At 46.0% G+C, this 276,746-nt stretch overlaps 1 protein-coding gene across 4 annotated transcripts; it reads right to left on the minus strand.

Moving 5' to 3' along the window:
* Positions 1–79,808: 79,808 nt before the first annotated feature.
* On the minus strand, positions 79,809–242,350 carry WTIP (WT1 interacting protein). 4 transcript variants are annotated; one of them, XM_029608373.1, is made up of 8 exons: positions 240,644–242,345; positions 184,318–184,419; positions 137,226–137,293; positions 114,404–114,466; positions 108,393–108,523; positions 104,492–104,543; positions 92,328–92,396; positions 79,809–83,673 (listed from the first exon to the last, which is right to left on the minus strand). In XM_029608373.1, exons 1-8 carry the CDS (start codon positions 241,998–242,000, stop codon positions 83,521–83,523), a joined length of 1,995 nt encoding a protein of 664 aa, XP_029464233.1. In that variant the 5' UTR covers positions 242,001–242,345; the 3' UTR covers positions 79,809–83,520. The 4 variants fall into 4 exon arrangements, with proteins under 4 accessions (XP_029464233.1, XP_029464234.1, XP_029464236.1 ...); XM_029608374.1 differs by lacking the exon at positions 184,318–184,419 and having other exon boundaries at positions 240,644–242,346; XM_029608376.1 differs by lacking the exons at positions 184,318–184,419; positions 240,644–242,345 and adding an exon at positions 145,737–146,258.
* Between the last annotated feature and the right edge of the window lie 34,396 nt (positions 242,351–276,746).

Raw genomic sequence — 276,746 nt, forward strand, 5'->3', positions numbered from 1 at the left:
GAATAAAAAAGAACTTTCTCCGATTAGTTTTAAATATGCCCCATGCTAACTTCATGGAGTGCCCCCTAGTCATTCTACTATCCGAAAGTGTAAATAACCGATTCACATCTACCCGTTCTAGACCTCTCATGATTTTAAACACCTCTATCATATCCCCCCTCAGTCGTCTCTTCTCCAAGCTGAAAAGTCCTAACCTCTTTAGTCTTTCCTCATAGGGGAGCTGTTCCATTCCCCTTATCATTTTGGTAGCCCTTCTCTGTACCTTCTCCATCGCAATTATATCTTTTTTGAGATGCGGCGACCAGAATTGTACACAGTATTCAAGGTGTGGTCTCACCATGGAGCGATACAGAGGCATTATGACATTTTCCGTTTTATTCACCATTCCCTTTTTAATAATTCCCAACATTGGGGTAGATTTTCAAATAGCGCGCATAGGCGTACTTTTGTTGGCGCTCCAGGCGCCAACAAAAGTACGCTGGATTTTAGTAGATACGCGCGGAGCCGCGCGTATCTGCTAAAAACCTGGATCGGCGCGCGCAAGGCTATCGATTTTGTATAGCCGGCGCGCGCCGAGCCGCGCAGCCTACCCCCATTCCCTCCGAGGCCGCTCCGAAATCGGAGCGGCCTCGGAGGGAACTTTCCTTTGCCCTCTCCTCACCTTCCCCTACCTAACCCACCCGCCCGGCCCTGTCTAAACCCCCCCCTTACCTTTGTTGGGGGATTTACGCCTCCCGGAGGGAGACGTAAATCCCCGCGCGCCAGCGGGCCGCTAGCGCGCCGGGACGCGATCTGGGGGTGGGTCCGGAGGGCGCGGCCACGCCCCCGGCCCGCCCCGGGCTGTAGCCACGCCCCCGGACCCGCCCCCGGAATGCTCCCGACACGCCCCGAAAACGCTGCGCGGTTCCGGCCCGCCCCCGACACGCCCCCGACACGCCCCCCTCCGAAAACCCCGGGACTTACGCGAGTCCCGGGGCTCTGCGCGCGCCGGTAGGCCTATGTAAAATAGGCTCACCGGCGCGCAGGGCCCTGCTCGCCTAAATCCGCCCGGTTTTGGGCGGATTTAGGCGCGCAGGGCTCTTAAAATCCGCCCCATTCTGTTTGCTTTTTTGACTGCCGCAGCACACTGTAACGACGATTTCAATGTGTTATCCACTATGACACCTAGATCTCTTTCTTGGGTTGTAGCACCTAATATGGAATCCAATATTGTGTATACTCTAAATATAACCCTTTAAAATACCCTTAAGTGAATTTCTTAATATCTTGAAACAACCTACGGGTCCCCACCATCAGCAGGCAGCATGGGCTGATGAACAGAGGCCAGCTGGAGCTTCACCAATACCAGCCCTCGTTCCCCGCGGGTTGAGCCTTTGGGTGCCAGGGCTGGCTGGACATAGGTGGGCCTCTGTATGTCATCGATGAGGAGATGGTGATCAGCCCAGAGACAGCAAAAGGGAAATAGTACAGACTTATACTAGACGAGGTAGTGTCCTGGAGACTCGGGCACCAAAGGAACGTAGGCAGACAGGGGGCGCTCAAGCAAGAGCAGGCCAAAGCCTGAATAGTCCAGGAAGTAGGCTGAAGAGGCGTCAAAGAACAAGCTTGAGTCAGGGCTGGTGGCAATCTGGAAACAGTGGCAAGCAAGGCTGAGGTCTGAACTCGGAGGTGGTCAAGCATAGTCCAACGATGCTGATGTCTGGGTCTGGAGAAAGGCAACGATGTAGTCAAGCAATGCAGAGGTCCGGGCTTGGAGAGAGTCTACGGCGTGGTCAGGCGAAGCAAGTCCGTGTAGGCAATCCAAGGAAAGGTGAAGAGCAGGGACGTAGAAGTAAGGAGTCAGGAACAGCGAGGAACAGGAACATGGAAGTGAAACAAATCTCTCAGGAGGCAACGAGTACTCGACCAGCGAGGAGACCTGTTGCAAAGGCAAAGCTAGGGAGCAGAGCCTGGGCTTAGGTACCGGTACTCCGCTGATGTCATCATCTGGGGCTGCGGGCCCTACTTAAGCATTGGTGATGCGCGTGTGCGCGCCTAGGGAGGGGAGCAGTGCCAAGTAGCAGCATCTCTCTTCAGGCCATGCGGAGAGACCCAAAGTGAAGCAATGGAAGTAGTGGCTGGACCAGGAATGCCAGGTACTGTAGCTGAGCCGGAGGCACCAGGGGAGACCCGAGGATGGAGCTGATGGCCTACTGCCGCCAGAGACGAGGAACCAGGAGCTGGAGTTACTGCGGAGAGGTGAGAGGACCGTGCCGTGGGTCTGCCACGGACGGCACACGTAACAGTACCCCCCCTTTACACCCTCCCCTTGGAGGGCGGGGTTTACCTGGATGGGCACGATGAAAGTGCAGGAGTAGGATTTTGTCCAGGATATTTCGAGCTGGTTTCCACGAGTTTTCTTTGGGACCGTAACCCTCCCAGGAAAGGAGGTATTCCCACTGGTGGCCCCTACGGCAGACTTCAAGGACTTCATGTATTTTGTAGTTCATATCAGTCTCAGCCACTAATGGAGGTGGTTCAGGAGCCTTTTGGGAAGGCCAGGACAAGACCACTGGTTTTAGAAGAGATAAATGAAACGTATTGTGTATTCCCAGCATAGGTGGCAGCCGAAGCTGATATGTAACTGGTCCAATGTGTCGGGTGACCGAAAAAGGTCCAATGTACCTTGGAGCAAACTTTTGCGAAGGTATCTTGAGTCGGATATACCGAGTGCTCAACCAGAATTTCTGGCCAAGAAGGAATTCAGGGGCTGAGCATTGGTGACGGTCAGCAGATCTCTTGGCCCAGGAAATGGCTTGACATAAGCAAAGGTTCATCTGTTCCCATAAAGACTTGAGGGCATCAGCTGTAGCCTGCGCAGCAGGGGAAGGTAATGATAATGGTATGGGCAATAGTGGTCGTGGTTGCTTCCTATAGACGATGGAAAACGGTGACGTGCCTGTAGCAGTGGCGATATGGGAGTTGTGAGAAAACTCCGCCCAAAGAAGGAGTTCGGACCAATTTTCTTGGCGGTCGTTTATGTAGGTGCGGAGAAAAGCCTTTAAGGAGCGGTTCATATGCTCAGCTTGTCCATTGGCTTGAGGGTGGTAAGCAGTTGTTAGACTGATGTTAATGCCGAATTTTCGGCAAAGGACGCGCCAATATCTAGCAACAAATTGTGGACCCCTGTCAGAGATAATGTCCTTGGGTAGGCCATGTAATCTGAAGATGTGATGGAAGAATAGGCGCGCCAACTCAGGAGCAGATGGTAGGCCTGGTAGAGAGACGAAATGGACCATTTTTGAAAATCGATCTATGGTTACCCATATAATGGTATGGCTCTTAGATGGAGGCAAGTCCATGATGAAATCCGTAGACAGGTGGGTCCACGGTTCCTCGGGAGCTGGAAGTGGCTGAAGCAAACCCCAGGGTCGACTGACCGGGGGTTTCTGTTGCGCACAAATGTTACAGGGTTCGACGTACACTTTCACGTAGAGACCATAGTGGGCCACCAGAAGAACCACTGGAACAGAACCAAGGTTCGTGCTCACCTTGGGTGACCGGCAAACTTTGAGTCATGTGCCCACTGGAGGACTCTTTCTCGGAGTCATCGGGGCACAACAGTCATCCCAGTAGGGACTGGGTTAGTAGCGGACAAGCTGGATCTATTATATGTAGATAAAGGTGAACCGGTAGATATAGTATACTTGGATTTTCAGAAGGCGTTTGACAAAGTTCCTCATGAGAGGCTTCTAGGAAAAGTAAAAAGTCATGGGATAGGTGGCGATGTCCTTTCGTGGATTGCAAACTGGCTAAAAGACAGGAAACAGAGAGTAGGATTAAATGGGCAATTTTCTCAGTGGAAGGGAGTGGACAGTGGAGTGCCTCAGGGATCTGTATTGGGACCCTTACTGTTCAATATATTTATAAATGATCTGGAAAGAAATACGACGAGTGAGATAATCAAATTTGCAGATGACACAAAATTGTTCAGAGTAGTTAAATCACAAGCAGATTGTGATAAATTGCAGGAAGACCTTGTGAGACTGGAAAATTGGGCATCCAAATGGCAGATGAAATTTAATGTCGATAAGTGCAAGGTGATGCATATAGGGAAAAATAACCCATGCTATAATTACACGATGTTGGGTTCCATATTAGGTGCTACAACCCAAGAAAGAGATCTAGGTGTCATAGTGGATAACACATTGAAATCGTCAGTTCAGTGTGCTGCGGCAGTCAAAAAAGCAAACAGAATGTTGGGAATTATTAGAAAAGGAATGATGAATAAAACGGAAAATGTCATAATGCCTCTGTATCGCTCCATGGTGAGACCGCACCTTGAATACTGTGTACAATTCTGGTCGCCGCATCTCAAAAAAGATATAATTGCGATGGAGAAGGTACAGAGAAGGGCTACCAAAATGATAAGGGGAATGGAACAACTCCCCTATGAGGAAAGACTAAAGAGGTTAGGACTTTTCAGCTTGGAGAAGAGACGACTGAGGGGGGATATGATAGAGGTGTTTAAAATCATGAGAGGTCTAGAACGGGTAGATGTGAATCGGTTATTTACTCTTTCGGATAGTAGAAAGACTAGGGGACACTCCATGAAGTTAGCATGGGGCACATTTAAAACTAATCGGAGAAAGTTCTTTTTTACTCAACGCACAATTAAACTCTGGAATTTGTTGCCAGAGAATGTGGTTCGTGCAGTTAGTATAGCTGTGTTTAAAAAAGGATTGGATAAGTTCTTGGAGGAGAAGTCCATTACCTGCTATTAAGTTCACTTAGAGAATAGCCACTGCCATTAGCAATGGTTACATGGAATAGACATAGTTTTTGGGTACTTGCCAGGTTCTTATGGCCTGGATTGGCCACTGTTGGAAACAGGATGCTGGGCTTGATGGACCCTTGGTCTGACCCAGTATGGCATTTTCTTATGTTCTTATGTTCTTCCAGAGTATCCTCAGGCTCGAAAGAGCATGATAGAGCATCTGCCCGGAGGTCAGATGTTCAAAGTTAAGCCTGGAAAAGAATAATGCCCATATGGCTTGATGGACGTTGAGACGTTGGGCATGGCTCAAATGTTCCAGGTTCCTGTGATCAGTGAATACTATGAATTTGTATTGCGCGCCCTCTAGCCATGGGCGCCATTCTTCAAGGACCAGTTTGATGGCAAGTAACTTGCGATCTCCGATACTATAATTTTGTTCCCCGGATGAGAACTTGTGAGAGTAGAATGAACATGGAACTATGGATCCAGAAGCGGTGCATTGGCTCAGGACCACCCCAGCTCTAATCGCAGAGGCATCCACCTCTACCTGAAAGGGGCGGTTCGGGTCAGAGTGATGAAGACAAGACCCAGTCTGGAAAGCTTCTTTAAGGCGGTGGAAGGCTGTGATGGCTTCCGGTGTCCAATTTCGAGTGTCTTGGCCCTTGCGAGTCAATGCAGTCAGAGGGGCAGCCAAAGTTGAATAGTGTGGAATAAAATGGTGATAGTAATTTGAGACTCTAAGAACCGCTGGAGAGCCTTAAGACCCATGGGCTGCGACCAGTCTCTGATTCCTTTCAACTTGACAGGGTCCATAGGGAATCCTCGTTGGGAAATAATATACCCGAGGAAAGGCAGACTGGATTTCTCGAATAAACACTTATCCAAATTTGCAAACAAGTGATTTTCATGAAGGCATTGGAGGAAGGTAGGGACATCAGTGTGGTGTGTGGCCAGATCTTTAGAAAAGACAAGGATGTCATCCAGGTACACCTCAACCTTGGTATATAGCAAATCTCTGAAAATTTTGTTCATCATTCGTTGGAAAACTGTGGACGCATTACAAAGACTGAAGGGCATCACCAGGTGGTGTTAAAAGCTGTCTTCCAAATATCGTCAGGACAGATTCGTACCAAGTTGTATGTCCCGCGTAAGTCCAACTTGGTGAATATGGATGCTCCATGCAGGCGATCGAATAGTTCCGAGATCAGTGGCAGAGGGTACTTGTCTTTACGGGTAATTAGCAATTTAGCTAGTCACAGTCCACAGCATATTTCCTTGCCCACTAACCCGCACCTAAAATGGTCAGTCTTTGATACTGTATTATCTATGGAAATCGCAAGTGTATTAAAAAAGATGAACCCCGCTTCCCATCCGACTGACCCCGTAAAAACTCTTCAATCTGTTCCTGATATTATATCAAGTTCTTTAGCTGATATTATCAACTCTTCACTGAATGAAGGAAAATTCCCAGATTTATTAAAATGTGCTGTGGTCAAACCAATTTTAAAGAACTCACAGTTAGAAACAGGCAATCTATCCAATTTTCGACCCATTTCCACTCTTCCTCTTTTATCAAAATTAATTGAAAAAGTGGTCAATCAACAATTGATGTACTATCTGGAATGTAACCACCTTCTCTACCCTTCCCAATTCGTTTTTCGTAAATTTTTTAATACTGAAACATTACTGGCCTCACTCTCTGATATTTTACAAAGAGGCTTAGATAATGGAAAATCGTATTTTTTGATCTTATTAGATATCTCTTCAGCCTTCTATACTATCCAATCACAAGATCATGATAAATAGATTAGAAGAAATAGGTATAGCTGATATTTCGCTGTCATGGTTCATATCCTACTTTTCCAATAGAGTTTTTAAAGCTAGATTAGGTTCCGCTGAATCTGATTTAATTCAGCTTAGTTCTGGAGTGCCCAAGGCTCGTCTCTATCCCCTACCCTTTTCAACATTTACATGGCACCTCTCTGTAAATTTCTGTCAGGGTTAGGACTTGTACATTTTATATACGCTGATGACGTACAAATTTTACTTCCCATAGAAGGCTCCTATGACTCCACACTAAAACCCTGGACATATACGTCAATTCTATCCAGCAATTACTTAATCAGATGTTTTTTATCATTAAATCACTCAAAAACAGAAATTCTACTGATCTGCAATAAACTAAATGAAACCAAACCAAAGCTTTACATATTCCCCAAACCATTACTTATGAAGTAAGAGACTTAGGCATCATTTTAGATAGTGAATTTAATTTTAAGACGTCTATAAGTAATATGGTAAAGGAATGATTTTACAAATTACAAATTTTAAAAAAGTTAAAACCACTATTACACACTAATGATTTTAGAACCGTTCTTCAGGCTCTTTTATTTTCTAAACTCAATTACTGTAACGCCCTGTTATTGGGCCTTCCTGCGTCTACGATCCGCCCTTTACAACTCTTGCAAAATGCTGCAGCTCGGCTTTTAACAGGAAGTAAAAAAATATGATCACATCACCCCAATTCTGAAAGAACTCTACTGGCTCCCTATTTATTACAGAACACAGTTTAAATGTTTAACTCTAATCCATAAATCATTATACGGTGAAAAAATTGAATGGCTGAATGCAGCTTTATATATTCATACCCCTCAATGAGACCTCCGATCCTCCGGCAAAGCATTACTATCCATTCAATCTCCGAAATTGGCACATCTAAACACTGTCCGTGACAGAGCCCTCGTTCCCCACGGGTTGAGCCTTTGGGTGCTGGGGCCGGCTGGACTTAGGTGGGCCTCTGTATGTCGTAGATGAGGAGATGGTGATCAGCCCAGAGACAGCAGAAGGAAAATGGTACAGTCTTACACTGGATGAGGTAGTGTCCTGGAGACTCAGGCAGACAGGGGGTACTCGAGCAAGAGCAGGCCGAAACCTGAATACACCAAATCCAGGAAGTAGGCTGAAGAGGTGTCAAAGAACAGACTTGAGTCAGGGCTGGCGGCAATCTGGAAGCAGTGGCAAACAAAGCTGAGGTCTGAACACAGAGGTGGTCAAGCGTAGTCAAACGATGCTGAGGTCTGGGTCTGGAGAAAGGCAACAACCTAGTCAAGCAATGCAGAGGTCTGGGTCTGGAGAGAGGCAACAGCATAGTCAGGCAATGCAGAGGTCTGGGTCTGGAGAGGCAACAGCGTAGTCAGGCAATGCAGAGATCCGAGTTTGGAGAGAGTCAACGGTGTGGTCAGGCGAAGCAAATCAAAGTCTGTGTAGGCAATCCGAGGAAAGGTGAAGAGCAGGGACTTAGAAGCAAGGAGTCAGGAACCAAGAACAGCGAGGAACAGGAACACGGGAGTGAGACAAATCTCTCAGGAGGCAACGAGTACTCAACCAGCGAGGAGACCTGTTGCAAAAGCAAAGCTAGGGAGCAGAGCCTGGGCTTAAGTACCAGAGCTCCGCTGATGTCATCATCCGTGGCTGCGGCTCTGTTCCTGCCGCGGGCCCCACTTAAGCATTGGTGATACGCGCGCGCCTAGGGGTACATTTTAAGAAACAGCGCGCGCGTACTTTTGTTTGCACACCAGGCGCGAACAAAAATACACTGGATTTTATAAGATACGTGTGTAGCCACACGTATCTTATAAAATCCGGGGTCGGTGCGCGCAACGGGGTGCACATTTGTGCAACTTGCGCATGCCGAGCCCTGCGCGCGCTGCCTGTTCCCTCCGAGGCCGCTCCAAAATCGGAGCGGCCTCGGAGGGAACTTTCCTTCCGCCTCCACCCACCTTCCCCTCCCTTCCCCTATCTAAATCCCCCCCCCACCTCTGTCGCAGAAGTTACGCCTGCTCGAAGCAGGCGTAACTTTGCGTGTGCCAGGCCGGCTGGTCTGGAGGCCGCGGCCACGCCCCCGGAACACCCCTGGGCCGAAACCATGCCTGCGGCACCGCTCCCGGATGACGCACCGACCACGTCATGCCCCCGACATGCCCCCCGATGACACGCCATCCGCATCACGCCTCCCGACACGCCCACCCCAAGAAAGCCCCAGGACTTGCGTGCATCCCGGGGCTTTGCACGCCGGAAGCCTATGCAATATAGGCTCGGCGCGCACAGGAGGGTTTTAAAAGGGTTACGCGCGTACCTTATGCGCGTAACCCTTTTAAAATCCGGCCCCTAGGGATGGGTGCAGCGCCAAGTAGCAGCGTCTCTCCGCTGGCCACGCGGAGAGACCCGATGTGAAGCAATGGAAGTGGTGGCTGGACCAGGAGCGCCAGGTACTGTAGCTGAGCCGGAGGCACCAGGGGAGGCCTGAGGACGGAGCTGGCAGCCTACCGCCACCAGAGACGAGGAACCAAGAGCTGGAGTTACTGTGGAGAGGTGAGAGGGCCGTGCCGCAGGTTTGCCACGGACGGCACGTGTAACAGATGGAAAGGCCATTGATGGTTAAATGTGAAGGCAGGCAGCATGCAGATTGAGGAATTGTGGACAAATGTCGGATTTCTGTTTTTGGTGTATTAAGTTTAAGACAATTATGAGATAACCATGTGTTGATAGTGGTGTTATAGAGACTTACAGTAGATAGAGTGTTAGACCAGGAGGAACTATATGAAACGAAGAATTAGATATCATCTGCATTAATTTTGAATTGTATACTGAGATCGGGAAGCAGGTGGCAGGGAGATAGTAAGTAGATAGTGAATAAAATAGCAGAAAGAGAAGAACCTTGAGAAATTCCAGAAGGAAGGGTATACCAGTCAGAAGAGTAAGAACCTATGTTGATTCGCTGTGGACGGTTGAGTAGGTAAGATTTTAATCATTTAAGTACGGTGTCTGACAGTCCAATGGATTGCAACCCAGAAAGGAGGACTTGATGATCCAGAGTATCAAAAGCAACAGAAATGTCTAGTAATATCAAAATATAATCAATATTTGAGTCAAATCCATGGAATAGGGTATCGAAGGAGAATAGTAATAGAGTTTTTGTGCTATGACCCCTTCGAAATCCATGTTGGTTTGAGTGGAGGATTGCATTATCTAATAGGAAGTCAGTGAGTTGATGTAAAACCACAGATTTAATTATGTTAGCTATTGAGTTTAGAGAAGCAATAGGATGAAGATTATTGAGGTCAAGAGAATCTAGTGAAATGCTATCAAAATGAAGCATAGCATACAATGGACAATATAGACAATGGGCTCCTCTAGTCTGGCCATTTTCTTATTGCTTATTGCAATATTGGAGATGCTGCTACCCCCTTTTTCTCCACCATTGAGGACCCTCTGTACTTGTCCCCTCTCGCTGGAATTCTATTACCTGTTTTTCTCACTACTTCCATCATGGAATCACAGTTTGCTTTTTTTGCATTGGTTTCTTCTCACTTCAACAATTATCTCTGTGAAAATGTGTTCCTTTTAGGGGCTTTACAGTGTTTTGTTATTTTCCAAAATTAAGAAAGAATAAAAAAAAAAAGGGAAAAAGAGGCAACTAACTAATTAAGGAAATTGAAGACATGGATGAAAGTTAGAGTAATGCAAAGAGATACAAATTCAACAAGGGAATGCCGTTTATTAAAAAAAAAAACACAGATTTTTTTTTTTGTAATCATTTTCCTTTCCACAGGCAACGCCACAAAGAATTGCACTGAAAGAAAATGGCAATACTGGGACTTTGCAGAGCATCAAGGGGGGGATACCTGAAAATACAAGGAGAGCCGCGTTCACCCACGCCAAGCTGTGTCACACCGACTGTAAAGTGAGACCTGCAGAGCAGTGTGAGGGAAGGAAAGCAGCGGGCCCCACTGAGAAAGAGCTTCTGATTCCTGTGGGGAGGCGCTTGCACCTGCAATAATAACCCAGATGCCGCTGAGCAGCCACATATAGTCAAATCAGCCCTGAAATTGAGAGAACCTGACTTTATAAAGCCATCTACATGACAAGCACGCCAAAGCTTTACAAGACAGGCAACAAGAATGACTAAAGGCAAGCAGGGCCTCCTACGTTGCAGAAAGTATTATTTTTCAACACTCATTAATCCTCATTTCCTGGTTTCTTTTCATATTTTCCTGCTAATCTTTCGATCTGTTTTCTGCACATTCTTTCCCCCCCAGGAACTCAGAATTTCTTTCTTGGAGAGGAGCGAGGGGCCTGGAGCTAACCAGCTCTCTTCCCCCACCACTTAGCCCAGGGCTGGCTCTACCGCAAATGGCACCCTGGGCAAACATTATTGATAGCTGTCGCCACTCCTCCGCCCCCCCCCCCCCCCCAGCTTATCCCCATCTAAAACACGTGCTTTGTAGTGTATACTAGTGGCAAACAGAATGAATCCACTGCAGCCCTGGCACGGCTTTTGTAATTGCATTTGTTGCTGAGCTTTTCATGTTCATCAGAAAGATTTTTGGCAGGCATTGGGATTAAAAGATGCACCTTCTTATCAAAGTCAGTTAAAAAAAAAAACCAAAACATGCGTGCTGGCAGGAACACGTCAATGACACACACGCACACAAAACGGGGATGAAAAAGAACATAACTTGGGCCTGATCGCATGACGCACTGAACTGCACCTTTCCCCCTCGCCCCACTTGCACTATAGACTACATTTATCGTGGATGCGCATTTGAACGCGCACAGGCTGCAGGACGTTAGCTGGTTACAGGCTGCAGTTCTAAAGACTGAAGCCCCATCTCTAGCTCCCCTCCCTACTCTCCTTCTCACAGGCATGGGGCAGGTCAAAAGTGAAAAGAGCTTCTATAACCGGGCAGCCCGGATTCCCGTCGGCTCCTATCTGCTGCCACCCCAGCCTCGCTGGGATTCCCACTTACACAGAAGGAAAACACGACACACAATTTGGATGCAAAGGGCTGCAGCCGTATATTAGAATCCCTAACATGGAAGTCTAATTAAGCACTGATTCCATTCAATAATGTTTACAAAATTTCGGCCTGGCAGGTGCCGATACTCTGATCTCTGCCCAAGCGGAACCTCAGAGTCTCGCACCCAGCGAGCCCCTGGAACAGGCATCGTGACCACCAAGAACCGGATGGGATCATGGCTTGGACAGCCACAAATCAAGCCTTGCCGAAGCCCATCCACCGGAGGGGATCCCAGCCCGGCTGCCACAAGTCAAGCCTTGCCGAAGCCCCTCCCCACGTAGCAGCCCTCGATCTGTTGAGGCCCCGAGCGCGGGCCCGACATTGATTGTCCATGGCAAATGGGTGAGGGCCACTAGGCCTCGCACATAAATATCAGCACCTCCCAGCTTCCTTCTAATGCATCTGCATTTACAAAGGCTCTCCTGGACTCGGTTGCCACCACCACAGGGGCTCAGCACGCGAGAACGTGGAAACACCTTCCCGCCCGCACGTGTCAAGCACCCCCCAAACAACGGCTGTGGCCACTGCATTTGGGTGGAAAAGCCTCTGCATAGCTTGCAGGAACAGATAGTTTCCCAAGTTCGACAAGTGTACCCCGCCCGGGGCATATAGTTCTGTGCAGTGTCCATCCACCCATTCATGTGGCAAATGAGAACCACCCTGGAGTTGAATGGCTTTGGTTACTTGGCACATTATCTACCCCACCACCCGGTGCACATCAAGCTATGTCGGGGTATGATCTCAGATCAGCACATTTTTGCGGATGGCTAAAGTCCTTCCTGATTGTGTTCATCAGAGCAATACCGACGACTTTGCCTAAGTCTTTGCCACCAAGGTGAATGATGATTAGGTCAGGCGGTGCTGTGTTCACTCTTCTTGACTGCAACAAGGGCCACAGCTGATGCCTCCTTGACCCAGCCAATTGATTGTCCAACCTTTCCACAAGAGCCCAAGGTCATGACCAGAGTTCCCTTCGATGGCCCTTTTCCGTGCATGCGTGATGAATGAGTGGCTGACGATCTGCGCAGAGCGACACCAGATGACAGCTGCAACTGCAATAGAAAACTAGGTCATGGCGCATGCCGGGTGTGAGTGCAGGGGAACCATTTTCGTGCCTAACATATGACGCGTAGGCTCCCGACCTCCAGTGACAAAACCGTGGAATCACTGCCTGTGGGATCCTGGCGGTGGCAGCACTGGAAGCGGCTCCGATGTGGAATGAGTGAGTGCCACAACATTCGCTCTGGAGCCTTGCCTCTGCTAGGGCTTTCTTGAACACTGCTGAAAACTGATAGCAAGTTAAAGGGGATTTATCGCAGTGTAGCAAAAATAAACCGTTCATCTCTAACCGCTGTCAGTGTGATGACTTAGCCGTGGGTGCTCTGGTCAGTCTTAGACCAGTTAAGGTGCCGCCTGAGACACTGACATCCTCCCCTAGTAAGCCTTGAAGCTGTGATGCCTTATGCGAAGGCACTGTAAACTCGCTGATGCACAAGGCACCAAAGAATGCCAACGCAAAAGCAACCCAGAAAACTGCAGTTTCGAACTCATCGATAGCTACCGCGGGCAGGACATGCCACAGTTGTAACAGATCGTGGACTAGTGGTCTCCGAGTGTTGTGCCGAAGCAGAACTCTCTGGCCCAGCTGAGCATCACTTTTTTCACTGAGAAATGGTGCTCAGCATGACCCGTTTCAAGCATTGAGAAAACTGCTACGGCCACTAGGTGTGAATAAAACATGTTCCTGAAGAGTCCGTAGCGCTTGGCATGAACTATGTATCTAATCAAGTGGTCCACTAGAGCGTGGTGGCCAGACCAGCGGTTTGCAATGAGAAACGTCTTCACTTTGCTGTAGTTGTAGATGTATGAGTTCCATGTAGATGGGGCAAGTGATCTTCGCAGCAACTTGCGTGCTGTCCAGTTCTGAAGGACCAAAGCTGTTCCGAGACATCTCTGCTGTCCGGTTCGGTTTGCGGCACAGCTTCCTGAACAGGGACTACTTGCAACGAGAAAGAGAGAGAGTCAGCTATCTCATTGCACATTCCAGGAACATGCTTCACTCGAGCAACAATGTTCGCGCACAGGCAGCATAAGATGAATTCCCTCAGCAGCTCTGCCACCAGGAGGCCCTTAGAGGTCTGATTGTTAATTGATTGAACTACTGCCGCATTGTCACACCATAGCACCACCCATTGGCAGCTGAGAGCGCAGCCCCAGATATGCACAGCGACAACGATGGGAAAGAGCTCAAGAAATATGATATTCTTGGTTAGGCCGCGAGCAGTCCAGCTGTCCAGCCAGCGTGCTGCACACTAATCACCCCTAAAACAGACACCCAAACCAATGCTTCCTGATGCATCAGAGTATAACTGAAGGTCTTTGCTGCTGACCAGGCTGGGGAGCCAGTCTGAGACACCATTGAAGTCCCTGAGAAACTTGGACCAAAGATTCAGGCCCTCCTTGTTGGGCCTTCTTACCCGCATGTGATAGTGGCCATGAACCAAATCAAATGACACAGGAATATCCTTCTCATGGGAATAACCTACACGGTGAAGGTGAGGTTGCCTATGAGAGACCTCATGTATCTCAGTGTGACTTTCCTGCTGCACAAGGTGGCACCCATCAGCTCTGACAGTTTCATTACTTTGTCATGGCTTAATGCATTCCAGCAAACCCGTTTTTCCTATGAATAGGAAATTGTCCAAATAGTGAACTAGTGATGCTAGCCCGTAAGCCTCCTCAGTTGCCCAATGAAGGAAGGTACTGAAGGTCTCGAAATAAGCGCACAAGACTGAGCATCCCATTGGCATCACTTGTCATAGTAAAAGCCACCCTCAAATTGGAAGCTGATTGAAAGCTGAATGAAAGCTGTGGCTCGCTATGAAAGAGCCACAAACTGACTTTAGCATCGACAGCCCAGGTAGACATTTTTGTGAGCCACAGGCCAATGTCCTGTCTTCCCCATGACTTTGCGGATCTGCTAGCCATTCTCTCACGGAAGGCCTCTTCGTAGTTGAGCCATGAGAAACCACTGTATTCTTTGTATGCACCCAGGATAATGTCTAAGTAAGAGAGCAAGGACTGCATCGCAGCAAGCTCAGAATGCACCACAACTGAAGTCAAACGCGAAAAAGCACACACTCAATTTATGATCTCTCCTTGCATGGGCTTGGCTGTTTCCAGCTCCTTTCTCCTCTCCTGCTTGGTCTGGCCCCGCCTCCTATGTCCTTCCATCAAGCGGAACAAATCAGAGTAGAGCTTGTGTCTGATATGACACCTTGAGGGGCCTAGGCACCAGTTCCCACAGTCCGTGCTCTGATTCCAACAGCTCGCGGGGATGGACGGCGTCCTCCTTCTCCTGCCCATGAGCCACCAAGGGAGGAAGAGGAGAATGAGCTGGAAAAGCTGCTAAGTGAGGAAGAGGAAGATGACGACTGCCTGTGCCTCGGCCACTTGTGCCTTTCTCTACCTGTGTGCTCCTTTAGGGGAACTTCTATGCTATGCTCATCCGGCTTACCCTTCTCCTTGTCTGACTGCTTCAGCTGAATGCATGGACAACAAGAGTTGTCTTTGTTTGCATTTCATCTCCCTTTCTCTGAGGGCCATCCAGAGGCGCTGGTGGCCGCTTGTCATGACCGTGGCTACCTCTATATTGCTTGGGGCAGAGACTGCGCCCTCCATATTCCTGACCCCATTTGGGATATGGTGATGGATCCCGGTGTGGGTATGGTAGTGATTGAAAAGCAAGGCCAACTGTCCCACCTGGGCCGTGGGCCGATCTCGTAAGGCCTGTATCCCCAGTAATGCATGGCGCCAGCTGGATCCCCATTGCGGTGACAGTCGTAGGAAGGCCAGAGGTACAGCGGGTGCCAAGGGTCGGGCTGATGTGGAAATGCTCGGACGGTGAGCGGGAAGCAGGCCAAGATGGGGACCTGTACTGCATCTCACTTGGGCTGCGTGAGTTCTGGGCACTGGGCTCGCAGGGAGACGCTGAGGCTTGTTCTGCCCGGCCCGCCAGACTCTGCACAGCTGTATCAGGTAGAGCATTTATAAGGATAGGTGGGATGACTTGCGTCTGGCTGACTGCCTGATCCTTGATTTCCTCAGGGACGGGCTGCGTTGCACAAATGCCACTGTTGCTACCATCTGATGCTTTTCCTCCATGATCCCCATTTTTGCCAAATTATGCTTTCTCTTCGGGGTCTTTTGGGCCCTTGCCCCACGCTTTGTGGTTCCTTTGTTGGAAATATTTGCTTCTCGAGGTGACCCAGGTGCCCTACCTCCTCCTTGCAGGCTTCTAGCTCCCCTGCGGTCAGAAACGCCATGGGCGGGAGGACAACGAGGTTGGGACCGGAGAGTTCCAGACCAGTAGGTGCCTCAGGGACTGGGGTACCTAAAACCCCTATAGGGCACTATCCTGGGGCCTGACAAGCTACAGCCAAGGAGTCGGACCTCAGGGACAACGGTACAAACATTGGCAGCATCTCCTAACGATAACGCAAGCAAGACGTGTATCAGCCAAAACACTAACAAATAAAAGTGGGATTTTTATATTATATATATTTTTTTTGGAGTGAAAGGTAAAATGGTGGGCAGCTCTAAATTTAGAGCATAGTGGCAGCACAGCTCCAGGACCCGACACCAAATTCCCCATGAAAAGGTGCAGCAGCCCAGACTTCCTTAGCAAGGAAGTTATTAAATATCAAGAGCTCCTGCTGCAATAACTTCTTTTTTTTTTTTAAATATATAGAAGAGAGGGACTCACCAGGGCCACGGAGACAGAAAGAAATGGCTACACTCAGGAGCCAAAGAGGGAAGAGGCTGGACCAAGGGGAGCCGGAGGGATTTAAATTGCTCACCGGCCGCCTCCCTCCGACGTTAGCGATGGGTGCTCCCCCCCCCCCCCCGGCCAATTAAGCGCCCTGCATCGGGGTGTGCCTTGTTGAAGTCACCGCTCCCGAGACCGGATCAATCAGGGGTGTTATGCGTGCCGTCCATGGCAGACCCACAGCATGGTCCCCTCACCTTTCTACAGTGATTCCAGCCCCTGGTTCCTCCTTGCTGGCAGCAGTGGGCCGTCAGATCCGTCCTCGGGCCTTCCCTGGGTGCCTCCGGCCCTGCTGCAGTCCCCAGCATTTCCGGTCTAGCCACCACGTCCATTACTTCTCGTCGGGCCTCTCCGCGTGGTCCACAGAGAGACACTGCTACTCGGCATCGCGTCCCTCCCTAGGCATGCGCATGCATCACTGATGTTTAAGTATGACCGCGGCAGGAACCTAGCCACGGCCCCGGATGATGACGTCAACTGAGCTATAGCATTTAAGCGCAGGCTCTGCTCCCTAGCGTTGCCTTTGCAACAGGTCTCCTCACTGGTCGAGTACTCGTTGTCTCTTAGAGATTCGTCTCACTCCTGCGTTCCTGTTCCTCATTTGTTCCTGGTTCCTGTCTCCTTGTTCCTGTCCTGCTTCTTACCTCGGATTGCCTACACGGACTTTGACTTTGCTTCGCTTGACCACGTGATTGATTCTCTCCAAGCCCAGACCTCTGCTTCATCCGAAGCAAGAAACCTGTGAGGGAGTCAGTTGGACCATTAGATGACCGAGGGGTTAAAGGGGCTCTTAGGGAAGATAAGGCCATTGCAGAAAGACTAAATGAATTCTTTGCTTCCGTGTTTACTAATGAGGATGTTGGGGAGATACCAGTTCCGGAGATGGTTTTCAGGGGTGATGAGTCAGACGAACTGAACGAAATCACTGTGAACCTGAAAGATGTAGTAGGCCAGATTGACAAACTAAAGAGTAGCAAATCACCTAGACCGGATGGTATGCTTCCTAGGATACTGAAGGAACTCAAAAATGAAATTTCTGATCTATTAGTTAAAATTTGTAACCTATCATTAAAATCATCCATTGTACCTGAAGACTGGAGGGTGGCCAATAAACTCCAATATTTAAAAAAGGCTCCAGGGGCGATCCAGGACTCTATAGACCAGTGAGCCTGACTTCAGTGCCGGGAAAAATAGTGGAAACTATTCTCAAGATCAAATTCGTAGAGCATATAGAAAGACATGGTTTAATGGAACACAGTCAACATGGATTACCCAAAGGAAGTCTTGCGTAACAAATCTGCTTCATTTTTTTGAAGGGGTTAATAAACATGTGGATAAAGGTGAACCGGTAGATGTAGTGTATTTGGATTTTCAGAAGGCATTTGACAAAGTCCCTCATGAGAGGCTTCTAAGAAAACTAAAAAGTCATGGGATGGGAGGCGATGTCCTTTTGTGGATTACAAACTGGTTAAAAGGAAACAGAGTAGGATTAAATGTTCAATTTTCTCATTGGAAAAGTGTAAACAGTGGAGTGCCTCAGGGATCTGTTCTTGGACCAGTGCTTTTCAATATATTTATAAATGACCTGGAAAGGAATATGACGAGTGATGTTATCAAATTTGCTGATGATACAAAATTATTCAGAGTAGTTAAATGACAAGCGGATTGTGATACATTACAGGAGGACCTTGCAAGACTGGAAGATTGGGCATCCAAATGGCAGATGAAATTTAATATGGACAAGTGCAAGGTGTTGCATATAGGGAAAAATAACCCTTGCTGTAGTTACATGATGTTAGGTTCCATATTAGGAGCTACCACCCAGGAAAAAGATCTAGGCATCATAGTGGATAATACTTTAAAATCGTCGGCCCAGTGTGCTGCAGCAGTCAAAAAAGCAAACAGAATGTTAGAAATTATTAGGAAGGGAATGGTTAATAAAACAGAAAATGTCATAATACCTCTATATTGCTCTATGGTGAGACTGCACCTTGAATACTGTGTACAATTCTGGTCGCCGCATCTCAAAAAAGATATAGTTGCGATGGAGAACTTACAGAGAAGAGCAACCAAAATGATAAAGGGGATGGAACAGCTCCCCTATGAGGAAAGACTGAAGAGGTTAGGGCTGTTCAGCTTGGAGAAGTGAAGGCTGAGAGGGGATATGATAGAGGTCTTTAAGATCATGAGAGGTCTCGAACGAGTAGATGGTTTTTTTACACTTTCGAATAATAGAAGGACTAGGGGGCATTCCATGAAGTTAGCAAGTAGCACATTTAAGACTAATCGGAGAAAATTCTTTTTCATTCAATGCATAATTAAGCTCTGGAATTTGTTGCCAGAGGATGTGATTAATGCAGTTAGTGTAGCTGGGTTCAAAAAAGGTTTGGATAAGTTCTTGGAGGAGAAGTCCATTAACGGCTATTAATCAAGTTTGCGTAGGGAATAGCCACTGCTATTAATTGGATCAGTAGCATGGGATCTTCTTAGTGTTTGTGTAATTGCCAGGTTCTTGTGGCCTGGTTTGGCTTTTGTTGGAAACAGGATGCTGGGCATGATGGACCCTTGGTCTGACCCAGCATGGCAATTTCTTATGTTCTTATGTCTGACTACACTATTGCCTATCTCCAGACCCAGACCTCTGCTTTGCCCGACTATGCTATTGCTTATCTCCAGACCCAGACCTCCGCTTCGCCTGACTACGCATTGCCTGTCTTCAGACCCAGACTCCTGATTTGTTTGACTACACTTGACTTTCTCCATGATCAGACCACAGCCTCACTTGCCACTGCCTCTGGATTGCCGCCAGCCCTGACTCAAGTCCGTTTCACGATGCCTGTTCAGCTTACTTCCTGGACAGTCTGTTCAGGCTTCGGCCTGCTCTTGCTTGGACGCCCCCCACCTGCCTTCATCCTTTTGGCGCCCGTGTCTCCCAGGACACTACCTTGTCCAGTGTAAGACTGTACCATCTCTCACCTGCTGTCTCTGGGCTGAACCTGATCTCTACATAGACTACATACAGAGGCCCACCTAAGTCCAGCCGGCCCCGGCACCCAAAGGCTCAACCTGCGGGGAACCAGGGCTGGTATTAGTGAAGCTCCAGTTGGACTCTGTCCATCAGCCCACTCCACCTGCGATGGTGGGGACCCGTAGGTCTCCTACCTACAGGTCACGTCAACCCCACCTCGGCCCAAGGGTCCACCTCCAACACAACAAGGGGGAGCGCTGTCATCAATAGTGCCACCTTCTGCAGCACCCCATGGTACCGGAAACATGATGCCGGCGCCATTCTTGTCCGCATGCGGAGGGGAAGGGGGTCGGACTCCTCCTCTCCAACCGAGTGAAGGTACGCCACTGGCGCAGCGGGAGCGGCTGCCTGCACGGGTGCATCCAGCACCCTGTTATTTGCAGCGCACGCACATCTGTGCTGGGGGGCCGCCCATTTCTATGCTGCCTGTAGGTTGTGGGTCTGTCAGTGCATCCCAATATTTACTTACTTTGTTCTCCCCAAGTCATTAGTTTACTCAGTGCTCAACTTATGTCAAGCCTCATAGGTTATAACATGACCTCCTGCATACTTATATATCACTGTTCCTACATATTTACTTATGCTATTCAATTTTCCCCCCATTTTCCTTTTACCTCATCTTATTACTCAATCTGTAGCTCCAAACTATTGCAACTACTTGTTACGATTCTGCCCTCCCGGGCAGCTTCTCCACCCTTTTCCCCTGCCTTCTTCAGCAGCCTGGAGGCTGCCGATGTTTTTCAGCATGGCTGTGCCATGCCAAGACTGCACACGCGGCAGGAGCCGCGCCCGGATAGCCCCTCGCGGCACAGAGGCTGCCAACATCTTCTTGAGCGGCAGGAGCCGCGCTGCTATTTTTAATCTTGCGGCCCGGTGCCGCCGACGCTGTCGTCACGCGGCTGGAGCCGCGCTGTGTTACCCAGCGTGGCCTGGAGGCCGCTGGCATTTCCCTTTACGGCTGGCAGCCGCGCTACTACCTTCTATGCAGCAGGGAGCCACGTTGCAGCATTCTCATGTGGCCGGAGGCCACCAACTTACCTTTATTCCTTCATGGGGAGAAAGGCCCATCATCCCCGGGCTTGCTTGATGCCCGGGGTCGTCCTTCCTCCACTCTCAGCGGCCGGAGGCAGTCTGTGTCATCGGGGCCTGCCCTGAGGCCTTTCTCAGCTCCTGAAGTCTTCAGCTTGTAGTAGGGCCGCTGTCCAGGGTCCTGCACAGCTTCCTGCTTCCTTCTAGGGGTGAGGCCGCGTCTTCCTTCCCTTCTTAAAGGGACAGCGAGGGAGGAAGTCCACTTTTGACATCATCGTGGGAGTCTCCTCTTCTTCAGGATAAAAAGCATTCCTTCCTTGCCTTCGCAAGGAGCCAGTCCTCCTTAGGACTTCTCGTCATCTGCTTCTCAAGGCATTCTGTTATATGTAGGATCCTGTGTCTTCGTGATGTCCTCACGCTTCGTCTTCGTCATCTCAAGGTCTCCAGATTTCTCGTCTTGATGTCTTCTTTATCTGGTACTTCTTCGTCCTTGCAGCGCAAGTCTCCAAGAGGTTCCAGCTTCTTATTTTAACCTGCGTCGTAGAGGCATCCCCTCGAATCTTCAACTTGCCTGGTTCCTTGGAGTCTGCACCCTGCCTTCATTTCACGAATGAACTCTATTTATCCGTTCCGGCGTGGCCCTGCCTGGCCTTTATCAGCTGTGCAGGGTGCATTTGGAACAGGCTTTGTCGGAGTCTTCACTTCATCTCCTATCTTCTCTGTGTGGGGAGCCACCAGCGTGGTCCATGGCCTGTCTTCATTGGCTGAGTATATGGGCACGTGATGCGCATTACCGACTCAGCTCTGCCAATTTGTGTGGGGAATCACTAGCATGGTCCATGACCAGCCTACCCCGGCTGTGTAGGGTGCACTGCCTGCATGGTCCGAGACCAGTCCGGCTAGGTTGTGGAGGGCACGTGACGTCTGGTACCGACCAAGTCTTCTTCAAGCAACTCATGGCCTTCCAGAGTTTCTTCATATACGAGACTAGAGTTCCTTTTCACTCCACGTATCCAGATTGCATTCTTCATATGTTCAAGTCTTCGTCTTTGATGTCCTCATCCTCTGACCACTGTCCGCCCAGTCGCAGCTGCTGCTCCGTGCGGCAGGTCCGAAAGGGCTTAGAGTACTCGGAGGACCACTCATGAGAACAACATTGAATTGTTTGGGTCTCTTTCTGCTGTGTACAGGTGTGGCTGTGGTTGAGGTCGTCGCTCCCCATCTTCAGCCCATGCTGGGGCACCTCTCACCTGCCTTGGTGCTTGCTGGAGCTCCTCTGTGGCTGTATCGGGGCCCAGGGGTACACAAAAACATCAGAGATGGAACCGCTACCCGCGTTTCCATAACACTACTAAATAAATTAATACATAAAAAGATGCTGCTGTTACCTGGCCAAGGTATGTAGCGAGGTTTCCCTAACCTGGTGACCCCACAGCCAATTGGGTTTTTAGGATATCAGCAATGAATATGCATGAGAAAAATGTGCTTACATTGGAGACTCAGTACATGTAAATGTATCTCATGCATATTTTATGTGTCTCTGCTTTTAATTTAGCACCTAACAAAAGAGTTTTAGGTGATTTACATAATAAGAATTAGGAAAACAAAATTACAGTATCAGGAGCCAAATAAAATCAGAAAATTAAAAATGATACATCTCCATTATCTCATCAGAGAAACAAAAAAAATTCAATATACAGTAATAAAATAAATGAAAATCCCCACACATTCATTGAGGATAGCCTGACGGGATGTGGGGGTCAACACAGCAGGTGTGGGAAGCCCCTGCCCTTTAGCAAGGTAACACATGAGCTTGTACCAGCTGGTAAGCATTTTTAAGTCCAACGATGAACTCTGTGAAGAAGGTTTGACATTAACAATAAATACTCATTTTTAGTGAAAATGTGCAGGTGATAAATTGAAGCAACATTGGAGAGAATCGGGAATGGGTCCAGCGGGAGAGAAAACAGGAGGAACAGACAAATAGGTAACACATGCTGTTTATCTTCCTCTGGATTATCACATTGTTAGCTTACCATAAGTGAAACAGAAGAGCTCTGGACCCCAGCAGCCCCGGCTCTGTCTGAGTGGAACCAGTCACAGGAACCATGAAACTGTCTACTCGTGTTCTGTTGCATCAGAAGTTCAAGTGAGAAAGAGAACATCATTGTCATATTGTGGCTCATCTCTCCTTCTGCAGAAACAGCCAGCCCTGACCTAACATCTGTTGGTGACTGCAGCCTGGGCAGAGCTGTGCCAGCCGCCTCTGGGGGCAGATGTAATGAGGTGCGCCGATGTTGGCGCAGGTTTTCACTCTTGTTTTAGCATGGCTTTTATTGCGTTGGCCCCATGGTTTGCTGCAATATGGGCACCTGGAGGCAGTTGCAGTAATGTGCAGTGACGTTAGCAGTAGTGTTAATGTGCATATAGGGCCAGATTTTTAAACATACGCGCGGGACCTACATTTGTGTACATTACCCGGCGTGCACAAATGTACGCTTGATTTTATAACATGCGCGCGCATGTTATAAAATCCGGGGTCGGCGACACAAGGGGGTGCACACTAGTGCATCTTGCATGTGCCGAGTTCTAGGGAAGCCCCAATGGCTTTCCCCGTTCCCTCCGAGGCCACTCCGAAATCGGAGTGGCCTCAGAAGGAACTTTCCTTCGGCCCGCCCCCCAGCCCTACCTAAATCCCCCCCACCACCTTTATTTTGTAAGTTATGTCTGCCGGCTGCCGGCGCACGATCCCCTGACACAGCCGCTGTGCCGGAGGCCTCGGTCCCACCCCCGTCCCTGGACCGCCCCCTGACCAGCGCCCTGCCCACACCCCGCCCCTTTCACAAAGCCCCAGGACATACGCACGTCCCCAGGACTTTGCGCGCATCGCTGGGCCTATGCAAAATAGGCTCAGCACGCGTAGGAGTGGTTACGTGCGTAAATCCTAAGGATTTATGCGTGTAACCCTTTTAAAATCTGCCCCTAATTGCGTTGTTAGCATGCTTTACATTGATTACACATATTATCAGCACTTTTATCAGGTGCTGTTTAGCTATTTAGAGCATTAATGCAAAATCTAGGCAAAATAAGCAATGAGCTCCACAATTATGCAGTTCAAATATTTATTTATTTATTCATTCAAACATTTCTATTATGACAAATTTCCCGACTCCATTCTTGGCGGATTACAAATAAACATAATAAAATAGACATACAATATATTTAAAAAATAACAATAATGCAGGACAATAAAAAACCATTACCTATGGATGCATAGTAAAATAACAAGCAAATGTTAATGAAGATCAATTGCCGTGAGCAGGGCTGGATTTAAGATTTTGGGAGATTCTGGAGATCAGACAGTGGGGGAACTCTCTCCCCGCCCCCCCCCCCCCTTCCGCACCACGCCCCCTCTAGAGTCCCAGAGTGCCACAGCAGTGCCCTTTTGAAGTAGATGATGGCCTCCTTGGCACAGATGCACTCCTCTTTGGCCTTGCTAATTGATGCCTTCAAAATGTGGCACCTAGGCAACTGCCTATTTTACCAGTGCCTAAATCCAGACCTGGCTGTGAGAACTATACCTCTGGAAGTTGGAAGTTGTGTGCTAACATTAGCATTAACACCTTAACTTTAGTACAGGATATTCGCCTCCAAACTAATTGGCACGTCATTAATATGGGCTGTTAAGCCAAGATCCTTAATGCACATCAGCAGACTTTGTTACTCAGCCTCTCGGTATGTCAGTGGATGGAGCCCGCTTGGACCCTAGCTGAGCTGTATAACAGCGCAAGATTCACAAAGCAAGTTCCGTGCAAGATGGGCTCAGCTCTCTTGCCGGGATATCCAACGAAAGGGCAGAGCAGCGAAGTCTTCCATGCATACCTTGTCACAAAGAGGAAGCTGGGAAACCTCTTTCCCTCAACATGGAGCAAGAAGGGGGAAGTCCACACCAGGAATCCTGGGCACCTGAAATCAACGTCCCCAAATTATTAAAGAAAGACTGGTCAGAACCTAGCAATGCCCAGTAACGGTGAAAAGAAATCATATTTCGGTCTTTGTAAAGCAGAAAAATATTGTAGATTCTTCAGCCTGGTGTGGAAAGAAAGAAAAGGTTTGCTAGCAGGTGCTGGTAGTCTTTCATGCACTTGGCATTAGTAAACTACTGGCTTCAGGGAAGCTTGCAGAAGTGGCACTTCTAGCAAACAATCAGGGTTGGATCTAGAGGGAATCTTATGGTTAAGATCCCAATCGAATAGAGGCTGACAAGGCCGGAATTACGCAGTTAGAAATAGCTTACGTTCCTCGTTTATACCTATGCAATTAAATAATGCAGAAACTGCTTTCAGGCTGGACATGCGACGAGAAGGCTGTGCTGCAGGCACCTAGGCATAAAGTTGGTTACTGCTAAGGAGACCCTTAGGATTGCATAAGTTTCGCTGCACCTGCGATTAATGCATAGTAATAAGAAAAGTACTGCAATTCTGCTTTTTGTTAACCAATCCCTCACCTCACAGGTTAATTCTCAGTTCTTTGCCTTTCTTGTAAAAAGCAGAAGGTAAAAGATGTATCTGCCTAGCCAGGCATTGCTCTCTGGAGTTTTGATAGGAGCAGGCCTATGGGTACACATTCCTAAATAAAAGGGGAGTAGGTTTACCGCTATCTGACAGACTGTCCTGAGTTATTTTCTCAACAGTCGAAAGAAATCAGGGTTTTCTACACCTGGTGCTTCGAAACCTGGCCAGGAGCAGACTTTTAATATTTTTATCTCCCTCCTCTGTGTTTTTTTGTTTTTTTTTTTTGCAGTCTGTCCCTTTTATTGCTCTTTTTCATGTCTGACATCCTGTTAGCAGGAACGTTCTCATTATTCTCCCTTTTCCTTTTGGGTTTCTGGTATTGGCTTTGTATTTGCACCTCGCTAATTAAGCCTGTGACCCTTTTTCTGTGGATTTCCTCCGGTCTTTTCCTGGTACCTTTTCCCTTGGCTTTTTAGCAGGCCAATACAGTAAAAATCACTGGAGAGAGGGCGAGTGCCCGCTCTCCCGGCACACGCACAGGCCACTCTCCTGTGCGCAGGATTCAGAAAAAAATTATTCAAATTAGGGCCCGCGGTAAAAAGAGGCGCTAGGGACACTAGCGCGTCCCTAGCGCCTCCTTTTGGACCGGAGCGGTGGCTGTCAGCGGGTTTGACAGCCGACGCTCAATTTTGCTGGCGTCGGTTCTCAAACCCGCTGACAGCCACGGGTTTGGAAACCGGATACTGGCAAAATTGAGCGTCCGGTTTTCAACCTGCGAGCCGCTGGCCGATTTTAAATTTACATTTTTTTTTATTTTTGATTATTTTTAACTTTTGGGACCTCCTACTTAATATCACCATGATATTAAGTTGGAGGGTGCACAGAAAAGCAGTGACCCGGTGCTGAGAGAAATTAACGCCTACCCTGTTTCCCCAAAAATAAGACATCCCCCGAAAATAAGACCTAGTAGAGGTTTTGCGGAATTGCTAAATATAAGACCTCCCCCGAAAGTAAGACCTAGCAAAGTTTTTATTTGGGAGCATGCCCGTCGTACAGAACACCAGAGCATGCAGCTGTGATTTTTTTACCCTGCAGGATTCACAGTTAGTTGTCATCACAAACCAGCATAACCAGACAACTATTCAGAATATGATAAATGTTCATTTTTTTGTTCAACAATATATGTGAATTCTTCTTCATGGAAAAATAAGACATCCCCTGAAAATAAGGCCTAGTGCATCTTTGGTAGCAAAAATTAATATAAGACACTGTCTTATTTTCGGGGAAACACGGTACCTTTGGGTAGGCGCTAATTTCTGAAAGTAAAATGTGCGGCTTGGCTGCACATTTTACTTTCTGTATCGCGCGGGAATAACTAATAGGGCCATCAACGTGCATTTGCATGTTGCGGGCGCTATTAGTTTCGGGGGGGGGGGGGGGGGGGGGGGTTGGACGCGTGTTTTCGACGCGCTAATACCCCTTACTGAATAAGGGTTAAAGCTAGCGCGTCGAAAACGTGCGTCCAAACGCGGGTTAACAGTGCGCTCCACTGTTTCGACCTGTAGGTGAGTTCTTATTTTTTCTTTTGCTGTTTTCTCTCTCCTTTGGCTCCGCTTCCAGGCTCTCTCGCTAGGCAGTGGTGCTCAGGGGGAGGGGAGGGGAGTGGGGTGGGATGGGGTGGGGGAGGTTGTTTCTGTGGTCTACGTCAGCTGTTGGTCTGAAGTTGAGCTTTTTTTTTTTTTTGGAATACTGGGAGTATTCACAGTCGTATGAATACTTTAGGTGTGGTCAGTGGCCTCTGACCCTTTGAATTGGTTTTGTGCTGTTCTAACTGGTTTAGATAAGGTTCCTATGGATGTACAGGGTCCTGAAAAAGCACAAATCCTGGTTTTCTCCCGTGAGTAAGTCCGGGACTAGGCTCTTGATTCTATGGTCTTAGGGGAGACAGAATCCGTAAAGCTTCTTTTATATGTGATTTCAGGCAGAATTACATTTCTACCAGTTCTTGTTTCTGTGATGGTTTTCACTGCAGATTTTGTGTGTGCAGCAGTTTTTTTTTGTGTTCTATTGAGGTTCCAGGCCTAGCTCAGGTTGTATTATGCTATTGCCTTTGGGGAACTCTAGTGGTTGTGAAGAGTGAGTGATTTTCGTTTGCTTGTGACACGCTGAAGACACGCTTGAGTGGGTTAGATTTTGATTATGGGTTTGGAAAGTTCTAAAGAGGTCCTGGAGCCTCCCCCAAATACCCCTGGCCATTATATTTGGGAGCATTACTCTAAGGTGGATGCCAGATATCTTAAAAGATGGCATTTTTTGACCTGGGATATCCCTAAATTGCAATTTCCCTTAGAAGGGAGTTTTGATTATGGAACAATTGTTGAAACTGACTCTCCCCAGAGATGTGCACAAGTGCTTGTACCACCTTGCTGGGTGGCCAGAGCAGACCCCGTCCCAATCCACATTCCCCCACTGAGAAGGAAAAAAAAAGGATTTGTTTAAAGCTGCACTTGAAATTTTTCCCTTCCAAAACAGATTGGCCTAAAATTTCTCAATGTAAAATGGCCACTGTCAAAGAGTCACCTGAGTTTTTGAGCAGGCTGCTTGAGATGGCGGTTTGGAAAACCCAGAGAGTGAAAGAAATCAGGCAGCTCTCACTAATTTCTTTTATCAGGGGCTGCCGGTCAAGCTGCATGAGCATGTGGCCACCACTTGCGTAACGTGGGCGACGGAGACTACCTCTAAGGTTTGCGCTGTAGCACAAGCCTGCTGTGACCAGGTGTCTGCTTCTAAAGCTTCACAAGTGGCTCGTTTGCTTGCTCTTCAGCTTAGGCAGTTGAAAAATGCTGCTGGAGGTAAAAGCAGGACTTGGGAGAACAGACGGGTGGGATCTTCCTCTTCCCTTCCCCACCTTCCCTCTTATAATGCTACACGGGCTTGTCATAATTGATAATATAATGGGCCATTGGAAGCGGGAATGTCCCCTCCTTACTGGACTTGCCCCACGGCACACAACACCCCCCCCCCCATCTCACTCTCTTTCTGCCCCTCCTCATCCTTCCTCTGCTGCCCTTCCTCCCTTTGCTGTGCCTTTCTCTCCTGCTCACCCCATATCTACTAGATCTGACCTTTCAGTTTCCAGCTAGGATTTTTCAGAGACCACCAGGGTTCTGCCTTTACTTAAGACTTCTTCTTCCTTTTCTTCCCCTGAGCCTTTTGTTACCTTGACAGTCTCTAGAAATCCTGTAGAATGTTTAGTGGACACGAACGCCTCCCATTCCACTCTCCAGATGCAGTCTGCCCTCTCCCTTCCTTTCTGAGAGGGTACCTGTTGTGGGCGTGACTGATATTCAGCAGTGGTGCCTAGCTATACACCCAGTTCCTCTGTAGCTTGGACCCCTTGAAACTCCCCACTCTTTTCTTCTTTCCTCCTCTTCCTCCTTCAGTCTTCTGGGCCAGGATCTGCTTTGCAAGCTTGGCTCTACTATTTACTGTTCTCCTGATGGTGTTTTCTTACAGTTACCTGAAAAGCAGATGCTGGCAGTGCATGCCTGCTTGGATTCTCCCTATGGTATACCCCCTGCTCACCTTGTTCCTCTCTCTTGCCCTCCTGGATTAGACCTCTCAATTGTCCCCGAGTCCCTTTGTGCTAGGGACAATAATGATGTAGGTCATCTGGCTATTCGTGTTGACCCTTCCTGTCAGTTGCCCCACTGGCCTCAATTTCCCTTAAAGCCTGCTGCCATTGAGGGCATTCATCCTTTTATTCAAGATCTTCTGGCCCAGGGAGTCTTAGTGAAAATTCCACAAAGTACTCCTACCCTTTGCAATTCCCCCATCCTTCCTGTCCCTAAACCTGCCACTCGAGAAGGTCCCGTTCATTACCGCTTTGTGCAGGACTTACTGGACAATAATTCCATTCTGTTGCCTAGTGTTCCAGTGGTCCCTGATCCTTACACTCTCCTTTCTAAGATACCCTGAGTCTCTTGTCTTCTCTGTTGTAGACTTGTGTTCTGCCTTCTTTTCCATCTCTATAGCCCCGGAATCCCAATACCTCTTCTGTTTCACCTTTGAATGTCAGTGTTACACCTGGACACGCCTCCCACAAGGGTTCATCCACTCCCCCTCTATTTTTTCCCAAGCTCTACACTCTGTTCTCAACTCTTTCCATTTCCCTAAAAGTTCTACCCTGTTCCAATATGTTGATGACCTCCTTCTTTGCTCTGTTACCAAACCTCTGTTGAAGATACTCTGCACTTATTAATTCAGTTAGCTGAGGCTGGTCTCAAAGTTTCCAATGTCAAGAAGTACAGAGTCATGTGGTAATACAAAAGAGCTGTATGTGATGGGGACCAAGAGAGAGACCTTGGGCAATAGTTTCTTGCGATCTGAAGACAGTGAAACAATGTAGCAAGGTGATAACTAAAGTCAGAAGAATGCTGGGCTGCATAGAGAGAGGAATAACCAACAGGAAAAAGGAGGTGATAATGCCCTTGTGCAGGTCCTTGGTGAGGCCTCACCTGGAGTACTATGTTCAGTTCTGGAGACCGTATCTCAAAAAGCATAGAGACAGGACGGAGGCGATCCAGAGAAGAGCGACCCACATGGTATGGGGTCTGTATCAGAAGACTTATGAGGAAAGGCTGAAGGATCTGAATATGTACACCCTGGAAGAGAGAAGGTGTAGGGGCGATATGATACAGATCTTCAGAAACCTGAAAGGTTGTAATGATGCACAAACTTCAAACCTTTTCTGTTGGAAAGGAAACAGCAGAACTAGGAATCATGAAAAGAAACTCCCAGAGGAGATGACTCAGAACCAATGTCAGGAAATATTTCTTCATGGAGAGGATAGTGGATGCTTGAAATGCCCCTCTTTAGGAGGTAGTAAAGAAGAAGGAAACAGTCAATGAATTCAAAGGGGAATGGGATAAACACTGTGGATCCCTAAAGTCTAGAGGCCAGAAATGAAGAAGAGGGTGCATGGGGGTAACATACACGGAGCAGCAATTACAACCCTTAACAGAAGGCATGGGGATTACTACCCTCAATCAATAGCCTTGATGTTTTTGATGCAACTGCAATATCACTCCCAGCTTCAACAAGGGGGGGGGGGGGAGGGAATAAAAAGAGGAATTGGATACAGATGACAACCAACATGGGCCCTGACTTTTATGGTCTGGGGTACTGATACACAGACATAAGGGAAAAAGCACATGGTGGCTTCTACGGCCAAGACCTCAAGTCCCAAAGCAAAGAACATCAAACAGCATTGTCTGAATTATCAAGAAGGCTCCTCACCCACTAAAAAAGTTGCTAGCAGTAATTTGTTATGGGTTTGACAGTTGCTTGGTTTTGATTGTAAATATTACGTTATAATTTTTATGCTCAATAAGACCTGTCAACTTAATTGTTTAAGTCTTTTTCTTTCCTTTATCTTTTGGTCATCAATGTTACAACGTTATTGTTAAATTTTGAACTTATGTACTCTGTTCCAAGTTTCATAACCTTGTTCTATGTAATGCCTTTTGGCAATTTTCATGTTCTGTTTCAATGTAAACCGATGTGATCTTTATTTCATATAGGAACACCGGTATATAAAAATCTAAAAATAAATAAATAAATTACTACTCTTAACATAAGGGTTGGGAGTACTGCATGGAGTGGCAGTGCATGGTCACTACCATAAGAACCTTGCTAGGCAGACTGGATGGACCACCTGGTCCTTTTCTGCCATCATCATTGTTACTGTGTTAGTGTCCAAGTATTCTTGCAGCTGACCGTAGATTATTTTTTCAATGACCTTAGATAGAGGCAGAGAGATGGGATGATATTTTGATGGACAGAGAAATCAAAATTGGTCTTTTTCAGTAAAGGATGAACAGCAGCCACATTCAGCGTGAGGGGCAAAAAACCCTGGGAAATAGAAGCATTAACAATATCGTCAATAAAGAATCAACATCAGAGCGTAAGACTTTAATCAGGGTGGAAGATGCAGAAAATTCTTTCATTTGACCTATTATGGAGGCAACTTCAGAGCTTGAAGTAAGTGAGCATTCACGCCAGGAAGATGGGGCAGAATGTTGACCAGGCAAACTGATTGGTGCAAGCTGTGTAAAGGGTTCCACCACCTGAGTGGTTTTCTTAGCATAAGAGGTGAATTTCTCACACGATGCATGTGAGTGAACTAGAAAATTGCATGTTGGGAAAGTAAATAATGACTGGACCATTTTAAACAGCCTCTGTGATCCGGCAGAATACCATGTATGTTTTGCCTGATCATAGCATCCTTATAGGCTGCTAGTTTGTACTGACAGGAAGCAAGAATACTAGTGTTAGACTTATTTCTGCACCAATGACATTCGGCCGCTTGAAGTTCACGTTTTATAGTCCATACAGAGGAAGTGTACCAAGGGGCAGAGTTTTGCCAATGGAAAAGCAAAGATTTCCTAGGGCCAAGAGTGTTCAAGGCTGTGGGAAGAGACGTCTGCCTCCAAGCCTACTGGACAGGCTGCTGCTATAAGGAAGGCAGTGTTTTGGTTTCAGGAGGTGGCAGACTAGATAATTTGGTGACCTCAAAGTGAACATATCTGTAGATAAAGAAAGCAAAAAGAGTGAAGGACACAAGGAACAATGGGGTATGCTGCACTGGAATTCAGTGAATGCTTCCCTGGCAGTCCTGATTTCAGAGACTACAAAGAGGAACTGGAGAGGACCGACAAGTTCATTAAAGATATAATCAAGGATGAGAATTCCTTTCCTAATGCCAGAAAGAGAAGTGCTTGTGCGCTGTGCGTCACCTGTGCTGGTGAGGCAGGATTCATGACTCAGGTATGAAGAGTGATGTCTGTTCATTGGACAAGTTGTTATCTGTGTCCTTCTTCTCCACTGCCAACTCCTAACTCCGCACTTTCTACCATGCTGACCTATATGCCTGGAATAAGCTTCCTGAAGCCGGGACTGTCTTATATGTATCTGTACAGTGCTGTGTATGCAGGGCTGGATTTAAAATGTTGGCACCCATAGGCAGGAAGTGGGAAGGGAGGACAGAGTGCCACGGCTCTCCCCCAGCCCAATTGTTTGGAGACCTCAAAATCTGGCATGCTAGGCAGTTGCCTGAGTCTGGGCCTCTGCATATGCTTAGTAGCGCTTTAGAAATTATAAATAGTGGTGGTGGTGAGAAAGACAGAAAGTAGTTTGCTGTTTGGCAGACAATGGGTGGGAGGGGAGACAGAGCGGGGACTTCTTGGGGTGGGGAGACAGAAAGGGTGCATGGGTAGATAGAGAGGGGGGAGAAGCTGCTGAGCACTGTGGGCAGAGAGCAAATAAAAAGGAGGGGTTCAGGTGGGATCCTGGCACTGGGAAGAGGGTGGGGAGAAAGAGGATGTGGAGAGTGGGAGACTGGGATAGGCGACGTCAAATTTCAGTTTTTCCATGGGGATGCCGATTAGGCTTGGAGCCAGTTTTGCAAGCAGTAGGCGCTTGGGAGAAAGAGCAAAGCCTACAGTATGCTGCGAAGAAAGCTCCTCGTGATAGCAAAAGTGATCATGTGATTCTATGGATTTGGACATTTATTTTGTGAAAGACATGACTGAATAAGCAAATCACCCCCAAGTAAACCCACAGCTTGTCAGAATGAGTTGCACATTGTGTTTCCTTTGGACAGTGATCAACACTGATACAAAGAAGCAGGCAAAAGTCCAGTCTCCAAACCTCCGCCCTCCCACATCACCCCAAGACTACTGTATTTCCTTTTATAGCTGGTTTATTAAGCTAATTATCCCCAGTTCTTTCTTGTTAATTATTTTCCAATGACTTAGAAAGCCTGTAAAGAGTGTTTCTCTAGAGCCAATGCCAATGCTTAGGAAATGCCATTAGGAAATGGATAATTGGTCAAATTAACTGAAAGAGGAACGATGCTTCTTTGCAGCTTCTGTGAATTCTGGTCCTAATGAGGAGAAATGTAACAGTATTCTATAATTTTGGCCATTTAAAACTCAATCTCTACGTGTGTGTGTGTGTGTCTCTCTCTCTTTCTGTGTGCGCACACATTACCTCTGTGTGGCTGTGATGTGTCTGGGGGGTTGAGGGGTGATGGAGTCGGTCTTACTACACTCCGCTTGCTGCTAATCATCTTGATTTTCTCATTATCGCTTGTTACGGCAACAGCTCTGTTCTTTTGTTGGACTGTTGCCTAAAGCATTCGAGATACAGCTGGCATGTCTAGCACATGCTGCTTACTATGTCTACCTCTGAAGGATGAAAGATTGTAGTCCATGCATTGAAATTCTGGACCCTCGTGCCCGAGGCCTACACTAGGGATGTGAATCGTTTTTCAACGATTAAAATTATCGTCCGATAATGTTTATATCGTCTTAAATCGTTATAGAACACGATACAATAGAAATTCTAACGATTTATCGTTAAAAATCGTTAAATCGTGTTAGTGCGCACTAACTCGAGTTAGTGCGCACTAACGGGGAGTTAGTGCGCACTAACTCGATTTAGTGCGCACTAACTGAAAATGATACAAATAAACACTTTCCAGGTCACTGAAGGTCAGTTAGGAATGAATATGTGTTCCTATTGGCTGGCTGCCCTCTTATCTATTGATATTACCAAGGTTACCACTGAGGTGATGGTTGGGGGGATGGGAAATGGAACTGGAAACTAACGAACACCAACAGAAAATGAAACAAAGTGTTCACACTTCCCAGGTCAGTAAAGGTCACTTAGGAATGAATATGTATGTATGTATTCCTATTGGCTGGCTGTGCTCTTATCTATTGATGTTACCAATATGGTTGGGGGGATGTGAAATGGAAACAGTTGGAAGCTTGACAAAAAAAGTAATGTAATGATCAGCACTCACGTGACTAGAACTTGTTTGTTTATTATTTTTGTTAGCAGGCACTTGAAATGCTAGTGCATGTTGAATTTGCCAATCACTGTGCATTTTAGAAAGGTGGTCCTGGCTGGAACTGTACACAGTTCAAATATATGTAATTGATTGTTGGTAAGTGTATTTTTTAAGTAGCCACACTGGCACCAGTATGTTTACTTTTCCTCCTACTTAACTCACTAGCTCAGCTTTGTAAGAAGGGCTTCTCTGCTTGTGTGTTGTTTTTGTTTGGTGTGAGGAGAGCAGAAACATCAGATCTTTATTCAATCTACTACAATCTCTTACAGTGCCCTATCCCTATTAATACCAGGAGTGTTGTGATCTTCCTGCACACAGTGCCCTAACCCTGATACCAGTCTGAGACAGCTCCCTCCCTGCATTACTAGTGAGAGGCTGGCTTCACAGACAGGGGGGAGCTGCCTGACCCTCACTCCTGACTTCCCCCATGTCCCAGCTAGTGAATGGTGTGTGGGTGAGGGGGGGGGGGGAGGATGGTGAAGTCTGAGACAGCTCCCTCCCTGCATTACTAGTGAGAGGCTGGCTTCACAGACAGGGGGGAGCTGCCTGACCCTCACTCCTGACTTCCCCCATGTCCCAGCTAGTGAATGGTGTGTGGGTGAGGGGGGGGGGGGGAGGATGGTGAAGTCTGAGACAGCTCCCTCCCTGCATTACTAGTGAGAGGCTGGCTTCACAGACAGGGGGGAGCTGCCTGACCCTCACTCCTGACTTCCCCCATGTCCCAGCTAGTGAATGGTGTGTGGGTGAGGGGGGGGGGGGAGGATGGTGAAGTCTGAGACAGCTCCCTCCCTGCATTACTAGTGAGAGGCTGGCTTCACAGACAGGGGGGAGCTGCCTGTCCCTCACTCCTGACTTCCCCCATGTCCCAGCTAGTGAATGGTGTGTGGGTGAGGGGGGGGGGGGTGGATGGTGAAGTCTGAGACAGCTCCCTCCCTGCATTACTAGTGAGAGGCTGGCTTCACAGACAGGGGGGAGCTGCCTGACCCTCACTCCTGACTTCCCCCATGTCCCAGCTAGTGAATGGTGTGTGGGTGAGGGGGGGGGGAGGATGGTGAAGTCTGAGACAGCTCCCTCCCTGCATTACTAGTGAGAGGCTGGCTTCACAGACAGGGGGGAGCTGCCTGTCCCTCACTCCTGACTTCCCCCATGTCCCAGCTAGTGAATGGTGTGTGGGTGAGGGGGGGGGGTGGGTGGTGAAGTCTGAGACAGCTCCCTCCCTGCATTACTAGTGAGAGGCTGGCTTCACAGACAGGGGGGAGCTGCCTGACCCTCACTCCTGACTTCCCCCATGTCCCAGCTAGTGAATGGTGTGTGGGTAAGGGGGGGGGGGGGGAAGGATGGTGAAGTCTGAGACAGCTCCCTCCCTGCATTACTAGTGAGAGGCTGGCTTCACAGACAGGGGGGAGCTGCCTGACCCTCACTCCTCCGGGGTATTGTGATCTTCCTGCACACAGTGCCCTATCCCTGATACCAGGGGTGTTGTGATCTTCCTGCATGCAGTGCCCTATCCCTATTAATACCAGGAGTGTTGTGATCTTCCTGCATGCAGTGCCCTATCCCTGATATCGGGATGTGTGCAAGAAGATCACAACACCCCCGGTATCAGGAATAGGGCACTGTGTGCAGGAAGATCACAACACCCCCAGTATCAGGAATAGGGCACTGTGTGCAGGAAGATCACAACACCCCTGGTATTAGGGATAGGGCACTGTGTGCAGGAAGATCACAACACTCCTGGTATTAATAGGGATAGGGCACTGTGTGCAGGAAGATCACAATACCCCTGGTATCAGGGTTAGGGCACAAGTTCTAGTCACATTGACTGATCACATTACTTGTTTTGTCAAGCTACCAACTGTTTCCATTTCCCATCCCCCATATACTGTCAGTAGGAAACTTGGTAACATGAATAAATAAGAGGGCAGCCAATAGGAATACATATTCATTCCTAAACTGACCTTAACTGACCTGAAAAGTGTCAAATTGTATCATTTTCAGTTAGTGCGCACTAACTCGAGTTAGTGCGCACTAATCGGAAAAAACGATTTTTAACGATTTTTTAACTAAAAAATCGTGCCTAAGACGATTTTCTTGCCCTGCCACACGATTTCTATCGTTAAGACGATATGGAAAACGATTCACATCCCTAGCCTACACAGATATTACAGCTACAACTTGATATTCAGTTTTGGTTTGGACTAACAGGGGGGGGGGGAAAAAAAAAAACATTCCAAGCTGGAAGACGGCAGTTTTATCCTTAATGTAGGTCTTGCACGGGCAATTACCCCCAAGGGCAGAACGTGCGTGGAACTTGGCAGGAGACTCTAGTTTGGTGCTTCCTCTCTGTAGGCTGGCAGCGTTTGGGGTATCTTGGATGTGATATAGAGAAGGGGTTCTCAGCCAGGTGTACGTGTAACCCTAGGGGGTACTTGGAAGCCTGTCGGGGTTTCAGGGGTTACACGGCCCGGCTGCTGCACGAGAGAGGGGAGCCAGCCGCCTGGCACTGTGCATAAAAGGCCAACCTTGCTGCTCCCTTGTCAGCAGCATTCTGCACTCCTACATCGAATACACCATAAACTATTTTGGGCATATGTTTTTTTTTTATCTGAGAAGTAAGGTAAAGTGTCCATTTCTAATATTCATCCCCCTATCTCCCTAAAATGCGCAATGTAAAGTTGGACTGTCTGACGTTCCCTCCCCCCCGCTCGCTGTAGCTTCCTCCATTTCTTCCCTAATCTTCAGGCTGGTGCCAATATGTCAGGAAGAGACAATACAGCACAGAGAGAAATGGGCCCTCTAAGCTACCTCATCACCGTCGGATCAACGTCACTTCCTGCCAGGCTCTGTTTGAATTCAGTAGCGTCAGCATCTGCCACGCACTTGATATTTGGCAGTTAAATGCCAATGGAAAAACAGAACCAAATATCTCACTGATGTGTAAATATAGCATTTTTGTGAACTTTGATTTTTTTTTTCTGACCCTGGGTGGTACACATGACATCTCAAACTCTTGAAAGGGGTGCAATAGTCATGAAAGGTTGAGAGTCACTGATATAGATGAAGCAGAATCTTCTGCTGAAAGGCTGGGTGATCCCTTCTAAATCCTCTGAGGCAATGAAGAGTTAAACTTTAGAGGAGGCTTTCAAGCCAATAGGATGATAGAGATGCACTTACTCCAGTGTAAAGCCCTCTAGGCTTTTACCCTTTTGGTTCCTCCGACTTAATATCGCCACAATATTAAGGCAGAGGATGTACAGAAATGCAGAATTTTCTGTTTTTTCTGTTTATCTTTTTGGGCTGCTCAGAAATGAATGCCCGCTCTGGGCTGGAGTTAATTTCTGAGTGCTAAAATGTGCAGATTGGATGCACATTTTTTTTTCCATCCTGGGTATGTGATGAACACTATTAGTTTCCGGGGGGTTAGGACACGCATTTTGGATGCGCTGAACTCCTTATGGCATAAGGGTTTGTGGAAGCGCGTCCACCCGCGGGTTAAACAGTGCTCTCAGCCTGTCTGTATTTTAGTCCTGTCGATGTTGTGGCATCTCCTGATCGTGGAAGTGCTGATTGCTGCCATGTTCCATCACAGAGGTGCCTGCACATTCAGAGAAAAGGGATTTACATAGACACATATATATATATATATATATTTTTTTTTTAAATAAACCTCAATCTTCTATGCAATAAGTGTAAAAAAAAATGAAGCTTTGAAATAAATGCTTCCAATTTTCAGCAGAATACTAGAATGTGCACCCAGTGAAAGAACGATCCCGTGGCTTTCTTTCAGTACTGTGTACCAGTTACTCTGCCTGACTGCTAAATCCCTCAGTAAAAGATTGAGAGACATTACGGTTTTCATTGCCTGTCAATATTTCCTTTAGATTAAAAAGCCTACAACAGGATTGTAAGGTCCTGAGGGCGGGGATCGTTGACCTTCATTGTCTACAATGTGGCAGGAGTGTTCAGGATACTCCTGCCACATTATACAACGTAATAGTCAAACTGTTTTCTGATGGACGATCTATACCAGCAAACTTTTTGAAGTTGAGGGAAAAAAAAACAAAAACCATTCATGGAAGCAGCTTGCAGTCTTCCTTCACCTCCTCCTCCTCCCAATTTAAAAAAAAAATTTCTGGGCTGACAAATAGCTCCAGCATGCCAAGGAAAAGAAAAGAGCCTCATTAACCAGGGCAGAAAAACATATTATCAGTTGTACGGTGCTGGCAATGTCTGTTTGCAAGAGAATGTGGCGAGGGCAATTTTCTCTTCAGGATCTTTGGATGTTGCACTTGAGCTGCCGTAAACCAGAGCTCCTGTACAGCACTATGATAGCACACAGTCGGCTCCATTGCTTTTAGGATGCAAACCTCTTGCTTCTAAATAGGAAGTTGGTTCATCCTTAGGCCTGTATTTATCAAAATGCGATAAGTATCGCATGCGATAGCAAAAGGGGAATACCTATGCGAAGAGGTAAGTTAGCGCAAATTGCGATAATGTTTTCAGACTTTGCGATAAGTGCCATACCTGTTGTATTTCCTGGAGAGAGAGAGAGAGAATGCGAATGTCCTCTTCGTAGATAGGTATTTGTTTCCCTATGGGAGGCCCACCTAGTAACTCGAGGTGAGGTTTAGGTATTAGTCTAGGGGGTTAGAGGCCACTTTGACATTCAACGTGAGACGTACTAACAGAACAGTGATCTCTTGTGAAGATTTGATGACCTACGGAGAGAGGAAACACACTCCAAGATGATATTTGTGCAAGGTTCTATCAACCTAGCTTGATGGGCTCTCTACCTGGGTAACATCAAGCCAGGTTGAGAGAACATTGCACAAATCTCATCTTTGGGTGAGTTTCCTCACTCCGAAGGTCATCAAATCTTCACAAGAGAGCACTGTTCTGTTCGTACGTCTGACGTTGAATGTCAAAGTGGCTCCTAACCCCTTACACTAATACCTAAACCTCACCTCGCGTTACTAGGTGGCCCTCCCATAGGGACAGAAATACCTATCATGTGAGGGTATTATGGCTAGGTTCTCTCTCTCTCTCTCTCTCTTTCTCTTTCTCTTTCTCCAAACCTACCAAAACAGGCCTTTCAGGAGTCATCACAATAACACCTTGCCACCCCATATCACACAGCTTAACACTACTGAAAAAGGTGTAGTTAAAATCAGCATTAAGTCTGTGCAACAGCACTTTGCAGACTGGCAAACACAGCCCACTCCTCCTCGTTTTCAAATTTGCATCACACCATACGATATGGTGCTAACGCATGCAAAAACACCTTAGCAAATTTTGATAAATGACCCCCTAAATTTGTTGATTAGCTCTACAGCAGCACTGCAACACAGGGATCCCAAAAGTTGGCGCTGTTCAATGCGCTGGGGTGTATGCATACATGGAAGTAAAAATAACTTTGGAAACATTTGGCCTAACACTAGAATATTCTGTATTTGTTTGTTTGTTTGTTTCTCCAGATTCTGTTAAATCATTCTAAGGGCAGAAGGAACAATATTGGTTTTATGTTACCCTCTTTCAGTTGGGTAAACTGAGGTAGAGTGAGATAAAGAGATTTCCCAAATTATCAGATAAGGCATCTTGCTGACTGAGTTCAGTGGCCACTTGATCTCTCATCCTGCTCTCTGTTTTATGATAAACTCATTTGGCCTGCTAGTGAGTTTGAAAATCTGGTGCCTTTATCACCTAAGACGTACAGAATAATCTCTCAAAGAAGCTTGCTGCGTGAAAGTCTTAAGACTAAGCCAACAGGATGAAAGTAGAACGGGATTAGGTATATTTCTACAGTGAGCTCAGCCCATTAGTGCTCTTTCATCTTTCACGATATCAGTCCCTTATAACTAAAATAAAGGTCTGCTTATTCGGTTTTATAATTTTACAAATGTACTGGAGGGATCTGAAACCCATTGCCCGTTTAATGAGGAGGCAAGCCAGGATGGTATTAGCAGTGCAGGTAAGGGGAGGCCTTAAGACCTTTTTATTCTCTTTCATTGAAGACCTCAGCGTCATTGTGTCAAGCCACCATTGCACAGAGAAAAATTTACAAACTGCATTCAGTTAGACAGTGGAGCAGGTCTGAATCCTCTCCTCGCCTCCCTATGAATCTTCCCGATGTCCTAATCCAGCCCTGAGCAAGCTTCATGGTCATCACATAACGTAGTAACATAGCAGTGACGGCCGAAAAGTTCCATCCAGTCTGCCCAGAAAGCTTCTTAAGGTAGTAACTGCCACTCTGTGCCGGCCACTCCCATGTTTCTTGTAAGGGCAGTAACTGCCGCTCTGTGCAGTTAGCCCCAAGCCTTATGATAACCCATAAAAATTGCAGCTAGCAACATTTTTTTTAACTGGGTGATGAGCTTTCTTGAAAATTCGCAACGGATCAGGCAGAACATTTGCACCTCATTAAGGAGCAGAGGAACAGGAGGCTAGAAGGATTGAGAAAATAAGGAACAGTTGGTCATTGTACTTGAGATCTGATAATAGCAGCAAAACCAAAACGTGTTGGCATCCACTTCCTAGTTTTGGCTTATGGCCTGTTGTCTGACTACATGAGGAGAATGAGGTACTGGGGACAGTGACTACGAGGACAGTGCTTGTACGGAAGGATTGTATAGCCATGCCCTCCCTGCCTGACTGATGCTTGATATTGTATAATGTTAATGGTGGGTAACAGTGTAATGAACTTCCTCCAGTGGTGAGAGATACTGGCTACTGCTGATGAAATAAAATGGAGCGTCCACCTCTTGGTCATTAGGATGGTCTCTGATTGGTAGAGTTGCTGATGCCCGGGCAGAAGGCGGTTGGTTCAATGACGTGGCAATCGCCTCTGGCACCCAGGGCCAATGCATTTGTGTTGCCCTCCCCTGCACACACCCTTCCCACCACCACCACCACCCTCCTTGCAGAAATACTTAAGGTCACAGAAAGAGCAGACAATGTGTGTGACTGGTGGAAAAAATACAAAAAGCGGCCTCCAGGTGCCCCCTACAGCTCTGGTGCCCAGGGGCTTTCACCCTCACCTCCCCCCCCCCCCTTTTACTACACCACTGGGTTGGTTCTAACCTTAGCTGGGTCCTTTTTTTCCACCTTGGATTTGAATCCCTGGAACCTCGGGATGCTCTGTGCGTGGTAATAAATATGAATAAATCAAAGGTTAAATTTGCTTGCGAGTCGAGCACGATGAAGAGGAGGCGATATGTAATGAACCTCCCTCTAGAGGTGAAAGAAGCAACTTTAACTGAGGAGATTGGGAAAAAAAAAATCCCCAAGTATTTTACTGCTGCAGTAGGAAGAAATGAAACAGAAGCCAGTGGACTGTTTCCAGGGCCCGTAATCACAGGGCTCCAGAAGGAGCCTTGGTGCTGAGGACTGGGGCTGCAATGACTAGGCTACATGAGTTTGGAGAACGATACAAAACAGAGAGGCAAAAACTCCCCAGATAGTTGCCAATGAAGGCTCCTGATGCCAGATCCCAGTCGGTTTTGAGTGAGATGGAAGCCATAAGAGCAAAAGGAAACAGCCAGGCCCAAAATAAAAAAGAAAGATATTTTCATTATTCTTGAAAGGAAACATTATCCCTGAAATAAGAGCATGGAAATAAAAACACTAATAAAAACCCCACAATGGTATGTAATTAAATTGTACCGTACATGCAACACAACCAAATGGTATACCTAACCTCACATTCTTCATTTTCTTCTCTCTTCACCCCTTTATTTATTTATTTAGATTTATATTCTGCTTTTCATACTTTTTCCAGCGCTTCAAAGTGGATTACATTTATTTATTTATTTGAGTTTTATATATCCTCCTTTGGTATTGCCATCACAACGTTTTACAAGATTCAATCGGTATAGGATGTATTACATATGCGAAGCGTGGGTATAACGGTTTACAAGCTTTGTTTGTTATCGGACAGGTTACATACAACCGGTGTAGGGCAAGTTTACATATGAGAAGCAAGATTCATAGAGGTTTACAACATTCAATTGGTATAGATATATATATATATATATATCAAGACATGGTTATTCACTCAAGCTTACACATGATTCTAATCCTCTTCCCCAAAGCTTCCATTTGCCATTCCTTTCACTCTTAATCCTGCCTCTCACCCTTTCTTTTCATCTCCTTATAGCCCTAGAGGTTCACATAGGTGTCCACTTTCCCGTTATATCCTTGCCACCCACCCCAATGATACTTTCCTGTTTCACAAGTATCGCCTCCCCTAACATGTAACGTCTGTTACAGCTTCTCTCTCCCAACCTTTTACCCTTTCTCCTACCTTTCCCACTCCCTCAACCTTCCCCGTCTTACTAAGTTATTTCCACCAATGTTAATATTTAAGCTATTCTTAAGTAATATCCTAATTTGTTTTTCTATTAATTACACTTTGCTATGCATATCTAACTAAATTTACCCTTGTTTGCCTCCTCCACATTGAGTTGTTTTATAATAGTTTTACCATTATTAATTTGTTTGATGTATAATGCTTAGGCGTATAGTTAACCTTTACTACCTTGTTCTATGTATAACGCTTAGGCGTATGTTAATATGTTCTCTGTACACTGACATGATATCTTGATAAGCGGCGGTATATAAAAACCAATAAATAAATATAGGACAGGTTACATAAGTGGTGCATGTATCGTAACAGAGTCAATTGCATGTAAGGTTTGTTGATGGAATATGTACATTAGGAGGAGGCTATATTCAGGGGTATAGACATAGTTGGGTAACAGAGCGATATCTTGTTTGTGTTGCAGGTTGTTTATGTCAGGTGGTCTTGTTGTTGGTTATTTGAATGATGTGGGTTAAGAGGTCTGAGGTGATTTGGTTGTTATGTTTCTTGAGTGTCACTCAGGTACTGTAGGTATTTCCCTATCCCCAGAGGGCTTACAATCTAAGTTTGTACTTGAGGCAAAGGAGGGACAGTAGGACTCAAACCCTGGTCTCCTGGTTTGTAGCCCACTGCTCTAACCACTAGGCTACTCCTCCACTCTGCCCCTAAGGTGTTCCCCAACATGATAGCACTTGTGTTTAGTTTAGCCTAAGATGCTGCTTCCCAGGGCTGGTGGAAGACTTTTTGGGGCCATAGGCGAATCTTCGATCCTGCTCCCCCTTCCCCCTGCTTCCTATTGGTGGCAGCTCCAGCATCGCGCAGCCTCCTATCAGCTCTGGCATAACAACTTTCCGAGCCTTGTGCTAGCAGGAGTTTGCTGCCCCCCAACCTTTTGGCGTTCTAGACAGCTGACAGGTTTGGCTAATGGAAGCACTGGCCCTCCTGCTTCCCAAACCTGTCACTGATTAGCCCGTCAGTACCCAGAATATACTTTATTTCCAGCTTGCATAAGTATCTTTAGACTGAACTGTGTGTAAGCTCCTGGGAGCAAGAAGAAAACTGTGCAGAGCATCTTTCTTAGTCAAATTTTGAAAGACTTTTCCATACCTTTTGGCCACTCCTTGAATCGTCTCCGAATCTAACTTTTCCTGAACGCGACAGATCAATAGTGCCCCACCCGTGAGCTCCCCAGCAGGGTTGCAGAAACTCTAGGTTTGGCTATGCAGGACAAAGCTGCTTATGCTGCAGCGAAGTTTAACCACAAGCAATGTCTGCAGCTGAACTGGAATGGTCGACGCATGCCCCTTTTGACTATCAATGCAGAGAATTTTTTTCCCTCCGTAGCTGTGCCCGCAAAAGATTCCAGTTTTGAGAAGTCTTAGTCTAGCACCCAGCGGTGTATCCAGTGCTGGATAAGACTGTAACATGGTAAGCTTAGTAAATGATGGCAGAAAAAGACCAACTTGGCCCATTCGGTCAGCTCAGTTGCAATTTTTCCATTTAGGATACATGAATATATAAATTCCTCTACTCAGCCCCAACACTAGGACCCCCCACGCCTTTTACCAAAGCTTTCAATGTCTTTCCTAACCCTGCCCTCCCAATCAGTCCCAAGCAGGCCAGGAATATATTGAAGGGCTGGCATCTGCCACCTCCTCCGGTAGTCCATTTGAGGCCTTACCCTCTTCCTCTACGATTCTTACGTGTCTAATACCCCAGGTCCCCTTTCCCCAAAGGGCTTACAGTGTAAGTGCTAGTGCAGGGAGTTTAAGCAACTTACTCAGGGTTACTCAGTGAGTGAGGAAGACAGAAACTGGGCCATGCTTTGCAGGATCACATCCGCAGGCTATAATAACCAGTAATCCAACGCTGACAGCCTTAAGCGATGGGAAAACTGTGTGTTAGGGATGCTAGGAACATTTATTATTTTTTTAAGGGAATTTTGATAGTCATGATAAAAAAGAGAGTGATGTAGCTCGATAGAACAGCAAGACAGCAAACCGAGGCTAGAGATCTATATCACAAAACTCTAGCCCTATACTGGCGATTGTAGAACTAAGGTAGATTATTGTAAAACATAGTTTTGGTTTTTTTTAATGCTATAATATCTGCTCTAGCAGACCCAGGACCTTGACTCCTCCCAAATCTCCGTGCCAGAGGCGTCCCAAGGAACTTCTGCTGAAGTGCTCTGAGGAGGTTGATCGATCTTGCTCCAGATGCTGTTGCATCCGAACTTTTGGAAGCACAGAGAGTAGGGTCTCTTCTTCAGACACGACCCATTAAGACCTTATTTCCATCGTCCTTCCTGGATAATTTATGTTTCAGTCCAGTTAAAGGTGTCACAGCTTGCAAAGGATCAAGCTTTCTTCAGAACCAGTTTGGGTGCTAGAAACCTGCACTCTTGCTGTATAAGTGAATAAAAGAGAAGGACTTTTGAAACATCCCTCCCAAAAGCCTTTAATTATGACTAAAAAAAAGCTGCTTGTTTTAGGCCAGTGTTTCCCAACCTGCTCCTGAAGGCATCCAACCTATCCAGTTGGGTTTTCGGAATATCCGTAATTAATATGCATTGGAGACCCTGTGTATGCAAATCTCCTTCATGCATATTCATTGTGACAATCTTCAAAGCCCAACCCGGAGGTATGTGCCTTCAGGAGAGGGTTAGGAAACACAATCGGGCCGACCTTATGCAGGTATGTAATAGTATTCAGCGTGGGAAAAAGGCACGCCTAAACCTGCTCTAAAACACGCAGCTGGTTTAGCGCAAGTGCATGCAAATGAGGCAATTAATTATTCACGTGCTATGCAGGGAGCCGCACATCAGTTAGTGCGGGTTTTTAAATGTGGGTTTTTTAGCGCCTGGGTCAGGGCAGGAGTTAAGTTAAAGTACGCGTCTGGAGATCGATTTACTTTGGGGGTAATCGTGGATTACTTTCACTTTTTCCAGGTGTTTGGAACATTTTTGTGGGTCGGCTGTAGAAATCTCTGCTGCATTCCAGCGCCTGCCGGCATCCGCCAGTGTAGCTGCCATGCGGTCGGAGACGGAACATGCAAGGGGTTAGACATTACTCTATCCACCTTCAGTTCCCCTCCCGGACCACCAGCTGCTTCTCAGTTTTATAAAAAGGGAAGGCTTTTCCCCCCCGAGAATCACTCGCGGGTCACCATGGTAATGCGGGTTTCAGCGTGAGTTTCTGCGCAGTTTATTACATTGGCCCCAATAGGAGGTCCGTGTTTTCACCTGCCATCCAAATTCTGAATTTCTGGAGGTTTATTTATATTTCCATTCAAACAAGAGGCGATCTCAGCTTGCTCCAGTGACCCGTGAGGAAGTGGCAGGGTTGGGATATTTCTCCTCGCGTTTTCATGTTTAATGAGTCCCCTTTAATTTTGACTTTTGCAGCTGGCAGTGATGCACCTGCTAGCTGACTTTCACTTGCTTCAAGGTTTAATTTCCTTTTTTTTTTCGGTACGTAAGCTCCGTAGACTTTCTCAAACAGTATTTTATACTGTTGAGTTCTATCCTTCTTCTAGCACAGGAGCGCTTGAAACAATAAACACTGCCTGGGCACTGAAGGCGTCACAAATTCTCTGCAGGAAAATGATTCCTGACAGTTTTTTTCCCCCCAGAACAATAACTAATTGAGGAAAGTTGCCTCATGATGTCTGCAGTATCGGTGCTGCAGTTTACAATACCGTCTTTCTTTCTTGTCCATTCTCGCTCAGATCTCACGCTAACGGCGGCGTCTTATCTGGGAGGAGAAGAATAGCATCTTTTTTGCACCTCAGTTAAACAGTACTTTGCATAACAGTTTTAAAAGCCGCTGGGTTTATCAGGGATAAAATGTGCTTTGGTAGGAGGGACTCTGTCTTTAAATCACTTTTATCAGCACATACTTTTTTTTCTTTCCTTTGGCTAGGATTTGTTCTCACAGAACTGTGAGCTGGATTATTTGTGTTTAAACTTCCTGACTTGAATTCCACAAGAGTCATCTCTCCCAACAACTCTGACCTTTTAGTAAAAGGTCAAAATAATTGCAATTTCTTTCCAGCTTTCCCTTGCATGAGGAAATAAAACATTCCTCTGGTGTTGTGGTGTGTTTTCTTGACCTCGGATTTCTCTAGCTCCACAGCTTTTGATTGTGTCTTTCAAATCTCCCTCTGGCTTTCCAGCGAGGAGCTATTAGAAGGGGAAACGTCCAGCTATGGTGTGTAAGAAATGGAGCCCGATTATTCCATGGATGGCAGTAGGCCTTGCCTCTGAGGGAATCCTTTCTTTCAGAGATATAAACTTCTTGGAAAAATTCTACGGTCATCATAGGCCTTCTCAAATAATTCTGCCGGCATGTGGCTGGCAGACTTAACTGACTTACTCCAGCTAATGATGATATGAATTAGGTAGCTTGTTTGAGGAAGTGGAGTTAATGGCCTGTATGGTAACTCAGCATTGTCGTGCAGAAGGCCTAGCTTGATTCCCAGGCCTGACTTTCACTGACAAGGCCTGCTACAGGGTATGGGTGCTGCGGAGGAAGCATTCACAGCCTCTGAAGGGGTGAAGTAAGGAGGGAGAGAGCATCAGCCATTGCTCAACAGTGACACCTATTGGCTGGAACTAAGATGTATGCCTAGCAGGTTCTGAGAGAGCTGCAGTTGTGGCTTCTTACTTAAGGATTGTTAATGCAATGGCCGGGTTAGGGAAGCTTATAAGAATAGGGAAAACTCCCAGCAAAACTTGGTTGCAAAGAAAAGCTTATGGTACTCTAACCCCAATAGAGGCTGGTTCTGATTGAGCTGGAAGTCCAAAAAAGCAGGAGGAAGCTGGCGAACAAAAATTCAGTTACAAGATTTTAATAAAGCGGAATTATTACCTGATGTCCTGAAATCTTTTGCTCTGTACTTTCCTTCCGCTCACCCCCTTCAGAATTCATTTTGTTTTCCCGTGCTACTATTTTTCTGATGAGGACTGGAGCCATTTATGCGATTGTGGACCCCATGTGCACACAGAGAAAAAGCAAATTCTATTACAACCTTTTGACTCATGGGCATGCAGTTCCCCTAGTGTCCAGCCTCCTATGAAATGTTTGTATTGCTTTCCACTCCTTCCTGAGCGCTGTGTCCTCAGGATCCAGTCTCTGAACGTCTTCCTTCCCTCTGGGCTCCAATTAGCACCTAAAAATTAAAAGCTCTGGCATCAAAAGAGCCACACACAGGTTTACTATTTTCCTATGTGCAAGCCCGTGTGAGCTCAGACACCACTGATGATTCTCCACAATTATTTTCACTTAATTGGAATGAAAGAACCGCTCGCTAATCTGGCCTCCTCCTGCTCAGGAGCTCACCCCACAGGGTGCCTTTCTCAAAAAAAATCCCTCCGTAATAAGATTTATTATAACTTTTGCCGCTGCGGCACCATTCATGGCTCACACCTCCACACTACAAAGTGGCTAATTGCAGTGACTGCCACGCTGGAAGCAAATTATTGGCTTTATAAAATCCAGTTTGACAGGCTGTGATACAATAGCAGAGCTACTTTCCCAAATAACCCAAAGTTGTCATCCTCAGGGGGGGGGGGGGATTTTAGATGAAGAAGAATTTCCAGAAACAAAGCTGCGACTTAGCATCATGTGCCGAATACCAATGGTTTCTCTGAAGTGAAACAGGGCTGAGCTGCAGCAGGTCTCCGGCAGCTTGGAAGAGTTTAAGGGAAGAGCAGTGTATGAGCTGCTTATGGATTTATTTTCTTTTCATCTTGGGAAAAATATGCTCATCTATAAATACTCAAGCTGCTTACTTAGAAAAAAGGGGGAAGAAAGCCCCTCCTCCATCCTATTTATACTGCATTCATTTTTTTTTACAGTGCGTGAGACTAGGAGGTCTCACGCACTGTAAAAAAAGCGTATCCGCTTCTCAGTTCGAATGGAACTAGGAGCCCTGTGAAAGGGACACACACCCCAGCCGTGAGAAAATAACATTTCGGGCATCTTGTCACTAGGGTTTCTACTGAGCAATTCAAAGGCACATCCATTGGGTGCTCTGGAAAGACCTTTGGCCTGTATGGTACCAGGATGAAGGTCTGAGACTCCGACAGGAAAATGTGCTTCATCTGCTTCACTCAACAGGTTTTCTCTTGGTGGCCAGAAGAGGCTCCCCTCCTTTATCTGACCTTAAGGGATCCTTTCCTTTATCTGCAGTGATGTCATCCTTTATACGCTTCTCTTGACTTCAACAGTAATCTCATTTACATTTGCAGAGGGGGCTATGGGAATCCCATCCTTCATCTCGTTCTTTTGGTGGCGTTTGTTGTATGGGTCTAGCCATATTTAGAATGGGATGGCCGTTGCTGACTCAGAGAAAAGGTGGAAGGAAGGCTAAATGACTACCGGCATGGTTAAAAGGTGAAGCGAGAGAGGCTATAATATCTAAAAGAACATCTTTCAAGAAATGGAAAAGGGATCCGAATGAAGAAAACAGGAAACAGAAAACGCAAAGCATTGATAAGAAAGGCAAAGAGGGAATTTGGAAAGAAGCTTGCCATAGAAGCAAAAATTCATAATAAAAGACTTTTTAAGGTACATTTGAAGAAAATGCCTGCAAGGGAGTCAGTTAGACCATTAGATGATCAAGGGGTAAAAGGGTCACTTATGGATGACAAATCCATAGCTGGGAGGCTAAATGAATTCTTTACTTCAGTATTCACTGAGGAAGATGTAAGAGATATGCCCACGCCAGAAATAATGATAATGATGATTCAGCAGAACTGAAACAAATCTCAGTGAACTTGGAAGATGTACTAGGGCAATTTGACAAACTATTGGGACCATTTTCAATATATGTATAAATGATCTGGAAAGAAATACGACGAGTGAGGTAATCAAATTTGCAGATGATACAAAATTGTTCAGAGTAGTTAAATCACAAGCAGATTGTGATAAATTGCAGGAAGACCTTCTGAGACTGGAAAATTGGGCATCGAAATGGCAGATGAAATTTAATGTAGATAAGTGCAAGGTGATGCATATAGGGAAAAATAACCCATGCTATAGTTACACAATGTTAGGTTCCATATTAGGTGCTACCACCCAAGAAAGAGATCTAGGCGTCATAGTGGATAACACATTGAAATCGTCGGTTCAGTGTGCTGCGGCAGTCAAAAAAGCAAACAGAATGTTGGGAATTATTAGAAAGGGAATGGTGAGTAAAACGGAAAATGTAATAATGCCTCTGAATCGCTCCATGATGAGACCACACCTTTAATACTGTGTACAATTCTGGCCGCCGCATCTCAAAAAAGATATAGTTGCGATGGAGAAGGTACAGAGAAGGGCGTCCAAAATGATAAGGGGAATGGAACAGCTCCCCTAAGAGGAAAGACTAAAGAGGTTAGGACGTTTCAGCTTGGAGAAGAGACGGCTGAGGGGGATATGATAGAGGTATTTAAAATCATGAGAGGTCTAGAACGGGTAGATGTGAATTGGTTATTTACTCTTTCAGGTAATAGAAAGACTAGGGGGCACTCCATGAAGTTAACATGTGGCACATTTAAAACTAATTGGAGAAAGTTCTTTTTCACTCAGCGTACAATTAAACTCTGGAATTTGTTGCCAGAGGATGTGGTTAGTGCAATTAGTATAGCTGTGTTTAAAAAAGGATTGGATAAGTTCTTGGAAGAGAATTCCATTACCTGCTATTAACTTGACTAAGAAAATAGCCACTGCTATTAATAGAACAGTAACATGGAATAGACTTAGTTTTTGGGTACTTGCCAGGTTCTTATGGCCTGGATTGGCCACTGTTGGAGACAGGATGCTGGGCTTAATGGACCCTTGGTGTGACATGTTCTTATGTTCTTAAAAAGTAGTAAATCACCTGGACAGATGGTATACATCCCAGCGTGCTGAAAGAACTGAGAAATTAAACTGCAGCTTGTTATTGGAAATTTGTAAACTATCAGTAACATCATCTATGGTACCTGAAGACTGGAGGGTTGCCAATGTAATGCCAGTTTTTAAAAAGGGATCAAGGGGTATTCCAGGAAATTACAGACCAGTGAGTCTCACATCTGTGCCAAGCAAAATGGTAGAAACTATCATAAAGAATAAAATTGATGATGTTCTGGAGGTGGACCCTTGGGCCGAGGAGGAGTTGTTACCACCTGTAGGGAGGGCCCCCACAGGTTCCCTCTGTCGGCTGGCGAGGCCAGAGAATAGCAGTGACCCCTGCTGGGATTCACCACTACCATCCTGCGTTCCCCTCAGGTTGAGTCCTCAGGTACCTGGGCTGGCTGGACTTACATGGGGCCTCTGCAAGGATGGACGTCAGAGGGGATCCAGGCTAGAGGTCGTAGCAGGTGGCGTAGCTCGAAGTCAGTGACCAGGCAGAAGGTCATGGCAGGCAGCGTAGCTTGTAGTCAGTGTCCAGGCGAAAGGTCATGGCAGTTGGCGAGGCTCGTTTTCACTGTCCAGTCCAAAGTCAAAGCCAAGGTCAAACAGAAGAGGCGAGGAGGGTAGGAGCGAGGACGGAACTCAGGAGCCCACAGCAAACTCAGGAAGCAAGGAGACCTGTTTGCCAAGGCATCTGCTGGGAGCCGGATGCAACCCTTTATAAGGCTGGAGGAGGATGTCATCAAGGAGGGCTCCCAGCCGCTGCCAGGGTGTCCGGGCCTGCTGCCGCTGCTACAGGGCAGCAAGAGGTGAGAGAAGCCAGGTGCGGGGCTCCGCTGCTGGCAATCCTAACAACATAGATAAGCATAATTTAATGGGACAAAGTCAGTACGATTTAGCTAGGGGACGTCTTGTTCACAAATTTGCTACATTTTTTTGAGAGCATAAATAAAAATGTGCATAAAGGTGAGCCAGTTGATAAAGTGTATCTGGATTTCCAGAAAACATTCGACAAAGTCATGAGATAGTGGGCAGTGTCCTATTGTGGACTGCCAGCTGGTTAAAAGATAGAAAACAGAGAGTAGGGCTGAATGGTAAATTTTCCCATTGGAAAAAGTTGAATAGTAGAGTGCCCCAGGGATCTGTTCTGGGACCACTGCTTTTTAAAATATTTATAAATTACCCAGAAATGAGAACAACAAGTGAGGTGATCAAATTTGCAGATGACACAAAATTATTAAAAGTTGTTAAATCGCAAGAGGATTGTGAGAAATTGCAGAAGGGCATCACAAAACTGGGAGACTGGGCATGCAAATGGTAAATGAATTTAATGTGGGCAAGTACAAAGTGATGAACTTAGGGAAGAGTTACCCAGTTTTGCGATGTCCTCTTGCATTTTTCTCACAATGCTCTTGTGATTTAACAACTTTGAATAATTTTGGGTCTTCTTCATATTTGATCATCTCACTTTTAGTTCTCATTTCCATGTCATTCATAAATATATTAAAAAGCAGTGGTCCCAGATCAGATCCCTGAGGCCATTGGGAAAATTTACCATTTAGTCTTACTCTCTGTTTTCTATTTTTAACCAGTTGACAATCCACAATAGGACATTGCCACCCATCCCATGGCTTTCTAATTTCCTATGAAGTCTCTCATGAGGGACTTTGTCAAATGCTTTCTTGAAATCCAGATACATTATATCAACTGATTCACCTTTATCCACATGCTCAATTACGCCCTCAAAAAATGGAGCAAATTTGGGGAAATCCAAGATGGCAGTTGCTCTCCACATACCTCATTTTCTTCTGCTACTTTCATCTGAACTATGCCGCACAAAAGGGAAAGTGAGGCTTTTCCCTTCTGAATCCTCGCTCCCCGTAGATCAGTAGGCCATCACTGAATACGCTGTTTCTTCCCCAGTTTTGCGAGCTTTGAGCCCCAATGGTGAGACAGAGAGAGGAACCCTGTTCTCGCCTGGGGATGTCACTCTCAACCTACCAGATTCACACCCTCCACTGCCTGTGCCTGCCCAGAGAAGTGCCTACACAGCAGGGGTGCATGTTGATGACATCAACTTGGCTCCCTGCTCGAAGGGTGTCAGTGTTTCGACTGGATGGGGGCCGAGCTCACCTTCTCCCTACAGAGAAGGTCGGTGTCACCAGGATTGGTGTATCTTCCATAAAGGTTCCATCAACTTCAGACATGCTGGAGGTTGGAGCAGCCTTGGAAGGTGAGCGTTCTGCTCTGTGGGCTCCCCCATCGATTGTGAAGCTGGTTATCCTAGATTCTCTCTGGGACTTGATTGTGAATCTATCTAATTCTCTTAGTGCTCATTCCCTTTGGGTGGAGGATGTCTCTCAGAAGCTGGACAGGATTGATTATGACCACTAGAAAATATTGCAGGAACACTCAGAGACTTTATTATCCTTAGAGAAATATATTAAGAAGATTCAAGCTTTTAATACCACTCTAATTAATTAATTTATTTATTTATTTATTTATTTATTTAAACATTTTTATATACCGGCATTAGTTGTGGACATCATGCCGGTTTACATCAAAACTGGTAAAGTATGGAAGTTACATTTTAACAGGGAATTAGAAACTGGGAGGAGGGTAAATAATTAAATAGGATAGACGAGAAATAACAGTAACATTAATATTAACATGGTTCCTCGATGTGAACGAGGAGAGAGGATAACAACATATGGTTCCTCAGTGTGAGGAAGATGGAACAGACTCCTTTCTGGGAGAATGGAAAAATTGGAAAATCAGGCTAGGCATTTAAAATTGAGATTTTTAAATTCCCCTGTGGTTTTGGATGAAATTCCTCATCTAACAGTCAGACATTTCTTCCTTGACGTTCTTAAGATAACAGTGGAGAAAATTCCTCCTGCAGATAAAGTTTTGTTTCTTCCTTTTAAGCCCAGTCCTAACCTGGAACTTCATCTTCAAACTAATATTGATGTTCCTAATCTATCTTTATATTTGGAAAATTCTAATGTTGAAGTGACTGAAAGGTCAACATTGTTAGTTACATTCCTTCATGTGTAAGATGTTGCTTTTGTAATGAAGTCTTATTTCTTGAATTTAAATGTTTCGTTTTTGGGGGTCTTAGTTTGGATTTTTCCTGACCTAGCCAACATAACACAGAATCGACGCAAGGACTTCCTAGTATTGCGCTTGGAAGTCTTTGATCTTGGAGTTTAATTTCTTGTAAGATATCCCTCTAAATGTGTTGTTAAATTGGGGGTCAATACTTTTATTTTCTTTTGCTCCTGATCAGGTCAGGGAATTTTTGAGCACTAGAGTGGCAGGTCCTCCATCTAGAAACATAGAAACATAGAAATGATGGCAGAAGAAGACCAATAGGCCCATCCAGTCTGCCCAGAAAGCTTTCACACTTATATTCTCATACTTATCTATTACTCCGACCGCTGAGTTCAGGGCCCTTATTGGTAACTTTTTGATTCTAATTTCCTTCCACCCCTGCCATTGATGCAGAGAGCAGTGTTGGAGCTGCATCAAAGTGAAGTATAAGGCTTAATGTTTGAGGGTAGTAACCGTCGTATCGAGCAAGTTACCCTGATGTTTGTATACTCATACTGCTCAGATCAATGCCTTATTAGATGTCTGGATGTAAATCCTTTTTCTTCATTCCCCCCCTGCCGTTGAAGCAGTGAGCTGCACTGGATATGTTTTCCAAGTGAAGTAACAGGCTTAATTGGTTCGGGATAACAGGCTTAATTGCAACAAGCAAACTACTCCCACTCTTATTTGTTTACCCAGATTGAGCAATTCAGTCCTTGTTGGTTGTCGTCTGAGTGTAAATCCTCTTTTCTTCATTCTCCCCTGCCGTTGAAGCAGAGATCTACGCTGGATACGCATTGAAAATGAAGTATCAGGCTTAATTGGTTTGGGGTAGTAACCGCCGCAACAAGCAAGCTACCCCCATGCTTATTTGTTTACCCAGACTGAATGCAATTCCTCTTTTCCACATTTCCTCTTCCATTGAAGCATAGAGCAATGTTGGAGTCGCATTACCCGTGTGAACATTTATTGAATAAGGGTGTTAATCACCCGGTAGTAGCCGTCATTCCCGCAAGCCACCCCCATACCTCTTCTCTTAATTCCCATCCTCTAGGCTTTATGGATCCACAGTGTTTATCCCACACCCCTTTGAAATCCTTCACAGTTTTGGTCTTCACCACTTCCTCCAGAAGGGCGTTCCAGGCATCCACCACCCTCTCCATGAAGAAATCCTTCTTGACATTGGTTCTGAGTCTTCCTCCCTGGAGTTTTAAATCGTGACCCCTGGTTCTGCTGATTTTTTTCCAACGGAAAAGGTTTGTCGTTCACTTTGGATCATTAAAACCTTTCAAGTGTCTGAACGTCTGTATCATATCACCCCTGCTCCTCCTTTCCTCCAGAGTATACCTATTTAGATTCTTCAATCTCTCCTCATAAGTCATTCGATGAAGACCATCCACCTTTTTGGTCGCCCTTCTCTGGACCGCCTCCATCCTGTCTCTGTCCCTTTGAAGATACGGTCTCAGAACTGAGCACAGTACTCCAGGTGAGGCCTCACCAAGGACCTGTACAAGGGGATAATTACTTCCCTTTTTTTACTTGATATTCCTCTCTCTATGCAGCCCAGCATTCTTCTGGCTTTAGCTATCGCCTTGTCACACTGTTTCCCAAGTCATTTTAGGGTTTCTTTGTATAGATAATTGGGGTGATAGTTTCATGCTGCTTATTAGAATAATATTATTTTTCCTGTTTTTGCCTCTAAATCTGATTTCCCCCTTATTTTGTTGTGGATCATTTAGAGAGAGAGAGAAGCTTAGTTTATTTAGATTGTACATTTTTATGTATGTCTTACTTCTAAATGATTTAATGTCTTGCTCGATGTTACTGTGCAAAGGTTTTCTTTGTATAACTTTAAAATATCAATAAATAAATAGAAAAAATGTAGCAAATTTGCGAGGCAAGACGTCCCTTGGCTTAATCCATGTTGACTTTGTCCCATAAAACTATGCCTATATATATGTTCAGCAATTTTGTTCTTTATGATAGTTTCTACCATTTTGCCCGGCACAGACGTCAGACTCACTGGTCTGTAATTTCCTGGATCACCACTTGATCCCTTTTTAAAAATTGGTGTTATATTCACAACCCTCTAGTCTTCAGGACCATAGATGATGTTATAGATAGTTTACAAATTTCCAATAGCAGGCCTGCAAGTTCATTTCTCAGTTCTTTCAGCACTTTGGGATGTATACCATCTGGTCCAGGTGATTTGCTACTATTTAGTTTGTCAATTTGCCCTAGTATATCTTCCAGGTTCACTGAGATTTGTTTCAGTTCCTCTGAATCATCACCTATGAGAAGAACTGAAACAAATCTCAGTGAACCTAGAAGATGTACTAGGGCAAATTGACAAACTTTTGGTCTGACCCAATATGGCAAGTCTTATGTTCTTAGAGTTTTCTGTTTATGATCACATTCTCAGATTTTAGCATCTTCTGTTGACTCTGTGTACTCTTGGTCAAGTTATTTATCTCTTGTGCCTCAGCTTATTGTTAATTTTCCCTCTCTCTTTTGAAAACTTTTTTAGAACAGTATGGGCACCAGAAATGTTCTGTCTGCTCGTCCACTTCAGATATGATTATGCCTATATTCTGAAATATTAATTTGCAAAGAGACTTGTAATCCTGTGTATGTGATAGATACTACATGAACATAAATGTATCATTCCAACTAATTTTTTTTATTATCAGATTAGTAGTATAGTCTTGTTTTTCTCAGAACAGATTCCTGTGAAATAGAACAGGATGCTGATGTACCGGAAAGTGCCCAAACCTTGGCTGCCGTTAACTTGGAGCATTGTATCTTGAATCCAGTTTTGTAAATCTATTCCAACCTTCTTTAGCCTATTAGTGTCAAATTTGATGACCAAGCCCAAAAAGCTTCCCACATTTCTTTGTGAGCTTTCTTGGTTGCCCACAAAGGATTGACTTGTTGACAGGATTTCCCAGATTTCTCATCATGCATTGCATGTTTTTGCCCATTGTACAGTGCAAGCTTGCTGTATCTCTGTTTTGTCTTGTATTTGTACTCTTTTTAGTGGGTACAGTAGTCTGGCAGGTCTGTGGGTTTGCTTGCTGTAACTTGCAGGGCTTCCTATCCTATCGCATGATCCTACACTTGCTTGGGGGCAAATATGACTTTTCATTACTTCTCCCCTGAGTCTTTCCTATAAAACAGAATTCTGACATTTGGTCTTGTTTGTGTCACTTAGAAACAGAAAAATTGATGAATCAATAGGAGTGTGTAGTTTGTTTTTTAAAGACATTTCTTTACTTATTTTAACCATTTTATGATAAAAAATAAAGCAATAACAATATAACATTTTTGTATATGGGATACAGTTCCAACCCCCAGATCCCAGGCCTGACAAACCTCAAGGGCCCCCTATATCTTTTCATCAGTTTGGAAAAAATGAAGCCAATGTTTCAAAGTTAAAAAAAAATGTGCACATGCAGCCACATTGCAGATAAGCTGCTTTCCTTTTGGGCTCGTAGGTAAAACGACTGCCATCCAGTCTTCCATAGACGATGTCTGTGGATCTTTTCAGTGTGGTACTGTCCTTCTTCTTTGTGTTAAAGCCAGAATCACCGCCAGACCAGTACGAGAAGTACCCATGCCTTCAGCTTCTTCCAGACAGCCCAACAGAAGAGTTATCAGGAGTTGCTCTATTGTTAATCATATTAATGACAGAAGTGCGTGGCTTGAGAGTAGTGAAGCCCGCTTCCTATGCTTGAGAGAAGCTGTTTGTAGAGAAGGCGTGAGCAGGACTTCTATTTATTGTACTTCTATACTTGTCTTTTCTTACTGTGATTATTGTTTTTAGCTCTTTGAGCAGTCATATATATGGGTGACTGCTTCATAAATATGACTGATTGATAGCAGAGAATGGTAACAAATAATAATAAAAAAAAAAAGGTGGGAAAATGTAGGCACATAGCGTACACATACAATCCATTATTAGAAACTATTTCATTTGATCCAAAAGCGGTAAAAAAAAAAAAGCAGGAACCCCCCCCTGACCCCATCTCCTTCCCCCTGCCACCTGTAGGGTAAATCATCAAAGACAGGCTCTGTCTCACTGAGACACACCCCAGTTAGGTGGCTCTAGTTTGGGCTCAGGGGTTAGAGTTCTGAGCTTTTATACAGAATAGTCAAGTACATAGAGCTGCCTGCTTCTCATCCTCAGTGCCATCTCTCTGTTACCGAAACTGGCAACTCTAGGGCCAGGCCCGGAGCAACTGGGTGTGCAAACCATGCAATTGCACAGGGCGGCACACCCGATAGGATGGCAGCTGCGAAGGAAAGAGACCCAGGAAAAGGGATCAGCCAAAAAGGCCTATGTAGCCGCCGGTGGACCCCATCCCACTGGTCGCAGAAGAATATAGAGGCCCATGCAGTCACCGGAGGCAGCATCAGAAGAAAACAGGGAGTGCGTTCTGCGATTCTTCCTCTTGTACTGGCCGGCCCCATGGTACTCAATACTTGCGGTGCTACTATTTCCTGTATCGTCGTTTCGCGATGCACGAGATAAGCGTACAGGAAGTGCTAGCACTGCCAATGTTGAGTACCGCAGGCCGGCCTGCACACGTGGAGGAGCAGCAGGAAGAACACTTACAGCTCTGCGAGGCGATGAATCCTCCTCTCTTCCAAGGAATGAGGCATCGGGTGGCAGCAGCGGCAAGAAAGACCTGTGGACCCTGCCTGCATAGAGACTGTGTGTAATTGAAGCCTGACTGGTGGGGGGATGGGTATGTGTATGTGTGAGTGAATAGGAACCTGCCTGAGGGGGATGGAGGGATGTGTGTGTATGTAAATGAAAGCCTGCCTGGAATGGATGGGTGGGTGAGTAGGTTAGTTGGTTGGTTGTGAATGGGAGCCTGTCAGGGATGGGTGGGTGTGAATGGGAGTCTGCCTGGGGGGCACGGGTGTGTTTATGTGTGAATAGAAGCCTGCCTTTGGGGGGGGGGGAGGGGTGAAAATTTTTTTTAACCCCCACTAATCCATGATAAGCTCAAGGTGATTGAAAATCAAACATTTTACAGGTATGGGAAGCAAAGTATTTTTCTCTTCCTGTTTTAGCTATTAGGTGTTTGATGTGTCTGCTATTCTGAAATATTTTATTGCCGTTTGGAAATCTTTAAAACTTTTTATATGGGTTCTTAATTATTGGATGTTATTCTATTTGTAATCTTATTGGCAATATTCTTTTTATTTGTATGGCTTATTATGATTGATTTATATTTCTTGATTTTATTGTTTGATTTGAGAGGACTAGTGATGTTTCTGTTTTTCCATTGTTTTGTAATATACAGTCTAGCTTGTTGAGGTTTCCAGTTCAGTTTCTGTCTACACACTTCTATTTATATTTATGGTCTCGTTATTCTCTATTTGGTCAGGTTCTGTCTGTGTTCTGCATGTGTAAGCGAGGTGAGCTATTTTACTAATATGCATAGTTTCTATGTAGGAATTTAGAGCAGACTGGTTTGCTCTGCTTTCTTAATAGGAGGTGTTAGGGCCTGGTGTAATATTTGCCTTTTCATAGATAGGGTTGTTCCTGTTTGAGTGCTTGCAGTTAGTACTGTTTTGGTATGGGCTATTTTTGGCTGTCCAAGGGCCAAACCCACATCTATGACGCATTACAATAGACTTAGTACTATATGGGTTCCAAGTGTCTTTTTTTTTTTTTTGCAGGGTTTTCTGGTTGGCTCCCCAGCAGTGCATGCTTTTCTGTACAACAAACTGGTGCCGGCTACCGATCCCAGCTGGCATCAATTTTATGTATCGGTAGGTGGGGAAGGAGCACCTGGGGATCATTCCTTCACAATTTAGAAATTCTGGACCTGTGGATGGGGTAAAATGGGTTCGGAAGAATGTGTTAATTTTCATAGGTTTGATTGCCAGAGGGAGCAGGGCTTTTTTGGGCAGTGGAAGGGGGATTGGAATAGCTTGCAAGACTGACAGTTTCTATTAAGTGCTGAAATGACAGGAGTCGGATGCCACCTTTGTAGACTAAGCAGTTTATCAAAGCACAAGCTTACGCGGATAGTTCACTTCGTCAGATGCATTGTGTGTTGGTTATTGGGGAAAACAACAAAAGTTCTGATTAAAAAAAAAAAAAGAACAGGAATGGGGGAGGGCAGCTCGGCAATTTTTCGCACGGGGGCTGCAGAACCCTTGTGCTCACTTTCCTCCCTGCTTACAAACCTCCCCCAGTTTTTATGCTTTCACCTTGAATTGACCTCTGCTTGCCTCAATTTCTTTTGCTCTTTATCAAGGACTATCTGATTTTCCAGGAATCGGTGAGGCCCTGCTCATTGTAGCTGTTTTACTTCATTTTAGGAGTTTTTTGTTTGGGGTCCAATTGTATTTAATAGGGCAGGTTTGGTGATGTGCTTTTTGGAAGCTTTCTTATTTATATTCTTAGGTACAGACAGTATATGGCTGGCTGCTAGCTCTCTAATTGGCATAGTTCAGTTATGTTATTTTACATGTACAGTATACTCCCTCCTTATCACTCCCAAAGGATTGCCCAGGGTGCTTACAACAGACTTAAAATACAATTCATAAAATTCAATTCATACCCAATTTAGGTTCAATAACAATTAAACAGTATAAAATATAATAAAATGCAAAGTTTCTGCTCACTGATCATCTGCGTTCTGCTCATTTATCATGCTATGTCCACCAGGTTGTTTTGAAAGGAGGGTTGTTATAAATACCTGAACTGTCTTTTTGTTGTGCATTTTATCTTTTATATTGTAGGATTTGTTTTTAATTTAAGTGTTGATAGTTTTTAGGGTCCTTCTATTTTTATTGTGGATCTATATTTACTGTGCAAGTCATTTTCCAACGCATATGTCACTGTTTTGAGATTGTATAGTTATATGTTTTATCATAAAAACATCTTGAGCCAATTTTTTGGGAAACGTGGCATGGAAGTCATAACAAATAAATACAAAAATTGGAAGATTCATGCAGGCTTCCCGTCCTCCAAGCAAACTGAATTTGGCACAGTGAATCCACAATAAAAGCCATCAACATTTGGAATTTTTCACCGATTCTCACCTCCGTAAATTTTAGTCTGGATCTCCGGTGCCACATTTCATCCAAACCCATTCAGTACTTTCCAAGTTCTAACATGCAAAGAGATGGATGTTCCAACCATAAGCGCTCTTGCACTAGAGAAACGCACGTAATAAATAAATCAATCCTTCCCCTGATACTTTAATTAGTTAATTTTCCACTTGAGCTCGAGTGCATGACCAGAAAATCTCCTTTTCCTTTTGACCAGATCTTCTGCCAGGGATCGTCCATCATGTCATTTATTAGCTAAATACTTCTCTTAGATGCAGCTCCAGCACTGCTAACTACCGTACATTGATGGTGGGGGTGGTAGGGAAATAGATTGATGGCGGGGGGTAGTGGAAGGGAAATAGAACAAAAAAAGTCACTTACAAGGGACAAGAGTAACAGATAAGTATGGGGGAGAAAAAAAAAAAGTGAAAGCTTGCTGGGCAGACCGGATGGACCGTTTGGTCTTCTTCTGCCGTCATTTCTATGTTTCCTTTCCTGTGAAATGCTGCTCTTCCAGCTAATCCAAGATCCTTGGAAGAAATAAACTTGATGGTGTCAGGCCAGCAAGTGTTTAGCTTACAAAGGACACAACTGTGCATATGAAAGCATTTAGCACACATTGAAATGTATTCACCGCTTTCAGCTCCTGCTCCTTTTATGTAGGCCTAGTAGATATATGTAACTTTACTTCACAAATACTGCAGGTGTTCTGGGATCTGGAGAGATCGACTGTGTTTGGGATTTAATCACTCAGCCTGTTTTGTGATCACAGACTCACAGTAGCTGCCTCAGCACGCGATGGGTCCTCCTTGGCCCACACTGGAAAAAGCCAATCGCAGATGGCACTGTCAGAGTGCGGCCCTCCTTCTGCTGTAGGCACGTCTGCCTTTTCCCTCACCTAGACCTGAACTCAAATGTCTGGGGAAAGCTGCTTCTTTTCCCACCCCTCCAGGCCAGCGGTGGCATCCTAGGGTAAAAGCGTCCATGAACACAAGCCACAACCACATACATTCCTGAAATGTAGTGGCCTCTGGCACAAAAACAAAACAAAACCCTGATCTATTGGAATCCTTTATATGTGAGAAGGTAAGGAGCTGGTGTACAAATAAGATACGGTGGGACTGGCCCGGATAAACTTGTGATGTTTCCCTAATGCAGCCAGGCTATGTCAAAACACAGCCCACGGTCCCATGATACACAGCAAGGGTATGGACGCTCCCCAGTGAGCACATTAGAAAAGGGGGAAAGTGTTTAAAAAAATAGGTTTTCAACCATACTTTGATGGACATGTGATTGATTGTTTTCATCAAGGAAGGATATTATTACACCTTTGGCTGTGGGTTTTACCTTTCATATAATTGTGCATTTTTACCAAACATTCTAAAAAAAAAAATTTAAATCAAGGCCTGTGATTAAAGAATTTTGCCCTTGAGCTATGTGTCATTGCCTACAGATATAGGCAAGCGTCCCCTTGGGAGAATAGTCCGTACATTGCTTTTGTTTACGGTTTTACCCCCTGTACACTGTTGTTCCTGATCACAGACAGGGTGCGGGGGTCGCAGGGCGAATTAACTGCAGCGGGGCCCTGGCCCACCGAAATTATAGTAGGAATAGTAGGACTACCATGCTGGTGTGGGTCCCAGGTCAATCGCCCCTATTTGCCCCCCTCCTGCAGCAGCTGAAAGGTAGATCCGTGTGGCACGAGTTGGAAAATCCTGCACGGCTATTACACAGCACATTTGTATACATTTATATATTTGCATTTTACGTAGTGAAAAATAAAGTCGTTTTCTGACATTTCTTGCATGTTCAGCTAATTTGGTTCATTTTTTGGGAAAAGGGATCTTACTGATGGATGCTGGCAAGACAGGGACAGAGAATTAAGGGTAGGTTAGAGAATTTGGGGCAGGGGAGATCTCGTCGGAGGTTATAGAGAAAGGGATCTGAGGAAGAAGGGGCAGAGGGTGCATGGGGGATATAGGGCAGGAAGGATGGAGGAATCTGGGAAGAGGAATGAGGGGAGTGAAGAGGGAGAACAATTGGATTGAATGCAGGCTTGTTTGATTTATATTCTGCCTTTTGTGGTTGGTCAGCTGCTTCAAAGCTGATTACATTCAGGTCTTATAGGTACCTGAAAGAAGGGAACAGAGAGGGAGAAGCCACACCTAAACCCCTTTTCCTGCTACTGATCCATACACTCAGTCACGCTCTCTCCGATCCCCTCACTCGTTCTATCCCCACACCCCTCCACTCTCCTCAGATCCTCTGTCTCTCACTAGCAGCTGATTCCCTCACACCCTAAACCTTTGATTCCTTCAGTTTCTCCCTACCTCCTCCAATCCCTTCTCGCTATCTCTTCATGCCCGTCTGATCCCTTCGCTGGCATCACCTCCTCTGATGCCCTCACTAACTCGACACAGCTCCCCCCCTCATCTGCTCTCTCCTTGCCCCTTCCAATCCTCTCACAGTCACAGCACCCCCCGCCCCCACCTCTGATCCCACATCGTCCTCCTCTGCGGCCCAGGGGCAAGAAAGTCACGGTCTGAACCAGGCAGTGCCACGGGGGTGTCTCATACAGCTCCAGACACGATAGCAGCCCTGGCCCACAGCGACCGAGGAAGCGTCCCGAGCTGCTGTGGCCACCACGTCGTCCTGCCAGCAGGGGAACTGGGAAATTCTGCGGGAAGAGCTGGGTGGCGTGGTTCTTTACCCTGCCTGCAGCTTCACGGGGGACTGGGGAGGGCACCACTCCTAAACACAGGAGTATAATACACGCGGCCGACCACAGTACCACACAGAGATGCACCGCACTCCCTTTTTTTCTTCTGTTATTTCTGCCCCAGTGCTGCTGAAAAGCCTGAGGAATTTGGCGCTCCTTTGACTGCCTGTGGCACTCGGTTCGGCGCCACCACCAGCAAATATACCAGAGTTGCTAGCTGCTGCTGCTGCTGCTCCCGCTGGGAGAGGGAATGGAAAGAGAGCGCTCCCCGCCCACTCAGTCCGGCCTCTGTTAAAGCAGCGTTGACCGCGCTTTCTCGGATCTGCACTTCTATGTCCATTCTGGCTGCCGCTCTTCCCATTCCGCTCATCCCAGGAGCCGAAACATAAAAGGCTGTGATGGACTACAATATGTGCTCTGCAAGGACTCGTTTACACTGATTCTCTAAACCTGCCCCTCACATCCTGCAGAAAAAAAAAAAAAGCAATGGAATATTTTCAGAACATCTGCAGAGGGACAGCCGTGCGAGTCTGGTGCAGCAAAAGAGAGGAGTCAAATGCCACCTTAGAGCCCTAACTACAGTAATTTATTAAAGCCGAGGCCGCGTCCTCACATGCATCTGAGGCAATGGACTCTGTGAAAGCTCATGCTGTAATAAATGTCTATAATGTGTCACACGACTCATGACAAGTCAAGCCTTTTACGCTAGACAATAGTACATAGATCGGTCGTTCTCGCTCGCTTTGGCATGGTGGTAAAATCACAGTAAGTCAGCTTTTAGTTCAAACATTTTGGGAAAGTCAAACATGTCAGAAACCTGAGTACTTTTTCATATCTGGAAAATGTGTCCCCATAGCTTGACAAGTGGTTTTGAGCCAGCGACAGCTAAATGCAGTTAAAACTATTCACTTGCTTAAAAGTATCAGCATTAGCTAAATCCAGCAAAATATTAACCTGCCCGTTTCTTGGACACATTGCCTCCTGTTTTGATTTATTTATTTATTTAACAGTTTTATATACCGAATTTCTTGTAAGAGGATACAAATCAATTTGGTTTACATTGTAACAGAAACAGTGCCTCATAGAGTGCAATTACGTTGAACAAGGGCAAACAGAACTAGGATCATGAAACTGGTGAACAAGCCAAGGGTATAACTCAAAAACTATGTTACAAGGCTAGTAGGGTTGTGATTAGGTTTGAGACCGTGTTATTGGCAAAGGACTTTGGGATTAGTATTTGAACTGTACAAATAGTGATCATCTATATCGAGAGCAGGCAGGCAAGAGTCCATGGACTACTGGTGAGTGAACTGATTTGATTCAGCTGGCATCAAAAGGCCTGTTTGAACAGCCAGGTTTTGAGTCTTTTCTTAAATGTAACCGGGCAATGTTCACGTCAGAGGTCTGGCGGAAGCGAATTCCACTGTGTTGGTCCTGACGCTGAGAAGGCTCTCTTTCTTAACGAGGTTTTTAATGGGGGGACTTGGAGGGTGTCTTTATATGCTGCTCTTACCGGCCTGGATGGTAATCGCGGTCGGAGAGAGATCTTGAGTTCTAGCGGGGTGATGTTGTAGAGAGCTTTGTGGGTAATGGTGAGAGCTTTGTACAAGATTCTGAATTTGATAGGGAGCCAGTGTAGGTTCATCAGGATGGGAGTAATGTGGTCCCTTCTTTTGGTCCTGGTAAGAATTCTGGCTGCTGCATTTTGCAGCATCTGTAATGGTTTGATGGTATTGGCAGGTAGGCCAATCAAAAGAGAGTTACAGTAATCTAATTTTGAGAAGATGATTGCCTGGATCACTGTACAGAAGTCATGGAAGTGGAGGAGAGGTCTCAATCGTTTTAATACTTGAAGTTTGAAAAAGCAGTCCTTAGTTGTGTTGTTGATGAAACTTTTGAAGCTCAGTTGTTTATCCATGATGACTCCTAAGTTTTTGACTTGGGAGGAGAAGGTAGGAAGTGTTGAGGAGTGCGGGTTGGGCAGTGTGAGATTTCCATCGTGCGAGATGAGAAGGAGTTCCGTTTTGTTAGTGTTCAGGATCAAGTTGAGGCTGGAAAGAAGGCTAATTATGGATTTAAAGAAGAAGGAATCCCAGAAATCAAGGGTTTTGTTTAATGAATCAGTAATCGGTAGAAGGATTTGTACATCGTCTGCATATAGATAATAAGTTAGATTTAGTTTGGAGAAGAGTTGGCAGAGTGGGAGCAGGTAGATGTTGAAGAGGGTTGGGGATAAGGAGGAACCTTGTGGAACACCCAAAGTAGAGCAGACGGGGTGGGACTCTTTGTTGTTAATTTTGACCTTGTAAGTCCTGTTTTGAAGGAACGACCTGAACCAGCTAAGGGCGGTGCCTTTGATGCCAATGTCCGATAACCGATCTAAGAGAATGTCGTGGTTCACCGTGTCGAAAGCAGCAGAAAGGTCGAGGAGGATGAGAAGACATGGTTGTTTTTTGTCCAGACTCATGAGTATGTTGTCTGTTAGTGTGATTAAGAGGGATTCAGTGTTGCGGGATTTCCTGAATCCGAATTGATAAGGGGAGAGGATTTTGTTGTTGTTCAAGAATTCTGTGAGTTGCTGATTTACTATTTTTTCCAATATTTTGGCTAGGAACGGAAGGTTTGCAATAGGTCAGAAATTGGCTGGGTCGTCCGGTGATAGATTAGGCTTTTTCAACAACGGTTTTAGGATAGCAAGTTTAAGGGGGTCGGGGACATGGCCCTGTGATAAGGAGCAATTTATGATCTCTGCAATATGTTTGGAGACGGTACTAGGTATGGAGATGGGTAGATTGGAGGGGATCGTGTCCAACGGGTGAGATGCTGGTTTGAGCTTTTTGAGAATGATTTCTATCTCCAATGATGAAGTGGGCTCGAAGATTTCCAGATTTGTATACGGAAGTGCAGATGTAATAGTTGGGGGTGGAGGGAGAGTAAGATTGTTATTCAAGAGTGGAGCAATGAGGTTTGAGATTTTCTTTTTGAAGTATGTGGCTATTTCGGTTGCTTTGCTTGCAGCATGTTCATCCGGAACAGCTGCCGGTGATGGCTTGGTGAGCGAAGATACAAGCGAAATTAACGCTTTCGGGTCAAAGATGAAATGATGGATTTTTTGAGAATCCTGTATTGGTGCATCATTGATTTGTAAGCTGTCAGGTTGATTGAAGAAAGGTTTTTGCGCCAAAGGTGTTCTCTACTTCTGAGTTCTCTTTTGATGGTTTTTAGTTCAGGTGTGTACCAAGATTTTCTGTTGTCTATATTTGATTGTAAGATTTTAGTAGATAGTGGGCAGGTGATGTCTGCCACTTTTTTAGTGATTTTGGACCAGGAAGACGTGGCCGAGACTGCGTCTGTGAGATTGAGCTGTTCTAACTCGGAAGAAAGGTGATTGCTGAGGGTATCAGGGTTACATAACTTCCTGTATTGTATAGTGGTCTTTTGTGTCTGAGTGGGGGTCGTTTGAAGGTTTTTTAGAGTGGTGGTGATCAACTTGTGATCCGACCATGGTATTGGAGAACAGACTGTGGGCGAAGATGGGGAGAGGCTCTCGTTTATGAATATCAAATCCAAGGTATGTCCTGCTTTGTGAGTAGGTTCCTTGATAATTTGTTTGAAGCCCATGAACTTCAATGAATTGAGAAATGTTTCGCAGCTAGGTGAAAGAGGGGTAACATCGACATGGAGGTTAAAATCTCCCAAAAGGATGGCTGGTTTATCTGCGTTAACGTGTTTGGCTATGAGTTCGATTAAAGGTGAAGGGTCTGATTCCAGGTAACCTGGAGGGGCATAGGTGAGGGCAATTTGTAGGCTGATGGAATTGAAGATGGCAAGTTCTAAGGGGGGGGGGAGGAGTTTGCCCACTGAAGCGATAGTCTTAGTTTTTTATTTGCAGCAAGCAGCAGCCCTCCCCCTCTTTTCTTAGGTCTGGGGATAGAGAAGAAGTCGTAGGAGTTAAGCGGAAGTTGGTTGATTAGGGCTATATCTTCTGGTTTTAACCAGGTCTCTGCGATGGCATATAAGTTGGGTTGGGCCTCCAGGAGATAATCATGCAGGAGGTGAGTTTTTTTTTAGAGAGACTGCACATTTAAAAGCGTTAGGGAGAATAGAGTGAGAATAGTTTTGATCTTATTCCCGTGTCTTTTCTTTTCTGTCCTAATCTAGTTTATTGCAGGTAGGTTTATTTACCCAAAGTAGGTAGTTCAAGTGTTAGCAAGCTTGCAATTTAGACAGTAAAGACTGCAGTAGGAGGGCAGCTGTTAAGAAATGCGAAATCAGGGCCCATTCCTGGGCCTGCTTCTACCCTCCAGCTGGCTGGGGTAGGTGATACTACAAAGGCAGGGTTTTACCACCTCCTGTAGGTATAGGTGTGTGCGTGCCTCAGCCTTTGCTCAATGGCAACACCTAGAAGCCAAATTTAGAGCTCATAGTTTAGCTGAGTTTTAGAAGAAGCCACAGTTTGTGGCCCATGGGCTCAGGACTATGGCAAAGGGATGTAAAAATAAGGGGTGGGGGTGGCAACCTTGGTTAATTGCTAATGAAGGTTTATGCAAATTGTACATTTTTGCAAACTGGGAGTATACAAAACATGTGGAATGCTTGTAACGGGTACGGTCGTCATAAAAGGTAGAGAACCATTGCATTAAGGCATCGGATTCCTTCAAGCAAAATCTGCAGTCTAGCCATGGACAGTGCTGGCTTTTTTTTTTTTTTTTTTTACCTCCAGCAACGATGAAGCAATAAACGAAAGGCAAAGAACAACCGGTTTATTCATGAAGCACCACAACGTAGAGGATAACTACAAAACATCTTTATTAAGGGGTAAAAAAAAAAAAAGCTGATTATGGCATCTAGGGTTAAATGACACATCGGACTCTTAACATTAAATAACTTAAGACAACAGCAAGTAGCTTCTTCAGATAAATAAATCTACATTTCCCAGACTTTTTTTTGTTTCTTTGACAATCAAAGGAATCAACACACAGAAGCACAAACCCACCACACATTCTATGCACTAGGTAAGAGAAAACACAATTAGAGGCTGTACACAGATTTATATAAAAAATAGTTCGACTAATGCATATTTGCAAATGTAAACTAGTTACATGATATACAAACTGGGCAATTTTTTTTTTTTATAGATTTCCTACAACCTAAAATCAAAGTTGGTCCAAGTTCTTGGAAGAAAAAAACCTATATATTCTTTTAAAGAAAACGAAAATATTCCTGGAAGGAAAACTTAATTTAAGTCAAATTATATCCTATCGTTATGGCATTAATCACAAACTGAAAAAAATAAAAATAAAAGATCGTCCAACTCATTAAAAAAAGCAAAAAAATAAGCAGCTTTCTAGAGTTTCTTGGGGGGACTTTGGTAAACTCAACTACCCTGGGATGCTTCGTCTTCGGTTCCTCCTTCAATGCTTTCAAAATCACATAAAATAAAAAAAAAATACATCCTATAAATCTTTTCATAAGAGTAGCTTGGGGGTTTCTCTCTTTTTGCTTTGCGTGCTTTGGACTTTACTTTGGCGCTAAGTTTTTCATGCACGCATGAGGCCCTTGTGTGCTCTGTGCAGAGAAGCGTTGCAATGAGACTGTCATCACAGCATTCTCGGTAAAAAGGAATACTTGGTGCTGCACGGAAAGTGAAAGGAAGAAATCAATTTAAAAAAAAAAAGAAGCATAGGCTTAGATCAAGTGCCTGCTAATAAAACGTGTGCAGTAAAAAGAAATGCTGCCTTCACAGTGGACGGCTTGCCCTTGTCAGCTACTTATAATAGTCTGTTTAGATCTCATTGCTATCTTGTTTTCATCAGAAGTTTCTGGTCCCCAGCTAGTTGGGAAATGAAATACTTGCAGGATCGTACCTGGCTTCATCCTACGTTTTTGTTATTTTATACTCCCTTAAGTTTGCCATATTGAAAAGCACTCAGAATGCTTTGCAACAAGCACGAGAATGGCAGGACAGAGGCACCTGCTTCCTCTGATCTGCTGCAAGATGGCAGCCGCTTTAAAAGTGTGTAATCAACTCTTTCCACAGCACAGGAAGTTTAAATTCAACATCAGATATACTAAGATTTTTTTCAGTTGTCTGTCGGTCTCCCATAATTATTCAGCCTGCCTTGAACTCCACTTCCTAAAATGAAAAAAAAATCAATTTGGGGGGTCTTCGCCCTTTTATTGATGGAGCCTGCTCCTGCCTTTCTCCTGAAAGGCTGGTTTAGAGATTCCTGGCTCAACAAAGGGCTTTCGAGCTGGAAAACTACACTTTCCTAACGTCACCTTGATAGTACTTGATATAACCAAATAAAACAATTGATAGCAAAAAAAGGTAGACGTGAGTATTGTGTTCTACAGCATGATGTGTTTCTCAAGCCGTTCTTGGAGTCCCTTCAGCCAATCTAGTTTTCAGGATATCTGCAATCAATAATGCATATGAAATAGATTTGCATGCACTGCCTCCACACCATCCAAATCTCTCATTTGCACAGTTGTTGCAGAGATCCTGAAACCCAGATTGGCCTGGGGAGGGCGATACGCTAGGATCAGCTTGAGAAACACTCTTCAATCTACAGCCACTCTTTGTGTACATAATAACTAAGAGAGACTCACTCATGTAGGTAGAACTCAATCTTGTGTTTTAAATATTGTATACTCCTGTGTGGCCTTACCCTTCTTAAGTCAGATGGCACTGGGGCAGGGTTGATAACAGAAGTGTTTTAGAACAACTGGAAAGCAGTTTGCTGTAGCATTCATACTTTACAAGTACCAGCAGCCCCTCAAAATGTTATTTGAATTGATCATAGTTGTGAATGAAGGTGTATTTTTGGACGGGGGGGGGGTGTGAAGAGCCTGGTGGCATCTTATAGACTTGAGGGAGGTGCTTTTCAGGATCAGGAGCTTAGTGCTTAGAGCAGTGTGCTGCAAACCGAGAAAGCTAAGGTTCAAATGCCACGTCTCCCACTGGTGGTCCCTGAGGCAAGTCACTTTGCCCTCCCTTACCTCAGGTACAAACCTGGATGCAGATGTACTAACCTGCAAGTTATCAGGGATTTCACATTCGGTTTTTAAAGGGTACAATACAACAGTCCTGGCCTACGGGCAGACAGGATCAGGAAAAAAAACCCAAACTTACTCCATGGCAGGGGAAGAGCTCATTAACCTACAATCCAGTGGGAGCACTGCGAGGAGAGGATTACCTTGCTGATGGCTGAAGGTAATCAGTCAGTACTGCTAGGGGAAATTTTAGAACTTAAAAGTTTTGGGGAGAAGTAAACTATTGGGGTATATTCTTTAGTGTGTTTGTGTGTCTGTATTAAAAAGCTAGTCAGAAGGCAGGCATAAACCAGGAGTTCGTGTGCTTGTCTTTCACTCGCTCCTGTCCCTTTCCCACCTACCTTTGATGTATAGACAGGAGACACCTTCAATTAAAAAAAAAAATCAGTCTTTTAACTTTAATTCAGAAAATCCCCAATGATATAGGAAAGTGCAGAAGGGAGGTTCTGGAAGCCAAATTTAGGGTTTTAGGTAGAAAGCTGAAATCCAGAACCTCCAGGGTAGCATTCTCAGAAATGATCCCCGTTCCACCTGGAGGACCCCAGAAGCAGGCAGAGTTCCAAAGTCTCAATGCGTGGATGAGATGTTGGTGCAAGGAAGAGGGTTTTAGATTTTTTAGGAACTGGGTTTCATTTTAGGGAAAGGGGGCCTTTTCTGAAAGGATGGGCTCCACCTTAGAGTGGAATGAGACTTCTTGCACTAACATTTAAAAGCTACGATTTCTCCTTTTTAAAGTAGATGGCAGGGGAAAGTCAATAGTCACTCAGAAGCTTATGGTTCGGAATGATGGATCTTTGAAGGATACTAAGAACAGGGAAAATAGGGCATCCCAGAAGAGAGGTTGCAATAAATGCCAAAGGGGAGCAGGTGCCTTTAAGTAAAGTGCAGAAAGATTCCAAATTACCCCTGTCATCTGATGAGCAGGTTGTTAATATAAACAAGAAACATACTTTGAAATGTCTATATACAAATGCTAGAAGTCTAAAAAGATGGGAGCATTAGAGTGTATAGCACTGGATGAAGAGGTAGATATAATTGGCTTTTCAGAGATGTGGTGAAAGAAAGATAACCAATGGGACACTGTGATACCAGGGTACAAATTATATCGAAATGATAGGATGGATCAACTTGGTGGATGGGTGGCATTATATATAGAGAGAGCATTGAGTCAAACAGGATAAAAGTTCTGCAGGAAACAAAATGCAATGTTGAATCTTTATGAATAGAAATTCCAGGTGAAAAAGAGAATAAAATAGAAATGGGGGTGTATTACTGTCCACCTGACCAGAATGAAGCTATCAATCAGCAGCACAGTAATCATGGGTGATTTCAATTACCCCAGTATTGACTGGGTGACTGGGTGTCACATCAAGACATGATAGAGAGGTAAAGTTCCTAGATGAAATAAATGACTGCTTCATGGAGCAACTGCACAAGAACCAACAAGAGGGGAAACTATTTTAGACCTGGTCCTTAGTGATACACAGGATTTGGGGCAAGTGGTAACAGTGTTGGAGCCACTTAGTGATAGTGATCACATTATTATCAAATTTGACTTAAGTGGATTGAATGCAAAAAAGAAATCTACGACAGCATTTAACTTTCAAAAAGGTGATTATGATAAAATAAGAAACATGGTTAGGAAAAACCAGAAATCCAATTGCAAAGGTTAAGAATCTAGCTCAGGCATGGATGTTTAATACTATCTTGGAAGCCCAGAACAGATGTATCCTATGCCTTAGAAAAGGTGGAAACAAGGCTAAAATATTACCAGCATGGTTGAACGGTGAGGTGAGAGAGATTATAATATCTAAAAGAACATCTTTCAAGAAATGGAAAAGGGAACCGAAGGAAGAAAACAGGAAATAGCATAAGCACTGGCAAGTCGGATGCAAAGCATTGATAAGGAAGGCAAAGAGAATTTGAAAAGAAGCTTGCTATGGAAGCAAAAGCTCATAATAAAAACTTTCAGGTACAATCAATCAGTTGTTTTCTCTTTCAAAAAGTACAATGATTAGGGAATACACAATGAAGTTACTACTATTTAAAAATAAAAAGAGAAAATATATTTTTTTTACTCAATGCATAATTAAGCTCTGGAATTCATTGCCAGAGGATGTGGTGAAAGCTATTAGTATAGCTGCATTTAAAAAAGGTTTGAACAAATTCCTGGAGGAAAAGTCCATTAACAATTATTAAGGCAAAGTTGCAGAAATCCACTAATTATTCTTGGGATAAGCAGCTTGGAATCTATCTATCCCTTGGGATCCTGCCAGGTACTTGTGACCTGGCTTGGCTACTGTTGGAAACAGGATACTGGGCTTGATAGATTCTTGGTCTGGCTCAATATGGCAAGCCTTATGTTCTTATCAAGAGTTTAATCATCCCCTTGTAGGTTACTACCGGATAGTGAATACACTAATATATTTCAAGGATCCTAATCGTACGCATTCCTACTCCCTTAGCAACCTAAACTAGAATCAACAAAATTAATATGAAGGCAGCAGTCCAGCAGCAAGAGGGGGGGTGGGGGGCTTCCAGTCTTTTGCATTGAGTGTATGATTTTTAACCTGCCGGTGAGATATTGTATGTGTGCACCCAGTGCAAAGAGCTCCTGTCTCTCAAAGAACAAGTCTGATCTCTGGAGGCTAGAGGGGCAGACCTGGAGGAGCTGAGGCAGACAGAGGTATATAGATGAGATCTTCAGGGACATAGTAGCCAAGGCCCAACTCCAGTCTGGCAGCCCTGGTGCTGCCTTGGAGGAGGAAGGTCTCCTGGTCGAAGAGTATCAACCTGGTGGTGCAGGAAACGATCCTGTAGCAAGGACCTGCTCTTCAGGTGATGCACTGCCCTCTTGCACTGAGGTTGTGTCTCCCAGGGCTACTGCCCACGAGGGAAGGGTTAGGGTGGCCATCATAGTTGGTGATTTGATTATTAGGAATGTAGACAGATGAGTGGCTGGTGGGCATGAGGATCGCCTGGTAACATACCACTTTTGGTGCGAAGGTGGCAGGTTTCATGTCACCTAGCTAGAATTTTAGACAGTGCTGGGGAGGAGCCAGCTGTTGTGGTACATGTGGGCACCAACAACATGGGAAAATGTGGGGAGGTTCTGGAAGCCAAATTTAGGCTCTTAGGTAGCCTAATCCAGAACCTCCAGGGTAGCATTCTCTGAAATGCTCCCTGTTCCACAGAGGCAGGCAGAGCTCTGGAGTCTCAATGCGTGGATGAGATGATGGTGTAAGGAAGAGGGATTCAGTTTTGTAAGGAACTGGGAAACCTTTTGGGGTAAGGGTGAGTCTTTGCTGAAGGGATGGGCTCCACCTTAACCAGGGTGGAACCAGACTGCTGGCGCTAACCTTTAAAAGGAGATAGAGCAGCTTTTAAACTAAATCAAAAGGGGAAAGCAGACAATCGCTCGGCAGTTTATGGTTTGGACAGCGGTATCTTTGAAGGATACTAATGAAGCATTATAGTTAGGGTACCCCAACAGAGCGGTTCCAATAATAAGAAAAGTGGTCCATGTGCCTTTAATTAAAGACTCACCTGAGCTAAAAGATTCCAATTTATCCTTGTCAACTGAAAAGCAGAATGTAAATACAAACAAAAAACTCACTTTGAAATGTTTGTATGCTAATGCCAGAAGTCTAAAAAGTAAGATGGGAGAATTAGAATGTATAGCAGTGAATGATGACATAGACTTAAGTGGCATCTCAGAGACTTGATGGAAAGAGGATAACCAATGGGACAGTGCTATAACGGGGTACAAATTGTATTGCAATGACAGAGAGGAGCACCCGGGAGGAGGTGTGGCGCTTTATGTCCGGGATGGCATAGACTCCAACAGGATAAACATCCTGCATGAGACTAAATGCACAATCAAATCTTTATGGGTAGAAATCCCTTGTGTGCTGGGGAAGAATACAGCAATAGGAGTATACTACTACTGTCCATCTGGTCAAAATGATGAGACGGACAGTGAAATGCTAACAGAAAATAGGGAAGTTAACCAAATTAGTAGCGTAATAATGAGAGGTTTTAATTACCCCAATATTGACTGTGTAAGTGTAACATCAGGACATGCTAGAGAAATAAAGTTCCTGGATAGAATAAATGACAGTTTTATGGAGCAATTGATTCAGAAACAGACAAGAGAGGGAGCAATTTTAGATCTAATTCTCAGTGGAGTGCAGAATTTGGTGAGAGAGGTAACGGTGGTGGGACCGCTTTGCAATAGTGATCATAATATGATCAAATTTAAATTAAGGACTGGAAGAGGGACAATAAGTAAATCCACAGTTCTAGCACTAAACTTTCAAAAGGAAAACTGATAAAATGAGGAAAATAGTTAGAAAAAAAATGAAAGGTGCAGCTGCAAAGTTTAAGTGTTCAACAGACATGGACATTGTTTAAAAATACAATCTTAGACGCGCAGTCCAGATGTATTCCACGCATTAAGAAAGGTGGAAGGAAGGCAAAACAATTACCGGCATGGTTAAAAGGTGAGGTGAAAGAGGCTATTTTAGCCAAAAAAACAGCCTTCAAAAATTGGAAGAAGGATCCATCTGAAGAAAATAGGAAAAAGCATAAGCATTGTCAAGTTAAGTGTAAAAATTGATAAGACAGGCGAAGAGAGAATTTGAAATGAAGTTGACTGTAGAGGCAAAAACTCATAATAAAAACTTTTAAAAATATATCAGAAGCAAAAAAACCTGTGAGGGAGTCGGTTGGACCATTAGATGACCAAAGAGTTAAAGGGGCTCTTAGGGAAGATGAGGCCATTGCAGAAAGACTAAATGAATTCTTTGCTTCTGTGTTTACTAGTGAGGATGTTGGGGAGATACCAGTTCCGGAGATGGTTTTCAAGGGTGATAGTCTGATTAACAGAACCAAATCACTGTGAACCTGGAAGATATAGTAGGCCAGAATGACAAACTAAAAAGAGTAGCAAATCACCTGGACCAGATGGTATGCATCCTAGGGTTCTAAAGGAACTCAAAAATGAAATTTCTGATCTATTAGTTAAAATTTGTAACCTATCATTACAATCATCCATTGTACCTGAAGACTGGAGGGTGGCCAATGTAACCCCAATATTTAAAAAGGGCTGCAGGGATGAAATGGGAAACTACAGACCAGTGAACTTGACTTCAGTGATGGGAAAAATCATCTAAACTGTTGTAAAGAATAAAATCACAAAACATTTAGCTAGATACAGTTTAATGAGATACAACCACATGGATTTACCCAAGGGAAGTCTTGCCTCACAAATCTCCTACATTGTTTTTGTAGGGGTGAACAAACATGTGGACAGAGGTGAACCGATAGATGTGGTGTATTTGGATTTCAGAAGGCATTCGACAAAGTCCCTCATGAGAGGCTTCTAAGAAAACTACAGTCATGGGATAGGAGGCGAAATTCTTTTGTGGATTACAAACTGGTTAAAAGATAGGAAACAGAGAGTAGGATTAAATAGTCAATTTTCTCAGTGGAAAAGGGTAAACAGTGGAGTGCTTCAGGGATCTGTACTTGGACTGGTGCTTTTCAATATATTTATAAATGATCTGGAAAGGAATATGACAAGTGAGGTTATCAAATTTGCAGATGATACAAAATTAATCAGAGTAGTTAAATTACAAGCAGAATGTGAAAAATTGCAGGAGGACCTTGTGACTGGAAGATTGGGCATCCAAATGACAGATGAAATTTAGTGTGGACAAATGCAAGGTGTTGCATATAGGGAAAAATAACCCTTGCTGTAGTTACACGATGTTAGGTTCCATATTAGGAGCTACCACCCAGGAAAAAGATCTAGGCATTATAGTGGATAATACATTGAAATTGTCAGCTCAGTGTGCTGCAGCAGTTAAAAAAGAAACAGAATGTTAGGAATTATTAGGAAGGGAATGGTGAATAAAATGGAAAATATCATGCTTCTGAATCGCTCCATAATGCTTCTGAATCGCTGTACACCTTGAGTAAGAACATAAGAACATAAGAAAATGCCATACTGGGTCAGACCAAGGGTCCATCAAGCCCAGCATCCTGTTTCCAACAGTGGCCAATCCAGGCCATAAGAACCTGGCAAGTACCCAAAAACTAAGTCTATTCCATGTAACCATTGCTAATGGCAGTGGCTATTCTCTAAGTGAACTTAATAGCAGGTAATGGACTTCTCCTCCAAGAACTTATCCAATCCTTTTTTAAACACAGCTATACTAACTGCACGAACCACATTCTCTGGCAACAAATTCCAGAGTTTAATTGTGCGTTGAGTAAAAAGAACTTTCTCCGATTAGTTTTAAATGTGCCCCATGCTAACTTCATGGAGTGTCCCCTAGTCTTTCTACTATCCGAAAGAGTAAATAACCGATTCACATCTACCCGTTCTAGACCTCTCATGATTTTAAACACCTCTATCATATCCCCCCTCAGTCGTCTCTTCTCCAAGCTGAAAAGTCCTAACCTCTTTAGTCTTCCCTCATAGGGGAGTTGTTGCTTTTAAACTAGAACAAAGGGGAAAGCCGACAGTCGCTCAGCAGCGCATGGTTCGGAGAGATGTATCTTTAAAAGATACTAATGATGCATTAGAATTAGGGCATCCCGACAGTGAGGTTCCAATAATTAGAAAAGTAGTCCAAGTGCCTGTATCTAAAAACTCACCTGAGCTAAAAAATTCTAACTTATCCCTATCAATTAAAAAGCAGAATAAAAATACAAACAAAAAACAAACTTTGAAATGTTTGTATGCTAATGCCAGAAGTCTAAGAAGTAAGATGGGAGAATTAGAATGTATAGCAGTAAATGATGACATAGACTTAATTGGCATCTCAGAGACATGGTGGAAAGAGATAACCAATGGGACAGTGCTATACCGGGGTACAAATTATATCGCAATGACAGAGAGGAGCAGTCGGGAGGAGGTGTGGTGCTTTATGTCCGGGATGGCATAGAGTCCAACAGGATAAACATCCTGCATGAGACTAAATGCAAAATTGAATCTTTATGGGTAGAAATCCCTTGTGTATCAGGAAAGACTACAGTGATAGGGGTATACTACCGTCCACCTGGTCAAGATGGTGAGATGGACAGTGAAATGCTAAGAGAAATTAGGGAAGCTAACCAAATTGGTAGTGCAGTAATAATGGGAGACTTCAATTACCCCAATATAGACTGGGTAAATGTATCATCGGGTCACACTAGAGAGATAACGTTCCTGGATGGAATAAATGATAGCTTTATGGAGCAATTGGTTCAGGAACCGACGAGAGAGGGAGCAATTTTAGATCTAATTCTCAGTGGAGCACAGGACTTGGTGAGAGAGGTAACGGTGGTGGGGCCGCTTGGCAATAGTGATCATAATATGATCAAATTTGATTTAATGACTGGAAAAGGAACAGTGTGCAAATCCAAGGCTCTCGTGCTAAACTTTCAAAAGGGAAACTTTGATAAAATGAGAAAAATTGTTAGAAAAAAAACTGAAAGGAGCAGCTACAAAAGTAAAAAATGTCCAAGAGGCGTGGTCATTGTTAAAAAATACCATTCTAGAAGCACAGTCCAGATGTATTCCACACATTAAGAAAGGTGGAAAGAAGGCAAAACGATTACCGGCATGGTTAAAAGGGGAGGTGAAAGAAACTATTTTAGCCAAAAGATCTTCATTCAAAATTTGGAAGAAGGATCCAACAGAAGAAAATAGGATAAAGCATAAACATTGGCAAGTTAAATGTAAGACATTGATAAGACAGGCTAAGAGAGAATTTGAAAAGAAGTTGGCTGTAGAGGCAAAAACTCACAGTAAAAACTTTTTAAAATATATCCGAAGCAGAAAGCCTGTGAGGGAGTCAGTTGGACCGTTAGATGATCCAGGGGTTAAAGGGGCACTTAGAGAAGATAAGGCCATCGCTGAAAGATTAAATGATTTCTTTGCTTCGGTGTTTACTGAAGAGGATGTTGGGGAGGTACCCGTAATGGAGAAGGTTTTCATGGGTAATGATTCAGATGGACTGAATCAAATCACGGTGAACCTAGAAGATGTGGTAGGCCTGATTGACAAACTGAAGAGTAGTAAATCACCTGGACCGGATGGTATACACCCCAGAGTTCTGAAGGAACTAAAAAATGAAATTTCAGACCTATTAGTAAAAATTTGTAACTTATCATTAAAATCATCCATTGTACCTGAAGACTGGAGGATAGCAAATGTAACCCCAATATTTAAAAAGGGCTCCAGGGGCGATCCGGGAAACTACAGACCGGTTAGCCTGACTTCAGTGCCAGGAAAAATAGTGGAAAGTGTTCTAAACATCAAAATCACAGAACATATAGAAAGACATGGTTTAATGGAACAAAGTCAGCATGGCTTTACCCAGGGCAAGTCTTGCCTCACAAATCTGCTTCACTTTTTTGAAGGAGTTAATAAACATGTGGATAAAGGTGAACCGGTAGATATAGTATACTTGGATTTTCAGAAGGCGTTTGACAAAGTTCCTCATGAGAGGCTTCTAGGAAAAGTAAAAAGTCATGGGATAGGTGGCGATGTCCTTTCGTGGATTGCAAACTGGCTAAAAGACAGGAAACAGAGAGTAGGATTAAATGGGCAATTTTCTCAGTGGAAGGGAGTGGACAGTGGAGTGCCTCAGGGATCTGTATTGGGACCCTTACTGTTCAATATATTTATAAATGATCTGGAAAGAAATACGACGAGTGAGATAATCAAATTTGCAGATGACACAAAATTGTTCAGAGTAGTTAAATCACAAGCAGATTGTGATAAATTGCAGGAAGACCTTGTGAGACTGGAAAATTGGGCATCCAAATGGCAGATGAAATTTAATGTGGATAAGTGCAAGGTGATGCATATAGGGAAAAATAGCCCATGCTATAATTACATGATGTTGGGTTCCATATTAGGTGCTACAACCCAAGAAAGAGATCTAGGTGTCATAGTGGATAACACATTGAAATCGTCGGTTCAGTGTGCTGCGGCAGTCAAAAAAGCAAACAGAATGTTGGGAATTATTAGAAAAGGAATGATGAATAAAACGGAAAATGTCATAATGCCTCTGTATCGCTCCATGGTGAGACCGCACCTTGAATACTGTGTACAATTCTGGTCGCCGCATCTCAAAAAAGATATAATTGCGATGGAGAAGGTACAGAGAAGGGCTACCAAAATGATAAGGGGAACTGTGTACAGTTCTGGTCACGTCATCTCAAACAAGATATAGTTGCACTGGAGAAGATACAGAGAAGGGTGACCAAAATGATAAAGGGGATGGAACAGCTCCCCTTTGAGGAAAGGCTAAAGAGGCTAGGGCTGTTCAGTTTGGAGAAGAGACTGCTGAGGGGGGATACAATAGAGGTTTTTAAAATCATGAGAGGTCTTGAACAAGTAGATGTGAATTGGTTATTTACACTTTTGGATAATAGAATGACAAGGGGGCACTCCATGAAGTTAGCAAGTAGCACATTTAAGACTAATCTGAGAAAATTCTTTTTCATTCAATGCACAATTAAGCTCTGGAATTTGTTGCCAGAGGATGTGGTTCGTGCAGTTAGTGTAGCTGGGTTTAAAAAAGGTTTGGATAAGTTCTTGGAGGTGAAGTCCATTAACTGCTAATAATCAAATTGACTTAGGGAATGGCCTTTGCTATTACTGGCATCAGTAGCATGGGATCTTCTTAGTGTTTGGGTAATTGCCAAGAACTTGTAGCCTGGTTTGACCTCTGTTGGAAACAGGATGCTGGGCTTGATGGACCCTTGGTCTGACCTAGTATGGTAATTTCTTATGTTGTTAATCTGGTGTTTTAGGTAAGTCACTTGGCAAGCAGACTAAACAGAATCATTGTTATTGCTATTTACATTTTAGTCCCAAGGAGATAGTGGTGTTTACATGTGTTGAAAGCTCCTATTACGCAGAGATTATAGATAATAGGAATTGAAGTAATTCGGGGTGCTGCTCTGCTGATGGTCATCAGAATCCTCCAGGCATCCCCCTGATACAGGTGACGTACAAATGCCATTTGAACAGCTGAAGAGTGAACTCAGGGGAAGGGGGAGAGTTTTAAAACCAGTGGAAGTGTCCATAATTAAAGGAATTTTTTTAACTAGAAAAAAAAAGTGTTAGGACAAAAATAAGGTGACCTAGGTATAACCTCCCTCCCCCCCAACAGGCAGCCACAGATCTGGAAATGATATCGATATTTACAGCCCTAATATCCACACTTTAGGAGAGCCCACTGTTAGATATTACAAGAGAATTGATTTATGGGGCTGCATTACAGAGACAGATCCATAATTCTAGGATCCCTGGCAAGTGTTATGGACACAGAAAGAGATGCAATCTATGCTGAAATAATAGAAACACCCCAAATAACAAAGAGGAACAAAGTACGATGCCTCTAACTTCCTATATGGAAGATATATATTGCCCCAGAGTTCTGAGGTTATTGTAAAAGCTTAGGAAAAATAGGAAACTATGTACATCTAATACTTGTTACAGTATCAATATTCTGACTGTATAAACCACTCAATAGCCAAGTATCAAACCATGGTTGTCTTTCCAAATGAAGACAAGCATTGTAATTAATACAAAAGGTACTTTCAGAAAAGAACAAAATACATTTTAACAGGGAACTGAAAACCACCCTGCCTTTCCTTGCATAGGACAACACATCCAGCTCGCACCTGCACAGAATGAATTCCCGCCAGCAGCGTACGAACAGAATGATGCCTTGCTTAGCCAACAGAGCTGCCAAACAGGTCCAGAAGATGAACAAGCTACCAAGTGCTTGAACACCAGAGGATCCGTCCAACCTTAGGGCTAATGGTAAAGTTAAATATCTGCAATACAACAGCAGGGAGGAGGACTGTACTGGTGCTCCATCATCGTATACCTGTACCTGAAACATTCATATGCCAATTAAAAAAACCAAAAACACAGAGGTCGATATTCAAAGGAGATCAGCCCAGGTAACTCAAACATTACCCAGACAAGCCCTGAGGTTTTAAATTCCCACCCCTCCAGCCAGGTAAGGGGGGCATTCTGGGCAGGTCAAACGTATCCAGCTAACTTGGCCTCGGATATTCCGTTATCCAGGAAAGTTATCCGGATGACGTCGGTCGTGCCGAGAGGCAGTCCTGAAACTATCCGGATAGACTCGCCCGGATCGCTTTGGGTTTTGTCTGGGTCTATCCAGCGGCGTAGCAAGTTTATCCAAGAAGCTTATCCGGACAGCCTGTGGCTGAAAATGGACTTCCCTTTGCTTACCATTCCTCCAAAACCAGAACTTAAAACTGTTCCAGGTTGACAGCACCCCCAACTACCATCAAAGGAGCTGAACCAATGAAGCTATTTTGAAACCTGGGGGGGGGCCCGATCGCTGCTACTCCTGGGACCTGCCACTGCGGCAGACGCTGGATCGGACTGAAACCCGCGATGTTGCTCAGGACACAGGAAGGGTCTTTTTCAAAAGCTATTTCCGTGGATAAGAGGACGCTTTATCCATAGAAATTGCCTGCCTGATAGGCGGGTACACTTACACATGCGGTGCCAGCATGCACATAAGTTTGCCCACGTGGCCCAGGGGTGAGGATTGCATCCCTACTTTGGTATTTTTAAAGGCGTGCATGGAAATATTCCCCTAAACCCTGTGCACGCGTATTAGGTGTAAATGCATGCAGATGGTTTGGGCAGGATAATTTGCAAAGGGAAAATATCCATATACTTTCCCTTTGCAAATTAGTGGGAAACTTGCGCATACTTGATTCAAAATGTACGCAGGCTGTCACAAAATTACCCTCTATGTTCCTTTCAGCTTGGTGCTTATAAAATTTGCAAAAACAAAAAACGCAAGAGCAAGATCTTCCAATTAATCAGGGTAACCACAACTAAGTATCGTGGGTGGAATCCTGAGTAACTCTGTGGCAATGAAGGACAGATTCCATCAATGTGTGCCCTTAGGTGTGTGGGTGACCACCAACACCTTTCGCCCCTGCTACGGCACACCCTCACAGTGTGAACTGCCCAGGGCTCGGTAGTCTGTGGAAGCTGCTGGCCCCCATGTGGTTCAAACCAGGTAACGGCTGGAGTGCTATCTGGCAGGGAGAAAGGTGTCCGCAGTCATGCACGCACCCGACAGAGCACACCAATGCACACGTGTGAAGATTACAGGCCCAGTCACTCTTTTTTTTCTGACATGCTGGCCAGTGCCTGATCAGTGGGGTTTTCGTTGCACACCAGCCTTGCGTGCTTCCAAAAGATGACAACGTCCTTGTAACCCTGACAAGTCATGAGCTTCCTCTAGGTCTGCCGATACTCCCAACTCTCTGCCATACCCTCTGAGTAGTACTGAAAGGATGACGACATTAAAAAAAAGTTGCATGAATACATTACAACAGGGGTAAGCAACGCTGGTCCTCGAGTGCTGCAAAGCTGGCCTGGTTTACAGGATATCCACAAGGAACATGCATGAGACAGATCTGCAGGCAGTAGAGACAGTGCATATAGATGCATCTCATGCATTTAGAAAGGATATCTTGAAACCCCGACCGGGGTGCAGCACTCAAGGACTGGAGTCGCCTATCTCTGTATTAGAAGATTGTCACTAGCTTTCCATCCTAGTAAAGTTCTCTTTTGTACATGCGGTGTTACTCTGGCAAGTTAGGAAGCAGGAAACTGGATTAATGATGACGCTGGGCAAAAGCTCATTTGCATGCTTTCCACAAAAACCCAACATTACAATAACGGCTAACTGCTATCAATTCGTCTCTGCCTGAAGATTTCGCCAGAGACAATTGCAATTTAATTGCAATTCCAGCTTGTTAACAAAACCTGCACCCTTCTCCCCATGCCAGTTTTCCTGGGGAAGAAGGGTTTCCTTGATTGCAATTGAGAATGACAGAGATACAAAAGGTGAAGATAAACCCAAAGAATGCCCTGAGATTTCTGATCTCAAGACCACCCTCAATCAAGTAAACCTCACCTGCCTGGACATCCCCAGACAATGGGTGGACCTTTTCTCGTGACCCTACCACTGCAGCGAAATCATCTGGCTCTGCATTTTCTCTCTGGAAAGGTTTGCTTTCGACGCGACTGTGTACAGGCAGGCCAACGATGCCAGACTTCAGTCTCTCAGACACAATGATGAAAATGTTGCTCCTTGCAGGTAGACACTCAGTGGCACATTCATTTTTCCCTGTGCTCAAAGAAAATTGTCTATTTAAATGGCACGGATGCATTGATTTGATAGGCTCTCATCGCGATAGAAAAAAAAAAATAGAACTCAAATACAGCAGGTTATGAAAAGAATTTCCTTGTCGAGTCTCTCGCTCTCTTTTTTATTTTTTTTGCCAACAAGATCTTCCCAAGCCCCAGACACTTTGCTGACTTGTCCGGGCAGGTGGATCTCAGAGTTCCGTAATGTGCATGGGGTAGCTTGGAGGTGGATGGGATGGGACTTGCATGCTGAGGCGCCTAATGTGACAACCATGGCAGAGTAGGTGGTCTTCTAGAGGGTAACAGCGATGGCCTTCTTCGTCGTTGAGCTGAAGACCACAGTCCTAGCAGAAGAAACAGAAGACAAGGGGGAACGGTTGAGCTTGAACCAGAACTTAAGGTGGCTTAAATCTCTGAATATGGCACAGTTCTTTTTAAGCAAAAGTCAAGCGCATGCCAAGAACTAACAACTGGTGATGTGGTGGCGGGGTGGCTCTCAAATGTTATGGCTTTCTGGTAGACGTCCAACAGAAATCTGGAGACTGCCCTGGCCGTAAGCCACTAAAATAGGGTTTAGCTTCCCTCTCCCCACCCCCCACCAAGAGAAATGTGCTGTATCTTGATACAGAGGCCAATGATTGCAGCTGTGACCAAGTTCACAGCAGTTAGGGTGCAAAAAAATGCACAATCGTGTTTATCAGTGTGTTTCTCACGTGTACTTTTGATCCTAAGAACCTCGTTACAAAATGTATCCGTAATAGGTAATGAGCTGAAGAACTATGCAAAGCTGCTCGTTATCTAAGTCTGCAAATTTAAAGTAGGAGTGAGAAACAACTACAGTTTGAGGTGTAGTTCAGTTTCTTTTTTCAGTACAGTCAGCGATTTTAGCTAACGTTATTACAAGAAAATCAGCGCACAATCAATTTACCTATTATTCAAACGGCCTGCTCATGCCAGAGAACAGCCCATTGCCACTACCCCAGCCGTCAGTTAGTACATTGGCGCCCCTAGGATGAAATCTTATCTTCCTTTATATCTATTGAGTTTTACTTTGCCAAATGCAGATCTCGGAGGCAAGAGTTTCTGTTAGAGCTGCCAGCCCTGGGGGAATAATTTCTGTGCCAAGCAAATTCTTTATGCTATGTTTAATCATATCGAGTGTCAAAATAAGAGGGTGCCAGAGCAGCCTCATCTCTGAATTTACTGTTGTCATTTGTCTCCCAACAAGACTTCTGTAAGCCAAATAATTTGGGTTGTCCACTGTTAACCATTGTATCCTACATATACCCCCTCATATGCCCCCCCCAGTTCTTAACTCCCTGTTCAATATACCCCAAATACCCCCCCCCAGTCCTTAACTCCCTGTTCAGTTCTATGTAAACCGATATAACGTTTCGCCGAATACCGGTCTACAAAAGCGTTTAAATAAATAAATAACTCTGAAAAGATGGTTCACCAAGTAAGTGAAAATTAACTTGATCCACCGGTTCGGTGACAAAAGCAGAAAAAAAAAAAGGGGTGTCATAACCAGAGGCACGCAACACCGTCCCACTGGGTTTTTCAGAATATCAGAATAATGAATATGCACGAGATAGATCTGCATGCAATGCTCTCTCATGCATAGTCATTAGGGATATTGGTGGACTGGAGGTTGCCTAACCTGATAATAACGCACTTGCAAAACAAGATAAAGACTTCTGCTTGGAGTGTGAGGCTCCCCTGGATATAGAATCAGGAGTAAACCTCCTGTATTTCCCCTTTATAATTACAGGAGCAGTGCAAGCTAGAAGCTGGTGCTGTAACCACTCCACTATCAGAAAGCTTACCTACTCAGAGAGGAGTTTTGGTAAGGCCCTGAAAAGAGCCATCAGGCAGCATGGCCCCAGTAAAAAACCGAGTGACTGCAGAGAAGAACAACCTGTGAACACTTTCAACAGAGGTCTCAGCTCTGCGGAAACACCGTGCAGCAACATAAATAACTTCCGTATCCCACTGCACCCACCATTTCTGACATGCAGGACTGGAGCATGGGATCTGGCTCTGCAGTACATTATACAGGAGCAGGTGCCAGTGCCAGTGCCAGTGCAGGAAATCCTGTAGACTAAACTGCTGTGCACAAGAAAAAAAATCCACTGGCGTCAGGGAATCTTGACTCTTTGGTAAGGGGATGAGTTCAGCTGAAGCACGACTTCAGCTTTATTTATTTTTTTGGACTTCCGACCCACTTGGAACTGGCCCCTACAGGTTTATGGGGCCCTGAACTTTCATCTGCAAATACTCAGATGTCTTCCCCCAATTTTAACCCTCTCTCTCTGTGCACCAGCGGTCCTTGACCAGGGGGCCAGAGACCACAGCTTTGTCTGGCATCTGGCAGGCCTGCTGCACCCTCGAGATTCTTACCGACTATGCTGATAAGGTACAAAACAGCACCCTGAAGATGTTACATATTAGAACTAAAAGGCACTTCTAATTCAGGATCAAGCCTCTCTCATCAGTCTCATAATATTCTAATGAATCTTAACAGTTAATAGAACTTGCAAAACACTTCTTTCCCAGAAACTCTGGGCTTCTTTTGACTCCCATCATTCCTTTGCGCTGAAGGCAGTCAGTCACCTGTGAGGAATTCCCTCAGCTCTTTCCCAAACATGAAAAAAAAAATGCAATGCTCAGGCAAGACCAGCCCTGCACTCTATGTACCTTCAGAGCCTCAGAGATATTAGGGCAGTGATGACGGATTAGATAACAGGCACTTACAATGGGTGAAAATGGCAGATTTCACAGAGAACCAAGTCAGCCCTGAGCTAGGCATAATCTCGGCTCAGACCAGTTAATTATCGCTCAAGCACCATATTAAACTGCGGTCATACCAAGAGGTGGGCCACCCTGAGGCAACGTGCCAGTGGCTTGAAAGACTCCAGTTTCACACGGAGCCATGGGCTCTAGACCACAGGCCTTGCTTTTACCTTCAGTTGATGACTCTTCTAGGATGGCATCCCTTAAAGAGGACCAGGACTGCAGACCGGTATGTTTTTCTGCTACTGAACAGGACAACTGGATTCCACAGTCCTATCAGGCAGGGTTCGTGGACAACGTAAACTAAATGCATCATTTTTCCCCAAGAAATTCTCACTGGGCCCTTGCATGTTGGGTATCTGATTCTCAAACAGTGGAACTGGGATGCCCAGTTGACTGTTGGGGAGCAGGCAGGTATTCACATGGCCAGGGCAACAAATTCTGGAAGTGCAAACCCAAAACCTTTGCTTGCCCACGCAAGGACCGATTGTACTGAATGCTCATGGTCAGAGCTAGAATATCCATGATGTTTAACTTTGTTGGAGAGGGAGAGAGAGAGAGAGAGACACAGACAGACAGACACCTTCCACACCTACATACCAAAACTCCCTCATTCGACAGCATCTCCCGCAATTAGAAGTCACCTTCTTCTATCCAGCATGATGGGGGCGGGGCTTCCTTTCAATTCTTGTTCTACAAGCAGCCTAGCCTTATCGTCCATTTCCATTACAGATCCGTGCTGTCCGTGGGACGGGGAGCCTTTCCCCGGCATGGGACCTTCACGGGGGAGGACGCAGGCAGTGCGTTAGGGCAGGGCCCTGCCGTGGAAAGGGAGCCTCTTCCACCACCACCACCGCCGACTGTGTCTCTGCAACGTAGCTGTGCGAGTTCGCGCCCCTCTCCGGCACTCTGCTTCCTGAACCCGTCCGCCCCACAGAAGTCCAATTCAAACCCTCCAGCAAATCCCAGCCTCGACCTCGACAATCCAAGGCCACGGGGGGAGGAAAAAAAAAAAAGCTAAACGGCATCTCAAGAGTCCATTCCTTTTGGCTTTTCAAAGCTTCAAGCAAGAAAACAGAAACTTTGCCTGCGGAAAGCATTAGAGACTGCAAAATAAACGTCATGCGCACTGCTGAACAATCTTCCAGTTAACAACTCGGTTTCAGTTATCTATTGCAAGCACATTGTGCTGTTAAGTGGCATTATGTACCGTTTGAGAAGAAAGTAATTTAAAACCACTATTACAGAGAATACTATGAAAGCACTAGAATACATTGCTGCACATTGTTCATGACTGACTTTAGCTGTAGCCGACAAGAATCAGAGAGGAGCAGCAGCAAGAGACAGGAGCAGGGAAAGTGGAGAGAATCCCGAATGATTTATCATTTGTTTTCTAGCGAAAGCTTCAGAGCAGCAAGAAATACTGGGCTGCTGGGATGGATAGGGTATACGGCAGGGGTGGCCAGCTCTGGTCTTCAAGAGCCACACAACAGGTCCCGGTTTTCAGGACATCCATAATGAATATGCAGGAGATACGGCTGCACCCAACTGAAGGGATGTACATTTACCCAATCGCGTGCACATTCATTATGGATATCCTGAAAACCAAGACCCGTTGGTGGCTCTGGAGGAGCAGAGTTGGCCACCCCTGGTATCTGGTGTTGACCTAAGCAATGTATAAAGCTTGCTTATTTGTTGGAGGGAGGGCAAGAGAAGGGAAGATTATTTGTTGGGGAGATTTATATGAACGTCTGGGATTCTGAAAGGTCTGTGGGGATTGGAGGGATTGGTGAAGGTGACAGAAGCATTTTGAGCCTGACTTTCAAAAGCAGATTTTACAAAAAAGGAGGTGGTGTGGGAGTGGGACTTCAGCTGAATGTTCTGGTTGCGGTGGACAAGCAGGTCTGAAGTTATCCACATCAATTTTACTTGGATAACTTTAAACCTAACCAGGTATATTCACAGCGGGACTGGTTTGCCCCTGAATATCCCAGTCAAAGTTAGCAAAGTCAATTTTTAAACTAGTTGTGGGCTACAGTGGTCCGGATTTCCTCCATCCGCCAAGTTAAAAAAAAAAAAAAAAAAGTTGCGATGGTAGCCTAATCCCCCCTTCCCCTTCTTAAGAGCGCAGCAACCCTTCCAAACCTCCAGATGCCTCCCAGGGAATGCTCCCACTTCCTCCCGCAGGGCGAACTGCTAAACGTCGGCAGAGCCAACCGGGAGCGGATCTTCGACGGTCGTTTATTCCCCGCGCTCCGGCCGGGACTGAACGGGGATTGGTCGGCTGTGGGTGAAGCAGCCCAAGGTCCCGGACGGAGCGCGGGGAATAAACGAATGTCGACGAGCAGGTCCCTGTATCGGCACTTACAAATTCTCCCGGCAGGAGGAAGTAAGAGAGATTCCCCTCCTCCTGCTGGAGTACTGGGGAGATTCACCGGAGGGGGGGCAGAGTGGGAGTGTTTTGCCCCGATTTAAGGAGGGGAAGGATTGGGGGGGGGGGGGGCAGATCAGGCCGCTCCACAGAAACTTTTTTTCTTATTTTTAAAAACTTAAGCGGTGGAGGGGAGGGAGAATTGGACCACCATCGCAGCGACTTTTTTAAACTTGGGGAAGGGGAACAAGGGGGGAGGATCAAGGCCGCTACAGCCTACCACTTATTTTTCAAATATTCAGTAAGCTGGTGAGCGGCAAAGTTAATCAGGTAACTTTAGCAAAGTGTATTCAGAGGAAGATAAATTCAGCTGAATGTTCGGCTAAGGTTATCCAGGTAACCCTGCCCCTCGCCGGCCTACTGAATATGGACTTCTGAATGCAACCCGCCTTGTCCTACCAATGAAAAGGCGCATGCTAAATACATAAAAAGAAAACCCCAAATATGTAAATAGATATTTGGAGATGAAATGAGGATATGGCCAGGAGCCATATGGGAATGGGAATCAGAGGGATCGGCAACATGGAGGTTAAAGTCCTGAAGAATAAGGGAAGGGGAAAGACGAGTCAAAGGAGGAAAACCAGGAGTCGGGTGGGTGAGGACAGAGAAGGGAGACAAACAATAGCTAGCAGGAGGGATAGGAGTTGAGTAAGTGGATGGTGCGAGCCTCGAGAGGAGGAGGAAGGAGAGGGGGAGAACAGCAGCCTGACAACATCACTGCAGCCCACTGAGCAACGTGTGCGGGAGAAATGATCACCGGAAGCAGAGGAAAGCCAGGCTAAGTCAGATAGAGGGAATGAGGGATAAAGAGGTCATGAATGTAGGTAGGCAGGTATGAAATTAAGTGGGCACTCCGCAGACAGCGGGAGAAAGGGAGGAGGGTGTTAGAGAGGAGGTTGGGGATGGGTTGAGAGCTGTCTCGAAGGACCAGAATTGGAACGGATATCTCCAGCTGAGAGGAAGAGAAAAGATGCAGACAAGAAACTGGGATGAAGATGAGATACTCTCAGTAAGAGCGGTGATGACTGGATGAGAGAGAGAAAGCATTAGAGCCGTGGGCAAAGCAGAAGAAAGAATGGATGGGGAGCTGGAGAATAGAGAGAAGGGAGGCAGTGGAGAAGAAGACTGGGGAGGGTGAGGGGGAGGAAGCAGAGTGCAACCATAGGAAAGAAGCCAAGGAAAAAATGCTGCTGACCCGAGGCTGCCAGAATCACTAACATCCCATCTCACCTCATCAGAACTCGCCAGAACTACAAACCCAAACACTCCTCGTTGACCATGTAAGGACTTGGCAAGATCACGTTCTTGCAAAGCAAACAAAACCTTTTGTTGGATGTTTGAGGAGCTAACATTGGTAAAAACAGGGCGTTCTAGGAGCAGGACCGGTGCTAGTGCTTTTGCTGCCCTGTTCATACAATTACTGTGCCGTTCCCCTCCTCCTCCTTCTGTTTTTTTTTAAAACACAGAATTTTTGTTGTTTTTCCCAATTAACAAAACCCAGTCAGCCTCGCTCTGTCTCAAACACCACCAAAAAAAAAAAGCCTGTTCCCTCCAGAAATCGAAACTTTCAAAACTGACAACACCCCTTGAGCTAATCTTATCCCGTCACAGGAGCGATCCAAGATTCCCCCTTCTCTACCAAGTGGTATGTAAAGATGGTGCTGGGGGCCCTTTAACTGTACAGAAATCCATGCACTGCTGTGATGCCATGCGGAAAACCCTGTAAAGAAAACACACTTGGACCCCCCCCCCATAGGGTATTGGGCCTATTGTAACGGATGTAGGATGTGGCCCTCAGAAAGCCTTGGGTAAACTGAATGACAATGATATACAAACCTCTAATACCAAAACTGCACTAACTGCCAGTGCTCAAACAGTAACAACGCTAGCTATGATAAAGCAACACTGCAATTAGTGCACTAGCCACTAAATACACTAATATACCTCCTATTAAGAAAACAGAACAAAAGAGGCTGCTATAGCTCCTTATACAGGAGCTATATGCTAGCAGAATACATCACCTCGGTCACACCAAATACATAATCAAAAGACTATAAAGTATAAATAGAAATGTGTAGACAGAAAGCAAACTGGAAACTGCAACAAGCCAGACTCTGTATGTAATGCAGCGATGAAAAAACAGAAACATAAATCCTCAAATCATTTATCAAACAATAACATCAAGGAATATAAATCATATTAATAAAACCATACTAATAAAGAATATTTCCAATGAGCTGATGAACAGAATAATATCCAAGAGCTCATACAAAATTAAAACATTTTCCAAACAGCAATACAATATTTCAAAATGGCCGGCACATCAGACACCCAATAATTAGATGTAATAAGGATGGAAAAATCCCCAGCGCTCCATCCCTGAAAACTTTTTGATTCCAGGCAACCTGAGCTTGTCATGGACTAGTGGGGTAGCATGAACTCTCTTCACATAAACATATTATTTTATTATTTATTTAAAACTTTTATATGCCGAAGTTCGTTTGTACATCACATCGGTTTACATTTAACAGATAGCAAGGTTGACCAGGAAGAGATGAGAAGTAAAAGTTACATAAAATAATATAATCAGGTTGCATCCAACAATATAATGAGGAAAGAAAAGGAATTAGAGTTTAGAAAAGATAGGAGTTAAAGGGAGAAAAGAAAGGGAAAGGAACCTTTGCAGGCAGGCTCCCATTCACATACACCCACCACCCCCCCCCCAGGCAGGCTCCCATTCACAGCCCTTCACCCCCCCCCCCTCCAGGCAGGTTCCCATTCACAGCCCCTCCCCCCAGGCAGGCTCCCATTCACAGACCCCCCTCTAGGCAGGCTCCCATTCACAGCCCCTCACCCCCCCCTCCAGGCAGGCTCCCATTCACAGCCCCTCACCCCGTCCCCTCCAGGCAGGCTCCCATTCACAGCCCATCACCCCCCCCCCCCCCCCCTCCAGGCAGGTTCCCATTCACAGCCCCTCCTCCCAGGCAGGCTCCCATTCACACGACCCTGGTAGGCAGGCTCCTCATTGGGAGCAGAAGGGGAAAGCTTGTTCTTCTGTTCTTCCTCCTGAGCCTGCGCTATTCAAAACTCACGAGAATTGCACTCTCTCTATGCTGATTTTGTGCATTGTGAAATCAGCATAGAGCACGTGCTAGCTGCACATATTTTCAATATCGTGTGGTTTGCACAGCGGACAGGCAGGAAAAAGGACTCCCTCCCAGTGAGGTCCTCTTCTTTCTTCAGCTGTTAGTGGGATGGGGTTCACCAGTGGCCTCCTGGACTTTTCTTCTTTTTCCAGCTGCTGGTAGGAAGGGGGTCTCTCAGGCCTTTTTTCAGCTCCTGGTGGGCTGGGTCCACCAGTGATCTCCTGGGTTTCTCTTTTTTTTTTTTTGTGAGCCCTTCTGTCACCGCCCCCCGAGTGTTCACACCACAGGTTTCTATTCTGTTTGCTGCAACCACTTCTGTTCTAGTATTGCTAAAAGAAGCACGTGGTTCTCAAAATCCTACAAAACATCTACAGCTTTTCAGAAAAGCTCTTCAGGGTTCATAAAACCCAAACTTCTGCAGAGTTGCCTCATCATGACCCACAAATTCCAGATAGCACCTGCCACCACCCCTCTCTGTTCTCCTTTGCAATGCGTCTCCAACTAATCCTTCCTGGATCTCCCACAGTTTCAGCTCATGGTCTCTTTCCATCAATAATACGAGGCGCAGAGAAGACACAGTTATAGCAGATCGCTCCACCGGAAAGATGAAGAGAAAGTGGCCGCTCACCTCACAGTGATAACACTCCACATGGTAATCTTTGTCCATGGACACCACTCGAATGGTCTCTTCGGAGCCCTAAGGTAAAAAAAAATAAATAAAAAATACCCAGCGAGGAAAAACATGAAACTCCCATCAATACTCTGAATATTGAGACTGTCAGAGGCAACGTGTCAAGCAGAGGCATGGCTAAGGGGAGGGGGTCGGTCTGCCATGGGTCGCAACAGAGGGAGGGGTGCCATTGCCGCCGGCAGGAAGGTCGTGCAGCGGCACGGAACAGTGACGAGGCGGGGGAACCCCGCAAGCAGAAGCAAGGAGCTACAGTGGTAGAGGCCAGCAGTGCCGCCATTTCCTGGAGCCGGTGCAGTGGTAATCCAGGAGCCAGTGGCAGAAGAACAGGCCTAGCATTGCCACTGGCAGCCGAAGAAGGGGGAGACTGGCCCTGTGAGAGTAAGTGCCAGTTTATGAGGGGGTGTGCGTGTGTGTGGGTGTATGTGTGCCTGTGGGTGCATGTGTGTGAGATGGTGCCTGTGTGCGGGCCTAGGGGTGGGGATGAGAGAGAGGAAGCATGTGGTGAGTGGGGGTGAGATGAATCGTGTGTGTGTGTGTGTGTCTCTTTCACACACACAACACACAAGCTCCCTCTGTCTCTCACCAAACATGTATGTGTGGGAGACACAGGGAGCATATTTTGTTTGTGTCTGTGTGTGTGTGAACTCCTAGTTCACAACAATCTCAGGGTAACAGGTATAGAAAGTGGGGGATTTTTAAAATCCTTATTAGTTTTATTACTGGGTGTTATTTGATGTCTGCTGTTTTGAAATATTTTATCAAAGTTTAGGAAATTTTTACGTGAGTGTGTTAAATTTTAGACTTTTATCCAAGGCTGTGTTATGAACTTACGGAGAGACTAGTACTGCTTTTATTTTCATTATGTTTTATCAATGTTATTTTATACTTTTATTTCTATTCTTATTGTTATCTGTTTTCATATTTTCAGTTTAACTTACTTTTTATGGCATGTTTTATCCTAATGTTAGATTTTTTTTTTGTATATTGCATGAGTTTTATTATGAATTTTTGTATTATATTTATTTTTATATTTGTCAACTGGTATGATTGAGTACAGAATATCGGTATACAAAATATAAATACATAAATAAAATTTGTATAGGAACTTCTAATTATTGAATATTATTCCATCTAGCTGTTTTGAAAGGTATATTATTTAATATGCTTTTACTATTCTGATTGATTTATATTTCTTCATTGTATTGTTTTGAGGAATAGTGATTTTCTGCTTTTCTATTGTTGCACTGCATACAGAATCTGGCTTGTGGCTTCCAGTTCAGTTTTTGTCTGCATGTGTGCATGTGAGAGAGATACAAGAAGCGTGTGTGTGTATGTGTGTGTATGTGTGTTAGATTGTGAGGGAGACACGAGGAAGCGTACACGCTTCCTCTGACTCTCACCGAGCATGTATGTGTGTATGAGAGAGAAGAAACGTGTGTGTGCGCACATGTGTGAAACAACCTTAGGATGACAGATATGGAGAGCAGGAGATTTTTAAAATCCTTATCAGTTTTAATTATTGGGTGCTGTTCTGAAATATTTTATCAATGTTTAGGACATTTTTTAATTATATGTTGAGGGGGGGGGGGGGGGGGAAGAAGTATCCGCTCCAGGTGCCAAATACTCTAGGTACGCCTCTGGTGTCAAGTCTACGAGACACAAGTACACAAAAAATACATTGAACTTCTGTCTTTAGCTCTTCTCATGACGACATGACAGTGTTCTATTTGTGAAAGCATCAGTTCCCCGTGATTCTGAAGGTACAGAGGACAGAGCGTTAATTCTCTGTGTAAACAGGAGAACAAGGAGAGTTGAGTATTTATGACAAAGCTCCTGCTTATGTACTAAATGTCTTCACGGGCAAATTTAACTTCCAGCCAAGGCAGGGTATAAAGTTTCAACATGCACTATGCCTGGTCCAAGATAATGGGAACAGTCTGAACTTTTGACGCTGCCCTTTGACCTTTCTAATCTGATAGCGGCAATTTAATTCATGACATACCAGAACTTTAATTAGTAACTAATCCCCTAAGAGCATGGTAGAAAAAGAGAGAGAAAAAGTCAAGAGTAACGCGTGCAGGTGAGAGGACAAGACTCAAGTAACTTATGATCCAGGGGAGAGCATGGGATAAACTTGCTGCCTTTTTGTTTTTCATTTCTGCGTTCCAGCACGATAAAACAAATTTAGCACATGCTAAAACGTAGAAAAACACACAATTGTGGTTTTTTGGTGTTGTTTCAGGTGGGAAATGACCTAAAAAAACCCAAAACAAAAACATGGTGGTGATTTCCCCATCATTTCAAAATGGCAGACGCTGCCCCAAGAAAACCCTTCTTGGGAACTCAAAGGCGAATTTCCTGGAATCCTAGAGCCACTGTAGGATCATCCAAAGGCAGCAGAATGTATCCAAGCTCTGGGACAGATGTTACCAGCTGGCCTGCTGTGACATGCCACAGCCTTAAGTCTCTGTTCAAACTCACATATCAAGCACAACCTTGCTAGTCATTTACTAAAGGAATCTATCCATGCCCTTTGTGCCTGGTCTGGTGGCTTGCGCTCGGCCCCCAGCCTCTAATGGCCACCGCAGCAGCCGGACCTCTGCAGAGCCCGCATCACGAACCTTGGTTTAGAGTCAGGAGGTGGCGCTGCCATTTTGGCATGCACTGAGGGGGAGGGGGGGGGGAGGGTGCCACGCCTCCTCGTCTGTTTCACATTCTTTAGGGCACAATTTTCAGTAGCTCACCTAGATACAAAGTTCGCAGCTCGTTTAGTCACTGCAGACCTGGTAGATCATTTTCAAAGATAAAGGACCAATGGGGTTTTATTTTCTTTTGAAATTTCGCTTCTGTGGGCCCCTGGTGATAAAACTCTGCATGCAGGAAGAAAGGGTGTGGGAGGGAGCAGGTGCATAGATCTGAGAATTGGTTTTACTTCTCCGACCTCGACTCATCCCCTGGCCAGGTCCCCTTTTAGTGTGGCTAAGCGCAGGCATGCTTTCAACCCCGCGCAGAGGAAGGACATCTTCAAAGCCAGTTTACTGGGGTGAACGCCAACCTCTCTATGGGGAAGTTTTCAATGTCTACAACTTGGGAGGAAGTCCGTGGGTACTTTGTGCCAGTGGACTTGTAGCATGTAGCTCACAGTCTCAGGGATCAAAGCACCCATGGGCACTTGTACCTGCTTTAAAAAAAAAAAAAATCTTTCATGGAAAATGAGCAGAGAATTGAAAATGCCATCTCCGAGTGGTATTTTCTGCCTCCCCCCCCCCCGAAACTCAACACACTCCCAGAATCGCTGCCTCTATCCATCGTGGAATTTCAGCTGCATCGAGGAAGGGCCGCTCACCCCCTCCACCACCCCCTACGTAGGGAAGATATGCACACGGTTCACAGCGTGTGTACCTCCACCTGTGGGACGAAAAGGGTGCTGTCGGGGGCCAGGGCTGGGGGGTTAAGGCAAGGCCCGGGGAAGTACAAGCCGGGATTTCATTTCGTCCCTGCAAAGCACCTGTGGTAAATTCTCCCCCTCCCACCCCGAACCCGGCCTGCTGCAGGATTTTCAATGTGAAACCCTGCAGGGAGTTTTCCTTTGGAAAATCGAGTTGCAGACCGGCAGGTACAGAGTGCACACGGTCTCGTGAGCACCGCAGGAAGTTTGAAGCTTTGTCTCAGAGGGGCGGGTGCGTGCGCATAAAATCGGCATACACGTGCACAAATAGCCTCTGTGCGCAGTAAGCGAATTCTCAGACGAGAGGGAGTACACGTGTTCTGTCATGGTCACTGCCGTGCGGAAAGGCGCGCAGAGAGAAAGAGGGTGGGTTTTGGAAGTAAGCACACGCTTCACGGATTTTATAAACAGAGTCCGCACAGACCTCGAACATGGGCGCACGCTTTTACCCCCGCTAATCTGGCTGCAGATCTGAAATCAGACATCTCCTTTGTCGGCAGATTTTGGAGGGGGAGGGCGAAGCAAGAGGTGGAGGGTGCGGGTCCACTAGTGGGGATCTCGGGTGAACTGGTGCTTGCAGATACATGCACAAGTATTTTCCTAAACAAGATACACAGCCCATTTTCTAAAATCTCTGCCTCCGCGCAAAAAACGAGGGTTATTACAGGCACATGTTGCAGTTATTTTGCCATCCTCAGCACACTCGAAGCCATCGGCTTTACCCAAGTTATCACCTCCCCCACGCACAAAGCAGGGCACACCCTGGACCTCCTCTTTGTCAACTCCAGCATTAGCCTACCCTCTAAACCACACTGTACCCCTGTCCCATGGTCCGATCACGCTATTGTCAAATCCTCCATCTCTATAAAGATACCCAAACCATCCAAATCCCCCTCCACCACATCTTTTGCCTACAGAAAATCCTGCCCCAGTGGGGACCTCACTTTAGCCTTTGCCAGCTCTTCTCTGAAACTCAACTGCTCAACTCCAAACACAGCCCTAGACTCTTGGAGCCACATCACCTTAGATATTGCAAACAAACGGTGCCCTATCACCACACATAAAACTAAACTATCTGCAAAAAAACAAAACCCATGGTACTCCCCAGACCTCAAACTAATGAAACATGAGCTCAGGCAGAAAGAACGCACATGGCTTAAAGAACCATCCCCGCAAAAAGCATCCATATTCAAATCCTCACTACATCTCTACAGGCTAGCCACCCTTAAAGCCAAACGAGACTACTACGCCCTAAGAATCCACGATTACAAATATAACCCCAAAGCCCTCTTCACCTATGTTTCTTCCCTTACCAAACACACATCCCCCCCCCCAATTCCTGACAGCGAAGCCAGCAGCAAATGTGAAGAACTGGGACGCTACTTTCATGACAAAATCGCAACCATCCTTCTCCGATTTCCCTCTACTCCCTCCTCGCTCCCAGCTGCTACAGGCACTGACCCACCCTCGTCCTCCTTTAACAACCTTGAACTCGTCTCATCCACTGAAATCACATCTATCCTCAAAAAGATGAAACCTGCGTCTCATCCATCAGACACTATCCCCACCAAAGCCCTCCTCACCATACCTGACATCATTTCCAAACCCATTGCAGATGTTATCAATTGCTCCCTCTCTTCAGGCATTGTCCCTGACCCACTCAAGCATGCTGTGGTCAAACCACTGCTCAAAAAACCTGCACTTGACCCCAAGGACCCCGCCAACTTTCGCCCTATCTCCAATCTCCCTTTCATCTCAAAAATCATGGAGAAGGTCGTCAACTCACAACTTACAGAATTCCTTGAAACTCACAACCTTCTCCACCCCTCTCAATTTGGCTTCCGTAAACACCTCAACACTGAGACCCTCTTACTTTCCTTGACTGACTACTTACTCAGGGGAATGGATCAAGGTCACAGCTACCTTCTTGCTCTACTGGACATTTCAGCAGCTTTTGACACCATAAATCACACCCACCTCCTTGCCCGCCTAACCGACATTGGCCTTTCTGGCACAGCCCTTAAGTGGTTCTCATCCTACCTCGACAATAGGAAATTCCCCGTGAAAATAGGCAATGCTGAGTCCTCCCACTACGCCCTCGCCCAAGGAGTCCCCCAAGGCTCCTCCCTCTCTTCTACCCTCTTTAACATTTACCTCACCCCCTTGTGCAAACTCTTATCAGAACTTGGCCTCAAATTCTTTCTCTACGCTGATGATGTGCAAATCATCATACCCATTCAAGGCTCCCTATCTGACACCCTTGAATCCTGGGGAAACCATCTCGCTGCCATCAACTCCTTACTTACCAACCTCCACCTTGCTCTAAACACTGCCAAAACTGAACTCCTCCTCATATCCCATCACCCCCCTACTAATCCCGCACTCTCAATTGACTCTGCTATCAAGATTCCTCATGCACAGCCCTGCGCAAGAAACCTGGAGGTCCTAATCGACCAACAACTGAACTTCAAAAAACATATCAGTGCCAATACTCAAAGAGGGTTTCTTCAAACTTAAAGTCTTAAAAAACCTGAAACCTCTCCTACACGCTAGTGACTTCCGCACTGTCGTCCAGGCTACACTGGCATCCAAGATGGATTACTGTAACTCCCTCCTACTTGGCCTACCCTACTCCTCCTTAAAGCCCCTCCAAATGCTACAGAACACTGTAGCCAGAACCCTCTCCAACACTCACAAATACGACCATATTTCCCCTATACTGAAGGACCTACACTGGCTCCCTATTCCCTCCCGCATCCTCTTTAAATCCCTGACCATTATTCATAAAGCCTTATATTCCCATCACTCCAACTGGCTGGCAGATCCCCTCCAATTTGCCTGCTCGAATCGACCGAAAAGGACCACTAACAAAGGGTCCCTCCATGTGCCATCCCTAAAGAAAGCGCACCTCACAGCTACAAGGGATCGGGCGCTCTCCATTGCTGGACCTATGCACTGGAATTCACTCCCAACCCACCTCAGACTTATTTATTTATTTATTTATAAATTTTTATATACCGCCGCTCATCAAAGATATCACGTCGGTGTACAGTGAACAGGAACTTACGCCGGAGCGTTTTACATTTAACAGAGTTATATAAGCGTTATACAATTAAAAAAGGCAAGTATATAAATATTTGAACATAAAATAAGTAGAATCTTTTAAAAATAAAAAACAGAACTATCATTTAGTTGTAACTTAACTGAGCTGAATTAAAACAACACTATAGAGTAAAGAGGGTTCAAGGAGAATAGGTAAAAGCTAAGGGAGAGGGTTAGAGGGTGATAGAGTTCTAAATTAGAAGTGGTAAGAGGAGAGCGATTGTGCTAATCTTAGATTAGGAGCAATTATATGGTAGGATCATTAGAGTAGGAGCAGAAATAGGGGAAGTTAGAGATGGTATATAGACAGGGGGTGTCGGGTAGAAAGGCAGGGCAGGTAAAGGAGGGGAGGACATATTTATTTCAAGTATATGACTTGAACCTTGCATCACCAAATTCAGAGCCCAGCTCAAAACCTGGCTATTCAAACAAGCCTTTCCCCAACACCCTTGATGAATATTGAATTGTGATGGATCATGACCTGAATTTGACTATGACCTTGTTCTTATGACATTATAGTTCACTTGTTGTTTGTTCCTATGCTTCTCTGCTCTCCTTATGGTTTTTTGTACCCCTTACCCTTCCCCTGTTACTTGTAATTTCCGTTGCTTTTGTTCCATGTAAACCGAGGTGATGTTTCGACTAACATCGGTATAGAAGACTTTTAAATAAATAAATAAATAAATAAATAAATGTAAAGCATATGCACGCAATTTAAAATAAATGTATAAACTATGCGGATCCCTACATTAAAAAAAAAAAAAAAAAAAAGCACGCGCACACAATCATGCGTGTATACTTTCAGTTCAGAGTTAAAGTAGTATTTTATAAGCCGTGTGGCCTCTGTTGCACACTTTACAAAAGACAGGCATGACTTTAGGCACACCTACCTATCAGGCCGATACAGAAAAACACGCGGGAGAGCCGGCGAGCACCCGCTCTCCCGGCAGCGCACAGGCCACTCTCCTGGGCACTCGAATCAGGAGGGTGGCTTATGCAAATTAGGGCGCACAGTAAAGAGGCGCTAGGGACACTAGCGTGTCCCTAGTGCCTCCTTTTTGACAGCAGCGGCAGCTGTCAGTGGGTTTGACAACCGACGCTCAATTTTGCTGGCGTCTGTTCTCAAACCCGCTGACAGCCATGGGTTCGGAAAACGGACGCCGGCATAATTGAGCGTCCGTCTTCCGACCCGCGGGCCGATTTAAAATTTTTTTTTTTAAATTTTTTTTAATTTTTGGGGGCCTCCGACTTAATATCGCTATGATATTAAGTCAGAGGGTGTACAGAAAAGCAGGTTTTTCTGCTTTTCTGTACACTTCCCCGGCGCGGGCAGGCGTTAATTTTTGAAAGTAAAATGTGTGGCTTTCGCTGCACATTTTACTTTCTGGATCGCGAGTGAATAACTAATAGGGTCATTAACATGCATTTGCATGTTGCGGGCGCTATTAGTTTCGGGAGGGGGGGGGGGGGTTGGCCGCACTTGTTCGACGCGCTATTACCCCTTACTGAATAAGGGGTAAAGCTAGCGCATTGAAAACACGCGGCCAAACCTGGGCTAACAGTGCGCGCCACCGGAGCGCACTGTACTGTATCGGCCCGTATGGCGGGTATGTGCCGAGTTCTTCACGCTACTGCAGAGGACCCTCCCTGTGTCTCATACTCTTATTCCTGGTTTCTCGATTTCCTGCTAGGGTGTCAGGGCTGCTGTGTAGTAAAGAGAGGTGCTGCTGAACTTTGAGAGGTAGGCTTGGGGAAACGGGTACTATGGTGGATCGGCTGGGAACATTCCACTATTTTTAGGCTAGCACAAGCTACAAACACCTTGCCCTCATGCTGGCAATGCTTTATTCTCCTCTTTGGCTGCTGGGGGTCTAATCAAAGGACCCTGTACTGCATAAACAGCTCCCCGAGAAGGCACAACACCTGGTACAACTTCCGGTGTTAGGGAAGTAAATCTTTTGTAAGCCAAAGGTTTATTTTTCCCTCTAAATGGTATAAAGTACTATATTTTAATTTTGCCTGTCTGTAGACATACATTTCTACCTCATCTGCTTGGTCAGGCTGAACTACTTTTCTTTAATTGAATCCCTGGGTCTTCTGCCCTACTCCATTCTTCTACGTTTTTGCCTGAATAATTTTCTCTGTCCAGGTGACTTACAGCAGTTTCTCTAAGACACACGTGGCTTTCACCAACAACCGTGCCATGGCCTCTTTTGATCTGCAAACTGACCATCTGGCACAGCATGAACCTTGAACAGAACAAATTCAGCAAGCAACACCAGGGCTATTTCGCGAGTCAAAGAAATGTTTTTTGTTCCGAAAAATAGATGGGATCAACAGAGGTGTACCTAGAGTATTTGGCACCTGGGGTGAATACTTCTTTGGCCTCCCCCCCCCTCCAATATATAATTTTAACATTTCCTAAACATCGATAAAATATTTTAAACAGCAGACACATCAAACAACACCCAATCAATAAAACTAATAAGTATTTTAAAATCTCCCACTACTAATAAGGATTTTAAAATCTCCCACTACTGATAAGGATTTTAAAATCTCCCACTCTCCATATCTGTCATCCTAAGATTGTTGTAGACTGGGGGCACGCTCACACACACACACACACACAGACACACACACACACAGACACACACACACACAATATGCTCCTTCTTTTTCATACACATATACATGCTTAGTGAGAGAGAGGGAGCATGTCTGTGTGTGTGAGAGAGTCACTTCCTCTGTGTCTCTCTCACACGCCAACACACATGTAGAGAAAAACTGAATTGGAAGCCACAAGGCAGATTCTGTATGCAGTGCAACAATGGAAAAGCTGAAAATCACTATTCCTCAAAACAATACAATCAAGAAATATAAATTAATCAGAACAGTAAAGCCATACTAAAAAATATACATTTCAAAACAGCTGGTAAGAGACGGAGGGAACTTGAGTGTGTGTGTGTGTGTATGCGTGAGTGAAAGAGACAGACATATATGTTTCCTCCGTCTTTTTCTCACACAACACGCTTCTTCTGTATCTCTCACACGATTCCTGTCTCACCCATGCACACACCCACAGGCATCTTCTCATACACACCCCCTCACACACTGGCACTTTCTCTCACAGGGCCTGTATCTCCCTTCTTCGGCCATTGGCGGCACCACAGGGCCTCTGCTGCTGCCAGCTCCCGCCAGCTTCTGCAGCACCAGCAGCAATGCTGGGCCTCTTCTTTACCAGCATGCTGGCTCCAGGAAATACCAGTGGCACCGCTGGTCTCTGTCACTGCAGGTCCTTGCTTTTTCTAGGCAGGCTTTCCCCCGCAACGTCACTGTTCCGCCCTGCCAGCAGGACTTTCCTGCCGGCGGCAGTGGCACCCCTTCCTCTGTTGCCACCCGGGGCGGACCACCCCCCTCGCCCCCCCTTAGTACGCCTCTAGGGATCACTTTTCAAAAGGGTTTAGGCTCCTAAATTTGTCCTTTTGTAAATTTACTGAGTCCCTAAATTTAGGCTTCTAGTTTCACTAGGAAACTACATTTAGGGGCCTAAAAAGTAGGTGCTGGGCCAGTGGAAGCACTAAGGGGATTAGGTGGTCACCTAGTACTTCCACTATTCAGAGCAGGGCCAGTGGAAGCAACACTGTATCCTTGCTGGTGGCGAGACATGACGATTGGGCCTCTTTCTTCCTGCCCCGTGGCCGGACGTTGTGTTGCAAGGGGCCACGGGGGTGGAAAGAAGAAAGCCCAGTCACTGCGGCACTAAAGAGCAGAAAGGAATCGTCTCCGTGGGGCTGGAAGAAAGGTCTCCGGAGGTGGAGCAGTGTCGGGCTGAGCCCATGTAGCTGAAGAGAGGAACAGTGATGGCAAGACAGGAGCACTGAGCAGGAACAGTGTCAGCTGCCTGTGCGGCCCAAGAGAGGTGTGGAAGATGGATCCATGCGACAGTAAGAGAGGAGCAGCAGCAGTGTTAGCTGGGCCTGCGTGGCCACAAACAGGAGAGAGAGGAGGCATCTGGATCACAGGGTCTGCCCAAGTGTGTGTATGAGAGCATGAGTAAGCGTGTACGTATGTGAGAGGAGAAAGTTTGTCGTCGTCCCCACCTCCTTTTAATTCACGATAATCTCAGGGTTTCTAGAGATTCAAAGTTCCCAGGGATGGAAGTAAAGGATTATTAGTTTTAATTATTGGTTCTTTATTGTCTCTGCTGTTTTGAACTATTTTATTGGTATTTGGGGAATTTTTTAAAATTTGTATACGTTTGTAATTATTTGATGTTATTCTATTTGTTAGGCATTTTGAATTTTTTTTTTATTAGTATGGTTTTACTATTATGATTGTTTTATACTTGATTTTGTTTGTTTTATGAGGAATGGTGATGTTTCTGTTCTTCCACTGTTACACTGCATACACAGTCTAGCTTGTTGTGGTTTCCAGTTCAGATTTTGTCTGCACATTATAGTCAATTTATTCTGTATTTGGTGAGTGTCTTTCTGTGTTCTGCATATGTGACAGAGGTGAGATATTCTGCTAATGTTAGTTTGTGTAAGGATCTATAGCAGTCTGGCTTGTTCTGTTTTCCTTAAGAGGAGGTGTATTGGTGTTTTAGAGCCTGGTGTAATATTTGCCGTGTTGCCTTTTCATAGATAGGGTTGTTACTGTTTGAATGATTGCAGTTAGTGGCATTTTAATATTGAAGGTTTACTATATAGTAACTGTAATTCAGTTTGCTCATGGCTTTCTGAGGGCCAAGCCCATACACAACATGCGTTATAATAGACCTGATAGCAAATGGGTTTCCAAGTGTCTCTTTGCAGGGCACTGAAGAGCAGAAAGGGATTGTCTCTGCGGGGCTGGAAGAAAGGACTCCGGAGGTGGAGCTGTGTAAGTAAGTATAATATACATGTTGTGAATTATATTATTATATCAATGTCCTTTTTCTTGTAAAATCTTGTTATTAGAAGTGCATAATTTTTAATTGTGTATGGGAAGGTCAGGGGCGATGCAAGGCTGCAAGGTTTGCTGAGTGTCTAATACCCTTGCACCCGCCCTGAGTGGGTAGCTATTGGAGTGGAGTTAGAACAGAGAAACAAACTTAAGGGCTAAATTTAGGTCAGCTTTTTTTTTTTTTTTTTTTTTTTTAATATTGGCCTCAAATGAGTTTAAGAGTCTGCTGTTCATAGCTGCGGTTTTGAATTTAATCGGCACTTCCTGAAGACATATTGCCAAATCAGTTTTACATTTAATAAAGTCTAGATTCCAAGGCGGAAAAACAAAGGCTAGGCAGAGGAGATGCAAGCTTCTAGCTGTGTTTTGTGCTGAAGAATATCCAGGGGAGGGGGTTAATCATCTGGAACATTAGAAGAGGCTAATCCATGCCTTTGCTTTCCTGGATGTCATAGCATCAGGGCCATGGGTACATGGCATGTGTCTTGTGGCACAGAAGTAACACTGCCTAGTTTATAGAAGACATTTCCATAAGAACACAAAAACAGTTCTGACAGTCTATTTCGATTAACCAGGTCGTGCCGACAGAAAGCACTGATCCGTTTACCTGTGCGGGTAGTATAGGCTTGTTACACGAGGCACATTTAGGGGCAAAAACCCTGAAAGTAGAGACAAAGACAATGTTTCAACACTTACAAAAAATACTTTCTTTAAAAAAAAAAAAAAATGTAAAAAGAAAGAAAAGCCATACAAGTAGTAGGTGAAATCTTTATTTGATCCTGCTCCTTTGGGGTTCCAGCTCAGTTGATCGGGTTCTGTAAATCTTCGTTTGTAGCTCCCCAGGGATTTACTCCCCCCTCCATGTATTTTATCGCCTCCCAGGGGGGTGAGTGGTCGATTGCTTTCTTTCCAAAAGGAGCATTCAGGGCTCCTTTTGGAATCCCGCGATGCGGTGTTGCTATGGCACCAGGAGCATGGGCCTGCACACCCTCCAGCCAACATGGGGAGTGGGCATCCAACGCAGGGCAGACACTGACCCAGCAGGCTGGTGAAACCCTCCCCTCGCCAAGGACTGCAAGCACGAAAAATTTGCTTCAGCGGGGGGGGGGGGGGGAACGTACGGAAGTCTAGCGCAGGACATTTTGGGGGCTGTTCTCCAGGGGCCGCTCTAAGGACAGTTCACCTGCAGAAAACCATGCATGCTACCAGAAAAGCTTGATCTCCCCCTGGTCTGAGAGCTTGTGGCAACTTGCATGGCAAAGGACTGCCACTAAATCATCACGGTGGGCCATTTGATAACAGAAAGAAAAACACCTTTCCTTATTTGCTGGGCAGTTTTTGTAGCAGCGCTCTCCAGGGCGCAAGCTTGAAGCCAGGTGTCGATGCTGATCGTATATTAAAAATAAATTACAGTGCGCTGTTTAAGATGAGGATGATTTTTTTTTTTTCAAAGTATCAAACACTAGGCCAGATTATAAGTTTTGGGCACCGACAGTGCCAAAAAAGCCTGCATCTTGTCTTTTTTTTTTTTTTTTTGCCCATGGACTTTATCTCACTTGGCGGTGGCTGCCCAAAGTCAGATTCCTGCTTTTTGGAGGAAATCAGCTTTACCTTCTCGATTTGCTCCGAAAGAATCAGTATTTTATATGGGGGAAACTGACAACACAGCGAAAGGCTTCACGCACCAAAGTACGTGAAGATTTGGGGAGCCATTTCTCGTTGGGTGGGAGGCCCCTGCCCTGCCTGATATGGGGGGTGGGGCTTCACTTGTAGTTCCTTTGTAAGCACATTTGTCTGTCTTTAAATTAATTTTGGTTTCCTGGTTCGAGTATTGTACGCTGGCCGGATCTACTATCAGTTCTAATAAAATCTGAGTGGAAAAAAAAAAAAAAAAAGGTTAAAAAGAGGGCAATTTTGAAACAACCCACCTCCCCCACGCAGGCAGCCTCCAGGTCCACGGATAATTTGTGTCCCATGGGCCCCGGCAAAACAAAACGTTAAGCAGGGAAAATTCCCCGTGGAATCCTCCCTTTGGAAACTGCCGCATTTGTACGGGAAGGCCCGTACGAGCGCGGCGAGCTGAAAATGAAATTAGTGCGCGCGCTTTCCCTCCCCCCCCCCCTCTTTCCCAGCGGGCCAAAGTCCGTGCGCTGTAAAACCTGCGCGTGCACGCTCGCCCGCGTTATGGGGGAGCCGATAATCAACCCGCGTTTTTTGTTTTTTTTTAACGCCAAAACCCCACCCCCCCCCCCCACCCCAACATCAATTGAGCGCGACATCCCCGACCGCACTCCATATTTGGGAGCGTCACGAATCTGAGAGGAAATAAGAGTCTGACAGGACAAAGCGTTCCCGATGCCGCGCTCCTCGACCTCGCTCCCGATCTCTTTTTAAAATTACGAAGGTCATGCAGGCCTCTGGAATGGATTCTGTCTTCTTGCCTAAACATTTCTTTTCGGGCAACTTCAGGACGGGAAAAACTCTCCCCCCCCCACATACACTTTTAAATAGACAGCACTGGTTCAAGCAAAAATGTCACCAAAAATCGCTGTGGAAGTTTTCCCGTGTGCAAAATTTCCCAACAGCCCTCCTCCCAAACTTTTTATTCCCGCTTGCATGGGTTTTTGAAAATTGCTTTTCTTCCAGATGTTGCTAAGAAGTTAAATCCTTGAACAAGGCAAATGCAAGCGAGCACATCGACTCGCAGGCTCATACTTGAGCTATTCTTACCCAAATCTCATTTTGCACATTAAATTGTTTTGTTTTGGGTTTTTTTTGACCCAGCAGTTTTCTCCCTCTTCTTTTGAGCTTCCAAGCTCAATTGGAACTAGGGGCTAAGATCCTGGTGCCATGAGCTTTCATTTACAACTGCTTAGGGATATTTCCTGTATAGTACAACTCCCCCACCCACCCCTCCGAGCCACCAATGTACCTGCTCTGGTCATTGCAGTAACCCTTCCTAGACTAGTGGGAGAGCCTGCAACAGGGCTCCTTCAGGAACCATGCAAGCACAGGCTCTAAGAAGTGACCACAGGCTTCCCCCTTCCACAGCATCCCCAGTTCCGGCAGACCTAGGACGCGAGAGCACGAACCGGAGGACCTTTCTGCGTGGCAGTGCACAGCACTCACCACCTGACCTACTGGGCCGGCCAACACTGCGAATATTTGTGTTTGTTCAAAATGTCTGATCTGCTGTTAAAGAACCCCCCAAAGCATGTATCACCTCAATCCGTGCATGAAATATTTCCACAAATACTTGGCTTCATTTGAAAGGGACTAGAAGGTCAAGTTGACGCAGTCCTGTGAAGGAACACATTCTTCACTGCTCATGTAATTTTCCGCCCTGCACAGATTAAGCTATTTCATGCTAATAAAAGAACTTAATACCATGTTTCTGAGACACTTGAAAATTGCTAAACACTTTGTCCAAGTATGAAACACAAGATAGGGGATTAAGTTCTAAGTGTTCAGTGGGAAGGAATTAGAAAAAAAAAAAGGCAAATTAATCTGAAAATATTATACGGTCATAAACAAAGCTTCAAGGAGGGAATGGAAAGCAACTTGTCCAAGAGAAAGCAACACGCCTGTTGGACTAGGGCTCAAACGGTGCCAGTTTGGACTTGGAGGATGTTTCGTGGCTGCGTTCATTCCATGTTATTTGAAGCCTTTCACAGTAAAGGGGTCATGTTGGACCTCCCATTCGGAGCATCACGGATCACCTTATAGGCACTGGGGGATTAGCTGGATACCAATTAAAAGAAGGCGCTTGATTAACAGTTGCATGCCCATATTAACCACTGAGCACCATATACGGCCCCGAATCCCCAGTCTCTTAGCGAGTCCTCCATAGCAGCAGAAGATGCTTCAGTTCGGCTTTGTTAAATCACAACAGATACTTGCAATTCTAGTTTTGCAACAGAGAAAAACAAGAGCGCATGCACCATCATGTCCTATGCCTGGCCATCGAAAAGTATGGAGCGCCAACCTCTGCATGCCCTCAAGGCTTTAAAGGTTGACCCGATGGGACTTGCATCTAAGGACATGGTGTTCGCCAACCAAAGCCATCGGTCAACTCAGCCTCTATTTGGGTGGGGGTGACTGCAGAGGATGTGTTCACAGCCTTGGACCGGAGGGAGTCCCAGCCATTGCTCGACACCAGCACCAACTGACCAGGGTGTGCATGCATTACCAGGTTCTGGAGGGAGCGGTCTGTGGCTCTGTCCAAAAGGCTGACACTTCAGTGGTCAGAGGAGATAGAAGGGCTAGGGGGAAAGGAATGTTAAAACACGGGGGGTGGAGAACCCACGGTTGTTCCACAGGAAGGCTCCTGCCACCACAACCCTAGCAAGGGGGACACAGTTCAAACTCGACTGGTGGACGTCTTTAAGGAGCCGGAGGAATCTGCCAGGCCAAAAAAAAAATGAAGAAGCAACTAACCAAACCATACCAACCACCATCAGGGAGTGCATGAAAAACAGTGTCCCGGGTTCCTGCGCGCGCGGCCTTACGTGTGATAGTCCTTAACACAGTAGATATTGTTCTCCACGTCCACGGTGAAAGGCACGCCATCCAGACATTCATTGCACACCACGCAGCGGAAGCAGCCAGGATGGTAAGATTTTCCAAGGGCCTGTAAAATCTTGAAGAGAAAAAAAATCAATGGAAAATGTTATTGGGTAGTGTTTTGTGTTGGTTTGCATTCCACATGATATCACTTCACCCCTGAGGTTGATCGTGAAACTTGCTGCCAACTGCTGAGAAATGCTTTCATCCCCGATGGTTAGTGCTGCCTGGAGATGTGCCCTGCGCTTCTAAGACCAGCCAGCGATCACTTTCCCCACCACACAGGGTCTAGCTCCCACCATACAAAAAAAGGTTTTCCCGTTTACATTTTCTCTCTCGTTTCTCATGAAGGCACCTTTCCTCGGCAGAGAGCTGCTGCCTTTCCTTTAAACCATCCAGCTCACGGTTCTAATACAAGCAAAACGTCCCTTTTTTTTTTTTCCCCTCCCCAAAAACTTTTCAGCTCCCCCTCCACTAACATTCACAAACATCCGATTCCCCCCCCCCCCACTCCCATCAAAGGGGGGGGTCGGATATGCCACACGTCGGGAAGCAAAGCCCTCGCTTTACTGGGAACCGGGGCTGCCACCAGGGAAGTCCACGAATATCATCCTCGCAGCTCGTTCTAAGAGGGCCCAAGGTTGCCAACTGTCAGCTAATTGACCGACAGTCAGGGGAAAAAAACAAAACAGACTGCAAACCAACAAAAAGAGACCTGTCTGTAAGAAAAAAGTCACGGGCCACGGGGGTCAGGCTCCGAGAGGCTGCACTTTTAAATACCATACACCGTTTTCATGGGGCTACACCCAGAGAAAGCTGGACTCCAGCTCAGAGAAGAGCTGGTTTATTTTTGTCTATATGGGTGGTTAAATAAAAGGAAGAAATATAAAACATGGTGGAGGGATTTAAAAAAAAAAAAATCTTGTTTTGTTTCTGCGGGTCAAAGGGCCAAGACCTCTTCACAAATTGATTTAAAAAAAAAAAAATCATATACACGGAAAAGATGAAACCAGAGTAAGCCTTGGGCTCGGTAGAGTGGAGCAGACGTCTGGACGGGGCAGAGGGCACTCCAGGGCAGGAGGAGGAGGGGAGGGTGGAGGCCACGCTTCAGGGTGGCTTCTGGTTTTAAAATGAAAGCAGAATATTCTTAGGATGACCTCCCTGGTCACCTACGGGACGCTGCAGTCTCTGGCTACTGAGGAATAATTACTCTCTGCAGCTCACAGGGCAGGCGTAAGATATGAGGATCAAGGTCAGGGGGCGCACATGCGCTCAGCTCACTCTGATTTAAATATTCTTCATGCTGCAGTTATGAACCGTGGGGGCCAGAGGGGACGGCTGTTCATTTATAGTTACAAGGAAACAAGAGGGGACGGTACCTTTTAAACGGGCGCACGTTCGTCAGCCTGCACCCAGGGACGCGGCCATTTTGTAACATACACACACACACGTGCACACACACGCGCGCATGTTACAAAAGAGCCCGACCGCACGCACGAGTGTGTGCAATTTTAAGTGAATGCGCCCCTAAGCGCGTAAAATGCTGCTTCTACCACGAGGGGATTTTAAAACGCACGCGAGCTGACGCCATTCCCAGTTTTACCAGTTTGTTCCCAGTTCACCCAGGCAAGGGATAGGACTTCCAAACCCCTCAAGGTTTAACAGCCTCCCCTTCTCCCCTGTTAGCCCTGCCCCCTTTAAACCCTGCCCATCTGCCTATCTCGTCTCTTATTTTATTACTTACAAGTCCTCCGTAGCAAAAGAAAAGTTACGCGGCAGGGGACCCCAGCGCGCGCCTGGGCGCTCAGGTATTTAAGCGCAAATTTCAAGGTGAGGCCCGGGAACGCCCATCCCCCGCCCCTCTTTTTTTTTTTTTTTTTTTTTAACACAACCCTTCCTTGGTGCGCGTAGCGGGAGGCTTTTGAAATTCCACTAGGCGCGCGCTGTCCCGACACTCGCGCAGCTCCTGGTTTTGGCGCGCACCGGCCTTTTAAAATTCACCTTTAAGCATTTAATTGCAGGTGGTATTTCCCTAGAAATATTCCAGATTTACTACTGAGATTTAATCATCGTAAGGAAGCCCTGCTGAACAAAGTCACCGTAACCAGCTTTGCTTATGCATCAAATGCAAGGGCCCCTGCCCCCGGCTCACGTGGGAGGCCCCTGGGCAGCACCCATTGCTCCCAGGTTCTTCCCGCACTGGGCGGGGGTAGGGGGGTGGTCTTCCTGTTCAGAAAAAAAAAATCCTTGACTGCAGGAAACAAAAAATCATAGGCCCAGATTCATTGTTTTGCTATAAATTTCGCATGAACGGCACCCACGATAAAAAAAAAAAAAAAAAAAAGGCATTGTTAGGGTAATTTTTGAGTTAACCACAGCGCTTCACATAGGTATTTAACCACAATGTGTGTTAAACTTTGAGAGCAAGACAGAGATCGACTCCTTATAAGTCTCTCATATTAGTTACCTATTTATACCACTATATGAGGGTTTTGGTGGTGGTCTAGGGTTTGAGGGCTAGTTTTCCATGCACAGTCAGACGTATGAACAGCACAGTCCACCATCTGTGAAGACTGGATGAGATTTGGGGTGAGGAAAGGTAGACAAAGATGAGATTTGCACAATGTGCTCTCACCCTAGCTTGATGCCCTAACGTCCGCGCTAACGCCCTAATGCATTTTGACGAATGACCCCGATAGGTTGGTACATTAGGGGTTTAGTGCACGTGCAAGTACAGAAAAAAAAGAAAAAGTCAAGAACATCCATGAAAAAAATCCCTCACGGTCTCATCTTAGTGAACAGGAATTCTGCACGTCCCTGGCCTGGAGAACGCTCCCTGGGCACCTGCCCTGCAGCTCTCATCGATCCAACAGACAAAAGCAGGCGAGGGGGGCCCCCCCGGGCCCCGCCCCCCGACTGATGTGTTCCTTGGATAGCAACACTCGAGGCCTTCTGTTAGGTAGTTTCCCCCCCCCCTCCAAGGCCCCCCCCCAAAGCGCAATCTGCTTTCTTCGTATTTTAACTCCCCCTGTTCTTTAGAGACGTCTTCCTCGGATCCTCAGGGATCACTCTCGGACCCCACCAGCAAGACCTCCCTGGTCCTGAAAAGCATGGCCACTCCAAGCTTGGGCCCCCAGCCACCTTCCCAGTACAGGAGGCAGGACTGGCAGTCCTTTCCCCTTGGAGACACCACACGCTAGCTCCTCTCCCTTAACCCAAAAAACGCCCTCGGAGACGACCCTGAACCGCAAGAGCACAGGGGTTTTGTCAAATCCACAACACTTCCCACTGGGGAGTGTCAGGCCTCTCCTACCACTCCTATTCTACTCTCAGGTCTGTTGAGTCTGAGGCCTACAATTTTTGGACCCTCCCCTCCCTTACACCAAGACTTGCCCATGGGCGCATATCAGTGCTCTTTGGGGGCCTATGGTACTAAAACCGGGCTAATAAAATTTGCATTAAAAATTAGTGCAATAAATGGGTTTTCTGCCAATGTAGTAGCGACAAGCATGGCACATGAGCACAATGAGAGCTACATTATATACACAGCATTTACATTAGTACAAAGGCCCCTAATACATTAAATTCCCTTCCACCTAATTTCCCAAAAATTCACCCTCCATGACCAAAATTAAAGAACATCCTCACGCTAATCCTCCTCACACTCCTCTGGAAACCCCCCACCCCCAAATATTAATGCCATGTCAGCAGGAGAAGCCAATCTCACCTCCCACTGGCCCAGCATCCAGTCATTCCCTGGCCCTGCCTGCTGGGGGTCCTCGAACGTGAGGTTAGCAGTAGACGGGGGCCGTAGCATCGCTGCCAGCTTTAGTTCAGTTTTTCATTATATATATATATATATATATATATATATACACACACACACACACACACACACACACACACACTCTTGAGGTGATCTCAGTGTTTATTCTACTGTTGCGTTTATTGCAAGTCGCCTAGATGTTCTGTATGGTAGGCGTGTAATTAAAAGTGAATAAGACATGAAATCATGGGGAGGAGGCTAAATTGATTTGGCAGTTGGGTGGGTGGCGGCAGTATTTGCTTTCTACATGTTCTTGTGGGGATGGCCTAGAACAGGATCTCCCCGCAGCTGGCATGCTGGATTGGATGCCTGACAGATTACTAGCGGGCCCCTGACAGAAGCTAGATCGTCAGCATTAAAATGCGGCTGTAAAAGGAGTTTCTCCTCCGGGACCTTTGTATATAGCACACCCATGATTAGGGAGGTCGTTAGCAGGCTATGCAATTGTTTAGCATTTAACGAGCCAGCATATTAGCTAAACAGCGCATTTTCCCCCCTAAGTCAAGGGGCCGTGGTACATAGCGCGTTAACTAACATGCATGCTAGTGGGGTTAGCGCAGCAGTTGCTAGTTCCGTGGCGCGAGGAGACTGGCATCTGACAGACTGAAAAGTAATTGTAGGAAGCACTTTTTTTCACTCAGCGCACAATCAAGCTGTGGCATCTGTAGCCAGAGGACGTGGGGTACGCGGGGTTCAAATGAGGACTGGACAAGTTCCTGAAGTAAAAGTCCACACTTTACTAGCCAGACAGACTTGGGAGAGTCAACGCTTATCCCTGGGCGTGAGATACAACTGTTGGGGGGATCTGCCGGGCACTTGGGACCTGGATTGGCCACAGACAGGATGCTGGGCTGGATGGACCTTGCTCTGACCCAACGTGGCAATCGATCTCCATGGTTAAAAAAAAAATGCTTCTCTTTGCTGTCCAATTAATCTTTCCCTCACTGGCTGGGATTTCCTTTCCTGCCTTCCAAACTCTAATCTAAGGAAATCTTGATCGTTACTGTAATCTGAGCACTGGCGTTCCTCGCGTAAATGACTTACATATAATGCAACATTTAATGCAGTGACCCTTGACGGCGAATGCTGAAGTATTAACCTGTGGTACCAGCAATCCAGACAATGATTAGTGCTGCCCAGCATTGTGGGAACAGGGTCACAGATCCTATCTTAGACCAGATTTAATTATTGCCTATAAATCAGTCCATTTATAGTCACACGAGCTTCCCCCCTTCTAGCCTTCAGTGACTGGCGAGACTTGCAGCGCCTATAAATTGAAGTGCTGGAATTTGGCAGTCAGGCGCACGCCGTGTTAGCCCCGTTAGAAAGAACGCAGCATTTATCAGATTTAAAGCCCGAGCAGTAGCTCAGCAGAGATTAGTCACACCCTGGCTGGGTAAGTGATTAATTAAGTGAAGCCATAAGTGGTAGGCCGGGAATATTTTTCTGCTCCAAGTTCTGTATTTGGTGATGGAAGATCTCATATTTCACTGTACACATGACATTAAAACATGACAGGCTACAATTTTACAGAAGTCCCTTCGGAAATACAGACTCCAGCTTACCGTGATAAAGGATTTGTAAACCAGTTTTCCAAAATAAAGATTTTGGGGTTTTTTTTTTCCTCTTTCAAATGTTTTATTTGTCCCCCTCCCTCCCTCACAAATATTCACACCTTTCTGTTAAACAATTTGGATATGTTTTCTTATCCCTGCAGTTTCCCTCTTGCTTCTTTCAGATTTTAGCTCTTTCTCAGACTTAACCCCAATAACCTGGAGACTTTTCTCCCTATTTCCTATTCGGCTTCCAACGCGGCCCAGCAGCTGTGGTGCCGGTTCTCTGCCAGGGGGCCGCAGGAACCCGGAAAACATGGTGGTGCCATTGCACGATAATCCAGACCCCCCTCTCACCCATGGGGGTTATAGAACGCTGCCTCCCCAGCCTCAGAAGACCCAAGCCGGGAATGAAACTCGAGTCCACTGTTGCTCAGCCACCCGGCTGGACCCTCGCCCTCTCATAGCTGAGATTGCCTTCAAGTTTCGCACAGACAGCAATCACCGCTTCGTTGTCACATGCAAGTCAGAAAGCACATAGAGACTGGAAAACACTGCAAGAGGACTCAACTCTTACCATTTCCATGATCAGATGTCCACAGACGAAACACTTGTCTGCTGTTTGTTGGAAACCCGAATACTGTTCAGAAGGGTAGAAAAAAAAAAAAAGAGAAGTCAATAATGGATAAGTGTCATAGATGTTTTGCACTCCACCTCTTATGCCCTCCACTACCGAAACCACCCAGGCCTCCAGGAACTGAGGGCAGCGCACATTTAATACAGCGAGCAGGCCAATAATCAGTTTAGGACTGAAATAATGGAAGAGTGGAGCCTCAGGTCACATGAAAGACAGGATCAGTCTCAGAAGAACATTCTGGGCCCATCGTGAGGGTCAGAATACTGCAAGGGTGACCAAGCCCAGTCCTCAAGAGTCACAAACAGGCCTGGTTTTCAGGATATTATGAAATGAATTACATGAAATTGATTTGCATACAATGGAGGCAAGTGCAAGCAAATCCCTCTCATGCATATTTCACTGTGGATATCCTGAAAACCAGGCCCGTTTATGGCTCTCGAGAATCACAGGTGTCCACCCCTGAAATACTGGATTCTTTGACAGGCTGAACAGCTCAACACCTTGTGCATTTACGGAACAAGGAGCCATGGGGAAACGTAAGCTCCTGGCTGTTCTTGCCTTAATCGAGGACATAATTCCCACTGGTGCAGAGCACCAGTGCACAGTCACAAAGGGCTGCATGAGTTGGCTGCAGCCCTGCCACTGTGAAACGAGCTGGTGGTGGCAGCGCCCCCTATAGGGCAGGTTGAGAGGCCGTGCATCGAGGCCTTACCATGCTTATCATCGTCCTCAGCAGGATTTGTACAGCGCACACCAGATGTATGTAGCCTTCTACAGACACATATAATGGACAGTCTCTACTCGTTGGAGATTACAATCTAGTCAAGAAAAACTAATAAGAGACTGAGTTAAGACAGCAAGTACTGGGGTGAACTGCAGAAAAATATCAGCCCGCGTGATTTTTTTCAAAACCGGCCCATGGGTTATCTGACTCCCTTGTGCGTTTTCCCTGCGGCATGCGTTTCAACAGTTCCCGAAAGCACGCCGAACCGACATGTGACCTGGAGCCTGGCAGAATTTGAGCCATAAACTTCACATTTTTCCTAAATAACTAAGTAGTAGAACACACCCTAGACCAGGGGTGAGCAAACAGAGCTACCGGCCCTCTTCCATCTGCAATTGGTTGCCATCTGCCCCCCAAGTCTGCTTATATCTCTCTCTTATATCTTGGATTTCTGGTCTGGTATTAAAGTCTCTTGCCAACCAATCAGCTCTTGAAACAGTTGCCAAGTAATGTGATAACCACACAGCCAGCCAGTGTCAGACACGCACACGGTTTCTCAGACACAAATACCCATGCACACGCTTTCAGACATCCACTTTGTCAGTGTCTGACAGAGGGTGCGTGTGGGTGTCTCTCTGACACAAATACATCCAACACTCTCGCTCTCAGTGTATGGCTATGTCATTTTATTTTATTTAAAACTTGTATTCTGCTGCTTCCAAATTGCATAGTCGTCCAGTACAGCTTACATACATAACCACATAAAATATATTAAATCAAAACAAAAACAATAAATATAAACTAAAACATTCAGGGGTAGATTTTTAAAAAGTGCGCCTTCGCGTACTTTTGTTGGCGCACCAGGCGCAAACAAAAGTACGCTGGATTTTAGTAGATACGCACATATCTTATAAAATCCTGGATCGGCACGCGCAAGGCTGCCGATTTTGTGCAGCCGGCGTGCGCCGAGCCGCGCAGCCTGTCTCCGTTCCCTCCGAGGCCGCTCCGAAATCGGAGCGGCCTCGGAGGGAACTCCCTTTCGCCCTCCCCTCCCTTTCTCTACCTAACCCACCCCCCCGGCCCTATCTAAAACCCCCCCACCTTTATCCCTGGATTTACGCCTCCCGGAGGGAGACGTAAATCCACGCGCGCCAGCGGACTGCTGGTGCGCAGAGACGCGATCCGGGGGCAGTTCCGGAGGGCGCGGCCACGCCCCCGGCCCGCCCCGGCCCAAAACCACGCCCCCCGGGCCCGCCCCCGAAACGCCACGTCCCGCCCCAACACGCCCCCCTCGAAAAACTTCGGGACTTACGCGAGTCCCGGGGCTCTGCGCGCGCTGGCAGGCCTATGGAAAATAGGCACGCCGGCGCGCAAGGCCCTGCTCGCGTAAATCCGGGCGGATTTACGCGAGCAGGGCTCTTAAAATCCACCCCTCAGTGAAAAGACAATCATGATTATGAATATTCCACCATTTGTAGCTATTATCTGTAGGCCTCTCTGAACAAAGTCTTTAACTGTTTCCTGAATGCCTCACGCCGCAACTGCTCTGCGATGGCATTCCACAATACTGGCGCTGCCATAGAAAAAGCTCTGCCCTGGGTTTCCACAGGTCTATAAATCCTTTAACAGGGGTATCTGCAATAAATCTGTTCCGGCAGAGTGTAAAGTCCTTACAGGACCATACCAATTGCCAATCTAAATTTTAAGGAGCACGATTCCTCGGAGAAAAGCAGGTTGTGCACTAAATTCTACACTTTACTGGGAGCCAGCGAGGCTGCTGGAGAGAAGGCTTGTATGTTCGTATCGGCTTACCCCCCCCCCCCCAAAAAAACAGGCAGTTGCATTTTGCAGCAAGTGTCGAGAAAGCGTGTGTATGGGGGCCTTTCTGTGTCAGGGAGAAAGTCACTCCCCCACCCCCCCCCCAACACACACGTTCTGTCATTGTGCTGCTGCTCAGATGCTCACACAGCGAGTGCCACCGCTCCAGTGCTGCCACATCATTTTGTAAAACGTTTTTGCATGCTGCCAGCCCTTCCCCAGTCTGCAGCAGACCCTCTCCCTCCCCCCCCCCCCCCCCCCACTCCAGGAGACTCACTGGTTTCAACGCCAGCTGGACCCTCCCCAACACTGCACAGGCTCTTCCTCTTGGCTCACCCCCATCCCTTTTTGTGACTGTAGATTGCCTCCACTTCTCCATGCTCCCCCCCCCCCCACCAATCCAACACATTGCCATCGACTGAGTGCTACAGAGTCTGCTGCTTTTATGGTTCCTCAGGCTCTGCACTGTCTACCTACTCGAGGGGAGGGGAGGGAAGAGCAGATGCAATCCATGCTGTTCCTCCAGGACTTAAAAAGAAAAATGAAGCCCTGGCTGAGACTGGAGAGCGCCCACGGGACCCAAAGCAGCATAGCTCCAGATTCCTGCTTTCCCGCGTGGAGCCAGGGCTGGTGTAAAGGTATTAGGTACCATTGGTAAACCTTGCAACCTTGTACTCCCCAGCTCCTACTGCCCGCACACAATTATAAGTTATACATGTTGCGTCCAGGATCAGCTCTCAGAAAGCCTTGGGTAAACTGAATTACAGTTAAAAATATAGTAAATCTCCAATACCAAAACAGCAATAACAGCCGACATCCAAACAGTGACAACGCTACCTATGAAAATGCAATGCTAGAGATATTACACCAGGCCCTAAAACACCAATACATCTCCCATTTGGAAACCAGAACAAGCTAAGCTGCTACAGATTCCTTTACAGAAACTGCATGCTAGCAGAATACTTCACCTCTGTCACACATGCAGAACACAGACAGACACTCACCAGTGCCCAAGAGACGTGGCTGTGTGCAGGTTCTGAAAACGGATACTCAATACGAGCGTCCATTTTATCCAGAGGCTGCTAATTTACCACCAGAATGCACATGCTCTGGGGGAGGCATTAAAATTTGACGGGTTAAAAAAAGTGTACAGACCCACGGCGATAGCTAATAGACTCATCTACATGGCATTCACATGCGTTGAGTGCTATTAGCTATGACTGTTTGGGCACATGTTTTGGACGCACTGATCCCCTTATTGCATAGGGGGTTAGTCTAGCATGTCCAACTGCTCGTTGACCTTGGTGCTAGGCTGGGCGCACTTTATTGCAGCGGCCCCTGAGAGCGCACTGCAAGCAAAAAACTGTTACGGCTATGGCTGCTGTGCAACCGCCTCACCACCAGGGGTCCCTCTAGAGCTGGATCTCCTGACAGGCCCAGTCCATCTCCCTTCTCCTCTCTATGTTCTGGGCTGTCCCTTATAACCCTGCCTGACAGTTCCCTCAGTGCTTCGGCATCGAGCTCGCCTGGGCTCCCTGCTCGCTGTGCATTTGGTCCCTGGACCTTCCCTTGCCTTGCGCGGCCTTCGGGCCTTATTCCTTGCCTTGCGCGGCCTTCGGGCCTTATTCCTTGCCTTGCCTTGCGCGGCCTTCGGGCCTTATTCCTTGCCTTGTGTGGCCTACAGGCCTTCTGTGTGTGTGTGGCCTACGGGCCTTCTGACCTGCCTTGCCCTGCTTACGGTGTGTGGCCTACGGGCCTTCTGTGTGTGTGTGGCCTACGGGCCTTCTTTGCCTTGCCTTGCTTACTGTGTGTGGCCTACGGGCCTTCTGTGTGTGTGTGGCCTACGGGCCTTCTGACCTGCCTTGCCCTGACCCAGCCTGAACCCAGACACTGCTACTTGCCGCCTGCCCTGACCCAGCCTAGACCCAGACACTGCTACTTGCCGCCTGCCCTGACCCAGACTGAACCCAGACACTGCTACTTGCCGCCTGCCCTGACCCAGCCTGAACCCAGACACTGCTACTTGCTGCCTGCCCTGACCCAGCCTGGAACCAGACACTGTTTCTAGCTTCCTGTCTCTCTCCACCTGGAGCCACCCTGCTGGGTGGTGTTCACGACTCCTGACCGGAGCCCAAGCGTAACAGTATGCCGAAGCCACCAAATTTCCAGGGGAAGAGATAGGTCTGTGTGCTAAACCGGTGAGTCAACTTTTTCACTATTACAAGATGCCGCCTCCTTCAAAGTTTTATACCTGCAATTCCTGTCAGACCTTGAATTACCCAAGCTATCAGAACTGCCTAGCCTGTCAACTTGCTGGTCAGGAACACTGGACATGCAGTAACTGCAATAAGAGAAATGTCTCTGTCTACCAAGAGTGTTTAAACTGTTCTACTCCAAAGCCAGGATGGTGGAAATGTTCATGTATTCCCAGCCTATTACCACCAGGCAAACCGTGCCCCTGTTCAGCTACAGGACCAGCTGCTTCATTAGGGAGAACAGTCAGCTCTACTACCGTGCGTTCAGCTTCTGGCCCAGTTAACAACATTATTTCATGTAACAGTTTATGGATTAAGCATTCTAGCACTTCATCTCTGGACACTTTGGAAAAAACTTGCTCTGAAAATCTCAGAACTCACCGGGTTAAGAAGCCTTTGATAACTTCCACGCTAGAGCACCAGAAACAGAAGCAGAGGGAAGTAATTAACTCTAGCAGGGCTCTGCTTCCCACAGCTGCCAAGTGGACACTAACGAGCACCTTCCCTAGACGTCCTAGAACTGCCTGTGCCTTCTCTAAACTGTTCCTCCAGAAACAAAATCAGGAGCGACAGACTTTGGCTCGAGGTATCAAGCCCACGGCAGTACAATCTGTGTCTTCCATGCACACTACTTCTAACCTTGCTACTCTGCCATCTGAACCTGCTGCACAACCCCAAGAAGAGTCTGGGTCTGCTGTTTCGCCCCAAGAGGGGTCCGAGTCTCCTGCACTACCCCGAGAAGAGCCTGAGTCTGCTGAACCGGCCCTGCTGCCGCCCATGGAGGGGTGCGAACCGGCCCTGCTGCCGCCCCTGGAGGGGCTCGAACCGGTCCTACTGCCGCCCCTGGAGGGGCTCGAACCGGTCCTGCTGCCGCCCCTGGAGGGGTCCGAACCGGTCCTACTGACAGACTTTCTGACTCAACCATCTGAGCCTGCTGATCCGGTCCTGCTGCCGCCCCTGGAGGGGCTCAAACCGGTCCTGCTGCCGCCCCTGGAGGGGCTCGAACCGGTCATGCTGCCTCCCCTGGAGGGGTCCGAACCGGTCCTACTGACAGACTTTCTGACTCAGCCATCTGAGCCTGCTGAACCGGCCCTGCTGCCGTCCTCGGAGGGGTCCGAACTGGCCCTGCTGCCGTCCTCGGAGGGGTCCACACCGGTCCTGCTGACAGACTTTCTGACTCAGCCATCTGAGCCTGCTGATCCGGTCCTGCTGCCGCCCCTGGAGGGGCTCGAACCGGTCCTGCTGCCGCCCCTGGAGGGGTCCGAACCGGTCCTACTGACAGACTTTCTGACTCAGCCATCTGAGCCTGCTGAGCCGGTCCTGCTGCCATCCTCGGAGGGGTCCGAGCCGGTCCTGCTGCCGCCCCCGGAAGGGCTCGAGCCGGTCCTGCTGCCGTCCCTGGAGGGGTCCGAACCGGGCCTGCTGCCGTCCCCGGAGGGGTCCAAACCAGTCCTATTGACAGACTTCCTGACTCAGCCATCTGAGTCTGCTGAACCGGTCCTGCTGCCACCCCTGGAGGGGTCTATACCGGCCCTGCTGCCGCCCCGGAGGGGTCCGAACCGGGCCTGCCAACAGACTTTGTTACTCAACTATCTGAGCCTGCTGTACCGGTCCAGCTGCCGCCCCTGGAGGGGTCCATACCGGTCCAGCTGCCTCCCCGAGAGGGGTCCGTACCGGTCTTGCTGCTGCCCCCGGAGGGGTCCGTACCGGTCTTGCTGCTGCCCCCGGAGGGGTCCGAACCGGGCCTGCCAACTGACTTTGTTACTCAACTATCTGAGCCTGCTGTACCGGTCCAGCTGCCGCCCCTGGAGGGGTCCGTACCGGTCCAGCTGCCTTCCCGAGAGGAGTCCGTACCGGTCCTGCTGCTGCCCCTGGAGGGGTCCGTACCTGTCCTGCTGCTGCCCCCGGAGGGGTCCGAACCGGGCCTGCCAACTGACTTTGTTACTCAACTATCTGAGCCTGCTGTACTGGTCCAGCTGCCGCCCTTGGAGGGGTCTGTACCGGTCCTGATGCCGACCTTGGAAGGGTCCGGACCGGCCCTACTGTTGCCTCAAGACGGGTTACGGACTATTTCTCTGCCCCAGGTGGGGTTTGTGTTCCCCTTGTCACCCCAGGAGGGGTTATGGAAATCTGCACCGCCTCTGCTACCCCAGGAGGGGTCTAACCCTGCCGCCTTATCACCCCAGGTGGGGGTATGGACTGCCTTACTGCCTCGGGAAGGAGTTGAACCTGCCGCATCACCCCCGGAGTGGTCTCACGTTATTATTGATTACCTCCTGCACAGATGGGATCCAGGAGGAGGGGGAGGCCTTGAGGGGGGGGGGGTACTGTTACGGCTATGGCTGCTGTGCAACCGCCTCACCACCAGGGGTCCCGCTAGAGCTGGATCTCCTGACAGGCCCAGTCCATCTCCCTTCTCCTCTCTATGTTCTGGGCTGTCCCTTATAACCCTGCCTGACAGTTCCCTCAGTGCTTCGGCATCTAGCTCGCCTGGGCTCCCTGCTCTAGCCTTCCTTGCTTGCTGTGCATTTGGTCCCTGGACCTTCCCTTGCCTGGCCTTCGGGCCTTATTCCTTGCCTTGCCTTCGGGCTTTATTCCTTGCCTTGCCTTGCACGGCCTTCGGGCCTTATTCCTTGCCTTGCCTTGCACGGCCTTCGGGCCTTATTCCTTGCCTTGTGTGGCCTACGGGCCTTCTGACCTGCCTTGCCCTGCTTACGGTGTGTGGCCTACGGGCCTTCTGTGTGTGTGTGGCCTACGGGCCTTCTGACCTGCCTTGCCCTGCTTACAGTGTGTGGCCTATGGGCCTTCTGTGTGTGTGTGTGGCCTACGGGCCTTCTGACCTGCCTTGCCCTGCTTACGGTGTGTGGCCTACGGGCCTTGTGTGTGTGTGTGGCCTACGGGCCTTCTCTGCCTTGCCTTGCTTACGGTGTGTGGCCTACGGGCCTTCTGTGTGTGTGTGTGTGTGGCCTACGGGCTTTCTCTGCCTTGCCCTGCTTACGGTGTGTGGCCTACGGGCCTTCTGTGTGTGTGTGGCCTACGGGCCTTCTGACCTGCCTTGCCCTGCTTACGGTGTGTGGCCTACGGGCCTTCTGTGTGTGTGTGGCCTACGGGCCTTCTCTGCCTTGCCTTGCTTACTGTGTGTGGCCTACGGGCCTTCTGTGTGTGTGTGGCCTACGGGCCTTCTGACCTGCCTTGCCCTGACCCAGCCTGAACCCAGACACTGCTACTTGCCGCCTGCCCTGACCCAGCCTAGACCCAGACACTGCTACTTGCCGCCTGCCCTGACCCAGCCTGAACCCAGACACTGCTACTTGCCGCCTGCCCTGACCCAGCCTGGAACCAGACACTGTTTCTAGCTTCCTGTCTCTCTCCACCTGGAGCCACCCTGCTGGGTGGTGTTCACGACTCCTGACCGGAGCCCAAGCGTAACAAAAACTAGGAAGATGAGAACCTGGTGCTTTAATAGACATTCTGTAACCGAATACATCTGTTCTGAAGAGTACTTGGGTTGCTGCGTCCACCTCAATCGCATTAGCTAACTGCTGTATTTTGCATATAGTGCAGAACTGGATGGGTTTCCAGCACCACCTTTTTGTGTCCCTAGCTCCAAATGTTTGGATTATTCTTCCTTTGTTGTTTTTACGGACCAAGAGAGAATTCAGTACTTTTAGGGAGGGCCTCAAAACCTGGCTGTTTGCCAGCGATTCCCGTGTAAATGCCTAACTTAACTGAACTTAAATCATTCTGCTTATTCAGATTAGCTGTAATTTTTTTATTTTTTTTAGTATTTGTTGTTATTTTACAGTTCTATGTTACTTTTATTGCTTTATGGTTTGATTTTTGTTTTCATTTTATTGTATATTGTTTGGTTTTATTATATGGGATTTTGACTCCTTTTTCTTGTACATCACCTTGATTGTCTGTAAAGAAAGGTGATTCATCAAATCAAACTGAACCAAATTAAAAGGTGAGGCCTGCAGGTTTGAAGAATTACTACTTTATAAAAAGACTGTCCACTGCACTTTAACTATCAGAATTGACTCTGCCTGCTCCTAAGTGTGTACCTCTGTGCCCTGTGCCTGATCCACCACTGTCACGAATGTGAGTCTTGCACCTTGAGGGGGACATTAGCAAGCATGGACATCAAATTATTTAAAAGGCAAGGCCTGCTAAAGGGCTCTCCCCTTTGTGAGCCATGAATTGCTAGATGTCAGCAAGTTTCTGTAGGTATCTGTATTTTATTACTGGGCTGTTTATTTTGAGAGCAAGCATGGTGAATACATTTTTTTAAATAATATTCCTGTGATTAGTAGTCAAGGGAGGCATGGTGAGCTTTGTAATCGTGTATCATAAATCTCCGTCTCGTTACAGTTGGTTAGTTTATCCTGCTAGGATATCTATTAAGGAGACTGTTCAGTGTAAGCGAACAGTCAGCCAGGGAAAAGGAGGTAGAGATAAGATTTGTTGTTGCAGTTTGATTTCTCTCTTTTTATTCATTTCTGAGTCAGATATGCTGTTGGTATATAGTCCGTGTCCAACGGTTATACATTTGAAGGAATTTGCCATCAGGGGAAAAAAAGGGGCGGTATGTTAGTGAGTTTTAGGAAGGATACACAGGTTGTTGGACTGATTTTGTTCACAATGGTTCTTTTGATGCTGTTACAGGTTCAGTCATGGTCATTTTGCTTGATACACTTACTCTTGCCCAAAATGTCTCGTCACAATTAACAGTGTATTAGACACCATCACATCACCATCCCTTAAGTGCCAGGGGACTTTAGCTTACATGTTGATGTTACCTCTTCTATAGCTAAAAATTCTGTATTTTCAATAACGGTGTTTGGTTTAGTTCAGTTGGTGCAAAGTGCCATGTATCATTCTAGGCACACTGATATTTTAGCACCTGATTTTATTTCCCCCAATATTTATTTATTCATTCATTCGTCAAGTTTTATATACAGTGAGTCGGTTTCACCATAACGGTTTACAAGATTAAGGATTTCTTCTTCTCGTTGTCTGATCACCATTCACTAAAGTTTGCATTGGCTCAAAAAAATAACAGGTGATATGGACCTGGAAACTGAGCAGAGATGTATGAGGCCTACTGTAGATTTAAAAGCTTTCAGGGATCAGCAGGAGAAGGTTAAACTTCAAAGGTGTTTATGATGACGTGCCTCTGCAGAAACTTGTACATAAAAAAAAAAATTGCATACAAATTATGCCCCTTGATACATACAATGCAAATTTATTTGCATTGCAGAAAAATTTGCATAGGGCTGTAAAGAAGTGGTGCAAGACTAAGTCGGAGGTATTGAAGGATTCTAACATGCTAGTGCTTGCTTCGTACAGAAAAATCTATTCTTCTAAGATTAAGAATTCACTTAATGAACCCTTAGAGTTGTTTACTGTGATGAAAGCTCTATGAAAGGACTCAAAGAATTGTCATAAAAAAAATGTTCCCAGCAGTGGAGAACTTGCTAAACATTTTAAAGATTAAATTGGTAAACTGCAGACTTTGCTTCTTAATAAGCAAGTAAGCACTGGTATGAGGGAGGGTTTGACTAGTGACACCCCCTAATATGAGGTCAGCTTTTAAGATGACAAAAAAAAAAAAAAAAGGCTTTTCTGATGCACTGTCTAGAATTAAGATGCTGAACTATAGGTTGGACCTGGGTCCATTCTGGATAATAAAATAATTAATTGGACAGCTTCTTTTAGCAAAATCGCTTTGACTATTAATTCTTTACTGAATGAAGGTTTTATACCCGCTGCATCAAAGCAAGCTGTTCGACCTGAACAAAAATATTAATATGCCTATTGCTTGGTTATCTAATTACCACCAGAGTTTGAATTCGTTTTCACTGAGCAAGCTGTTAGAAAAACAGGTACTTATTCAATGAGAAGATCTCTTAGATAAGGGCCACTGGCTTTTGATAAAATCATGATACGGAAAACATTGCTGATATCGCTTCTTGATGCTCGTCGTAACCTGGGATTCTAGCAAACCTGCGATACTTGCACAGTTGGACATTTCATCAGCATTTGATAAGCTTCGCCAGCATCAACGTGTGACGAAATTACAGGCCAAAGGCATTTGAGGAGTGGTATTAAGACAGTTTAAATCTTTGTTTACAAGATAGGACTCAGCAAATATGTTTAGATGAGTCCAAGTCTCAATGGTCTCTGATATCTTAAAGTGTTCTGCAGCATTCGGCTCTACTTGCCACATTTTAAAAAAAATATTTATCAGCAACCTTTAGGGGTGTTGACATCCTTGGGGTTAATATACAGATTGTACAAAGAATAATGTGCAGTTTGGTGTCCTTGTTTCCTTGGGAGGCATCTGAGCATTGCTAATGCTAAATGTTAACGATTAGTTAGCTGATAAGGGTCTAATTCCAACCCATGCAAAAATAATAAAACTTTGGCAGAGGACTTGTCCTGAGGTTCAGTTATTACCCTCCGTTAGTTCCTCCCCATAATTTAGGGGCTATCATTGATTCTAACATTAAAAAATCCCGTTAAAACTTTATTTAAATGCTTTTAGATACCGATAACCGTTAACACATCGTATCGGTTTACATAGAACAGGGTGAGTAGATAGTACAGGAGAACATTTACATGGAACAAATGGTAACATAATAAAAATAAATTAAGATAAAAATATAACTAAATACATTATAAAATATGGCAGGAATGATATCAGAAATTTCACTTGAGGAAAGAATTTATAAGTAGGGAACTCAAATGAGGTTTAGGGTTAAAGGAGGAATAAAGCTTGGAGGGGGTGTATGAAGGCAGGGAGGTGAGGTATCATTAATGTGTAGATGGGAGGGTGGGGGAGAGAGAAGGATTATGTGAGGGGTGAGGAGCAACGAAGTTTATGGGATGAGGCATGAGATGGAAATGGGATATTAGGTGAAAGCCTGTTTGAAAAGCCAAGTTTTTAATTTTTTTTTTTTTTAATTTCTGTGTGCAAGGTTCCATGCATAGGTCAGGAGGCATTGAACTCCAGTTAGAGGGTCCTGCAGTGGTGCAAAGATGGCATTCTGTACGCTTCGATGGGTGCATCCATTAAAAAATTCTCTTTCACCAAAGGATTTTCAGGTGTTGGTCCAGGCACCGACAGGATTATTGGAATCCATTGAATTTAAGGCTGCCTACATGCTTGTCCTGAGTATTGCAGACGGTACAAAATGCAGCGGTGCGGAGAGTTCATGGTTTGCACAGGGATGAGGATGGGAAACTTTATATGAGAGATGTGTATTGGTGGCCCATTTTTCAGCAGTCACAACTTAAGGTTTATAAACCCTGCTGCTTAGAGCAGTTTTATCAAGACATTTATGGGCTCGCGGGGAAGACTTTCAAGGTGTGATCCTTCTCATCCTTAGGAATGGTGCCATCTGTTAGCGAGTCTAAACTGCAATCAAATAAGTCAAAGGCCTCCTCAGTGTGGGGTCTATCCGGTGGAATGAGCTACCCCTTGAACTGTGGAAGGAGAAAGGTTACACAAAATTTTCACAGGAAGATAAAAGCATCTCTACTTCTGCAGGCAGATTCCGATTTTATTGTAAAGTAGTTGATTCTGGTTCATAAAATGCATTATACAGTTTTTCTTGTTAGATTTTTATCGTATGCGGTTTATATATGCATTGTTTTATTAAATGACCCTTTGTTTTTGCCTGTTTTAATTATGTCTGCGTACTCCGTGGTGAACGATTTTGGAATTACGGAATCTAGGATTATTAAATAAATAAAAGACCCAGAGAGCCTAACATCAAGTACAATGTATTTTAGTGATCTACATCCACATTTGCAAAACAGAAGTGGAGGTGGAACTAATTAGAACCCAGGTTATGATTTCATTGCGAGGGAGGGGGAGGGAGAGGGTCTCTCCCACAGGCTGCCTCGCTATATATCTGAGCCAGCCACTGCCTAAACCGTTTCCTGGGGTCTTCACCTCCAGGGTATCTGGAAAAAAAGTTGAGTGAGGGAGGTCCTGGCAGAGCAGACGGCAGAAGCTTAACAATGGTGCGAGCCCGGATAGTTCTGCGGTCCTGTCGGGATGAATTTAACAGTCCCATCTGGCTGTCAGTTGATAAGGAAAGACAAGGGACATTTGGCCTGTTATTTATGAACAGCGAATGCTATTACCAAAGAGAACAATAGCTTGGTGCTCAGATTAAGGTTATTTATTGAAGACTGGCTCACCAGAAATTACAATTACAGTTGAATCTCACCGATACATAAGATATTTTGGGTCCTGCAGCTTTTCTGTTCCTTTCTACTTCCAGCTCCTTTGGATACTAGCCTCTGCTAGGCTATGAGCCTTCTCTCACCACAACCTGGGGCCCTCCCTCTCCCCAGATGTTTAGAACCTCTCCTTGCCTAGTCGGTGAGGGTCCTTGACTAGGAGTCACAGAATGCGATTCCCCATGGAACTCGGTGCGCGTGCACCTTAGTTCCAGGCAGGAGGATCACCACCGAGCAATGGCTCGTTCTCCCTCCACCTACATCCCTAGGGGCTGTGGACCCAGCATCCCCAGCTTTGGCCAGTCTTGAGGAGCAGAAATCAACCCACCCCCTTAAAGGCAGAAGGCGCCTACTCTGCTTAATGGGAAATCCAACCCTATATATGCCAGGGAACCTGAATCTCTAATGTGTAAAGCAGCATGAAGCAATGATACCGGTAATCAGAAAAAGCAAAGGACATAACTGAAAATGTCAATTGTATAATTCAAAAGGTACACAACTTTTTTCTGTTTCCAGATGTGTGTTCAGGGCTTCCCGATCCCGTCCCGGGGATCCCACAGCCAGTCAGGTTTTCAGGTCATGAGAAATTTTGCATCCACTGAAGAGCTAGCATATGCACATTTATCTCTTGCATATTCACTGTGGATATCCTAAAAACCTGACTAGCCGTGGGATCCCCGGGACAGGTTCGGAAAGCTCTGCCTCTGCTTTAGTTCCGCAGTTCACCACAGGGCTAATTCAAACATCTATAACAGAGGAAAATGGCGCCTGGAGGAGGAGGAGGAGACCTTGCTCTGACTGCTGCCTGGGCCGGGGACAAGATGAGAAGGAATGGCACCCCAAGATCTTCCCTCTCTGTCCTGCTCCTACACGCCTCGGCGGGTTGGAAAGCTGAAGGCATGTCCCCCTCTATAGAGCACAATGCCTGCTGTTATGTGTATGGGACCCTTGCTCTATGTCTCCCAGGTGCTCCCCCTCAAATAGCCCCGATAATATCCAAGTTCACCTGTGCTTCACAGACAATATCAATGCCCCCCCCCAACCAAATACTCCAACCCCCCCAGGGCAGCTAAAGCTGCGTAAATGCCAACAGCTCCCTTGCCTCTGCAGGTCCCAGGCTGCGTCATCTTTATGAAGTAGCCCCGCCCCCCCGGCCCTCAACAAGACATCAGCCCAATGGGCTCAGCAGAGTTTGCATACAAATTCTTTATAATTTAAAATCAAATTCAGGGCTCCCCCACCCATCCTTATTAGTAAATCAATTCATTTTGTTTCCATTTTGGATAAAATGAAATATATTGCGACTTTTCTTTCTACACAAGTCTCCAGACGTTGGTTTTGTCCTTTCGGTGGGGCAGATGTACTAACCTGCGAATGCACTCGTAGGAATGAGCCAGTGCCACACATTCTTCCTCATGACACCGGCCCATTGGAACATTACTCAAAGGCAAATCCTAAGGATCGCTTTGGGGGAAGGTCTGGGTGAAATTCCCATGCAAATGCCTGGCCAGTTTTCAAGGGAATAAATATTGGTTTTGACCGACGCCATACCTACAGTATTTGGCACCCGGGGTGGATACTTCCTTTGGTACCCTCCCCCATCCGCCCCACATGCATAGTTTTAAAATGTCCTAAACTGATAAAATATTTCAAAACAGCACCCAATAATTAAACCTAATAAGGATTTTAAAAATCTCTTGCTCTTCATGTCTGTCATCCTAAGACTGTTGTAGACTGGGGGCATGCATGCACACATGTGAGCAGAGAGAGAGAGCATGTGTGTCCCTCTCTCTCACACACACATGCTTCCTCTGTGGGTGTCCCTCTCTCTCACACACACATGCTTCCTCTGTCGGTGTCCCTCTCTCTCACACACATGCTTCCTCTGTGGGTGTCCCTCTCTCTCACACACACACACATGCTCCCTCTGTGGGTGTCCCTCTCTCTCACACATTCACACACACATGCTTCCTCTGTGGGTGTCCCTCTCTCTCACACACACATGCTTCCTCTGTGGGTATCCCTCTCTCTCACACACTCACACACACATGCTTTCTCTGTGGGTATCCCTCTCTCACACACACTCACACACACATGCTTTCTCTGTGGGTGTCCCTCTCTCTCACACACTCACACACACATGCTCCCTCTGTGGGTGTCCCTCTCTCACACACACATGCTCCCTCTGTGGGTGTCCCTCTCTCACACACACATGCTTCCTCTGTGGGTGTCCCTCTCTCACACACACATGCTTCCTCTGTGGGTGTCCCTCTCTCTCACACACATATGCTTACTCTGTGGGTGTCCCTCTCTCTCACACACATGCTTCCTCTGTGGGTGTCCCTCTCTCTCACACACACACACACACACACATGCTCCCTCTGTGGGTGTCCCTCTCTCTCACACACTCATGCTTACTCTGTGGGTGTCCCTCTCTCTCACACTCATGCTTCCTCTGTGGGTGTCCCTCTCTCTCACACACTCTCACACACATGCTTTCTCTGTGGGTGTCCCTCTCTCTCACACACTCACACACACATGCTTTCTCTGTGGGTGTCCCTCTCTCTCACACACTCACACACACATGCTTTCTCTGTGGGTGTCCCTCTCTCTCACACACTCACACACACATGCTTTCTCTGTGGGTGTCCCTCTCTCTCACACACTCACACACACACATGCTTTCTCTGTGGGTGTCCCTCTCTCTCACACACATGCTTCCTCTGTGGGTGTCCCTCTCTCTCACACACATGCTTCCTCTGTGGGTGTCCCTCTCTCACACACACATGCTTCCTCTGTGGGTGTCCCTCTCTCACACACACATGCTTCCTCTGTGGGATTCCCTCTCTCTCACACACTCACATGCTTCCTCACACACAGGCACCTACTCACAGACACCCCCTCATACACACACACAGGCACCCTCTTATAAACACCCAGAGGCACATACAAAGGCAACCACACTCTTATATACACTCACCCTCTCATCACACACAGGCACCCTCTCATACAGCCAAGTCTCTCGCTCTGACATTTTGGATTTCTTCTTTGGCCGCTGGCGGCACTGCAGGGCTTCTTCGTTTGCCACTGGCTCAGAGGAAAAGCTGGTGGCACCACTGCAGGACCTCACTTTTGCTGGCGAGGAATGGGAACCATGCCACTTTGCCGCAGGACCTTCCTCTATGCTGGCGGCAATGGTACCCCTCCCCTTGTCACCTGGAGCGGATCACCCTCCCCCCCATTAGTACACCACTGGTTTTGATTATTCCCATCTGAAGAATTTTCTTAAGGATGATAATGTTGTAAAATAAATTACTTTTTGGTTTGGTGATATTAGGTGTCAAGAGATGGAGTTCACTGGTAGCAGTGTTATGGTTTATTTGTTGGGATTTTCTTCTTCTTAACTTGTTCCCTTTTAGCAAATATGTGGACTTGACAGTTTTCTTCTTGAAATATGTTTCCTGTTTGTTGCTGAAGAATTGTACTGTGTTTCTTTTGGTTTACTTTTTATATTCATAGAGTTTTAAGAGATTTCTGCGTGGTGTACTTTATTGCTAAAAATCTTCACTTCTCCGAGGTGCAGGTTTTCACACAAAACTATGGTTTTGTACATCTTTGCGTGCAAAATTTAACTATGTGAACATAGGCAATTAATTACTTTGCATAATTATGAAGCACGTTACTTATTCTGCCTAGATTTTGTGATGCACACTGCAAAAGTTAAATGACGTTCAGAAAAATGCCAAATCGCCTGTGCAAAAATTTGCTAATGAAATTGTGTACATTAATTAGTGTTTTTTTCCTATGCTTTAAGCTTTGATCATCACCCAGCAGAGCCACCCGACACTACAGTCTGTTTTTAAAACCTGGCGTGACGCAAGTGCTTTTTATCGTCTCGCAAACCCTCGCCAACGTACCCAATACATGTGCTATGCAGACTGCCCAACCCAATTAAAAGAAAAAAATATATACATTTTTGGGGATGTGAAGGGATAATTACATCTATTACACACCTGGTTAAACAGATGCGCATGGTTGGCCTTATTTCCATGGACACGAACAGAGCCTTTGGAAAATAAAAGGTCCTGATGTTTGTAGGAGCCCAATTTGGGTAGCAATTTTGATCCTGGTTGCAGAGATCAGCCGGACGCCAACTCAGACCCTCAGCATTAAACTCATAGAAGATGAGATGTCTGACCAGAATGCAGAAACATGGTTTCGAGGGCTTTATATGTTTCCATGCACACTGTACAGTTTTATTCAACAATTTAAGCAGGCAGTAATCATCATTATCTGCATGTGTCCTGAATTACACACTAAATGATGTCTCCAATAAGTGAATTTCCCTTGAGGTTTACAGTAGAGGACCATACTCATCTCCTGCACTGTCCTAGGTTTATAATCTGTAAGTCCAGCATCTCGCAAGGTCTTTAAGGAAAAGATAACAAGCAAGGCATTTTGCCTAATTTCGCAGTACTGGCATGCTCTCGTTTTAATATGCCTGTCCAACTACTTGGGACCTCACTGTCAAAGACTGAATTTCCTGCCTGGTGTGCGCTGATGAATCTTGCTGATGTGGAATCCTGAACTGCCGCAAGCCCAGCTCTTTTGAATACATTTGTCTGAAAAAAAAAACCAGACCTTTAACTTGCACACGGTGCAGTGACTCAGTAGCCTCTGCAAAACTCTAGCTGGTTGCTTAAAACTTTTATCCAAACTATCACTCTTTCCTGTACAACAATGAAAAAACTATATTTGTATGTAATAAAGCAACACTGTCACATGGTGATGATATCCCACCATCAAACACCTTCCTTCTTGGGTGCTTTTGTTTTAATTGCTTTGCTATTGCCGCTGGAGCTCAGGCATAGCAGGGCACAGCCGCCGGCCAAATCCCAGTGGTCACACGCATAATCCACCCTGCGCCATCGTTGAAGGGGGAGATGTTCACTGGATGCGGTACCATGGAAGAGGAGCGAGCTAGCGAGCATGGACCATTGAGGCACGCCGCATCTGAAGGGGATCCCATCTCACTCTCTGTCTCTTCACAGGTTCTCGCAGTGCTCCCGAGCCCTCCTCGGCGACCAGGCCAAGCTCCTCCCCCTCGGTGACGCGACTGACATCACAGAAGCTCGCAGAGGTTAAAAGCGCGCCAAGGACCCGGGAGGCACCATGCCTACCTGCCTCCCGATCCACCTGAGGCTGTATTCGCTGGTTTTTTCCTCCCATTTCTCTCCCATCTCTCTGTCTCTCCACAGGTTCTTGCAGTGCTCCCAAGCCCTCCTCGGCGTCCAGGCCGTGCTTCTCCCCCTTGGTGACGCGACTGACATCACAGAAGCGCGCAGAGGTTAAAAGCGCGCCTAGGACCCGGGAGGCATCGCACACCGAAGGGGGCGCAACAAAGGGGCATGCCTCTTTGTACGCCCCTTCGTATAGCCCCTCGTACACCCCGAGAGAATACTAATGGACAAAGACCACCACTTACCTAGCAACAGGACCATGCCAATGACCATAAACTCGACATTCACTATCCAAGTATGCACAGGAAATGGTAAGTATGTAAACACAAGGAGAAAACAATTCAAAACCATCACAGTAAAAAAGAAAGTAGCGATCCGATTACAAATAACCTAATTCCAGTAAAACGTACCAACAGTATCAAACTAAACAGCCTACTAATGATCTCTTTCCTTCTAGTTAATGCACAATCAGTGACAAAAAAATTTCCCATCATCACTGACCTTGCTGTATGACAAAAAACCTAATTTTATAGCAATAACAGAATCATGGCTAAAAAAAAAAAAATAAATCAGATGTAGTCTTAAAGAATCGGCTACCAAACAAAAACTACGAGGTCTTCTCGATCCCTAGAATAAATAAAAGAGGGGGAGGATTAATATTAATTATTGAAAAAATATTTAAAACTAAACTACTCTCAATCACAATGCCAGCAAATCATGAAATTGCCTTTTTCGACACCAACTATTTTCAAATCTGCCTGGTCTACTGCCCACCCAGTCTCCTCGAACTAAACATCTCCCCACTAATAGATTTTTTTACAACTCATCTAAACCCATCTAAACCCACCGTAATATTAGGTGACTTTAATCTTCACATGGACGTTCACCCCCTATCAAATACCTGCCAAACACTAATTGACATAATGACTGCATTAGATTTCAAACTTATCACAGATAAACCAACACACAAAGCGGGGCCACTCATTAAATCTAACCTTCATTAACAGTAGCCTCCTAGAAAACATAAAAACCGAATACACACAAATCCCATGGTCAGACCACTTCCTCATTAACTCTCAGATCAAACACACAGGCCCAATGAAGAAACAAAACATGGAACCAGCTGAATTCACATACCGTCCCCCCACCCTTCAACACAGATATTCTAAAAGACAAATTACATGAAGAATTAACACACATCAATTACACAAATAGCCACAACACAACAACCAACTGGATAAACAGAACCACTACTTTAGCTAATGAATTAAACCCTCTAAAAATGGCCCGCATTAAAGAACCAAAACAGAATAATCCATGGTATAGCGAACAAGTCAAAGAAGTAAAACGGATCCTTAGAACGAAAGAAAAAGAATGGAAAAATAACAAAACAACTGAGAATTTAATAAAGTACAGGAAACAACTAGCCTATTACAAAAAAATCAATTTTAGACACCAAAAAGAAGTACTACAGCTCAAAATTAGAAAAATTTGCAAATAACGCTAGAACCCTATTTAGCATAGTAAAAAACCTAACCAGCGACAATACAAACAATCATCTAACCTTACAAGAGAACCGATACAATGATGTAGCTCAATTCTTTAAAGATAAAATTGAAAACCGAAGGAAAAAAGTCCCTAACACAACAAAACAAGAGATTAAGATGCTCACAAGGGATGTCAGCAACTGGTCAGAATTTGATGAGATATCACACATTGAAGACGAGAACATGATAAAAAAACTGAACCCTGCTCCCCACGTAATTGACACCATACCCATTACGGAATTTAAAAAACTAGCCAACACAGTAGCCCCTACATTAACTAAAATCATCAACCTCTCCCTAGATGAAGGATTAATGCTGGATACCTTGAAAGGAGCTTTAAATCAAACCAATCATTAAGAAAAAGAACCTTGACCCCCTAAATCCTAGCAACTATAGACCAGTCTCCAACTTACCCCTAATAGCCAAACTAATTGAAAAAAACAGTACAAAAACAACTGTCAAACCACCTTGAAAGTAACAACATTTTATATCCAGCACAACATGTATTCCGCAAACACTACAGTACAGAGACTTTACTATTAGCTCTATCAGATAATATCTTAAGAGGCTTCGATACAGGAACACATTACATTCTGGTTCTATTGGATCTCTCCGCAGCATTTGACACTGTAAATCACAAAATATTAATCAATAGACTAAAAGAAATAGGACTCAATAACAAAACAATAAACTGGTTTGAGTCATACTTAAACAATAGATGTTTCCAAGTACAAATCAAAAACACACTTTCAGAAAAAGTCAAACAGGAGTCCCACAGGGATCAGCCCTGTCCGCAACACTATTTAACATATACGTACTCCCAATATATCACCTACTCGCAGGACTTAGAATCATACATTACGTATACGCAGACGATATACAACTACTGTTACCCATCGTAAACACCACTGAAGAAACAATGAAACTAGCCAATATGTATCTTGAAATTATCAAACAGCTCCTAAACCAAATGGAACTGGTAATAAACATCGACAAAATTGAATTCTTACACCTAGAACGAAAAAACATATACCCTATACAACCTACAATCGCAATAAAAAATAATCAAGCCGTGGAGTTAGCAATAAAAGTATGGAATCTAGGGGTAATAATTGACCCTGAGCTAAACATGAAACACATCTCACAGAAATTAAAAGAAGGCTACGCCAAACTAATGACCCTGAGAAAACTGCTAACGCTAAACAATTTTCGCACAGTTCTACAAGCAATGATATTTGCAAGCACAGACTATTGTAACTCCCTGCTACTAGGGCTACCTCAAGCTACCATTAGACCACTCCAAATATTGCAAAATTCCGCTGCTAGAATCTTGACCAGCAAAAAGAAAAGTGACCACATCACAGGTACACTTGCTGAGCTACACTGGCTTCCAATCGAACAAAGAATACAATATAAGGCACTGTGCATGATTCATAAACTAATCCACGACGAAAAAGCCGACTGGCTTAACACAGCACTGCACGTACATGTTCCACACAGAAACCTGAGATCTGCTAATAAGGCGCTACTAACTGTCCCCTCTGTTAAAACAGCACGCCTCACTCAGGTAAGGGAGAGAGCACTGTCGCTGGCTGGACCTGTGCTATGGAACACCATGCCACTTGAAATAAGGCTGCAGAGAAATTTGAAAATATTCAAAACTAACCTGAAAACCTGGCTCTTTAAACAAGCTTTTTATAAAGACAAAGAGAAGGAGAAAAACAGTTGATAGATAAGGATGCACCAAGCAAGCAGTTGTTTTTTACCTACAAATGCATATTAATGTTAGATTTGAACCGCTTAACAGTTTTCTAACATATAGGCTTAACTTAAACACGCTGAGGTAGATCTTAAAAAAGTACGCGCGCGCGTACTTTTGTTCGCGTAACCGGCACAAACGAAAGTACACTGGATTTTATAAGATACGCGCGGTTTATAAAATCTGGGGTCAGCGCGCGCAAGGCTGCGCAAAATCGGCAGCCTGCGCACGCCGAGCCACGCAGTCGGCCTCGGAGGGAACTTTCCTTCCGCAACCCCCCACCTTCCCCTATCTAACCCACCCCCCAGCCCTATCTAAATCCCCCCCCACCTTTGTTGTGCAAGTTACGCCTGCTTGAGGCAGGCGTAACTTGCGCCCGCAGCCTCGGCATCCCCCGGCACAGGCCGCAGTGCCGGGGGACTCGGGACCGCCCTCCCGGCCCGCCCCTGAACTGTCGCCAAGCCCCCGGACCTGCCCCAGACCGCCCCCTGAACTGTCGCCACGCCCCCGGACCTGCCCCAGACCGCCCCGACCCCAGACACGCCCTCGGACACGCCTCCTCCTGCCCCTTTTACGAAGCCCCAGGACTTACACGCATCCCGGGGCTTTGTGCACGCCGGCAGCCTATGTAAAATAGGCACGCTGGCGTGCGAGTGCCCTGCGCATGTAAATCCGGCAGGATTTACGCGCGCAGGGCTTTTAAAATCTACCCCATAGTTTATTGTATTAAAATATGTTACCGTACGATGATGGCACATGTTTAATTTGTAATCTATACCACTTATAATTTTCTTTATTGTGCCTTTCCGTAAACCGTTGTGATGGTTATCTAACTTAACGACGGTATAGAAGAGTTTTTAAATAAAATAAATAAAGATAATCCTCTCCTCGCACCCGCCCCCCCCCCCCCCCAACTCTAATCTCAGAGGGCGGACACCATCCCCTGCCAGGGACTGCTTGGTGGAGGGGGACACTCTCCGCCATGCTCCAAGATCTCATCAGCATCAGAGGGGGAATCTCAACAGTCTTTTGACCCTAGGGCCCCAAGAAGGAGGCACCAATCCTTCCACTAAGGGTGCTGGCAGGAAAAAGATTTTTCGTTTTCAGACAAAAAAAAAAAAAAGAGAAAGAAAAAAAAAAGACTGAAGACTGGAAAGCTCACTTACTAGGAAGTCCTCCTCGCAGTACACTTTCCCATTCACATTGTAGAAGGCTTTACCACGCAGTCTTCTACCTGTTTAAAAAATAAATAAAATTATTTGAAAATGGTCACATTTCAGGGGGCTTTTTTTGTTTTGTTTTCTTGCATTAAATGATATTTATTGAAAGAGAAAATTACATGTACGGGAATTAGACCATCTCAAAGTAAACAAACATAACAGGAAGGCCACTTGGCTTTAAACACCCAAGTAAATCACATAAGCCAGTTTGACGCTCCGGAAATGGAAGAGAAAATGACCTCAGCAGTAATCCTACAGTCACAGCCTGATCTGGGAGGCTTTAAAACTGTTTTGTTTTTTTTGTAAAACTCGGGGCTCTTGAAGAAGGGCCCAAACTTGCTTTTCTCATGTAGCCTGTGGTAAACCTGTATTGGCCGGGTCAGGGCTGAGATGTCGGAAGAGATGCGACTCGAAAGCAACCCTGCCTTCCACCTCCCTGCCAGAAATTAAATCCGTACCTAGCAAGAGGCTGAGGGGGAGGCAAGGCAAAGCGAAGATTCCCTGGGTCTGTTTATTCATTCCTCCCCTCTCAAAACAAAACCCACATCTCAAAGGAACAAACCTGATTTGAGAAATGCTGAGCAGGAGGCGCTGATTCTCTCTCATTTCTCCTCTGAAACTCATCCTGGACCCTCCCACCAACCGGGCCTGTAAATGGCAGCAGGCAGGAGTCTAGCGTTGCCACCTAATCCAGTCTTGTTTTTTTTCTTTTTACTCCTGCCCTTTGCATGCAGGGATTTGTAGTTTTGATTTTCTTGGGCATTGGGATAATCCAAGTTACTTCCCAGCATGCAGTGGGACAAAGCCAGGACTGGATTACCCTATTTCTTATGAGACAGAACCAAGTGGCAACCCCACTGGAAACCTTGCCGTGGCTCTGGATCGAGCTGGTTTGCCTAATTCTAATTTTCCCAATTTAGCAAGAAACATTCCAGCTCAGGCCCAGTCCAGATGGGGAAACGAAGTTATTTCTTTGCAGATCTCTTTGTACAGCTGCAGCCCTGGACCTGTCTTGTTTCCTCATTCTGGGCGGCTCTACTACCGACCACAAAATCGTTCCCTCAAAGTTGGGAGATCCAGGGAGTGTTTCCAACACTGCAAATTAATTTGGCTTTTGGGATATCCCAAAAATAAATTTGGGAAATGAATCTGTATGCAATGGAGACAATTTATGGCCAACTGAAAACCGGCCTTGTGTGCAGCCCTCAGGGGCTGGTGTTTGAGGCCCTGCTATCAGAACAAGGCGATCTCTACTGAGAATATTCCTCCTCTATTTAATTTACATTCTGTGGGCCCTTCTCCCATTGTGTCTGTCTAGCAGCGCTTTGTATGCGTTCTGCATCTTTGTGAGTAAGGGGGCTACAACTGGTTCTTCGCCCTTTACAGTTCCTTCAACCACTGCATTTTGGATGCATGCTTTGTGCCTCTTTTGCCACCTGGTTAAATAAAAAGTCTGCACCTTTTATTATAACCTCATGTTCCGGTTCATCAGTGTCCTGCCTGGTACTGGTATCTTCCAGTCGGTGCATTGGGGGGGAGGGGGGGGGGGATTCCTGATGACGATCAGCACAGCAGCACTCTTAAGTCTGCAAAGACTCTCAAAACCTTTTCAGCGTAGGTAAAGGAGACCCTGATGATGCACAGACCACTTCAGGAATGAAAAGCCAGCAAGAAGCCTTAAGGCACCTGCCCTTTGCTTTTGTTTGCTTCAGAAAAAAACATGTTAGGAGCAGAGAGTGCAGCTTCGTGTCTTGACGGGAGCCATGACGAGGGCTGCAAACAAAAGGTGAGCTATCACCCTTGTGTTTAGCGGTTTCAAATGCTGAAATGGACAATTTTGAACTATAATGTGCAGCCTCTTTCCGCCTCCTCCCCCCCCTACTGCTTCTAGATGGACAGTGCTAATTACCTGCAGATTAAAAAAAAACAAAAAACCCAGAACCAGCAGGGTTCTACGTAACCAGCCGAGAATTTTGACTCTGATGAGCTGCCGCTTTGTCATTGCTGCCCCCCCTACCCCCCCAGGCCATCCTAACAGCCAAACATTTCCCTCGTTCACCGGGCGTGCTGTGCTCTGTCATAACGTGCCAGTTGGCTGACTGAGCAGGAACTGACGCAGAACACATGGATCACGCCACGAGTCTGAGGGTTCAGCGACTACACTGGCGATGAGAGATTCTTGGCACCGCCCCGACTTCCAGAAGACGTACTGTGGGAAAGATTTCTCTTCCGATAAACTGCAAGGGCAACAGCAGTCTTCATGAAGACAGTCTACCCCAGCGAGATATTAAACCGGAGAGGCAAAGCAAAGCTTTGGGGCAGACACCGAGGGTTTGTGCTCCAACCGTGGCCTTCTTTCCCCTCCTTCTGCCCACTCCGGCCCCAGAAGGTGTGGTCAGAGGCAGCCCCTTAACCTAATCCTCGCACCCGAGCCTGCCTGTAGAAAGGAAGCCAGCGACTCATCCCTGGGGTCTTTGTCTCATGCTCTTCCCGTGCAAGCAGTCACAGCAATAGCCTACCCAAGCCCAGATTTAGGCATAGGCATGGTTAGGCAACTGCCTCCTGGACCTTTTTTTTTTTTTTAAATAGGTGGCAGAGCATTGCCCATGCCTTCATCCGGGCTTGCCCCTTCTCTTCTCTAGGAGCACAGGCTCCAGAAGCAGCAGCAGCAACTCCAAAATAGAAAAAAAAAACAAAACAAAAAAAACTCAGCATGGGGCCTCCTGTGGCCCTGGCACGTTAAACAGGTCCTGGAGTGCCACACTCCCTCCTTCAGCACAGGCGTCCAGTTACCTTGGAAACCTGTGTGAGGGGTGGGGCACCGCAGGTCCTGTCAGCATGGAAGGCCCAGCAGTGAATATGAATATACAAGCCGTTAAGCCCGTTAAAACGGGCTACATTAACATTTTTTTTGGATCATTTCCTTCCCCCTCATTCTCCCTCCCACCTCCCCCACTCTCTCCCCTCTCCCCTCAGTCACTCCTCTCTCTCCCCCCTCCCTCCTCCCCTCAGTCACTCCCCCCTCCTCCCTCCCCTCAGTCACTCCCCCCTCCCCTCAGTCACTCCTCCCCCCCCTCCGTCCTCCCCTGAGTCACTCCTCCCTCCCTCCTCCTCAGTCACTCCTCCCTCCTTCCTCTCTCCCCCCTCCCTCCTCCTCCTCAGTCACTCCTCCCTCCCCCTCCCTCCTCCCCTGAGTCACTCCCCCCTCCCCCCTCCACTGAGTCACTCCCCCCTCCACTGAGTCACTCCTCTCTCCCCCCTCCCCTGAGTCACTCCTCTCTCCCCCCTCCCCTGAGTCACTCCTCCCTCCAGTCACTCCTCTCTCCCCCCTCCCCTCAGTCGATCTCCGGGGTGTTCCTTCCGTCCGTCTGTCCCTCCCTCGCATGCCGCCGCCGCTCCGGGTCTTCGGGCCGCCGCCGCCGCCCGCTCCGGGTCTTCGGGCCGGTGCCGCCGCCGCCGCTCTTCGGGCCGCCGCTCCGGGTCTTCGGGCCGCCGCTCCTGCTCTTCGGGCTGCTGCTCCTGCCGCTCCGGGTCTTCGGGCCGCCGTTGCCGCCGCTCCTACAGCGCCATTTTTATTTTTAAGAGGCACACTGTGACCGACGTGCTCGCATGCGCGGTAGAGCTGCTCTCTACTGCGCATTTGCGGCACGTCGGTCAACCTTCGTTTATTAGGTTGATATATATATATATATATATATATATATTTAGAATAGCTGCTCCTTGCAGCCCCACACTGCAACTTGGGGGTGAAAGACAAGATGGGGGAGGGGGGAAGATGGGGGGGGGGGTGATCATGGGTGGGGGAAATTTCCCCTCCCCAACTATTGCCTAGAGGCCGAGTCTGAACCTTATTGGATATGCTTTAAATTCCCTGGCTGGGAAAGCACATCAAAAACAGTGATGAGGAAGAGGAGCAGGAAGCTTAGTCACATATACCTTTGAGTTAGCCAAGTAGGCCACCCTGCATGCCAAGCCTGGGAGGAGGCCTCATCATGTGCGAGTCTGAGCACATAAGCCTGAAAGGGAAAGGGGCATCAAAAGCAGTCTTTAGGAGGCCCATTTTGTCCAGCAAGTGCCCCGAGTTAGCCGCTCAAAGACATGTGTAACCAGGCTTCCTGCTTCCCTGGAGGGCTAACCTGGCTCTTTCAACAGCTGACTGGCTCCAACATAATTCTGTGATTGAGAGGACAAGCACCGGGGAATCCATCAAAAATTAAAAGTTGGATGCCCTTAATTGAACACTTAAGGACTCACAAAATGTTTCTTGGCTGCAGAAATGAATAAGAGGTTAAAGACACCCAAAACTCCCAAAGCAACCAACCAGGAACTGAATAGTGAGTGACGCCCACCCTGACCAGCCCCCTGCGGGCACATCGCCTTCATTCACCGAGCAGCCTCAGCCTGCCTAACGTGGACTGAGTATAAAGGGCATGATGGATAATCCCCCTGCAATGCAGCCTGCTTCATAGCTGGCGCCCATCAGCTCAGCCCATGGGCCAGAGACCGGACTGAAATGCATTCCCTTAGGCGCATACGGTTAGGACGCGACTAACGCCGTGGCCCCTCCGGAGGACATTGTACTCATGTTTTTAAAGTGGCAAACACGTTGATTTTGATTCCTTCATTTAGTAGGTTTGAACCAAACAAGCATCTTGCTACGGTTTGGTGATGAACCGCTGCTGGTCCTGACCTTGAACAATGAGGTGATTTTTTTTTTTTTAATCGTGACCCCCCCCCCCCCCTTCTCTCTCCCGCCTCCTTCCCCCTGCAGAAATCTATACAGCTCTTTAATATTCTACAAAAGATCATCCTTGCTTTTAAAAGGTGTCATGATGACTGGGGCATGTTAGCATCTGACACTGGAAACTATTTCTTTAGCCTGACATTTCCTCCCCGTTTGGGGGAAATGCATTCAGACTTGGCGGCTTTAATAGGTTCTCACAGTAATTAAAATGCAAATTGAGTTTCATCAGTCAGGGGAATTAAAGATGATATACTACAATAACAGCCCGAGGCAAAGGCACGGAGGACTCTGGGTTCCTCCACCTCCCCCGATAATCTGATTGGAGCAGCGATGAAGATGCAGGGAGACCCAGTAAAGGAAAAAAAAAACAAAAAAAACAACGTTTTGCTAGTGCGAGCAAGCAAGCAAGCCGCTGATGGCTTGAACCGAAAAAAAAGACAAGATGTCAAAAGGATTGGAAGCAGGGCGGCCCACAGCCCCTCACACTTACACACCACGGCAAGCGTGAAGCCGACCTTGTGCTGCTAATATTTCACACACACGAGGAGCGCCTTGTGGCTGAGGAGGCTCCAGGCTCCCAGCAGTCATTTATCAAGGTGCATTAACTCTTGACAGGTTACATGACAGCACCAATATGGTATTTATTTGCTCCCCAATCCCAGACTAATGGATCTTAATCTTCCTATGCCAAGCTTGAAGCGTTAGCGGATACACGGCCAGGACATAAACAAGTATTAAGATTTTGCAGGTACACGTCAGGCACAGCAGTGAGACGGTTACCCTGGAAGATAGCGCGCGCGCGCTCTCTCAATGAATCTGTTTTTATTTTTATTTTTATTTATTTTGAAGTGGAATGGAAGCTCCATGGATTCCAACTCTGAAAAAAGGTGGAGCTGAGCCAAAGAAAAAAATAAAACTGCAGAGCAATTAAAACTAAATGCATACGTTTGAAGGGGAAAGAGTCATTTTTGCTGTAGGTGGAATGGCATGGGAGATCATGTATGCACAGACAGAGGAAATGAGTGTACAAGCAAATGTTTTTCATTTTCTGTTTGGGGAACACGGAAAAGAAGCGGCTTGTGGAAAGACTGTGGTAAGTTCAGAGGAAGCCAGAACCCAATGGGCTCAGGTCTTTACAGCATCAAACTACCTATCTGCACCCAGCACCTTAAAGTTCATACAAAACCCATCCCACTCAACACCCCATTTTTTTTCTTTTTGTTTGGAGGGGGCGGATTTATGGAGTGTGCCGCTCTGGGTGTCTGTTTAATTGGACTAAAGTTAATACAAATACATTTTTTTTAAGATAAAACTGAATGGCTTTTTAAAATCATGCCACCCAACTATGGCGGTATGGTAGATAGGGGTGAGCCTGAAACAAAAACAAGTGGAATTGTCCGTTTCTTTGTTTAATTTGGTTTAAAAAATATGGTGGCCTCCTCCCCTGACAAGCATCTTACCTCATCCAGGGGCCTAAGTTGCTCTGACCTCTTGCCTCTTACAGGTCTCAAAATGGTGCCTGCCAGTCCTGAAGCTGGCACCGTATTGCTGCACAGAGATAGGGTAGGCACAGACAGCCCTCAAGGCCAGCGGGATACCCAGCAGGGCAGGAGCGATTCCGAATTGCTCCTGCCCCTTAGACCCATTGATGGGGTTGGTAGAGGGTCCAGGATAATCTGAGGGCACTGTGGGGGAGCTCTGATGGTGGCAGCGGAAGAGGGCAAGCAGACAGGGCAGACCTGACATTGTGTCTTTGGGGTGAATTTTAAAAGCCCCTACACGTGCCAAAGCTGGGTGATGTGCGCAGAAGTCGGGCCGGCATACGCTGCACAGATTTTAAAAGGCACCTGTGTACACGCGTACCTCCTGGTATGCACAAATTTATTTTTTTTTTACGAAAAAGGGGTGGCAATGCTCTGGGCAAGGCATGGGCGTTCCTGGATTTATGAATGAAAGCAGCGCATAAATACTTATGTACACAAGTGTGTGAGCATGCCACACACTTCTGCTATAGATGGCGTGTAAGTTCTAAAAAAAAACGTAAAGAGGTGAGTGGGATTTTAAGGGTCGGAGCTAACAGGGTAAAAGAGAGGCTATTTAGCTAGGGGGGTTAGGAAGTCCTATCCCTTACCTAGGCAAATGGGGGAAACTGGCGCACGTCTACCAAAATCTCCCCCACTTCTGCGATAGAGGCAGCATTTGTGCGTCCATATAAAATTGTGTGCACATGTGCATGCGTACAGCCTATTTTATACCGTGCGTTATGTTATAACATATGGGAATAATGTATAGGAAGAACTAGGAAAAATAAAAGTGGACAAAGCCATGGGACCTGATGGGGACCATCCCTGGATACTGAGAGAGATGTACTGGCAGGTCCATTGAGTGACCTGTTCAACAGATCCCTAGAAACGGGAGTGGTGCCGAGTGATTGGAGAAGAGTGGTGGTGGTCCCGCTTCACAAGAGTGGGAGCAGAGAGGAGGCCGGAAACTTCAGGCCGGTTAGCCTCACCTCGGTGATGGGAAAGGTAATGGAGTCGCTGCTGAAAGAAAGAATGGTGAACAATCTACAGTCGGAAGAATTGCTGGACCAGAGGCAGCATGGATTCACCAGGAGAAGGTCCTGTCAGACAAATCTGATTGACTTTTTTGATTGGGTGACTGGGAATTAGATAGAGGAAGAGCGCTCGATGTCATCTACTTGGATTTCAGCAAAGCTTTTGATACGGTCCCGCACAGGTCTTTTTCTGCCGTCATCTCTATGTTTATATATAACAAGGCATTTGGTGCGAGCTGGCATACCCATGTACATGTGCACCTGCGTGCCGGTATCAAAGCTACCGTGCCTTTGGTTTGGTTTTTTTTTGGGGGGGGGGGGGGGTACTTTTTTCCTTTATTTTCCTTTATTTGAATTCATTTTAAATATTTGAAATTAAACAAATAAAATGGGAACTTTTTTTTTTTTTTTTTTTTTAAAGAAAACAAAATGAAAAAAATATTCAGAGCACACTCCTAATGTTAAATACTAAAAATGTTTAGATTTAAGAAAAAGTCCCCAGCTGGACAGAGGAGACAACACTCCCAAGGCTGTTACTACTTTAATAGCTGTCTGATGGGGAAACACTTTTTTTTATTTTTTTTGGGGGGGGGGGTCCCAAGCCCCTTTCTACCCCCCTCCCCTGCCGAACAGCGGCAGCGCCCTGGGCTTCGACCTTCCCGCCCGGCCATGCCACCATTTTGAACCACGTGACTGTACAAAGCCCTGTGTGACTCCAAGCAGCGATGGAGCCCAGAGCTGCGGGAGATGGCCGATGCCTCCCTGCTCTCCTCCTCCCACTGAACAGCGGCCGTCTGCCCGACCCGGCCCCCTCTCTCCCGCGGTATAACGGTGCAGACATAAGAGCAGTATCGCCTGCTGTACGAATGGTTTTACAGTCGATTTTCTAAACATGTGACAAGAGACACCCCTAAACCCCCAGCATAGCATGCTTAACCCAAAAACAATCTTTAAGGAAACACTTAATACAAAACTGCAGATTCCCATCTACACATCACGCATATCAAACTACAAAAGCTCTTATGGCGCGGTTGGCGGAGATGGAAGAAAGGAATTCTCCCCAGCGCCTTCTGATGTGGCACTGGATGAAAAAAAAGATTAGGAAGAGGGAGACCGGACGGAATATCTGCCCAAAAAAAAAAGGAAGATTTCTTACAGTAGGATCCTACATAATTTGGCTTTACAATTTAGTCACCGACTTTGCTGGGTCCAGACGTCAAACGTGTCAACTCCGGGGACCGAGCACAAACACAAAACAGCGTCCAGTGTGCCCTGAAAGCACAGCTTGCTGCTTGCACCAGAGGCAATGTGTACACAGGGCGCATTCCTCCTGCCTGAGGTCACCGGCAGTGTCCCATTCAGTTTGGGCCCTGCTGCAGGATTTGACAGTCTGCGCAGGAGGGGGGGAGGCTCCTTCCTCCTTTCAAAAGAATGTGGGGATTTTTATTTGAAATTTAAACTCCTGCATACAAAAGGTGGCATGGTATGCTTGAGGCCTAACCAAGGTGGAGTACAGGACGCGCATTGTTTTCCTCCCCTTCCTCCTCTTTCAAGAGCTGGCATTCATGAATGGCTTCCAAGCAAAGAGCCATTAGCTACATTCAAAGGACAGAGGGATGAGCCGCACAGCCGGGCCTTCTGCGAGGACTGCGAACAGGAAGTTTTAAGCTGCCCCTGGAACTAGGAAATGCAGCAAGCACCGAGGAGCGAGTGCAGCACTGGCCCTGAACTCTCTTTGCAAAAAAATACTATTCCTAAAAGAAACATTATCAGCAGTCAAATAACTAACTCTTCACTGATTTGGGAGATAAGCAGATAATCTGCAGAAATCTCTAGAAAGAAATATTTCCAGGTATTTGGAATGCAAGAATTTTAGTTTGAGGGGGGAGGGGGGCCTTCTACTCCTCTTTGGTTCCAGTTGAAGCTGAACCAGTCCTCTTCTGTCTGACGTCATTCACAGTTCGGGGGGGGGGGGGGAGGGGGCAGAGAGTTTCTCCCCGTTTTTTGTAAAAATGACAAACTGTAGGGGAGACCTTTTTATTGGCTTAACAATGCGCCCAGCTTTCGACAGCTATGCTCCCCTTTGGCAGGTCAGAGATCTACTTAGTCCAATTTGTTTCTTAACTATTTTTCCATATTTAAGTGGACTAACATGGCAACCACATTATTAAAAAGGTACAGAGAAAGGAGACCAAGATGATAAAGGGGATGGAACAGCTCCCCTATGAGGAAAGGCTAAAGAGGTTAGGACTCTTTGGCTTGGAGAAGAGGTGGCTGAGGGGAGATAGGACAGAGGTCTATAAAATAATGAGTGGAATGGAACAAGTAAATGTTAATCAGTTGTTTACTCTTTTGAAAAGTACAAAGACCAGGGGAGACACAAGGAAGTTACTGGGTAATATATTTAGCACCAAGCGAAAATATTTTTTTTACTCACATAATTACCGTATTTTTCGCTCCATAAGACGCACCTGACCATAAGACGCACTTAGGATTCAGAGGGGGAAAATTAAAAAAAAATAAATTGTGCTAAACCGGCTCTGTGTCTGGGCGTCTTATGGAGCAAATTAGGGGAGTGCATAGTTTTTTTTTTTCTCCCCATTTTGTTTTCGGGTCTGGGGAGGGCCATTTCGGTCCACTCCCCAGATCAGAAAATTTTTCTTTCTGTGGGAACCCCCAAAACCCCCCCCCCATCCCAACCCTTTAAATTAACAACCTCCACCCCCCTGACCCCCCCAAGACCTGCCGAATTAATTTCCTGCAACCCCCCACCCTCCTGACCCCCCCAAGACCTGCCGAATTAATTTCCTGCAACCCCCCACCCTCCTGACCCCCCCAAGACCTGCCAAACGTCCCTGGTGGTCCAGCGGGGGTCCAGGAGCGGTCCGGGAACGATCTCCTGGGCGTGAGCCGTCGGCTGCCAGTAAACAAAATGGCGCCGACGGCCCTATGCCCTCACTATGTCACTGAGACCGACCGCTGCTATTGGTCGGTCTCAGTGACATAGTAAGGGCATAGGGCCGTCGGCGCCATTTTGTTTACTGGCAGCCGACGGCCCTATGCCCTCACTATGTCACTGAGACCGACCAATAGCAGCGATCGGTCTCAGTGACATAGTGAGGGCATAGGGCCGTCGGCTGCCAGTAAACAAAATGGCGCCGACGGCCCTATGCCCTCACTATGTCACTGAGACCGACCAATAGCAGCGATCGGTCTCAGTGACATAGTGAGGGCATAGGGCCGTCGGCGCCATTTTGTTTACTGGCAGCCGACGGCCCACGCCCAGGAGATCATTCCCGGACCCCCGCTGGACCACCAGGGACGTTTGGCAGGTCTTGGGGGGGTCAGGAGGGTGGGGGGTTGCAGGAAATTAATTTGTCAGGTCTTTTGGGGGGGGGGGGGTTGTAGGAAATTAAGTCGGCAGGTCTTGGGGGAGTCGGGGGGGGGGGGTGTTTGTTAGATTTTTGTTTGGTTTTTTTTTTATATTCGCTCCATAAGACGCACATACATTTTCCCCCCACCTTTGGGGGAAAAAAAGTGCGTCTTATGGAGCGAAAAATACGGTAAGCTCTGGAATTTGTTGCCAGAGGATGTGGTGAAAGGTTTGGACAAGATCCTGGAGGAAAAGTCCATTAACCATTATTAAGGTGGAGCTGCAGAAATCCACTGCTTATTCTTGGGATAAGTAGCTTGGAATCTATCTACCCCTTGGGAGGCTGCCAGGCGCTTGTGACCTGGATTGGCCACTGTCGGAAATACTGGGCTTGATGGACCTTGGTCTGACCCAGTATGGACAAGCCTTATGTTCTGCCTCCCTCCCCCCCCCTTTTTTTTTTAAACTCGGCACAGCGACAGTCCACGAACCTCACACACAAGTATTGTTTTCAACCAGCCAGTAGATGTCGCTGCTGTGCAGAGGTTGAGGTTCCCTCTTTCCTTCCCAAGTGTGATGTTCCTAGACCAGACTACCTTCGCAACCAACCACCCAAGGTACACTGGGCCTCATAAGAACATTTTCAAAAAATATTTTAGATGACTTCATAGTAAAGATTTTCTTTTCTTTTTTTTTTTTTTTTTTACAAGGATCACCGTAGATCTTTCTATGCCCCAATAGACATTACTAAAATATTAAAACAATTTTGTGAAGTGTTAGTTTATTTTCTGTGGAAGAACAGAGTAATATTGACTCTCCAGCGTAATGCTGCTTTGACGACGACAGCCAGATTTTGGGATTGCAAGCAGTCACAATCCAAGGTGGCGTGTTTTTGAATCATAATCTTTGATACCAGGTACTAAGCTAAATAAAATTTAGCAAACTGTTTCACGTGCAAAAACGGGAAACAGTATATGTATTGCAAATAAGATGCACTATATCCTGTTTTAGTGTGCAAAGCCTAGGTTGTGTTTTTCAGCTGTGCAAATATTACAATGTACAAAATTTTACTTGCATGAACAGGGGCCGATGCAATAATCTTCGTGGAAAGCAGGCGCTGACTTTTCAGCGCCCTCTTTCTTAACGCATACATGGTGCCCACAAGGGGGGTGCCGTGTAATATGTAAATTAGGGGGTCAGGCTAGGAAGGAGGCACTAGGGCGCTTGCGCGAACTTAGCACCTCCTTCCTAATGTGACCAACCACGGCTGTCGGTTATGAAGACAGACGCCGGTAAACTCGGCCTCGGTTTTCATAACCTGCCTGTCTGCCAGTAATGAAAACAGAGGCCGAGTTTACCGGCGTCTGTCTTCATAACTCGGCAGTCTTCCGAGTTATTTTACTTTTTTTTTTTACTTTAAAAAAGAAATACAGAAAAGCAGTTTTTTCTGCTTTTCTGTACTTCTTTTTAATGCGCTCAGCTATTAAGCCTGCTCCAGGCAGGTGTTAATATCTGAGCGATAAATGCATCGGCTCACTATGGGGCCGATGCACAGTCTTGCATCGGCCCCATAGTGAGCTGATGCAAGGCTAAATCATGCAAAACAAATTATTAACTATTAGTACATAGGCAAAATTTCTGATATTTGTTTTGCAGCTCCAGTTTTACTAAAAGTTATTGATATTTTTTTTCCATCTGGCCTGGTTCCAATAAAGGATAGAAGGACTTTTAAGTTTGGCTCAATACTTAAGATACAAATGTGCAGTTTGCTTTTCAAAGTGACCAGCAAAGTAATCCCATTTCTAGATACCATAATATACAAAAATGAGGGATTACTTAACAGCACTATCTTCCAGAAAACAAAACAGATAGGAACACTCGCCTATCATTTACTAGTCACCATTCACAAAGGCTTTGTGATAACATCCCTGCAAGGCATGAATCACAGTGGATTTTAAACAGCAGGCCTCCTACATGGAGGAATGTTTTCTGCAGAGGGGGTATCCAATGAAAAACACAAAAAACTGTTAAGCAGGCTTACAAATGGGCATTACACACAAACAGGAAGCTTCTTTTGAAGCCTACTTTAAGGAATCTTTGGCTAAACAAATTTACGTGATGCCATATACTACCCGTTCAAAGCAAGTACATAATATTATCCTTGAACATCGCAGTATCTCGGCCGTACATGACGTTTTTAAAGAGAGACCGATTTTTGCTCAGGCAAGAGGTCACAGCTTGTGCGACTTATTAGTCACCACACTGCTGTCTGAGTTTCATCGTGAGGACTCACAGTGGGGTCAACGCCCTCGTGGCAAATGCGTAGGATGCAGGAATAATGCACACATTCAGGAATTTTGGTTATCTGTTTTTTGCCCAGACACACTTGAAGAGGTCATTTCACTTTGCAAGTAATTTGTGCCATCTTATATCCATGTAAAAAAAAAAATAAAAAATTGTGTTGGCCATACTAAATTAGCCATCCAAATAAGGATTATTCAACACAAGAACTGCCTTCGAACTGGGAAAACAGATGCTCCTATTGTGAAACACTGGTCAGAAAGCAATCAGCTAGAACTACAATGCTACATAATTCAGCCGGTGTCTGAAATGGGAAGGCAACAGTTCCTTGGTACTGTGGAGTAGGGAATAAAATTACATTTATAAATGGCAAACTGTATCCCCCAAGGGTTTAGAGACTGGGACTCTCTTGACTGAACATATGAGCAGGGTGAACAAATAAAAAAGTTACATTTGTTTTTGAGCTTCTGTTCTGAGATGCTGGGATGAGAGTATTCAGCATATAAATTAGCTCTTCCGCCTTCTTGCTGGTAAGCGCCATTATGGAGTTTGGAGTGAATTGTTACAGCATATAATTTCAGGCTGGTTTAAAGTTTTAATTTACTAGCTGCAGGGGGGGGGGGGGGGGGGGCTATATGATTTGGTAGGTTTTTAACTTTGATATGAACTAGAACGTCAGTATTTATGAGAATTTGTATCAGGAGATGGTTTTGTAAAACGTTTGTTTTTAAGAGGGCTTTTTACCTAAAATTTCATGAAGGAAATAAGGATGAAAGAACTTGGAGAACAGCAACGAAGGACTCAGTTGATACAGAAAAGGAAGTCTTGGGAGCACAAAAGTGTCATATATATATATATATATATATATATATATATATATATATATATATATATATATATATATATATATATATAACGCAGTCAGGGAGGATTAATACCTGTGAAACAAATCATACACAGCCTCCGAGGAAGCCGAAACGAGGACCTTGTGGGAACCTTAATGGTTCCAGTTTTAGTGATACATTGTTTTCCCGTTCCAAGGTTTACTGTAGAATCTGGGACTCTTACGTCTGGCAGACATTGGGTTTCATGGTTATTCAAATGGGACCTCTGAACCCGTGTGCCAGTGCACATTACTGCGAGCTGTCACTTCCGGGAGGAACCAAACCCTGTGGGAATATAGGTTTCAAAGTTAAGGTCTGTGGGAACAATTTTCATTTCAAAAGTTGCAAGGGCTCCGTCACCCTTTTGATTTACTTTTTTTTTTCTTTGATTTTTAACTCGATATCCATATGTTGTATGAAACACTGAATATAGCTTGAGTGGTTTTTTTTAAGGATACATATTGCATTGCGTTGATAGCACAAGTGTTTTTAAGGATATATTGCTTTGTGTTGATAGAATTATAAAGATGATTTTTGTAATTTAATTGAATGGGGTTCAACATCATATTTAACTAGATTGTATTTCATTTAGTTGCCCCTATCTACAGTACAGAAGAAAGTGCTGTAGCTCTGGAATTTGTTGCCAGAGGATGTGGTTAGTGCAGTTAGTATAGCTGTGTTTAAAAAAGGTCTGGATAAGTTCTTGGAGGAGAAGTCCATTAACTTCTTGTGACCTGGTTTGGCCTCTGTTGGAAACAGGATGTTGGGCTTGATGGACCCTTGGTCTGACCCAGTATGGCAATTTCTTATGTTCTTAATCAAGTTGACACTAGCATCAGTAGCATGGGTTCTACTTAGACTAGGGGGCACTCCATGAAGTTAGCATGTGGCACATTTAAAACTAATCGGAGAAAGTTCTTTTTCACTAAACGCACAATTAAACTCTGGAATTTGTTGCCAGGTGATGTGGTTAGTGCAGTGAGTGTAGCTGTGTTTAAAAAAAGATTGGATAAGTTCTTGGAGGAGAAGTCCATTACCTGCTATCAATTAAGTTGACTTAGAAAATAGCCACTGCTATTACTAGCATTAGTAGCATGGGATAGACTTAGTTTTTGGGTACTTGTAGCCTGGATTGGCCACTGTTGGAAACAGGATGCTGGGCTTGATGGCCCTTGGTCTGACCCAGAATAGCATGTTCTTATATAGATATATATACACCCACACATCATGTATGGGGTATATTTTGTTTTGTGCAAAACAGAGCATAGCAAAAATGTGCATGCTATTTTTTTTTACAGGGCTCATTTGTATGTTATCAAAAAGTCACACATAAATAATGCAAAATTTCATACTTTAGTATTTAAGCCTTCCTGAGCGGTATTTCTCATCCAAAACATGTAATCAAAGTAAACGCCCCACCCATCCCACCCCTGCTAAAACTCAATTTAATTAAACCGTGGCATTTTTTTTTTTTTTAATCAGGAAAAGGGTAATCAATAATCATGATTTTTTCCCCCCAGTCAAAAACAAGAGAGAAGAAATGAGCACGGGACTGGAGCTCCCCGCACTCCCTCTTCACTAATTTCTCCCAGTAACTATGGAATAGTGTCCATCACAAAATCATCCTCGGGGATTGCAAGAATACAAGAAATGCCTTATTGGGTCGGATCAAAGGTCCATCAAGCCCAACATCCTGTCTCCCACAGTGGCCAATCCTGGTCACAGGTACCCGACCTGACCCCAGAGAACAGATCCAATCCTTCTTCGTCATAACCAGGATAAGCAACGGCTTTCCCAGTTCTACCTGGCTAATAACAGTTTCTGGATTTTCCCTCCAGGATCTTGTCCAAACCCTTTCTGCACCCAACTATGCTAACTGCTTTCATCACATCCTCTGGCACCAGATTCCTCAGTTTAATTGTGCACAGAGTGAAAAAACACTTTTAAATGTGCTGTTTCCTTGTTCCACCCCGCTCAAGACTTTATAGACCTCTATCATATCCCCCCCTCAGCCGTCTCTTCTCCAGGCTGAACAGCCCTAACCTCTTTAGCCTTTCCTCAAAGGGAAGCCGCTCCAATCCCTTTATCATTTGTCTCCCCCTCCTCTGCAGCTTTCCTAGTTCCGGTATATCTTTTTTTTTTGAAATGGGGCGACCAGAAGCACACACAGTACTCAAAGGTGCGGCCTCATCACAGTTCAATACAGAGGCAATATGATAGTCTCCTCTGTTTTATTTCCCATTTCTTTCCTAATACCTAATATGCTATTGGTGGTTTTTTGATCACCACCACTGTACATTAAGCCGAGGATTTATCCACAATGACCCAAAATCTTTTTCTTGGGCAACAATGTCTAATATGGAACCCAGCTCCGTGTACCTATAGTTTGGATTATTCTACCTTATATGCATCACTTTGCATTTGTCCACATCAAATTTCATCTGCCATTTAGACATCCAATATCCCTTTCTTGCAGTTTTTCACAAATGGCTCGTGATCTAACAAATCTGGAATAATTTTGCATCATTTGCAAATCTTTTTCAGATTATTTATTAATGTATTAAAATACCACTTCTAGTAGAGATCTCTAGGGCACTCCTCTGTTCACCTCTTTCCAATGGGAAAGCTGACCATTCAGTCTTACTCTCTGTTTCCTATCGTTAGCCAGTTACCGTTTCACAATAGGACATTGCTCGCTCCTATTCCATGACTGGGGCCTTTTTTTTTTCTTTTTTTCAAAATAGACTTTATTCATATATCAGTGACAATTCTGCACTACGTATGGAGAAACAGAAGACCACCAAATACAAAGAGATGCAGAGACCAGGAAAATTGGACAGAAAGATTCAGAAGTAGTCCTAACTGCCATCAACCTAATTAAAAGGATCTTCACATGCACCTCAAAATGTTGCCTGCTTATGTTACACTGTATGCCAGGTCCCAGCACTCTAAAAATGGCACCGTCCTTCTAGAGCAGTGGTTCTCAACCTTTTTTCTGTTGGGACACACCTGACAGATGGTTCTCACATGCGTGACACACTGAACACATGACCATCATAGGGCTAAATGTAAAAGTACAGTTTGCATCCACGGGAACTCCCCTGACCCACAATTATGGATGTAAAGCAGAATTACGACATTCCCCGTACAACTCACCTTACAAAAAATATATTCTGGTTCTAGTGTCATCTCAGTAACAGCAACACAAACTCCTTCTACTTCCAGGCTCAATAGCCCTACTTATGAGAAGACAGCAGTTTATCACTAATGCATGTCCTCTTGAGAAAATACAACAAATAAGACTGATACAGTAAAATACCTCACCTCGGTCACATACACAGAACCGACCTAACATTCACCCAGGATCTGCAGTAATGCACAAACTAATCCGCACACAGTTACACTTGTATTATGGAATGCACTCAAACAATAACAACCCTACCTATGAAAAGGCAACACTACAAATATTAAATCAGGCCCTAAACATCAATACACCTCCTATTAGGAAAACAGAACTAGCCAAGCAAAAATAACTGTATAACTATACTAATAAGCAGAATAAATGTTTCACAACAATGATGAACAGAATAATATCCAACAATTAAAAACTCATAAAAATTATTTAAAATTATCCAAACACCAATAAAATATTTCAAAACAGCAGACACATCACATAATATTCAGTAATTAAAATGGCAGTCAATCAAGAAAAATAAATGTTAAAAGCCACCGTTACTAACCCCCTCCAGCATCTCTCCTACTCCGCTTCCATGCAGGCCAGTAGCACACACCAGAAGCAGTTGTGGCTGAAGCTCTGTACTCATGGTCCTCTTCCTTAGTGCCCACGACCAGTCTCTCTGTCTCTCTCTCTCACACGCACACACACACACACACACACACATTCCAGTTTCTGTCTCTCACACACCAATCATCTCCTGACCAGTCTTTCTCTTACACACACACACACCAGTCACCTTCCCGAACAGTCTCTCTCTCTCTCTCATGCACACACACACACAGGCTTTCCACTCCTATCTTACATATACAGGCTTCTTACTCCCATGCTGTGTCTCACACACACCCATGTTTCTCACTTCTATGCTAGCTCTCTCCACATGCACAGGCTTCTCATTCCCACAATCACTTTCTCTCACACACACACACACACACTCCATTCATCTCCCTTACCAGTCGCTTCCATTGTCTCTCCTATATACACACATCATCTCTCTGACCAGTTTCTCTCAATCACACACATGCTCTCTCTCACACACTTTACATAGATGATCTCAATCAAATGCTCTCACACACAGGTTCTCAATCACAGTTATACATGCACACTCTCAATCACACAGACAGGCTGGCTGGCAGGCTCTCTCTCATGTCCTGCCCCCCCCCCCTCTCCGAGCACAAATGGTAGCTGCAGCAGCTTCCTCCTCTACCCCTGCAGGCCAAGAAAGAAGAATCTCATCGGCCACAGGAGGCTAATTCTGCTCTCTCCTGTGCAGATTCCCCTGGCTGCTTCTGATTTTGCTTCGGGCTCACACTACTGCTTGGGCTGCCGCTGCCACTTTTTCATGCAGCATGGCTCTTTCTTCTTCCCGCGCACCCCACTGCACATTACTTCCTGTTCCGGGCCAGGGTGGGGGCAGATGCGGGAAGAAGAAAAGGCCCAGCCGCAGTTGCCAGCCTCCACTAACGCTGCTGCCGTTCCCATCCGGGCTTGAACGTGCTCGATAGCCCGGGCGGCAACGGCAGCAGTGGAAGATAGCCTGCCTCTCGCTCGGTGAAGGAAGAGGGGGGGGGGGGAGGGGAAGAGCAGCAGGAGACCGGTAGCACGCGACACCCCTGCCGCTGCTTGGCGACACACCGGTCGAGAAGCGCTGATCTAGAGGATGGCATCAAAGTGACATCACACTGGTGCCTCCCACTGGCATGGCCATGCATTTCTACAGCCACACATCAAAATGGCGCCGGCTGCCCCAAAGGAAGGCGCCGAAGCGATGCCACCCTCACATCACCGTCCAGGCAGATGGCGACTGGGGTCTTTCTGCATGGCCATGCACAGGGGGGGCTTGCCCCTGGGGCCAGCCTCAGCGCCAGCAAGTTTTAGCCCTGCAACATCACTTCTGCAAGGTCCTTTGGGAAAATTCTTCCCATTTACAGACTAACCAAGTGCAGAGTGCCAAAGACTTCTCCTGCCACCAGTAAAGCTGATGAGAGAATCTCTTCCCAAACACTAAAAGCTGGGGAAATGTTACTGGGTCATGTAGAATCTGTGGTGAATTTCAAGGCCATTCATGGAGGCTATTCATGCAGTTACAAAAAATAAAAATACATCCCTGTTTCATAAGTGGCAATTCTGCTCTCTGCCTATGAAACCCCTCCCCCCCAACCCTGGCAAAGCAGCAAGATGTTCATGGTAAAATCCTCGGTAGTGGAACGGGCAAAACGTGCCCGTGGTTTGCTTGTGTCAAACAATTCTCACAGCTTCACAGAAGTGCTAAACAGCCCTCGCGACTCAAACCGGTAGGGTTAGGACACAGGAAGGGAGTTGTGTGGGTTTGGCTGTTTGATGGTAAACTCGCTTCCACTGGCACGCTGGTACAATGAGGATATTGTTCCAGAATACTCTCCTTTTCTTTTCCGAAAAGGTATGTGAAGTTTCAGCCAACTCTCCCCAATGATTAGTTCAGCATGAATGTACTTAGCTCAGGACTCAGCTGGAGCCAACCCAAGTAGATGCAATCAATTCCCCCCCACCCCCCGAAGCTGCTTCCTGTCTTCATCCGATACCCAGCAGAAGCCCACCTGCTCTGCAGTATCTGTACCCAGTCAGTCCAGAGACCGACAGAGGAAACGCAAAGCTCCATGTCAGAAGGGTCCAGCTTCAGGCCATCCTGGTTTTGCCCCATGGCTTATAGTTCTCATTTCCCAAGGAAGACTACTTCTGCGTGCATGCCCTGGGGGAAAAAGCAGAACTGGTTTAGCCTGCCAAATTTGTACATGGAGTACAACAAGACTTCCCAAACCTGCCCTGGTGATTCCCCAGTCAGTCAGGTTTTCAGGATATTCAAAATGAATATGCATGAGATAGGTTTGCATACATATTCATCGTGGGGTAGGTTTTCCAAGCGGTAGGCATGCTGGGCCAGTTTTCAAAGGCCCGGTCACGCGTGCAAGTCCTGGGGCCTTGGGGAGGGGGTGGGGCAGGGCTAGAGGCCCCCGGCACAGCAGCCATTTGCCACTGTGCCAGGGGATCGTGTGGTGGCAGGGTACCCGCGCCTGCACAGAGGCAGGCGCAAAAAGGTAAAATAAAGATTTGGGGAGGGCGTAGGTTAGGGCTAGGGGGTTGGGAAATTCCCTCCCAGTCCGCTCCAAAATTGGAGCGGGCTGGGAGGGAACTGAGGAAGTCCGCAGGCGTCAGCACACCAGGATGCACGTGTGCGTCCCCTTGCGTGCGCCAACCCCCGATTTTATAACAAGCGTGCACCTGCATGTTATAAAATCGGGCATCCGTGTGTGTGCCAGGTAGCGGGTGCATCTCTGAAAAATCTACCCATGTGTACCCTAAAAACCTGATAGGCTAGGTGTGTCAAGGACTGGGTTAAGCGCCATTGCCCTAGAGCCAGAATTTTCAACCTGGTCCTTGAGTACCCCCTAGTCAATCAGGATTCCTGCTGGCCCGCAGCAGCAACCAGAGATAGAAAAATTCAGCAAGGGACCCCCTGCAGCTGCCACACTGACAGAGCCTCTGGGGCCCCGCCCTCTGCATGGGTTTCCACGGTCACAGGATGCCTGTGCAGGAGGGGCGGGGCACCAGAGGGCAGGTCAGCGTGTGACGGCTGCAGGAAGCCCCACACTAAACTTTCTGTCTCCGGCTGCTGCTCTGGGCCGGCGCTACTAGAGATGACAAAAAAGGATGCCGTGACTTGGAGGTGAGGGGAGACTCCCTGACAGGGAAGGATTTGAGTAGGAGAAGGAGGAGGAGAAACAGCCACACACACATTACCTATGGGCACACGCAAGTTAAATCCAACCCTAACGTGGATAAATAACTTTTGAATATTACCCTCCCAATGTCAATTATAGAGACCAGATGTGATTTGAGGCCTTTGGCCCTGCCCACGTCAAGAAGTGCTTCAGTGTAGATAACTAGAATGTAGGGCAATTGTGAATAGATAACGCTACATGAACGGGAGTTACAACATAACCTTTAAAGCCCACCAAACCTCTGTATTTCAGGGGCAGGGAAGTTGTGAGCAGGAGCTCTCTAAAGTTGGGTGGGTGCGTCCTGCATGGCCTAGCAGTGGGCAGCACTAGGTCCGCTGATCCCCCCCTCCAGAGCTGGCTGTGCTCGACGTCCTGCCTCAAGCGGATTGTCCGTTTCCTCTGTGCAAAGGTGGAAAGGTTCTACGCACGGCAGCTGCATACACCTAAGCTCTTACAAAACGAATTTGGCAGAGCTACAGCAAAAGTGGAAAAACAAACCAAGCGGAGGATGAGAGCGGTGCAGCCGATCACTGGTTTGGGTATATGCATCTTACGCAATTAAACTCACATCCTTTACTCCTCTAGGGATCTGGGCCAACGGAGGTGACATTTAAAGAGGTCTGAATTAACAAAAACTTCGTGTTAAGTCAGTCAGCCCTCGGGGTTTGCTTCAGCCTTAGATTAAAAAACAAACAAACCCAAAACTCTCTCAATCAGAGACCCAGATCTCCAACTCATGCTTTTATTACTTGAAGACGAACCGAGAAGTAAAGGTCAAAATGTGTTTTTGGGTCATACCTGCCTATTAGACTTAATTCCTGTGTCCAGTTTAAGGTAACATCTACAACTTGTTTGGGGGCATTTGTTTCTCTTTCCAAGTGGATCGATAATGGCAGCTGCATGACTTTGGGCAACAGACGTACAGTAATTCATTTTAAAGGACACAGAACAGTAAGCTATTATCATTTTGCACACTCACTGTCTTTGGGGTCCAGCCAAGGTGCTCTTTTTGGAGGGTCCACCCAGTGAAGGTTATGTAAAGGTCCCATTTTGGGACAAGGTTTGCGGCCCCACTTTTGTAGAACGGTTCGGCGCCTGATACTAGGCGACATTATCTGCCCTTGAGATAAAATGCTAAGAACTTGTTTTACTGCTATAGGCCAGAGTTTGCTTTCCTTTCAACTGTGCTATTGGCCTGGGAAGCCATGGGTTGATTAACAAAACTTTAGTGCTGCTAGTTTACTAAACCTAAGGGACGGATAGCTGGTGACTGAACAATATTTGTAATAATGGGAAGCTGTGCAACATTGATAGAGGGATTTTTGACAGGTGGGCTGGCAATTCTCAAAATGCAGCTGGTTTTGGCATCTGTTAAAGTACTATTACTTGGTGAGGTCTAGTGATTCTCACAGTGTGGGCATTTTTCAAAAGGTTTTATACGCATAAATGGGCTTTTGAAAATTGCTAAGATATATTCTACTTTTACGTGTGCAAATTCTTTTGAAAATTACCTCCTACGTGTGTGACTAATGACATCTACAGTTTTACATCTGGTATATAGTATGATTCTTATTGTTTGTAATACTGTTTTTAAATGTATCTACTATATTAGTATTTTTATAATTGTGTTGTAAGCTGTTTTGAACAGCTGTGCTGGGGAGGCGATAAAATATTTTAAATAAATTATAACATTTTTCATGCAGGAGGAGAGTTCTAATCACGAGTGGAAAATTCCTGGGCACCAAGATGCACAGGCAGCTAAAAATTTGGCATCTGGTAAAAAGAGAAGCTGCTGCTTCTAAGTTTAACAACCTCCCTTCTCCCCCATTAGCCAGGACCCTTAAAACCCCGCCGATCTATTCATCTTTATTTTATAACTTGCACATCATCCATCGCAGAAGTCAAGTTACGCAGCAGGGGACCCCCAGAGTGCGCCTGTGCGCGTATTTACGCACTGATTTCAAGGGGAAATACAGGACTGCCCAAGCCCCGGCCAGACCACACCCTGCCCTCCCCCCCCCTTTTTTTTTTTGGAAATTTTCATTTGTGCACGTAGCAGCAAGTAGCACGGACTCGGGCGGCTTTTAAAAACTCGCCCGGCCCGCACCGGTCCAACTTGTGCGCGTATCTCCCGGTTTTGGCGTGCGCTGGACTTTTAAAAATTCACCTTTAAGACAAGTGAAAAAAAAAAAGAGCAAAAATGAGAAAAAGATATAGTCTGAAAAACAGACAAAAACGAAACAATGAAGAAGGCGAAAAACAAATATCAACTAAAAATTCCCCAAGAAAAGGAGCATAAAAGAAATGAGAGAGAAAATTAAGCTTTTGTTCTGGTTCCTACAAGTTTTGGCCAGCAGGTAAGTTTTTCGGAGTATTTTTCCATCTGAAAGATAGATTTCCAGTACCGGCGGGCTCCTGTCCTTTTCTAGACCATGGAGAGTGAAGGCAGTTGGCCACTTGCATAAAAGAGATGAACGGTGCCATTTTAAATATATTTTGTTTTCTTTTGGATCCCAGAGTGCGTGCTTTCACTCCATCATCCTCCTCTGTGCTCCCAGGCCCCCATTTTTAATGCCAGCACAAATTTTTCTTAACAGAACAGTGGCATGTCTCTCCTTTATGTTCATGTCGGCTTATTGTAACTAACATTTGGGCGATCCACTTAGTGAGGTACTAGGGCAATTAAAACCATGCAACGTCCTTTTGATGCTGATAAAATACTGCGTGCACAGAACTTGGCAGAGTTTGGATTTTAATAATGAGCAATTCCATAGAGAAGTAAGGGAGCCTGTTTTCTAGAAAACGCATATCCAGAAGAAAAAAAAAATACCCGTCGGTATCTCCTTGGACTTCCTAACGTGCCCTGAAAACTTGACGTGGCCACACACACATACAGAAAATAAGTTAAAAAGTCAGAACCAACGACTGACCGACATATTCCAAGGTGTGATCTGCATCCTCCAGGAAGTCACCAGACCCCACTGCAACTATGGGGCTGACTCTACCATACTATGAACCATTGGGGGTTTTTTTTCCTGTTCTCCCTACCTCATTCCACCTTCACGGCAGCTCTTTTTTTTTTTTTTTTTTATTAGGCATATGTTGGAGCTCTGGGCTTGGCTGAAGAAATTCATCTTCCATATTAAGAATCCTAGGTACTAGGTGCTGAGACTGATGCTCCTGATGGGAGTCTGAATGCATGTATGTGTGGATGAGAATGGGAGTGTGGGTGAGAATGGGAGCTTGAATGTGTGCATGTGTGGGTGAGAATGGGAGCTTGAATGTAGGCATGTGTGGGTGAGAATGTTTTTTGCCGGTCCACATCTCTCAAGGAATTGCACGTGGCTTTATGAATGTCGACTTATCTGGCTCATTTGGAGTTTTAATTTTCAATATTTTTTTGATTACTGTAGAATTGGTTTTGTTTTGCTTGATTTCATTTATTTTGAATCTTAGATCTTTTGCTCTTAAAGACGTAACAGTTTGCCGCACACGTTTGGATGAGTTCTTCTATCGCAGTCTTTCCCCCATCATTATTTCTTGCATCGCTGCAGTTGTTTTTCCTCTGCTTTCTCATTGCTCTGTGCATGATACACAGTCAAAGGCGTGCAAACATCTTCAGAGTAGGTTTAAGCAAAACCTGGAAAAGTTCTGAAGATTACTCGCACTTCTCTGAAGAAACCCAAAGCGGATGCGAAAACATTTGCTTTGGACTTTTCAAATCTTGGAAGCAGATTTCACTGGATAACCCCCTTAGGATGCTTTCAAAATCTGGAGCAAAGTTTTTGAATCTGTGTCAGATTTTTTTTTAAATGTCTCAGGATTTTCCCCGACAGAGGTAAAAAAATAAAAAAAAATAAATCAGACGGACAATCAGGAAATTCCATGGAAGCTGAAATGTGCCAACATCTTCACCTTTCGATTATTTGCACACCTCTAGCTTCAGTATGGCCTTGAGCCAAATAAATCTCAAATATTGTCGCTTGCCTTTATTTCTCATTGGTTCCCCCTTCTCTCTTCTCCCTTCTGTATCACATCTCACAAGTCTCATGCCTTCTGCTAGTCAAAGTTTTCACACCTTCAGCACTTCCTCCTCAACTCTGCTTCTCCTTTACTCTCTTCCCCTTCCTATCCACCTCTCTTGCACTTCTGTCTTTGCTGTTCCCTTTTTCCCTCCTTCTGTTTGTAGCACTTTCATCTCTCTGCACCAGCGTCTTCCCCTCCCCACATCTAGGACCTCCCCCCTTCCTGATTTTTCTTCAGATCCATCTCACCCTCTCTCCACTCAACCCCCTGTCCTTCTACTCTCTCTCTCTGTCATGCCCCTCTCTCTCCCTTTACTCTGACAGACCTGGCACGGTCTCTAAACCAGGTGAGGCATGGGTTCTGGGCACACAGCTTAAGGGAATCCAGACTGGAGCGCCTGCCTCATGGGCGGGAGCAAGGAATAGATACAATGCTCCTGTTCCATCAGATCAGGTAGCAGTGCTTGATTAGAAGTTTATTCTGCTGTAACACAGGACTGCCTGATCTCCTCTCATTATTCAGCTTTGCTCTTGCTCTGTGTAATGGTTCACGAAACCGATCAATGTGAAAACTGCAGTAGGTGATGCTTGACAGGAGCCAGGTGCAAAGAAGTCCCAGTTTATCAGAGCTGGGAAATTCTTCTGCAGTGTTCACCCCTGGTCAAGGTGGTGGGGGTTAAGACCCCATAGAAAAGGAGCTTTTCACCTCCGGGAATGCAGCGTACACAAACAGAAGTCAGTACAGAAAGCAAGCCTCTTTCAACGAAAAGGAGGCTCTAGAACGAGGGGTTACGGGTGGTGGAAAACAAGAATTGTATCTGAGTGCAGTAAAGCATGGGATAAACACAGGGGATCTCTGAGGGAGCGATGGGAACTGTAAAGCTAAATTAAGTGGGTGGATGGGCAGACTGGATGGGCCGTACGGTCTCTCTCCCGTCCTGTTTCTATGGCTCCAGCAGTGGCGGAGCCACGGGTGGGCAGCTGCCCACCCAACTGGAACCGGAAGTGGAGCACCAGACCTGCAAGGTTGTTGCGGGATCCCATATCCGCGCGGCAAAGAGGAGGACCCAGGGCCGGCACGGCACACATGGGGAAGCGATCCTGTGGCTGTATGGCCCACCAATCTTCCTATTTGGGGGGGGGGGGAGCAGAATGTGTGCATGTGTGGGTTGTGAATGGGATCTTGAATGTGTGCATGTGTGGGTGAGAATGGGATCTTGAATATGTGTATGTGTGAGTAAGAATAGGAGCATCGGTTTGTGGGTGAGAATGGGAGTCTGGGTTTGAGTGTGTGGGTGAGAATGGGTGCCTGGATGTGCGTCTGTGTGTGCATAAGAATGTAAGCCTGGAGAGGGGTGAGAAAGTGAGAGCTTGTATACGTATCTGAAGAGAATGTGAGCTTGTGTGTGGGGGGAGAGCATATGAGAGTGACAGGCCGATACAAAAAGAGGCGCGGGAGAGCGCACAGGCCACTCTCCTGGACGTGCGATTCAGGAGGGTGGCCTATGCAAATTAGGTCCCGTGGTAAAAAAAGAGGCACTAGGGACACTAGTGCAACCCTAGCGCCTCTTTTTGGACAGGAGCGGCGGCTGTCAGCGGGTTTGACAGCCGACGCTCAATTTTGCTGGCATCAGTTCTCAAACCCGCTGATAGCCACGGGTTCGGAAACCGGATGTTGGCAAAATTGAGCGTCCAGTTTTCAACCTGCGAGCAGATTTTAAATTTTTTATTTTTTGACTATTTTTAACTTTTGGGACCTTCGACTTAATATCGCCTACCTTTGTGTAGGCGCTAATTTCTGAAAGTAAAATGTGCGGCTTGGCTGCACATTTTACTTTCTGTATCGTGCGGGAATGACTAATAGGGCCATCAACTCACATTTGCATGTTGCGGGCGCTATTAGTCTCAGGGGGTTGGACGCGCTATTACTCCTTACTGAATAAAGGGTAAAGCTAGCATGTCGAAAACACGCGTCCAGATGCCTGTGAGAGCTTGAGTGTGTGAGGGAGTCTGTGAGAGAAAGCATGTATGTGTGTGTGTGGAAGGGAAGAAGACAGTAGTAGAAGAAAGACACTGAAAAGGAATTAGGAAATGAGAGACAAGGGAAAAATAGGAAAAAGAGACCCGGACCAACTGATTAGAAAAATACAAAGATCAGACAACAAAGGTAAAAAAAATAATTATTTTGAGATGTTAGATATGCCATCTTTGGGAATGTGCATTTCTTATATTTTTGTATTTTGCTCTTTCTTCAGTATTCCACTGTTCAGAGACTTTAGTTTCTCAGGCTTTCTATTTTGGTTTTATCTGCACGTTTCTGTTTCTAATTTGTGGTCTCTTATTTCTATATTAGGTAAAGATTGGTCTCTGTTTAGCCTGTGTGTGTGACTGAAATGCAGTATTTCTGCTAGTGTGTAGTTTCTCTGTAGTAGTAGTAGTCCAGCTTGTTCTGTTATTCCCGTAGGTGATATATTAAAGTTCTAGGGCCTGGTGTAGTATTTGCATTGCTGTTTTTTCATAAGTTTGCTGTTATTTGAATCCTGAGAGTCAGTGCTGTGATTATATGGCAAGGTTCTAGATGCCTCTTTCTTTGCAAGAGTTTGTGTTACTTCACAAAATAGCAGTGGAGGGTTATTTTTTGCTGAGGTGACACCAGAATTTGAAATTTTTTTTTCATGCTAGTTGTAATGTGAATTGCCCTAGCTCTGCGATGCACCTGTTCTGATGATTAATTATATATTTTATTGTATTTATGAAGATTTCTGGTTTTCTGCAAAGATGGTTCATGAAAGAATACATTCATTTTTGTTTTATTACATGATTGGATCTGTTTTCTATACTTGTGCATTTATAACCTGCAATAAATATAAAATACATTCTGATTAATAAGGAATTTTTAATGCTGGTAAGTGCTTGAAATAATTGAGGTAAAATGTTTTAAAGTTTCACGCATGATGCATAATGGCTGTTGCAAATTACTTACAGGTCGATACAGTAAGGCCGCGGTAGAAACAGTGCGGCAGTGTCAGGCGCACCCTTCCTCCCCGCACGCACAGTCCTCTAGACCTAGCGCCTGATACTCTCTTCTAATCGCATGCAAATGCATGCCGAGGCTGTGAAGCGTTAGGGAAGGGTTATGCCCGCGCAACCCATTTTACTGTATAGGCGCTTAATACAGCGCCTATACAGTAACCTGGGTGCGCTGGTACCTGTCATTTCAAATGTCATTTCAAATGACATTTGAAATGACAGGCACCGGGAGGAGGGAGGCGGGAGGCGGCGAAGCGACTTACTTCCTGCCTTTGGTTTTTTTGCTTTGCCGCTGTGTCTCACCTCCTCCCGGAGCAGGGCACGAAAGCAGTCTTGCTCTGGGAGGAGGTGAGACACAGCGGCAAGCAAAAAAAAACCAAAGGAAAAAAAACAACTTTTCTGAGCCATCAGCAGCGGCGGCGGGATCGGGGGGGGGGGGGGGGGGGGGTACGTGTTCGATCGGGCGAATAGGCAGGTAGGCGACAGCGGCGGCGGCGCAGCAAAAAAACCCAAAGCGACAAAAGTAACTTACTTTTCCGCGGCAGCGGGGCAGGGGCAGCGTGTTCGATCTGAGCCATCAGTAGCTCCCCCGACGAAGATGGCCGCCTGCACGGGGGAAAGCGTGCAATTGGCCGCTGAAGACGTGACGTCACGACGTTTGGCGTCACGGGGTGTGACGTCACGTCCTCAGCGGCCAATTGCACGCTTTCCCCCGTGCAGGCGGCCATCTTTTTGTCTTCGTCGGGGGAGCTACTGATGGCTACTGATGGCTCAGAAAAGTTTTTTTTTTTCCCACCGACACAGCGGCAAGCAAAAAAAAAACCAAAGGAAAAAAAACAACTTTTCTGAGCCATCAGCAGCGGCGGCGGGATCCGGGGGGGGGGGGGGTACGTGTTCGATCGGGCGAATAGGCAGGTAGGCGACAGCAGCGGCGGCGCAGCAAAATAAACCAAAGCGACAAAAGTAACTTACTTTTCCGCGGCAGCGGGGCAGGGGCAGCGGGATCGGGGGGGGGGGGGGGCGGTAGGCGGTGTGTTCGATCTGAGCCATCAGTAGCTCCCCCGACGAAGATGGCCGCCTGCACGGGGGAAAGCGTGCAATTGGCCGCTGAAGACGTGACGTCACGACGTGTGACGTCACGTCCTCAGCGGCCAATTGCACGCTTTCCCCCGTGCAGGCGGCCATCTTTTTGTCTTCGTCGGGGGAGCTACTGATGGCTACTGATGGCTCAGAAAAGTTTTTTTTTCCCCCACCTACCCGATCGAACACGCCGCCTACCCCCCCCGATCCCGCTGCCGCTGCCCCGGAAAAGTAAGTTACTTTTGTCGCTTTGGGTTTTTTTGCTGCGCCGCCGCCCCTGTCGCCTACCTGCCTACTCGCCCGATCGAACACGTACCCCCCCCCCCCCGGATCCCGCCGCCGCTGCTGATGGCTCAGAAAAGTTTTTTTTTTCACCTACCCGCCCGCCCGATCGAACACGCCGCCGCTACTGATGGCTCACGCCGCCGCTGTCGCCTACCTGCCTACTCGCCCGATCGAACACGTTACAGTGCAGATAAGTGTGGGACTGGGGAGAGGTCCCCCAGAAAATTAAAGAACCCCCCCCAGTGTTTAAAAAATTATAACGGTTCTTAATAAAAGTAAAACCTCTCTTTTCCCGTTCCCTTTCCCGTGCGATTTTGGCACTACACTACACTAACACCTACTAGGGGGAGGCGGTAAACTAACACGTTAAGGCCGCGGCAAAACAGCAGGTTACTGAGGAGATAGTATCAGCGCCCGTTACAGTATCGGAGGGGAATAGCTAATTCCTTCATTATACAGCTTTTTCGTTCATTTACATGCTGGGTGCGGAAAGGGTTATGTGTCTATTTTAGGAAGCGCTAAGGACGTGTGAAACTGGAGACTGTATCGCTGGATGGCCTTACTCGTCTGTATTGTGCGCTCCCAGCACGTTACAGACGGGGAATCTTTAACTGAACGTTACTGTATCGACCTGTTAGAAAGTCATTCTAGGGTGCAGTATATAGCATTATTTATCAATAAGAAAACAACTAGTAGGTCTCAGACCTGCATGCCTACAGCCCACCCATGTTAGTTAACATTGTACCCACCCAAAAAATCAATTCTGGCTACGCCACTGGGCTCCAGGGAGCTGAAATCCAGAATTTCTTCCACACAGCTGCCAGGAGTGATCGTGTTTAGGACGAAGCGCCCTGTGAAAGCTACCAATTTTACTAAAACAGGAGAAACAAACAAACAGTCTCCTCCTCCTTGCTGCGAAAGGATAAACACAAAAACGATGTAATGGCACGTGTGAGTGACCGTGGAGAAAAGGGGACGTTAAAAGATCTCACCAAAGCAGACCACCGAAGCTAAAAGCGTGTACCTCGGCGAGGCAGTTAACTCAGGTTCGAGAAAATGCCAACAGCGGAAGCATAGTAGCCCCCTCCCAGCAAGACACAGAGAGTGAGCACAAATCAGTACCCGGGGAAGGAGCTGAAGTCAGAGACTTGCCGTCTCATGCGGTGCCAAGAGGAAAAAGAAAATGTTCTCTCTCTCCTGCAACGTCAGAACCAAAGCAGCTGATTTTTGCAGCTTCCCGCCTTCTTGCATGAGGAAATCATTTTTGAGAGGAAATTGTTTTCTGCAGAACGCCGCTTCTAGCTGCCTTCTAACCCCCCCATGACGGGCTCATGAGGGACGGGTTCCTGGGAGCACAGGTTTGGCAGGAGCTTAGAAGTACCAGCAGAGAGGGGACAGAGCAAGGCCCTGCTGCTGCTTGGTTGGTAACTGGGTGTGCCCCTCATGAGAACACATTACCCTTCGTTTAGAAAGTTTGCTGCATTGAAGGCGAATTTTAAAAGCCCTATGAGCGCCGAACCCGGGAGACAGAGACGCAGAAGTGGTGCCGGCACACACTGCACGGATTTTAAAAAGCACGCGTGTCTCCCAGTACGTGCAACCTCCCGGCACGTGCACATTTTTATTTTATTTTTTACAGAAAGGGAGTGGGGTGGGGCATGGGCGTTCCAGGAAATATGAATGAAACCAGTGCAGATTTCACGGGCACCAGCACGCGCTGGGGTCCCTATCTGCGTAACTTTACTTCTTCCATGGATGGCGTGTAACTAATAAAAACAAAGAAACAAAAGGCAAATTAGCGATATGAAGGGATGGGGCTAAAAAGGAGGCTTATCAACTAGGGGAGGTTAGGAAGTCCTATCCTTTAACTGGGCAAACTGGGAACAGACTGGGAAAACTGGTAATTGTGTCTGCTCATGCATGTAAACCAAAATCCACCCACTTACAAGGTAGAGGCGGCATTTTGTGCAACAAGCATGTGTTCATATAAAACTGCACACACACGCAGGAATGCTATGTGGCCGTGTCCTTTGGCACGGGCCGGCATACGTGCATACATGTGTGCCCGCGTGGCTTTTAAAAGTAACTGTCTTAGTTTTTAAGATGCTAAATTGTAATGGCCCATATTATTTAGGTGATCTGTCTTGTAAGGTATTGCACTCAGCTACCAAACCTCTGTTGGTAAGTTCCAGCAATCTGGCCCTGCCGTTTACTAAAGCCCTGAAACAGGCATTCCCCATTGCAGGACCAACTTTGTGGAATCTGTTGCCTGACATAAGACAGCTGTAAATATTTGTATACAATGTAGATAATGTTTCATTTCCTTCCCTCTCCTGCGTCCTGAATACCTTTGCCTTGTTCTACTCCCCCTCTCGTCCCACTGCCACCCTTGTTATTCTATAAGTTATTTGTAAAGCCTGTTGCTGAATCATTGCTGTTACAATGTAAACCGAACAATGAGCGGTATATAAAAACCACAAATAAATAAATAAAATACCTCTGAGAAATAGAGAACTGTAAAAAAAAAAAAAAATGTTTCAGGCGACAACTTAAGGTGCTTTAATTCCAGGAAGCATTTGGGTAATAACACACGAGGGCTGGGCTGTGGAAAGCAGATCAGGATAAGTGCTACCTTTTTTTTTTGGGCTGTTAGTTTTATTCGATGTTTTTATGTTATTTGTTATTTGTGATATGTATATCTTATTGTAATCTGCTTAGAAAGTTTTGTTCAATTTAAGTGGAATATGCACCTTTTTTTTAAATAAACAAATACTACCACTATTAGTCATGTATATAATATTACTTAATGTATGCGGCACTGTACAGTTGCCTATAAAACAGTCCCACCTATGTAGAGCTTTTAATGTGGTCAAGACAGAAACAAGACAAATGACAGTGTTTGGGGAGAAGCAGGGTTTAAGATTTAAAAGCCTCCAAGATGAGTTAATAGGTGGTGTTTGAGGATAGAGGCCACTTTAACTGGGTAAAGCTACAAGAAATCAGGCTGCGGTCTCACAATCTATATACTCGAAGCAGGAAGTAAAGTGGATGGGTGAGAGGCAGGGACGTGGTATTCTGCCTAGTCCAAACATAAGAACATGCCATACAGGGTCAGACCAAGGGTCCATCAAGCACAGCATCCTGTTTCCAACAGTGGCCAATCCAGGCCATAAGAACCTGGCAAGTACCCAAAAACTAAGTCTATTCCATGTTACCATTGCTAATGGCAGTGGCTATTCTCTAAATGAACTTAATAGCAGATAATGGACTTCTCCTCCAAGAACTTATCCAATCCTTTTTTAAACACAGCTATACTAACTGCACTGACCACATCCTCTGGCAACAAATTCCAGAGTTTAATTGTGCGTTGAGTAAAAAAGAACTTTCTCTGATTAGTTTTAAATGTGCCCCATGCTAACTTCATGGAGTGCCCCTAGTCTTTCTATTATCTGAAAGAGTAAGTAACTGATTCACATCTACCCGTTCTAAACCTCTCATGATTTTAAACATCTCTATCATATCTCCCCCTCAGTCGTCTCTTCTCCAAGCTGAAAAGTCCTAACCTCTTTAGTCTTTCCTCATAGGGGAGCTGTTCCATTCCCCTTATCATTTTGGTCACCCTTCTCTGTACCTTCTCCATTGCAATTATATCTTTTTTGAGATGCGGCGACCAGAATTGTACACAGTATTCAAGGTGCGGTCTCACCATGGAGCGATACAGAGGCATTATGACATTTTCCGTTTTATTCACCGTTCCCTTCCTAATAATTCCCAACATTCTGTTTGCTTTTTTGACTGCCACAGCACACTGAACCGATGATTTCAATGTGTTATCCACTATGATGCTTAGATCTCTTTCTTGGGTTGTAGCACCTAATATGGAACCCAACATTGTGTAATTATAGCATGGGTTATTTTTCCCTATATGCATCACCTTGCACTTATCCACATTAAATTTCATCTTCCATTTTGATGCCCAATTTTCCAGTCTCAGAAGGTCTTCCTGCAATTTATCACAATCTGCTTTTGATTTAAATACTCTGAACAATTTTGTATCATCTGTAAATTTGATTACCTCACTCATCATATTCCTTTCCAGATCATTTATAAATATATTGAAAAGTAAGGGTCCCAACACAGATCCCTGAGGCACTCCACTGCCCACCCCCTCCACTGAGAAAATTGTCCATTTAATCCTACTCTCTGTTTCCTGTCTTTTAGCCAGTTTGTAATCCACGAAAGGACATTGCCACCTATACCATGTAGCTTTCATTCCAAGCCAATATTTTAGAAGGACACTAATTCACATAAGGTTTCTACTGATGCACAATTATCAAACCTTTTCCACTGGAAAGAAATCAGAATTAGGGGTCACAAAATGAAACTCCAGGGAGGACGACTCGGAACCAACACCAGGAAATATTTCTTCACGGAGAGTGTGATGGATGTCTGGAATACCCTTCCGGAGGAGGTGGTGAAGACTAAAACTGTGAAGGATTTCAAAGGGGCATGGGATGAGCACCTTGTATCTCTAAAGGTTAGAGGATGGGAATGAAGAAAAGAGTGCATGGGGTAACTTGCTCATGCAGCGGGTACTAGCCTTAACCAATAAGCCTTCATACTGTTAATACAACACCATCAGTGCTCTCTGCTTCAGTGGTGAGGAATGGAATTCAGAAAGCAACGAGGGCCCCAATTTTTATGGTCTGGGGAAACAAATAAGCATGGGCATAACTTGCTCTTAACCAATAAGCCTGATTCTTTTTTTGATGCAACCAACATTTGCTCTCTGCTTCAAGGGTTAACAGGGAATTGGATTCCTACAGTAACCAATGAGGGCCCTGACTGACAGTTTGGGAAACTGTGTATGTGACCTGTATGGCGCGGCAGATACTACCATAAGCTTGCTGGGCAAACTGGATGGACCCTTTGGTCCTTTTCTGCTGTCATTTCTAGGTTTCTACACGACACAAACAACTTTAGACCAAACAGACACAAAATATTGTTCTTGCATTTACAATGTTTAAGAACCCAAAGCAATCGCAGGGGCCGAAGCAATAAAATGCACCCAGGCTAGTGCGCAGGTTAATAAGCGGGTGGACATGTGTTCCTAACCCCTGTGCAATGAGGGGATCAGCACATCCAAAACGCATGTGCAAACAAAGGTGGAGCTAATAGGATGAGGATGCCATGAGGATGAGGCTATTACCCCACGACGCAAAGGCGCACTTTTTAACCCGTCAAATTTTACGCCTGACCTGGAGCAGGGGTAAAGTCTTGCCACACGTCAAGGGGTCTACTTAAAAACAAACAAACAAAAAAAAAATACTCCTTTTCTGTGGTTCCTCGTACCTACGATCGTTGCAATACAAGTAGGAACCACAGAAAGCAACATCCTGGGGGAAAAAAAAGCTTGAGAAAAAAATATTTTCTGGGTGCACAACATACACGCTCCACGTATATTGTGCCATCCGTTTTGGTAACCTGCACCTAGCCACGTCTCCTGGGTGCCCGATGCCAAGGATGTACTAGGGCCGCACAATTTATCTCTAGTGCGTCCGTTTTAGCACAGCAGTTCATTTACATCTTGTATCGGATGCCCAGGAGAGGTGGATGTGCGTGTGTTAAAAATGGGCATCCAGTTTGGACGCATGTTTTTTTATGGACGCTTTATTGCATCGGCCCGTCAAGTAGTAAGGTGAGCTTGTCTGGAACCGGCATAGTGTGTTAGATCTCAGTTTTATGCACCCTTAGGAGAAAATACCTCAAAGTCAAGCAAGTTTTAGGCCGGGCTACAAAGCTTTGAGAAATGCCAAATTTGAATTGCCACCTTAGATTTAAAACATCAAAGCTATAATATTTTTTTCAAAACCATTCAGGCAACAGAACACACAAAAAACATCCAATCAACGACCACGTTTTTCTTTCTGGATTCTGTTTCCCTCTTAAGGCAAAGTAAGCATTTGATGTTTCGGTAAGGCTCCTCTTACCTAGTCTCTCCTGCCACATGGATCTAACAGAATGAGCGCGCCATCCTGCACCTCCCGAGCGACGCTGGCACCGCCATGCCCACAGCATCCAATCAAGTCACGTTATGAAGACAACTTAAAAGCAGATGAGGAACCTTAGGGAGGAAGCCGTCAAAGAGAACTCCTGTCTGTTGAAGGACACCCATATTTGCTTTTCCAAGGGACTGAACACATTAACAATTTCCTACTGAAGAATCTGAAGCTATCAAGCACAGGATGGAACTCGAAGGATGCTCGTTTGTTTTTAGTACATTTTATGAAAATGCGCTTGCATTTCCAGTCTATCTGTATGTCCATCTGTGACGCTCCACGACCCGAGTGGGGGGACTAGTGGCACAGGCACAGAACGGGGAAAACCCAACGGATGAGGGAGCGCCAGCCGGCGGAACCCTTCCCACCAGGCTGCAGCCTGAGCCCTCTCCCCTCTGCCGCTGATCGGGATGCCAGGAGCAGGAAGGTAGCCGTTCATTGGACTGCGATCGCCTCCTAGGGAACGTTGAGCTGTGCAGCAGTACAAGGTGCCCAATGAACCCTTGATGTACTGCTGCTCTCCTACCCCCTCTGCCTGCTTGATCGGCATGGGAAGGTGGGGGGAGAGGGGGGAGGAGGAGGAGTGCAGAGGGGATGGAGAACCAAGGCAAAAAGTAAAAAAAAAAAAAGGATTCGGGAATTGCGTGGCTACGGCAGGCACCCCCTCTCTTCCTCTGGCACCCATAAAACATGACAACAAATTGGCCCAAACACACAGTATACGCCAGAAACCTTAAGTACAAGTACAAAATATCAAAAATGGTTTGCTGGTAACTCTTTATATCAATACAATTGGCCACACCAATATTAAGTAAATGTAATACATTTTGTAGTTTTGTAGGACCAATACGCAAAGAGTCTGTATGTCAATCAGGCCCACCATGGAATGGTCACATTACTTTATTTTATATTTAAACTATTTTTAGACTTTTGTATATTATGTCTTAAAATGTTCCATACTGCCACAGGAGACTCAGTGCAAAACAGACTAATAACCCATTTTGGTCAAATAATCCAGACGTCAAAAACAACCCTAATAAAATATCCATTCAAAAGAACACAGTCACAGTACTTAACTCAAGGTAAGATCCCGAGGCGATCGAGTTTCGAACCAACGGTTCTGCTTCAGGGGAAACACCAAATGTACGTCTTCTTCAAAGAAATCATCACATCTTGCAGAAACAATCTTCTCTTACCGTCATAGACGGTGGCTGTGGCTGTTTAAGTCCTTCCTCAGCGGTCTGCTTTCATTTCATTTCAGACGTACATTTGGTGTTTCCCCTGAAGCAGAACCTCAGTGGCCCCCTTTTAGTGATGGCTGCCTATATTATGCACAATCTAGTGGGTAAACAGAACAAACCAGACTGCTACAAATCTCTACAGAGAAACTACACGCTAGCCAAAATACTGTATCACTGTCACACATGCACAACACAGACAGACCCTTACCTAAGACTACAAATTAGAAACAAACATGCAGACAAAACTGAAAAGGAAAGCCTGAGAAACCAGGCTCTATGAACAATGGAATATTGAAGAAACAGCAAAATGCAAATATATAAGAAATGCATTCCCAAAGATGGCATATTCCAATTGCTGAAAGGCAAAATAATTTATTTTTACCTTTGTTGTCTGATCTTATCTTTCTAATCAGTTGGTCCCCGTCTCTTTCTAATTCCTTTTTCAAAGTCTCTTATTGTTTCTTCTCTCTCCTCTAGTCTTCTTTCTTTCCTCCTTCATGCACACACAGATTATCTCTCACACGTATACACACACTCTCTCAAATTCTACTTCCATGCACATATGTACCCATTCACACCAACACTCCCCCCTTCCCTCCACCAGGCAGGCTCCCATTCACACCAACACTCCCCCCCTCCCCTCCACCAGGCAGGCTCCCATTCACACCAACACTCCACCAGGCAGGCTCCCATTCACACCCACACTCCCCCCCTCCCCTCCACCAGGCAGGCTCCCATTCACACCCACACTCCCCCCTCCCCTCCACCAGGCAGGCTCCCATTCACACCAACACTCCCCCCCCCCTCCCCTCCACCAGGCAGGCTCCCATTCACACCAACACTCCCCCCCCCCCCCCCTCCACCAGGCAGGCTCCCATTCACACCAACACTCCCCCCCTCCCCCCTCCACCAGGCAGGCTCCCATTCACACCAACACTCCCTCACCCCCCCCCCCTCCACCAGGCAGGCTCCCATTCACACCAACACTCCCTCACCCCCCCCCTCCACCAGGCAGGCTCCCATTCACACCCACACTCCCCCTCCTCCCCTCCACCAGGCAGGCTCCTATTCACACCAACATTCCCCCCCCCTCCACCAGACAGGCTCCCATTCACACCAACAATCCCTCACCCCCCCCCCACCCACCAGACAGGTTCCCATTCACACCAACACTCCCTCACCCCCCCCCCTCCACCAGGCAGTCTCCCATTCACACCAACATTCCCTCACCCCCCCCCCCTCAACCAGGCAGGCTCCCATTCACACCAACACTCCCTCCCCCCCCCTCCACCAGGCAGGCTCCCATTCACACCAACACTCCCTCACCCCCCCCCTCCACCAGGCAAGCTCCCATTCACACCCACACTCCCCCTCCTCCCCTCCACCAGGCAGGCTCCCATTCACACCAACATTCCCCCCCCTCCACCAGACAGGCTCCCATTCACACCAACATTCCCCCCCCCTCCACCAGACAGGCTCCCATTCACACCAACACTCCCTCACCCCCCCCCCCCCACACCAGACAGGCTCCCATTCACACCAACATTCCCTCACCCCCCCCCCCTCAACCAGGCAGGCTCCCATTCACACCAACACTCCCTCACCCCCCCTCCACCAGGCAGGCTCCCATTCACACCAACACTCCCTCACCCCCCTCCACCAGGCAGGCACCCATTCACACCTATACTCCCTCCCCCCCCCCTCTCCACCAGGCAGGCACCCATTCACACCAACACTCCCTCCCCCCCACCACGCAGGCTCCCATTCACACCAACACTCCCTCCCCCCCCCCCCCCCCACCAGGCAGGCTCCCATTCACACCAACACTCCCTCACCCCCCCCCTCCACCAGGCAGGCTCCCATTCACACCAACACTCCCTCACCCCCCCCCTCCACCAGGCAGGCTCCCATTCACACCAACACTCCCTCACCCCCCCCCCTCCACCAGGCAGGCTCCCATTCACACCCACACTCCCTCACCCCCCCCTCCACCAGACAGGCTCCCATTCACACCCACACTCCCCCCCTCCCCTCCACCAGGCAGGCTCCCATTCACACCAACATTCCCCCCCTCCCCCCTCCACCAGGCAGGCTCCCATTCACACCCACACTCCCTCACCCCCCCTCCCTCCACCAGGCAGGCTCCCATTCACACCCACACTCCCTCACCCCCTCCCTCCACCAGGCAGGCTCCCATTCACACCCACACTCCCTCACCCCCCCCCCCTCCACCAGGCAGGCTCCCATTCACACCAACACTCCCTCACCCCCCTCCCTCCACCAGGCAGGCTCCCATTCACACCAACACTCCCTCCCCCCCCCCAACCAGGCAGGCTCCCAGTCACACCAACACTCCCTCCCCCCCCCCCCCAACCAGGCAGGCTCCCATTCACACCAACACTCCCTCCCCCCCCCAACCAGGCAGGCTCCCAAGCACACCAACACTCCCTCCCCCCCCCCCCCCCCACCAAGCAGGCTCCCATTACACCAACACTCCCTCCCCACCCCCCCTCCACCAGGCAGGCTCCCATTCACTCGCAAACAAAACCCAGGCAGTCTCCCCATCGGGAGTGGAAGGGGAGAGCCCATTCTGTGGCTGCTGCTGCTCCTCCTCCTCTTGTGCCAACCTGTGCAGTATTCAAAACTCTTGTGGCTAGTATTTCCTCTATGCTGATCTCGTGCATCGCAAGATCAGCATAGAGCACATGATAACCACAAGTGTTTTGAATTCAGTGGGGCCGGCACATGAGGAGGAGCAGTGAACAGGTTCTCTCCAATCAGGCTTCTCTTCTTGGCCGCCGGTGGGATGGGAGCCACCGGTGGCCTTGCGGGCTGCCTTCCCTCTTTGGCCTCTGCTTTGCTGGGTGTGCACAGCTGGTAGCGCTGTTCGTGGGTGCTCTGCGACAGGACCTGTCTTCTCAGGCTGCCAGGCCAATGCAAAGTGGGTGGGCCATGGCCCACTCAGACCCACCAGTGGCTATGCCACTGTTCTACAATGGATAATATGCATTTTTTCCCTCCTCAAACTACACCCAATACCCCATCATGACAAAGCAAAATCAGATTTGTATAAATTTGTACAAGTTAATTAAAAAAAACCCCAAAAACCATAAGTATTTGGACTCTTTGTCAAGTTACTCAAAGTTGAGCTCAGGTGATCAACCTTGAGATGTTTCTCCAACTTGACTGGCATCCATCACTTGACTGGTTAATTCATTTGATTGGACCAATGGTCCCACAGTTGACAGTGCATGTCAGAGCAAAATCAAAGCCATGAAGTCAAAGGAATTGTCCATAGACCTCCGGGACAGGATTGTGTCGAGGAACTGAGCTGGGGAAAGTTACAAAACAATAGCGGCAGCATTGAAAGTCCCAAAGAACACAGCAGCCTCCATAATTCTTAAATGGAAGAAATTCAGAACAACCAGGACTCTTTCTAGAGCTGGCCACCGGCCCAAACTGGGCAATCGGGCTAGAAGGACCTTGGTCAGGGAGGTTTCCAAGAACCAGATGGTCACTCTGTCAGAGCTCTGCTGTGGAGACAGGAGAACCTTCTAGAAGGACAACCATTTCCGCAGCAGTCTATCAATTAGGCTTTTATAGTAGAGTGGCCAGAAGGAAGCCATTCCTCAGTAAAAGGCACATGATAGCCCGCTTGGAGTGCGCCAAAAGGCACTTAAAGGACTATCAGAGCATGAGAAACAAGATTCTTTGGTTTGATGAAATCAATTTTGAACTCTTTCGCCTAAATGCCAAGCACCATATCTGGAGGAAACCAGGCATTGCTAATCACTTAGCAAATACCATCTCTATGGTGAAGCATGGTGGTGGCAGCATCATGCTATGGGGATGTTTTTCAGCTGCAAGAACTGGGAAACTAGTCAGGACTGAGGGAAAGATACTGAGCAAAGTATAGAGAGATCCTTGATGAAAACCTGCTCCAGAGAGCTCTTGACCTCAGACTGTGGTGACAATTCATCTTCCAACTGGACAACAACTCTAAGCACACAGCCAAGACAATGCAAGAGTGGCTTTTGCCCAAGACTTTGAATGTCCTTGAGTGGTCCCGCCATAGCCCGGACTTACAATAGATCGAACATCTCTGGAGAGACCTGAAAACAGTACATCAATGCCCCCTATCCAATCTGACAAAGCTTGAGAGAATTTGCAGAGAGGAATGGGAGAAAATCCCCAGATCCATGTGTACCAAGACTGTAGCGTCATACCCATGATAACTTGAGGCTGTAATCACTGTAAAATGTACCTCTAAGTACTGAGTAAAGGATCTGTTATGTTTGCCGTCACGGGAACCACCTGCAATAGCCAGCAACTATACTTTCGCCACTGGGGAGATGCCCAGTGAGCTTGTCATGCAAGATGCTGCCATCACATCATCTTCCTCCCTCCTCTGCAAGCTGCCTCTAGGCATGCATGCACCGCGTCGCATCTTAAGAGTCCCGCAGAGAGAATCAGGGCTGCTGGCGCCTCCTGATGATGTCACACAACTGGGTACTTACGGCCCAGTCAAACATCTCAAGCATCAACTCAGCAATGAGTCGTTTACACTGGGAAGTCAGTGTGTGTTACTGCTCCTTTTCCTGCATTTCAGCCTTGCTTCGTATCCTCACCTCTTCTTGGATTGACTTCTGAATCTGACCCTTGTCTGGACACTGACCATTCCAGCTTGCCGCTTGCTTCTGACCCTGGATAATTGCCTACGCTATATCCACAGAGATTCTCGCCTAAGACCCCCACCGGCCCCCAGAACCCAAGGGCTCAACCCAAGGGGAAAGGGTTGGATATAGGTGAGGCCCTGGTCAGTCTCTTCTCTGCGTTGCTCCGTCAGCTGTCGGTGAGAGCCTATGGGGCCTTCCCCATAGGTTAAGCTAATCTCACCACAGCAGCAAGGATCCACAGATCTTAGTCTGAATACTTACGTAAATGTGATATTTCAGAATTTTATTCATTTGCAAAACTTTCTACAAACCTGATTTTTCTTTGTCATCATGGGGTATTGTGTGTAGACTGAGGAGGGAAAGAATGCTTATTATCCATTTTCGAATAAGGCTGTAATGTAACAAAATGAAGAAAAAGTGAAGGGGTTTGAATGCTTTCTGAATGCACGGTAACCGCTCCTCTCAAGTCACTACGTCTGCTTCCCATCCGTTTCCGCATGAAATTCAAGCTTCTTGTGCTCAGAACAAGTGCATTCACTCTGTGCCTTCACATTACCTCTTCTCTCCCATCTCCCCTTGTACCTCCCCTCCCAAGCTGCTCTTATGTGTGCCCTTCTCCTCCTCCTCCAGCTCCTGACTCCATGCTTTCCACCTGCTACAGCGAATGTTTCCTGAGCAGATGAATTACGCCCTCCCCGTCTTGCCATACTCAACATCCCACCTTTTTTTGAGGATGTTTTAAAAACTTATACCCTGGTTCTCCCTGATTGTGGCTGTCTTGCTTTAACCTTGTGTATTATCTGTGTATCTTGATTAGATTGTAGGTCTAAGGAGTAGGGACTGTGTTATGTGTCTGTACAGCTCTGTGTGCATCTTATAGTGCTATAGAAATAGTAGTAGTGCTTGCTCAGCCATATAAAATTAAGAGGGTCCAAGGGCGAAGAATACAAGCCTAGGGGCAGAAAACAGCGGTGCGAACTCCATCAGGCTTCCAAAAAGACCAGGGTAACTGGCACAGAGCAGTCACAATTATAACCCTGAACATCAGTGGTACAGCTGCATTAGGTCTCTGTGAAGACTTGGGTCGCTAGCCTGGAATGGTCACGGCTATAAGCCTAGCAGCACCGGGCATGATCTGGACAGATACAGCAGGCAGTATTAGGGGCCAGGGTTAGGGGGGGGAGGAGGTAAACTGGTGCTGGTTTAAATACTGGGAATCTATATGAAAACCAGAGAGGCGTGCAACTTGGCAGACTGCATGGGCCGACCGCTCTTTACCTGCCGTCCCTTACTCTGCTGCTACCAGATTTTCCCCCCAAAGTGCTAGGGGTTGCTAAGGCGTTAACGCATACGAATGGATCCTGCAGGAAAACGTTGAGGCTGAATCCCAGTGGTTTGGGAACAGCAGGTTAAAGCTAAAAGCTAAACATTCATCTCATGTCAAATAGCAGGAGGGTCAACCGAAGCCCTTTTCATTGGTGCCCAAGGACGGCCCCCACGGCAGCTATAATTGGACAGCCCTCCAGAGCCCCTTTCATTTCAAATGTGAAAGAATTTCTGCTCGTTTATGTAGGACCCTAGCCAAGCCTGTTTCTCCGATAAGCTGCTCTGGTACGTTTGTGTCTCACGTCCAGTCGAGAGTTCTCCAGGCACTGGGAGGGGGGAAGAGCATTCCATGGATGCCAAACGCAAATTCAACATAACCTTTGGCTTGGACTCGGGAATGAGAGAGCTATTCATGTGGCCGAAGCACTCGGACCCCCGGGGAGAGCGCTGCCTGAAATACCCACGTCTGGTACGGCAGAGTCCTCGGAAGACCGCGCGCTTCCCTTTCACCGGCGTGCACATTTCTCACAGTTAAAAAAAAAACCACGCATACGTACGCTTTGCCAAAGCATGGGCAGGCCCTTGCCATGCCTCCACGTTCAGCTGGATATTTTAACTTTCAGAAGCCTCTGAAGTTGAAGAGGGTGGGAGCAGCAGTTAGACTAAAAATAATTCTTTTCTTCTCTTGTTGTTTTGGCTAAAAATCATGAAAAATAATCTGATGAAAGGATTTTTTTAATTTTTTTTTTTTACACGCTCTCTAAAAATTTAAGATGGTTTTTCAACATCTTAAACATCTATACTACGATGAAATGTTTTGCCGTATAGTGCGTTTATCTAGTGCTTTCCACCAGTAGTGGCAACATTAACCTTTTAATGAAAAGCTGTGCCCTTTGGAGTGGGGGGAGGGGGGAGTAGGACATATTTAGGGACTTTTATCCGGCCCTCATTGGGCTTTCACAGGATGAACTTCCAGAAATCGGGGCCGGCCTGGGACGGTAACGGCGACTTAGCAGGAAGGCAGATCCGCTGCCGGGTTTCTCTTTTTCCCCCCATGACTGGGAACAAAACACCGCAGAACTTGGCTCTGCTTAATCTCCTGCCAGGTTACGTAGCGGGCTCCAAGGAACACAGAGAGGAGGAGGAATTTTAGCTTAAAAAACAGCCTTCAAATCTAACGGAGAATTTCAATCAAGGTGTAAACGTTTCTGAGCAGAAATCCAGCGAGGCTTGGTTTAATCCCCCGGTGGGGTAGTTTGTCGCCTGCAGAACAGGCGGGAGAGGCGCAGAAGCGCTGCACAGCTCGCCGCCCTCTCTAGCTAACCTCTTCTTGGGGCCCCCCGTAAATGTTTTAAGGGGCCCAGAGACTCTGCCATCCTCCAAGAACAAGCAAGCAGTGACCTAGAAGAAGAAAACCCCCAGCCTGGGAGCTCTCCAGCTGCACTATAGGAAGGGCACCCACCCACCCACCCTGAATTCCTTCAGGACAGGAGAGCTGCGGGTCCCGACGCCGCACGTGCTTCTAAGGCAAGATGGTAATCAGTAAAAACAGGCCCCGCCGTCTTTCTTGCTTTCTTTAGGAGGCTTGGAAATTGCAAGGCTGGGGAGGTGGGGGGGAAGGATTGTGAAGTTAAAGCTTTGCTGACCTCCCCCCCTTCAAGCACTGAAGCTGTAGCTTAGCACAGGCACTGATGCACCCCCCCCCCCCCCCGCTCCATGGCTACCCAGGGTCACTGCTTGGGAGCCTTGGCAGAAACAAAACAAGCACCGGCTTGGACTCCGAGGAGCCACTGAGGAGGACATGAAGGGGGGGACGGGACAGAAGACTCTGCTGTGACCACTGCCTTCCTTTCAGCCCAGCAATCGGGCATGAATGGGCCACCAACCAGACAAACGGGGCCAGTGTAAGGAGCACCCCTATAGGCAAACCTTCAGTTTTGCCACCTTCCCCCTCCCAATAATAATAAAACCAGTATTTTGAAAAAAGATATTTCAAAATAGCTGACAAATACAATAACTTTCAATAATTAAAACCTATTAAAAAAAAATATTCCAAATACAAAAAAATGTTGCAAAATAGCAAATATCAAACACCACCCAATAAGGACAGAAATCTGCCAGCTCTCCATACCTAGGAACTTTGATTAACAGATGCCCTGATGGAGTGGGGAGGGAAGTTGTTGCGCACAAAATTGTAATCCTCTTTCTCTCACGTTCCCATATGTTCTCTCCATGCACGCAGGCTCTCCTACACATACAGTCTCTCACTCTCACATACACACATTCCCTTTCTCTCTCTCACACACCCTCATTCCCTTATACAAGCTCTCTCACACACACATCCTCATTCACTCCCACAAGATCCCTCTCTCTCATTCACACACACACACCTCTGGTTCCTCCTCTCACTCAGACACTAACCCTCACTCCCTCAGGATTCCTCTCTCTCTCACACACATACCCTCACTCACTCACAGGTGCCCTCTCTCTCTCTCATACACACACTCACCCTCAAAGGCTCCCTCTCTCTCATTAACACATAGGTTCCTTCTCTTAGTCACACACACACACTCTGTCCCGCAGGTTCCCTTTCTATAACACACACACACACACCTTCATACCATCACTGCTCACAGATGCCCTCTCTCTCATACACACACACTCACCCTCAAAGGCTCCCTCTCTCTCATTAACACATAGGTTCCTTCTCTTAGTCACACACACACACACTCTGTCCCGCAGGCTCTCTTTCTATAACACACACACACACACACACCTTCATACCATCACTGCTCACAGATGTCCTCTCTCTCTCTCTCTCTCTCATACACACACACACACACTCACCCTCAAAGGCTCCCTCTCTCTCATTAACACATAGGTTCCTTCTCTTAGTCACACACACACACTAACTGTCCCACAGGCTCCCTTTCTATAACACACACACACCTTCATACCATCACTGCTCACAGATGTCCCCTCTCTCTCTCTCTTATACACACCACACTAATTCTCTCTCAGTCAAATACAAATGCAGTGTCTCTTGGTCTCTCATTCTAGCTTCTGTCCTCTGTCTTCGGCTGGGATAGCCCCCCCCCCCCCCACAGATCTCTCAGGCCTCCCTCCCTGCTTCCTTCAGTCGCAGGAGGGATGGTATCTGCCCGCGGTTCACTCAGGCTCTCTCCCCTGCCTCTTCAGCCGCGAGCAGCATTGCTCCCGTGCAGCTCTCTTGGGCCACCCTCTCCCACCTCTTCAGCCGCAGGTGGGATGGGCTCCATCCACAGCTCATGGCCCCGTTTTCTTTGCTTCATCTGTTGCAGGCGGGATGGGCTCTGCCCGCGACCTTGCTGCTTGGGCCTTTGTCCCTTGCATGATGGTTTGGGTCCCGCTGGGCCTTTTTTCTCTGGGTCTTCGGCCACTGGGACAGGAGCTTCTGCTGGTGATTTTTAGGTCCCCCTAAGGGTTGGCACTCTAGGTGTCCGCCTAGTTCACCAAATGGACATGCCAGCCCTGCAGACAAAGCAAAAGTCTACAGAGCTTCGGTGTCAACTGAGCATTTCTGGTGCACTGTGTTTAGATAGCATGAGGACAGCTGCATTAGGTGATTTCTTTGCAGATACCACTAGGATACTTATATCAGTTATGTGTCTTGCTCTTAAGACTGCACTAGAATACTTGCTTATCTTGTCTTTAGATAGCACTAGGATATTGAACACCACCTGCTTTTATGGCTTGGATGGGACCTCCTTACCCTCAAGATAACCTGCACTAGGTGGCCGTTACAACCCGAAACACCTTACTGGGCAACTGGATGGACTATTTTGGTCTTTATCTGCCGACATTTACTATGTTCATCAGTTTTTTTCTGCCCACAAGCAGGACTCTCAGACGGCTTTTATTAAGACCTGCTTTGCTCAATTTACGGCTACGGCTTTGACTCCAGGCTGCTTATCTGTAAAGTTTATCTGCATCATTTAAAGAGGAGCTTCATCTTCATGGTCTCAAAATGCCAGCTACGCTGAAAAGTTCCCGCACACTAAAAAGTTCTCTCTCTCTCTGTGCTCTCGGGGGACTGCTTCTGGGTGCCCTTCAGGGAAGGACTGTGGGAATGGGAAGCTGCCTGACCTATCTCCGTGAGAGCTTGGAGCAGCTGCTAGGGAGGGAGCAAAACGTCTCCTGACCCCATGCCGAACCCAGAATTCCCCAAGGAAAGAACCTCTGATGAGAAGGGCAACTTTTCCAGTGAAGGGGTGGCATGGAGCTATAGCTTAAGAACTATACCCCCCATCAGAGAGCATTTCAGCTTGTCCAACGCTTCCAGCCAGTGAAGCCAAAGGAGCCTCTTTCGGGCTGGACTACTATTCAGGCATCCAGGGTCCGTTGCAAACGTCGGATCCGAGGTTGCTGTCGTCAAGGGAAGTCGTGCGCTTAAAACGAACCTGCGTACGCCAATGTCTCACTTACCACAGGAGCAGCAGGTGAAGCAGTTGGTGTGGAAGAGACTGCCCATGGCCTGGCAAGCTTGACTCGCTCCGTACACTCCCTTCCCACATTTTATGCATATACCTACCAAGAAAAGGGAGAAAAAAAAAAAAAGATGATTTAAAAAAAAACCCTTCTGTGAAAGCCAGTTTAAAAACCAGAAAGCTGCTTTTCTTGCCTTTCAAAATGCTTTCTGTACCTCCCACAGCCTTGAGCGAGTGGAAAACACAGTAAAGTCATTTTCAATTGAAGCCGGGTGTGAAAAGCAGTTACTAATTCTTCGACTAAACGGCAGTGAAGAAAAACACCCCCCCCCCCCCCCCGCCAAAAACAATGAAACAAAGGGGAAGTGGGCATGGAGGAGGAGGAGTAGGACGGGACAGAAAGGCTCTGAAAGCAGGTAAGGGCGTTCTGCAGGAGTGGATAAACGCATGGCGTGAAAGGGGCTCGCCACGGAAGGAGGAGTGCGGTCTAGCATGGGTCAACCCTATAGTAAGGAGGCTTCATTATGCAGTGGCCATAAAAAAAAAGGGGCAAAACCGTTAGGTCCAGACCGTTGCAAAGAAAAGCAATTCGTCTACTGTCAAAAACGAAGAACGCAGAGCACAGAAGGAGGCCTGCACTTAAGCACTTTACAAATATTAGGAGACTGGAAGGGCAGCGGGAGGTGCAAGCTCCTGAAATTACGTTTAGCAGCACAGAAGTCCATACTGAGCAAGCTGACAAAACGGGGGGAAAAGGTTTCGCGGGTAACGTGACTCGGATAACTGTAACCAGATTATTCAGTGGAACTTGCCTTCCTCTGCACGTAGTCGCTAAAGTAACCCGGACAAATTTATCTGGGGGGGGGAAAAAAACCCAACAAACTTTGCGCTTACTCAGTAATGGTCTATAATGTAATTAAGGCACAGGGGGAGGCCCTGACAGGATTTTCCCTCTCCTCCGGCCAAAAGATATAAAAAAAAAAAAAATCCAAGGGACACTGGGACCCAGCTCCTGTCCAGCCCAATCCTCCAACGTTACACAAAAGCTTCTGCCCTGATCTTCCTCCTAGTTCTACCCCCTAACCCACCCCCTAGAGATTTTGGCTGTGTGCCCTCCCCCATTCTTACTGCCTGCTTCGCAGCCAGGTTTGCTCCAACAGTCACAGGTACAGGACACCAGGAATGAGGTAAGAGGCTACTCCCCAGCCGGTTTGTGCTTGGAGATTCGGGATGGGTCAGGAAGGTAGGGCTGGAGGGACCCAGAGCCACAGTATGGGTTTATATTTATCGGGGGGGGGCCCTAACGCTATACATTTTCTAATTTTCTTTGGCTTGTCAGGCCCCCCCCCCCCCCGTTAATTTGTAAACTCAATGACAGGGACCCTGCAGTGGCTGTCGAGGCCCTCCCCCTGCCATCCCCAGGTCAACGTTCAACTTCAGGCCTGCCACTTCTCCAACCAGGTACATTTATCCAGCCAGCACCGACTATGAGCATGAGCCGGATAAACTTGTCCTGCCCTGAGAATGCCCCCCACTCCCTGCCATTATCTTCTTATCAGGCTACGTTTTAACTGGTTAATGACTTAGCAAGTTAAAAAGCTTAACCACTGTGAGGGGGTGGGAAACAGAAAAGTCAGGTTTGACCAGCTGACTTCAAAGTTAGCCAGACAAAGCCTTCTTTTTCATAGTAGATGATGGCAGAAAAAGACATCCTGGTCCATTCTACCCAGTTCTCCTGTCCTCACTGCCAAGGATGCATCCCAGCTGCCAGCCACAGAGCACAAACACCTATAAGACTTCTCCTTATCCAGGATGGTCTTATTTGTCTTTCTCCCTGATACGCCACCATCTGGGGTAGAAGAGCACTCGACACCGACTTATTTCTCTCCAGCACTCCAAGAGCAGGCTAACAGTGCGCTCCGACGGAGCGCACTGTTAGCCTGCTCTTGGACGCGCATTTTCCCTTACCCCTTATTCAGTAAGGGGCGGAAAACGCGCGTCCAACCCGCGGCACCTAATAGCGCCCTCCACATGCAAATGCATGTTGATGGCCCTATTAGGTATTCCCGCGCGATACAGAAAGTAAAGTGTGCAGCCAGGCCGCACATTTTACTTTCAGAAATTAGCACCTACCCAAAGGTAGGCGCTAGTTTCTGCCGGCACCGAGGAAGTGCACAGAAAAGCAGTAAACTGCTTTTCTGTGCACCCTCCAACTTAATATCATAGCGATATTAATATCATATCATATCATAGCGATATTAAGTCGGAGGTCCCGAAGGGTAAAAAAAGAAAAAAAAAATTTTAAATGGGCCGGCGGCTGTCGGGCCGATAACCGGACGCTCAATTTTGCCGGGCTCGAGAACAGTAGCTGGCAAAATTGAGCATCAGCTGTCAAACCCGCTGACAGCCGCCGCTCCAGGCTAAAAGGAGGCGCTATGGACGCGCTAGTGTCCCTAGTGCCTCCGTTTGCCTGTTTCTACCGCATCACTGCCAAGGATGCATCCCAGCTGCCAGCCACAGAGCGCCTAATAGCGCCCTCAACATGCATTTGCATGTTGAGGGCGCTATTAGGTTCGGCGGGTTGGATGCGTGTTTTCGGCCCCTTACTGAATAAGGGGTAAGGGAAAACGCGCGTCCATGGGCAGGTTAACAGTGCGCTCCGTCGGAGCACACTGTACTGTATTGGCCCGTGAGTGTGGTGCTTTATTGCTTTGTATCTGTGCCTTGCCCTGACCCCTTTTGCCTTGTCTTGTTGTGTCTTGTCTGTTTCTGCCCGATACCTGGTTCTAACACCTGCTATGGACACTGACTTCTCTTTTGGACTTCTGCCTGCCCTTGGCCTGGACACCGTTGCTAGCTGCCAGCCCTGACCTCTGTCTATGCCTTGACTTTGTCTAACTGCTTCTTGCAGAACTCCCACCTAAGCCCTGCCGGCCCCTGGAACCCAAAGGCTTAACATGTGGGGAATGGGGCTGGTAAGAGTGAAGCCCTAGCTCCAGTCCTAGCAAGAGCGCATCCACCAGTTGTCCGTGTGGGCCTAGTTGGTACGACTGCTAGGGTGAGTCAACCACACCACAGCCCAAGGGCTCACATCTGTGGCAGATTGCTGAGGCACTGAGCTTGGTAGACTTGCCTCAAAGCCCAGGTCATGCCTGGATTGGCTCACTGAGTCCAGCAGCAGGAGCAACTGAATCACATAGCTGGTCCGCTTCAAATGAACACCATGCAGGCTTGACTTCTTACATCAGCACCTGCCGCTCCATCCCTGCCTATGGATGCATCCTTCAAGTCATTTCAGGAATAGCCTACACACTACAGCAGCAACAAAAGCAGTTGCTGCAGTTCGCTGAATTACTCCCAAGGCTTGGCTGTAAGCATAGACATGATCCACACCCACTCCCCATAGTCTGTCCCCCTCCAGTGCCATCCTCTATATCCCATGTGGTGCCCCTGCCCAGTATGATGTAAACCCCAAGACCTGCCATGGGTTTATCAACCAGTGCCTCATGCATTTTGAACTTCAAACAATAAGCTTTCCATTTGACCAGTCCAAGGTAACACTTATGTTGTCCATGCTTGCTGGTCCAGCCCTAGCCTGGGCATCTCCTCTTTGGGAGTGAAAAGAACCTCTCAAGGGGAACCTGGAGGAGTTTCTCAAGCTATATCTTTGATGAGCTTGAATGCTCTTCCTCTGCAACTGTGGAATTGTTTTGCCTAAAGCAGGGAACAAAGACTGTGACCACGCCGTCCAGTTTAGAACCTTGGCCTCCTAAGTCGGATGGACTGAGGCGAGCTTAGTGGGCATCTTTTGGCCTGACTGATTGCATTAAGGATGAGCTTATGGGAAAAGAGATACCAACAGGCCTGAATGACGACATCATTCTCAGTGTCAAGATTGAGGAGCAAGCAAGAGAACGAGACTCCAATTGCTGACACTTGCAAATGGCATCCCTCCACTTCAGCACCTCCTGTTGAGGAATCTGCAACTGCTCCTATCGCTGAGGAACCCATGCAGCTTGGGAGAGCTAGGCTGACCACTGAGGAGAAGCAGAGGTGTCGACATCTCAAGTTGTGCTTAACAAGGGTACTAACGCCATGCAGTGTCTTGAGAAGTCAGGACTCCTGAACCTAGGGATGGTCAGAGAGGCCACCCTGGGTCACTCCCCCTCCTCTCAGCTACTGCTATTTTCAGTCCATCTCAACTCTAACATAGCAGAAGTTATCATGGAAGTTTTCTTGAATTCTGGGTCTACAGGCAATTTTTATTTAAGAAATCTTGGTGCATCAGTATAACCAGCCTGCGGTTTCCATTGATACCTCCAGTGAGGATATCATCTGTATACAGGTAACCTCTCCTGGGTCATCTGGCAATGGCAACAGCCATAAGAACGTAAGAAGTTGCCATACTGGGTCAGACTGAGGGTCCATCAAGCCCAACATCCTGTCTCCAATACTGGCTAAACCAGGTTACAAGTGTCTGGCAAGTGCCCAAACCAGGGCCAGTGCAAGGGTCTGTAGCACCCTAGGTAGACCAATGTAACATCGCGCCGCCCCCCCCCCCCCCCCCCCCAAACCCAACCTGAGTTGAAGGTGCACTCTGACAATAGTAGATACATAGAGTTATGGACCCTCTTAGTGCTCTCTCTCTCTCTCTCTCTGTGACTGCTGTTGCCCCTTCCTTCTGTCACATTTTGAAAATGGCACCCTCTTATACCCCGGTGACACCTTGCCCACTGATGCCATCCTAGGCAACTGCCTAGTCCTACTGACCTTAAAACATTAAACAGATCCCATGCTACTAAAGCTGGTAGTAAGCAGTGGCTATTCCCTAAATCCGTTTGATTAATAGTAGTTTATGGACTTTTCCTCCAGGAACTTATCCAAACCTTTTTTAAACCCAGCCACACCAAATGTCTTAACCATATTCTCTGGCAAATTCCAGAGCTTGTGTTAGTGAAAGAATTTTCTAATTTGTTTTAAATGTGCTACCTTTTAACTTCATGGAGTGCCCCTAATCCTTGTATTATCTAAAAAAATAGCCAATTTACATTTACCCATTCAAGTCCTTTCATGATTTTATAGACTATCATATCCCATCTCAGCTGTCTCTTCCCAAGCTGAATAGCCCTAACCTCTTTAGCCTTTCCTCACAGGACAGCCATTCCATCCCCTTTATCATTTTGGTTGCCCTTCTCTATTCCTTCTACCATGCAACTACATCTTTTTTTAGATCTGGCGAGCAGAATTGCACACCTTATTCAAGGTGTGGTCTCACCACGGAGTGATAGAGAGGCATTATGATATTCTCCGCTTTATTCACCATTCCCTTCCTAATAATTGCTAACATTGTTTGCTTTTTTTTTTTTTGACTGCCATAGCACACTGAGCCAACAATTTCAATGTATTATCCACTATGACGCCTAGATCTTTTTCCTGGGTGATAACTCCTAATATGGAACCTAACATCGTGTAACTACAGCATGGGTTATTTTTCCCTATATGCATCACCTTGCACTTATCCACATTAGATGCCCAATCTTCCAGTCTCACAAGGTTCTCCTGCAATTTATTACAATCTGCTTGTGATTCAAATATTCTGAATAATTTTGTCTCATCTGCAAATTTGATAACCTCACTCGTCGTATTCCTTTCCAGATCATTTATAAATGTATTAAAAAGCACCGGTCCAAGTAGAGATCCCTGAGGCACTCCACTGTTTATCTTTTTCCACTGAGAAAACTGACCATTTAATACTACTGTTTCCTGTTTTTTAATCAGTTTGCAATCCAAAAAAAAGAACATTGCCTCCTATCCCATGACTTTTTAGTTTTCTTAGAAGCCTCTCATGAGGGACCTCTGTCCTTGCAAATAGAGAGCATCAACATCAGGAGATTACTCTATTTGCCCTCCCCAGGGCACTGAACCCAATTATTTTGGGATTACTCTGGTTTATGAAGCATAACCCTGTCACTGAATGGCAGGAGCTCAGGATCTCTGGTTGGGGACTCTGATGCCAACAGGAATGCCTCCCTTCAGCTGTGCCACCTCTGAAATTGACTCTGACACCCATCCCAGTGCCTCAAGGATGCCCACCAGAAGGCACCGCCTTCACTGATATTATCCATAAAACCCATACCGCCTCATGGATCACATATTTGCGCCATTGACCTCTTACTGGGGAAGGAAGACGACCCTCTTAAAAGCAGTGTATGAATTTCCGGGGCCTTACAACCATAACTTGTAAGAACTGGTATTCCCAGCCTTGCTACTCTGAGAGGAGCCCAGCCACGTTTAAATGTTTTAAAATCTTGGAACATGAACAAGTATTGGATTTTACTTAATTATGATGTGGCTTCTCAAGAAAACACCAAATATGAAGAACAAGCCAAACCTGCTCCATGGACCCTGTAGCTCTGGGCTTCCTTTATAGGTCCCTAGCCGGCACTTCCTGTGGTGCTGGCTAATGACATCACATCTTCTATGAGTATACAAGGAAGTCCTTTGCAACCAGCCAGCGCCTCAGCACCAGAGCTTCCTGCACCCTTGCAGTGCATGTTGCTTTCTGTGTGCTTTGGCTCCTTGTTCCTTGTCTGCCAATGGTTCTTGTCTTGTCTCCTCGTGCCTTGCCCTACCTACCCTTACTGGTCCTGCCTTGCCTGGTCCCCTGTGCCATGTCTTCTTGTATCCATCTGTCTCTGGCCCACTCCTGGTTCTGACTCCTGCTGTGGAGACCTTTGAACTTCTGCCTGTCCTTAACGTGGATCCGGATACTATTGTTCGCTGCCAGCCCTGATCTCTGTCCATGTTTACTTTGTCTGACCGCTTCTTGCTGGACACCTGCCTAAGCCCTGCCGGCCCCTGGAACCCAAAGGCTCAATTACAGGGAATGGGGCTGGTATAGGTGAAGCCATAGAACCAGTCTTAGTAGGAGCAAGTCCACCGGCTGTCAGTGTGGACCCGCAGCCCAAGACCTCACATCCATGACAGTGTCTGTGGCAACACTTCAGCCCTGACTTAAGCCAGCTTGGAGCTGGAGGAAATAGATTTGTGTCTTGGGGCGCATGTATTGAGGTAAATCATTGTTCATGGAAACGGAACTATGATTGGAGGTTGGGATATATATATAAAAGTTTTAAATAAATAAATGGGCTTGTCTTCAGGAACAGAAGAGGGGGATAAATGAAGGATCTGTGGCATCTCCTGCTCCTGGTGATTCCAATTTCTATTTTTTTGCTCCCAATCAATATTTTGGGGTTTCATTTTCTGAGACTGGCTCTTCAGACGTCTAAGAGATTTGGGATGAACCGCACACTCAATGATTCATTAAGTGGAGCGCAGTCAGCAGTTGGCTGTCTTGTGATGTTTCCATCTAGCTGGAGGCTTAGCTTCAATTGCAGTAGCGTGGAAGCTCTAGGACTGGCGGGCTGCCTCACAGCCCTACAAAGATGAGCGAAGGCAACCTGCACCCTAGATTCATCCCACAAGATAGCACTTTGCATTTCGTTCTTTACTATACATCTTTCATAAGAGGTGTGATGCGTCAGGAAGGGCTTAAAAAAAAAATAAAAGGGACATCCAAGTCCAAAATTAAAATGTCTGTTATTTCCTCATTTAGATAGCACCAGATGGGAGCCGGCTTCTCTGCGTTTCACAGCCACAGACATCCATTGGTGCTGCCCAGTACCACTGGGTGCTGATGTTTCAGTTTTGAGTCACGGAGGCCAGACAAGCAAAGCTTAAGACCATCAGCCTAGGCACCTATCTTATCCCTTGCTCCTTTTATTCAGAAGTTGTGTGAAGCATTCTAGGAGTTCTTTGTAGTTCACCACTGTGACATGTGAAGGAGGCAATGCCATGTATCCATTTCAGATGGTTCTTACAGTACAATGTATTGCAAACTTACAAAGAATCCCCTGCTCTCCAAGACCAACAGAGTCTCTAGAGCTCTGCACGAGGTATTTATTATAGACAAACTTAGGCCTGCGTTTATCAAAATACACTAAATATCAGATGCAGTAGGAAAAGGGGTGTGTTTTATGGTAATAGCCTATTTATCACATAGTGCGCTATCTTAGCGCTTCGCATAGGTATTACTGCGGAGTGAGAGAACTTTTTTGCACTTTGCAGTAAGTACCACAATTGTTGCAATTCCTACCTGAGAGAGAGAGAGAGAGAGATCGAGAGAGAGAGAAAAGCTATAAGGTCCTACTAGCAGGTATTTATACCTCTATATGAGGCCCACCTTGTAACTCGAGGTAAGGTTTAGGTAGTAGTGTAGGGGTTAGGGGCCACTTTGACATTCAAAGTGAGACATACGAACAGAACAGTACACTCTTGTGAAGATTTGCTGTCCTTTGGAATGAGGAAACTCACACAAAGATGAGATTTGTACAATGTTCTCTCAACCTGGGTAACATCATAAAGCAGTTTGATAAATGACCCCCTTAGGGAGCAACCTACAGCAGGCAGGGTAAATAGAAGGTCCGCAGGTGCTACTTAACATTTCTAGAGACCTACTAGGTGTACAGAGTTCTGTACAGAAGCACTTAAGAGACAGACCCTGCTCCATGGAACTTATAATCTACTTTTGAGCTCCCAAAGAGAAATTACCCGGATAGTTTTGGTTTGAAAATTAGCTTTGGCAGGATCGGTGGGTACAACTTTGCATCTTCAGTAACTGTGGACAGAGTCCGCACAGGAAATTGTACACAGGGCTTTGAAAAATCAAGTTCCCGTGTGTACTTTCAGTCCAGCAACCTCTCCCCCACCCCTAGACACGCCCCTTGAAGCCATCATGGCTAAAGTTAGTCACCTAGTGAAACTTGACAACTAGATTTAGCCGTTGAAGGGGGATGGGGGATGCAATGTTTAGCCTCAGGGATTTTCCTGGGTAACTCCTTAGGTGCCTGGGAAGTTCCATTTGGGAGATATTGCCTACGATTTGTAGAATGGATTTAGGCAGCTAGTGCTCTTAGAATCATTGATTTGTTTTTTTTAATTGGGGGAGCAGAGGCATAATCTGGCAGTCCCATACAGTGTCTCTCTGTATGGGACATGAAGGAGAACCAGCAGCTATGAGCATGTTCAGATCATGCCTTACGTGCATTACTCGCAAACAACCCACCGGTTCTTTGCTGCAGGACCAACCAAGGCAATCGTTGCAACATGCAAAGAGGCTTTTAGTAGAACTCAAAAACCTGATCCTCTGTGTTGACAAAACATTCTTTTCTTGGACATTGAGATGACTGTTTTTAGACACAGCATGGGTTACACCCTTCACTGTCCACATGGCTCACAGGCAGCACGCATCCTGGGCTGAATAGATTTTTCCTTGCAGGATGCGCCAATGCGCTCAGATTATTATTGCTTAAATCATGTACGCTCCAATAAAACATTGTGCAGGGGCATTCTTTCGTGCCGTGTTATGTGGGCTAACTCAGGGCTGGATTTCGAAATAAGCAACATAGGCAAGTGTCTAAGGTGCCAAGTTTTAAAGGCACCCAAAAACTAGCACTCCCCATGCTGCTCAGATTTCTGGGGGCAAACCGCTCCCAGTCTCCAAGCCTCTGCCTATAGTCTCCATAATCTTTTTCTGGGAGAGAAGAGGAAAAAACCCCCCAAAAAACATTCTGTGGTCCAGTTGCTCTTCAGAGGTGTTCTGGTAGACCAAGATAGTGGTCGGTTGTGAATCGAATGGGTGAAGAGAGACTTGACCTACCGAGTAAGCCTAACAGAGCGACCATCTGGGCAACTCAAAAGGAAAGAAATCTTTACTCGTAGCTGGCAGTGAGAAAGTAATCAAGGCAAGGATTTCCAGGTTTCATGGTCGCTGGGAGGAGTTTAGCAGAGGAAATTTGTGAGAAGCATCAACTTGGGAAGCAACTGATGAAGGAAAGCCAGAGATGCAGAGAACCCCAACCTGACTGCTTAGAAAATTGTGGTGTAGATTCAAGTTTCCATAGAGCAGCCTAAATAGCGGTATCAGGAGGGTTCTGGTCAATACCAGTCTGGATCATTGCTGGAGGGTAATGCATGTCGCCAGAGCTAAATTTCTCTCAAAAGACGTTTATTTTGAATAAAGAATCTGTGTGGGACACCAACCCAGCACAAAGTGTGGTGACTGATTACCTCTGCTCTAGATGCAGGCCCCAGCAGGGCCCTGGGGTACATCTCCCCCCCCCCCCCCCGACAGGAAAGAACACACCGTTGTCCTCTTCTTTGAGAGGATACAGCAAAGGGGGTACACACAAATGAAGACCAAAAATTAATAATAGTTTGAGGAAACGAAGCAGCACTTAATTTCTGAAGCAATGGGCAGGAGAGAAGCTCCGTAGACGAAGCCTTGCAGACCAGGGCATCGGGCATCTGGCTGCCTCTGTTTTCTGAAGGCGTTAGAAGTGGATTGTGCCATTCTGCTAAGTCAGCCTTACACAGGGGCCAACATAAGATGATAGCAAAAAAACAGTTCTAAAAGTTACCACACATTCTTTTAACTATCCTGCTAAAAATGAGCTTTGCTACCCCTGAAGTAAACTAACACACACACACTGTAGTTAAAAAAAGAAATAAAATAACACACACAAATGCTAAAACGTGAAATGCAATCAAAATCAGTAGTAAACAAAAGAAGTGTGGCAAGAATAGCTCCCTTTAGTACGCTGGCCTCATGGAAGGCTTGACAAACCCAGCTTTATGGTTATGAGAGGGCAATGACATTCTTCCTAACTTATTTCGTGTTGATATAAAAGTCAACGCTTTAAGGGCAACAAAAGACGTTTTTGGTGCATTTTGTAAGTTTTGCTGATCCGGTTTGGTTATAATGAGAAAAGCTGAAGCTGCAGTCGACTCGAAGAGGATGGTTTACTGGTTTGAAGAAAAGTGAAAAGGATTATAGAACTGTTTTGGAAACTCAATAAAAAGTGCTCAGTTTTAAGCAGGTGGATGCAGGCCCCTCACTTTTTCTCACAAATGTTATAATATTGCCTACATATACCAGACAGTAAGTTAAAAATTAAAGAAAACAAAAACGTACCCAAGAAATATATGGGAAGACAGATCCTACTGGCAGCGGGGTAAAGGTTAAGAGGGCGATGCCAGCGCATTTCAGCATGGGCTGAGGAGGTGACCTCACAGCCTGGTGAGGTTTGGGGCAAAGCTGCAGAGTGTAATCCGACCTAGGCAGGGAATGGCTGCACAGCACCCAGGAAATCAAAGGGAAACCTTTCATCATCCATAATGGGCACGTCTGGCTTTTTTTTTTTTTTTTGCTGAACAAGGCTTTGTCCAGGTCCCTCCCCAGACAGGAAGCAAGGTAGCAGATAGCACACTCCTTACAGAACAGCCGAGCTCTCTGCCCTGGGAGCAGCTCTGCTTCTGTACAGGCAAGCCTGCCAACGCTTAACAAAAAAACTTCTCATTTTTCTTTTCTCCTGATAGGATGCGACCCTTGTGAATCAAAAAGGAGCAGATATCTAGGTGCCACGTTCTTAACTTTACTTATTTCAGTCTATGCCTGCCTTTCCATAAAGTGCCCAAGGCAAACTACATCAACATAAAACATAATGCAAAGAATGCTAAAATGCTGAACGTGTCCCTCTGTCAAAAAAAACAAAAAAACAAAGGCCCTTAGATACTTTATTAAATGTCAGTTAAATGCCGAAATGATTAAATTGCGACTCGGTTTGAGTTTCCTAGCAGACAGTTGTTCCAAACTTCATATGACACATAATCCCATCAGGCTATCTTTCTCCTGCTTCCTTTAAGGTATTTCAGAAGTGTTTGAAATGCAATTAATTTTTTTTTCCCTTTTATCCCCAGTTCCCTTACTCCCACACTGTCTGTTTAAAAGCTTGGCGGCGGCTGCTGCTGCAAATATGGAACCAGCCTTGCTCAGAATGGAACAGGGAACTCGGGAGTCGTTATTAGGGCCCAGCAATAAGAAGTGCTGGTTATTGATTACTGCAGGATAGTCTATTGCGTCGATTGGATAATATCTGGAAGGAAGAGCCAGCAGGGTTAACTGTGCTGAATGGGTTCGCCATTCCCTGGCACGGTCCGGTGACACTTGACATTCAAAGTTCAGCTTCTCCCTTAGAAGGCAGTGCTGGTCCGGTCTCGCCGGTCTGATTCGCCGTTGCTCAGCTCCGCTCTTTCTCTCTCTCCTCTCCCCCACCCAGCAGATCACAGCTGCTGCTTCTCCCCTTCCAGTTCGCCCCTGCGAGGCCCAACTCTTCACAGTCAATGCCCCTAGTCCCTCTTTACCTTTGGACCCTTATCGTGACCTTGCATTGCCCAATCTCTGCATTGATTTTGCCAGGAAGAGGGTGCCATAGAGAAACCTGAAAGCGAATAGAGAAAGAAGATTGAAAGGGGGGTGGGGGGTCCGGCTGGAGATCTCAAAGAGGTATGGAAGGTACCACACATGAGCCTGACTGGCCACAGCCATGGAAAGTGAAGCTCACGTGGTTGATGAGGGATTATTAACCTAACAAATACCCATAGAAATTCCCAGTCTTCAATGTACAATATATCAAAAACCACATTACTATTTTAATTATTAATCAAGCTGGGTTTTTTTAATTTCATTTTTTCACATAATTTCTTAAAGCTCTCTACACACTTTCTTTAACAAAGTATTACACAATGGAAACAGATATAATTATACCCATGACTGTGACGGCTGTTCAGAAAGGGGAAACCTCAGACAGCACAATACCGTGATCGTTTTATTTTGACCCTGGTACTCAATGTGCCGCTTCTATACTGCATCATTGGTCAAAACCCCTTGGACATGGGTCCTTCTTTAGAACAGTCAAACTGGGCCTTACCACTAATCTTAGTTTTTATTTTCCATTTTTTAAATTGTGAAAAAAACTCGCTAAAACGACAACACAGTCTGGGGTAGCACGATGCTTTATCATATGGTCTGTTTCCTGTTGCTGTACTCATAATTATTTGCTTGGAACGTGATACTTGTCTCTCCACCATCTTTACTCTGACGTGGCCATGTTTCCTTGTCCTCCGAGCAGCTCCTCTACAGATTAAAAATGGCTGCTAGGAAGTGGCCTGTGCTCAAGTGTTCTCTCAACATGGGCTTTGAATCTGCGCCCGCAAGCAACTCGGAGTAGAGCAAAACATGGCTGCGTCGGCATAAAGATGGTGGAGAGGCAAGTATCGCGTTCCATGCAAATAATTTTGAATTATGAGTGCAGTGACTGGAAACAGACCATATGATAAAGCATCATGCTAAACCAGACCATGTTGCCGTTTTAGCAAGTTTATCCGCAATTTAAAAAATGGAAAATAAAAAATAAAATTAGTGGTAAGGCCCAGTTTGACTGTTCTAAAGGCGGCCCGGTGTCAAAAGGGGTTTTGACCTATGTTGCAGTATAGAAGAGGCACATTGACTACCAGGGTCAAAATAAAATGATCACGGTATTGTGCTGTCTGAGGTTTTCCCTCTCTGAACAGCCATCAGTCATGGGTATAATTTTATCTGTTTCCATTGCATGATAATAGTTTGTCAAAGAAAGTGTGTAGGGAGCTTTAAGAAACTGTGTAAACAAATGAAAAAAAAAATCTTTGAGATTAATAATTCAAATAGTAAGAAAAGTTTCCCAGTAGATACCTAAGTGGTTTTTGATGTGCGATTATAATATGTAAAATTAAAAATGGCGACTTTAGTTTTTAAGGCATTACAGGATGAGGATCACTCCCTCACTAGTAGCACTGAATATTCCGTTCCAACAAGGTTTCTACACAAATTAAGAACTGATGAGGATTACAAAATATTTAGGAAATATCTTAAAACTTTTTGTTAATGTTTTTGCTGCTTGAATTGTATGTGAGTTCATGATATGTATTTTCGATTTTATGCAATTATGATCAATTACTTTGATATCCGCACTGATCAAAATGTATTTGGATGTTGTTGAATACAAGCATATTAAATAAATAAATGTGCCTTTCTTGATGAAGGCTTTTCTATTTTTATTTGAGTTGTAGACCTGCCTTCCCAATCAAGTTATTCAAGGTGGTATTAAAGTATACAAACAAAACAATAAAAAACATACTGATAACCTCATAAAAAATCATATTAAGTATCAGAATTGAAATCAAAACTATACTAAAAGACTAGTAATCAAATCAAAACAAAATAGTCAATAGAAGCCAGTTAAAAGGCAGCTGAACCATAAAAATCAACAAGCAAGCTATCAGAAATAAAACTATAATTACTAAATTCTGAATGCCCATTTCAAAAGCCAGAGATTAAATAGTTTTTTTCAAATTTTAAAGTCAGGTAATTTAACTCTAGACCAGCTTCCCTGGAAGAGAGAGTTCCACAGTTGGTGGACAACACAGGAAAAATCCTTCTCTCATGTTTTCTCTAGACAGCAATCCTTCAGTGAGGGATTTAAGCAAGTTTGCTTATATAGATTTATACCAGAAAGAGGTGCTTTCAGAGGATTCAATGTCAGAGGGCTCAAATTCAACAGGCAGCCAGTGTAAGCCATGGAGGATTGGGATAATATGATCCCTAAAGCCATCCACTGAAACCACACAGGCAGTGGCATTCTGAAATCATCTGAAGTCCCACAGACAGAGCATTGCAATAATGTCCCTGTGAGACCATCAAACCATGCATTGTTTTAAAAATCAGACAGCTTCAAATGTTCTTAGATACTTCATCAATTCGCTCTTGAAACTTAAGAGTGGAACCAAAAAGGACACCCAGATTCTGAGCCTTAGGTTTTCAAAGGCAGCATCCAACTGCCAAGGATTAACGGAGTAGCCGGATCTAGAGCATGCTTCTTACTAGATGGTAAAACTTCAGTTTTGGATGGACGCCGCTGCAACCCGTTTTCGGTCACCTTGGAGCCGCTAAAGAAACCAAGCTTGTAGGCGGACCAGAAACATCCCAGAGCAAAGCTCTGCAAGGTCTTCTCAACAGAGAGCCCAGAGAGGGATGAGGAGGGACTTCGGGTAGGGTCAGACAGAACGATTAACAACCATCTTATAATACCAATCGATAATAGCAGCACTAGCAGGTCACCAGGCTGGTAAAAAGAATAGAATGGGAAAGAAAGGAGACCTAATCAGACCAAGAGCGTCCGAGGTCTCAATAATCCCTCACAGGAAAAGTGTGAGAGAGCTCCAGCCGGCAGCACAGACCTGCCAGCATTTCTGACAAAGCACAGGCGCTACCGTTCACATGAATGTTTTGGCATTTGTTACTGATCTTTTTTCTAATTTCATGTGGATTAAGAATTGAGTGCGGCACTATTGGCAAGCTCCTTGACTTGCCTCTGTGTAAGGGAAATGTTTGGGAGCTGCAGCCTTGGTACAGAGGACTGTAGACAACCGGACGGTCTCTGCTGGCATGGGTTTTGTGAAGCAGCTCGTCTGGTGTTTCAGGGGCTTTTTGTCACTAGCAGATGTGCTGCTTTTGGCTCTGTGTAATCTCGTGCGACTCTTCAGTACCGACATTAACTTTACCAACCCCTGGTGCTGGTAATAAAATAACCCCAGTTTTGAAACCTTGATTAAAGGTGGGAGGGAGTCTCACCTTTATAATGCAAGGCCTTATTCACTTGGAAGAAAACAGCCTGCCTGGCCGGGACCTCAGGTTCTAGATCAACGGTTCTCAGCCCAGGCTCTGGGACACAGCACAGCCAGTCCCGGTTTTCAGGATATCCACAATGAATGTGCAATAGAATGGAGACAGTGCAAGCAAATTTGCTTGCACTGTCTCCATTCTATATGCATATGCATATATATGCATATATATGCATTCTATATGCATATATATGCATTCTATATGCATATGCATATGAATATATGCATATGCATATATATGCATTCTATATGCATATGCATATGAATATGCATATGAGAGATTTGCTTGCACTGTCTCCATAGAATGGAGACAGTGCAAGCAAATCTCTCATATGCATATTCATTGTGGGTATATTTAAAACCCCGCTGACTGGGTGTGTCCTGAGATTAGGTTGAGATCCACTGTCCTAAACCAGAGATTAGGTTGAGATCCACTGTTCTAAACCAGAGGATCGTGACCTGGCTTCCGTGAAAGAGGGCTGTTGGCTGCAGCTGGAGTCTGCGCCTTGTACTGCAGTGCTGCCAGCATTCCTCCACTCTCCCCCAGACACAGGAGAAGGGAGCCCTCGCCATGGTAAGCCAGCGTGCGAAGAACTACCCGTGAGGTCACTTTCACCTACCAGAGGAGCAAGCCCTCATCTGTTCATACCACAATGGTTCACCTTGAAAGCTATTTGCATTTAAAACTGCCAAAAAATATGCAAAAATATCTTTATTTATGGACCATGTCCCCGTTTTATAGCTGCCCAAAAAAATGTATATACAATATAGAAACGTAACAAAATTAAACTAAGTCACAGGCCACCAAACCTATGCAAAACTCCCAAAAGCCTAGACCCATCAATCTCTACGAAAGAAGGCCAATATCACTTTTCAACAATCAAAGACATGATTACACACTTTTCAGAACCATCATCAAGGTGAGGAACAATCCTAAAAAAAAAAAAAAAACAAAAAAACCCCACTTAAAATCCACTCTTCCAATAAAATAATTATATACATTTGCATTCAAATTCTACCATCCCCCAAAACTAATTCAATTCCCATACTCTATAGATCAGTGGTTCTCAATCAGTGTGTCGCCACACTTCCCGGTCCCCCGCGGACCCAGCCGCTCCCCCTACCCTAGTGAAATAGGTCCTCCGCACTGATAGCCCGGGCGGAACGCGGCAGGACAGCTGGAGTCAGCGGCACCAGCATACTCTCTTCTTCCTGCCCCCCCCCCCCTCCATGGCCCGGAAGAGGAAGTGGTGAGCAGCAGGTGCTTGCGCAGGAAGAAGAGACCATGCTAGTGCGGGCAGCATCGGCCTGAAGAAGAGAAGAGAGGTGCGGCCTGAAGAATGAGCAGCGCAGCTCGGAGAAAAACGAAGAACAACATCAACCCCTGCGGCCGATGGGATTCCTGTCTCCGTGAGGGCTGAAAATGAAGGAGGTTGCAGCTGCACTAGTTCGGGCGGGGGGGGGGGGGAGAGTGAGTGAATGAGCAAGCATACGTGTTTGAGGTGCTGTGTGTGAGTGAGACAGCATGTATGTGAGTGATTGAGAGACTGTATATGTGAAAGAGAGGATGTGTGTGATTGAGAGCCTGTATAAGAACATAAGAACATAAGAAATTGCCATGCTGGGTCAGACCAAGGGTCCATCAAGCCCAGCATCCCGTTTCCAACAGAGGCCAAACCAGGCCACAAGAACCTGGCAATTACCCAAACACCTAGAAGATCCCATGCTACTGATGCAATTAATAGCAGTGACTATTCCCTAAGTAAACTTGATTAATAGCAGTTAATGGACTTCTCTTCCAAGAACTTATCCAAACCTTTTTTGAACCCAGCTACACTAACTGCACTAACCACATCCCCTGGCAACAAATTCCAGAGATTTATTGTGCGTTGAGTGAAAAAGAACCTTCTCCGATTAGTCTTAAATGTGCTACTTGCTAACTTCATGGAATGCCCCCTAGTCCTTCCACTATTCGAAAGTGTAAATAACTGAGTCACATCTACTCGTTCAAGACCTCTCATGATCTTAAAGACCTCTATGATATCCCCCTCAGCCGTCTCTTCTCCAAGCTGAACAGCCCTAACCTCTTCAGCCTTTCCTCATAGGGGAGCTGTTCCATCCCCTTTATCATTTTGGTTGCCCTTCTCTGTACCTTCTCCATTGCAACTATATCTTTTTTGAGATACGGCGACCAGAATTGTACACAGAATTGTACACAGAATTGTACACAGAATTGTACACAGTATTCAAGGTGTGAAAGAGTATGTGTGTGATTGAGAGCCTGCCTGTGAGAGAGAGAGCATGAATGTAAGTTTGTGATTGATAACCTGTTTGTGTGAAAGAGTATGTGTGTGTGATTGAGATTTATTTATATTTATTTTGATTTTTTCTATACCGGCATTCGTGATAACATCACATCAAGCCGGTTTACAGTAAACAATGGGGTAATAACCGGAACATAGAACAAAATATGTAATATACATATTATAAATGCAGTTACAATAAACAAGGAGACGTACAACTAGGAGTAAGAAGAAGAAAAGATAGAAACTTTAACATGGTGTATTAACCTGTAGAATGGTAAAGTTTCCAAAAATGGAAGTGAATGATTTACAATGAATTGTTCAGTTCAAAAATGCAGTTTTTAACAATAAGGAAGAAATCATAAGTAATGAAGATTCTGGATGTTTATAAAGTTTAGGGGAAGATTATCAGGATGGTTATAAAAGAAAATTGTTGCTTGGAATTTGAATATCGGAGAGAATTGTTTTTAGTCTGAGTCTGGGAAGGCTTGTTTGAAAAGCCATGTTTTGAGTCTTTTTCTGAATGTCAATAAGCAGGGTTCTTGTCTAAGTTCCGTTGGTATGGAATTCCAAAGAGTGGGTCCTGCTGTGGAGAAAGCTCTATCTCTATATGTTATATGGAGGGAAGTTTTGGACGGTGGTACCTGCAGAGACTCTTTGTAGTACTCTCTTATGGGTCTGGAGGAAGTATGCTTTATGAAAGGGATTTGTAGGTTGAGAGGAGCAATTTGTTGGATAGATTTATAGATTATGGTGATTGACTTATAAAGAATTCTGAAATGGATTGGCAGCCAGTGTAAATCTTTAAGGATCGGGGTGATGTGCTCTCTTCTCCTTGTATTTGTTAGAATTCTAGCTGCCGTATTTTGAACCATTTGTAGCGGTTTGGTATGTGTTGATGGGGTACCTAATAATAAAGAATTGCAATAGTCTAACTTGGAGAAGATTATTGCTTGTAGGATAGTCCTGTAGTCATGGATGTGGAACAGAGGTCTTATTCTTTTTAGAACATTCAGTTTATGAAAGCAGTCTTTAGTGGTTTGGTTTATGAATGCTTTTAAGTTAAGCCTGTTATCGATGATTGCGCCCAAATCTCTTACTTTTGTTGTTTGTAGATTAGTTGGAGGGATTGTGGGGGTGTGGCTAATCTCAGAAGATATGAGAAGGAGTTCCGTTTTTGAGGAATTTAGGATTAAATTCATACTGGAAAGGAGGGAGTTGATTTCTTGCAGATAATATTCCCAAAGATCGAGGGTTTTTTTAATGGATTCTTTAATTGGTATCACAATCTGGACATCATCTGCATAAAGGTAGTGTTTAAGGTTCAAGTTGTTTAATAGATGGCAGAGAGGAAGGAGGTAGATGTTAAAGAGGGTGGGAGAGAGGGATGAACCTTGGGGAACTCCTTGAGATGAAGGGTAGCGTTTAGATTCTTTACTGTGTATTTTTACCTTGAAGCCTCTGTTTTTCAAGAATGAGTGGAACCAGGACAGTGCAGAGCCTGTTATGCCGATGTTCAATAGTTGGTTAAGGAGCATGGAGTGGTTAACAGTATCAAAGGCGGCTGAGAGGTCCAAGAGAATCAAAAGGTAGGACTGGCCTTTATCTAGGCCTAGGATGAGGTAGTCTGTTAAGGAAATTAGTAGAGATTCTGTGCTTAACGATTTCCTGAAGCCATATTGTGAAGGGTAGAGAATTTTGTGGTCTTCCAGGTAGTCTGATAATTGAGAATTAACCAGTTTTTCCATGACTTTAGCAATGAATGGGAGGTTTGAGATAGGGCAAAAATTGGAGGGGTCGTCTGGGTCTAACTTTGGTTTTTTCAAGAGCGGTTTGATTGATGCCATTTTAAGGTCGTCAGGGTAGAGTCCTTTAGATAAAGAGCAGTTTATTATGTCTGCCAGAGCTTTGGATATGGTGTCCGGAATAAGGAGGAGTAATTTGGAAGGGATTTGGTCTAATGGGTGTGTCGATGGTTTCATCTTTTTCAGTATTCTAAGGATCTCAGAAGTTGTAGTTGGTTCAAATGAGTTGAGTGAGATGTATTTGTTATGGTGTATATAGGTACTGTGGGGGGAAGAAGTATTGGGCGAATTTTTAGAAAGGAGGTTAGCTATTTTGTTGTTGAAGAAGAGAGCAAGCTCCTCTGCTTTTTCTTGTGCTTTGTTAAATGGGATGTCAGGTGTTTGGATTTGAATTAAATTGGAGACGTAGGTAAAAAGGGCTTTAGCATCAAAGATCATATGATGGATCTTATGAGCATAGAAGTCTCTTTTGATTTTTTGCAAGGAATTTTTGTAATTGTGGAGAGCAATTTTGTAGGTAGAAAGGGTGGACGCTGAAGGAGATTTGCGCCATTTGCTTTCGTTCCGTCTGAAGGAAAGTTTTAGATTTTGTAGTTCTTCATTAAACCAAGGTTGTTTTTTTGGAATATTGTGTTTTAGTTTTTTTGTTGTTAGAGGACAGAGTTTATTAGCTGCAGTTTCTGTAATATTATTCCATGAGTGAAGTGCCGAATTTGGAGAGGAAAGGTCCATGTGGGGTAGTTCTAAGACTAGGTGGTTGTGGAGGTCCTCGGATGCACATATTTTCCTGTAGGAGAATTGTTGTTGAGGGGCGGGGTGCTGTTTTTTTTGTGCCAGTGTGATGGTGGTCGAGATTAGAGAGTGATCCGACCAGGGTACTGGTTCGCAGTTGAGTTAGAGATACCAGAATTGGTGAAGATGAGGTCTAATGTATGACCTGCTTTATGAGTGGGTTTCTTGATAATCTGATTGAAACCTAAAGCAGACAAGGCTGTAATGAAAGTTTTCCCATTTGTAGATAGAGATGGATTGTTGACATGTAAATTGAAGTCACCAAGTATAATTGCTGGAGAATCTAAATTAATGTGGGAGACTATTAGTTCCAGAAGAGGAGAGGCATCTAAGTCGAGAAGGCCTGGGGGGGCATATACAAGAAGGATTTGGAGATGGTTTGATTTGAAAAGGCCTGTTTCCAGTTTGGTAGAAGAGTTGACAGAGTATTGGGTGAAATTCAAATCTTTTTTGGTAGCAAGAAGAATTCCTCCACCTTTTCTTTTCTGTCGGGGAATGGAGAAGAAGTCATATGAATGTGTAGGTAATTGGTTAATTAGAGCAGTGTCTGTCGATTTGAGCCAAGTTTCTGTTATGGCGCATACGTCTGGATTTTCTTCTAGGAGAAGATCATTGAGAATGGGGGTTTTTTTAGTGATGGATTGTGCGTTGAATAGAAATAGTGAGAATAATGTTAGTCCAAGCAATTGTGTAAGAGGGGAAGCCATGATGGGAATGAGGGCTTTATAGGTGTGAGGATGAGAGGTCCCAAGAGAGTTACTAGTTGCATTGTGTCTCCTGTGATGAAGAATCGGAATCGGGAGACCGCGGAGCATGATGGTTAGAATAGGTCGGAGGTCTTATTGTTATTATAGAAAAGTAATGTTAGAGATCTGCTATGTGAATGGGGTGGAGAGGTAGGAATATTCATGTGTATAAATGATTGAGAGCCTGTGTGTATAAGGATCATGTGTATAAGAGCCTGTGTGTATAAGTAAAAGAGAGACCATGTGTGTCTGTGTGTGATTGAGAGCTGGTTTAGGTGAGGGAGCATGTGAGTATGTGATTGAGAGCCTGTGTATAAATGAGAGAGAGAGCGAGAGAGAGAGCACATGTTTGTGAGCACATGTTTCTCTCACACTGTGTGTGAGAGAAAAAAAAGACAGCATGTATGTATGATTGAAAGCCTGTATGTGTAAGCGTGAAAAGACAGGCAGCATGTGTGTAAATGTGTAATTAAGAGCCTATATAAGTGAGAGAGAAAAAGCATGTGTATATATGAGCGATTTGAGATCCAGTGTGAGAGAAAGAGGAGAAAGTTGCAAGCAAACCATCCCTCCTCCTGCTAATTCAAAACAATCTCAGGACACCTGGATATCAAACGTTCCCAGGTATGCAGAGCAAAACATTTTTTTTATTCTTATTATTTTTCATTACTGGATCTTTGTGTCTGCTATTTTGAAATATTTTATTGGTATCTAGTAATGTTTGGTATGAGTTTTTAATTATTGGATATTCCATTCAACCGCTGTTTTGAAATCTGTTCTTTTTTGTTAGTATGGTTTTACTGCTATTGATTTTATATTTCTTGATTTGTTTTATAAGGATGGGTGATGTTTCTTTTTTCCTTTGTTACACTGCATACAGTCTCCCTGGCTTGTTGCAGTTTCCAGTTCAGTTTTTGTCTGCATGCTTCTAGTTATGATTTGTGGTCTCTTTATTCTTTGTTAGGTGAGGGTCAGTACATGTGATTCAGGTGAGGTTTGCTGCTTGCGTGTAGTTTCTGTGTAGGGCTCTATAGCAGCCTGGCCTGGTCCGTTTGCCTAATAGGAGGTGTATTGATGTCTTAAGGCCTGGTGTAATATTTTCAGTGTTGCCTTTTCTTAAGTAAGATGTTTACTGTTTGAGTACTGGAAATTGGTGCTGTTTTGGTGTGGGATATTTACTATTTATGTAATTTCTGTTCAGACAGAATACGTATCTTTCCCTTGTGTCATTCTTAACAATAAAAATAATACTGGGCCTTTATTTTTTATTTCCGCCGTGAATTGTAATGAGCAGTGTGTGCGTGGTCTGTCAGTGTGAGCGTGGTCTGTCAGGTGTGTCATGAAGGGAAAAAGGTTGAGAACCACTGCTATAGATAAGCCCCTTACATCCTCTCTCACGTTCAGCTAAATAATCCACTTGTATCTACTTCCTATTTCATCTGTGGTTAAATAAGCAGGTCTTAACCTGCTTCCTGAATCTCACATGGTTATCCTCCTCATTTGTCTATTAATCAAATTAAATTTACCATCTCCCCAGTACCCTCAAGCGGCGACATGTTCCAGAGTCCTGGGCCATGATAGCTAAAGGTTGTCCGTCGCAGTATCACTAATCTGTAGTGTAGTTGTGATGGTCCTTCCAAACCCCCCATGCCATGCATACTAATACTGGCCCATTTATAGGGAAAAGCCAGGTTTTTAAGTTTCTATCTGCACAAGAAATACTCTCTCTCTGATCTACCATCTAATGGCATGTTATTCCAAAGCACAAGAGCAGCTTTAGAAAAACACTCCATGTGCACATCACATCTCGATGGAATACTTAAAAGACCCATGGATGAATCTAACTTCAGTTTGTCAAGCAAATACCTGGACTTTTTTTTTGACTGACATTGCTCTCCCAGTAGCTGATGAAAGCAAGCAATCTAATTTCCTCCTCTTTGCATATAAAGATGTTTTCATGACACGGCTTTCTCCGTTTCTCTCTTCTGCCCTGTGCTCCGTTTTAATTGTTTTTTCCTACAAGTGTATTGGAAGTAATAAGTGCCCCCTTGCCGTGGCAGATCTCCAGCTCTCCCCGACTTGTTTGCTGGCAGTATTTTGGGAGGTCTGTGACACTAGCTCATTTACTTCATACACACACAGGGGGTAATGAGGGGAGGCAGAAGGGGTAGATGGCAGCGGAGGGATGGTGAGCTGATGACCCCTCTCGGAGCTCACTGCTGTGCCACGGCTGGGATGCTCTTATGAAGCCACGGAATGGACATTTCACAAAATCTGAAGGGACGGATGGAAGCTGCAGACTGGAGGGCCGACAGAGTTCAAGAAAGCACAGGAGAAAATCGCAGAGGGTCCTTAGGGGAGACAAAACGAAGGCAAAGCCAGAGGCCAAGCAGACCCTGCAGTGTTGCTGATGGACAGACCACACAGGCCTGGTGGTCTTTTATGGACCCTCATTCCATGTTTTTACATGACCTCTACTGGCATAAGAGGGCACTGCAGCAGTCGCCTCGCGTGGAGCTCCCTTGCTAGTCCTTCTTAAACAAGACATTAATGCAAGAGTAAAGCAGAATGCCCTGCTCTGGAGAATCTCCAATCCAAGTTTGTACACAGGGAAGTTAATGAATTATTAGACTCCCACAGGCAGTAGAAGTGAAGGACATGGCATAGGATTTCACTGCTGCTTTATTTCAACATTTACGTGATTGCTGTACACCAGGGCACTCTAACAAATTGCACACAGCTACAAGTAATCCCTCACCTAAAAGAGCTTACAAAATGTAAGCTGGCACCTGAGGCAGCAGGAGATAAAGGGAATTTGCTCAAGGTCACCAGGCGCGCCAGTGGCAGAAACTGGATTTGAGCCCTGGTCTTCTGGTTTGCGAGCTAAATTCTTCTGACCACTAGGCCACGCCTATCTCCGATTAATAGGCCAACCCAGGACCACCTTTAGGCTGGAGTGGTAAAGAAGCAGGGCTTTAAGGCAGTCCCCATGCTTACTAACAACCTGGCACCACCATGCTCTGCTGGCAGCCAAGCCCAGGAATAGCCCCGGCAGCTTCCTCCAATTTAGGGGAGAGATGATGTAGAGAAGAGGTGGGGGCCTTCGTTAGGCCTGTGCGTCGCAACTGTCCGGGGCCCCTCCAACTGCAGGGGGGGGCCTGTTGTGCCTGCACCTTTTGCAGTCTGCCCTGGAGAAACCCGAAGGGCAGACCCTACCAGCACCTCTACCCCGCACAGCAGTATTCGATGTGGTGAAAGATACCTGAGCAATGGGTCTTTTCCGACTAGCAAGGGCAGCTTCTAGAATCGGACTGACAAGAAGCTGGGCTATTATTCAGTAACCACAGGAGCAAACTGTGAGAAGTTTTAGAGCAGGATTAATAATCCGTCAATGAAGTCTCGGAAGTACTAAACAAAAGAAAAAAAAAAACCAAAGAATCCCCCACAGAACTAAGCGAGCACGTGAAGTCCTCTACACATGCCACCATTACTTGGTAGTTTGTCAAGTTCATTGTTTACTGCATGTTCTATTCTTGTTTCATTTAAAAACATGGATTTGCCATTCCAGCACGCTGCCAAGAAATGAATATGTAAGGGTCATATTTAAAAAAACACACTTGGCATGATTAGATACGGTGTTGAGCACAAACGTTTCCAGGTATGCCTTCCCCCGTTTTCTCAGATAAAAAGGTCTATTTCCAGGATCAGTATGACATTTTGAAAGAGGCAGGGCGAATGTACTCGGGTTCAGCTGTACATTAAACAGCTCCTTCCAAAAGTCCGCCCCAAGAATTCCACATCCACAGCTCCAGGTTAACTCTGGACTCCACCGCAGGGCTGGAATGCTTTACTTTCTGATCTGCTCACCACCCAACAGATTTCTTAATTTTCTTATCAACTCTCCTCGGCCAAATTACTTTTTTCTCTGCAGGATCTTTAGCTCAAAACAATCTTCGACGCCAATACGAGTAATATATTTCTGGCAGATATAACGAGAGGTGAAACTGCTGGTATTTCTGAACTGTGAATTGGTTAAGCGTCGATGATTTGCATCTGCTCGGCTATTCCAGCTTCTCTTAGGGTGGTAGAGAGGGCAAACGCTAGAAAACAGAACCACTTCCTGACAGGTTTTGTTTGGTGGAAGGCAGGGATAAGGAGCATCCTGAGGGGCAATATTCATTTTAGATATTCCACCAGAACAGTTTAGAGTTCTTCAGGACTTTAGTTGGCCATCTCTGGCCCACGGTAATTAAGTTACAGTGCCCATCCCTCACACTAAGGGATGAACTCTCACAGCTTTTCATGTGTAAGTAGCATCCATGTGCGTATTCCATATTTTATAAAAGTTGAAGATGTATTTTCACTTTAGCGCGCATATATACGTGCATAAAAACAAGGGGGGGGGGGTCTAAGTGCATTTTGAGGTGGGACCAACATTTACAAAGCTAAGTTGCTATTTTAAAAGATACTTATACACACTGATTTGTCAGCTTACTTGCATAATTTTACACCTGCTAATAATCTGGCCTAAGTGATATTAAATGTGTTTATTGTGCATCGTTGGCTGGGTGGGAGGTCTGAGTGAGACTGGGAGAGTTCAGGCTGAACTAGGAGGGTCTTTTTGACCTGGAGAAGGACTGGGTGAACGGGTGGAGAAGTTGGAAAAATGATCATTTCAATTGCATGCACATGTTTTATAATAGACCAATAGTACGTAAATCCAATATATGTAACTCCTGCTTTATTTCTGCATGTAAAATATACATGCATATATTTTTAAAACGGGTAGGAAGGGTATGCACATTCAATGCATTCATATATGTTCAATACACTGCATGTATTCGCACATAGGCATGTATCTTGTAGGGTAGAGATATGCATCTTTTATAAAGTACGTGCAGGCTATAAAGTACTAGCATAGATTGTGGCTATATATGTGTGCATATGCTGCCTTGTGTAGTGGTTTGAAAGTTATCCTCCCTGCTTTGCCCACAGAACACCAGAAAACCCAAAACTAATCAAGGTTTTCAGCCGAATAACCACACGGTATCACCGAAGATTCAGAAATTGGGCCTTTACTACCCAGGTGAGACTGTTGGCTTCTTTTTTTTTTTTTAGCTAAGCAAGAAGTTCCACAGTGAATCCACCACTATCTTCATTTGCGTAATGAGCAACCTTAAGTCCATCATAATAACCATGAAATATTCAGGACGTTTGGACCAAGCCTCAAGGATGACACAAAAACCCCAAGATTTGTTTTTGTAAGTGTCCTTCCCATGCATCACCCTTGGTAGTGCCCTTTTGGAGTGTGCAGGGAGACAGAGAGAAAGCAATACGGTTAGTATACTGCTTATAGCAGGAGTTATTTGTGTCTCTAAACTTAGAAGAAACATTCAGAGTATTTTCCTTCTGAGTAGCTATGAACTGGTCTTTAGAGCGAGCCTCCTTCGGCCCTGCGTGCCTGAACAGTATAGAACCGAGCTGGCAAACAGTACCAAAAAAATACCAAGGTACAGATAATAGGAAGATCGGCAGAGAAGATTCTGCAAACAGGATGTTCTCTTGCATACTGGGATGTTGGCAACGAATGTTGGCCGAGATCAGAATAAAATACTTGGTCTACAACGAATTAGGCAAGGGCTGTTCCCAAAATATTCACACATGCAGACCTGGATAATAATATTTGCCCTGTTTTTTTTCCAGGCTGCAAAACAACTGTCTTGATCAAATTTATTTTTCCACACTGAGGTAATAAAGGAGGAATGGGTTACAGATAAGATGGGCACTATTTATTTTATAGCACAGTGCCTGTCCTCACATGGTGTCATAAAGGAATCGTAATAAATTCTCTCTCAGATTAACTCTGCGATAAACTCAATTAGTGCGCCTACACTGCAAAACAGTGCCTGCTCAGGAGAAGGTGTCTGAACAGCACAGCACATACCACCACAAGCATGGACTGGGCAAACTTTTTATCCCATAGTTCTGCCAAGGCCAATGCATGCCGACAGGCTCGACGGTTAGCGGGTGCCCACTGATCGCAGGGTGACAGGGACACCTGGGAGCCAGCCTGAAGGCCAAAGGCATCGGCTCATTTCATACGTGGTAAAACCAAATCATTTTTGGATGGCGAAAACGTTTGATCATCACCCGAAGAATTTTGTGTTACGAGGTGCCGTGCTGGGTCAGTCGAATGGTTCATCAAATCCAGCATCCTGATTCCCAACAGTGGCCAGTCCAGATCACTTGGAAGTACCCGGCACATCTAATAGGAAAGGTCATTCCATGTTGCTTACTTCCAGAAGTAACAAGTCTACCTGGCTAATAACTTAAAGGATTATACAGTCATCAGTGTCAATTATCAATAAAATTATTATTGGGACAGGGTCTTCATTCTGCTTATCAAAATGATTTTTTTCCATGAAAATTCAAGGTATGCTACTAAATAGGATGGATTTTCTTTAAATCTTAAAAAATAAAAGTGTCACCCATCCTTCTGTTGTGAAGGTCACAGAAGCACAAAGTGGTATTACTGTTGTATATGGTAACTGTTAGGATCATCTGCTTCTTAAGTCAGAGCTATCTAATGAATATGTTAAGAACATAAGATATGCCATCTTGGGTCAGACTGAGGGTCCATCAAGCCCAGAATCCTGTTTCCAACTGTGGCCAATCCAGGTCACAAGTACCTGGCAAGATCCCAAGCAGTAAACAGATCCCAGGCTGATATCGTGCAGTGATAAGTAGTGGCAACTTCTTCTTGGTTAATAACAGTTTATGGACTTCTCCTCCATGAACTCGTCCAATCCTTTTTTAGACCCAGCTATGTTAACCGCCTTAACCACATCCTCCAGTAATGAATTCCAGAGTTTAATTGCGTGTTGAGTGAAAAAGAATTTTCTCCGATTTGCCTGGAATGTGCTACTTAATAACTTCAGGGAATGTCCCCTAGCCTTTGTATTTTTTTGAAAGAGTAAATAACAGATTTACATTTATATTCATTATTCTATAGACCTGTATCATATCCCCCCCTCAGCCATTTCTTTTCCATGCTGAACAGACCTAACCTCTTTAGCTTTGTTAATCTTCCCTTTGCAAACTGTAAAAAATGTACAAGAAGAGACTATTTTTCATTCTGCTTAGCTGGTGTTTGGGACCAGGTTAAATTACAGTTCCCTGCAGTGCTGCAGAACAGGCACGACAGCAAAGCCAGGATGAATTTTATTGTTTATTTATTTCTCTTTATTATGTTATTTACTGCAGTTTTGTATTTTTATTGTTCCTGCTTTGCGAGTGAGACTGTGAAGCTCCAATCAAGTTGAAATAAATAATAATGGGGGGGGGAGGGAAGAGGATCAAAACTCAGAGAATCTAACAGAACATACATAACTAGCAAAAACTTCATCTGGAAAATAGTGTGAATGTGAACACATCCTCAGAAAATGCCAGTCTTTCAGTCCCAAGAACTGTTGCATGTTCTTCCTCAAACAGAAACATTGGCATTTTTGAGAAGGTAAAATATTGTATTTTTTTTCTATCTGCCAAGGAGCTGCTGCTTTTGGGGTGGATCTTTTTGTTGTCATTGTCCAGGTAGTTCCTCTTTTCTCTTGCAGCCCAACTGAAACCAGTGTTGGGATCCTGGCACCATGAGCCTTTTTCACAGCTACCAGTGGATTTCCCCTCCCCCCCTCTTTTAATAGGTTCTTCCCCTCCGTCGTTCCTAGACCGGTGACTGCGGCAACAGTCTTGAGGGCTGGGAGCCACACACCAGGGCACCACGTGGCTCTAAATCTGGCTACCAAGTTTCACCCTTGCTGGACAACCATGACTCCCTCCCTCCAGAGGACTATGAACGCTGCCTCTGGGGCATCCCGAGCCCCAGGCAACCCAAGGTGTGCAGCGGCATGACCACTAGGATGACCAGCTGCCCGGTTTTCCAGCCTGTTGGTACAGTGTCCGGTTACAAGGCCAACCGGACACTGTAGAACCCGGTCAGGCAAGGCCAGGGGCCGGTCAGTGGTGGCAGCCTGGTGGCGCTCCAATCACCTGCCTGTTTTCGGGGCGCAGGTTTGACTCTCCTGCCCCCCCCCCTCTGCCTCTCCCACAGCTGTGCCGCACTTGTTACTGCTTCCCGCTATCCTCCTGGGAGTCGCAGAGGAAGAGGAGAGTTAAACCTGAGCCCCAAAGACAGCAGGCAGAATCTGCCTAGGAAAAAAAAAAACCAACACTCGATTTGATAGGGGAAAAGGGGGGGGGGGGGGCCGCGCAGCTGCGGCCAGCCCCCCCCCCCCCTCTCCTAAGTGTCTGGTCCTGCTCCATGGAAAAGCTGGCAGCCCCAATGACCACAGAATCAACAGGCCAGTCTGTTTATATTTACACAATGTTTACGGTAGATCTTAAACACTTATACAGCTGATGGCATTGCTTTTCTACATTACTTTTACTGATAGGCAACAAAAGGAGTTTCATTTTGTTGTGTCTGTTTTGTTTCGTTTCATTTTAGCACGCGCTAAAACGAAACAGAAAGAGCGCATCCCTAATTATTTTCAGTCAGTAAAACAAATGGCATCATCCCCTATGAAACAGGTTGCAGGAGAGGCTGGTGAGATTCCAAGTTGGGTGCGAAACTGAACTCGGCTTCTCTCTGTCTCTTGAGCAGCTTTAGCCTACGTTTCACCAGAGCAGGCCCAACTGGCAACTCACAGCCTGATTGGTTTTATCCATCTGTGGCTTCCTTCTGCTGGGATTTACGAGGAAGTCTAGCGTTGCCCAAACCTTTAAGCATGCACTGCTAGAAGATGCAGCAACAGACAAGCTAAATGCACAATCTCGATCATGGAAGAAAAGAAGATCATGTATGAGTTCTGATAGGTTTCATTGGGGCCAACATAAGAAGTGAATTAAGATATTGTGAGTTTTGAAGACCACACTGGCACCTTGAGATTTGTCTCTCGATCACAATTCTCAAAGAATCTTGTTTATTTCCAAGACCAGTATGATCACTGGAACGCTGCAAAGGCGGAAGAGACCAGACATGCAAACTACTCTGAAACATGAATTTGTATTCTTCACGACTGGATTTTAATTTGACAAGCTTTGGATTCCCTGCCTATCCTGTCCAGCGGCCATTGACAGATCTCTCCTTTTTAAGAGAGACTGGTCATGCATGCAGCTCAATTCTTATTTTCACATGCACTATTTGAGATGTTGGGGGAAGGGGAGAGGGTAAAATAAAACACTCTGGTCTGTAATCTACTCTTTTCCAGTTTACATCCAATGGAAGGTTTATCATAGTGTTTCACAACCCTCTCCCGGACAGCTAGTCAATCTGGTTTGCTAGATATCCACAATTAATATGCATGAAATATATTTGCAGACTTTGGAGATCCACTGTATGCAAATATATCCATGTATATTTGTTATGGATATCTTGAAAACCAGTCCAGTTAGGTGTGCCTCCAGGACTAGATTGCGAGAGACCAGTTTACCATCGTACAAAATAAATAGATCAGTGGTTCTCAACCTGGTACTCGGGACATGCCTGGCCAATCAGGTTTTCAGGATATCCACAATGTTGCAGTTATTTATAGTAAGATAGTTTTATGTAAAACTGCATTTTATATGTTTTTGTATTCTGTCAAGAATAAATTACTTTGCATTGGAAGAACAGACATTTTTTAAATAAAATTAATGAATAGGTACGAGACAGATTTGTATAAAGTAGACACATTGCAAGCAAACCTATCCCTTCCCTAGTCATTGTGAATGACTGCATATAAAACTCAACAAATAAATAAATAAATAAATTGTGGCCACGCTGAAAGCCAGAATAGCCATGCTAGTCCCAAAAACTGGGTTGAGAGCTAGTGGCCTAGATATTCCTGAAAATGTGTTTAAAACATCAGGGGGGAAATGCACTAAGTTCCAAGTGATCTTTACAGCAGGGCTCCCCAAACCGATAACCCTTCAGCCAGTCGGGTTTTCAGGACATCCACAATGAATAATGCATGAAATACATTTGCATATGGCGTGTCTCCAATGTCTGTAAAGATAGATCATGCATATTCACAGTGGATATCCTGGAAACCTAGATGGCTGTGGGCTAATTAGAACAGATTTGGATACCACTGCCTTATAGCAACTGTTTTTGTCAGGTTCAATGATAATTATTGTCAAAATAACCAAACCTGTGGTACCATTCTGCATGTAATCGAGCTTTGCTTAAATTCCAACAACAATGGTGGAGTGAATCCCTTCCTAGTCAACAGGACTTCATTCTGCATTAAACCACATCGTCAGCCAAATGATGTGATGGGCAGACGCTTTTTTTCAATGTTTTGAAATCGACACGGCGGATTGTGTGAGGACAACAAAAGTTACAAAATGGCCACCAACGTATAAAAAACAAACATACAAAAGGGACCTCTAAAAGCTGGTCCATGGCAAAGTGGCAGAATGCTATGCTGCTGTTGACCAGGGTTTAATCAAGGCTTTGAGTCTCTGGAGGCCAGAAACACCGGGCGGAAGGTACGTGCTTGTTTTATGTGAGAAAGCTACTGATGTAGAAACAAAACCGACCCATTTCATTCCTGGCGCAAAGCTGTAAACCCCAAGCAGTCTCTGGCTTTCCTCTCACTAGGGTTTCGCTAGTCCAGGGGTGGCCAACTCCGGCTCTCGAGAATCACAAACAGGCCAAGGTTTTCAGGATATCCACAGTGGACATGCAGGAAACAGATTTACATACAGTGGGAGGCAGTGCGTGCAAATCTCTCTCCTGCATACTCCTTGTGGACATCCTGGAAACCGGACCTGTTTGCAGCTCTTGCGGACCAGAGTTGGCCACCCCTGTACTAATCAAATCAGAAGGTATCATTAGCGGCAGCGCCAGGGCGAACTACCTGTACACGTCAGATGCAATGCCTTGGCACACGAGAAGGGGTTAGAAGCAGTGGAATCAATGGATTCCTGGAGGCTCCCAACGACTACGAGAAGATTACTGAAGATTATGGGTCTGAAGCACAGGCTTTGGAATGGGGTGAGCCACGGAGATCACAGCCCACAGCCCAACCAAAACTCTATCCCCCCCCCCCCCAACTCCACCCCCCCAGAATTGCTGCAGGTGATCAGGGACCAGGTTGAGCATCAAGAAGCTGTTCGGTGGGAGGAGGAGGAGAACAGCGGTGTGTCGGCAGCATCCTCCATCTTTACAGCTCTGGACCCGACTACAGCTTTAAATCACAAGGGGCTCTGTACAACCACAGACTTCAAAGCAGCAGTCGGGCCAAATGGCAGGGGACGCGAACACGGCCCAGGGAGCCACCACTCCCCCCATGCCTGCCACTGATCAGTGTGGGCAGAAGGCAAGAGAAGAGAAAGAGATGTAGGGGAGAGAGAGAAGAGATGGCTTGCACCCCCCCCCCCCCGACCTAAAAAGGTGTGTCACTGCCCCTACTCTCAAAAAAAGGAGTATACTACGTCCACCAGCACCACTAAAGTTTTCATCCTTTCTCTGCTTTCTCTGTCCAATTTGGCCTCCCACCTGCAGCCAGTACAGCGGCATTTCACTCAGGCCAGGAGACCCAATACTGGAAGTCACGTCCATAAAAAGTCATTGCAAAATCTGCTCCACTGAATCAGTACCACTGACTGCAGCAAAACACACAGCAGACGAGAGAGTGTGTCAAAATAAGCAAGAACTTTTAACTCTAAATAAAAGCAGGAGCAGAAAAGGCAGCACATAATTAAAGTAGCCTAGCATTTTGCAAAGGTAATAAGCTCTCTAGGTGGGCAGTGGTACAGTATTTAAGAATGAATAATACATGGCACACAATGCACAGTGTGTGCAGGTTCAACATGTGAAAGCAATCATAACTATTAGGATTCCCCTTTGTGTGCAGATCTATTTTAAGTGAATCCAACCTCCAGGATCCCCTATAGTTCTGCAATCCTAAAATCTCGCTATTGTCAAAGAAACAAAAAAAACAATAACCACCCATAAGAACAAATACTGCCCCGCTGGACCGGCCCAGCGTCCGGTTTGTGACCACAGCTAGCATGAAGCCTTAGGGACGTTGGAATTGCAGTGAATGAAGACCTAGCTCAATTGCCGAGTGTAATAATAATAATAAAATACAACAAAACCAACAAATAAGACTGTTTTGTTAAACACATAACGTGTTTAAGTACATCAAACAGAGCTTGAATGGACTGAACCACTAAGTGAATCACCCAACAATCAGCATAATGCAACAATATTTTTCAAAAACTGAACAAAGAAGAGAGCTGAGTGGATCGAAGGCCTTGTCTTCCAAGCGAGTGTGAAATTTGGTCAGGGGAACTCACTGCAAGTACATCCCCCCACACCCTACTGGCACCTTCCAAGGCCTTTTGATGTGCTTCCTCACCTTGGCCCATGCTGGTACCACCATCGTACTGGTGGCTGCATCACCTGCCCCTTCATGGTTAGAGTCGGAGATGAGATTCTCACTCCCTGCATCACATTCACTAGATTTAGCACCTTTCTAAGCACTGAAGCACAGTTTTTCTGATGAATAGCTTCCTTGATATCTTCTGAAACCGTTTGGCATCAGCACCACTTTCTGGGGATTATAATCAGTCTTGAAATCCCAAAATAATCCCTCATAATAAAAGAGAATTTTGTTTTAAAAAAAAAAAAAAATTCATTCAATCCTAATATCCTGGGCTTGAAAACTTTGTCTGACGCCGGATAATCTATTTTTATTTCATTTCTGAGGAGACAGACTTTAGATGTCAGGAAGCTCGTCCTGTGCAGCTACTCCCACCATTATGAACTGGGAGCTAATTAGGACAGCTGCTGCGCTGGTTATTATCAAAAGCCCCGACAGGCATCACCGTGATCCATGCAAAGCACGAGCCGTTGAAATATTAACTCAAGGAAGAAGATATATCAAATCAGAAAAAAAAGTGGCCAGCATCAAAGATACACTGCTTTAAAAAAAAAAATAAAGCAACAATACCTCAGAGGACAGAGAATGAAGATGTGTAGAATTAACACAGCTAAGACACGGGCAAGTTAATAGCTGGGGGGAAAAAAAATCGACCTTCAGCTGCTTCTTTAGGTCACTTGCCATGGATGCAAGACATGAAGGAGTAGAACAACCATTAAGAAGCAGTGGAAAAATGGAGGGGAGTTTAAAGAACGCTGTAACTGTTCTGCGGCCTGTACGTAACCCCCTCTTCAGGGGCATCACTGCATGGTTTGAGGGACGGTTTCTGCTTTGTATTGCATTTCATTCTTTGTTGCTCCTCCATCTGCCTACTCCCGAGTAAGATGGCGGCTATAGATCCTTGATTTCACAGGTCCACTTGGTTTGACTTCATTACTTTGACATAACACCAAAAAAAAGAGCACTAACTTCGGTCCTGTATATCAAATGATAATGAGCAAAAGGAAACCGCCAATAAAATATTTAAACACAGCTCTACCATCAAACCAAAAGGGGTCAGTTGTAACTCATGTGAATAAACTATGCTAGAGATGCCGCATCAGCAAGCCTGACAACGTGTTCTTACTGAAAGAAGAACCGTCCAGTCTATTAATCATTTGCGGCTCACAACTTTGTAACAGCAAAAGCTTGATGAAGTAGCAAAATAACATGTTTTAAGATAATGTAATGTGTCCGTCTGTCCCCCATTAGAACCAGCTTTCACTGACTTCATTACTAACACACACACACACACAACGATTCTGTCCTGAGTTAAACATCAGCTAAATTTTTTTGTGAAGCCCCTTTGCGATCGTCCCAGTTTCTCCAAGAGTAAAATATCAGTAAATTCCCAGACTGATGGATACTAAGGGGTCAATTCGTTAAAGGCTTAGGTGCCGAACTTTGATAGGCGACTAGAGCTAAGGAATTAGTTCAGGAGCCTGAAAGGTGGGCAGAGTTAGGGAAGAGGGAAAACGTTTGGGAATTTAGCCCTGAATTTTCAATGCTAGGCACATAACTTAGGGATCTAGGTCTATGCACATGAGCTCCAGCCCTTAGGTGCCTAGGTTTTGGGCTGAAAATTCTCCTGAATTTAAGTGCCTCAAACTTAAGGAACTAAAGGAAGTGCTGAGCATTTTTTAAAGACTGTCCAGGCCCTCCCCAGCATACGTTTAACCCGATTTAACTGAAAAGGTTTTCAACGGGAATGCTTTCATAATATCTCGGACAAGGTCTTGTGCACAGTTCTCGAAAATGGTTCCTGCGGTGTGGACTCAACCCAGTGTAAATAGCTAAACTGGCCGAAATTCCTTACAGCAGTTTAAAACAGTTTTTCAAACAGAGGGCGTTGAAAGGCAGAACAGTGCACGGTTTGCTGCCACTGTGTAAAAATATATACCTGACTTTAGAACTTATTATATTTTGGTTTTCTTGTTTAAATAAAGTACTTGACATTTATGGTTTGCAGGGATCTACCTAGTTCTCCCCTACCCAGCTTCTGATCTCTGGTGGGCTTAGCCAAAAGACTGCTCGCTCAAGTGCCAGGCACCCAGTCAAGGTCAGAAAAAAAGGATGGGGGTAGCTCTTGGTGTGCACGATTTAAAAATCAGGAGGAAGCGTTTTCTTGCAACTTTTCCTTTTATTGAGATTATGACTTTATAGTCCCATAATAAGCTTGCTATGGAAAGTGAGTACAATACAGTACCATCCAGTCTGAACTAATACATCCAAAGCTCTATAATATCTGTCACTCATATTTATAAACCTGATTTGGGGGGGGGGGGGGAAATGCATCTGGCATTTCTCAAAATAACTTTCATAATAGAGCTAGTAAAACCCCAGTCCTCTTCCATTTTTCATGAGGCCACCCTCCCCCCCTACTCCTGCTTCTCCCTCACTGCCACGGGATTCGCACTCCACTCCTGTAGACCAGGTCACCCAGGCCCAAATAAAAAAAAATGGGAGTTCAAGCACTGGATGCTGTGCACATTTCCTCTTCTGGCTGAGAGTCGAAAGTGGGCCACAAAAAAAGTGCCTGTGGCTCCTGCGGTTTCCATTCAGACTTGCAGTCAGTATATTGTCCATTTCCCACCATGAACCGTGCATCTGCTCCTCATGGGATAGGGGAATCGGGTCTCCTCCATCTCACTGCCACAGCCCTTCTCCCTCCGAGCGATGTCGTCAGGCCTCCAGCAGGCTCCCGAGGCGATAGCCCTGATAAGTCTGCTCTTGGGTCCTGCATCATCTGTGCCCTCCGAATTGCTTTCGCTGTAATTGGCTAAATCCTTCCTTGTCTTCCTTGATCTTAGGGCAGAAGTGAAACACATGAGTGCATGCACCACCTTCTCCACATAGTCTCCAGCATAAATCATCTTGGTCGGGGTAGATTAGTTTAAGTCTAGCAGGGGCGACACGGGCTCTGCAGATGGTTTTCTACGGTTGCACAAAGCAGCCCAAATGGAACAATAATGGATGAATCTGAACGTTTTCTCCCGTTCTTCAGTAGTGCTCATCTCATCCTCCCACTTCTGTGTTAAATCGATAAGGCGCTCCCCCATCTCCTGCCTGGTATGTTTCAGCTCTTGTTCCCCCAAAATGTACTTTTATAAAGACCAATGGGAAGTGGAGGAGTTGAGCGGTATACACAATAGGTATAAACCATAATAAGAATGGTATGGCGCTAAAGAGTTTTTTCGGATCCTTACATAGATTTACTCAAAAAATGAAGCGTTGGAGGAGTTGAGCGGTATACACAATAGGTATAAACCATAATAAGAATGGTATGGCGCTAAAGAGTTTTTTCGGATCCTTACATAGATTTACTCAAAAAATGAAGCGTGCAGAAGTATTAGAATAAACATTTCCATCTTTATTCATAGAGTGGTTGAGGAAGAGTTTCAGTCCCCCGACACGGACCGTGTTTCGCCACATGGGCTGTGTTGGGAGGGACAGAGGCCCAGGGAGTCAACTTGTAATGAACATCCAATGCATAAGACAAAAGGAAATTCCAAATGCAGTCAGAGGGGTAGTCTTGCGATTGTATGAAGCGCTCTGTGGGAGGTGGTCCAGAGAAAGCTTGCAAGCGTGAAGGCAAAACAACAAATTTATGTTGTGCCGAGCCGATTCAGGCGTCAAGCTCCGAAATCTTAATTCAACCAAGCTGGAACCAAAAGTGTCTTTGGCGTCTACGCAGGATTGAAATTTCCTTTTGTCTTATGCATTGGATATTCATTACAAGTTGACTCCCTGGGCCTCTGTCCCTCCCATTGCAGCCCATGTGGCAAAACACAGTCCATGTCGGAGGACTGAAACTCTTCCTCAACCACTCATAAATAAAGTTGGAAATGTTTATTCTAATACTTCACGCTTCATTTTTTGAGTAAATCTATACAAGGATCCGAAAAAACTCTTTAGCATCATACCACTTTTATAAAGACAGACATGTCAGGCAAATTTAGAGGTCTCACGATTTGGTTCTTAATCTCCAAGGAGTGGGCAAATCTCTCAATTGCAAGGAAATCCCGCCAAATTAGATTTAGGCTGGACCTAGGCCTAGAACTGGGAGTATCTCCCAAGACAAGTTGCAAGAATGTTTATAAATACATGGCTTTAAAGTCCTTTACTTCTAAACGTAAGTAGAGTGTTCAGCTAACTCCAGTTTGTTTGTTTTTCAGTACACCTTGTTCCATTCCTGGTTTTATCCTCCGTAAGGTAGAAGCAGGCCTGGACCAGCCTGTCCTGAATAAAACGACGCCACTTATGAGACTGGTACACACCCTGGTGCTGCTTTCAGGGCTGTACCGTGATGAGGTCCCTATGACTACTGCCAACCTAGTTTATCCAAGAGCTCTTCATGCATGCATTTCCTTTCAGACTCGGGCCTGTACGCGGAATGTGAAGCAAAGTAATGAGTAGTGTGTTTTATATATAAAGCCATCGTGGCTTCTAAAATTACAGGCAACAGAAGGCTGAGATTCTACACACCCAAAACCAGAGCAAACGGTTTCCAAATACTGCCCCTTAGACATCCATGTTTCCACACAGATTGCTAATGACATGCTACAAAGATTTAATTTAAAATTTTGTATATGTACATAATTTTAATTGCAAATATTTCCAAATTACTTAAAGATTTGATGGAGACATTCTGACATGAACGAGAAGGTCAAATGCAACTTAATTATTAGCAATGAACCTCTGGGTTTGATACTATACGTTTGCGTGCCTTTTCCTGTCCAAATCTTTCTAAATCAAGGCTTGCTAAACTTGTCCTGGTGATCCCACACCAGCTGGGTTTTCAGCATAACCACAACCGCACGTGCACAAGATACATTTGCAATCTTTGGAGACCCAGTATGCACAAATTGACCTCCTGCGCATTCAGTGTGGATAAGCCTGGAAACCCATCTGGCTGTGCTGTGGGGTCACCAGGGCAGCTTTGGGGAGCCCTGATCTAAACAAGAAGCTGTCAATCCAGACCTCAGGACAAACCTCATCAATCAGGTTTTCAGAATGACAACAGCACATACAAACCTCTCTCACGAGCATTCATTGCGGATATCCTACAAACCCCGAAAGGCTGGGGGTGCCCCCGAGGACTGGGGTGAAATCCACTGAGCTAAAAGTATACAGAGAGATAGATCAGTGCTTCCCAAACCAGACCTCAATCGAGTTTTCTGGATAGCCACAATGAATATGCATGAGGTAGATTTGCATATACTGGGTCTCCAAAGAATGCAAATCTTGCTTGGGCATATTAATTAGGGCTATCCTGAAAACCAGACTGGTTAGGTGCGAGGATAGATAGATTAAAATAGATAACGGTATTCTATTAGGCCAGGGGCTGAATCTCCCCTCACTGTGGTTTTGGGGTCTGGAGGGAGAAGAGATTTCATTTTCCACAGCTCCTGCCCTTGCTGTCCTGTGTCAGTGTGCCCTGTCTGGTCACAAAAGCAGGGATTAACCCTGGAATGTTCCAGGTAAGTGAAGGTCGTGCTTTACCCTCAGAGCTGCCAGAGTTTTGCCTCTATGAGCAGAAGGGAGAGCGCAGATATGGAAAATTGCTTGGGGGGGGGGAGGGGAATAGTTGGTTGGCTACATCGGCTTTTAAGTCCGTGGCTCATTGTGTTTAATAAGCCATTGCTGGGTTTTGTTGGGTTTTTTTGCTGTGTGTGTGCCTTGCTCCTGGGTTTTCCCCTTTTGTTTCTTATGGGAGTGTTTCAAAACATCTTTTAAATGGAGCAGAGCAGTGACTGAAGGAGGGAGCCAGTTTTGGCTTCTTGCCCTAAAGAAAGATCGCACTTATGTCCCGCCACGCGCTTTCTCTGCCCGATTCCAGAGACTGCCAACGTCCGCAGGGCAGCTTTGCCCTGGCAGAAAGGGAATTAAATGAGCCTCATGCATGTTGTAACGAAGCCTACAGCGTAGAGCATGCTGGAGAGTGGGGGGCAGGCCCAAAATCTCGAGTAGAGTAGATTTAATTGAGGCTGCCCAGATCCAGCAGCATTTTTCAAACCTAGGATACAATTATTTTGTTCACCCATGGCGGCGAGGACATTTTTAACCAAAACCAACCCCTTACTTTAAAGTTGGTTAAGAGTTGCTCTCTATTTCAACTACGTTTCTCGTGGAAAGCAAAAGCCACGCTGACATGTGCAGAATTATATTGACTGGCACTATCTACTGTGCTCTTAAAAAGTAGTTTAAAAGAATGGAACAGACAGAGCAATGTGCATTTCTATTCCTTCTTGCCTCGCCCTTCAAAAGGTCAAGGACGCAGCCGTGCGGAGTCTAAAGCAGGCTCTGACTGGATTCTGAGACCTGGTCCCAGATCCCTGGCAGCAGGGAAAAGAATCCTTGAAAATAGGATTTTAAAAGCTCAGGCAGATGGGAAGTTTTGGGTTTTTTTTGTTTTTTTTTATAGCAAAGCACCGGTTGCCGAGTACTTTGCAGAAGGGAGATAAAGGAAACAAAACGATGCAAGGTACAGGGAGTTATAGAAGGAAGCCAAAAACGAGCACAGAACTGTGCAGGATTTTTCCTGGATACAGAGACAGACAGTTCGATGGACAGATGGAGAGAGAGAGAGAGCTAGCCAGATAGACTGATAGACAGAAACAGACGGCTTGAAAGAAACTGTGTCAGCAAGCAATTGGCATTTTCAGTATTTAAAGGAATAGTAGGGAAACGGGTTGCGTTTCGTGCTGTACCTGAAGGGAAGGTGCCTTGAGCTACACCCAAAGAAAGAACAAATTGCTGGAATGCTGCTTCAGGATGTTTAAATCTGCCATTCCTTTCCAAAACAGAGAACAAAGCAGAAATAGTCAGGAATGCTGCTAGTGCTCCAGCCTACGGACACCGTGCACTAAAAGCCCTGTCTCATCCGGAGGAGGGAACAGAAAAACACCCAGAGCGCACGGCCAGGCACGCAGCTGCCTCCTGCGCCGGAGGAGTCTGACACCCGGTATAAACTCCTCTTTCAGCAGTGTGTCTCCGGATAGCAACAGGTTACCAGGAAAACACTCTTACTGTAAGTTTCACATCTGGCAGAGGAGTAGCCCATTCCTCGTAGCAATGGGCAACCAGGGCTCAAACGCATCTCCCACACAGAGAGACTCTCTCAGTGACACTGGGCAAAGTCACTCTCTCTTGCTGCCTCAGGTCCCCGATACAGTACGGACGCGCTAAAAAACGCGTCCGGTTTTTGGCACCCGCTCTTTCAACGTGCGCACAGCCCCTTCCCCTGGGCGCACGATACAGCATGCAAATGAGGGGGTCGCGCTGAAAGGAGGCATTAGGAACACTTGCACGCCCCTAGTGCCTCCTTGGCCCAGGAGGGGTGGCCGTCAGCGGGTTAGGAAAACGGACGCTTGTAAAATTGAGCATCTGCTTCCCTAACCTGACCCACCGGCACACTTTTTTAAAATCTTTTATTTTTAACCTTTGAATCCTCTGACTTAATATTGTCACGATATTAAGTCGTACAGAAAAGCAGTATTTTCTGCTTTTCTCTCCATTTTTTGGGGGCTGCACAAGGGCAGGCGTTAATTTCTGAGCGTAAAATGTGCAGATCAGGTGCACTTTTTTTTTTTTTTTACACAGTATCTGGGGCGAATGACTAATAGCCTCATCAACATGCATTTGCATGTGATAAGCGCTATTAGTTTCGAGGGGGGTTTGGATGTGCGTTATGGACATGCTTAACCCCTTATTGTGTAAGGGGCTGGGGACACATGCGTCCCAAACATGCGACCGACCCAGATTAAAACAGTGCGCTCAGACTGTAAGCTCTTTGGAGAAGGAGCTTATCATATCTGAAAAAAAAAAAAAATGTAAGCTGCCTTGACCTGACATAGGAAAGAAAAGTCCAGAAAAGATACAATACAGCAACCCCCGTTCCAATACAAGCACCTGCCACTGAGAATACTAATTTTCAGTCTTAAGGCCAGCTGGAACCAGCAGGAAATTCTGACGCTCTCAATATTTAAGAATGGAGTCCGAGTTCTTAGGTTTGGGAATATTGTGGAGGGTTCCCATTAACTGACCATCTTGCTTTATTTAGAAAGAAAGAGGCAATGATCTGTGCTGCGTGGAGGTGTTGTTGAATACTTGCGTTATCACCAATACAATAATCAATTCTCCTTCCCCCCACCCCTGTTCTCTGCTACCTCTTCAGGGCGATTCAGCACCAAAGCTCATGCAATTCTACAGCCGAGAACGGGGAAATTCTGTGTACGGAAGATCGGATCCATGCAGTCTCAAAAAATAGACTAAAAATAGCTCATGCACCAGGTCCTTTAAAAAGTATCCGGACAAAAAAACTCCAGCATCCACTAAGACCACTGCCAGACCTCTGCCTACACGCAAAAGCATGCATTTCTTTTAGTAAATATTGAAAACAGGGAATCCAACCCAACCTGAACCCCAAAACCAGATAACCTTTATATTTTCTCTCTCAACCGGAACCATTTTTTGTTTTAAAAGTCTCTGAGCTAGAACAGGCCCACAAAAAGATTGACCTTACTGATGCCGAATAAGGATTCAACCAACAAAAAACCTAGTCGACGTGGTCCATTGAGTGAGCACATAAAACCGGTTTCTTGGGCCAGCTCAGGGGTAGATTCCGCAGAAAGGCTTCTGAAATTACATGGCCAGCATGCGGCACTCTTGCATACGTGTGCAGAACTCTGAATATGAAATTATGTTGATTTACCTTGAAAAATCAAATATTTTTCAACCTTACTTGTGTGTTTGTAGAATTTATTTCACTCTTGTTAAGGTTTTATGGTTGGGGCAATCTCAGGTATGGATGTGGGGGAGGAAGAGGAGATTTGGGGGATGAATGGAGTGGAAAGCAGTGATTTCAGGAGTGGCTGAGGACAGAGGAAAAGGTGATCTCAGGAAGGAGGAGGAGGAGGAGAGAATTGGGAACGGAGGAATTGGGGATAGTGAGTGGCGAGGAGGAGAAAGGAAGGCGCGTCTGGGATCTGGAAGAGAGGAGAAGGAAGGATGGAGATAAAAAGGGAGGTTTAGGATCTTGAGGGGGGAAGAGGTAAATTTAGGGATCTGGAGGAGAGGGAGGTTCCAATTCTGCTACCCCTTGCATCTCCACCCCGCTCTTCCTGTACCCCCCCATCCCTCTCTTATGCCCACCTCCCTTCAAGGCCAGATTTAAGATTGGAGCACCCACAGACAGAACGGTGGATGAATTTGTCCCCAGAAATCAATGGGCAGCAGGGAAGGTCACAGCGTTTGGGTGCCCTAGGCATGTCCCTATGGTGCCTGTGCCTAAATCCAGCTCTGATCTCCCTTCCACTCCAGGTGCTCTCTGTCTCACCCCTGCCCTTTTCTTTTGTAGAGGCAGGAGAGCAGGCATTTTCCTCCTGCTCCTTTTGGGCTTCCAGCTCAGCTGTAACCAGGGCTCGGGTCCAGACCGTAACACAAGCCTTCACTTGCAACTAATCAGGGATTCTTCCCCCTATCTTATGAAGTCCTCCCAACTCAGCGAGTGCAGTCACCATAGCAACAGACCTCAGTCCTGGCATTCCTTCTGAAATGCTGCACTTGCAGGCCCCAAATCCGGCCACTAGGTGGCACCATTGCAAGATTGACTGGGACTCCCACTCCCCGAGGGGTTTTAATGCTGCTTATACAGCTATACAGCCCCAGCAAGCCCAAGGAGCAAAAGACCGGAGACAGGAATCAAACCCAGATCTACCGCAAGGCAGGGTACAGCATTGCCATGGTGTCACCAGTCTGGCACCCCCCTGCCTTTCAGGTGCCCTCTTCTCACCCCACTCCCTTCCAATTCAAATGTCACCTCTTTCACCCTGCACCTCCTTCCATTCCAATTCTCTTCTCACCTCCCGCTTTCCCCAGATGCTTCGGGCCATGTCCTCATCCTCCTTGGGGCCACCTTGTAGCTTGGCCTGGGTGGGATACCACAGTGCCTCATGACTGGATCCCAGGCAGCACTGGAGGAGGAAATGGGCCAAGGCACCACACTGCTGCCCTCCTCATACTGACTGCTTGGATCTGCCGACCGATGAGGGGTGGAAATCAAAAGCAGAAGAGGAAGGGGTGCGAAGGGGAAATCAGCAGCAGAGGGGAACAATTCTGAGCAGCAGGCACTGCTCCCCACGTGGCCCAGCTCCTGGTTTCCCATAATTCCACTGCAAGGGCTGGATTATGAGATCCTTGCTGTGGCCACAGAATCACGGGCGACCAGGGGGCCCTGCATAAAACCAGTATCTGGAAGATTTCCCCTTTTGGGTTTCACAGGACAAATAAAATAAACACATCAAAGGTTTTATTAAGTACTTGGAATTCATTTTCATATCTTACTAGATAAACGAAGCTTGACAGACGTGCCGCAAATGCGCAGTAGAGACCAGCTCTACCACGCATGTGCGGGCGAGCACGTCGGTCTGAGCCAGCGTCAGAAAGAAAAAAAATGGCGGCGTCCAGTGGCAGCAGCGGGCGGCGACGGCGGTAGCGAGCGGCGGCGGTACCGGCAGCGGGCGGTAGCGAGCGGCGGCGGCGGTGGTGGTAGCGAGCGGCGGCGACGGCGGTAGCGGCGACGGCGGTAGCGGGCGGCGTCCAGTGGCAGCAGCGGGCGGCGACGGCGGTAGCGAGCGGCGGCGGTACCGGCAGCGGGCGGCGGTAGCGGCCAGTAGCGAGGGAGGGAGAAGAGAGAGAGAGGGAGGGACGGAGAGAGAGAGTGGGAGGGAGTGACTGAGTGGGAGGGAGGGATTGAGTGAGGGGGAGGGACTGAGGGGGAGGGAGTGGGACTGAGTGAGAGGGAGAGGGGGACTGAGTGAGAGGGAGTGGGACTGGGAGAGAGAGGGAGGGAGTGGGACTGAGGGAGAGTGAGTGGGACTGAGTGAGTGAGAGGGAGGGAGAGGGGGGAGGGAGTGACTGAGTGAGAGGGAGGGACTGAGTGAGAGGGAGGGGGGACTGAGTGAGGGAGTGGGACTGAGGGAGAGAGAGGGAGGGAGGGAGTGGGACTGAGGGAGAGGACGGAGTGAGTGGGACTGAGTGAGAGTGAGTGGGACTGAGTGAGTGAGAGGGAGGGAGAGAGGGGGGAGGGAGTGAGACTGAGTGGGAGGGAGGGACTGAGTGAGAGGAGAGGGAGGGTGGGAGGGAGGTAGGGGGTGGTGAAGAGTGAGGGGAGAGAGAATGAGGGGGAGGTGAGAGACAGAGGGATGTAGCCTGTTTTAACGGGCTTAACGGCTTGTATACCCCATAAAACGTATGGCCAACACTGGCTGTAACAGATTCACGCTTCTGCTCCTCTCTGTAAATAAGCATTATAAAAGCAAGCTGCGGAAGCGAGTCTTACGCAGCGCAGATGACTTGGAGAGAAGCAGCGAGAAGATGGGAGGGGTAATTGATGAGAGAGATAAACAGTAGCAGCCAATAGGTATAGAGAATGATAGTGGGGCCAATGGGGAGTAAGGATAAGGGGCGAGAGAAAAGGGGTTAAGGTTAGCAACACATTAGTTCGGGAGAGGCAAAAGGGACAGGTCACGTTTTTTGCAGGGGTGCAGTTTCAAGGACAGGGAGCACAGCTCTGTCGCAGCGACCAGTCCAACCAGCCCGGGCGAACCTAAGTCCAGGTATTCCAGACCCCAGGCGGTTAATAAAAAAAAAAAAAAAAAAAGGTGAAACAAATATACAAACAACATTATGCCGAGGGGGAGGGAAAGAAGGAGCAAAGCGGAACCGCTCGTTACGGTTCCAGGCCCGCATGCGGGGCGAGATCGCGAGGAGCGGCGTGAAACACCCGATTTCGAAGGGACAGAGGAGGAGAGCCAGAGAGCTGTCGAAGTACGGGGGGGCGGCCGCAAGTTCGGGAGAGAGTGGGCCTGAGCCTGCATCGGATGACGAGCCGGCGGACAGGAGTGCGGGGGGGTACCTCGAATTAGAGCAGAGAGAGGACCTCTCTGTTACGGCGTCAGGCAGCGAATTCCCAGCCTCGCCTGGCAGCGGGCCCGAATCACCAGCCACACCGGGGGGCAACCGCTACCCAGAGGTTTTAGAGAGTGATACAGGGGAACCAGAAGCTGAGGACGCGGCGACATTCGCAGGGAGGGAGGCCGAGACAGAGGGCCCCCTCAGCGGAGGCACGAGAGTCCATCAGGGCGCGTGCGCGGCAGCCCAGCCGAGGGCAGAATGAGTGGGGAAACAGCGGCCGTTAAGGAAGCCCGGGAGAAAAGGGCGGGAAGAGGACGTACCCGAGCGCGAAACAGTGAACGTTCGGTGACGCGTGGCAGAAGCAGAGGAATGCAGCGTGTCACATTTGCGGAGGAACAGAGCGTTGGAAGACGCCAGAGGATGGGGCGGCATGAATGCGGTGAGTGTGGCGTAGCGCTTGAGGCTCGGAAGAGTGATATTATTGCCAATAGGGGAGTGAGGCTCGGCAGAGGTGCAGCAGGAGCCGCCCACAGCAGAATACGGGGCGGAAGAGGTCAGCATGTGGGGCAAGAAGGAGCACACAGGGATTATGGACCGATGGGAAGCTCAGCACGAGGCGAACAAGAGAAGTACGGAGGGCGAGGAGGGAGATCGCAAGAGAGGATTCAAGAGAGCGGGCATGGGGATGTGTGCCCAGACGGCAAGGGAGCAGGATGGGAGGACACGGTTAAGAGAGGGGGGTGGGGTGACAGTGGGCATGTGGATGGCAGAGAACCACACTGGCGGCCAGGCGGAGCGGTAGGAAACCGCAGCAGGCCTACCCTTGTTCGCAAGACACGAGGTGCGGACAGAGTGCGACAGGAGCGCACGTGAGACGGAGAGCCGACAGGTGGACGTAGGAACGGGCAGTCTGCGCGAGTGTGAGTGGCCTGCTTGTCGGGAAGCGGCAGAGGCGACATCATCGGCGGTGTGCAGTACGTCAGCTGGTAAGCACGGGAGGTTCAGTAAAGGGGAGAGGGAGGCAAAGGGAAGCAGGAAGAGGAGAGAGCGAAGCGAGTGACAGTACGAGTTCGGAGTCATCGGAGTCGTCGAGCGGCAGTAGTAGCGACGCGGGGCGGGGCAGGAGACTTTCGGGCTTCGGGCCTGGCCAGGATATGGGGCACCCGGCCTTGGCGTCGCTCACAGAGCTATGGGAGGGTGTTCCGAAGAAACTGCGCAACAGGATCAGGAAAAGGAGATATGTCAACATATTTAAGCTGTTGGAGGGTAGAAGGGGGGAGAGCAAAGCGCATAGGAAGGGAAAGAAGAAGAAGAGCAGAGTCAGCAGGCACGAGAATTCCAAAAAATATAATTAATTGGGTCAGAGGATTCCTGCGATTAGCAAGTGTGGTAGGACATTACCAGAGCGACCAGCACGCAGCACTATTGTCCTATTGTGACAGTATATTAGGTGCATTCAAAGACCTGGCTGAATTATGATGAACGTTTTAGGGAAAAGATGGCGGGCAATAGATTTATGTCTTGGGGCACACAGGACATTAATTTATGGTTAAGAAAACATAAGAAAATGCCATACTGGGTCAGACCAAGGGTCCATCAAGCCCAGCATCCTGTTTCCAACAGTGGCCAATCCAGGCCATAAGAACCTGGCAAGTACCCAAAAACTAAGTCTATTCCATGTAACCATTGCTAATGGCAGTGGCTATTCTCTAAGTGAACTTAATAGCAGGTAATGGACTTCTCCTCCAAGAACTTATCCAATCCTTTTTTAAACACAGCTATACTAACTGCACGAACCACATTCTCTGGCAACAAATTCCAGAGTTTAATTGTGCGTTGAGTAAAAAAGAACTTCCTCCGATTAATTTTAAATGTGCCCCATGCTAACTTCATGGAGTGCCCCCTAGTCTTTCTACTATCCGAAAGAGTAAATAACCGATTCACATCTACCCGTTCTAGACCTCTCATGATTTTAAACACCTCTATCATATCCCCCCTCAGTCGTCTCTTCTCCAAGCTGAAAAGTCCTAACCTCTTTAGTCTTTCCTCATAGGGAAGTTGTTCCATTCCCCTTATCATTTTGGAAGCCCTTCTCTGTACCTTCTCCATCGCAATTATATCTTTTTTGAGATGCGGTGACCAGAATTGTACACAGTATTCAAGGTGCGGTCTCACCATGGAGCGATACAGAGGCATTATGACATTTTCCGTTTTATTCATCATTCCTTTTCTAATAATTCCCAACATTCTGTTTGCTTTTTTGACTGCCGCAGCACACTGCACCGACGATTTCAATGTGTTATCCACTATGACACCTAGATCTCTTTCTTGGGTTGTAGCACCTAATATGGAACCCAACATTGTGTAATTATAGCATGGGTTATTTTTCCCTATATGCATCACCTTGCACTTATCCACATTAAATTTCATCTGCCATTTGGATGCCCAATTTTCCAGTCTCACAAGGTCTTCCTGCAATTTATCACAATCTGCTTGTGATTTAACTACTCTGAACAATTTTGTGTCATCTGCAAATTTGATTATCTCACTCGTCGTATTTCTTTCCAGATCATTTATAAATATATTGAACAGTAAGGGTCCCAATACAGATCCCTGAGGCACTCCACTGTCCACTCCCTTCCACTGAGAAAATTGCCCATTCAATCCTACTCTCTGTTTCCTGTCTTTTAGCCAGTTTGCAATCCACGAAAGGACATCGCCACCTATCCCATGACTTTTTACTTTTCCTAGAAGCCTCTCATGAGGAACTTTGTCAAACGCCTTCTGAAAATCCAAGTATACTATATCTACCAGTTCACCTTTATCCACATGTTTATTAACTCCTTCAAAAAAGTGAAGCAGATTTGTGAGGCAAGACTTGCCCTGGGTAAAGCCATGCTGACTTTGTTCCATTAAACCATGTCTTTCTATATGTTCTGTGATTTTGATGTTTAGAACACTTTCCACTATTTTTCCTGGCACTGAAGTCAGGCTAACCGGTCTGTAGTTTCCCGGATCGCCCCTGGAGCCCTTTTTAAATATTGGGGTTACATTTGCTATCCTCCAGTCTTCAGGTACAATGGATGATTTTAATGATAAGTTACAAATTTTTACTAATAGGTCTGAAATTTCATTTTTTAGTTCCTTCAGAACTCTGGGGTGTATACCATCCGGTCCAGGTGATTTACTACTCTTCAGTTTGTCAATCAGGCCTACCACATCTTCTAGGTTCACCGTGATTTGATTCAGTCCATCTGAATCATTACCCATGAAAACCTTCTCCATTACGGGTACCTCCCCTACATCCTCTTCAGTAAACACCGAAGCAAAGAAATCATTTAATCTTTCCGCGATGGCCTTATCTTCTCTAAGTGCCCCTTTAACTCCTCGATCATGTAACGGTCCAACTGACTCCCTCATAGGCTTTCTGCTTCGGATATATTTAAAAAAGTAGGGGGTAGGGGAGGGCAAGGGAGGGGAGGGGAGGGCCAGGAAAGGGTTAGGAAAGGGTTTGGAGTGCCGGGTGCGGAGTGCCGGGTGGGTCAGGAAAGGGTTTGGAGACGAAGGCCGGAAACAAATCAGACATATGTTGGAGATTCAACAGTTCCATGTGTCTGTTTCCAGATTGTAAGTTTCGACATGCCTGTTCTTCGTGCAGCGGGGCTCACCCGGTACTCAAGTGCCAGGTGCTGCAGTGGGGTCCGAACGACAAGGCACTTCAGATAGCGAAGCGCGTTTAAAAAAAAAAAAATAGAAAGAACAGGGGAGGGGGTAAGAGCATTATCATGGGGGCACAAGAAGGGGAGAAAGGAGTCAGGATAAGTCGATGTATGAGTTTTATGTTCACAGGAGGTGAGAGGTATGCGAGATGCCCAGAGGAGTGGATAGCAAACATCTTTGGTCAGGGCCTGGATGAGGAATGGGAGCTGATTCGCAGTTCAGTGGCCACAGCGACATGGAACGCTTACATACAAGGCACCAGGACAGTGTTGATTTATCTGGAAAGGTTGGGATGGAAGGAGGAGCCTATCACGGAGAGGATGATGAGAGGATTTATTATATGGGCTAAGGGAGTAGGCTATTCGGTGTGGGCAGTACGGTTGTATTTAGCGGGATTGGCATTTTTTCATAAATTGAAGGGATGGGGGAACGCCGACCAGTAGTTTTCGAGTCAAGAAGTTGTTGCAGGGATGGGAGCGGGGGCGGGGCCGGGTAGAGGACGCGCGGCAGCCCAGATACAAGGATTTAGATCCGTTGATGGGCATTCTGAGGCAAATATGTTGGTCTGACTACGAGGCCCGGCTGTTTCAGGTTGCGTTTTCATGGGCCTTTTTTGGGGCATTGAGGGTTAGCGAGTTGATAGCGCTGTTTCATAAGAGCAGCGAGGGAGCTGGGATCCAGAATGAAGGCATGCAATTCGGTGAACATGTGATACGCGTGTTCATTGCCAGGTCCAAAACGGATCAAAAGGGGGTGGGTACGATTCTTAGTTTGAGAAGGGAGGGGAATTGCAGGGTTTGCCCGGTACGGCTGGCAGAACGGTATTGGGAATGCAGACCTCATAAGGAGGGAGTGTTCCTAATTCATGAAAATGGTAAACCGGTTACGAGATATCAAGTGACGAGCGTTTTAAGGGCAGCGATTGGTAGGATGGGAGGAGATGGGAGCAGGTATAGTTCGCATTCGTTTCGTATTGGGGCAGCGACGTCAGCGGCCGAGGCAGGATATTCGGAGAATAGCATCAAAGGGTTGGGCAGATGGAAGTCTTCTGCATTTAGAGCTTATATTTGTCCGTAAAAGGGTGGTAGGGAAAGATAAGGGAGGGAATGGTGTTAACCATATGTGTTTATTTTGCAGATATGAGGGGATCCGGGAAGTTTGAGGGATGTACCTGGTTAGTGGGTCATTCCTACATTCACAGAGCGCAGTGAAGAGCACTGAAAAGGCCATATGGCGAAACCTGGAGCTGAATAACAAAGGATGGCGATTAGCCTGGTTCAGTAAGAGAGGCATGACATGGGACGAGCTTCTGCCTTTTCTTTACGAAAGGATTGAGATGTGGGGTGTGCCTCAGGTGCTGCTCATTCATTTAGGAGGGAATGATGTGGGGTACAAAACATGTAGGGAATTGTTGACATGTATAAAGAAGGACCTCTCCCAGTTATGGATCCGGTGGCCAAGAATGAGAATAGGATGGTCAGACATTATTATCCGGTTAAGGAATAGAGGAAACATTGTGGAAAGTAGGTGTGAAGAAACTAAATAGACAGCTGGGTAAATGGATGGGTTGGCAAGGGGGTTTTTGGGTTAGGCATCAATGGTCATGGATGGAGGAAACGGGGTTGTTTGCAGGGGATGGAGTTCACCTATCGGAAATAGGGATGGACATGATCAACAACTCCATCCAAGAGGGATTGGAAAGGGAGGTAGCAAGATGGTAGGCCGGCAGTTTGGGGGGAACAGGTTGTACCAACTTGTTTGTGGCGGAAAAACCCGAGCCCAAGCGGATATTGTAAAGGGTTGGCATAATGAGAAGGGGGGCAAGCCCGGTGTGGCAAAGGGGGGGCCGCTACACCGGGGGGGGCCGGTGAACGTAGGAGATTGGTTCTCAGCATAAATTACTCTCGCTGGTAAGAGGCGGAGTAAGGACATGGGGGAGGGTATCCTGACTTCACCATTAGGGAGCAAGGTGGTGGAGGAATAGGGGGTGGGGCTTACGAGAAGACAAATTAAAGGAGGGGTTGAACTTAAGTTTGTAAGGGCTCGGGTTTAGTGGGGCACAATAAACTGCGGCCTATTTATACCCAGAATTCGGTGTGGCGTCTTATTGGGGGGAAGGGTTAGGAGGTATGAGCGTGTCTTCTATTCTCAAGTTAATGGGCCTTCTATTTACATTTTCTTGTGTGAACTGGAACTGATTTGGTTGGTTCATGTGTGCCAAACTGGTTACTGAACCTTTATTGCCCTAAGCTGGAATCAAACTGGAACGGCTTCAGTCGCAGCTGAACCTGAACTAGAACAGAACCAAAAGTTTAAAGGTTTGGCTCCCAAGTTATTCCAGTTACTTGTGATCTACTAGATCTCTCTCAATATAATTTGCTGCTAGTTACTCTTCTTTTCACACACTAAAAAGTATATTTGCCCTGACTATTCAGGACATTTACTGATTGATTTCATTTCCTTAGGATCCTCTCTAATTATCTGAGCAAAAATCGGCCATTAACCAACTTAACTGACCATAATAATAAAGTTATTTTCTCATGGGACACACAAAGAAAGATATTTTCTAGATGTTTCACCAGGCCCAGATTTAGGTATAGGCAACATATGCAGTTGCCTCCAGTATCAAATTTTGAAGGCACCAAATATCCAAGCCAAAGATATTTTAGATTGGGACCTGGTTAAAAGATAGAAACAGAGAGTAGGGCTAAATGATAAATTTTCCCAAATGGAGAAAGGTGAATAGTGGAGTGCCTCAGGGATCTGTTCTGGACCACTGCTTTTTAATATATTTATAAATGACCTGGAAATGGTGACAAAAAGTGAGGAGATCAGATTTGCAGATGACACAAAATTATTCAAAGTTGTTAAATCAAAGAGGATTGTGAGAAATTGCAAGAGAACCTTGCAAAATTGGGAGATTGGGCATGCAAATGAAATTTAATGTGAACAAACGCAAAGTGATGCACTTAGAGAAGAGTAACCCAAATTATAGTTACAAACTACAAGGTTCCACATTATGAGTTACCACTCAGGAAAAAGGATCTAGGCATCATCCTTAATACTCTTAAATCTGTTCAATGTGCTGCAGCAACCAAGAAAGCAAATAGATTGCTAGGGATTAGGAAAGGAATGGAGAATAAAACAGAGATCATCATAATGCCTCTGTATTGCTCCATGGTGTGACCTCATCTTGAGTATTGTGTGCAGTTCTGGTCACCACATCTCAAAAAAGATATAACAGAATTAGAAAAGGTACAGAGAAAGGCGAACAAAATGATAAAGGGTACGGAACAATTCCCTTATGAAGAAAAGGCTAAAGAGGTTAGGACTCTTTAGCTTGGAGATGGCTAAGGGGAGATAGGACAGAGGTCTATAAAATAAAGAGAGTGGCATGGAACAAATAAACGTGAATCAGTTTACTCTTTCAGAAGGTACAAAGACTAGAGGACACACAATGAAATTTCTAAGTAATACATTTAAAATTAACGAGAAAATATTTTTTTTACTCAATGAATAATTAAGCTCTGGAATTCATTGTCAGAGGATGTGGTGAAAGCTATTAATGTAGCTGCATTTAAAAAAAATAAAAGGTTTGGACAAGTTCCTGGAGGAAAAATCCATAAACTATTCAGGTAGAGCTGCAGAAATCCACTGCTTATCCCTGGGATAAACAGCTTGGAATCTATCTACCCCTTGGGATCCAGCCAGGTACTTGTGACCTCGATTGGCCATTGTTGAAAACAGGATACTGGGCTGGATGGATCTTTGATCTGATCAAGTATAGCAAATTTATGTTCATATATTCTTTAGGGCTTCTACTTGCTTCTTGGCCATGTACTGGCACAGAATCATAAGAACATAAGAATATAAGAAATTGCCATACTGGGTCAGACCAAGGGTCCATCAAGCCCAGCATTTTGTTTCCAACAGAGGCCAAACCAGGTCACAAGAACCTGGCAATTACCCAAACACTAAGAAGATCCCAAGCTACTGATGCAATTCATAGCAGTGGCTATTCCCTAAGTAAACTTGATTAATAACCGTTAATGGACTTCTCCTCCAAGAACTTATCCAAACCTTTTTTGAACCCAGCTACACTAACTGCACTAACCACATCCTCTGGCAACAAATTCCAGAGCTTTATTGTGTGTTGAGTGAAAAAGAATTTTCTCTGATTAGTCTTAAATGTGCTACTTGCTAACTTCATGGAATGCCCCCTAGTCCTTCTATTATTCGAAAGTGTAAATAACCGATTTACATCTACTCGTTCAAGACCTCTCATGATCTTAAAGACCTCTATCATATCCCCCCTCAGCCGTCTCTTCTCCAAGCTGAACAACCCTAACCTCTTCAGCCTTTCCTCATTGGGGAGTTGTTCCATCCCCTTTATCATTTTGGTTGCCCTTCTCTGTACCTTCTCCATCGCAACTATATCTTTTTTGCGATGCGGCGACCAGAATTGTACACAGTATTCAAGATGTGGTCTCATCATGGAGCGATACAGAGGCATTATGACATTTTCCGTTCTATTAACCATTCCCTTCCTAATAATTCTTAACATTCTATTTGCTTTTTTGACTGCTGCAGCACATTGAGCCGACAGTTTTAAAATATTAGCCACTATGATGCCTAGATCTCTTTCCTGGGTGGTAGTTCCTAATATGGAACCTAACATCGTATAACTACAGCAAGGGTTATTTTTCCCTATAAGCAACACCTTGCACTTGTCCACATTAAATTTCATCTGCCATTTGGATGCCCAATCTTCCAGTCTTGCAAGGTCCTCCTGTAATGTATCACAATCCGCTTGTGATTTAACTACTCTGAATAATTTTGTATTATCCACAAATTTGATAACCTCACTCGTCGTATTCCTTTCCAGATCATTTATATATATATTGAAAAGCACCGGTCCAAGTACAGATCCCTGAGGCACTCCACTGTTTACACTTTTCCACTGAGAAAATTGACTATTTAATCCTACTCTCTGTTTCCTGTCTTTTAACCAGTTTGTAATCCACGAAAGGACATCGCCTCCTATCCCATGACTTTTTAGTTTTCTTAGAAGCCTCTCATGAGGGACTTTGTCAAACGCCTTCTGAAAATCCAAATACACTACATCTACCGGTTCACCTTTATCCACATGTTTATTAACCCCTTCAAAAAAATGGAGCAGATTTGTTAGGCAAGACTTCCCTTGGGTAAATCCATGTTGACTGTGTTCCATTAAACCATGTCTTTCTATATGCTCTACGATTTTGATCTTGAGAATAGTTTCCACTATTTTTCCCAGCACTGAAGTCAGGCTCACCAGTCTACAGTTACTCGGATCGCCCCTGGTGCCTCCATAGCACCAATACTGCCCAGGCTCAGGGTGCGTAATGGTACATGCAGTGTGTAACCACGGCATGGAGAAGGGATGCTCCTAAGGGCAGGAGGTGGTGCAGGAAGTGAATGCGTGCAAGTAAATACCTTTTTTCCCTATTATTTTTGACAATCCCTAGCACTACTAATACAAAGCTGCCTCACTGGGGCTCCTCTAAATGATGTCACTGGGTGGGAGGAGACTGCTTAACATTTAAATGAGCACCTCCATTGTATGTTGACCTGTCCCACATGCATTCAGAGTTAAAAATGTGCATTGAGCTGCTGCATCCAAATCTCCCTCCTGCGTATTCATCAGGAATATCCTGAAACTTGACCAGTTTGTAGCTCTCCTGAGGATTGCATTTTGACATCCCTGGAATATGTTCCCAGGAACGTGTTCTGGATAATTTTAGCCTTAACCAGCTATATTCAAAAGAATATAGACTGTATAAAAAAAAAAAGTGGTGCACCTGATTCCCAGCCTCCCACTCAATGCAAAAATAAAATGTCTTGTCTGGCCAGACATCTCCAGTTAGGAAAACTTTGAAATCGATGCCCCATCCTACGAACCCCTTTCTGCGCTGAGATCATGGTTCACACCGACCTATCATACCTTTATTTTTAAATCATATCTTGAGTGAGGTGGGGGAGGCACTTTATTTTCATAACGTTTTATGTTCTATGTAATCGCCACTCGCGACAGTTCTGTTACACTGTAAACCAGTATGATCTGTATACTTTACAGGAATGTCGGTATATAAGAATTCAAAATAAATAAATAAATAAATAAATAAATATCCCCTTACAGTTTTTCCAAATTGAGCCTATGGGGGAAATAATGTTCCAATTTCGGGTTTATGATATTTAAAAGAAGGCTATGAAAAAAAGCAAACCCATGTAGAATAAAGAACCGTCTGGCATTAAATATGTCTGGCATTCCCTGTGGAAGATGTTTACCATTACCAGTTTGTATCCTGCTTAGACATTATTTTCACATTTTACACTGTAAGACCTGTTTAGACTCTATTTTTACTATGTTTGTTATCTGTAATACCTGTCCGTACTCTGTTTGTACTCTAAAAAACCTGCTCAATTAGCCTATATATAGAATGGTTCTAATGCGTTAAGTTAAGAAGTAGCTTGGTTTTACTGTTTTTTCTGTAATAAGTTGTTAAAAATGTAAACCGGAGTGAAGGCAGCTTGCTATACCTTGGTATATAAAAGACTCCAAATAAATAAATAAAATAAAATATGAACGCTGAGATTTCATCTAATTGCAGCAGTAAACTGGATCAAGGAAACCCCAGAGGACCAACAATTCTCGTTCAGCCCTGAACTTTAACAAGCTCTAAATATTTGTAACAGTGCATCGAGATAGTTTAATGATTGATCCACGTGCCTCTACCCCTCCAATGCGAATTGCATCATCTCCATGTGAGCTTGTTCCTGCCGTGCTCGCAGGGAATTAAGAATTTTACAACTTTAACCCTATCCTTCGGGGAGGGGGGGGGATTTCTTTTTTAAATTGCATTTTACCTGTCTGCGTCTGTCCGCACTGAAGCAAGTACCACACACACACTAGTTACTCACCGAAATACTCTTTCTTCATGTGCAGCTCCAGCTCCTTCTCCAGTTCCAGGGTCAAGGCTTCCAACCTCCTCTCCGCCTGGCTGGGTCCGCTCTCCCTGCACGGAGTCACCTGGTAGGGGAGCTGGAACTTGTGCAGCGTGGCCGATCCGCGGTCGGGATGGGGGGCGGCGGGTGTCGGCTGCTGCTGCTCCGGCCGGGGCGGCGACCTGTGCCGGCAGGCGTCCCCGAAGTCGGGCGGGGCGGGCTCCTCCGGCAAACCGGAGCCCAGCAGGGAGGCGCGGGGCGAGGACAGCGGTGGCGGCGGCTCCGGGTAGGCGCCCAGGGAGCCCCGGGAGCTGTGGCTGGAGATGCTGGAGCGCGGACTCAGCACGCAGGGGTTGCCGCCGTTGCCCAAGGTGGCCGACTGGCCGCACAGGCTGGAGCGCGGGCTGGCCCGCGGCGGGCCGGCGCCCTCCGCCTCGGGGTTGCCCGGGGCCCCGTAGCGCGAGTCCGAGTAGCTGGAGCGGGGGCTGGTGGTGCAGGAGTACTGGCTGGCGGTGCTGGAGCGGGGGCTGACGTGCCGCTGGTCGTAGCCCATGCTGATGCCGCTGGTCCGGTTGCTGCTGGGCTTGCTGTCGTAGCCGGTCAGGCTGGCCCGGGGGCTGGAGTGCTTGCTGGTGTCGCTGGCCGTGCTGGCGTAGCTCGATCGGGCGCTGCCGGCCGCCTCGTACTGCAGCAGGCTGGACCTGGGGCTGGGGTACTTCTCCTGCCCGGGCACCACCAGGCTGGACCTGGGGCTGGAGAACTTCTCGTAGGAGGGGAGGAGGAGGACGCCGCTGAGGCTGGAGCGGGGGCTGGGGTACCTGCCGTGGTCCAGCGAGGAGGAAGCCGAGGAGGCCAGGCTGGAGCGGGGGCTGGTGGTGGGGAGGTGATACCTGGTGCCCTCGCTGCTCGCCCAGCTCGCCGGCTTGGGGGTCCAGGCGCCCTCCTCGGCCGGCCGCTTGCCCTTGTCCGGGAAGCCGGTGTAGCAGGGCAGCGCCACCTCGGAGCGGGCGCGGAGCGCCTCCCCGCAGCAGCCCTGCTCCCGGGGGCGGCCGCAGCCCTCCAGCGTGGCCGCCCGGCCGCCGTTCAAGGAGCGGAGGCAGGAGGAGGAGCAGGCGGCGGGGTGCACTTTCTGGCCACTCGGGTAGGCGTCGGCGGCGGCCGGCGGGCCAGGATAGGGAGCCAGGCTGCCGTTCATCGTCTTGCGGCCCGGCTCGGCGATCGCTTTCTCCGGCTCGGGGCTGCCCCTCCGTAAGGGTTCGTAGAGCGAGAGGTCTTCCAGGAACTTGCTGGCTTTCAGTGCTATCAGGTCCTGCTGCTGCTGATACTGCTCCATGCTCGGCCTCCGGGAGGGGGGCGGGGGACGAAGCAAAAAAAAAAAAAAAGTGCTGGGTGTGAACAACCTCCCGCAACCAAAAACCCAAATCCGACCGCTAGCTCCTGCCGGCGCTCGGCAGGAAGGTAACACCGCTCCGCACTCGGCAACTTGTTGCAGCCCGGGAAGCCTTCAAGACATCACAGCCCCCGAATTCTTGGCTTTTTTTTTTTTTTGTTGTTGTGGGAGGGGGAACGGATCCCGCAGGCAGGGTGGAGGGAAAACCGAAACAGAGAGAGTTAAAAAAAAAAGCAGCAAACAACCCCCTTATGTCAATTTCAAGCCTTGAATCATTTCGCTCCCTCCACTCAATGGCGCGCGCTGCGCGGCGGAGGAATTTGCGCCGGGAGCTTTCCTGCCTTTTCATTCCAAAAGCATTGGCCACTGTAGGAGGGGAGGGGATGGGGCTTGGGGGGGGGGGGGTGACTGTGCCGGGGACGGGGACCGGAGGAGGCGTGGTGGTAATTGGTTTGCAGACACGTAAGGAAAGCTGTTTCTTAGGAAGCAGGGGGTGAGGGGGAGCGCGGTGGAAAGGAGCTTTTTTTTTTTTCTTTTTACCCAAAAAGAAAAGAAGAAAAAAAAAAGAGGAAGGAGGGGGAGGGGGACTTCTTTTCCCCTGGAAGGAATGCGCGGAAGGAGAGCGGGCGCCGTGCGGCTCTGGAATGTGGCTCGTGCTGCCGCCAAACAATGAGGATTGGGAGCGAGCCGCGGCCCGAGCTGGAGCTCCGGCCTGGAGTCGGGCAGCGGCAGGGCCTCCTCCCCGGGGCGGTGGGGTTGAGGACACGACGAGAGTAGCCGCCTTTAGGATCGCTGCAAAATCTTGCAAGTACCAAAGTGCTTGGGGCAGCTCCCGGGTCCGCAATTAGAGTTAGGAGCCCTTTAAAAGCGATCAGCATCTGACATAAAGATCCCTCAGCCCCAGAGGGACTAATATGAACGGAACAACTTCTAAACTGTTGTCTGAAAAAAAAACAAACAAACATAAGTTTAAAAAAAAATCGATGGCGAGTGTGCCAAGTAAGAACTGACGGCTGCCCTGAGCATGCACGGTTTAGCTTTTGCACTTCCAAACAGAGGGATCTCTATCTGCATTTCCTAGGTCTGCTGGATATTGACAGCAATTAGTCTACACCTCTTCGCTTTTCATTGTCTCTTTCCTACTAGTTCTGTCGTTAGAATGTGTAGATGATGCCCCGGTTCACTCATCCCGTCCAGAGTCATAATGTGACAACTCTGGTATACCTGCACTAAATCCCTATTTTATTTATATATTTGGTAATTTATTTATTTTTTTTTACAATAGCTATTTCTTTGCATAGCTTCCTGATACATGAGTAATTTAAAGCCGTCATAAAAAGAGAGTTCTACTATCCTTATTGACCCGTGGTTCTGTAATAGAATAAAAAAATGAAATTCTTTTATGTTGGTTCCATAAGAATAAAGGCAGAAGTTTGGAAAGTAACCTTTCTGAAGAACGTCCAGCGGTATCATTTCAACCTACCATAATTATTATGTATACTGTTTATTATAGAAATGTATTTAGTTTATGTATAGAACCCTCCCGCCAACCTCTGCTTATTAACCAGGATCATCCTGTCCTGGCCTCGTTATTCGCTAAGATCCATCCAATTGCATGATCTGAGCTAGGAGCTGGGGAGGGGGGTGTCCCTTCTTGGCTGAGATTGGGACCCTGTATAATATGGGTTAGGATGCTGCCACCCTATTCTATTAGAGACACCATGGCAGAAGCAGGATTAAAACCACCTGCGACAAAACACAAAACTTTCTAGAAGATATTATCAAGTTCCTGTTAAAATCGTATTTTTTTTTCTTTTGGTTTTGTATGGGAAAATAACGGCTGATTTGGAGTTTGATTCATTAAATGGTTTTTTTCCCCCCCTCTCCTAAACACAAAATAAGACATCTCTCCATGAATCAGGGGGTGAAATCTCGGTTTCCTGATCAGTCGATAAGAAATCTGCCAGTCTGCTGTCCCCCAAGCATGTCTGGAATTTCTAGCCATAAAGATTCCACGGTGCAGGATCTTTGTCCTGTTTGACTCTGCCCTCAAGAAATCTGGTTAGCAGCAGTGCAGCATAAGAAGGCCGGGCGGGTTCAGGGAGCCCAGCAACTTGTCTGGACAGTGGCCAATCTGGCTGGGTCCCGTGGAAGAAATAGCCAACGGATCCTAATGGGGGAGATCTAATTCCCTCCTGCCCGTGTCTCTGTCTGAAGGGAGTCGAGTGGCTTTATCTCTTGGTATCTCCCTGTACCCAGTAAAAGTGTGTTTCCTCCTGGGGAACTAGTAAACAGACTTTCTGCCTTAAATTGGCTGTGTATATAGGCTACTGAAATATAATCCGTAAAGCTCTTTTCAGTTTGAATGGAAGGAGCCACATACATTCAGATTATTCCTTCCTTGTATAACCAAATGTACCGTGGTGTCTGCATCACCAGCAAAATGACCCACACACCATGAAATAGCATTACTCGGCCACAAAACCTATTTGCTGCTGCTTCTAAATGGATTTTATTGTAACATACAGCCTTTTCCTAAAATATGAAAAACAAGGCTACTAGCCATTTGACAACTGATTGACTGGGAGAGTTAATTTACGGTAATACAAGATAACGATTATCGCTGATTTCCCCTGCTGGATTCGGATATTTCCTGAAGGGTTTAGGCTCTGCTGGAAATTCAAAGGCGAACCATTTTAGAATGATAAACCTGAGGCGAACCTGGCTGCCTTATTTTTGCAGTGGATGAGCCTTTCCTAATCCTTCCTAGGATAAGTGGAACAGGACGAGGGGGCGGAGGGACCGAACTGAAGCTTGCTTTGTCCAGCCGGCCCGGTTATAAATGGTGCCTTCAAAGGTGCTCCTAGCAAGTCAGGTCATTGTATACTTTAGTGCTGTGTGCAGGCTGAACGAAAGGCGCTTCGCACACGTTTGCAGACTGGTGTTTTCAGCAACCCATGCCATGTCTTTTCCTTTAGGTGACCGGTCCATTTTGTAAGCCACAGACCTTCATAAAATATACTTCTGCATGGATTGACCTGTAGCACTATGCAGAGCAGAATTGCAAGCACTGTGTAAAAGGCGCCAGTTCCCTAGCTGCATAAAGTGATATAAAACAGTATTACCGTCCTATTTAACTATTTGACTGAATTAATGAAAACATCAAATTATAAATACATTGATTAATTTTACATATATTAGTGGATCACTGCTGTAGGATTAGTAGTCAACTACATAGATCAGGTTTACAGAAGCAATTTATAAAATGTAAAATAACTATAATATTTTTTGTATATTTTCCCCTATTGGCAGGTCTGCTAATTAATTCCGTAATAAATCAGAATCGAACATTAAAAAGAACTGGCGTTTGCTTGCCACAGTTCAGTTTGCATAGGTGAATAACACTGGGTGCCAGAACCCGAGTAACTTGTCTAAAGTCCATACTCCCGTATGTTCGGACACATGGACTGATGTCATTTATAGCAGCTTTCGTTTATTGAACGTGCATGGTTCTTCCTCGGGTGTAGTTTGCCGTAGGTGCATTTCAGCGATAAACTTGTTTGCGATCCAGGTCGCTGCGGCACCACTGACCATCAGGACCGTTCGGTTCTGGGCCATCCCACATTCCCGGCCTGCCTAACTGGCCGACTATGTTCAGCTCTTCCACCCAGTCCTTTGTTGTCACCTTGCAGAAAAGAGATTTTACGTCCTCTTCTGTTTTCGGTTTTATTTCGTTTCTTTTGGAGGGAGAGGGAGCAGAATGCTAGGGTTCTGACTCGGAAGAAAGTATCCGCTTTTGCGAAATTTTCCGCGCGCGCCCTGATTTCGCAGGACAGGAGCCTTTGTGCTGTTTTCCTGCTCCAAGGAGCTTTGAACCCGGGCTAGCTGCCCCTCCCCCGAAGCAGCCATGTGTCTGGGAGGCAAAAAGAACCTGCGGGGTAGACCTGATATTAGTTCTTTGTTTCTAAAGCGAAGGTAGAGGGGTCTAAACAAGAAAAAAGCGGCGGGAAACAGAATAACACGTGAGTCAAAGGGGGGGGGGGGGGGGGGGGTGCAGGACAGACTGGCAACCGAGCAAAGCCCTGCCCCCTCCGTACATGAACACGCGCTGGGGACTAGGGTATGGCTTTTGGCCACCCTGCTCAGGAGCGATGGGGCAGGAAAAAAAAAAACTGCAGCACGATCGGTAGTGGAACCAGAAAGTAGCTGTGATTTGAGCTGGAGAGGAGAATCACAATGAATCCTTTGCTTGGGAAAATTATTTTTTTTTTTAAATGCCACTTTTTTCTGTATGTGTATGTGTGTGTGTGGGGGGGGGGGGGGGGGGCTGTTTGAAGGTGATCTTCGTGTAAAAAAAACCCAAAGAATGTAATCTGTGATGGACTGGGGATGGGAGGATGCTCATCAGATTTGGGGGAAGTGTGTCCGGGATGTCAGCTGCTTATTGCTGGAGAAGAGGAAGGAAAAGCTTTTCCTTTCCCAAAACCCCATCGCGATGCAAACCAGGAAACCTTGAGAGGACGGGAAGCCTTTTCAGAGGCTTCAACCCCCATCGCCGGGCACCAAAGAATTAAAAAAAAACAACAAACAAACAACAACCCCACAATGTTTTATGCTAACAGAGGACACGGCCTCTTTTGTTCCTGTTTTGATCGGAAGATTTATTACCTTTGGGGGTTTGTATTCTCTAGATCCAGTTAACTACAGCCTGCAATAGATAGGGCAAGAGGGAAGGGGACCCTGTCCCACGATGGCCGGTGGGAATAACTTGTTAAGATTTAAATCGCATCTTTAAAATAGAGTCAGTTAAAGAGGGGAGGGGGGTGGGTGGGAGAGGAGGGTGTCAGGGAATTAGCCAGATGGCACTGGAAAATGTGCTCCTTTGTCTGGGATTTTCAGGAGGAACCAGGCCAGGTGGGGTTATTGATCTGTAAATATCTTGCTTTGGGCTGCTCCATGACTGGGAGGGGGGAGGAGGGATCACGTTTCTGCCTCTGGCTGGCGCCTTCCACTTTACACAGGGTTGGCAGTTACTGCAGGCATACAGTATTTATTTAAGGTAGTGCCCAGCACCCTTTCTCTGAAGAAAACAAATAGCCCCTTAGACCACGAGGGCTAAAGACTTTTTCAAGTCAGAGACACTGCAAGCCAGCAGGCTAAAACATCCCCAAATCAACTGGGTCTGTCTGGCAGGGCTGGTGCTGCCCCCTCCCTCTCTTTCATTCAATCTCTGTCCAGGGCCCACCCAAAAACTGACATCATTCCCCCCCCCCCCAACTCATGGCTGGTGTAAGGGTATTAGGTGCCCTAGGGGAACCTTATAGCCTTGCACAATACCCCCCCCCCCCCCGCCCCATTACACACACAGAAAAAGAGGCATTCACGGAGCGGGATGCCAGTGGCCAGTGGTTGGTGTTCCACCTTCACGGAGCGGAAGGATGGAGGGCTGCCATCTCCAAATTAAAAAACAAAACAAAACAGGGGTGGGTAAGAGTATGTAAAATTAACAGAGAGTTCATAGGCTATAGGTATTACCAATTATTAGGCTTCTTCAATATTTGTTGATAGTTAATGTGGCTTTCAATGCATACTTCACTTTCAATGCATATCCAGCATAGCTCTCTGCTTCAACGGCAGGGGAGAAAGTTTGACACTTCACGCATATCCAGCATAGCTCTCTGCTTCAACGGCAGGGGAGAAGTAAAACTAATACTTCACGCTTATCCAGCATAGATCTCTGCTTCAACGGCAAGGGAGAAGAAAAACTGATACTTCACGCATATCCAGCATAGCTCTCTGCTTCAACGGCAGGGGAGAAGTAAAACTAATACTTCACGCTTATCCAGCATAGATCTCTGCTTCAACGGCAAGGGAGAAGAAAAACTGATACTTCACGCATATCCAGCATAGTTCTCTGCTTCAACGGCAGGGGAGGAAGACAGACACTTCACTTTCAATACATATCCAGCATAGCTCTCTGCTTCAACAGCAGGGGAGAAGAAAAGCTAATACTTCACGCATATCCTGCATAGCTCTCTGCTTCAACGGCAGGGGAGAAGAAAAATAACCAATAAGGGCTGAATAACATAGTCTGGGTAAACATATAAGTATGGGTGTAGCTTGCTTATTGCAGCGGTTACTACTCCGCTAACTAATCAAGCTTGATAGTTCACTTGGATGCAGCTCCATCACTGCTCTCTACATTAATGGTGGGGGTGGAAGGGAAATAGAACCAAAGGCTACTAAGAGCCAAGAGAAACAGATAAGTATGAGAAAAAAAAGAAGTATGAAGCTTGCTGGGCAGACTGGATGGGCCGTTTGGTCTTCTTCTGCCGTCATTTCTATGTTTCTATGTAAAAGAGTTATGCATTTACATTATAAATGAAAAATATCAAAGTACAGTATTCTGAGGTAAAAATATCACTTACATTCTATTTATATGCACTGCTGTGATGCCAACCAGAAATCCCATTTGGTATTAGGCTTATTGTGATGTGTGCTGGGTATGGACTTGACCCTCTGAAAGCCCGACTACACTAATATACTTCCTAATAGGAAAATGCCTCACCTCAGTCACACATGCAGAACATAAACAGATCTCACCAAATACAGACTAGAGCAACCATAAAGCAGAAATACAAATGTGCAGACAAAAATTGAACTGGAAACCGCAAGAAGCCAGACACTCTATGCAGTGCAACAATGAAAAAAACAACTATCACCATTCCTCAAACATCAAACAATAAAATCAAGAAATAAAATAAATACACAATCATAATACTAAAAACATACTAATAATATTATTTTAAAAAAGCTGATGAATAAAAGATCAAATAATTAAAATCTCATATACAAGTTTTTTTAAATGTCACAAACACCAATACAATATTTCAAAACAGCAGACACAGCAAATAACACCTGAAAAATAAAACTAAAAAGGATTTTAAAAATTCATGCTCTCCATTCCTAGGAACTTTTGATTTCCAGTCACCCTGGGATTGTCGTGAAGTAGTGGGAGTGGGATGCACAAACTTTCTCCTCTCTGTCTCTTGCTCTGAGAAGCCCACAGGCGTCTCCAGCTCTTCTTTGGTTGGGATCTACCAGCAGCTTCAGGCCTTCATCTTCATTTCAGCTGCTGGCAGCTCCCATTTTCTCTCTCGCTCTCTCTCACATACAGCCCAAGCAGCTCCCATTCCCTCTCTCTTTGAGACACAGACACAGACACAGACACACACACACACGACAAGCTCCCATTTACACCCACACACCCCAGGCAGGCTCCCATTCTTAAACACATAGCCCCAACACATCCCAGGAAAGCTCCCATGCATGCATGTACACACCCACACACATATATGCTCCCTCTCAGACAAACCTGCAAACTCCCATTTACACACACCCCCATCCCAGGCAGCCTCTCATTTACACACACACACACCTGTCCCAGGCAGCCTCCCAAGCACTCCCACACACATGCAGACCAGGCAGTCAGGGTCCATGGGTCATTCATCCTCCGCTGCTGCAGTCAGCCTGTTCCTTTGTGGAGAAAAGCTGTTCTGCAGCTCCTCTTCAAGTGCTGGCCCTGAGGTAATTCAGCATTCATGGTGCTAGAACACTTCCTGTATTCTCATCTCACAAGAATACAGGAAGTTCTTACTGCGTGAGTGTTGAATATCTTGGGGCCAGCACCAGAGGAGGAGCTGAAGGACGGGCTTCCTCTACTGTGGCCTCCTGCTTCCTCCGCTGGTGGGATCAGGTCCACTGGCAGCACCACGGACTTCCTTCTTCCGCTGCTGGTGGGATCGGGTCCACCGGTGGCAACACAGGCCTCCGCTTCTTCTGTTGCTGATGGGGATCAGCTCCATTGGCAGCACCATGGACATCCTTTTTCCACCATCAGCAGCACAGGCCTCCTTTTCTTCCACTGCCGTTGGAATCGGGTCCATTGGTGACACCGCGGGCCTCTCCCTGCTCCCAACGCCTCCCCACCAGATGTACTGCCCTGTGCAATTGCACGGTTTGCACACCCGGTGGTGCAGGGCCTGCTGTTTGGCAAGTTGGGAGAGGGTCACTGGGTTGGTACCAGTAGGCTTTAACACCCCATGCACCAACCGGGTCTGCCTGACAGGTTAGAGTGGCCTAGCAACATTAGAATGTATAAAATATATGTAATGGCTCTTAAACTGCTCAGAGTGGCACTTGAAACAAAATGTTCTTTATATCATTTTTGCATTTGCATTATAATAAAATATTTGAAATGCACATTGCATTTAGAAACCTATAATGAACTCTAGTTACTGTATGGACCATGTGTCAAGTAATCGCTTTGTAAGAAATTTTTTATTAATAACATTTATTTTGATAATAAAAAAATATCAGAAGACAGAAGAGATATAATCCATTTCATACTAATAAGAAACCCCTAGGAAGTGTACTGTGGTTAAGTCTTGTTTAATGTTTATTTTCTAATTGTTTTGTATCCTAACCTTCAAACTATTTACTCGTCACTTTTACCATATAAACCTTTCATGTTAAGTTTGTTTCTGCTAGATGTGCAGCTTAGTTTTGCTATGTCAATAATAAAGGTCAACAAACAGCAAAAATATAAGGTGATATCTTTCCGTTGGACCAATTTCATATTTTTCTTGACTAGTTTTATTATCATGTTACCAGGGCCATCAGAAGGGAAGGGCAAGATGGGCACCTGCCCAGATCGCCTGGCTGGGATGGCCCCAGTGCACCATGCTGTCACCATCTCGCGAGGGGTGAAAGACAGCTCCTGGCATGCTGCTCCTGTGAAGAGGGTCAGCCATTCCCATCATCAGGGGGACGGTGGGGGGACGGACCTGTCTCCCGATTGCACCATCTGAAGGGAAAACCTATCATCAGAGGGGTACTGCCAATACATCAAGCTGGGTCAGATCAAGGGTCCATCTAGCCTAGCAGCCCATCTCCAACTATGGCCCCAAAGTTATTAGTAGTACTTGAGGTGTTCTTTAATCCCACACAATAATCCCGTGTTGCTTTCCCCCTGCACCCATGTGTGTTTAACTGTGGTCAAACATGTCAAGATTGCTTTACAATAACAAGATATTTTCTCCTGAATATGTGACTTTCTTCCAAATGGGTGGAGCTTTGCAGGATATTCAAACTTCATCAGATGTGGAATACATTTTTCTCATTCTGGGTTATAACATTTTATTTAAAAATTATTTTCTCCTTTAAATGGTGTACGGTGCTATATGACAACATGAGGTCAAAGGGGACACACCCTAGTCCACTTTTGAGTTGACTAGGTTAAAAGGGTGGATTTTGAAATTATTATTTGCCTTTTACATGGGTAAAAATAGAGATAACGTGTAATTCAGCCATATGCGGTTCAGTGGATTTTCAGGCACCTGAACATATTATGTACTTGCTTTTATGATGCACACAAACTTGGCCATTCTAGGGATATTTTGAGGGTAATGATAATAATGGAGTCTCCTGTTGAGAATGATGTATACGTTTTCAGCAACTTCCTTTGATTAAATATATTTATGGGTCAGTTGATGTGATATAATACTGATCCATGACTTGCAAAGGAGACCGCAGGTGAAAGCTGTAGTTGATGAAGTTATGGAGTTTGCCTTTCTTCTGCCAGTTTTTGCCTTTCTTGCACGTCTTTACTTGATTTCCAGGTTATGGAAGGCCAAGTTTCCAAGCTGTTTTATCTGACCTTGGCCAAGGTCTTGTCCTCCCAACTGTTGAGGTCTACCTTACAGATTTTAAGGTTGCCCTTGAGGGTGTCCTTGAATCTGAGGTGTGATCTTCCCTATGATCCATGTCTACTGTTCAGTTGGCCATAGAGCATAAGCTTGGAAATTCTGGTGTCTCCCATCCTTATGATATGGCCTGCCCACTGAAGACTGAGCTTTCATCACCATTCCATCTCTTTTAGAGATCTTATTTTGCCACCTTATATTGCAGATGGGAGTACTGATGGAATTGCTTGAGTAGCCAGAGTTTTCTGAAGCATAGCATCCAGGATTCACATCCATAAAGCTGTTTAGACAGTACCAGTACACTTTATCTTAGTGAGCAGTTGCACCCCTCCTCCCCCCCCATCCCATAGAGGATGACGGAGTCTGCCAAAGGAGAACTTACCTTGGCAATGTGTCATCATTGACAGTGTTGGAAAACATGCTTCCAAGAGACAGAATTTGTCAATTGAGTTCAATTTAGTGCCTTCGATGAAAACTGTAGGCTTGACATTCGTCTTAGAGCAGGGCCAGATAGGCAACACAGGCATGTGCCTAGGATGACAAATTCTGAAGGCACCTCAAACCTGGGATTCCTCTTGCAGTTTTGATTTATAGGGGCAAAACCCTTTACCCTAATCCTCTGCCTCTGGGCAGCACAATCTAAAATCTTGTCCTAGCTGGTACATGACATCTGTTTGTTTTTTTAATTAGGCTGCTGCTGACTCGAGGCCAAAGCATTTAACTGCCTGGACGAACTGGTCTACAACGTGAATGTCCTTCAGTGAATGGGCTACTAGTGCACAGTCATCTGCAAACAAGGCCTCGAGCAATGATTCCACCACCTTAAAGCAAACCTGAAGATGCCTCAGGTTGAACAATTTTCCACTTGGATGTAAACTCTGATCCATGTTCTGGAAGGCACCCAGCAGTATCAGAAGGTTGTTAGTTCCTTGGTGTTGCTGATTAGCCTGCATTGGTTAGGATTATGATGAGAGAGGTTTGTTCCCATTCTCTTGTCTTCATGCATCATGTGCTCACTGGTGCATAAACTGCCACAAGTTCAGCTGTGCACATGGATGCTTAGGTTTTACATTAGAGTAGCCTTCTCCTAAACAGGTTGCCACTCAGAGCTCAGGAGTCTTACCTGCTTGCACTGTTTGACCAGTAGCTGGTGCACGGTTGAGAAAACGTCAGGGTATATTCACACACATTGATGGACCTGCGCATATTGTCTCTAGGGTCCATGTTATTCTGAGATCGAAAGCAGTTTAGCCTGGTATTACAAGGTCCAGTTGCTTGTCTATTGCTGCACAGTGGCACCACAGGAGTCTTGGTGATGTAGAGGCTGTGTACTGGCAAGGAAGACTCATGCCTTCGTATGTAAAAAACATAGGAATATAAAAAATGCGATGCTGGTTCAGGTCAAGGTCCATCAAGCCCAGGTCTTATCTTCAACAGTGGCCAGTCCAGGTCACAAGTACTTGGCAGATCCCAAATTAGATGTATTTTTTTGTTACTCCCAACTATCTTAGTTGCTGTGACCACACCCCTTGACAACAGATTCTACAGCCTGACATTGTGCTGAGCAGGAAAAACAAAAAATATATATGTGAAATAAAAGTGGGTCAATCATAATTATGACCTGTTGGTACCTCCATGTCAAGCAGTTCCTTAGCTACTCACCAATATTCTCCCAAACCCCCAAGGTCCTTAATTTGAACACCAGTCTTTCACGGGGTACCATATCAAAGGCCTTAGCAAACCTCAGAGAAGCCTTATCAATCACATTTCTCATGTCAGCTTTTCTGTTAACATGTTAAAAAGTTGGCAAGGCTGGGGTGATTGGATCTGCTGTTGATGCGACAATGCTGATTTTTGCATTCCTCCTGTAAACCAGAGAAAGCAGGACTCAAATCTGACTTCTCCCACTGACGTTTCTGTTGATCTTGGGCAAGGCACTATATCTCCTGTTGCCTCAGGTACCCATTTAGATGCTATGCACTTTTGGGGAGGGGCTTATCGTGCCTGAAAGAAAACGTTATGAACTGCCTGGAGCTAAAATTAGAAATGGGGGCTAGAAATACCAAACTACAGATACAAAGGTGGGGGCATACTGTACTTGGAAAAATCATATATATCCTCTGGTTTTCAATAACAGAGCAGCAGTCACCTAACTTCAGTGGGACCCTTTCAAATTTCTCTGAAGAATGTCCCACCATTTTGAATTTGACATTCCATTGTGCTCAGGTGTTGAGTTTCTTTCTGTTTCTGTGAGCCTCGAGCAACCCAGCGGGAGCTGCGAGTACTGCCTCATCAGCAATGGCCAGTCCTAACTGAGCCAGGAAAAGGAAATCGAGCCAGGGTCATGGCCCTGTCACTGAAGTCCTCTTCTGGTTGATGGCTGGATTTAGGGCCCTCCTGATTGTAGGGCTCCAGAAGGAGCCATACTGCACGGCCCCCTAGCTGAGGACAATTGCTGCACTGAGCGAACTAAAGTAAGCTGGGAGGGGGATAAAAAATAAGGGGGAACAATCGTAAGGTAGTTGCAATTAAGAGCTCCTCATGCCAGAGGTGGAAACCCAAAAGAGTTAAGACGAAACTGCCAGGTGAAAAAAAATGTAAGATGAAACACATACATCTGATATGTACCCTCGCCTTCGCAGGTAAGCGAAAGAGGAAGCAGAGTGGGGACACTACATGAAACAAACAACCAACAGATTTCAAACAAATCAGAGAAAGTACGTACTTTATTTATATATATATATATATATATATATATATATATATATATATATTTTGCAATGATCTGAAATAAGGAACAAACACCAATATTGTCATTTTTGTAATGATACCAGACTATCTCATGCTGAAAATATGTTGCAGAATTTACTGAATTGTCCTATGTGATATGTTATTTTAGTCAGACAGGTAGACAAATGGCAGATAAGATTTAGTGATCCAGGTGAGGCACAAGAGATGGCTACAATAGACTTTGAACAGGGAAAGTATGCGTATACTAACTGTTAAATAAACCTGGACCTACTAGTTAATAAGAAACTTAGAATAAGTGTGCAAAGTCGAGCAGCAACAGCAGGCGAAGTTGGACATATTTCAGTGTTCATTCAACGGTAAAGCTGGTGCTTGTGGAAGCCAGAAACAAAGCTATCATAGAAACATAGAAATGACGGCAGAAGAAGACCAAATGATCCATCCAGTCCGCCCAGCAAGTTTCGCACTTTTTTTTCCTCATACTTATGTTACACTTGGCTCTTAGTAACCTTTTGGTTCTATTTCCCTTCCACCCCCACTGTTAATGTAGAGAGCAGTGTTGGAGCTGCATCTAACTGAAATATCTAGCTTAATTAGTTAGGGGTAGTAACTGCCGCAATAAGCAAGCTACACCCATGCTTATTTGTTTACCCAGACTATGTAATTCAGTCCTTGTTGATTGTCTGTATATAGATCCACTTTTCTTCATTCCCCCTGCCGTTGAAGCAGAGAGCTATGCTGGATATGCGTGAAGTATCAGACTTTCTCCCCTGCTGTTGAAACAGACAGCTATGCTGGATATGCGTGAAGTATCAGTCTTTCTCCCCTGCTGTTGAAGCAGAGAGCTATGCTGGATATGCGTGAAGTATCAGACTTTCTCCCCTGCTGTTGAAGCAGACAGCTATGCTGGATATGCGTGAAGTATCAGTCTTTCTCCCCTGCCGTTGAAGCAGAGAGCTATGCTGGATATGCATTGAACGTGAAGTATTAGGCTTATTTGGTTTGGGGTAGTAACTGCCGTAAAAAGCAAGCTACTCCCCATTTTGTTGTGAATGCAAATCTTTTTTTCCACATTCATTCACGTCCTCTAGACTTTATGGATCCACAGTGTTTATCTCCCACCCCTTTGAAGTCTTTCACACTTCTGGTCTTCACCACTTCCTCCGGAAGGGCATTCCAGGCATCCACCACCCTTCTCCGTGAAGAAATACTTCCTGACGTTGGTTCTGAGTCTTCCTCCCTGGAGCTTCAAATCGTGACCCCTGGTTCTGCTGATTTTTTTTCAGAACCAGGGGTCACGATTTGAAGCTCCTCTACTGTGCTAGTAGGCTAGCAGGACAGCAAAATTGCTTTCTTGTAACAGGTGATCTCCATAGACAGCAGGACAATTCAGCCACACAAGTGGGTCATGTTTCCTGACGGTGCCAATGCAAACGTGCTCTCTCAGAGCTCAGAAAGTATTTCTGAGCATTTGCAGGAGTTTCTGACACGCTGTCACCACCAAACGAGCCTCCTCAGTTAATTCACAAGCTAAGCTTGAATTCTACAAGGAGGAGGGTGGGATTGTGTGGCGGACTTGTTCTGCTATGGAGAATACTTGTTAAAGATACACAATTTTGATTTCTCCATGGACAAGCAGCACTTTCTTTAGACACACAAGTGGGGATTTCTGAACTGAGGGTTGCAAGGAATAATTGTACTTCTTGAAGAAGTGGTTGAAGCATGGCAATCTGATGCTGAGAGGAAGGAGAGAGAGTTGAAGGATCTAATTAAATGACTTTTGACCAAAGGAGCTATCTTTACGAGAATCCTCCTCAATTATGTTGATCAAAGGTATGGATAGAAGACCATGTAGCCCCTTGCAGATTTCTTGAATGGAAGTGGAACGAAGATGTTGAAGGAAGTTGAAGTTAACCATAATTGGGATGCCTTTACTTTACTATGAAGTTGATGACCAAATTTAGTATAGCAATACGCGCTACTATCCATGCAGAGAGCATTTGTTTCTTACGTTGATATCTGGTTATTTGGGTTGTAAGAGACAGTTGTCAAGTTTTTCTATAAGGTTTAGATCTTTCCAAAGAGAATAATAAAGCTCTACTGCAATCCAAGGTGTGAAGAGCTTGTTAACCTTTGTTAGAATGAGATTTCAGAAATAATGTTGTAAAAACTATAGATTGATTTAGGTGAAACTGAGAATCCACTTTCTGTAAAAACTTAGGATAGATTCTTAAAACTATCCTGTTTCTGAAGATCTGTGTGTAGGGTGTATGTAATACTAAGGCCTTGAGCTCACTAACTCTATGTGGCAAGGTAAGTAACAGCTATTAAAAATAATACTTTCCAAGAAAGAAACTTGAAATCCATGGATGCTAAGAGTTTGGTTTCATTAGTTGAGAAAATACTATATTTAGATCCCACTAAGTAGGTGGGTCTCTTATGGGCAGATGAAAATGTTAAAGGCATTTAATGAATCTTGCTACTTTCAGAGGTTGAGAAACTGGAAGACCTATTAAATGTTGGTAATACACTGCAATAGCACTCAAGTGTACTCTAATGCAATTAATCTTCAATCCTGATCCCGAGAGTCTGAGAAGATATCATAAAAGGAGGGAAATCAAGCAATTGACCAGATCTTCCTTTTTTGATATACACCATATGGAAACTATTTTCTATTTAAAACATCTGGTGGAAGGCTGCCTTGCTGCAAGAATCACTTCTTTAATTTCAAAGGGTAGGAGCGTAGTGTGCACAAGCCTGCTTTTAACGTCCAAGCTGTGAGTGCCAGTGGCGGAAGATTGGGGTGAAAGTGTGGAATATTCACATATTGGTTTTGAAGCCATGGAATGTGTGGAATTCCATGGAAAGTGTGGAATATTCACATATTGGTTTTGAAGCCATGGAAACCAAATCTATCATGGCCAGGAGGTGGCTATTAGAATCATGCTCCCCCTTTCTCTTCTTAATTTGAAGATCATTCTGGCTACGAATAGTATTGGTGGAAACATATTTTACTACTTGATTCCATAGAATGTAAAAACACTTCCAATGAGGAGAAGTCAGGTGCCGGCCTTTTTGAGCAATAGCGAGGAAGCTTGTAGTTGGAACAGAACTGCAAAGGCCCACTTATAGAGTTCCCCAGAGTCAAAAGAGAAACTGCACTGTGCTTGGTTGAAACATTTATAGGGCTTTAGACAATGACTCAAAGAGTTCACCAAGATGTTGTCTTTGCCTATGACATGAATGGCACTGAGGAATATTTTTCTTGAATTATCCTGTTCTATATCTTGCATGCTTCTTTGCAAACGTTCAAAGATCCTGTTCCTTCCTATTTATGTAATAAATTACTATTTAATTGTCTCTTTGAACTTGAAGTATTGTTCTCTTCAGCCATGGGTCAAAAGCTAAAAAAGCTTTGAAAATGGCTCTCGGCTCCAAAAGGTGGTATGTATAGCAGGGGCGTAGCCAGAACCGAATTTTGGGGGGGGGGGGGGGGGGGCTCAAGATTAACATGGGTGGGCAGTAGCCACACAGCTCTAGGCCCTACTAGTACTCTTATCGATAAATAATGCCTTAGCATGCACCCTACAATGGATTTCTGAGTAGTCTGCAATAGCCATCATACATGAGTGATATTTTAAAATATTTTAATTCTATTACTTCAAGCAATTATCAACATTAAAAATGCCTTATTAATCTATATTGCTTTATTTTACATTTATTGCAGTTTATAAATACACAATATCATGTAAAAAGTAAACAAAGGACACCAGAAACATCAGATCCAATCACGTAATAAAACAAATATCAATATATTCTTTTATGAATCCTCTTTCCAAAAATGCATAAAACTACAATAAAACAGCTATAACCATCATAAAAATACCATCATACTAAGTCCGCCTGTTTAGTGATTGCTATCATGGACAGTACATCTACGTTGTTATAGTTACCTTTCCACTTCTGGTTTCTTCTCCTTCCTAGTTCCATTATCCCTGTTCATTGGAACTTTTGCATCTTTGCATCTTCGTTATTGTTGTTATTCCCCCTGTTCCATGTAAACCGATATGATATGATTGTATCATGAATGTCGGTATAAAAAAAAAGTATAAATAAATAAATAAATAAAAAGATCTGCAACAGGTGCAGAAGAGAACTAGGACATGCAAAAAAAAAAAATAAATTTCCAATTCCAGTGTCAGCTTATTAACAGCAAAAAACAAATTCTCTTCACTGCCAAACTCAATGGGGCGGATTTTAAAAGCCCTGCGCGCCGGAGCACCTATTTTGCATAAACCGCCGGCGCGCGTAAGTCCCGGGGCTTTCTAAAAGGGGCGTGTCGGGGGCGTGGCCGGAGTGACGCGGCGTTTTGGGGGTGGCGACGCGCGTGACGCGGCGTTTCGGGGGCGGCGACGCGGGCGTGGTTTCGGCCCGGGGGTGTTCCGGGGGCATGCCCGCGGCCTCCGGACCAGCCCCCGGGACCGGAACATGGAGCAGGGCTGCCGGCCGGCGCGCTCAAAGTTACGCCTCCTTTCAGCAGGCGTAACTTTGCCGACAAAGGTAGGGGGGGGTTTAGATAGGGCCGGGGGGGTGGGTTAGGTAGGGGAAGGGAGGGGAAGGTGGGGGGAGGGCGAAGGAAAGTTCCCTCCGAGGCCGCTGCGAAATCGGAGCGGCCTCGGAGGGAACAGGCAGCTCGCGCTGGGCTCGGCGCGCGCAGGTTGCACAAATATGCACCCCCTTGAGCGCGCCGACCCCGGATTTTATAGGCTACGCGCGTATCTTATAAAATTCAGCGTACTTTTGTTCGCGCCTGGTGCGCGAACAAAAGTACGCGATCGCGCAAATTTTTAAAATCTACCCCTTTGTGAAGTAACACAAACCTTGCAAAAAAGGAATAATTAGAACCTTATCATACCATAACAGCAGTAACTCTCAGGACTCAAACAGCAGCAACCTAATCTATGAAAAGGCAGCAAAAGTAAGAATTGCACCAAGCCCTAGAACACAAGTACACAACCTAATGGGCAAACAGAACAAACCAGACTGATACAAATCCCTACAGAGAAACTACACGCTAGCCAAAATACTGTATCACTGTCACACATGCACAACACAGACAGACCCTTACCTAACTCTACAAATTAGAAACAAACATGCAGACAAAACTGAAAAGGAAAGCCTGAGAAACCAGGCTCTATGAACAATGGAATACTGAAGAAACAGGAAAATGCAAATATATAAGAAATGCATTCCCAAAGATGGCATATTCCAATTGCTGAAAGGCAAAATAATTTATTTTTACCTTTGTTGTCTGATCTTATCTTTCTAATCAGATGGTCCCAGTCTCTTTTTCCCCCATTGTCCGCCTTTTCCTTGTTCCTTTTTCAGGGTCTCTTTTATTAGGGATGTGAATCGTTTTTTGACGATTTAAAATATCGTCCGATATATTTTAAATCATCAAAAATTGTTAGAGCCGCGATACAATAACAATTCCCCCTATTTATCGTCAAAAAATCGTAAATCGGGGGAAGGGGGAGGGGAAGGGGGAGGGCGGGAAAACCGGCACACTAAAACAACCCTAAAACCCACCCCGACCCTTTAATATAAATCCCCCACCCTCCCGAACCCCCCCAAAATGCCTTAAATTACCTGGGGTCCAGAGGAAGGGTCCCGGTGTGATCTTTTACTCTCGGACCTCCGTGCGTTGAAGAAATGGCGCCGGCGCTATGACAGGTCAAAGGTAGCGCCGGCGCCATTTTGTTTTTTTGTCCCCCGACGTCAGGAGCGTAGGAGATCGCTCCCGGACCCCCGCTGGACCCCCAGGGACTTTTGGCCTGCTTGGGGGGGCCTCCTGACCCCCACAAGACTTGCCAAAAGTCCAGCGGGGGTCCGGAACGATCTCCTACCGTGAATCGTTTTTCCGTATGAAAAACGATTCACGGTAGGAGATCGTTCCGGACCCCCGCTGGACTTTTGGCAAGTCTTGTGGGGGTCAGGAGGCCCCCCCAAGCAGGCCAAAAGTCCCTGGGGGTCCAGCGGGGGTCCGGGAGCGATCTCCTACGCTCCTGACGTCGGGGGACAAAAAAAACAAAATGGCACCGGCGCTACCTTTGACCTGTCATATGACAGGTCAAAGGTAGCGCCGGCGCCATTTCTACAACGCACGGAGGTCCGAGAGTAAAAGATCACACCGGGACCCTTCCTCTGGACCCCAGGTAATTTAAGGCATTTTGGGGGGGGGGTTCGGGAGGGTGGGGGATTTATTTTAAAGGGTCGGGGTGGGTTTTAGGGATGTTTTAGTGTGCCGGTTTTCGATTTACACGATATATAAAAAAACCCAAACTGCGACGATCTGATTCCCTCCCCCTCCCAGCCGAAATCGATCGTTAAGACGATCGATCACACGATTCACATCTCTATCTTTTATTCCATCTGTCTTCTTTCTTTCCTGCTTCATAGACACACACAGACTGTCTCACAAATTCTCTCCCCCACACACAGACTGTCTCACACATCACCCCACTCTTCCATCTCTCTCTCATATACACACAGGTTCCCACTCCCACAGACACACACATATAGACTCCCACTCTTACATGCTCTCTTTCACACAGACTCCCACTCCCACACAGGCTCTCATTCTCACATGCTTTTACACCCATGCTTCCAATCCCACAAATACAACACATAGGCTCTCACTCTCACATGCGGGCTACCACTCTCACACAAACTCCCACTCACACAAGTTCTCAGTCCCACATGCTCGCACTCAACCCCCCTCAGGTAGGCTGCATTCACCTCCCCCCCCAAGCAGGTTCCCATTCTCAGCCCCCCCCAGGCAGGATCCCATTCACAAACACACACATACATACACACACACACACGCACGCTACCATCCACATATACACTCACACCCAGACAGGCTACCATCCACATTCACACAACCCCACCACTAGGCAGGCTACCATTCACCCCCCCCCCCCCACCCCAGCTACCATTCTCATGCACACACACACACACACCACAGGTAGGCTCCCCATCAGTAGCAGAAGGGGAAGTCTGTGCTGTTGCTCCTCATGCGGCTAGCACTCCTATATGCTAATCTTGCAATGCACAAGATCAGCAAAGAGCACTTACTGGCTGCACGGTTTTTCAATGCACAGGGCTAGCACACGTGGAGCAGAATGGGTGCCTTCTGGTGAGGTGGGTTTTGGTTTGTTTTTTTTTTATTGCTGGCCTCCCCTTCTTACTCTTCTTGGCAGTATTGCAGGCCTCCTCCTCTTCTAGTCTGTGAGTGGCAGGGGTTCACAAGCAGCCTCTTCCTCATCTCAGCCATGGTGGAATGGGGTCCACCAGTGGCCTTGAGGGCCTCTTCTCTCAGCCACAGGGGGATGGGTTCCAGCAGTGGCCTTGTGGACCTCTTCCTTCCACCTGAGCCCTAAGTAGGTGGGCTCCGGCCCACCCGTAGCTATGCCACTGATCTATAGTCTTTCTTTGTGTGCTTTCCAAAATATTTGACAGCAAACTGTGTTGGGAGGTGCTCCCCAACCTTGACTGCTGCATTTGCATTTTCTCCTTAGGTGATGGAACATAAGAAATTGCCATGCTGGGTCAGATCAAGGGTCCATCAAGCCCAGCATCCTGTTTTCAACAGAGGCCAAATCAGGCCACTAGAACCTGGCACTTACCCAAACACCAAGAAGATCCCATGCTACTGATGCAATTAATAGCAGTGGCTATTCCCTAAGTCAACTTGATTAATAGCAGTTAATGAACTTCTCCTCCAAGAACTTATCCAAACCTTTTTTGAACCCAGCTACACTCACTGCACTAACCACATCGTCTGGCAACAAATTCCAGAGCTTAATTGTGCATTGAGTGAAAAATAATTTTCTCTGATTAGTCTTAAATGTGCTACTTGCTAACTTCATGGAGTTCCCCCTAGTCCTTCTAGTATCCGAAAGTGTAAATAACCAATTCATATCTAGTCGTTCAATACCTCTCATGATCTTAAAGTCCTCAGCCATCTTTTCTCCAAGCTGAACAGCCCTAACCTCTTCAGCCTTTCCTCATAGGGGAGCTGTTCCATCCCCTTTATCATTTTGGTTGTTCTTCTCTGTACCTTCTCCATCACAATTATATCTTTTTTGAGATGCTGCAACCAGAATTGTACAGTGTTCAAGGTGCAATCTCAGCATGGAGCAATACAGAGGAATTATGACATTTTCTGTTTTATTAACCATTCCCTTCCTAATAATTCCTAACATTGTTTGCTTTTTTGACTGCTGCAGCACACTGAGTTGATGATTTCAAAGTATTATCTGCTATGATGCCTATATCTTTTTCCTGGGTGGTAGCTCCTAATATGGAACCTAACATCGTGTATCTACAGCAAGGGTTATTTTTCCCTATATACAACACCTTGCACTTGTCCACATTAAATTTCATCTGCCATTTGGATTCCCAATCTTCCAGACTCGCAAGGTCCTCCTGTAATGTATCACAATCAGCTTGTGATTTAACTACTCTGAATAATTTTGTATCATCCGCAAATTTGATAACCTCACTTGTCGTATTCCTTTTCAGATCATTTATAAATATATTGAAAAGCACCGGTCCAAGTACAGATCCCTGAGACATTCCACTGTTTACCCTTTTCCACTGAGAAAATTGACCATTTAATCCTACTGTCTGTTTCTTGTCTTTTAACCAGTTTGTAATCCACGAAAGAACATTGCCTCCTATCCCATGACTTTTTAGTTTTCTTAGAAGCCTCACATGAGGGACTGTCATGTGCCTTCTGAAAATCCAAATACGCTACATCTACCGGTTCACCTTTATCCACGTTTATTAACCCCTTAAAAAAAATGAAGCAGATTTGTTAGGCAAGACTTCCCTTGGGTAAATCCATGTTGACTGTGTTCCATTAAACCATGTCTTTCGATATGCTCTACGATTTTGATCTTTAGAATAGTTTCCACTATTTTTCCCAGCACTGAAGTCTACTCACCTTTCTAAATATAAAAGACTGTGTTTGTCTGCTTCACGATAGTGGGCAATGCATGCATGGCAGAATGGCACGAGGAACTCGAGTATGAATGGCAAGTAGCCCAGTCCCTCCAGTGCAAATGGATACCACTGGCAAAATCAACAAACTATAAGACAGGAAACAGGGGAGACAGAGAGAGCTGGAGCCTTCGTCTACATGTTGAGGCTATTTGTCATGTGTGATAGATCATTTCAGCTAGTAATAATTATAATTTTTAGTTGTTATGGTTAGATGTGTTCTCTAACAATGTTTACAGCACCATCTAATGGTGATTAAGCAACAGTACTACTATTATCATACTTAAAACATAGCTTAATACTCACATTTTCCCTTTCGGTATTTAGCTAGAGGTAGATATGGCCTTAAATATGCAACAGAGAATATTCAATTAGCAAAAGACAGAACATTTTAAAACAGTTCAGGCACAATTACTGTATAGCTCTCTCCACTACAATCTATCCAAAATTCAGCTACATGACTTATCTTTCACCAGTTACTACATCCATATAATCCCTTTTCTCAAACCACTACCATTGGCTCATCATTCCTGCATAAAGTCAAGCTCCTCTTACTCACCTACAAGAACCTTCATTCTGCAGCTCTCCACTATCTCACTTCTTACCTCTCTGCTCATCAGGTATGTCACTTCTATCTATACCTTTTTCCTCTACCACCAATTCCCAACTCCATGCTTTCTTCTTGGCTGCACTGTATACTTGGAATAGACTTCCTCAGTTGGTGCATCATGTTCCCACTCTTGCCTTATTTAAATCCAGTCTATAAACCCACCTTTTTGAGGATGCATTTAAATCTTAACCCCTCATTATCCCAATTGATTGATTTTAACCAGTTTCTTACTAAATTAAATTCTCAGTCTCTTTGGCCCTTTATTTTGATTGTAAGCTCTACTGGAATGAGCTATCTTGTGTTTTTCTATAGCACTGCATACATCAAATAGTATTATAGAAATAAGGAGCATAGCTACAGAAAAATTATATTACTAGTTGAAATTCTGCAATGTTATGAATAGTGTATGATTTACTGGCACAAGTATGCCTCTTACTTCAGATGAAATCTTACAGGATTGTGAAATGACACAAAGCCTTTGCAGGTGCTCCTATATACTAGTACAAGCCGTAAAGCCCGTTAAAACGGGCTACATCCCTCTGTCTCTCACCTCCCCCTCATTCTCTCTCCCCTCACTCTTCACCACCCCCCTCCCCCACCCACTCCTCTCCACCCTCCCTCTCCTCTCACTCAGTCCCCCCTCTCCCTCACACTCAGTCCCCCCTCTCCCTCACACTCAGTCCCCCCTCTCCCTCCCTCCCACTCACTCAGTCCCCCTCTCCCTCCCACTCACTCAGTCCCCCTCTCCCTCCCTCCCTCCCTTCATCCACCTCCATTTCCTCCCGGCGCCGTAAGCGCGACTTCCCGCAACCCTCACCCGGCTCCATTAACTCCTCCCGCTCCTGCCGGCAGATCTCGGGGGGGGTCACTCCCGCGCGCGCGGCAGTGACCCCCCCCCCGAGATCTGCCGGCAGATCTCGGGGGGGGGGGGGGCGCGGGAGTGACACCCCCCCCCCCGAGATCTGCCGGCAGATCTCGGTGGGGGGGGCGCAGGAGTGACACCCCCCCCCCCCCCGAGATCTGCCGGCAGATCTGGGGAGGAGAAGCAGCGGCACCGCGCGCGTGCGCGGCGCCGCTGCTTCTCCTCCCGCTCCTGCGGCCCCACCGCCATTTTTTTTTTCTGATCGACATCCTTGCCCGCACATGCGCAGTAGAGCTGCGCTCTACTGCGCATTTGCGGGCCGTCGGTCACAGGCCATTTATAAGGTAGATTTCATATAAAGTGTTCCCTACTTAAGCACTGACTATTGAGTTCATGCATTAGCTAAAGCTCTAAAGGAACACAGCAGAAGTCTGAAATCTTTTTAGAAGGCAGGAAGTGAAAATAATCCATCATGGACTCCATCACAAAAACCTAGAGAGAATTTAACAAGGCAGGGGGTGAGAGGCAGGCAGAATCTTTTCAACTTAACAGACTAAAGATCAACTCAAACATCCAGTGGAACAGAGAAATTAATGTTTATCTGATAATTTCCTTTCCTCTAAGGAAAGCAGGCCAATCCACAGCAGTGAGTTATGCACCTGTACCAGCAGATGAAGAAAGAGTAAAGCTGACTTGCTGAAGTCACAGATATATAGCCCTGCCCCAACATCAGCTCACTAGTATTCTCTGGAAAAGCCAAATTGTGGACAAACTGATTATACCTGACCATGACTATTAACAGTCAACCACTCATAATTCCAACCAATTGGGAACACTGATCTCAGTTAAAAGAATTAAAATGCACTAATCTTAGGGACTGGTTATGTCACTTACCAGTCCAGCGCACGAATTAACAGAAAATAACACTCATCATCATCCGACTTAAGGGACAAACTAAAAGCAAGTAGGCAGCCCAGGGCAGGTTGTGGAATGGCCTACCTTCCCTTAGAGGAAAGGAAATTAGCAGGTAAGTCATTTCTCCTTCCTCTGCACTCAGGCAGGGCAATACACCAGTGGGATGTACCAAAGCTACTCCTGAACAGGGCAGGAGGCTGCTCATGATCCCATCAACATTACATGTGTGAAGGCCGCGTCTTCCTGAGCCAGAACGTCCAAGCGGTAACGCTTGGAGAAAGTGTGTAAGGAGAACCACGTTGCTGCTTGGCCAGTCTCGAGAGACAACAACTGAAACTCCACCCATGATCCCGCTTAAGCCCTAGTGGAATGTGCCCTAATCTGTCTAGGCAATGGAACATCGGCATCCACATAGGCAGCCATGATAACTTCTTTTACCCAATTGGCTATAGTTTCCCAAGTCACTGGTTCACCCTGTTTATCTCCACTATGGAGCACAAACAGTCTATCAGATTTATTGAAAGATTACTTAATCTTTAAGTACTGCTTGACATCCAAGGCATGCAACAGACGATAATCATGCTCATCTCTATCCCTGTTCAGCGTGGGCAGGGAAATAGACTGATTTAAATGAAACTCTGAAACCACTTTTGGCAAAAAGGAAGGTATAGCCCTAAGCTGTACTGCCCCCTGAGTCATTCGTAGAAACAGCTCATGGCAAGAAAGAGCTAGCAGCTCAGAGATCTGTGATGCTCAACAGATTGCTAGGAGAAAAACTGTTTTCAAGGTGAGCAGCTGCAAAGAGAGACCACACAGTAGCTGAAAAGTAGGACCTGCCAAAAAACTGAAGACCAGATTTAGGTCCCAAAAAGGTACCGGTAGCTGCAAGGAAAGACATAGGTGCTTAACTCCCTTCAAGAACCTGGACACATCTGGATGGGAAGACAATGTTCCACTATTGATATGCCCCCTATAACAAGCAAGAGCTGCTACCTGTACCTTCAGAGTGTTAAGGGCCAAGTCTTTAAGCAAGTCTTCCTGTAAAAATTCCAGTATTTGTGGAATTTCAATTTTGAGAAGAGAACCATTCTGCTTACACCAGCTGTAAAACATTCTCCAAATTCAAGCATAAGCTAGGAATGTAGAAAATTTCCTGGCCCGGAGCAAAGTGGAAATCACCGCTGAAAAATAACAACACTTCAGCAACCGAGCCCTCTCAAGAACAAAACTGCAAAAGATAACTGACAAGGATCATCATGCAGTATGGTCCCCTGATGCAATAGAACCTTCCTGAGCAGGAGCCTGAGAGGACAGTCCCACCAGCAGTCTCTGAAGATAGACATACCATGGCCTCCAGGGCCAATCCATAGCTACGAGAAGTAAAGTTTCAGTTTGACTCGCAATCTTCCAAATGACCCACCAATCATAAGCCATGGCGGGAAGGCATACAACATCCTACTCCGCAGCCAGATCTGAACAAGAGCATTGAAACATAGCACTCTCCGATCCTTTCTGCGACTGAAGAACCGTGGTACCTTTGCACTGCCAGCAAATCCAGATACCGGCGACCGCCATCGCGCCACTGAATTGAAAGGCCTCATCTGCCAACTCCCACTCTCCTGGGTCCAAGTCCTGCCCGCTGAGGAAGTCGGCCCATACATTGTCCTTCTCGGCAATGTGGGAGGCGGATATGACCTCGAGATGATGTTCTGCCCATACCATGAGCGCATCTACTTCCATTGACACCTGTTGGCTTCTGGTTCAGCCTTGATGATTGTTGAAGCCACTATTGTGGCACTGTCTGACATTACCCTCAACGTTCAAGCTCCCAGTCACTTGGCGAATTACAAGCATGCCAGATGAACTAGCACATGCTTCTAACAATTGATAGTCCGTCTACTGCTGTGCCTAGTCACTTCAGCACTACCAATTCTTGACAGTGAGCCCCCAGTTCAGAAAGCTTACATCTGTTGTGGGCACTAACCAGTCCGATGTCTCCTAGGAAATCCCCTTCCTGAAATTATCCACTTGTAACTATTATTGCAACCAGATGCTCACCTCCAATGGCAAGTGGAGTCTCACCATGTACTCCTGTGACTGTGGATTCCACCAGGAGAACAACATGTGCTGAAGGGCACGTATGTGCACCCTCACCCAGGGACAACATCCAACGTGGCTACCATTGACCCCAGGACTTGTAGATAAGAGCACACCCTCAGAAAAAGATTCTCTCGCAGGGCCTGAACTTGAGTATGTAACTGCTGAATGTCCCTCCCACAGAAACAATCTGCCCTGCTTCGTATTGAATCGCATGCTGAGATACTCTAGTGCTTTTGGCCAAGTTCACCATCCAGCCTAGTTCCTGAAGCAAGTAGATCACCTTTCGAGAAGCCAAAGACTCTCTTCTGTATTTTTGGCCCAAATCAATCAGTCATGCAGATACAGATGAACTAGAATGCCCTCCTTGTGCAGAGCTCCTGCTACCACTTCTATGACCTTGGAGAAGGTCCTGGGTACACTAGCCAGCACTAAGGGCAGAGCCTGAAATTGATATGGACATCCCAGAACAGCAAAGCGCAGGAAACTATGATGTTCCTGGCAAATGGGAATATATAGATATGCCTCCGTCAGATCAAGAGACATGAGAAATTCCCGTTTGTACTGCCATTATTATGGAACTGAGTTTCCATTCAGAAAGGAGTCACATGCAAATGTCGATTGACTCCTTTGAGGAGAGGCTGAAAAGATCCATTCTTTTTACTCAACGCATTCTTTTTACTCAACGCACAATTAAACTCTGGAATTTGTTGCCAGAGAATGTGGTTCGTGCAGTTAGTATAGCTGTGTGTTTAAAAAAGGATTGGATAAGTTCTTGGAGGAGAAGTCCATTACCTGCTATTAAGTTCACTTAGAGAATAGCCACTGCCATTAGCAATGGTTACATGGAATAGACTTAGTTTTTGGGTACTTGCCAGGTTCTTATGGCCTGGATTGGCCACTGTTGGAAACAGGATGCTGGGCTTGATGGACCCTTGGTCTGACCCAGTATGGCATTTTCTTATGTTCTTCTTTTCTTATGTTCTTAAATAGAATAGCGCCCCATATTTTCCTGCGATTTGGAAACAGGAATTTCAGCCTTCAAGTTCAACAACGTCCTTAACATATTCTCCACTGCTGCTCTCTTCTGTAGAGCATTTCATGGAGAGACCATAAAGGCATCTGGAGAAATTAAGCGAAATTCAAGAGCATAGCCATCCCTCACCATGTCCAGGACCCACTGGTCTATCATAATCTGGACCCACCTCTGATCAAAGAGAGATAGATGCCTGCCTATCTCCTGAATCAGTAGGTGAGCCCTCACACCTTCATTGTGAAGATCGAGGTGCTCCAGTCAGAGACCGCATCCTTACAAGGCTTTCTAGGCCAAAAGGACCAGATCTTCTGTAGGGATGAGAGCTTTGAATAGATGCTCCTTTGTAAGGATGAAACAGACAGGAATCCCTGGAGCGGCCCTTCACCCCAAAAGGATGCAATGTCGCTTTCTTGGCCTTCGGTAAATGAGAAACCTTGGATTCCTCCCATCTACTCGCCATTTCTCCAACTCACTGCCGAATAAAAGGGAACCCTTAAAGGTTAAACTTGTAAGATTGGACTTGGAAATACTGTTCTCCAATTTCACAGCCACAATTGGCATCTAGCTGCTATCACATAAGCCACCCTTCTAGATAGCCTCAATCCTCCTATCCTGAGAATCTTTTAGAGTACATACCAATGCATCCACCCTTCAGGAATCACAACTGATCCCTTGCTTTCGGCTACAATGGGTACAAACGCGTTAAACTACATCCCCCTTTAAAATGTGTCTTCGGGGTGTGCCATTCAGGTCAATCAACTCTTGAACTGGATCCAGGAGGGGTAAGAAACAAGGCTCTTTGTGTGACTAATATGGAATCTTTCTTTTGCAAGCCTGCAGTGTCTCCTTCCACTCCTCTCCTGAGGGGATGGCCCAACATTGACAAAATCCAAAGTGGCCAAATTGCCTTGAGCATCCAAATCAGTGCTGACACAGGCGCAGAGAAAGTAATGGCTGGATTGCCTTTATATGGCAAGCCTCACAGATAGCCAGGCGCTTAGACCATTTTGTCCCCAGCACTGGGCTCCAGGTGGCCTCCTGCAGGTCTACAAAGTGTTCAGGGATACACACAAAAGTTTGTGCCCAAAAGTAAGTCGCAGTCTTATGTGCATAAGTACTCCCGCACATAACTATGTGCCCAAAACTAGGCAGCAGTCATACATGAATAAAATACACCCACAAATATAGGCTGTGGTCTTGCACACACATTAGTACACCACTACGTGGAGAGAATGCATGCCCATGCCTGGGAAAAGATTTTCGCTGTAGCCTAATCACACACCTGACACAATCAAGCCTGAGGAGTGGGACCTAGCCAAACCCACCAAGCCCAAGCTGCCTCTGCTTTACACTAAGTCCCCAAAGAAGAGAGAAGGGGTAAGAGACGCAGAGCAACAAATGCTGAGAGAAGACAACCCGGCAAGGAAAAAGAGTGGGACTAGAACCTTTTTTTTTTTTTTTAATCTGAGCTCAGCCATCCTTGGCTGAAAACATGAACAGGTCACCAGCTACAGCAGGGAGAGGGCACAAGCCTTCACCACTAAGCACTATCTTGTAGGGATGTGAATCGTTTTCCATATCGTCTTAACGATAGAAATCGTGTGGCAGGGCAAGAAAATCGTCTTAGGCACGATTTTTTAGTTAAAAAATCGTTAAAAATCGTTTTTTCCGATTAGTGCGCACTAACTCGAGTTAGTGCGCACTAACTGGGAGTTAGTGCGCACTAACTGAAAATGATACAATTTGACACTTTTCAGGTCAGTTAAGGTCAGTTTAGGAATGAATATGTATTCCTATTGGCTGCCCTCTTATTTATTCATGTTACCAAGTTTCCTACTGACAGTATATGGGGGATGGGAAATGGAAACAGTTGGTAGCTTGACAAAACAAGTAATGTGATCAGTCAATGTGACTAGAACTTGTGCCCTAACCCTGATACCAGGGGTATTGTGATCTTCCTGCACACAGTGCCCTATCCCTATTAATACCAGGAGTGTTGTGATCTTCCTGCACACAGTGCCCTATCCCTAATACCAGGGGTGTTGTGATCTTCCTGCACACAGTGCCCTATTCCTGATACTGGGGGTGTTGTGATCTTCCTGCACACAGTGCCCTATTCCTGATACCGGGGGTGTTGTGATCTTCTTGCACACATCCCGATATCAGGGATAGGGCACTGCATGCAGGAAGATCACAACACTCCTGGTATTAATAGGGATAGGGCACTGCATGCAGGAAGATCACAACACTCCTGGTATTAATAGGGATAGGGCACTGCATGCAGGAAGATCACAACACCCCTGGTATCAGGGATAGGGCACTGTGTGCAGGAAGATCACAATACCCCGGAGGAGTGAGGGTCAGGCAGCTCCCCCCTGTCTGTGAAGCCAGCCTCTCACTAGTAATGCAGGGAGGGAGCTGTCTCAGACTTCACCATCCTCCCCCCCCCCCCTTACCCACACACCATTCACTAGCTGGGACATGGGGGAAGTCAGGAGTGAGGGTCAGGCAGCTCCCCCCTGTCTGTGAAGCCAGCCTCTCACTAGTAATGCAGGGAGGGAGCTGTCTCAGACTTCACCATCCACCCCCCCCCCCCTCACCCACACACCATTCACTAGCTGGGACATGGGGGAAGTCAGGAGTGAGGGACAGGCAGCTCCCCCCTGTCTGTGAAGCCAGCCTCTCACTAGTAATGCAGGGAGGGAGCTGTCTCAGACTGGTATCAGGGTTAGGGCACTGTGTGCAGGAAGATCACAACACTCCTGGTATTAATAGGGATAGGGCACTGTAAGAGATGACTGTAGTAGATTGAATAAAGATCTGATGTTTCTGCTCTCCTCACACCAAACAAAAACAACACACAAGCAGAGAAGCCCTTCTTACAAAGCTGAGCTAGTGAGTTAAGTAGGAGGAAAAGTAAACATACTGGTGCCAGTGTGGCTACTTAAAAAATACACTTACCAACAATCAATTACATATATTTGAACTGTGTACAGTTCCAGCCAAGACCACCTTTCTAAAATGCACAGTGATTGGCAAATTCAACATGCACTAGCATTTCAGGTGCCTGCTAACAAAAATAATAAACAAACAAGTTCTAGTCACGTGAGTGCTGATCATTACATTACTTTTTTTGTCAAGCTTCCAACTGTTTCCATTTCACATCCCCCCAACCATATTGGTAACATCAATAGATAAGAGCACAGCCAGCCAATAGGAATACATACATACATATTCATTTCTAAGTGACCTTTACTGACCTGGGAAGTGTGAACACTTTGTTTCATTTTCTGTTGGTGTTCGTTAGTTTCCAGTTCCATTTCCCATCCCCCCAACCATCACCTCAGTGGTAACCTTGGTAACATCAATAGATAAGAGGGCAGCCAGCCAATAGGAACACATATTCATTCCTAACTGACCTTCAGTGACCTGGAAAGTGTTTATTTGTATCATTTTCAGTTAGTGCGCACTAAATCGAGTTAGTGCGCACTAACGGGGAGTTAGTGCGCACTAACACGATTTAACGATTTTTAACGATAAATCGTTAGAATTTCTATTGTATCGTGTTCTATAACGATTTAAGACGATATAAACATTATCGGACGATAATTTTAATCGTTGAAAAACGATTCACATCCCTACTATCTTGTCCTCAAACCACCTTTTTAAAGTCTATGCCTGCCAGGTTTCCAGACTTAAAATGCTCAACTGAGGGACCAAAACGGGTGTCATCTCAAGAGCTCAAACAGTGTGCCAAAACCTTCTATTTTTTTCTCTTTTTTACCACAAGCAATCTCCAGTGGGAAGATGCATGTCCACCATCTGCTGGAGACAGAGAATACTGGCGGGCTATATGTCTGTGACATCAGTGAATCAGCTTTACTCCATCTCCATCTACTGGTAGATAACCCACTGGTGTAGATTGGCCTGCCTGAGTGCAGAGAAACGTGTATTTTTGGCATTTGAGCTGTTGAGAGTGGGTTTGGGACAGTTTTTCTATTATCTGCCAAAATTCAGCTGAACCTGGCTCAGTAACCACACACACAAAAAAGCTTATTACTGCAGTTTATTATTTGACATTAATAAAGGCCTATTGTTAATTGTAATGTGTATTTATTTTTATTTTGGTGCAAATAGGAGATAGCAAATGTTGCTTACCTATAACAGGTGTTCTCACAGGACAGCAGGATGTTAGTCCTCACATATGGGTGACATCACAGGATAGAGCCCAATCACGGAAAACTTCTGTCAAAGTTTCCAGAACTTTGACTGGCTCCTACTGGGCATGCCCAGCATGGCACTAACCCTGCAGCCAGCAGGGGTCCCCCTTTAGTCTTGTTACAAAGCTACAGGCAGTGCTGAAAAATTAAATAAGAAACAAACCCAACACCTGCAGGATGGCGGGCGGGTTTTGTGAGGACTAACATCCTGCTGTCCTGTGAGAACACCTGTTACAGGTAAGCAACATTTGCTTTCTCACAGGACAAGCAGGATGGTAGTCCTCCATATGGGTGAGTACCGAGCTGAGGATGTCCAAACATGCACCAAATGTACCCAAGGACGTGCCAGAGGCACAACAACTGGAGAGGAATTTGGGAGAGGGCATCCTAAACCCCACCGGGCAGGCAGAAGGGTGTTGGGTACGTCACGTCATAAATAGGTTACGCAATACAGACTGGCCAAAGATGGAATCTTGTCTTCCGGCTTTGTCCAAGCAATAGTGGGCTGTAAAAGTATGGAGAAAACTCCAGGTGGCAGCCCTGCAAATATCAGGAAGTGGCACCGATCGGAGGTGTGCTACTGAAGTTGCCATGGCCCTCACAGAGTGTGCCTTAACACGGTCTTTAAGCAGAATGCCTGCTTGCTGATAACAAAAGGATATGCAGTCTGCTAACCAGGAGGAGAGTGTCTGCTTACCTACAGGCTGCCCTAATTTGATGGAATGGAAAGAGACAAACAATTGAGTGCTCTTTCTGTGGGCAGCCGTACGGTCTAGGTAGAATGCTAGAGCCCATTTACAGTCAAGGGTATGCAGAGCCTGCTCTCCTGGATTGGAGTGGGGCCTGGGAAAAAAGATTGGTAGTATGATGGATTGATTGAGGTGAAAATCTGAAACTACCTTAGGTAAAAATTTAGGGTGAGTGCGGAGTACTGCCCAGTCCTGCAGAAGTTTAGTGTAAGGCGGATAGGTAACTAGGGCCTGTAATTCACTAACTCTGCGAGCTGAAGTGATTGCCAAAAGGAAAATCACTTTCCATGTGAGATATCGAAGTTCACAAGAGTGAAGAGGCTCGAATGGTGGTTTCATGAGCCGACCCAAAACCAGGTTAAGGTCCCAAGAAGGGGCCGGAGGACGCAGTGGAGGCTTGAGGTGAAGCAAGCCTTTCAAAAAACGTGTTACAAGGGGTTGTACTGATATAGGGACATCCCCGACACCTTTATGGAAGGCCGCTACCGCACTGACATGCATCCTGATGGAGGAAGTTTTTAGACCTGACTCTAAAGTGCCAGAGATAGTCCAGAAACTTCAGAAATGGAAAGGTAAAAGGCTCAAGGGCCTGAGAAGAGCACCATGACATGAATCTGTTCCATTTGTACGAGTAAGATTTTCTCGTGGAAGGCTTCTGTGAAGCAATCAGGACACGGGAAACTGGTTCAGAAAGGTTAAGTGGTTGTAGGATTAACCTTTCAGCATCCATGCCGTCAGGGACAAGGCTTGAAGATTGGGGTGGCGAAGGCACCCGTTGTTTTGAGTGATTAGAAGCAGGTCTGTTCCTAGAGGAATGTGCCTGCGAATGGAGAGATCCTGAAGTTTTGGAAACCACACTTGGCGTGGCCAGTGGGGTGCTATCAGGATCATGGTTCCCGTGTCCTGACGTAACTTCACGAGAGTCTTCGAGAGAAGTGGAAGTGGAGGGAATGCGTATAGGAGACCGGTTGTCCATGAGAGAGAGAGAACGCGTCTCTTGGTGGATAATGTTGGCTGAGAGTGAGAGAGCAGAAATTGCCTACTTTGCGATTCTGGGATGATGCAAAGAGGTCTATCTGAGGATATCCCCACTGCTGGAAGATGGAGTTCGCTACTGAAGGGTTGAGAGACCATTCGTGTGGTTGGAAAGTGCAACTCAGCTTGTCTGCCAACACATTGTCCACTCCCGGCAAGTAGGTGGCTCTGAGGTACATCGAGTGGGAGAGGGCCTCCGTCCATATCTGTGCAGCTTCCTGACACAGAAGGTAGGAGCCTGTCTCTCCCTGTTTGTTGATGTACCACATGGCCACCTGGTTGTCCGTCTGGATCCGGATGACTTGATTGGAGAGGCGATCCTGAAATACCCTGAGAGCGTATCTGATTGCTCGCAGCTCCAGGAAATTTGGTGTTTGGCTTCCTCTGGAGATCAAGAACCTTGTGTCTGCAGATCGGCCACATGGGCTCCCCATCCGAAGTTGGAAGCATCGGTGGTGAGAATTATTTGAGGGTCTGGTTCCTGAAAGGGCAAGCCCTGTAGAAGATTGATTGGATTTGTCCACCAGGCGAGAGAGAGACTGAGTGAGTCGGGTACGTGGACTATGGTTGACAGAGGCTGAATGGATTGAGTCCATTGTGACCGTAGAGTCCATTGCATGACTCTCATGGCCAAACGGGCCATTGGGGTGACCTGAACTGAGGACGCCATGTGTCCCAGGAGGATGAGAAAATGGTGTGCAGTCGTTGAGTTTTGAAACTGCAGCTGATGCGTCAGAGACACGAAAGTGAGAGCTTGCTGTCGAGGTAGGAAAGCCTTTGCCTGCAAGGTGTCCAAGTCTGCCCCAATGAATGATAAGGTGTGAGATGGGACTAAGCAGGATTTGTCGTAATTGACGAGAAATCCAAGCGAAATGTGAGTGTGTAAGGTTAGATTGAGGGACGACAGAGCAGCTTGCTGTCGGATCCCTGATTAACCAATTGTCTAGATAGGGGTAGACGTGAACACCTTGGGTCCTGAGGAAGGCTGCAACTACGACAAGGCATTTTGTGAAGACTCATGGTGCAGATGCGAGGCCGAATGGAATCACTCGGTACTGATAGTACTTGTGGCCTACTAGAAACCTCAGGTATTTGCGATGAGATGGAATAATCGCTATATGAGTGTATGCGTCCTGAAGGTCTAGCGAGCAGAGCCAGTCTCTTCTTTGTAGAAGAGGAAGAAGAGAGCCCAAGGTTACCATCTTGAACTTTTCTCTCTGGAGGTACTTGTTTAGGGCTCGTAGATCCAGGATTGGATGAACGCCTCCCGATTTTTTGGGGATTAGAAAGTACTGGGAATAGAACCCTAGGCCTTGCTGAGGGGATGGTACTGGTTCTATTGCTGCGGACTGGAGTAGGAGGGAGACCTCCTGTTCCAGGAGCAGTGAATGGTCGGATGTTTTCCATGTCATAGAGGTGGGGAATCCGGCGGGATGGAGAGAAAGTTGAGACGATATCCTTGAGCTATAATCGCTAGAACCCACTGGTCTGAGGTGATTGAGTGCCATCTGTTGTTGAAATGGCACAATCGACCTCCCACTGGTATGTGGGGTAACGGAAGCTGGCTGCTGCTGCTCTCTCTGCGAG

The sequence above is a fragment of the Rhinatrema bivittatum genome, chromosome 7, assembly GCF_901001135.1.
Source record: "Rhinatrema bivittatum chromosome 7, aRhiBiv1.1, whole genome shotgun sequence".
Taxonomy (NCBI): Eukaryota; Metazoa; Chordata; class Amphibia; order Gymnophiona; family Rhinatrematidae; genus Rhinatrema; species Rhinatrema bivittatum.

Bases quoted from the DNA above. Each gene is read 5' to 3' on its own strand.
- WTIP (XM_029608373.1), bottom strand. From the start codon at position 242,000: ATGGAGCAGTATCAGCAGCAGCAGGACCTGATAGCACTGAAAGCCAGC. The intron at 137,294-184,317 runs GTAAGTGAGACA...TTTTTTAAACAG, and splicing joins CTTCACCTGCTGCTCCTGTG to GTAGAAGACTGCGTGGTAAA. The intron at 108,524-114,403 runs GTAAGAGTTGAG...TTTCTCTTCAAG, and splicing joins GACATCTGATCATGGAAATG to ATTTTACAGGCCCTTGGAAA.